The 288,358-nt window shown below is 41.7% G+C and overlaps 2 protein-coding genes and 1 pseudogene across 7 annotated transcripts; 1 reads left to right on the top strand and 2 right to left on the bottom strand.

Moving 5' to 3' along the window:
* Window positions 1-13,543: 13,543 nt before the first annotated feature.
* Window positions 13,544-28,596, bottom strand: CHAC2 (ChaC glutathione specific gamma-glutamylcyclotransferase 2). Its single transcript, XM_075863166.1, has 3 exons — window positions 28,291-28,596; window positions 21,856-21,891; window positions 13,544-19,501 (listed from the first exon to the last, which is right to left on the bottom strand). The coding sequence occupies exons 1-3, from the start codon at window positions 28,423-28,425 to the stop codon at window positions 19,118-19,120; spliced, it is 555 nt and encodes a 184-aa protein (XP_075719281.1). The 5' UTR covers window positions 28,426-28,596; the 3' UTR covers window positions 13,544-19,117.
* On the top strand, window positions 28,314-121,953 carry ASB3 (ankyrin repeat and SOCS box containing 3). 6 transcript variants are annotated; one of them, XR_012883259.1, is made up of 11 exons: window positions 28,518-28,683; window positions 33,210-33,411; window positions 35,038-35,196; window positions 57,685-57,797; window positions 60,198-60,333; window positions 78,715-78,892; window positions 79,797-79,994; window positions 93,737-93,982; window positions 112,138-112,271; window positions 119,196-119,311; window positions 121,536-121,609. XR_012883259.1 is itself a non-coding variant. In XM_075863165.1 (10 exons), exons 2-10 carry the CDS (start codon window positions 33,216-33,218, stop codon window positions 121,751-121,753), a joined length of 1,578 nt encoding a protein of 525 aa, XP_075719280.1. In that variant the 5' UTR covers window positions 28,314-28,433; window positions 33,210-33,215; the 3' UTR covers window positions 121,754-121,953. The 6 variants fall into 6 exon arrangements, 5 of the variants coding, with proteins under 5 accessions (XP_075719280.1, XP_075719275.1, XP_075719277.1 ...); XM_075863165.1 differs by lacking the exons at window positions 28,518-28,683; window positions 119,196-119,311 and adding an exon at window positions 28,314-28,433 and having other exon boundaries at window positions 121,536-121,953; XM_075863160.1 differs by lacking the exon at window positions 119,196-119,311 and having other exon boundaries at window positions 28,521-28,683; window positions 121,536-121,953.
* Window positions 121,954-216,535: 94,582 nt separating this feature from the next.
* On the bottom strand, window positions 216,536-216,626 carry LOC142761467 (U2 spliceosomal RNA; annotated as a pseudogene).
* Between the last annotated feature and the right edge of the window lie 71,732 nt (window positions 216,627-288,358).

A 288,358-nucleotide genomic window follows, 5' to 3' on the forward strand; every position in this document is an offset into this window, starting at 1 on the left:
TACACACACACACGTACACACACACGTACACACACACGTACACACACACGTACACACACACGTACACACACACGTACACACACACGTACACACACACGTACACACACACGTTATCTGTGGATTTTGGTGCAGATTTTACCCCTTCTACATTAAAGAGTGTGAACAGTGGGAACAAAATGAACATGTTGCAGAAAATCTGTACCATGCTCTGAGTTCCATTTAGAAAATGTTTTGCAGAGTGACTGAGATCTGCTATGTACGGAGTGTTCGAACACATCTCTATCATAGCCAGAAGTAACTTTTTCAGCAATTTTTGCTACTGTAGTTCTTTTCTGGGATCTGATCACACAGACTAGTCTTCGCTCTCCAATCGAATCAATGAATGTTGGGCGCCCATGACTCTTGTCTGTCCTTAGACCACTTTTGGTAGGTACTGACCGCTGCATACACCCCACAACACCTGCTATTTCAAAGCCGCTCAGATCCTTACACTTGCCCATTTTTATGACTTTTACTAGACAAATCCTTTAAACTAGTATTGACTTTTGACATTATCTGTGTGCTACAGAGTCCAATTGCTAATACTAATTGCAGAATAAGGTCCTACAAATACCATACTGTCTTTGAGAATAAATCTGGTTCAGGCACAATTCCTACCTCTACTAAAAGGTCCATTGTGTCTGAAGATCAAAGGAAATTTTATATTTTTAGATGGTCCAATACTGGCCGATCGACAATACAGCACTTCCATCAATCGTCTGTAAAGTATTGGGGCGAATAATCAGGTCATGAATCGTATCTGCAGCACATCTCTCCGTTTACACTGAGATATTCTGTCGACTAGCGGCCATTTTTTGTTTGCATAAAAGATGCGATCAGCTGATGAACGAGCGAGCGTTTGCTTGTTCATCAGATGATCTTTCCCCTATTTAGGCGACATGCACACACGACCGTTTGTATTTTGCGGCCGGTAAAAAACATCCATTGAATGTTTTTTATGGTCCATGTGTTATCAGTGTGTCCTCTGTATCTGTATGTTCCATAGGTTTGACTTGAATGGGCAAGACAGCCACAAGCACTGACAGAAATGGGACCTGCTCCTAGTTTTGCGGCTCTGTCCCACGGCCTGTACACGGATCAGTGGAAACCACGGTAGTGTTCATGGGGCTGTTAGATATTAATGGGTCATTGTGCTATCCGTTGAACAACATAGCACATGGACATAAAACAACGGTCGTGTGCATAGGGACTTACACAGGGCAATAATTGGGAGCAAGTGTTTGCACAAGTTCTCGTTAAACCACTCGTTGGTATGTGTAGAAGTGTATGTTCCCACACACTGGATATGCTACAGATTTTCTGCGCTATATAGTGTGTTTTTGCTGAGCATATTGCTGCAGAAATGCTGCCTCTTTTCCGCAGCGATTTACCTGCGTAATTCGTGTTAAACATTGATTATAGCAAAGTATATGTGCACCTATGGATTTCTGCTGTGGAAACGCTGTAAAAACTGCAAGAAAACTTGCGGGATTAATGCAAATAAGAAATAAGCACTAGTTCAGACAATGGCAAAAAGTAGAATCGTTTTTTTATATCTTTCAATGTCAATTGACAGAAAACAATTGAAATACAATTGCCAAATGTAAATAAATTTTCACCCATCTGAAGGTTAGAGTACTGGAAATGTCCTGGTTAGAATTTCATTATAGGCCCCATGCACATGAACGTTCTTTTGCGGCTTCAATTCCCCAGAAAATACATGGGAGAATTGCGGCCCCATTAATTTCTATGGGCCCATGCACACGACCGTGGTTTTCACGGTCCGTGCATGGCCCACGAGCCTGGACCGCAGAAAGAACGGATATGTCGTGTTCTGCGGTCCAGGCTCATAGAAAATAATGGACACGCCATGTGCACGGCCCGTGGATTGTGGGCCGCTCGTGGGTGACACTCTGCACCTGGCTGACCCGAAAAATCACGGTAGTGTTTGAGGCCTGTCTAATCAGTTTGATCCAGGGCTTTCGCCGATACAGACACCACATGTGGAGGATTGGCGTCTGATACCACCTGTGCAACGTATTGGGGGGGACCGCTCCCTTTCTCAAGCAGCTGTTGGATGTTCCGTGCTCGTTTAAATAGTGATCGACAAAGGTAAATATAATAAATGGAATATACAACATTTTACAAAAAACGTGAACGTTTAAAAACCTGTTAATAATTAAAGATAAGCATTGAGTTTCACAATGAATATTAGGAAAAGATTGTCTAGAGGTTATTTATATTTCATCAGATTTTTTTAGTGAAGGGTTAAATGTTATATATTTTCTCCCTTTGTTTGTCCATGAAGGAGTTCTCTTTTCTTATATATGTGTAAATACAAATACATTAAAGTGTTTGTTCACACGGCTTATTTTCGGGCCGAAAAATCTGAAGCCGAACGCCTCCAAACATCGGCCCATTGGTTGCAATGGAAAATACGGCGTTCTGTTGCTACAGGCTTATTTTTACGCTGCCGTTTTTAAAAACGCCCGTGAAAAAGAATTGTATGTCACTTCTTCAGCCGTTTTTCATTGACTATAGAAAAAACAGCCGTAAAAAACGCGAGTTGCTAAAAAAACAAAAACTGCTGACAATCGAACTGGTTTCCCTTGAAGACCGCTCTGTATTTTCAGACGTTTTGGATTTTGTGTGTGCACATACCCTTATAGTCCGTAAATCAAATGTAAATATAGAACAATGTCTCAATATCAAAGTGCATAGTATTATTTCATATTTAAATGTATTAAAACTATAAAAATATTGAATAAACTTAAATATGAAATATTGAGACATCGTTCTATATTTACATCCGATTTACTATTAAATTAATGGATTTGTATTTATACATATAAGAAAAGAGAAGGGAGAAAATATATAACATTTAACCCGTCACTAATGAAATCTGATGAAATATGAATAACCTCTAGACAATCCAGTTTCCTAATATTCATTGTGAAACTCAATGCTTGTTTTTAATAACAAGTTTTTGTAAAATATTGTATATTATATTTACCTTTGTCGATCATTATTTAAACTAGCACGGAACGTCCGACAGGTATGCTTGAGAAAGGGGGCGGTCCCACGAAACGTCGCACAGGTGTCAGACGCCAATCCTCCACACGTGGTGTCTCTGCTGTTGGTAAAAGCCCTGGATCGAACTAAGAAGACTGATGGAATTCTAACCAGGACACTTCAGATGGGTGAAATATTTTATCCACATTTGGCCATTTTATTGCAATTGTTTTGTCAATTGACAATGAAAAATATACCGTAAAACACAATTTTCTACTTTTTCACATTCTTGTCTGAACTAGTGATTATTTCCTAATACGCTATACCTAAGAGTTGAACTCTTCTTGCATTACTGCACCCATAGGTTAGCTCATTATGCAGGTCAAACCTCATAGCGGAATTTATGCTCCGCATTCAAGTCTATGGACCAAATACGCAGGGTCTCCACACAGAACCTACAGCATTAATTGACATGCTGTGGATATGAAAGTCGCACCACAGAGCAAAGTCTGTACGACTTTTGTGCAGTGTTTGTTTTTTTTGGGCAGCGTGAGCATACAATTTTCTAAATCTCTAACTTTGCTGCTACTGTAAATGATGTGAAATTTCCACACCGAATTCTGTTGCGGCAACTCCAGTTTTTACTCTACATGAGAATCCGGCCTGACAGTCTCTTTAGACGGCCCGAGCATCGATCAACAATACAACTCGTTGAACGGTGTTCGTTTGCTCCATTTACAAAGAGCAGTCATCAGTAAAGCGTAGGGACGAATGATCCTTGCTACATTCATTAGTCTCCATTTGTTTGTATCATGTTGGCATTACAGTCCTTGCCAAAAGTTGAGACTGACACAAATGGTTTTTATTGTGGCAATTTGCATTAGATTGTTATGAAGAGTGATCAAATTAATTGCAAAGTCATTCCTTGCCATAAAAATCAATGTAAAAATTTACTCCCTAGCCTTTTTTTTTTTTTTGCTAAGGCTGCCTGTCCTCTTACCCAAAGTACGGTCATGTTACAGCCTCTTGTTTTGTATCGCTAGCAATAGAAATTTCGTCTTAATGCTGCGTTGTCATCTTTATCTTTATCTGTTTTCTCCTTACGTCCCCACCCAAGTCTCTCCCTCTTAGGCTGGATTCAGACGAACGTGATTTGCGTCCGTGCAGCCAGCTTGGTTTTCGCGCGGACCAATACAAGTCTATGGGGCAGTGCAGACAGTCTGTTTTTTTGCGCAGCGTTAGTCCGCTGCGTAAAACGCACGACATGTTCTATATTTAGGCGTTTTTCGCGCATCATGCACCCATTGAAGTCAATGGGTGCGTGAAAATCACGCATGCCCCACAGAAGCACTTCTGTGGGACAAGCGTTATTCGTGCAATAACAGTAAAAGAATGAATGTAAACAGAAAAGCACCACCTGCTTTTCTGTTTACAAACATCCAAACGGAGTGTCATAAAGATGGCGGCTGCGCGAAAAGCACTCAGCCGCGCATCCATATGAACAGGGCACACGGAGCTGTCAAGTGCCTTTTGCGCACGCAAAACGCCACAATTTTTGCATGCACAAAACGCACACGCTCGTCTGAATCCGGCCTTACAACTCCCATGATGCCTCAGAGAGCGGAGAGACAGCTAGGTGTGTCTAGCAGAGTTCCTTCTGCCAGAGCTGTGCCTGCAAGTCCTACATGACAGAAGCCCATCAACCCCCCGTCAAAACAGTGTTCCCTGTGCCCATGTAGTGCCACAGTGTCCAGGTAGTGCCATGCCCCCTGTAGATGGCGCCACACATCCCCCGTCCAGTAGATAGCGTGCCACACCCTCCTGTCGTTATTACCATTAGGGCTCCCTATGGGAGCAGTTTTTGCTCTGGCTGGGTATACTGCTCCTAGAAGAAGCCCCTGATTTCACTGTCCATATATAGACAGTGAACTCGGGGGCTTCTCCTGAAGTGGAATCCCCAGCCAGAGCATTGTCTGGGATGCTGCTCCTAGAGGGAACCCCTGGCATTCCTGTCCATATATGGATAGTGACGTCAGGGTATTCCCAGCCAGAGAGTCTGCAACACTCTGGCTGGATTCAGTTTACATAGTGAGCTTAATGGCGGTAACTACAGGAGGGCATCATCTGCAGGGGGGATGTGATCTACAGATTTTGCGGGCGGGGGTGGCGCTATCTGCATGGGCACAGGCAGAGGGGAGTGGGTGCTGAGCGACGTCCCACTGTAGTTCAGATCTGCCTGACATTTGTGTAAACTGGCTTCTTGTCCGGCCATTGCTTCAAGAACAGTTTAGTGAGTCCGCGGCCACGTGATGCTGGACATGGAATGATACAGGGGCAGTTACACAATGAAAGAGGACAGGTACATTAGAAAAGAAAGGTTGATTGGTGGATGATCTGTCGGAGTCCTTCTTTAAATGGGCTAGAGATTCGCTTAAATATCTGGGGGTCCGGCTTCCCAGTGATCTGTCTTGCTTATATGCGGTGAACTACCCTCTGCTTCTTCAATGCGTAAAGAGCGATTTGGATTCTTGGATGTCGGGCACCTTTACCTGGTTTGGTAGGTGTGCCAAATGAATATTTTACCACAGATACTGTATCTCTTCCAGGCGCTGCCGATACACATCCCACGCCCATTCTTTCAAGCTCTGTTGTTTCTACTCCACAAGTTCATATGGCTGGGGAAACCTGCACGTATTGCCCGATCCATGCTTTTTCGTGCTAAGTGTGAGGGTGGCATTGGTCTCCCGGACTTTGTTTCCTGCCATCAGGCCTCCCACTTGACACGAATTTTAGACTGGTTTAGGCACACTGAGATTAAAGAGTGGGTGTCCATGGAACAGGCCTTTCTTGAAGTCCCTTTGCAGGCCTTACCTTGGTTGGGCAACCACGTTCCCCTGTCGGCGCGGATGCACCCGACTATCGGGCCCACCCTGGCGGTTGCGTCGCGGCTCTTTCCTCGGAAAGAGATTTCTCCGCCTCCTTCCCCTCTATTTCCGATTTTGAGCAATCCTGCATTCCCACTGGGGCGGGAAAGGGGCCCCTTCCAGCTCTGGATGAGGGCAGGTAACGGACGGGCCGCACAATTTATGCAGGATGAGACGTGGATGACTAGCGCTCAGTTGGAGTCTTTGTCTGACCCTGTCTCATTTACTACATATACTGATGTACAGATAAAAATAGTCTCCAAGGCGCTGCTGCACTGGGAAGGCAATGAGCATGAAAGATATGTGATGTATAAGTAATTTATTGGAAACAAGGCTACGCGTTTCAATCAACGCGTAGCCTTGTTTCCAATAAATTACTTATACATCACATATCTTTCATGCTCATTGCCTTCCCAGTGCAGCAGCGCCTTGGAGACTCTATTTTTATCTGTACATCAGTATATCTCTTGCGGTTTTCCTTGGAACACCGGCTCCGAGTCCTGGCAGCAGCAGCAACTATTCTCTCCACTGTTCGTTGTCCTCTGATCCTAGGTGAGCACCTATTTGGATTTCTGGATTTTGTACCTCTTTTCCCCGGGTAATCTACACTATGTGGCGCTGTGTTTTCTATCTCCTATCATTTACTACATGGCAGGCCACCCAGTTGATACACTTCCTCGTGTCCCTACCTAACCCATCGGCATACTCACGAGATAGTTCCCCTTTCGAACTCCTTGGCACGGGCACGGTGCGTCACTCGTCCAGACTTTCTGCTCTCCTGATCTCTCCATCCAATCTGTCCACACCTTCCTACCTGCTTAGATGGGAGAGGGACTTGGGTCTAACATTCACTACGGAACATAAGGATCGCTTGTTCACTATGACACATAAATCCTCTATGGCTAGCAGATTTCAGGAGGCGGGGTTTACGATCCTGTCGCGATGGTATAGAGCGCCTTCCAGATTGCATGCAATGATACCTGCGGTCTCGCCGTTGTGTTGGAGATGTGGTGACCATTTGGGTACAATCTTGCACATTTTTTGGGATTGCCCGCTGTTGACTGATTTCTGGTCTGAGATGTGGCGCATTTCCTCGAAATGTACGGATTTCTGCCTTCCGCGATCTCCGGGCCTCTTCCTGCTCCATCTGTGTGATGTGCCTCTATCTATGTATCGATGCTCAGTTGTTCGCCACCTGGTGAATGCAGCTAGAGCGTGTGTCCTCGTGCTGTGGAGACAATTTTGTCCTCCGTCGGTGGGCATGTGGTTCAGCAAGATCCAGGAGATTATGAGAATGGAGGACCTCACGGCATCAATGAGAGGATTTCCTCAAAACATGGCGTGAACGGATTAGGTTTCAATCTTCTGTGGAGTATAGGACCATCATGGCCTCTTGAGCATAATCACTAGGTCCATTGCGTCAGGTCAGTTCTTTCTCCTTCCTCTTTCTGTCCCCTCTTCTCTTTCGTTTCTCTTTACCTCTTTCCTGTTCTCTTACGGGTTATTATGCACGGCTGTGGGTTCAGGGTGCATGCCAGAGTTTCTTTATCATTATTGTTTTCAGCTGTATGTTGTTCTTTGTGTTCTTTGCACTCTTTGTAATTCCATATACTGGCCTGTGGGCCGATGTCAGTGCTGCAGATGTCTGCACCATTATATTTTGTGTGTTGAAAAACGGAAAATAAAAGAATTTGTAAAAAAAGAAAAGAAAGGTTGAATGATGCATGCACTATACGATCTAATAACAGAAAAAAACAAAATTGCTTAGAAGTACTTCTTTAACCCTTAAATAACCACTGAAACGCCTTTTCACGGCAGTCATCAAGGGGCTTTTTTTCTAGGTCTCCGCCTTTTCACGGGGTCCCGTGCAGGCGGGGGCTCGGCTGCCTGATGACAGCCGGGCTCCTGCTCCAATGGTAGCGATTAGGTGCCATGGCAGCTGGGGGTCTAACAAAGGCCCCGGCTATATGCCTATTAGGCCGTGCCAGAGCCATGTCCTAAGAGATTGCCTGTCAGTTTTATACTGACAGGCAGTAATGCTCTGGTATACCAAGTAGACCAAAGCATTATATCTGGCATCTAAAGATCGCATAGTGAAATCCCCTAGTGGGACTGAAAAAATAATTATTGTGATTAGCAAAAGTGTAAAAATAAAATAAAAAACGACACATATATGGTATCCCCGCAATCGTAATGACTCCAAAAATAAAAACTTAGCATATTATTTAAACCACAAGGTGAATGCCACAAAAAACAATGGCAGAATTGTGATTTTTTTTTATTCCCCCCCCCAAAAAATAATAAGTCCCATAAACCCCAAAAATGGTAGCAATGAAGTCCCACAAAAAACAAGCCCTCATATGGCGACATTGACGGAAAAATAAAAACGTTATGGCTCTTGAAAAGCGGCGATGCCAAAATAAAACTACATATTTGGTATCGCCGTAATCGTACCAACCCATAGAATTAAGGTAGCATGATATTTACGCTGTATGGTAAATGTAAAATGCATAGAACAATGGCTAAATTGCTGTTTGTTTTTTTTACCCCCACAAAAAAAAGTTAATAAAAGTCAATAAAAAAATTCTATATACCCCAAAACGTTGCCATTGAAAAATACAAACTTAATCCGCAAAAAACAAGTCCTCATACAGCCATGTCCACGTGAAAATAAAAAAAAGTTATAAATCTTTGAATGTGAATATGGAAAAAATAAAAAATTACTTTGTCATTAGGGCTCAGAATGCATGCAGGGGGAAGGGGTTCATCACAAACCCCCATTTCCACTGTATTTCAGTGATCATCTTGTTAGCTCAGGAGAAATTGTTAACGAGGACAATGCTGATTGAGTTATAAGAGCAGACTGGATGCTTTTAAAAGGGCATAGGGCTTGAAATCATGGTCTTCTTCTGTTAACCATGACTACCTCAAAGGAATTAAGTGCAGTCATCAAATCGCGGGCTATGAGCCTGGACCGCAGAACACACTGTAATAAGACATGCCCGTTCTTTCTGCGGTCTGGGCTCCTGGGCCATGCACGGACCGTGGAAACCACAGTCGTGTGCATGGCCCCATAGAAATGAATGGGACCGCAATTCTCCCATGGATTTTCGGGGGAATTGCGGCCGCAAAAGCACGTTCGTGTGCATGGGGCCTAAATCAACCATTTATCGGATCAAGAACTTCCAGGAGAGAGGTTCAGTTGCTGTGTAGAAGGCTTCAGGGTGCCCAAGAAAGTCCAGCAAGAGCCAGGACCACCTCCTAAAGAGGATTCCGCTACGGGATCGGTTCAACGCCAGTGCAGAGCTTGCCCAGAAATGGCAGCAGGCAGATGTCAGTGCATGTGCACGAACATTGAAGCAAAGGCTTTAGGAGGTTGGCCTGGTGTCAAGAAAGGCAGCAAAGAAGCCACTTCTCTCCAAGAAAAAGATCAAGGACAGAGTAGTAATCTACAGGAAATACAGGGATTGGACTGGGGTACAGTTATTTTCTCTGATGAAGCCCCCTTCATACTGTTTGGGACATCTGGAAGAATGATTGTCTGGAGAAGAAAAGGTGAGCACTACCATGAGTCCTGTGTCATGCCAACAGTAAAGCATCCAGAGACCATTCATGTGTGGGGTTGCTTTTCATCCAAGGGAGTCGGCTCGCTCACAATTTTGTCTAAGAATGCTTCCATGAATAAAGAAAGGTATCTGAACCTCCTCCAAGAGCAACTTCTACCAACGATCCAGGAGGAATTTAGTGACAAACAATGCTTTTTCCAGCATGATGGTGCACCATGTCACAAGGCAAAATTGATAATTGAGTGGCTCGGAGAACAAAACATTGAAAGTTTGGGTCCATGGCCAGGAAACTCTCCAGATCTCAATCTTATTGAGAACCTATGATCAATCTTCAAAAAGCGGGTGGACAAACAAAAACACAGAAATTGTGATAAACTCCAAGCACTGATTGATGACAACCCATTCTTGCCTAATCAGGAATCGGCCCAGGAGCGGATATCCAGCATGCCAGGGTGAATTGCAGAAGTATTGAAAGAGAAGGGTCAACACTAAATATCAAAACAAAATTTGTGTCAGTCTCAAAACTTTTGGCCAGGACTGTAGATCTCCGTTTACACAGGGAGATGTGCTGCCGACTAGTGGCCATTTTTAGATTTGCATAAAAGATACAATTAGACAAGGAACGAGCATTTACACAGGACAATAATCGGGTACAAGTGTTCGTATGAGCGCTCATTCAACTGATCAATGGCTCGTGGAAAAGGTCCTTTAGGGAGTATCTCTCCACTAGGAGGAAAGTAGAAGTAATTGGGGACTAGCAGGGGATGGAAAACTGAATGCTATCCCAGTTATAGTTTACTTGTTAAACCTCTGCTTTGTACATTTATCCCTTTACTGCGGTATTACTTTTTGCATTATTCTTGTACTATGGCTTCGTTTTTCTTTTTTTCCTGTACTGTGATATGCAGCTATAGCAACATTTGATGCAGTGTATTGATCCCAATCTCACTTAAGAGGCTCTGTCACCAGATTTTGCAACCCCTATCTGCTATTGCAGCAGATAGGCGCTGCAATGTAGATTACAGTAACGTTTTTATTTTTAAAAAACGAGCATTTTTGGCCAAGTTATGACCATTTTTGTATTTATGCAAATGAGGCTTGCAAAAGTACAACTGGGCGTGTTGAAAAGTAAAAGTACAACTGGGCGTGTATTATGTGCGTACATCGGGGCGTGTTTACTACTTTCACTAGCTGGGCGTTGTGTATAGAAGTATCATCCACTTCTCTTCACAACGCCCAGCTTCTGGCAGTGCAGACACAGCCGTGTTCTCCAGAGATCACGCTGTGTCGTCACTCACAGGTCCTGCATCGTGTCGGCACCAGAGGCTACAGATGATTCTGCAGCAGCATCGGCGTTTGCAGGTAAGTCGATGTAGCTTCTTACCTGCAAATGCTGATGCTGCTGCAGAATCAACTGTAGCCTCTGGTGCCGATGTGGCCGACACGATGCAGGACCTGTGAGTGACATCACAGATCTGCACTGTCAGAAGCTGGGCGTTCTGAAGAGAAGTGGATGACACTTCTATACACAACGCCCAGCTAGTAAAAGTAGTAAACACGCCCCGATGTACGCACATAATACACGCCCAGTTGTACTTTTACTTTTCAACACGCCCAGTTGTACTTTTGCAAGCCTCATTTGCATAAATACGAAAATGGTCATAACTTGGCCAAAAATGCTCGTTTTTTAAAAATAAAAACGTTACTGTAATCTACATTGCAGCGCCGATCTGCTGCAATAGCAGATAGGGGTTGCAAAATCTGGTGACAGAGCCTCTTTATTCTACCTCAATTTCCAAAGCTTTGAAACATCTTTTCAACTCAGACAAAACACAGTGGTAAATTCAGACAAAGACTATGTGCCGTCATGGATCCATATCAAAAACTAATTCTAGTATTCGGGTACGTTCATACATAGAGTAAACACTGCGGATTTTCAACAACGGATTTCATTGCGGAGAATCCACAACATAATACAGTAGCAGCACAAATCTCATCCACACGCTGCATAAAAAAAAGTTTAGAAATTGACTTGCGATGCATTTTTTTTAGGCTCTGCTGCATGTTATGCTTCGGAATCGCTGCTTTTCTGTTTGGGTTTCCCCCATTGAATCCAATGGGAATGTAAATCCTGCAACAAATGGAAAAAGTTGCGATTTTTTACAGCGGAAAAGCTGCGATTCCGCCGCATTAAATACAACTCAGAAAAAAAAGCAGCCTTTTTTGATAAAAAGGTTTATACTTGCAGCCTGGCTGTTGTCATAGTGATGCTTTCTTCTGTTCTCCAACCAGGCTGGCCTCCGGATGACCCTTCATCCCATGTGACTGCTGCAGAGTCATCCCAGGAGGCCGGACATCATGGACAACAGAGGGGCGCGTCGCCATGACAACAGAGAAAGTATAAAACTTTTCTCAACCGCTGTTTTCCACAGTGAACATTCCGCCCAAAAAACACCACCACAATTTGGTGCAGTTTTTCTGGCTGAATTCCCTGCAGGTTCCAGGACGGATACGCTGTGTACTTTTACGCAGCGTATACGCCCTGTGTGAACATATAGTCATAGGAAACCAGGAAAGGAACCTACACCGAAAAGTGTAAGGCCTCATGCACACAACCGTGCATTACAGTATAGGACATAACGCGAAAAAATGGGACAAGTCATTTTACAGGCTACATTTGCGGTCCGGGCTACTTAGTGTCAGTGATTGTGGACGGTCCGCGGGTGACACTTCGCGGCCGTCCGTGCCCGTAATTACGGGTCGCGCACACGGCTACGGCCATGCACATGAGGCCTAATAGAAGGATTTGTAAATCTTCCATGTTTTGAACCTACTCCTGATGCTAAACACTGATGTCTGAGTTAGGCCTCCACACACCCAGAGCATGCTGCGTTTGGAAAAAAATTAACACTACGGACCACAAAATTGGCAGAAAAATGCCACAAACCAAGATGCAGTTGTATGTAGTGCTTTTTATATTTTACTATAAACCTTAATGTAATATCTGGCAGCACTAAAAAAAATGCATAACTATAACCATGTCACAAAAACAGCAAAAACAAACAACGCTGTAACAGCGTAAAAATCACGCAGCGTGTCCGACCTGGAACCTGCAGTACATTCCGTCCGAAAAATCGCTGCGATTATGCTGCAAAAGTCGCAACACTTGGCTTTCTGTTGCAAGTTTTGCATCCACATTGAACTTAATGGGGAAAAGCCGCAACAGAAAATCAACAAAAACGCAGCATAAACTGGCATGCTGCAGAATTAAATTCCGCACCGCAGGTCGATTTATTAACTTTTACGCTGCATTTTTTTTTTGCAGCGTTAGGGCTGATTCAGACGAACATGATGTTTTTCCGCGCGCAAAAGGCACTTGACAGCTCCGTGTGCCCTGTTCATATGAATGCGCGGCTGCATGCTTTTCGCGCAGCCGCCATCATTAGGACACTCCGTTTGGATGTTTGTAATCAGGAAAGCACGTGGTGCTTTTCTGTTTACATTCATTCTTTTACTGCTGTTGCGCGAATAACGCTTGTCCCACGGAAGTGCTTCCGTGGGGCATGCGTGATTTTCACGCACCCATTGACTTCAATGAGTGCGTGATGCGCGAAAAACACAGAAATATAGATCATGTCGCGAGTTTTACGCAGCGGACTCACGCTGCGCAAAACTCACGGACAGTCTGCACTGCCCCATAGACTTGCATGGGTCCGTGCGACCCGCGTGAAAACCATGCGGGCTGCACGGACGCAAATCACGTTCGTGTGAATCCGCCCTAAGCATGAGATTTTCTAAATCTCTTCCACTTTGCTGCCACTATAAATGCTGCGGAATTTCCGCACACAATTCCATTGCGGTAATTCCGCAACGTTTACGCTATGTGGGAACCAGGCCGAAGGGTGAAAAGAAGAAGGAGGAGGGAGGGGACAAAGGCAAGGACCACTGGAGCTCACAATGAAATAACAATTTGTTTATTATACTAAAATCATTTACAGACATTTGAGAACGAGGATTATTGCAGTGATTGAATCGCATTTGCAGAGGTGTCAAAGCAAAAATTTGCTTTTTTTTCTACACAATTTTTTTTTTAACACTTTGTTGGTAATGTTTAAATTCCTTCCATCTTCCTGAACAATGAGGTTATTCATTTACTGACGAACAAATATAATGTGTGATCAACAGACAGTGAAAGTGATTTTAAGCAGTCCCGAGGACAGGTTCTGAGGTAAAATGTTACCACGCAAAGCCACTTGTATTATGGAAGGTGGATGTACAGGTTTTAGATGTAATGGACTTAACAGAAATGTGGAACAGATATAAAGTATATCTTTATATGGATAAGGAAGATTCCTTGAAATTAGCATCGCCTTCAGACTGAGGTATGGATTGGGAAGGAAACCTGATTCACCAACAAAGCACATTCATTTGCAAACATCTTGTATTCTGTAATAGGATTTCTTAAAGTTTGCACTCGAAGATGTCAAAAGACCTTGTGCTGCTCTAAACTATATTCAGCCGTTTTCTTATTAGGGATGCGAAAGCTGCCATATACAATTGCACATAGGACTGCAAGATGCACAAAAAAAATATCAGCTCCAGAGATAGAATTTTGTGCACATATTAAAGCAATTTAAGTTAATCAGAGAGCGCAGTTATTCAGGTTATCACCAATGCAGCTGCTTTTCTCAACATGTGGGAGGGTCAGCTTGATGGTCTGCCTGTTTCTAACCTTAGAGCTGAGGTAAATTTCTAGAGAACCCTCCACAAGTTATAATGTAACCATAAACCATGGGTCTCCTAACCCAGAGACTATCACTGTGCTCCCTCTGTGAACTTTTACACAGCTTATCCGCCCTGTGTGAACATACCCTTAGGCCTTATTCAAACGATCGTATTTCACGTCCGTGTTACGCGCGTTAAAACAACGGACGTCACATGGACCTATGCAATTCAATGGGGCCATTCAGACATAAGGGGTTTTTCACACGTGTTTCCGCTGCGTGAAATTCACTGCATGTCCTATTCTTGTGCGCTTTTTTTGCGCATCACGCACCCATTGAAGTCAATGGGTGTGTGAAAATCACGGACAGCACACGGACGCACATCTGTGTACCATGCGTTTTTCACGCAACAGTTGCTAAAGAAATGATGAGGAAATAAACACCTTCAGTTTATTTTGCCGACGTAAAAAATGCGTGACATACGGATGACACACGCGCGTAAAAAATGCAGACACGCGCTCTACATGGAACTGTAACACAAGAAAAACGCTGCATTTTTTACGCGCGCAAAACGGACACGTTCGTGTGAATAAGGCCTAATAGTGACAAGTAGGAGAATGATGGCCGAGGTGTCTAAAGAGAGTAGAAAGACATCAGGAACACAGATCTAATCATCCAGAGCTTATAAAACACTGGGTGTGCTTTTATTTTTGGGGGTTTTATATAAATAAAGCTTGATCACTGTATGATAGAATACTCTGCAACTTTCTTATACATTTTGTCTCCCTTCATCCCTATTTTCAATATCTCTATTTGCGGTCACTGAATAGACAAATGTTTCTGGATGTAAACAAGTATGTTCCCATTCACTGATAACAAAAACTCAAAAGTATATTAGAAAACCCCTTTAATACAAGGAGCTGTTAAAATTCTATTTTAGTGTATACCGTCCCTTTCACCATCTTTACCCTCATTATTTAATTCCCTAAAAGCTTTTAATATACAACCATAAATATACAATGGGTAGATCATTGTAAATTTAAGGCTGGTTTCACACACCGCATAAAAATTGGTCTTTTGAACCAGGGTACAAATCTGCATTGAAATCTGCATGTGTTATATGCGGAATCTGCAGCACTTCTGCCACAGATATGGCATTCAGCAGAATAGATAATCCACAGCAGGTCTAGAATACGCTACAGATTTTTACACTGTAAGGCCGGATTCACGAGCGTGTGCGTTTTGCACATGCAAAAAACGTGGTGTTTTACGTGCGCAAAAAGCACTTAACAGCTTCGCATGGCATCAGCATATGATGCGCGGCTGTGTGCTTTTCGCACAGCTGCCATCATTATGACACTCCATTTGGATGTTTGTAAACAGAAAATCACGTGGTGCTTTTCTGTTTTCATTCATCCTTTTGACAGCTGTTGCGCGAATCACGCGGAAGTGCTTCAGTGTGACATGCGTGGTTTTCACGCACCCATTGACTTCAATGGGTGCGTGATGCGCGAAAAACGCTCAAAGAACGGAAATGTCGTGACTTTTACGCAGCGGACTAACGCTGCGTAAAAATCACGCACATGTCTGCACGGCCCCATAACTAATATAGGTCCGTGCGACGCGCGTGAAAATCACACGCGTTGCACGGCCGTATATAACGTTCGTCTGAATAAGCCCTCAGGCCCATGCACTAGACTGTAAAAAATTGTCCGTAATTGCGGTCTGCAATTACGGAACCATTTACTTCTTTATTCACTGGAAGGTGTCCAGGCTGTAGAAGTGTACCACAAGGACATGTCCTATCTTTTGCTTTTCACGGACCGTGATCCCATACTTTATATGGGAGCACGACCCGCAAATGCGGGTGGGTGTCCGTGGCTGTCCATGCCCACAATCGCGGGCGGCAATTACAGGCACGGCCGTGTGGATGGCGCCTTGGTGAATCGGATTGTTAGAATCCTATTCACTTACATTGTACTATTCTTTGTTGCAGAATTCCGGTGCGAATTCCGCCACCGAAATCCCACATCAAATGCTCAATGTGTGAATGCACCCTTACATAGCAGATGCAATAGTTTGGTGCCATTGATATAAAGGACTTGTACCACAGCAGACAGAGGGGTCGTTGGAGAGTGTGTGCTTTTTCTCCCAGAATTTGCAATGCTTTCTGAAACGTAGTAAGCTAAGTATGTAGCTGCCAGAAGTTCAAAGAGCAAAGTGTAGTTATTGCTACTAAAATACACGTATTCTGACCAAAATTACCACCTGCCCAGTGCCTTAACATATATAGATGGTGGCAGCCCCACTCATCACTGACAGGTGCTCTTTAAGAAAGTATTTCCACTCTAAAAAAAGAAAAGGACAAGTGAAAATGAAAATCATCATTGCAAAATATTTCAATGACAGTTTACAGAAAATGACAATGGTGTGATGAGACACTGCAGTGGATTTTTGATTAAAGTGAAAACCCCTGCTATATTGTTATAGTTATTGGATCAGTGTCAAGGGAGGCTCTTGTTTAAAAAATAAACTCTGAATCCTATCGTAATTATTCACTAGTTATTCAGACTCCCTAATTAACCATTTTTTGGCTGTGTGTGAAAAAGTTGGGGTGGTTGCCTAGCAACAGACACCGCAGCCAGCACCTGACTATACTGGTTCTCCATGCTCCCGTGTAGATCAGTGTAGTCACCCGCTGCCCTGATGGAGAGTACTGATAAAGGATTTTATAAAGGAAGATGGCTGCCAGTCTCCAGCTGTTGATCAATAATGGAGTATAAGATAAGGGAGTAATTTATTGACAAGAAAAGGGAGGACCAGCAAGGAGACATTGGAGCGAAGTTACAAACTTTGTACGCCAGTTTTCTGGCGTAGAAAAGCCGGAAATGCATCAAAGTTGCAATTTGTGCAAAAAGCGGATGCATTTAAACCGCTCACAGCACTTTCCCAACAAGTGGGTGGGGCTTGTGGTCTAGAAAAAAAAAAAAAAAAGGGGGCATGGTCTATTGCGGCCCAACAGATTCACTTTACCAGAAACTGGCGTCAATTATAGCACAAAACTACGCCAGATCGTAGTTGGCATAGATTTCCCTTTCAGGCGCACGGATAGCCAGAGATGCACCTAATTTAACAGGAGGCGTGCGTCTCTAAATAAATTAGGCGCAATCTTACAGCGATCTTTGTATAAAACACCAGTCTTAATAAATCTACCCCGGTGTCTCCCAGCCATTGGTTTTCTATAAACACTACTATTTGTGCAGAATGTAACACATTGTTACTGTACTTCATTTATGCTTGCTTATTAAGCAAACACAATCTAATATATACTCGACTCTTTAATATTGGCCTTAATAAATACTATGCTTTAACCCCTTAATGACCGGGCCATTTTGCACGTTAATGACCAAGGATTATTTTTTGTTTTTCCACGGTCGCATTCCAAGAGTCGTAACTCTTTTTTTATTCCGTCGACATAGCCGTATAAGGGCTTGTTTTTTGCGGGACGAGTTGTATTTTGTAATTGTACCATTTTTAGATGCTTATAACATATTGATTAACTTTTATTAACTTTATTTTAGGAGAGAATTGAAAATAAGCAGCTATTCCAGCATTAATTTTCACGTTATAAATTTACGCCGTTTACTATGCAGCGTAAATAACATGTTCACTTTATTCTATGGGTCGGCACGATTACGGGGATACCAAATATGTAAAGGTTTTATATGTTTTCCTACATTTGCACAATAAAAACCCTTTTAGAAAAAAATTACTTGTTTTTGCATCGCCGCATTCCAAGAGCCGTAACGTTTTTATTTTTCCGTCGATGTGGCCGTACGTGGGCTTGATTTTTGCGGGACAATGTGTAGTTTTCATTAGTACTATTTTGGGGTACATAGGACTTATATATTAACTTTTATTTTATTTTTTATGGGGGGAATGGGAGAAAAGAGAGAATTTTGCAGTTGTTTTTTGCGTTTTCTTTGGACGCCGTTCATCCGGCGGTTTAATTAATGTGTTCATTTTATTGGTCAAGTTGTTACGATCACGGGGATACCATATATGTGTATGTGTGATTTGTTTTGACAGTTTTACTAAATAAAACCACTTTTTGGGCCAAAAAAGTAGTTTTATTTGACTTTGACTGTAATTTTTTTTATTTTTTTTTTCACAAACTTTATTTAACTGATTGTCATTTTTTTTTAAGTCCCACCAGGGGACTTCACTATGCGATCTGTTGATCGCATATATAATGCTTCGGTATACTTAGTATACCAAAGCATTATTGCCTGTCAGTGTAAAACTGACAGGCAACAGGTCATGCCTCTCTCATCGCCTAACAGGCAGATGCTGAAGACAGACCTGGGGGTCTTTGTTAGACCCCCGGCTGTCATGGAAACCCGACGGCGACCCGCAATTTGTTTGCGGGGGCGCCGATCAGGTGACAGAGGGAGCTCCCTCCCTCTGTCAAACACATTAAATGCCGCTGTCACTATTGACAGCGGCATTTAATGGGTTAAACTGCCGGAATCGGAGCGTGCTTCGATTCCGGCAGTTGCAGCAGGAGCCAGGCTGTGTATAACAGCCGTGCTCCTGCCGCTGATCGCGTGGGTACAGTCTCAGTACCCGCGCCATCACAGGACGGATATATCCGTCCTCCTGCGCGAACTAGCAGCTGCTGAGGACGGATATATCCGTCCTTCGGCGTTAAGGAGTTAAAGGGTCACAGAGAGAAAGCACTAAAACAATTGCATATAAAATAGAAATATCCCAATAACTGCTTAGCAATGCATAAATAAAATCAGGACACATTGTGTATATGTCTCCATTCCTAGGGATGAAAGGATAACATTTATATACAATTTATATTTTGCGGTCTCTCCAATAGATCCCTCACTAACTTTTCTAAGGAAAAAAGGTGCTCATCTGCATCTTCTGGTACAAGGTTCCTGAGTGAATTTGCAAGTTCAAACAGGTATTCAGTGTTTTTCCCACTAGGCCCAACAGCATTAAAAATTTGTTCAGCGATATCTTCTAAGGGAGCAGGTCCGAGGTAGTTGGGGTTATCACAGGTTCCTATATACAGGAGTACGTTGAATGGTTTTATTGAAGGATCCTTTGGGTAAAAGACAACGGTCGTAGTCCGGTAGCCTCCTTTCTCTCGAAAGTCAAGGTAGGCCTTTACTTCGTCTTCCTTTCCCTCTGGGAGTCTGTAGGCAACTCCCCATACACAGCCCTGTTAAAATGGAAGCAATCTATTAACAATATACCGTACTAGTCATTGGTTTCTTGTGACCCAATCACAGTCATTGCTATGATACTGGGTTCTAAATGTAATAACATTTCACGTTCATACAAATACAGTTGAAATACAGTCACGCTTCATCCATATTTGTGAAGGGTTATCTCGTGAAGACAACGGTCCATATGCCCTATTAGGCCAGAGCTGCGATCTAGGTCTTGTTTTAATGCTAGACCTACACCTTGGCTTTAAAAGAAGATTGTAGCTCTAGCTGCAGTTTAGCCTAAGTCAGAACAGGTTGAAGTGGGAGATGCATATATTTGCAACTCTCCCTTCAACCTGTATGGAGAAGAAGACCAACAAGGGACGTGCAGGGAGGGGAGGAGAATCTGTGATTCTCCTCCTGTCCCTGTATGGCTGTAGACTTTTCACGTTATCACCCTCCATATATATATATATATATATATATATATATATATATATATATATATATATATATATATATATATATATATATATATATATGAGAGCATACTTGCTCGCTCATTGTCACATATGTGTGCCAAGTTTCATTTTGACAATGTGCCAGGTGTCTACTTTCAGATAATATGTGGGGATTAAGTATGATTTTTTTATTTTGAGAATCTTGCAGTCATTTACAATACAGAATTACATGATAATCTTGAATTTCACGATACCAGGGACAAAAGACCATAGAAAGAACCAATTAGAATGATTAGGAATTAAGGGATAGCAGCATATTTTGTATTAGTATTCCATTCTTGGCTTGCTCAGTGTTTTCTACTCTTAGGCCTTATTCACACGAACGTATAATACGTCCGTGCTACGAGCGTGATTTTCACGCGCGTCGCACGGACCTACGTTAATGAATGGGGCCGTTCAGACTGTCAGTGAATTTCACGCAGCGTATGTGCGCTGCGTGAAACTCATGACATGCCCTATATTTGCCCGTGTTTCGCGCTGCACGCACCCATTGAAGTCAATGGGTGCGTGCAAATCGCGCTCGGCACACGGAAGCACTTTCGGGTGCCACGCGTGATGTGCGCTACACTAGTAAAAACTATGAATGAAAACAGAAAAGCACCACGTGCTTTTCTGTTTGTAAACATAAAAACAGAGTGTCATCATGATGCCGGCTGCGCTAAAATCACGCAGCCGCGCACCATATGCTGATGACACATGGACCTTTTGCGCGCGCAAAACGCACACGCTCGTGTGAATCCGCCTTACAAGTAATTTTTTATATACTTTTCTATGACCATCGAATGATCTATAATATCTGATTATCAAGGATTAACATATATATATATATATATATATATATATATATATATATATACACATACATACATACATACACACACACACACACACACACACACACACACACACACACACACACACACAAGGAAAGTGAGGCCTGAAATCGGCTCTTGCAACGACAATTGAGGCTTAATATCTGAATAAACAAACCCTGACAACACACTGGACATAGGGAGGATAATGGTGTGATAAGGACAACTTTAATGAACTGTAAAGCTCACAGAAAGTGACAGAACATCCAGCGGAAAAAAACAATTAGCCCGGGCTGCGTGTGGATGTGTTGATCTACTACTGGGCACATCATGACACCATTACATTCCAGCTGCTATTATCCAGGACACTGGTCTACATACTTTATTATGGCGTATCTGTAAAACTGACACACTATTTTTTTTCTTCTAGGGTCCATGCACGTGGCTATGTTGTACAGATCCAGAATACGGCATACATAGCCTGCTGTGGGCCAATACTGTATCTGTTTGTCTCCTATTTCGTATATTTTATTTTCACTGACTAATACGAACTCCATGAGGAAAAAAAATAAATGGTGGCATGTCCCATAGAACGCCGTCTTACCGAGGTAAATGCTTCCCAGAGAAGCATTTGGTGCCTCACAAAGGCACCATGAGGCGGAACAAAGCTGCATGGTGATTGGCTGCTATGGACAAGGCCAGTTTTTCTGTTAAGACAGTTTTGATAAATGAGGCCCACAGTGTTTTGGTTTGTGACATTTTTGTAGTGTTTTTGTGGTCAGTGGAGTTTTGCCAAAACGCAGCATATGCTCTAGCTCTGGTGTTTTGTTTTGTTTTTCCCATAGACTTCTTTATAAGACTTCAAAAACGCCAGAAAAAAAAACAACTTCCAGAACGACACAAAATAAAAAATTAATGAAAAAACCCCATTAAAAGACGCGTTTTAAAATACTGAAAAAGGAGGCGGCCTGAATACTGTAGTTCCAGATTCCATGAGAAAATGTACACGTGTCATGTGTGGAGAATATTTACCTCTGGATCTTCTACAAGTGTGACGACTCTTCCAGGCTACAAGAAATTCAAAAAAGAAATGTTATTTGGTTACAGCAGGTTACCTCACAGAATAGAAATAGTTTCCTAAGACCCACTGATGTGTACTTTATATTATGCACTCCTCCAGTAGGTCTAAGCACATGATGCATCTTAATAGACCCTGTTTTTCATGAGGTACAGGCTCGGCTATTGTAGCTCATCCTGATTCACGGCAAATGTCTTTCTGGGAAAATAGGCAGAACCATTTTTGGAATCCTTGACAACGTCTTTAAAGGGGTTGTCCAGTTTAAAAAAAACATTTTCATACACCCTATTAGGGAATTCTGAGTTAATGGAGGGGGGTCCTCTGTTCAGGATCCTAATTTCTTAGCCAGAGTGGAGAATGGTTACAAAGAGTCTCTCTCGCTCTCTCTCTCTCTCTGGAAGACCTGTCCTGTCCTGTCCTACATTACACAGACAACCCATTGATATGGGCACTGTGTTTCCCCTGTGGTGGCGCTTCTTGAATACTTAGTGGCAGGTTGTTTCACAGATTACAGCTGATCGCTGGGGGCCCCAGCAGGGAGACACTTTGTGATCACCTTATTGTTAAGGGACCCTTCTAACAAGTAGGGATTTTCCAAAGCAGAGAACCACATTAGATACATTTGTAGCAAACTTTTAGTCTGGATAATCTTTTGAGTTAGGCCGGGTTCACACAGAGTTTTTTGCAGGCGGAAAATCTGCCTCAAACTTCCGTTTGGAAGTTTGAGGCAGATTTTCCTCTCCCTGCACGCCGATTTTTGCTGCGTTTTTCGCCTGCGGCCATTGAGTGCCGCGGGCATAAAACGCCGCTAAATACGCTTTCTCTGCCTCCCATTGATGTCACTAGGAGGTCAGAGGCGTAAACGCCCGAAGATAGGGCAATTCCCTTCTTTCTCCCGCGAGACGGTTTTACCGCTCGCGGGAAAAATACGCCTCCGCCTCCCATTGAAATCAATGGGAGGCATTTTCGGGCCGATTTTGACGAGTTTTGCGGTGCGGTTTCCACGTCAAAAACTCAGTGTGAACCCAGCCTCAAGCATAAATCAGCAGAACAAACCTCTCTCCGGTCCTGATAGTTTACTACAGTGTATTAGTATCACACGTAGCAGATCTTCCCAACAAATCCGCACCAAATAGTATGGATTTCGGTGAGGATTTCCCTGCTGAAAACAGCCAGTTATCTGAAAAAAACAACAAAAAACAAAACAAAACACCATAATCACCTCCCCTGGTGCTCCCGTGGCAATGCCTCCATGGTCCCCCTGCTGGTCTCTGTACACCCGGCCTCCAGCGATGAGGTGTCGTCATATGTGACTGCTGCAGCGATCTCGTGCCGACAAGACACATCATCACTGGTGGCCGAGTGAACAGAGACCAGCAGGGGGACCAGGGAAGCGTTGCCACGGGAGCACCAGGGGAGGTGAGAATAGCGTGTTTTTTTATACTTTACTGAAAGTTGTTTTTTTTCATTTTAAAAATATCTGGACTTGCGAATTTTGCTGCAGATACGCAGGTAATCTGCAACAAAATACGCAACAATAGGATTTCTTCCCTGCTGAATTCAATGTGGAAAATCTGCAACAAATCTGTGCACTTTCCACAGCAGATGTGGATGAGATTTGCTTAAATTTCATCACTTTGCTGCTCCTGTATCCCGCTGCGTAATTTCCATCAGCAAATTTGCTACGTGTGAACTTAGCTTATGGGTCCATCCACACAGAATTATTGCATGCAGAGACTATGCTGTGACACAATGAGTCTCTATTGTTCTGTATTACGGACCTTCGTATAATGCTTCAGTAAGTCACCAAACCCTCTCCTAGAAGCTCTGCAATGGAGCACGTCACAATTATTTCTCTAACAGAATTCCATGACAAAAAACAATACAAAAAAACGACTCTGTATAAAATTATAGGCACAGATCTAGCTATGGGCGGCGTATTACTGATCCATACAACACAGATCTGTGATGCAGGTGTGTGTATAAGCCCTAAGTAAAACGTATTACAATTGTAGAGAAAGCTCAGCTGTGGCAAGCATTAGGCGTGTAAAACCATTTTAGAAGAAAGTTATCATTCAGTGACAGCAAACAGATCTGGATAATGGTATGATACTAAGTCTTAGTATGAGTGATGCACGCCTCTTAATAAATTTGTCTCATCTCCTGCTGTCCGTGCACCACAAAGGCAAAATCCAACCCCGCTACGAGTTGGCGTCGATTATTTTGCTATAATTTACGCAAATTTTCTGGTGTAGACTTTTGTAAATGTGTTGGGGCGCAGGAAGTCTAAAAGTGGTGTGAGCGTGGCTTAAATGCATCAAAAGTCACAATAAGTTGTGCAAATTGTGATGTTTGATGCATTTGCGTCTTTTCTACACCAGAAAAGTAAATCCAAAGTATATTAGAAATAGGCAGAACTTTTTATTATACGTTTATTGGACTTTGTTTACATAAAACTGGAAAACTCCTTTAAGATATGACCATTGGCATTGGTCGTTAAAGGGGAATACACTGCAAGAAATATACAATCATAGGAATGATTTTTTTATGTTAAAGAAAATCATTCCCACACTTGTAGATATATGATAAACAATATAAATCGGAGATCATGAAGAATTTAAAGCAAGTCGCCATATGTAAAGGCAACATTACTATGTCTGTCATGTCAGACCTGATTGTAGAGATTAAAGGGTTATCCGGAAAGTGTTTTTTTTTTATTAGGGGCTTCAAATGAAATAAATGAAACCAAAAAAATCAATACTTACCTACCCTTGCTCCTGACGATCTAGAGCGGAGGCTCCGGCGTTACTCTTGGTGGTTGTTTACATGCACATAGCATGTAACTGCCGCAGCCAATCGGAGGGTTTAGTGGTGACGAATCATATTTCTAGCATAATGCCAGAAATACAACATATGGCCGTTGAACCCTCTGATTGGCTCCAGCAGTCACATGAATGCAAACGGTAATGCCGCTAGAGCGACAATGCTGGATCACCGGGGGCAAGGATAGGTAAGTATTGCTTTTTTTGATTTATTTAATTTGCAGCCCCTACTAAAAAAAAATTCTACTTCCAGGATAACGCCTTTAATATAATGCATTTTAACCAGGGGCAGCAGCAGAGAAAAAGGAACCTGATGAAGATACAAAAAGGTAAATGGGAACAAAATAAAATGTATCCAAAATGGTCATAGAAGAAAGGAAAACACAACTATATTGGAGCCCTCGTGTCGATGTTAATCTCTTGCGCTGCTGGAGGGTTCTGGACGCTATTGTTTGCATATCACAATTCTATGATGCTTAGTCAGTTGAGGGCACACATCTGTAAAACATACACACATTTACATCCGCCATTCAGCCCTAGAGTTTAAGCACTTTATATCTTAACGTTCGCTTCATTTACAATGACAGGTCGGCAGAATGAAGCACTTGGCATAAGAGCAGGACACAAGTTACAGGAGGATCTCATCAGTTTTCAATGGGGAAGCTCATGTAGTAAACGTATGGATCCACCACTTTTGCAGCGTATCTCCAGTTACGAGATACTTCTGCAGAATATACTAGGAAATTACTTAATATATAATTATCAGAAATGATATGATTATACTGTATCGAAATAGCGCCCCGTGTTCCTCATCACTATAGACGGACTTTGAGGAGGAACCACAACTACTATATTTCTGGAGCAATATTATAGTTAAGAAATCAGACGATCACCACTGGTCGGGCTGCTGCAACCCTGTGTGATCACTATGATCACCGGAAGGAGCACTTCACTGTAAAGTAAATGGCGCCCATTCAAATGAATTGGTAAACCATCAAGTCCGCCAAACCCTTGCAGTACCTCTAAACTCTGGCTTATACGGGGTCTAGATGCCTAATAGGGCATTGGAAAGAGATTGTCCAGATGGACTTTACGATAAAGCCGAGTAGAGTTCACCTCGCTGCACTGAGCATGCCCGGGGTGTACAAGGCAATGGTGAAGCCACAAGAGTCAGAGGAGACTGGGAGTGACGTGGAGCGGCTGGGGGATGTCAAGCAAGACCGGAAAAGCGGGATGGAAGGCCGGACCGCGTGACTCCAGGATAGCGGCGCCGCCGCCACCCATTACTCTTGTAGAGTGATCATCATATAGCTTGCAGCTTTTTAGAACTTGATTTGATAGATTTTGTTAAAACATACAGCGGCTTGTTTGGAAACTTTGTCAGGTTATGTATTATGGTATGGTGGTGGTTTAGGCGGGCTAAAATGATGTGACAGTTTCCCTTTGAAGTGTTTTTTCCACGACAACCCCATTTTTATATTTATGTGACAGGTCATAAAAGTGAGTTAGGTGGTGGTCCGACCTCTGTGACCTTCACCGTTGCCCCAAATCACCATTTCTGGCTGGAGAGCAGGATGAGTGTTCCCTCTGTAGAAATGAATGGCTTCATCGTAAACATTTGAACGTAATCATTTGGCTATTTCCGATCGTCAGTTTTGGGCCAGGATCACACACGCAGCTGCCGGGCACATGAAGCCCAAATGTGTATGGACTTGACTGGCGTGTGTTATTTTCTACATCGTTGTACCTGTTTGACATTAACAATGGGTTCAATGGAATATGCAATCTGCTATGTAATTTAGATTCTGAACCAATTTGAAATTAATGGGGGTCACAGTAACCTCTAACCTCCCTTCCTTCTTTGATTGACAGGGACAGGCAATGTAGAAGACGTGATCTGACGCCTGGCTCCATATTCTTCTGAAACTGCCTGCACCTCGGCTTCGGATCAGCGCATGCGCAGTACAGCACCCCGATGTAGTGTGACGTAAATCGGCGAACACGCAGTAGAGCCAATTAGATCAGTGAAACTACACTGCTGTACTAAACATGCACCGATTCCGATGCGCAGGCGTGTTCAGAAGAATACGGTGCCAGGTGTGATCGCATCTTCTACACTACCTGGCACGGTCAATCAAAGAAGGAAAGGAGGGAGGGAAAACTGGGGATAGAAGGTAGAGGAGTTTGGAGCAACGGTGACGCTCTCTCTGCGCCAAAAAGCTAATTTGCATATGAAGAATAAAGTTATTATTGCTGCAACTGAACCATTCATCTGAAAAATGAAAACAGCGTTATATTCAGGTCAGGCACTATATTACTGTGCTTCTGTTTCGATAGGCCAATTTCTGGTCACAGACCTTTAACAAGCTATTTGTAACCCCGCCCATTACATGTGGGAGTGGTTTCATCCGCACGTGGCCGCCGCAATGCGAGAACGTGCCCTTAGTATTGCAAAGGCGAAATAATTATTGTCAGTGCATCAGGAATCGTCACAGGAGTTCTCCTCCCAACCCGTAGCTCCCAAGCGGTTGTGAAACTACAACTCCCAGCCGTTATTTAATTCTTCCGGTGAGGTGATCGCAAGAGCCACTGAGGCAGGACTTGATGCGCAATTACTACTGCGCTGCACCCTCCAAACCATGGCCCTCAGTTCTGAGTGTGGGATCCTGTGGTGTCCCGCTAGAGCCGACACTCGGGGCAAAGAGTGGCACTTGCGACCGCCACACCGGGGGAATCAAACATTGTCTTCTCCGTCATGCAACTTTCACGCATGAGAAAAAAAAAAGGTACGTTAGAAATGCCCTCCCCTATATCACCCTGTCAGCAGTCTTAAGGCGCCATAACTGCTGACAGATTCCCTTTAAGTAAATATAAGCTTTGTTCTGGAGCTCCCTGAAGGGGTTTAAATGAGCTGAATATGGGTTAAAAAAAAAGTTGTACTTCCCTTTCGAATCCCCCGCTGCTTCCACGCCAACGCTTTCCTGGTCTTTGTTTACACTGTTGCAGTAATAACGTGTCGTCTGGACACGTGATCGCCAACCACTGGACACGTTTCTTGCTATGGTCGGTGATTATCTGACGTGTTCATGTGTGAAGACGACACGTCATTGCTGGAGTGGCGTAAACAAGGAATTATTAAAGCTGGGAATTTTAAAAGGAACGTACAACTTTTCATAAATTTGGAGATCGCAAACCATAATCAGTTGAATTAAAAATGGATTTTTTTATTTTCTTCCATTCACTGTAATAGAGAGTGATAATGTGAACGCCTCTCCTGGTGGGCCAGGCAAGTGGGTATCAGGATCTGTGAGGGTTCCATTGGTCAGATCCCTCATTTAGGAAGTTCTCTTTCATATTCTGCAAAGAGGTTCCAAAATGGAAATACCCTTTAAGGACACACGCAAAATCAATGTCACCTGATCCTCTTTGCCTGTAGGCTGTTCTGCAGTGGTCAATTGGGTTGACAATCATCAGAAACACATTAGGCACACTAGAGAGCAGGCAGGGTCACTGTGACAATAGCCCCTGTGACCCTGCTGACTAGGGAGTACTGTGACTCGCTCTTACCTTGCCCGGGACCCCTCGGTGGTCTGTGCTGCCCTGCCAGAACCTCCTGCTGTAACACGTAATGTAGCCCACCAGCTTCTCCTCGTATGGGAAGTCCACCTTCCAGATCAGAGAGCCGTAACCGAACACCCACATGATGAGAGGTGACAAGTTACACCGTGATCTCTCTTGCCGGCCGGCAGCGGCCAATGTGGGCGGGGTCTAGCGATTCAGCTGTCATCAAACTCCACCCCCTAGTGCTGTCCGTCCAATGACGGCCGCACAGCATCATGGGAAATGTAGTGCATCGTCATGGCTACACTGCAGAATATAGTTTGAAAAAACTTTATTGCTTTGTGACAACGAACAGTATGAACGAGGATTTGGGAGAAAGACTTTACGGCGAGGCATTATGTACGTATTCGGGGTTTTATTTATTGAGGTATGGTAGAAGGAGCAAGGGAAAGAAGTTTAAATTCAGAACAGGTTTCGATGATATGGGCGTGGTTTGTTGTGTCACGTGATGTAAGGCGTTGGGGCGGGCAGCGCGGGAGAGCAGATGAGCCGCTTCTTCAGGTGTACAGGTGACGTCATAGGCCTGTGTGGTCTGCTTTCCGGTGCATCCAGGGCATGATGTTCTCGGTTTACCAATGGAAACGTATATATTTGTGTTGTTCGGTTGTGTTCACACGGCAACAATACGAGGTTGATTTCAAAAGAGAACAGCCTCTGAATCCAGGCGTTTTTGGAGCGGATTTTTAAAGCGGTTTTGAAGGCTATGTTCACACTGAGTTTTTTGACGTGGAAACCGCGCCGCAAAACTCGTCCAAAACGGCCCTAAATTGCCTCCCATTGATTTCAATGGGAGGTGGGGGCGGTTTTTGACTTCAATGGGAGGCAGAAAAAGCTGATTTCGCAGCGTTTTATGCCCGCAGCGCTCAATGGCCGCTGTGCGAATTTTGCAGCGTGCAGGGAGAGGAAAATCTGCTTCAAACTTCCAAACTGAATTTTGAGGCAGAAATTCCGCCTGCAAAAAACTCAGTGTGAACATAGCCTAAGGCTGGATTCACACGAGCATGTTCGGTCCGTAAAGGACGGTACGTATTTCGGCCGCAATTCCCGGACCCAACACACTGCAGGGAGCCGGGCTCCTAGCATCATAGTTATGTACGACGCTAGGAGTCCCTGCCTCTCCGTGGAACTACTGTCCTGTACTGTAATCATGTTTTCAGTACGGGACAGTAGTTCCATGGAAATGAAGGTTGAAAAAAGACACAAGTTCATGTAGTTTAGCTCCTGCAATGTTGATCCTAAAGGAAGGCAAAACCCCCATGAGACAGGAGCCAAACGTAATAATTTTAGCAAAAAATATTGCAGAATAAATCCTTGGATCAACGACCCATCTCCATCAATCTCGTACATGTAACTTGTATTATTGCTGTCCAGTAAGGCCTCATGCACACGACCGTGTTTTTGCGTCCGCAATTCCCCCGCAAATCCACGGGAGAATTGCGGACCCATTCATTTCTATGGGCCCATACACACTATCCGTGTTTTCACGGGTCTCCGCATGTCCGCAAATCCGTGCCGCAGAAACTCAGGACATGTCTTATTACGGGCCGCAAATTCGATGCGGACATGCCAATAGAAGTCAATGGGCCCGTGGAAATTGCGGATACACCTCCGTGTGTCATCCGCAGTTTTGCGGATTTGCGGAAGTGTTGCTAGGCGACGACCGGGAATGAGTTCTGTCGTCATCCTGTTTTACCTAGGCTTTTTTTTTTTCATCCGCATTTTGCGGATTACATACGGATGAACTGCGGAGGACATTTCACGGAACACGGTCCTGGAATTTGCGGACCAGAAAAACACTACGGTCGTGTGCATGAGGCCTAAGACATCCAGGCCTTTTTTAACTATTTCAATGAATCAAACGCATGCTTTTTTTTTTTTTTTTTTAGCTGCAATGGGGTTTTGAATATAATGGTTATAGGCTTACAGCTGAAACCCTTTGAAAAATGCATGTTTTTTTTTAGATTGTGTTTCTTTTGGCTACATTTGAAAATGCAACAAAAAATGCACAAGGTAAACCAGCCTAAAATTAGCCCTTATGCACACGACAGGGTTTCCCGGCCGTGTGACGGCCGTTCAAAAAACGTCCGTCACGCGGATGCAGTAGGAACAATAGACCCCAAATGGGGCTATTCACACGACCAATTTTTCTTGACGGCCCGGGAAACAATGGGACATACCCTATTTTCGGCCGTTCTCCGGGCCGCTCGGCTCCCATAGAGGTCTATGGGGCCGGTTAATACACGGCCATCACTTGAATGTGCTCCAAGTGACGGCCATGTCTTCCGTCACTTGCTCTATCTCCTTCTCCTCCTCACAGTGCGAAATACATAGGAGGAGGAGGAGGGTATTTTTTTGCTCCCTGTAGGAGCGCAATCCCCAATACCCGGCCACAGCTTTGCAACGCTGTGGCCGGGGATTGGGGATTCCGCTCCAGCATAAGTCCCTGACGTCACTCTGTCCATATATGGACACAGTGACGTCAGGGACTTCTGAAGCGGAATCCCCGGCGATGTGGCAGGGGATTCCGCTCCAGGAGAAGTTCCTTCCTTCATATATGGACACCGTGACGTCAGGGACTTCTGAAGCGGAATCCCCATCGCTGTGGCCGGGGATTCCAATCCAGGAGAAGTCCCTCACTTCACTTTCCATATATGGACAGTGAAGTGAGGGACTTCTCCTGGAGCCGTCCCCTACAGGAAAGTAGGGGGGGGGGGTGACATCTATGGGTAATTTTATTTGTACCCTAAAATGGCAACATTGAAAAGTATAACTTGCCCCTCAGAAAACAAGCCCTCATACGACTACGTCTTGGAATATGGTAATGATAAAAAAAAAATCGCTGCGTCCTTAACCCCTTCCCGCTGCTTGCATTCTGGGCCCTAATGACCAAGCCATTTTTTAAGTTTTTCCATCGTCACATTCGAAGAGCTATAACTATTTTATTGTTCTGCCGATGCAGTTGTATGAGGGCTTGTTTTTGACGACTTTTAGTTTTCATTGGTACCATTTGAGAGTAGATGCGACTTTTTGATCACTTTTTATCACATTTTTTTTAAGTCCGGATTAACAGAAAACAGAAATTTTTCCATAGTTTTTTATTTTATTTTTTACAGCGTTCACCGTGCGGGTTAAATAATGTAACAGCTTTATAGTCGGGGTCGTTACGGACGCGGCGATACCAAATATGCGTAACCTTTTTGCTTTATTGTGTTTATTTTTAATAATAAAGCAGTTTGTAAGGGGAAAAAGTGGGTTTTTCATTTGTTTTTCAAATTTTTTTTAATCAACTTTATTCAACTTTTTTTTTTTTTACTTGTCCTACTAGGGGACTGTCATATGGGATCATCCGATCGCATTTATAATACACTGCAATATTTTTGTATTGCAGTATATTACTGCCTGTCCGTTTAAAACGGACAGGCATCTGCTAGGTCATGCCTCCGGCATGACCTAGCAGGCATTCATTACAGGCAGACCTGGGGGCCTTTATTAGGCCCCCGGCTGCCATCGCAGACACAGACACTCGGCGATCGTATCGCCGGTTGTCAGTGGGATGAGAGGGAGCTCCCTCCCTCCCTCTCTCCAAAACCACTCAGATGCGGTGCACGCTATTGTGCACCGCATCTGAGGGGTCAAACGGATGAGATCGATACTAATATCGGTCTCACCCGGTCGAGCAGGGACGCCCCCAGCCCTCAGCTGCCTCTGGCAGCTGAGAGCAGGGAGATTTCACGGCTCCCTGCTCTGTTTACTTTATTCTAATGCAGCGCCGTGGAATAGCGGCGCTGTAGAATATAGACCACTAATGACCGCCGTGAAAAGGCTAAAGGCTAATCGGCAGTCATTAAGGGGTTAAAGGGGATTTTCAGTCTTAAGAAATTGATGGCCTATCCTCAGGGTAGGCCATTAATATCTGATTGATCGTGGTCCAACAGCTGTTTAGAAGGGGCCACAGTTCTCATAAGAGCGCTGCTTCGCCTTCGTTTCCGTTATCACTCATACTGTGACTTGCAGCCTTCTCATTTACTTGAATGGCAGAAGACTGTAATATTGTGAACCGCGGGTACAAGTGTCTTGGCGATTCACAGTGTAAGCAGCAAAGGAAATGGAGGGGAAGTAGCACTCGCACGAGTGCTGCGCCCCCTTCAAAACAGCTGATCGTCAGGGGTGCTGGGAGTTGGAGTCCGACCGATGAGATATTGATGGCCTATCCTGAGGATAGGTCCTCAACTTCTTGGGATGAAAACTCCTTTTAGGGATTAACTTTGAAGGGAAATGTTTGACTCTGTAAGGGAGTAAGTATTAGTTTCTCGTATGATATTTATACTGTCTGCATATAACTGGCTCATGGTTGTGCAGCATTTTCTAAACTTGCAAACAACTGACAACACACGGAACAAAAAAAGTGTCGGCCAAAGAATATTTTTTTTTTTTAAATGTGCCCCAAAGTATCATCATGCTCTTCATGGAGAAGTGATGTTAGTACGTCTGTGCTAAACACCTACGTACAAAGATCTCACTAATATAATAAGAATGCCAATCAATTCTATAGGGACCCAGAGACGTCCACCCATGAATATCGACCGGTCAGATCCATAAAACTGCTGCGTGTATTGTACTCACATGGTAAATCGTATCCGCTCGTTTTCCTGACTCCTGATCCATCCGTCTGTCAGCGGGTAATTACTGCTGTCTACAGACCGTATAGCACTATACAAAGAAGTTACCTATTTCATCATGACGGCGCCAGCTGTCCAATCCCTCATGTCCCTAGCTATTCTAGCTCCCGCACGTTATTGTTAGGAAAAGTTAACTGGTTCTTCTGCTTTACCATTTTGGTTATTGAACTTCTGTCTTGTGTACAGGTGGAAATGGATTTCTCCGAGGCGTATACTGATAGATGTTCTACTGTCGGACATGCAGCTCGGAGAGGTGATATAAAATCCTTGAGGAAACTAATTAAAAAAGGAAGCAGCGTGGATGTGCCTGATAACAGAGGATGGATGCCAATTCATGAAGCAGCGTTTTCTGACTCCGATCGGTGTTTACAGCTCTTAATGAATTCAGGTATAGGAGTTATTAAAGGCGCATTGATATGCTTATTACACGCACTTCTATCACTCGCCTTCTCTTTGAGAGCACAGACTCAGCTTGTTTAGAAACTTTTTTTTTTTAAAGTTTGTTTAGTTTGCTTTATTCCCTATACATCACGGTTGTTTTATTATCACCTTATTCCAGTAGAAGCTTTCATATTTCTCTCCTTACTCTACTAAATTACACGTGAATATATCTGCTATGTGCATGTGATACAGCGTTGAGCCGGTCTGTGGCTTGTTCATTTTTGCAGAATGGCCATTTCTGAGATGTGAACTGACTTTACAACTTTGAACCCCATTATCGTATGCGATACGTAAGTTTACTGTAAATACGTGCGTTTGCGAAACCTCCATTTAAATCATTGGAGGAAATTCACTTTGGCCTGATGCGCACGATCGTAGTGTTTTTCTGGCCCGCAAATTCCTGGACCGTGGTCATGTGTAGTGCATCCGTGTGTTATCCGCAAAATGCGGATCATTTAAAAAAGTGCAAGGAAAACTTTGTCGCTTAGCAACACTTCTGCAAATTCCGGATGTCACACTGAGGTGTAACTGCAGTTTCCACGGACCCATTGACTTCTATGGGCGAGAATTTGCGGGCCGTAATAAGACATGTCCTGAGTTTTTGCGGCTCGTATTTGCGGTCCTGGAAGGAACCGTGAAAACCATGGTCGTGTGCATGGTGCCATAGCAATAAATGGGTCCGCAATTAATCTGCATTTTTGCGGATGAATTGCGGACGCAAAAACATGTTCGTGTGCATGAGGCCTTAGGCCCCATGTACACACACGTATTTTTGCAGCCGCAATTCACCTGTGAACAGGTCTCAAAAAATCCTTTTCACAATATCCTGTGAACATTCCCTCTTAGTTACATTGACAAGTGTGTGAAATAAACTGCAATAATTCAAGGTAAAATTCTTAATTGCTGTTAAAAAGTTAGGGTGCGCGGATACATAGCGGTAACGTGCCACAGTTTTGCAATGCAGTTTTTGGCCTTGCAGCTTGTACAGGTGAAGCACATGGTTTCAATATGCTTCACCTGTTCAAGCTGCGCAACCAAAAAACGCATTGCAAAAGTGTCACGCTGCACATGTACATGCAAGCCTTGGGGTCCGTTCACACGGTGCGGTCTAATCACACTTCAGATTTTATTTTTGCACCGATTTTTTTCCAAAATTTCAACAAAACTACGATATGAGCTCAACATGTGAATATACCCTCGATGCGAGCTTTTTTCTGCACATCTCTTCATGACGCCCCCATAATGGCACTGTTACAAGTGATACTGTATAAGCGAGATTTCGTGACATTTCCTCTTGTTGAAGTGTGTACAGCAGACGAGTCGTGGTGATGTCACATAAAGTGTTACTTCGTTATTGCTATTATCTAAAGGCGCTGCACACGACCATTCTACTTTCCAATACACTTCAGCTGCTGCTCAGCAAACATTTCACAGTCCTTCCTTGAGTGGCCAAGTCCATGTGTGTTTGTTACTGCAATACTTGAGGATAAACCCAAATATCCTGATGAAATGGATTCTCCAGTGTGAAAAATTGCACTCTGCTTACTAACATTATATAATTCCACCCCAACAGCTCCATCTAAGTCATACGTAAAGTCAAAAACATTTGAAGGGGAGTCCGCTCTGCATCTTGCTGCTAAACGTGGGAGCGTTCGATGCTCTGAGATCCTACTGCGAGCTGGTGCTGATCCCAATGACCTCACCAATGATGTAACAACTCCGCTATTCCTAGGTAAGGTATAGAGGAACCTATGGAGTTCTACAGACTGGTAACACACAATGTTATATATATATTTTTTGATTATGATTACATATCCTATATAATAAGACTAGCGTGACCAATGCCCAATTTTGGAATTGTTTTAATCCATTTTTCAGAATCGGTGTATGTTCACTGCCCACAATGCGCCATTTTTGGGGTATTTGGCTGTCAAAATTATTATGATCATCTACATATCCTATTTTTAAATAATGGTCGTTTTCACTCTTCACATTACACTTTGCACAATCAGGTCCCCCATTGACTGGTACTGTGCCCCACCTCGCACAACTGTAGTTGCATGGGAGCAGCTTAACCAGTGCCTAATACTGTAGGGACAGTGAAGAATTGTAAAGCGCCCATTTCAAGAAATGGGTGTCTGTGTGATGCACATGTGCCATCTATCCTTCTGGTCACTTTCTGCAGCAGCTTTCTTCCCTGGCAATTCTCTGCCAATGCAGCAAAACCTTTAAAGGGGACATCCAGACAAATGATTTTCTGATGTGCAATAGATACATTTGATCAAAGTGGAAATATCCGATCTCTGTTCATGGGTTGTGTCTGGTATTGTAGCTCCGCTCCATTTCAGTGAATGGGTCTGATCTGCAATATCACACACAACCTGTGGACAGGTGTGGTGCGGTTTCTGGAAGAAAGCGACTATATTTTTCTAATCCTATACTACCCCTTTAAACCTATTTGGCGCTGCTCAGATATTTCTGTTAAGATCAATGGCATTAAGCTCAGATTTTCAGTAACAGAATATCTAAGCCGTGTCACAGTCGTTTTGATCCCATTATTAAGCGCTTTCATCCTAGAATTCAGTGATGGTCCAAGATCAGACTTCACCATTGTGATCTTCATAAGTGTCTAAGAAATATCTAATCATTTTTGGATTTCCCCTTTAAAAGGTTATTCTTATCTTATAAAGTGATTGCATGTAGCTAGCATATTCTATCACTTTACAATTGGTGGGAGTCAGACCTCTGGTACCCCCTGCTGATCCTAATAATGAAGGATTGGATTTGGAGCTACATCCCCATCGCTGGTTTTCTCTGTAAAGCTGCCACTCGCTGTGCAAGGGAAACGCAGTTCTAAATCAGCGCACCGTATATTTTTATGCCGTCCTACGGATGTCCCCATTGAAATGCATTTACACCGGGCTCGGGATCCCTGTAATAGGAATGGCAAATACGGTTGTGTGCATGAGACCCAGTACAATTCCAAAATAGAACTAAAACTAAATTAGAACAAAAATAGTCAAATAAATGTAAATTGTTTTTTGTATTCTCTGCTTTTAAACTCCCCACAAGAAAACCACGAATATGTGAAACTGATTCTCCAATATTTTGATCATTTATGGGACAGAACTAAAACCTGAGGTAGCACTGTCTGTAGTTTAATGTGCGTGAGATGAGGCTATTTATAGAATTATCTTAAATTGTTGAGCCCATGAAGTCTGGGGGAAAAAAGCAGTGGGAAAAATAAGTCTAAACCACAAATAGTGTAGAGTTACATTGATAAGCCATAACCATAAAACCACCTGCCTAATATTGTGTAGGTTGGCCTCGTGCCGCCAAAATACAAAACCTCTGTATGTGTCCGAATGGGAATCTGCCACCATAACGTTGGCAGTAGATCTTTTAAGTCCTGTAAGTTGTGAGGTGCGGCCTCCATGGATTGGACTTGTTTTTCCATCACATCTCACAGATACTCGATCGGATTGAGATCTGGGGAATTTAGAGGCCAAGTCAACAATTAGAACTCTTTGACCTGTACCTTAAACCATTCCTGAACTATTTTTGCAGTGTGGCAGGGGCATTATCCTGCTGAAAGAGGTCACTTCTATTAAGGAATACCGTTACCATGGAAGGATGTACTTGGTCTGCAACAGTGTTCAGATAGGTCGTACTTGTCAAAGTATCCACATGAATGCCAGGACCCAAGGTCTATCAGCAGAACATTGCCCGGAGCATCACACTGTGTGTTCTGACAACTTCCTATCATAGTCCGTGTTAGGCCTCATGCACACAAACACATCTGCGGGTGAATTATGGGCCTATGGTCCGACATTGGCCGGGAGCCCGGACCGCAAAAAGATAGGATATGTCATTATACGGGCCGCATTTGTGGTCCGGGCTCATTGAAATCAATGTGCGTCCGTGCCGCAATCACGGGCCGTGCACACGACTACGGTCGTGTGCATGAGGCCTTAAAGGGGTTGTTATAAGTCACTCAGGATTTTTGTGACCTTATAAATTAATTATTTTTTATACAGTCCCAGAATTACGAGATGACTAATCATCTATAGTACATTCCTTATAGTTCATACCGTAGCTGCTGCAGACACTTTTTCTTCAAGGTGAAGCTTCTTGTTAATTGAGTAACTTTGAAAATTTTTGTTTTTGTACTGATTTTGCATTTATTTTTACATTTTTGGAAGTCTTGATGGAAAGAGACAGACATGAAAAAATGAAGGGACTGCAGGTGACTGTTGTCGGCTTAGCTATTCAAATGATTCAAACCGGTAATGGGCACTTCAGTCCCATTGGTTTCTTCTTGCTTGTCTCAGTGACGTTCCTGAAGTCCCTATACGAGGCATGCCATATTTCGTTATTATTCCAGGCTCTTTACATACAAATAGGAGCTTCATAGTGCTTCTCCAATAATTAAAGACATTCATCATGAATAAGGAATTTGTGGTGATTCCTCTTCCTGGTCATAGTAACCTTTACATTCTGGTCACATTAGCTTATGGCTGTTTTAGAATGAAATACATTTTTTTCTCGCTGGGAACCTGTGACAGCCATTTTTATGTATTATCCCACTGCGCTTCTCTTGAGATTTTTACTCAGATGCTGTACCTGAACGTCTCCAGCTTACGCCGCAGGAGCGGAAACCCACAGAGAACGCCACGGCTTCTTAAATTCTTTTTGCATTACAGACTAGCATGTTTTACGCAATATGCCGTACGTTGGCTTGCAGTCCTTTTAGTTTAATAAATGTATATCTAATTTTTTTGTCTAAACTTCCAGTAGTTTCTGTTAATGAAACGCTAAAATGTGAGGTTATGCTAAACTCTTGGAGCATATTCCTCATTAGAAATGTAATTTAATTTTTTTTATTTTTTTTTTCTTCGTGCAGGAGCCCTCCTCAGACTTAAAAAAAAAAAAAAAAAATTAGGAATATTCCTGCTCTGTGCAGCACTTAAGTTTAATAATAGCCCAAATATTCATCTAACGCCACAAAGAAGTACAGCAGCCTAAAACGCTGGCCCAAATTGTAGCCCTGGCATAAGAATTTATGTTACAATTTATGAATCAATGACCTGGGAAATAACACGGTTCTTTAAAACGAATGTGACCTTTAACGGCTTCACAGAGTTTTCACTGGTACAAGAAACACAAATCTATGTTATTAATGGGCCATCTGACCGCCATGTTCTGTTTCCTGTTTGTCGCTGCAATAAAAGCGGTGCTGCTATACATTTACTGAATGGGCTCCGATGCTAGTAATGTCTTCCAATTACTCCCCGATTTGTACTAATAACACTAAAGGCTGTAGCTGTAAATTTGCTGTCAAGAATAACGGACGTGGTTCACCTAAGAACACAGCGTATACTATAATGTTCAAGTGAGAATAAGTGGCAGGCACCTGGGATGATGATATTATTTCTAGGGTGGCTTTGATGTAGCAGAGCTGCGTTTACGCGGCACAACTATGTTAAATTATTTTAAATCTAACAGCTGTCTCAGAGCATAAACAATGCAGCCATAAAGGGTTGAATGACATTCAGCTCTTCTACAATGCAGTATTTAAAGAATAAAACTGACGTTTAAATCACTCTAGACCATATTGTAGCAGGAAAAAACCTTGACAGAAGTTTGGTCTAAACACAAGCCTGATGAAGACCTTAGTCCGAGGTCGAAACGCGTAGCTTCTTGCTCCACCATTGGGACATATGCTGTTTATCACACGTCTTTTTTAAGAAATAACGTTTCTACCCACTGAGATATTCTGCCTTGACTGGGGATTTGGCTCAATCTTCTACATAAACGCAGGAGCGCCTTCTACGAAGAGTGATCGTTTTTTCAAATCATTTGGACCCTCTTTTCCACATCGACTCGCGCTGATTCTTCAGCCGCCGCTCTTCACTCAGAGGGCCAGCAGACTGCCTATATACGGAGCATCAAGGCTCCACACGCTTGATGATCGAGTTGTGCCGACCACCTAGCACAACTCCAAAAGGTGAGTGTATTTATCACATACACATCCGTGCTATCACTGACCACCCTGTTTCTGCAGCATTACCCCAGAGAAGCGCTCTGTCTTTTTTTTTTTTTTTTCCCCCCATATCACTGCTCCTTGGGAGGATGTTACTAAGCAGACTATACTGGTGGGCAATGCTACTTTTTATGCCTGTGGTGGTTGTGATATAAAGTTTACTCACAGCCAGCCTATCCCATTCTGCCCGCAGTGTTTGGTATTTAGGGCCCCCCAGATGGCGCCGTCCCCAAGGATGTGGCACCCACTGACGGGCAATATTTTTTTGCCCAGGCCGCAGGGGACATTTCTAGACTATCCTAGTCCATGGTGCAGTCTTCGCAGCGTTTGCCTCCTAGATTGCAGCTCTGCTCAGGGGCGTTCCAACCTTTCCTTTGGATAATATTTCTCACAGTAGATTCCATAAGAGGACAGGTCTTGTCCTCGTCATGCTCTTTCCAGGGCGATCCTATTGCATTTCTCAATGGTCTTGTTGCCTCCAATGTGGATCCATCTCTTTCCTTGCATGTGTCTTCTGAATCAGAACAGGAATCACAGATTTCAGCTGTTATGCAGGTGTTAATATGTGCATCCCATCTACCCTTTTCAGATGAAAGGACCAGCAGCGCCGCATGCTATGTTTTCCAAACCATTTGAGAATCTACTAACCAAGGAGAGGATATATCTGGACTGACGTCTTGCTTCTAAACACACACACATATATTTTGTTTCCATTTTAGGAGGATTTGGTCTTGTGGTCTGTTTCTCCTCTTGTGGATCCGCCTATTGCTTGGCTATCAAGGACCCCTACTATTCCTATGGCTGAGGCAACTTCCCTCAGCGACCCTATGGACAAGAGGTTGAATTTTCAATTGACATTTGGGATGTATACCTTCATATCTCCCATTGCAAGAACCCACCAATGTTTCCTTCGTTTCATGGTGGGTTCTCTGCATTTCTAACTTGTTCTCCCTTTTGTGCTTGCCATGTCTCCTTGGTTCTTCACCAAGGTCCTGGCAACTCTAATGGCGCTTCTCCACGGCAGAAGAGTCGCTGTAATTTCTTACCTGGATGACGGTTTGGTGAAGGTACCCCCCAGAGAGGACTATTTTCAGTCTCCAAATTTCTCTGGACACTTTGAGAGGGGTCGGATGGCTTATCAACATGGAAAAATCCTCATTGGTCCAGACTCCGATCATGGAGTTTTTGGGTATGATACTCAACACTAGGACAGCAAGGGTCTTTCTTCTGATGAACGAGGTAGCCTCCATTCAAATCAAGGTTTTCGCCATGCCACTCTGTTTTTCTGCATGTGAGTGCAGGGCAGAATGTTGTCGATCTTTGAGGGGGTCCATATGCACAGTTCCGCTCCAGGTCCCTTTCAGTGGGAAATCCTTTTATGCTAGGACAAGTCTCATGACTTCCTGGCCAAATTGATTTTTCCTTCTCGGGTCTGTCAGGAGTTGCAAGACCCGCATCTATCTGACATTTATGACGTATCCTGAGGATATGTCATAAATGTCCTTCATGGGAAAACTCCTTTAAGCTTCAGAAGCTCAGGTTTGCAAGGCTGCAGCCTGGACCTCTGTGCACACTTTTACTTATATCAAGTTCCTTCTTTGGCCTCTACTGATGTGTTGCGGGCAGCTGTTTGTTAGGTGGGCACATGACTGTACTTTCCATTTGTTTTTTCATACACTTTGGGACTACTTTAGGACGTTCCATGGTGCTGTCCCCCCAATGATTAATTAGAAAGCAAGATTTTTGTACTCGCCGTGCAATCTATTTCTTGTTGAATCCATTGGGGGGCACTGATCCCACCCTCCTATTTTGGGTCGTTTATTCTAGGCCAATGACCTGTAGCTCTGTTTGGTTTACACCTGGAACCATGGACCGATTTTTGGTTTTTCGTTTTACCTACTGCTTTTGTACAAAATGAATTAGCCAGTGTCTGTGGGAAGGGTATTGCCCTTACAAAGTTGCTCCATTTTTATTTTAGGTTCATTGGAACAATAAAAACAAATTGCTGCAGTGGTGTAGACAGCATTTAAAGGGGTTTTCCCATCAGGTACATTTATGACATATCCACAGAATACGTCACAAATATCAGATAGGGGGTGGGTCCAGAGTTGGGACCCGCACCTATCTGTAGAACGGGGCCCCCTAAACCCGTTCTACCTCTGTGTTGCGGATGAGGCCTGCGATTTCCAACCATGAAGAAGAAAACAGCGTAGCACGCTGATCTACGCTGTTTCCGTAAGTCCCATAGAACTGAATGGTAGTTCCGGAAACAGAGTAGCTTGCATGCTACGCTGTTTCCGTAACTGACATTCACTACTATGGGAGTTACGGAAACCGCATAGCTCAGCGAGCTACGCTGTTTTCTTCTTCATAGTCGGAAATCGCACGCGTCAGCCGGAGCACAGAGAGGTAGAACGGGTTTAGCGGACCCCGTTCTAGAGATAGAGGGTGGGTCCAGAGGTGGGATCGGCACCTATCTAACAATTATGACATATCCTAATTGGAAAACCCCTTTAAGCTAAACATGAACAATACAAGAACACCTTTTATGTCAAATGACTTAATTAATGATGTTTTGATGCAACTGATGACACCATAAACGGGACAATACTCTGTACATATTGTATAACCCTCACAGATGTGAATCAATATGCGTTCACATAACCATGGGAAACACAAAGAGCGTCTGGATAGATTTCATTTTTACAGCTAATTGACTTCTGTGTAGATGTCATATTCTGTGTCTGCTATGATCATATGATTATGTCCCCACTAAAGTAACTTGTCCACAATTCTAAAAGGTTTGATTTCACTTTTCAAAAATATAATATGTAATAGTTTACATTCCGGTATTTAATGTTGAGTAACTTTACATTGCGTTACTTGCGTTGTACTGTGCCTGTATTATATCTAGTTCTTACTCGGTTATTCAGGCATCAAAGCTCCGTTCTCCAAGCATCCCTGCTTGTTCAGTGCCTGTATAGAGCTTGGCCTGTTTATTTGTATACTGGCGTCATCTTTATACTCGACGCTTAAAAGTAATATATAATAGGGATGTGTAATGCAATACAGGAAATTGGGGAGAGACTCACAACATTGGTTGTCTCATAAAGACATGAAGCTGGCAATTTGGAAATTGGCAACCGTCTTACCTTGTTCCACAATGTATGGATCCTACCTGGGTGCTGTTTTTGCCTTACTTGCCCTGAGGAGGGTGACTCCACGCTTGAAGCATTCCCTGCAAAATATCCCTATCCTCCTTATGTGTTTCCTCCAATTGGCTTTGGTTCTATAGGGGAGACAATTTATTAGGGTTTTGTGTCCAGGTGCGCTACAGAGTGCACTCGGTATGCTTCATATTAGAATACGCACATTGATATTGTTACAAGAAATATTAGTTTGTGTCTAAAATCTTCTCTTACGATTATATAATTGACCATCATCTATTTAACAAATATATAAGGCTAATTCCTAGATATTGAGATATTTTTGAGTGACAGATGTCCGTAAGTTGGGAACTTTGACACTAGTCTTAAAACCAATGAAAAAAGATACAGTAGTTCACACTTCTGTCACCGTTAGAGGGGACTGTGGCCACAGAGGATTTATGTATGTGACGCTTTTTACCCCTCCGATAAGCTGTCTGAGGTTTTAGTTTAGAATTCTGTATTAAATTATAGAGATTGCTCATCTTTCATGCATATAATGCCTACTGTGCATCTAGTACACCTCCACAGTTTATCTAGCTGCAGCTTAATGGTAATTTCCAGTCTTCTCTGTGGGTGATGTTTTCTTTGAGAAGTCACGGCCATCACAAAGTAAGAGACGCAATCCGTTCTCCGTTATCATTAAAAGGTTCCATCTCCCAGATTGTGCCAGGTGCTTGCCGCATACCGCACAGCATTGTTCTACTTAAATGAACATCTAAGGAAAACCTATTATTTCAGATACATTACCTTAACATTTGTGTCATTAATTGAATTGCATTTTCTAAAGGTTTATCAGCTAAGAGGTTGCTAAGTGATTACCCACGTTATGTAATTGTAAATATCTCCTCTTTTCCTCATCGTTGGGTGCAATTGAGCTCTAAAACTTTTGTCAACTTTACAGAACTTTTGTAACCTTCCACATGTCTCATTTACCGCATTGTATTGCTATAGTGGTTTAGCTGCTAAAGGTTAGAGGTGTTCTGGGACTTTTTTATTTTTATTAATTCATCATATAATGCAGCAGTGTTGACCATATTTGTAATTTTATTCACTCTTTTATTAGACTCTTGGATCCGCCTAATAAGATGTTAGTCACAAGACCCAATTTCCACTCTTTCGCTCCAGTTCAAGATCACGTGCCGTATATCCAGCTATTGATCTTGGCTGCCTGGTTTCCGGTGCCCATTTAATTGTCGTCCGTACATGGGCAGTCTCAAGCCGTGTTTCCCACCCCGCATGCGTGGTACTTACAGCTCAGGCACACAGTGTAAGAAACCTCACGTGAGCTGGCCCATGTATCTAGATACACCGTGTAACTTCATGCATGTACGTGACGACAATCTCGCGCACATTCTTGATGAATGCGCCTATGCAACTACGAGGAGTACTGGGCAGGTACACCTCCTAGCTAGGCAGACTTTGCTCAGACCTAGTAGGTGTCCTTAGTAGCACTAGTACGCCCCATAACCGGAAGTTCAGGATGAAATTTAGCAGTGCACGCCAGGAAGTTCGGGTAGAAAAAAAAAATAGGCAAAACGCCCCTATTCTAGTTTCATTATTTTTTTATTTTGCTAGTATAAAGTTTTTCATGATTTGGTAGGGATTTCTGAACTCCAAGAAACCCCTTTAATTTTTAAGAGCTTACAAATAAATTGGCTGTTGCACCTCTAAAGGGATTATCCACACCCAATTTGAGCATATGGACATCATACGTATTATGAGTGCAGAGTTTTTTTTTGGGGGGGGGGTTTTCCCCCTCCCTCTTTTTGGGGGTCTTGGTACAACCATGTGTAATTACATGGTGGCTCATTGTCTTCACTGTGGTCATTTTGACAGCACCCTCCTCTGGGTAGCTGCTAGAAAAAAGCCATGTGCACTTTAATTTTGAGGAGGAAGAGGCCAAAATACCTGCGTCAGAGCTTTTAAATCTAACAAAGACCAAGATAAGCTCTAATAGTGACTAAGGGTCATCTTACATCTCCCGATGTGGGCCGTGTAAACTATGTACTTCTCGCTACTCCGATAGCCTGTCCCCCTACGTTTCCTTTATGTCTGCAGCGCACCTCCCTGTTTACACAGAGATTTGCTGCCAACAACGATAATATTTTGTGCTGCATAAACTATAATATCAGCTGATCGAGCGTTTACTCATTCATCTGCTGATCGCTGCCCTGTTTACACAGCGCAATGATCTGGAATGAGCGTTCTGTGAATTCTTGTTTTGCCCGATAATTGGCCCTTGCCTTAACGCTTCAATACCAGAGCTTGCGGGTTTTATTGCTTACTTTGATGTGGATTTAGATGCAAATTTTCACAACAGATAGGTTTTTTGTTTTTTTTCACACTGTGAATGGGGTTTGTTTCACAATCGTTACGATCAGAAGATGATTTATTACATATAGAGGCAGCCCCTCTGCAAATCTACAGTATTGTCAACAGGCATGATCTCTGGACAGCCACGGGTACTTTTGCTTCATGCGTAATAATGTAAACTCTGATTGAGTCACTGAGTTTCACAGTGATACATGGCGGCCCTCCAGATTGTTTATATGCAGGCTACATGTGACCGCTCCAGCCATCTCAGCGGTGACCAATACCTGCCATCATGCCAGGAATACAAAACATGACTGCTGAACCCTCTGATTGCCAGCATATAAACAATCCCTGGGAGCGCCAATGGAGCGTCAATGCTGGATTGTTGGGGGAGGGGATAGGTGAGTACTGGTTATTTTTATTTCAGGACACTTACAGACATCAGTAAAAAATTTGAACAACCCGGATAATCCCTTTAAAGGGAATGTGTCGCTAGAATTTTTTTTTTATTTAAACAATTATTATTTAAGTAATTACACATTGTTTTAATTTTTTACATTTTTTCACAAGTCAGAAAATATTATAAATTAGTTTCTAATTTATAACATTTCCATGTGCTGGCCACTAGAGGGAGCAGTTCCCAAAATTGCAGCATGGTCAATGTGGTAAAGCAACCTCATTGCTTTATGCTGCAAATTTGGGGTAGACACACTCTCTCTAGTGTCCTCACACAATTCCCCCTCCCTTATTCTGGCTAGTGCCAGGAGAAGGAGGGGGTTGTATCTTCAAACCTCCTATACTGTGTGCCACCATGTTCTGAGCGACTGCACAGTGTAGGAGGATTAGATACAGTGCTCAGCAGACAGTATCACACGAACATACACAAACATAAATTACCTGCTCCTGCCGCATCCGCTCCTATTCCTTGCGCCTTCGCTTCCTTGAACATATGGCCGGAAGCCGCGGACGGAAGTTGTCATCTTACTGTCCGGCAGCGGCTTCCGCTCCACATGAAAATGGCACCGGATGTCGCTCTGTGAACGAGCTTCGTTTTGGTCTGTGTGGGAGTGGCGCATGCGCCGTTCCCACATGGACGGTGTACGTTGCAGGGAATGGAACGGCTCCCGTTCGCATTCTCTATGGGGTTGTATGTGCCGTATTCCATCTCTGTATGTGTCGTTAATCGACACATACAGAGATGAAAAAAAAATGGCAGCCCCCATAGAGAAGTAAAAGTAAGAACACAGTAAAAAGTAGAACATGAGAACACAAATAAATTAAATTTGTTAATATCATATTAAAAGCAATATGATAAAAAAAAAAAAATATTTCATGACACCTTCCCTTTAAATATGATCAATGACTTTAACAATTAAAATAGTGGAAAAAAAAATGGAACGTTGCACGAAGGAGTTTGAGGCCGATGCCCTTTAAAATGTTCTCCATGAATCCAGCCTAGGCCCATGGTATGGAGTGGCTCATTTGCAGCTTGCGTTTACTTCTTTTGCTATTCTCTCCATAAACAGGGACGCGATCTATAATGGAAAGTTCTATAAGGAAATGTTCTTGTCCTTTTTTTTTTTTTTATTGATCCATATAAATATTTTATTTAAAGGGAACCAGTCACCAGTATTTCACCTATTTAAACCAGTAATACTTGGTGGAAGTGGGTGAAAAATCATTTTAATGTAACCTATATATATATCTCCTAAGCAGTCTCTGTACCTTTTAGGCCTCGTGCACACTTACATCACCGTTTTCACGGCCGCTTTGGACGGGTCCGTGAACCCGTTTTAGCGGCCGTGTGCACTCCGTGTTTCCGTTTACGTGCGCCGAGCATGGTACTGTCCAGGGTGCTAAGAGTTAATGGGCTGCACTGATCGGCGGTAACTCTTTCAGCACCCTGGACAGTACATGCTCGGCACGCGGAAAATACAGTTCATACTTACATTCCTCCTGTCCGGCCACCAGCGATGACGTTCAATCCATGTCGCCGCTGCAGCCAATCGCAGGCTGTAGTGGCGGTCACGCACGTCAGGATGACGTCAGAAGGCCGGCCTCCAGGGATGACTCTTCATCCCACGTGACTGCCTCTGCAGCCAATCACAGGCTGCAGAGGCCTCTGCAGCCAATCACAGGCAGCAGCGGCCTCGCAGACTGCCGTGTCACAAAAGAAGGTCGGACTGGAGGAAGAAGAGGGACTCGTCACCAAGACAACGACCGGGTACGTATGAAATGCTTTTTATTTTATTTTTAATCAGCAGCCTCTTTTCTCTATCAGTTATTGATAGAGACAAGTGGCTGCCGATTAGTGTAATATTTTTCTAATGTTTTTCTGCCCGCCCGGTGGTTGCTAGGCGACGGCTCTGTCACACTCGGACGGCACACGGATGCCTTCCGTGTGCCTTCAGTTTTTTTGACGGCCCCATTGACTTGCATGGGCCTCATGGTCACGGAATCCCGGACCAAAGTAGGGCATGCTCTACTTTGGATCGGAACGGAGCAACGGACCGTCAAAAAAACTGTAGTGTGCATGGCCCCATTGAAATGAATGGGTTCAGGGTGCTATCAGTGACAAAAACGGATAGCACCCTGAAGGAAAAAACTGAAGTGTGCATGAGGCCTTAGTATTCTGTTTTTTAGTGTTCCCGTGCCATATGCTAATGAGATAAAAGATTTATATATTCAGTCTTCAAGCCTTTCCGAGTTAACCCCGTCTCCTTACTTTTAATTGACCGCTCCTCCCCTCCCCCAGTACACACCAAATCATGTTCTGGTGCGTGCGCACAGCTCGACACTATAGCGGCGCATGCACAGTAACTAGATTTGAGGCCCGGACGAAGTAGGGAAGGGTGTCGGCCCATACATGACTGGAGCATAAGCAATCTCTCAGACGAGATTTCAAGCCAGTTTTCGGCGGTGGGCGGCATAAGAAGAGGAATGAACGAGACTGACGGATTATTACCATAAAAGGCGCAAAATGTTTGCAGACCGTTATTCACAGTCGGAGGAGGAGTTTAGGAGAGGGGATAACAGCAATGAACTTTTGACAGCAGCGGCCAGTGAGGTGAGGAGAGTTCAATATGTGAAATGCTGGGGACAGGTGCCCTTTAAGATCTATACACACACATTTTGCCCCTCTAAATGTAAGGCTTGCTTATATTAGTGAAGTCCCCCATATGTCTTGGCAGGATTCATGGAATGCGCGGGTGCAATCCACTCCAGCAGCTTAATCTTTTCTTCCCTTGCATTGGAATTCTTGTATAAATTAAGACTTAATGTAATTTTAAGTGTGTGGGAGACGACCGATGAGTGCTGGAATAATTGCGAGAGAAAAGTGCCACTTGTGCTATTCTTTACTGGCGTCCTGACATTACAAGAAAGCAGAATCGCCACTCGGTGTCACTATAACCAAGTGCCTGAGTCAGTCTGGAAAAATAAAAGAATGAACACCATTTTATAATCAAATGATCCAAAACTGAGCGCTTCAAAGAGGAGAATAGTAAATGAATTGGTGGAGAAATGTAAATAGAGCCTAATTTCATTTCATTTTTGTGCTCGCCGTGTTCACATTTACTAATGGATTTCTGCATTTTGACATTTCTTTCCGCCTTCAAATTCGTATTTCCTATTGTGCATACTAAAGCAGCAGCCCGGTATGAATATATTATTACTATCCACGGTCTGTCTCTGTTTATTCGTCTAATCACTATAGACCAGCAAAACTGTTTATATCAATTATGTCATTGCAGCAATCATTACCAATTTCTGATAGATTGCATTTTGTCTCACCACCACCAGGTGGCACTGTCACTAAACATCTGGTGTATTTTTGAAATGCTAATGTTCAATCACCAGTAAAGACACATGAACCAGTAAGTTGGAAATCCAGTGTAACAATGACTTATTTGTGTTCAGCCTCCGTGTATGTCTTGTAATGAATAAACTCATCTGGGCTCATATCTGATGAGATCAATAAGTTGTGTATGAAACGCATTGATCACCTATAGAGCTGAGAACATTTCCCCTGCCTATTTCTGGCAAGCACGGTTCCTATATCAATCACCTTTTCCTATGATGAAATTCTGGACAGAGCAGGTATAAGCCGGGAAATGCATTATATCCGATCACAGCTCTGAGGCATAGTAACCTATAGATTGTATGCGTTTTTTTTTTTTTTTACATAGACAGGTTTTGTTTTGCTATTCTAGACAATGCATTGATGTTTTATAGTAAGCCGCTTGTCACGCAAAGCTCTGATACTGTATCTTCTGATTCCATATGTTTCTGTGAAATTACATGCAATATCTCCCAGGGTTTGTTCACGTTGGCCTATTGGCAAATCTGACACGTATTTACTAGAGGATCAGTGGCAGAAATAGGAGGCGGACACTTACATTTCTGCCGCAGATCTGCACCTGGATTAGCCCCATTCAGTAGGGTTAATAAGTAGCATGTTACTTTTTTATTTATTTTTCCATGACGCAGATTGAAATCTACACAGAAAATGCCCAGGAACATCTGCACAATGTTCCGGATTTCTCATTGACTTCAATTGGAGACGGATAGTAAGCGGATTTCAGCATTTTATTTTTTAAAGTTTTGTTCACTGCAATTTGCCCCTAGTCACTGCAGTAAAATGTCAGTACATGTGCAGACCTTAAAAGGCCAGAACTTTATATCATGGGTGCTTCTCTACCACTTAGGGTAACTACACTTTATTCAAGCTTTTGATATGTCATGGACACATATCTGGAGTTTAGATTGGTGGGGGTTTGGGTGCTGAGACCTCCACTGTTGAAACGGAGATGATGAAGCGCTCAGCTGAGCGCTTTGCACCTTGGCTGTGATCGGCGCTCCGTTAAGGCTGAAGACTGCTCACATAGACGTTCTATGTGAGCCATCTTCAGCCTGCCGTGGGTGTAAAAATCTGTTAAGAACACTTAGACCCTCATAATCGTTAATTGTGGGGGCTGTGATGCTCTTCCGTGCCCCTTTCGTTCCCATTAGGCAAGCCAAGCTATTCTAGGGAGACCTAAATACAGTATCGTTGCCGATGGGCGCTGACGTCTAAGCTCTGAATCGTTTTAGCAATCTGTGGAGGGTGTTAGTGGTTAGACCCCCTCTGATCAAACATTTTATTTCATATCCTATTAATATGTCATTAATGTAAGTGGTGGAGAAATCTCCTTTCAAGCAACAAACTTAAACACTGTTCAATACAATGTCCGCAAATGGTTACTTTTTGAATTGCCACATCGATTATTTGAATGTGTTTATTTTTTTAGGCTTTGTTCACATCTTTAGGCTCTTTTCAAGTCTTTCCATTGTTTTCCTGTGTCAAAACACCAACGGTGCCCGACGGAAGCCATTGATTTTAATGCGTCCCAACGTATTTCTGTCATGGTGTCCGTCCTTTTGTCTGGCAAATACGAAGGAATCTGCGGCTGAGGCTCCTAAAGGAGCATCTGACGCAGATGGGAGTAGAGCCTTACCTCTTTAGTTGTACAGTACTTTATCTGTAGCTCGATCTGGACCCAGACATTGAAATTAGTCAGGAGTTTGTGACCCTCTATTTCCTCCACCTTCTGTGATGTTTTATGGTGCATCCCTTTTTTTTCAATACATTCTGAAAAATACAAAGTATGAGCCCCATCAAATTGGATGATATCGCAATAGAGCCCTTCCCTGACATCGTGGGCTGCACCCTGGGGAGGCATTGGGTTCTCAAACCAGTTTCAATGGGAACAATCAGCTCGTAAAACGCTCTAAGGAGAGACATTTCACTTCTCTCTTTTTTTTGTTTTTCTTTGCGCTTTTTTAATTCAGCGGTGAAAAAATACTCCTCGTATGAACTACACAGTATATTTCCCATTGACATCAATGGGAAGCCGTTCGCAGGTGTATTTCAAGTGTAATGCGAGCGTTTTACATGCCGAAATACATCGGAAAATATGATGTGTAAACATAGCCTTAGCCGTCCACCACTTTGTGTCCATTCTAGGTCAAGACATTGCAATTTCAGCTGTCGAGAAGCATCCCGTGGCCGTATTTTCCTTGCTGCACAGACCTTATTCCTCATATTGTTATGTATTTGCATTGTTTATAGCTGTTGGACGGCTGAAATGTGGATTATGCAATCTATTCAAATCCACCAATTCTGATTATCTGCTAAAAAGCCAATGAAGTCCTGAAATATAATGTCTTTATAGAGTTTTAAATTAAAAGCATTGTGTTTATAGCCATGTAAATAAATGTTATTGTTCATCGGCTTAACTCCTCGGTAATCTTCACAGCGGTCTCCTCTATCAGTTCATCAACATTGAGAACGGTTACCATAAGTATAAGACATTATTATTTATTTTCTTTCAACCAAATAATGTTCCTAAATGTTGTTGCTTTGGGTTCTTTTTCATGTCTGTACATTGGCAGCAGTTCTCCTGTACAGTAATAATACATTGCACAAGTCTTAAGGAGCAACTGTGCGGGTCTTTTGCTACGGGAATTCCGAATGTGAAGTTTTCTTTTTGTCACATGTTTGTTTTTCACCCAGAAATACCACCACTCCTGTTCATAGGCTGGATCTGTTATTCACCTGGATGAGGTTAAGCTGCAACATCGGACACAAGAAATCGTCACGACTGGCACTGTTTATATAAAAAAAAAATTAGACCCTCTTTTGTAACCTCTTTAGGACCAAACCATTTTCATATCCGCATTCTGGAATTAATAATTTTTTTTGTTTTGCGTCCCTTCAGCATAACCTTTTGGGGAATGTATATGTTGCCAATTAATGGGGGGGGCAAGCAGAAAGAAACGCACTATCCTAAATTATTTTTTTTTATCTGTGACCTAAACTCTGTGTATATATTTATTGTTCATCTTATGATTGTTGGGATCCCAAGTATGTTACTGTACATAGATTTTATTGATATTTCTTTTTTTGTGTTCTCATAAAGCAACTTTGATTTATCTTTTATTACGTTATACTTGTGTACTTATATATACCATTTAGATTGTGCCTGTGCAGAATACTATTAGGAAAAAAAAAGCCAAATACCCTAAACCTAGTGCTGGCCTAAAATGACAAGGCAATACGACTTTAAATCCAGTTTTCCACAGATCACAAATTATCAAGCCTGCCACCGAGCCAAGCAAGCACCATGGTGTAGGGTGGTAGAATCAGGAGTCAAAAGGGGGATGAAAATGGGGATTGAGTATCAAAGCCAGACAGTTTATGGGATTAGTATAGCCCAATGCGATCGTAAAGCGGTCTACATGTCTAGTGCGGACATAGGGAGAAAAGATTTGAGTTTTAGAAAGAAAAATTGTAGATTTTTAACCTTCTGTGCTGAAGTGATAAAGCCTAAGATGGCAATACTGGGAGATTCTGACGTGTCTGCTGATTTCTCGATCAAGCTCCGTATTGTCATAGTGATATATGTTAATTTATTGATCTTTATGTACTGGTGTCCACACAGTCACTTTTTTGTCAGAGGAAAAAATTTTGCACAATGTTCGCCAATAAAAAAAGAGCAGTTAAAAGTTCAGAATCCTCCATAATGCAGGTGTCGATTGCTGCAGATTTAAAATGTTCTCTTGGCCACATATACGCGTATCTTCCACTTTTCATGCCTGGTAGGAAGTAGATATTGATGTGTTAGGTGATTTTGAATCCAGACAAGGTCTTCATAAGAATGACGTCTCCACTACATCAAAAGTTATGGTAATCTGTTTGTTTATATGACCTAATCTCTACCTAGAATAAGTATCACAGAATTTAGTACAGATTATAGAATATCATTCCGGGAAAGAATGTCGGCTGGATCTTGGCTGAACAAGAATGAAGTACTGAGGACTAAGTTTAATGGCGAGGAAAGCAAACTACTCACAACTAATTATCAACTACCGAGGATTTTTACCTTTATAATGAAACCATGTCCTTCCATTTGGACTGCAAATGACCAGTCTGAAGCTTTATCGGTTTTTGGACATATTGGGACACATCTGTAAGTGTCTATTTAACAGCATTTTCAGTTGGCGAAAAGTCACAATTTTTAAAAAATTTTGCAGAACAAAAACGTGTGGATGCTGCATTTCAAGTTCTAGAAGGCATTCCAATACTTGAAATGCTGCATCTGCAAGTTTGAGCCTTTAGTAAACTCTTCCAATATTCTGTCTCAAGTAGCATATCCTAGCCAACAGATCTTGTGGTATAGAAAATGTCCAAATTTGGCGCATTTGTGACCAGCTAGCCCAAACCTCGAAATTGAAACAGTCTGACATGAGGAAAGCGCACACAAAATGCCAGACACTTCATAAACATGGCGCTTGGACCATTTTGAACTCTGTCTACTCTACTACTGTTCACAGTGAAAAGACCCTGCTCAATGGAAGCGGTGATCATACTCCGAATTATAGAGGACGGGAATGACCACCATGGAGGCAAAGCCCAAAGAGTCAGACAGAAAAAAAGGACTGGGCTGTAGAAACCTCGTTCATTGCTTACCAGGAGTGGAAAGAGACTTGATGGCGCTCTCCATCATTACTATTATTATCTATGGAATATATATTTCACTGAGCGTTTAATCCAGTGTCCCGGCTGCTTCACCACAACAAATTATCTCGAGCACTGTTCCAATACATTTCTGTTTCAGAAGCCATCACAAGACTTTTCCGATATGCAGACATAATATAAATGTAATTATTTTCCGTTTTACTTTTAAATTAGTTTTTTTACATTCCCTTTATACCTCTTTACAGTGTCTTGGGTTTTTTGATGGATGTTTATTAATAAATAGTTTACATTTGTTTAAAAGCCATGAATGCTCTGCTTACTTTTATCAGTCTATTTGTTTTCTAAGCATTCCGGGTTTACAATGTACTTCGAGGCATGTACTACAGGGGGGGATGCTTCTTATCTGCAGGCTAATTACACAGCGCTCCTGTAGAAGTGAGTGATGGCAGCGGACATGACTGCGGTGTGGGCATGACACGTCTCATAAGAAGGATAAAATATGAAATCAATGGAAATAAAATGGAGTCCCGGTAATGGGACTCTCTTTGTGTTTCATAACAAGTTTGTTTGCCTTTGTTTCAGGAGAAGTAGATTGAACGCTTAGGGCTGGTAATGTAAATTCACAGGATTTTATAGCATTTCAGTGTGTGGAAGCAAAGCACTGCTTAAAGAGAAAACGATCGAGCCTGTGTGCCAGAAATGTGGGACAGCATGGGTTAATTTTTTATACGTTGCTAGAGTAAAGTTACAAGGTAGGTTTCATTTATTATAGATTGCAGGATTTTTATTGAATATATTTTTATTGATTGAACATCTATTCTATCCCGTGATTCTCAATGCGGTGAAAAACTAGCAAAATTACAGTAGGACCAGACCCTCTAAATGGATATGAAATATTTTGTTACAAATCGGCCAAAAACATCTGATAATCCACCACCAAACTGTATAATAATCTCAAATGTCTAAAGATGAGAATCATAGGAAAAAAACAAAACAATACTAGTAGTATATTTTGTAAAAGCATTGTTTCCTGTCTACCCCACAATTACATTTTAGAAATCTCATATACTTGTCTGTGGCTGTCAAATAATCCAGACAGAACCCAACAAATACTGTTAATCCAGGATTAAAGGATTTTTACTATTGTATACATCTTCAGGGAACAGCTCCCTATCCTACTGCTTCAGCTCAATAATGGTGTCCACTCATGCCCAACTAGTCTAGGTTGCACCCAGTAAATCCTAAAAAGCTTCTCCCTCTGGTTTTACAGTGTACATAATTTATAATTCTACCTGTCCTCTCCTGCTCCTTCCGCCAAGTATACATCTCAACTTGGTGAGGGTTCATGAGCTAGGAGCCCCAATTTGTATCTATAACACAGGAGTTGGTGCACACGTAACTGGAAAGTTCTCTCTTATTGCTGTTCATGTCCCAGTGTTCAAGACCATCTCCTCCACCTTCATGAGGACATGCATACCACTAAGCAAAAAGTTGCCAAGTTGAAAAACGCTGATGCCAAGTATAGACCGTCTTTCTTAAAAATAAACCCAAAGTCAGTTTTCAACTTTGTAAATCTCTCTTTATAGCTCAGTTTTTTGAGGGCCCTGTGGACAGAACTTTAGAATTTGAAGTTATTGTCCTTTTTAGCCTTTTTACAGAATGCAGTTTTTAAGTGCAATTTAAATTTGCTATAGCTTTAGTGGCCACAGATTGTAGAGAATTCATGTAAATGTGTGTATTTACCAGATTAACGTCTCATTCGTTGGCGCACAACACTGAAAAAATGCTGATGTTCAAGCTTTTACCTGTGTAGTGAAAAGCACTATGATATAAGTGTAGACCGTGTAAAGGGCATTGACTCTGATTGGTTCTTAGAAGGAGATGACAGAGGCCAGGAGATATTGCTTAATGATGTATACTCTTAGGCTCTGTGCTTGGCCGTGTGACAAATATTTGCCGTTTATGGGAGCTACTGTGGCTGACAGGAAGTAACTATTTAAAAAGTAGAGATAAATGGCTGAGCATACTATTGAAGTGCTGCACACAGTACCTTCACAATATACAGTGCTGTGAAAACCTACTTGCCCCTCAGAATATTATCCTAAATTCTTGGACCATCTAAGTGTTTGTTTTTGGCAAATGTGAAATAAGCCTTTGTGTTTCTTTCTGGTCAGCAGTGGTTTGCGCCTTGCCTCAGTTAAAGGGGTTGTCCGGACATTTTTTTTATTGATGGCCTATCCTTAGAATAGATCATCAATATGGGATTGGTGGGGATCCGACTCCCAGGGCCCCTAACAATCAGCTGGTGGAAGGGGACGTGACATTCGTGGTTGCGGAACTGCAGTCCCAGTCACAGCCGCTCCGGATCTGTATGGCACTGTGCCTGTACACTAGGATAAGGACGCGGCGACGAACAAAGCGGGCCCCTTTAGTCAGCTGATCGGCAGGGTTTTTTTTATTGATGACCTATTCCAAGAGTTAGCTTTGTAACTCTTCCCTAATTTCAATAACTTTGTTTGGCGTCTGTATTTGAGTCTCTTTAGGACGCAGGATCATGTTCTGCTTTTTGAGACCTTCTAGCTTCACATTTCCAGACAACTTCTATGTAAGTGATGTTTAGATTCAACAGGTCCGGCAGTAGTCATGCCTGGTTGTGGCTAGTGACCTTGAATCCAATTGTCAATTAAATTTAGTTAACTGGTTAATTTAGTAGCTATGGGGAAATTACATTTTCAAGCACAGCCAGGTAAGGCTGAGTACAATTTTTCCTTCAATAAATTAAATCTTCATTTAAAAACAGCTTTTTGTTTCCTTGGGTTGTCTTTGCCTAATGTTAAAAGTAGTTTGATCATCTTAAACGTTAAAGGGGTTGTCCAGTCCCCAAAAACTAAAAGGTCAGGGTCCGACTCCCGGGTCCCCTGTCGATCAGATGTTTTGAAGGGGGTACAGCACTCGTATGAGCGCTGCTTCCCCTTCATTTCTGCTTGCTCACTGTGAATTGTCGACACACATGTAGCGGCGATTCACAGGTATTGCAGCCTTTTCTCATATTCACTTCAATTGGAGATAAAGGCTGCAATATCTGTGAATCGCTGCTACATCTGTGCCGATAATTCACAGTGAGCAAGTAGAAATGAAGTGGAAGCAGCGCTCGTACGAGTGCTGCACCCCCTTCAAAATTTCTGATCGGCGGGGGTCCCGGGAGTCGGACCCCGACCAATCAATTTTTATGGACTGGATAACACCTTCTAAAGTGTGACCAATATATAAAATTGGTAAGGGGACAAACTTTTTTACCGCACCGTAGATTAGATTAAGAAGCATTGTGAACTTTTTTCCCCTTTTTAAAAGCTTGCAAACTTTTTATTATGAAAATAACTTTGGGTATATGGAAAAACATAACTATTCTGTGTCTCTCACATTAAAAATGCTTCTTTGTTTCCAACCAGGTGACCTGAGTTTTTTTTTTTTTTTGTATTCCTTCTTTTGTCCTTCTCTTTATATACCCAATAGCCTGCGTGCTGCGACCGTTCAGCATGTAGCAAATCGCTTCTCTCCTATATTTATGGCGCTGTTAGAAGTGTCCCTGCTGCTACACAGGTTTAAATGCCAGCAAAGCCTCTTAATAAATGGCCGACGTTACCTCTGTTATGCATTATAATAATGGCTGCTATTGTTGTGGTGTATTAGTGATATTGGCCTTTTGCTTCAGAAAATGTTCTGTTCTCAGGAGACCAAAATTAAACATGGAAAATATAATTCTGGTATTCAAAATGCAAAGTTCTTTAATGGCAAACATTTTATGTATCAAACCCATTTATATATATATTTTTTTTTTGTATTTTTTTTATGATTTCTTAGTTTTTTTTTTACATATCTACAGGATAGGCCATGAATGTCTGATAGATGCTGGTCCCAGAGTTGGGACACGCATCTATCTCGAGAAAAGGGGGCCCCCAGTTCCCGCATGGTGAGGTGACTGCTGGGTGTCGCATCCAGGCGGAGACTCCGTGGCAAGGTGACCTGTATTCCCTAACCAGCCGAGCTCACTGCGCTAAAAAAAACAACCTTTAGAAGTGAATGTCTAAACTGCTGGTATACTACTGTCTTATAGACGTTTTTCTTTCTTTACCCAAGCTGTGGAGAGCGGACGTGAGGTTGTTGTCAAGCTGCTGCTGAAATATAAAGCAAATATTAATGGGCCGCATTCTTGTTCAGGATGGAATCCACTTCATCAAGCTTCACTTATGGTAAGCTGCAACACATCATCATTTCTGGAAAGCCAAGCATGCGTCATGTATACTTTCCTACAACTTGTGGTTTAGTTACACATCCCGCGTTCAGGCACTGGTATAACCCCAAACCCCATATTATGTGACACCGTTTATGAAGGGGCTCAGGTAACTTATCAGAGGCGTAGTTGGGTTTTTCTGCACCCAGGGCAAAGATTGTCTGGCACCTCCCTCCTATCTGATGCTTAACTCCTAGAAAATCCAGCACAGCACTCGCCAACTTCAGAAATCTTCACTTTTTATTTCGTTCCAAGTGCATAAAGTAAAGAGTGAAGATTTCTGAAGTTGGTGAGTGCCGTGCTTGATATTCGTGCTGTTTTTCTGTGAAGTATTGCTGCAACCCTCTGGTTTAGCACTGAGCACTGCCACGATATATTGCGACGTTTGCCACCGCACCTATAACGCTACAACGTGAAACAAATGTGAGCAGTGTATGTGCCAATTGAACCTTCTGTGATCATGATGCTTAACTCTGTTCCACCTACCCCCACCAATTAATGTATTGTAACTTTTTTTGTGTGTGACAAATGTGGTGTTTTCTTTTTCATATCTGTACGAATTTTATACCAGTAAGGGATATCCGCAAGGTTTAATAACTTTAACTATAGTAATACTGCCTCGTGACAGGGAGGGTCAGTTCACACTGTTTTTTTGACGCGGAAACCGCTTCGTAAAACGCGCCAAAAAAACGGCCGAAAATGCCTCCTATTGATTTCCATGGGAGGCGGAGGCGGTTTTTTTCCCATAAGCGGAAAAACCATCTCGCGGTAAAAAGAAGCGACCTGCCCTATTTTCGGACGTTTACCTCTCTGACCTTCCATTGACATCAATGGGAGGCAGATAAAGCATATTGCACAGGCGTTTTTTGCCCATTGGTGCTCAATGGTTCACGGGTGAAAAATGCAGTGAAAAACAGCGTTCCGGCAGAGCAAAATCTGCCTCAAAATTCCAAACTGAATTTTGAGGCAGATTTTCTGCCTGCAAAAAACTGTGTGAATCCAGCCTGATAGTGTCCCCTTTTAGGCTTCCTACACAGTAATGCCTCCCTCTGTGCCGCCAGCCAGTAGTAATGTCCCCCTGCGTGCCTCCATACAGTAGTAGTGTTCATATATACAATACAAAGTTGTTGTTTTTTTTTAAAGGAACACTAAAAGTTCCAGTGACCAGTGTTCCCCCGCCCCATATCACAGCCAGATACCTGAGCACCTATACCAGCTCTTCAGTTTTAGAACCCCGCCAAACAACTCCCCATATCTCAGCTTTCTTAGAGGACCTGTCACCTCTCCTGACATCTCTATTTTAGTAAAAGCTTGTATTGCACGTTAAAGTAACGATTTTGAAACACATTTTCTTAGAACTCTGCATTGTGCTGTTCCCCTGTTATTCTTCCTAGAAATATATGAATAAATAGACCACTGGGTGTTACCATTTCCCTTGTCAAAGGGGCGTGTCCTTACACATTTTCACTCTGTCAGCACTGATTGGACACTGGCACTTCTCTTTAAAGGCTTTGTACACCTTTTTGAAATAGATATTTTTATTTAAAATAAAAAAATCAGTGTATGGTTTAACTTTCAAAATACTTTTTAGTAAAAATTATTTTTACTTTCTTAGATGCCGCTGCTTTGTATACTGTATACAGACCAGCTGTATCTAGTGCTGAAACCTGTATCTGTCAGGTCCGTGGAACTAACGGTTCAATGACATCGGGTCCTGTGTATCTGACATGCAGGTTCGTGCTGTTACCGATCACCTCAAAGGTCGTAACTTCAATACGATCAATTACAGGTGGATCCTGAATGTCGCGTGGACCTGAAGGATACAGGTTTCAGCCCTAGATACAGCTGCTCTGTATACGGGAAACAAAGCAGCTGTATCCCAAAAATTACAAAAAATATTTTTTAGTAAAAGTATTTTAAATGTTGCACCAATCACACTGATAGACATTTTTATTGTTTTTATACTTTTTTTTTTTTAATAAAAATATTTCAAAGCTTTACATAGCCTTTAAGTGCTTGCCCTTACATGTCTAGAAATACAATACAATATAGTTACATAGTGCATATAAAGCAACACATGTGGTTTCCATCATTGTTCAACTGCAAAATGGATATTTGACATAGTCATCTACAGGATTTATACTTTATTGAGACTATGAAGTAATGGCAATAAAAATCAACTACCCTATAATTAACATACAATACGTGAAAGTTCATAAAGCGTTTATGAAATTCTAACTCTTGCGCTGCCATTGTCAGGATCGGGCTGGCTTAATGAATTTTCTGTCTTTGCCCCTTTTATTGACTGTAAGAAGCTGTCATTTTGATATATGGCTATGTTTGAACTCTCTTTTTCCAGGAACGTCCTGACCTTATACAACTACTTCTCGAGAATGAAGTGGATAAGGAGTGCAAAGATGACTTTGGCATTACACCTTTATTTATTGCAGCACAGTATGGGAAACACGAGAGCTTAAACTTACTGTTGTCTTGTGGTGAGTATTTCAACAAGTGGAATAATTGCGTATCGATGGTCTAGTATTTGTCTATGCAAATATTTTTAGCTTTAAAGAGACTCTGTCACCACATTATAAGTGCCCTATCTTGTAGGAGATGGGTGCTATAATGTAGGTGACTGCAGTGCTTTTTATTTAGAAAAACAATCTATTTTCACCACGTTTGGAGTGATTTTAGTTTTATGCTAATTACTTTCTTAATGCCCAAGTGGGCGTATTTTTACTTTAGACCAAGTGGGCGTTGTACAGAGGAGTGTATCACGCTGACCAAACAGTGACCAATCAGCGTCATACACTTCTCTCCATTTATTTAGTCAGCGCATAGTGACACTGCCTTATTCACTATTTGCTGTCTTATACTGACACATTAACGTTACTGAAGTGTTTAGACAGGGACTAGACATTCCTTCCAGCCAGGACGGGATATCTATTCACAATCCCGACACTTCGGTAACGTTTCTGTGGTACTTACAGCAGAGCAAGCGTAATCTCGCTGTAACCTGTCATTTACACGGGATGTCTATTCACAATCTCTGCACTTCGTTACTGTTTCTATGGTAGTTACAGCAGAGGAGGCGTAATCTCGTTGTAACCTGTCATTTACTGCGTAATCTCGCGAGATTACGCTTCCTATGCTGTAACTACCACAGACAGAGTAAAGAAGTGCAGAGATTGTGAATAGACATTCCGTCGAATGTCTATTCACTGTCTGAACACTTCACTATCGTTAATGTGTTAGTATAAGACAACACATAAGGATCTAGCAGGATCACTATGCGCTGACTAAATGAATGGAGAGAAGTGTATGACGCTGATTGGTCAGCATCATACACTCCTCTGTACAACGCCCACTTGGTCTAAAGTAAAAACACGCCCAGTTGGGCATTAAGAAAGTCATTAGCATAAAGCTAAAATCTCTCCTAACTTGGTAAAAATATATAGTTTTTCTAAATAAAAAGCACTGCTGTCACCTACATTATAGCGCTACTTATGTAGGAGATAGGGCACTTATAATGTGGTGACAGAGCCTCTTTAAGTGGGTTTGTCTCAAGACAAGGGCCTCTGTACATGTGCCCCACTTTGTAAGAGTTTTGGCCATTCATTCGAATGGCCGGCATGTAATACTACATTTCCCATGCAGCGACTGGGGGGTAAGTATATGGTCCGATGAGGATGTTATCGCAGGGCTGACCTCTATTTAAAAGGGTTTTTCTTTTGGGAGACTACCCATTTAACAAAGACAATATTAACTGCACAGCAGGGATACAATTTGTGTTTTCAGTTTTGTTTTTTTAACTCTAGCTCCTTCCTCTCCTTTGTGCCTTTCAAGATCTCTGCTTTCTGTCATGGAGTGGGAATAGTCATTGTTTACCTGTCCTTGTCATGTGTTGTACACTCACGTCTACTGCTCACTTTAAGAACTCTAAAAACCGCAACCGAGCACAGATTTCAATTTTAAGAAAATTTTTTGCTGTTTTTTTTTTACCATGGGTCCACACAACGTTTTTGCACCCACCAGAGTTTTCCTTCAGCAACGTATGCTCAGTATCTCAGAAACCTAGCCCTGCTCCAGGTACGGCATGTGACTGACACGGGTTTACAGGATGTTGTCCATCACGGAAAAGCCTGGTCTGTGCCATTACATAACCGCCCCTGCAATAACGCTTATAAGTACATTTAAAGTGCCCTTTACGTGATGTAAAAAAAAAAAACCCCTTAAAGTGCTGCCCATATACCGGCCTTATAGTGACCTGTGTGTAACGATCCTGCTGTTTCCTCGGGAGGCTGTAAAGTAAAGCAATGTGCCGTGCTGTATCTTGTATTGATAGAGATGTACATTTGGAAAACTAATGTCCATGCCTGTGATGTTTTTGTAGCCCATCGTAACTCTTAACAGCCCCCCTTCCCCCGAGTATGAATATTTTAGGCTCTACCATGCATCATTAATGTTCCTCTTCTTCCACACAAATGGCTTACTTGTTTTCACAGCTGCTAGCTACTTGCTGCAATTTATTTTTTATGGCTTGCATTAAATACATGGAGTTGCCACTGTAGGCTTCATATCTGAAGCTGACTTTTTTTTTCTTTTTTTTTTTCTCCTATGGTCATAAAAAATGCATCGCACTTCTCTGACTAGACGGCTCATCATTCATTTGTGCTACTATCTAATGCCATCATGTCTGGGATTAGAGAAGGAAAGATTAAAACAATGGAATTAAAGGGGTATTCCACCTGTATAAATACTGGTTGGAAACATATTGTAATTGTAGGCACTTGTTTTCTTATTTCTTGGTCTTGGGTACGTCCATGTTTACACACGGCCACAGGACGCCTGTAATTTTCTTTCAGAATTTTACTTCAGCCTGCTCAATGTCCTCTGTACCGTCTGTGCTCTTGTCCAGCTCCGTCCCATGGAAATGTATATTCACTTCCAAGAAGTTTAAAACAGACAGTCCATGACACTGTTATGACAGGGAATTCAGCATGTGTGAGAGGAAAATACAGAAGTAATAACAGGAGGACGGAGATTAAAAAGCTAAAATTAGGTGGGCTGAGATAATATAAAGCCATTGGGAAATCACAAGATGCCAACCGTGATACAAAGGTTAATAGTTGTCTTAGATACTCTGTGAGATAGAAAATTGTGACTGATGGAGTAGACCTATGTGCCAGAAGTAATTCATAAAGACAAATACAATGATAAACGTTGGAACAGTGGGAGTCCTACTTGGGGGACCCACACTGATTGCTAGACGGGCATCAGAGATCCCTCTAATATAGTCGGCCACTAATTGGAGTAAGGACCGTGCAGCAAGCACTGCTGGGCTGTTTCCGTAACTCCCATACAAAAGAATGGAAGGAGCCATGTGCGGTCCCCTCTCTACTAGCCCCTGCCTAAAATCGGAAGATTGCAGCCGAAGAATAAGGAGAAGGGGGTCAGTTAATGCCCATTCTCGATGTAGGTGCGGTCCCTTAGCTGGGTATGGCATTTATCAGACATTTATGGCATATCCTGTGCATATGCCAAAAATGTTTAAGCTGAAAAAAAAACTTTAAAATCTCTGTCTGAAATCTCTGGCCAGCCGCCACCTCACCAAGAGAAACGGAGGTCGGGTCAGCGAAGTTCTGCGGCACATACTAGGCCCTGATGCCTAGTGGCATGAGGATGTTGTATGCAATGCAGCCAGCAACGTCCAGTGTCAGAACGTGGTGTGCTGCGTTGCATATAATGCCCTGACGCTACCCGGAGTCAGTACCTTATACGCATAGCTGCCTGATGTAGAAGCCTGAGTTAATCCGAAAGGGAGAAGCCAATCGGTTAGGTGAGTTAATTTTTTTTTTTTTTAAACTCGTTTTATTGAAAAATGTAACAAAGTTTAACACAAGTCAAATTCAAAATAGTGAGTGGACCGTAGTGTCCTATAACTTTGTAACAAAGTACTCGCAGGTGCTGAAAACATAAGTGCCATATTTTCACGTAATGCCAGCATTGTCTTGCGAACAGATATACCATATTTGTGAAACGTAACCATCTGAGCGTTCATTAAAAAGAACAGTACAAGTGTTTAATTGTATGCGAGAGGCCCGGGACATCCACTGTCACCCCTTCCAACCGCAATTATCTTCCTCCCACCAGCGCACTCACAGCTTGCCCCAGTTCTCTGGAGGAGTAGTTAGTATCTGGTGCTTCACACCACAGGTCCCAGATTTTGTGGAATTTGTCAGGTAGGTTTCTGTGTTTGTAGATGATGCGTTCGTACGACACTGTCGAATTTACCATATTTTTCCACACTGTAACTTTCGGGGGTCGTCTATCCATCCATCTCATTGATATACCTTTGCGAGCTAGAAATAGTGTCTCCTGTATGAAAATTCTGGTGTAATGCGGCCACTGGTCTTCCTCCATTATGCCACTGGTCTTCCTCCATTATGCCAAACAAACATATTTCTGGAGAGCTGGTGATCGGGAATGGTAGCAACCGATTTAGGACTTCGACCACTTCCGCCCAGTATTTCTTGATATGAGGACACGTCCACACCATGTGCCAAAAATCTGCAGGAGCGTATGAGCATTTAGGACAGGAAGGTTCCGCTATGCAATGCATTTTAAACAGTCGTACAGGCGTTAAATAGGCTTGATGTATATAGTATAACTGAATGAGCTTGTTATTAGCCGCCGGTGACACATGTAAGTGAGACTGCCGTTCTCTTCAGTTAGCGATGGTATCAGTTGGACCCATTTAGAGATAGTTGGTAGGGGTGCCGCTGAAGCCTTTTTATCCAGTAGGTGAGCGTATATGGTGGAGATCAGTCCTTTAGGACCCTGAGATCTGATCACCCCGATGAGGGGATATGAGGAGATGGGCTGACGAGGTGCCGGGAACTGTGTAGAAAGGAGATGGCGCAGTTGTAGGAATTTGAAGAAGTGCTGCCTTGGGATGCGAAATCTTTCCTGCATCTGTTCAAAGGATATAAAGGTATCATCTTCATAGACATCGTTGAGCACCTGTATGCCCGCAGCTGTCCAGTATGCTGCTTCCGGGTAGGTGTGTAAGGCTTTTAAGTCCATATTGTGCCATAATGGAGTCTCCTCTGGTATTGTAGGGGTACCTGAAATTTCCACCGCCGCTTTCCACACTCCTCGGGCTAATCGACAAATGGGTAGTAAAGATGTTCCTAGGTTCCCATGATGGAACAATACAGGCCATAGTATTTCATGCGCGGAGTATTCCAGTAAAATCCCTTCAGTTCCAGACAGTCGGCTTGCTTGCGTCCAGGGGCCCAGATATTTGAGTTGGCCAGCTAAGTAGTATAGGTAGATATCTGGAAGAGCAATTCCAGCCATCTCTTTTGGGCGTTGTAATATTTGTAAGGCCAATTTAGATCTAGAGCGGCCCCATATGAAGGATATGATTAATGAGTCCAATTGTTTGAAAAAGGACTTTGGTATAGGAGTACATACATGTTGTAGGACATACAGGCTCTTTTGTAATACCACCATTTTAATCAAATTAATACGGCCCATGACTGATAAGGGTAGGGCCGCCCACACCTTGAATTTTTCTCTAAAGATTGCCAGAAGCGGGTGGACATTGAGTGGAAGTGAGCGCGATGCTTTCCTGGCGATATGCAGTCCCAGATATTTGAAGTGATCCACTACTGCTAGACCTTCCATCGTGGAGCCCACCGGTTGAGATTCGATTTGATGAAGAAACATTACTGACGACTTTAACCAATTTATGCGCAATCCAGAGTAGTCTCCAAATGTGTTAATTAGGCTCATTGCCCTTGGAAGGGATGACTGCACCCTTGAAATGAAGAGCATGATGTCGTCTGCGTATAAGGCAATTCGCGTGATGGATACCTTGTAGCTCTGTGTCCGATCTGAGAAGTATCGCCAATGGTTCCATTGCCATGGCAAAGAGTAGTGGCGATAGAGGGCATCCCTGCCTTGTTCCAAGGCCGAGCTCAAATGAAGTCTATGTCAGGCCATTCAGTGCCACGGTAGATTTCGGATGGTTATATATGAGTTGTATCCAAGACACAAAGGCCGGTCCAAAGCCAAAGCATGTGAGGACGCTAGAGAGATAGGGCCATTCCACTGAGTCGAAGGCCTTAGCTGCATCCAGGGAAGCCAGGGCCCAATCATTGCTGTTCCGTTCCGCTATTTGTGCCACCGCGTGTACTCTCCGCAGGTTATCCGAGGTGCTCCTTCCCGGTATGAATCCCGATTGGTCAGGATGGATGAGCTCAGCTATGATCAAGTTCAGCCTGTTCGCGAACACTTTCGTCAATAATTTATAATCAGTGTTGAGCAAGGATATAGGCCTGTATGACCCGCAGTCTAATGGTGACTTGTCTGGTTTCAGAAGTACTATTATGGTAGCGTCATAGAATGAAGCCGGTAGCATTCCTTTTTCAAATGACGTATTCAAGACTTCAAGTAGCTGAGGCAAGAGTTGTTCCTGGTATTTGACGTACACTTCAAGCGGTATGCCATCCGGGCCAGATGCTTTGCCCTTCGCCATTGAGGATAATGCTTCTGTCAATTCCTGAAGTGTTAGAGGGGCATCCATAGACTTCCTTTGTATGTCCGTCATTTTGGGTATATTTATTTCCGACAGTCCCTGATGTTCTGAGGAGACACCTGCAATGTCTGGCTATAGAGGTCCTTGTAGAAGTCCGTAAAGCAGTTGAGGATTTGCTCATTCTCATGAAGCATGTTCCCGCCGGTAGTTTTAATACGTAATATGGCAGGAGAGGCAGAGTTGCAGTGTATGAGATGTGCCAAGAGACTACTGGATTGGTTGCCATGCTCGAAATATCTCTGCTTAGAAAAGAAAATGCGACGTTTAGTCTTTTCGTGGAGAAGATTTACGTATTCTCTGCCCTTCCGTAGCCAGTGTTGTTGAGTGCTCGGGGAGGGATCTGCAATGAATGTGGCCTCCAAGTTGGTGCATTCGCTCTCCAGCAGCTGCTCCATCTTGGAAGATTGTCGTTTGTGGTAGGAAATTGATGACTGCAAACATCCACGGAGGTATGCCTTCAGGGCATCCCAGAGGGCCGAGTGATTATCAAAGGGAAGGTTATCCGCAAAGAACATTTCAAGTTGGTCAGGTATTCGATCTTGAGCGCCAAACACTGTAAGCCAGAATGGGTGTATCTTCCTGGGACCTCTGTTCACGTGTGGGCGGAGGGTAAGCTTAACCAGCATAGGTGAGTGGTCCGACATTGCACGGGGTAAGTGTGAAATAAGTTCCATCATGCTATATACTTTGGGATTACCGCACATATGATCAATCCGAGACAGTGTGTTTCTCCCAGGTGTAAAGCAGGTAAACTCTCGTTTATCCGGGTATCTCTGTCTCCACATATCCAGCCAGCCCATCTCTCTCAAAAACCCAGCCAAGGGAGTAATTACAGGTGGATTTCCTGGTATCGCTACAGAATTAAACTTGTCAGTAGACGGGTCCAGCAACAGGTTGAAATCTCCCATGCACAACACTCCGGCCATGGGAAACTGTTAGGCAAACTTTGCCGCTTCATAAAGTACCGACATGGGGGCCGGTGGTGGAAGATAAAGTCCAATCAGCACAAAGGGATGACCTTCTATCCAGGCATGTATGAATATCCATCTGCCGTCTGTATCTTTTAGTACCACGTCCAGTTCCCATCTAAGTGACTTATGGACTAAAATGGAAACCCCTCTGGAATAGGAACTATAAGTGGTGTGGGCTGACCATTGTATCCACGAGCGATTCAGACAATGAACAGTGGAAGGAATTAGGTGCGTTTCCTGAAGACATATTAATTGTGGCCCTTGGTTGCGGATAAAGGAAAATGTTAGATTCCTTTTGTGGGAGTCTCCCAGGCCTCTCACATTTACAGACAAAACATTCAAAGTCATGGCACTTATAACCTTACATCTCAGTACAATGCAATTTTCTAGGTAAACAGCTGGTGCAAAGAACAAGACACCAGTACTAACAGTTTGTAACCGAAGCTTTCAGGGCTATGAAGTTACTTTATATCATAGGTGTGATATTGTGGGCAAACGGGGGATCACCTATATACCTTATAGCTGATATAGGTGAACAAGTTATAAAGATAACAGAAGAAAAACCAGCATTATGTTTCCTCATGTGTGAATTGTTTTAACCGCTGTTACATGTATCAAAGCATGCCATGAGCCACGCACTGCCGCTCAATCTCTATCCCTGCCAGGGGCCCGCAACAGGTTCTATTGATTCTACACAAGGCAGACTTCCCGCTATTTCCATCCAATCATATACCTGAGAAATGCACGATATAACATACATGTAAGAAATAACACTATTACAAAAATGGATTAACCGCAGGGCTCTCTCTCCAATCCGCCATGCCAATCGAAATCTGCGTCCACAGTATAAGTGGAGTATATGGTAAGGCCACTAGCAGCTGGATAAACAGCATGTCAAAAACACAGTATCTACACTTTACATACTCATCTGAAAGTCCCATACGATATTCCGAAAGTGCAGGCAATGTGGACATGGCATACATATAGAACAGTCCCGATGATTCAAATGTTAGCGACGGGGAGAACGACCAACAGAGCTCAGCCATTCATCTGCCTCAGCCGGATCAGTGAAGAAGATAGTTTTCTCTTGATGGACGACTCTCAATCTTGCTGGGAACGCCATTGAGTAAGATATTTGTAGGTCCCTAAGTCTCCTCTTGACTTGCACGAAGGAAGCCTTCATTTTCTGCAAGGCAGCCGAAAAATCTGGAAAGAGCAGTATGGTGGTATTCTGAAAACGAATCTCTCCATGTTTGCGCGCAGCTTGTAAAATGGCATCTCGATCTCTGCTGCTGAGTAGACGAGCTATCATGGGTCTCGGAGGAGCTCCAGTGGGTGGTGGTCTGCCCGGCACGTGGTGCGCTCTTTCGATAGTGTAGGAAGAAGACAAAATGGCGTCCGGTAATATTTCCTTAAACCAGGCCTCCATGAATGCGCAGGGGTCTCGCCCTTCACTTCGCTCGGGTAGCCCCAGGATCCTTATATTATTGCGGCGAAGGCGGTTTTCCAAGTCGTCTGCTCGTTGCGCCCATTGACCAGCCACCCTATCCAGCTGAATCAGTTTAGTGGTCTGCGGCGCCACTCTGTCTTCAAGTCCTGAGATTCTATCTTCAGTCTCTCTCACTCTTTCCCTTAAATTCTGCAAATCCTGTCTCAGAAGACCCACATCCGACTTTACCTCTGCAATCCTGCCAGTCAAGGAAGATGTGGATAATTGAATCGCATCCAGCAATCTGGAAGACACTTGTGCCAAAGTAAGCTCTGTTTCAGGAGCTGGGGGAGGTTCAGGCTGTTCCGGCTCTGAGGAGGGAGTTGGTGAAGATGCAGAGACGCCGGCGCCATCTTGTGGAACGGCCCTAGCGTATTCCTTCAGCCGCTCCGCCGCCAAGGATTGCCTGGTTCGGTTCATGACAGCGTGTCCTCTTTGGTAAGTATGTGGGTCGGTTCTGGTAGAAGTTATGGCGGTATTTCAGCAGGATAAATAGAGGAAAACCTTAGCTGGGTACGGAGCACCTAAAGCATGTGACCGCTCATGTCCGTCGCTGGCCACGCCCCCCCAGGTGAGTTCATTTTTATTTTAGATTTTAACCTCCATTTGTATAAAAGGGGGGGCTGTGGTACAAGGCCCGGCACAGAATGCCCCTAGCCACAGAGTGAAATCTATGCCAGTTAGATCTTGGAATCTTCAACTGGGGTCATATGCCACTGCATACAATAGCTGGTTTAAGTGGTCATGCGCTGTTCATGGCAACATTATAGCTGAGGCCAGCGAGCTTTCGGAGCGGCGGTGAATGGGGTGTCAGCGCGAGAACAGGGGGAGTTTCGAAGTTTGGGCACCTTTTTAGATAATTATTTCTTACCCTCCCTGCCCTCCTGCAAAATGTAAAAACTCCCGGATAACCCCTTTAAATCTATGTCTATGGGGATTTGGAGCTCTGTATTGGATATTAAAAAAAAAAAAAAAAGCTCAAACTCCTATCAAAATATATTAAGAAATTAATCCACACCAAATTTTTTACCTATTTAGATAATTAAAATAACATTTGTATTCAAGAAGGACATTCACTTTAAAGATGAAGTCAAAATAAGAACCGAATTTTATTTTGGCTTACCTCTCCAATTTCTGTGGGGAATGTAGGGAGACTCCTATAAGGCGCCGCAGCCCCTGGGTCTGAAAGAAAAAAAAAAAAAATGGAGTGCAGCTAACAATCTGCATGTATTAGTGGCATTGCTTATCTCCTATACTTTATAATGTTATAATAACCAAGGCAGTTGAAGAAAAAGGGTTTGGGAGGAAATTGATTCATATATAAAAAGAGTCAGAGAAATAGACGGCGTAATGTAAAAATATTTTCTGGAACAAATAGTAAATGTGATTGGTAGCAAAGGTTAGTAAAGCGATTTATCCTGCTCTGAGCTCACATGATTCCCAAACTTCATCTGCTGTAGGATGAATCTCCTTTATAATATCACTTGACCCGAGGTCTAGAAGGCAGAAGTCATTTTTCCACATTCGAGACAAGGAGCCTGTAAGGTTTCAGGAGTCACATGGATTAGTTTATTACAGATTTTATATTTAGAAACATTTATAAGAATTCTACATTAAAATGTACTGAAAATATTTTATGGGATTTTCTCATTTATTTTTATTTTAACATTTTTACAAAAAGCTTTTTTTCCTGTATTTGAACATTGATACTGGGAATTCCTATCATTGAGCACTAACTACCTTTCAGATGGTTTGCCTTGTCAGCAGGAGGATTTGTGTTCCTGCTGTTGCCACAAGAGGAGCTAAAATGTCATCTTGTCACGGTCGATGTCCCCATTCTATAATTATGGACGATGAGGAAGACCTCTTACAGTCTTATTAACCACTCTTTACTACTGGTTCTCTGTATGGCCAAGAGGGGCGTCTGGAGCAGTGGGTCCAATTGTATCCAGAATTGGCAATCCTCTGTCCGCTAAATACATCACCAAGACAGCATTAAGAAGCCTCTGATTTTCAAGATCTCTGGATCCACTGACGGCAAACAAAGATCTCGAAAGTCATCGATTTTGCTGCTGATGTATTTAGGCTCTGTTCACATCTGCGTCCATTAATGGACTCCGTCACAGATTCTGCAGCATGCAGCGCTTTTTTTGTGCAGCAAAACGGCGGACACCATGATGGAAACTGAACGGCACCCATTAAAATCAATGGGTTACATTGGGCACTGTTGGTGTCCGTCTTGTGACCGATCCGGCGCTTCTGGTATTTTTTATTTTTTTTGTTCTGCTCTTCTAACGGAGCAGAAAAACAAAGAACCTTAATGCAGATGTGAACAGTCTTAAAGGGATTTTCCCATCTTGGACATTTTATGGCATATCCACAGGATATGCCATAAATGTCCGATAGATGCAGGTCTCGCTTCTGTTACCCGCATCCCATCTCTAGAACTGGGCCCCCTAAACCCCGTTCTCCCTTTCTCTGCTTCCACCGCCTGCCCGGCCACTTCCTGGTTAGGTGGTCCAGAGTTACGGAAACAGTGTAGCTCGTTGTGTTACGCTGTTTCATGAACTCCCATTCACTTTTACAGAGTAGCTCCGCGAGCTCAGCTGTTTCCGTAACTCCTGACCACCCCACCAGGAAGTGGCCGAAAGGCAGCAGGAGTCGGGAAAGGTAGAACAGAGTTTAGGGTGCACCGTTCTAGAGAAAGCTGGGAGTCCCAGAGGTGAGACCAGCATCTATCTGACATTCATGGCATATCCTGTGGATATGCCATAAATGTCCAAGATGGGAAAACTCCTTTAACTCACAGAGGATTGCCCAGACCGGATACAATTCTATCCACTTCTTCGATGAGAGCAGGACCAGATCAAGTGGTTTTCAGATTTTGGATGTGCGCAGCAGAGTATTTCCATCCACTGACAACCAGCAGATATCTTGAGACGTTGAAGCACAAAGTATATTGGAAAATTGTATAATATATTCATTATTCAGTAATTATATCTTTGATAAACTGTAATGTAAAATGAAGCCATAAGGAGGCTGAATTACCTTACATAATGTGCATGCTGTACCCATGTTCTGCCACGGCTGGGACGTGTTCCCATTTTTTAAAACCAGCTGGCCCGTGTAATTAACCAGTTGGCCCAAGATGGAGGACACACAGACCTGCGCTTCAGCCAAACCTCTCATTCTGTATAAACACTTTGGCAATTTGTGCACGATTGCACCTCCACAGTCTTATTCTGTTGACACAAGAAATTGCTATGTATTTTATTGATCAGCATTGCTGAGACTACCTGGCCTCCTTCCAGGTGTGCATCGCCATTATTCCAGGCCTGAAAGCAAACAAAGATAACGTTAAGTGTTTGACATCGACTGGAGGCGAGTCCAGAGATTAACGGGGTTTATTTGATAACTGTTATATTTGCATACAAATTGATTATATAATTTACATCCCCGTGTTCTGAAGCGATGTTCCAGCTTCTCTCTACAATATTCATGATGATAAAATGGGGAAATCACAGACTGTTACCGGCTTCCTTTAAAAGTCACTTAATATGTCCCATAATGTGATCTACACCGCTGCAAATGGCAGCTGATTTTCTTCGTATTACGTTTATGAAGCCTTTAGAAAATAGAGAAATTGTACATTGTATAGTAAAGAAACAAAATGATGTTATGACTGTATCTATTCCTCATATAGTTTATGAACTCTATACTAAGGAGTCAGTAATAGTCATGTCGTAGGCTGATGTGTATGTGTGCAGGAATCTGATCGGTAGAATTTATTTCAGTGGTTTGCAATTTTTTGTTTTTGTAGAACAGGTACAGAAAAACTATACAGGTTGTCTGGTCATAATAAGATGGAAACATATTTTGCATTGCACTAAATTTATATGTATAAGAAAACAAAAGGCAAAACATTTTAACCGTGGATTGAAATGTAAAGCAGTTTCAAAGAGTGTCTTGGGAACTGTATAATTCATAACTTTGCCTGTAGAGGAATTGAGTACTTGTTGCCGGATTACTTCCCATATTACAGCTAATTTCTCGTTTCTCGGGGTCCTAACGGTGAGACCCTATGATCAGTTTGATGTGAAGAGATCCTTCTAATGAAAGGGTTAGTCCAATGTGGGCACCCCCTTTTGTAAGGGTATATTTACACGTCAGATTTGTCGCAGAAATTTCAGCAACTGAAAATCTGTTCTATATATTTGATTGAAGTTGTTTCTGCAGCATGTGCATGAGTTTCATGTGAATTAGACAGTCATATACATTTTTTCAATAATTCTGCCATGTCTGCATATACCTCAAATAACGCTAAATCGATTATGTTCTATCATTCTATGGGATACAAAGATTTTGTAGTTGGGAGCAGGTGACCGTGACCAAATATGGGTTACAAAAAAAGTATTGACTTGTTAGAGGTTGGCCATAGCTGTCAATGCATTCACACTCGTGGCCAAAAGTTTTGAGACTGACACATATTCTGGTTTTCAAAAAGTTTGCTGCTTCAGTTTTTATAGTGACAATTTGCATTAACTCTAGATTGTTATGAGGAGTGAGCAAGTGAATTGCAATTAAGTGCAAAGTTATTACTTTTCCATTACCCATTTCCACTGCATTTCAGAATGGCTACCATCATTTCAGTGTTCTTCTCGTTCACTCGGGAGAAAGTGTTAACAAGGACAAGGCAGCTGATATAACTCTGTCATGCTGATTAAATTATAAGAGCAGACTTGTTGCTTTTAAAGGGGGTTGGTGCTTAAAATCATTGTCTTCTTCTGTTAACCATGGTTACCTACAAGGAAACACGTGCAGTCATCCTAGCTTTACATCAAAAGGGCTTTACAGGCAGGGAAATTGCTGTTTGTAAGATTGCCCCTAGATCAACAATTTATCGGATCATCAAGAACTTCAATGAGGGAGGTTCAATTGCTGTAAAGAAGGCTTCAGGTCGCCCAAGAAAGTCCAGCAAAAGCCAGGACCGCCTCCTAAAGAGGATTCCGCTATGGGATCGGTACAACACAACAGTGCAGAGCTTGCTCAAGAATGGCAGCAGGCAGGTGTCAGTGCACCTGCACGCACAGTGAAGCAAAAGCTTTTGGAGGCTGGCCTGGTATCAAGAAGGGCAAAGAAGCAACTTCTCTCCAAGAAAAATATCGAGGACAGACTGAGATTGAGGAAGTACTAGGATTGGACAGACTGAGACTGAGATTGAGGAAGTACAAGGATTGGACTGCAGAGGACTGGGGTAAAGTTATTTTCTCTGATGAAGCCCCCCTTCAGATTGTTTGGGATACCTAGAAGAATGATTGTCCGGAGAAGAAAAGGTGAGCGCTACTAGAGTCCTGTGTCATTCCAACAGTAAAGCATCCTGAGCCCATTCATGTGTGGAGAACACTTCTGCTGTTTTTGATCACATCTAAGTTATGAACCCGTCAGTGCCACTGGCCTGATGGATTCAGGTTTCAGCACTAGATACAGCTGCTCTGTATACAGGATACAAAGCAGCTGTATCCCAAAAAGTAAAAATAATTTTTAATAAGTATTTAGAAAGTTGCGCAACACTGTTTTTTATATTTTGTTTTTAAAAAAAAAAAAAAAGCTGTACATCGCCTTCAAATTTTCCAAGATCACCCTGTGTGAGCTGTGCGTTGAACTGCACCTACCCGCTCTTGTGCAGCGAGAATACTCCGGCGCCGTCTCGCTGCACACAGAAGGCGGCAGTGATGTGCACAGAGCGGGGACAATCTATGTATGCTCTTCCTAGAAGAGATTGAACTACATGAGGATATTGGCACGGAAAAGAGTTAAAAACCAAAGCCTAAGTGTAGCGTGGCAACAGGGTTAGAACTTTTTACTGCTTCTTTTTAGTAAATCGTATGTGCAAATATTATTTATTTTTGATATGTAATTCAATGGAGCAACTTTTCGATCTCTGGGCAACCCCTTGTAAAAGTTCAGATTTAGGATCGAAGAGCATAGTGCCGCTTCAACCTCTGACGTCCCCCTGCAGCCATTGACAATACAACACGTCATTTGATAAAGGGTGCCCACATTTTTTTTTTATACAACTATATAAATAAATCTGACCATAGCTTTGAAATTCCTGCTTGGGCATAGTTATAGGGGGTACAGAGGTAGCAGTCGCACCTGGGCCCTGGTGCCTAAATGTCACATGTTAGGTGGGGTCTTTTTCATAGATTTTGCTTTAGGACCCAGGAGCTTCAAGATATGCTACTTAATCCTTGCAACAAAATGTTCTATTCAGTGGCTTTTTGTATTGTGGATTTTCTTTCTGGGATTTGCAAGCTTTCATTTCCAGGACTGGTAATTGACATAGGTGTATCTTCTTATAGTGCAAAATAACGTGCCTTCCCTGAGATTTCTGTACAATGCATCATCACTTATTGAAGCTATTCATATTTGAATGCAGACAGCATAATTCAATTTCTGTAGGCTTGCATTAGCTCTTCCAGATGCAGACCTGCTGCTGAAGCTCCTTTCAATCATACTTGTAGTCATACCCCTCCACATATGCTGCACATGCTGGTTCTGCGTAGATCATCCATCATTCATCAGGAGATTAAAAAGAGCTGATTTCTCCACATTATAATGCTGCTGCGCACATACTGCATTGTGCTGGATTCTCGTAGGATTTGGATTTTCCTAAACCCCTGTTTTTTTTTTTATGTTATCCCTTTACCGTATACCTGCAACTTTTATTAATAAGAAGGACTTATATTAGAGGAGAAATCCTTTCACACACCAGTAATTGTGCTGATGACACCAAACCACATGCAGCGTTGCAGACTTCATGAAGAACCAGTATGGGGTGTATTATATGCCCATGGGACATTTTCCTCTATATTAGATTTCGGCAAGCATAAACCATATCCCCAGCAGGAGCTCTGCAATCTCATATTTCCACGCATTTCTCTACTCGGGAAATCAAAGTATATTTCTGTTTTCTTTAATTACAACATATATTACAGATGTAGCAGAGCTTACTTTTTTAAAGGTGCACTCTCAATTCGCTAATGAAGACATCTCTGTACTTGACTACACCATAGTATTGAATTTTTTACCCTTGATGTTGTAATCCCTTCCCTTTGTGTCACTAAGGCGACATGTTGGTCGCTAATGTGACTTCCTTCCTTTTAATTGTTGAAAATTAATAAAATACCTTAAAAACCAAAGGCGCACTTTAAAGGGGTGGGGGTATCTGAGGTTAGAAAATAAGTTTTTGTCTATGGGCTGTGCATAGTATTGACTCTTCGCTCCATTCAAGTGAGTGGGACTGAGCTGTAATAACCGACAACGCTTATGAACAAGATTGGTGATGGCTCTAACCTCCAATATCCCATATCTACAGTAGACTTGCCATTCCTTTTAGCTTCTGAGCGGCTATTTTTGGGTTAAATTGAAGTGACCACTGCTTCATTCTTTCCATCTAATAACAGTGGTGATGGTCACACAGCAGCTCTCTTTAATCTTAAACTTCCAATTCTTGTGCCATTTTCACACGGTACTGATTTCCCCTTAGGCAAATTCACTGTGGATTTTTTTTCTATGTTAGACAATCCGTTGCAGAAATCCACTTGTGATTTTTGCAGCAGATTGGCTTGCACCCAGATTAACCCCCGATGTAATTCAATGGAACTAATCCATGGCATTTCAGCACAAAATCTGCTGCAATAATGATCATGCTGTGGATTTTAAAATCCGCAGAGCGTTAATTTTTCCGCACAAATGTCTTCCTGAGTATGTAAATGGGGTATAAAATACTCCATTCACATTCATTGCTGGTAGAGTGAAGGCAGGGTTCCAGATGGCAACTAAAAAGGTTGCAAATAAGATCCAAAAATATAATTTGACACCTAAATTTTAGGCTTAGAAGCTAAAGGTGCCCAAAGGATTTTTTATTTAGCCTGGTGCCCTGCTAGATAGTCCTAGATAAAAAAAACATTCTTTCTGCCCTCACCTGCCACTAGAGAGAGCATAGGAGCTGAGAACATTCTGCCTTATTATTGATTCCATTGTATAACCGTAAGCTCCTCCTCTTGTGGCGGCTGCAGGTAACAAGAACGTAGAGCACATTGTTTCCTGTAAATACTTTGGTAAGTCAGTCCACAATCTAGTGTACATGCATCTTTATTTTATATGTCATAATTTGGCTACCAAAAATATAATTTGGCTCCTAAGTTTTTAGACAAGTGCCTTATTTATTTATTTTGTCTTTTACCCTAGATCCCTAAAGAGTTCACTTCATTGGCAGATCCTCAATCAGCTGCTTAGAGAAGTCCCTGGCTGTTGAGTGTAAACACAACACCCTGAGAGTCTTAAACGATGATAGAATTTATTATTGGGCTTGTCTCATCTGGACAACCCCTTTCCGTTAGTCCTATTAGGGCATTTGAATATCATAGAAGATTGGGATTGTCTCCCTCTCGGAACCCTTTCTCCTCTATGATCCAGGGTGGAGAGCTGCTAGCAAGCAATGGCTTAAGATGACCAGGTCCATCTATATATTACATGTATGGCTATTTAAACAGGGTTTTTCCACTGAAAACATTTATCACCCATCCACGGGATAGGTGATAATTGTATAATCGCTGGGGGCCCCACCACTGGGTCCCCAACCGATCACTAGAACGTGGGTCCCAGGAACTCCACTATTTATAGGGAAGGTCCATTTTACCTGGGTCTGACGTCAGGTGAGGGTCCAAGCTGAGCACCAACAGTAAGGCTTTATTTATATGGGTCGGATTTGCATAGGCAATCCCACACAATGCCCCTTGTAGTGAGTGCCACACAATTCCCCTTGTAGAGAGTGCCACAGAGTTACCACTGTAGAGTGCCACACACAGTGCCCTTTGTAGATAGTGCCCCCACAAACCAATAAAACAAACTTGTACTGACCTAGCCCCAGTCCCAAAATGAACGGAGCTGCTCAGGCCGCTTCAGCCACGTTAGGCCTGTAGTCTGACACGCCGAGACGGGACCCTCGTGTAAGACGGCGTGAAGCAGTGACATCATCGTGCCAGCCTGTGCAGGGATCCTATCCCGGCATCTTATAGACTGCAGGCCTAACGTGTCCAGTAGCCTAGTGAATGGTGGAGCAGGAATCTGATGGCCTCTTTTGCTAGCAACGCCACTGGTCCGAACAACTGGAATCCGCAGTCCGGGTTTGGATCACTGTCCACCAGTTGGGAAGCCCCTGATCTATGGGGCCAAGTTCGGCTCTAGGCTGTTTCCATCCGCACCATAGACCTTAAATGGAAAGGCAGTACACATGCACTACCGCCGCTCCATTAGCTAGGAGTCCGCTATAGTCTTTGACCGCTTCTATTAGTCAAACACAATATTTTTGGTGCCATTTTGACTAATAGTACAGTGGACCTGTCCCCATACTATGCATCCCCGATCTTCTTTAGATCCAGAACAGAAGGAATCCAAAACTTTTGCAGGAGACTGTGTGTATAAATATGTTTTTATAGATCATTATCTGCATTTCTGTATTATTCTATAAAACCTCAAGTTTAAAAAATGAAGCCATTACTGTCCCTTTAGCTCTACGTTACGTTGTGGATCCTTGTGGCATTAATTACTTCGTTATTATGCTTGTCTATAGCTTCTGAGTATTTTGCAGTTTAGTGAATAAAGTCTGCTTTAAGTGAAAATAAAATTGATGTTGCCATATGCTAAGCATGGCGGCTTCATTAAAACTGCAATATTTGTTCATCAAGCTAATTTTTCGGAAAAGATTTCCAAATGCCTTTCTATTAAAAGCTGTATAATGTGTCAGGTGCTGATGTCAACTGCCAAGCCAAGGACAAGGCGACTCCATTATTCATCGCAGCTCAGGAAGGCCACGAGAAATGTGCAGAGCTGTTACTGTCTACGGGAGCCGATCCAAATCTTTACTGCAATGATGATGGCTGGCAATTGCCAATACACGCAGCTGCACAAATGGGCCGGAGCAAGTAAGTTGTCTAATATTTGGGTTTAATTAAAGAGTTTAGTAATCGCATAAGGTAATTAGAAATTTTGATTGTTTGCTGTAAAATTTTAATTTCTACTACATTCCGACTAAATATCTGTTAATAGATCTGAATCATTTGGGGTGTAGTAATGGGTGAATGTGTTGTAAGATGGTAATAGGTATTTAATGATAGAAGGATTTGATTTTAATTTTTGGCAAGGAGATCTACAAAATGCATTTAGGTTGCACAGATGAGCTAATAAAAATCGGGGTAATGCAAACACCAGACTAAATGAGAACGATCATTAACTTGCCACATCAGTATGACGTAGGAAATATATCATTTTCTCCATTTCAAATGGATTTTGTAGGTTTACAGAATCTTAACTTTAACTTTCTAATATAGACTGTATAAAATGTCAGAGATTGGTGGAGAGGACTAGTTCTTATTTACAGTCTATGGAACTTTATATGGACATGATACGTATACAGAGATCTGTCCTATGAGATCACTTCCGTATAGCAAACTTTGTGGAGATGTATATGGAAATAGATATGACCCTCTAGCTGAGATCTTTGGTAATAGACAGAATTTGAAGGCGATTTCCAGCTTCACAACAACATATATTTTTTATTGTTTCAATGCAGCTAAAATGAAGCAACTTTATAAATGGAATTGATTTAAACAGTGCACCTGACCAACAAAATATATAGATTGTTGTTGATGTGACCAAAGTTGTATGTTTCAGCCATTTCTGCATATTTATAAATGTGTTTAATGTATGTAGACTGTGGGGGCTCATACGTATGAATCTGGCGTGTTTGCTGAGCTCCATATATGAGGTCCACTATCTATAGTATACTGATCATTATGTTCTCCACATCTACTGAAAATTTATTTTTAGGATTCTGGAAATGCTTATGACGGTCACAGGTTCTGTATGCAGCACTGCAAAAGATCAAGTGAGTCCAGTGTATTCTACAATTTATGGAGGACACAGGCAGTGCCTGGATATGTTGTTGTCTGGAGGCTATAGCCCAGAAGCTCAGGAGTGTCCACTCTTTGGATGTAAAACCCCAATGTGTATGGTTATTCAAAGAGGGTACGTATGTGGTGTACTATAATATACTCTAGGTGTGTGTGTATATATATTTTATTTTTTTGCTTCAGTGTACAAGTTTGTCATCTTTTGCAGCACTGCATTCCTGGCACAGAAACACAGTAAACCTTATCCATGGGGCCCATTCTGCCATGACCACAGCGATTGATGACATGTCTTTCCTCCATTTGGCATGTCGGGCACTTCTCATTCCATTATCCATTGCATCTTCACTTCTCTCCCTTTCCAGAAGCAGTAGCACATTGTTCACAAAGTACTGACCGCCTGTGAGACTCCTTTAACTTTGTACTCCTACTTTCTCAGCTGTTGGGCCACATTGCCTGATGCCCTTGGTCCACACGTATTCTATATAGGCCAGTTGGTTTAGCTTTGCCATGTGGTAGAGATGGTATGCCTTCTCTGCATTTTGGCCCCATATAAACTTCCATATGTGCTATGGATATACTACATACATAGCAGTTTTAACTACAAAGTTATCGTGAAATAATTTATGCAAAAATCTTGATCTGATAAACATGGATATGGTTTTCACAGTTTTACTCCACATAGCGGCGCTCCTGTCCTCTTGCTGTGCAGGGAACCTCATTCATTCTGAGGATTGTGGGGGTTCTAGCACCCTGACCCCCACCAATTAGAAAGGGATGGCTTATATGCCATCAATTTCAATTCCTACATTTAACATTTATCACCTATCCACAGAATAGGGCATAAATGTATAATCGCTGGGTGCCCCACTGAGCTCTAGAATGGGGGTCCCGACTGAATGGTGCAGCGGTCGCCCATATCCATTGCCACTGCATTGAATGTCTGTGGGGCCGACAGAGACATCCGAGTACAGCACTCCGCTGTTTCTGGCATTCTGACGTTCCAGAGGTTGGTGGGAGCCCAGTGATTATACATTTATCTCCTATCCTATGGTTAGGTGGCAAGTGTTCATTGTGGGAAAACCCCTTTTAAGGACAGAACTTTTTTTATTTCCAAGAACGTGGTGGTGGTCGCCATTTCCCTGCAGGGAATCCCGTAGTACCCGTGTTATTGTGCACCTAAGCTTTCTGCTACGCAGCCTGACTCCATGCATAATAAAGTAACTGCTTGCTGCATGAGGCTGGCATGGACCGTCTGTGCACTAGTACCTAGGCTTACCTGCAGGAAGAAAACGAATCCACTCCCAATATCAGAACTGGAGGGTCGCCAAGTCTTGATTTGAGCAGGTAAATCTTGAGCATAAACTGGTTTTCAGAAATTGACTTTAAACAATTGTAATATTAATGCATCAGGTGAGTAGATGTGTATTGGAGGTAGAACCACTCTGGAACAAGTTATTTATGGTACAGAGAGCTTATATTTTATATGTCTATATAAACGCACATAGGAATTTAGAGTGCTCTCCTGATTAAATAAAACTTGAAGAAATGGCTCTGCTATCCAACCAGACTTAACCTTTCATTGTATATTGAAGAGCTGGACAAAGTAAAGAAGCCATGGAAACTAGGAAATCTCCTGGAGACTGGGGTTCTGCTTTCTGCCATCATGCATTCTACAGCTGGCTGTTTGCACTTGGTGCTGAATGCATGGAGCTGGATGTTGTCACTGACTGTATCCATGGAGCTGGATGTTGTCACTGACTGTATCCATGGAGCTGGATGTTGTCACTGACTGTATCCAACTCCATCTCTCCCTGTAGAAGCGGTCACAGACTCCACCTGCAGGACAGAGTAAGAACAAAGCTCCTGTCCATCAACAACTGTGCTGTATTCACCTCCGGCAGCGGTCTCTGTTAAGGCTTTGTTCACATTGCATCGGGGCTATACGTCGACAGTATATGTATTCCACGATGTATTGAATACCTCAGACGTATGCCATACAGTGGCATACGTCGGCCATTTCTATCATCGACCAAAAGTCCCTTTTAAAAACTTTCCTTTACTTCAAAGTTCCTGAACAATGTAGACTTTTAAAAGTAAACAAGAATGTATTACTTTCAGTGAAGACCATCATCTATACACTCTCTGGGTCTCAAAAGTGATAAATGATCTACCTAAATATTCCTTGGGGAAGCTCTGCTGTTGAGCAGCGTTGTAAAACATAATTGCATTCCAGTTCCTGCTCTTTCCGGTAGCAGTTATCAACTCTCCCTGTCTTTGGAACTTGACATGATGCTGTAATTGAATGAAGCCAATGCTAAATTGACACTACTTTTTTTTATTTATTTTTTACCGCTACCGCACCAGATTGTCTTTAGCTTGGCAGGAATTGAGAAGTTAGAAATGCTTTTCTCTTGTAAGCTTCCTAGTCACATATTTTTTTCTTTTTTTTACGGAAAGGTTTTCACTTTTTATTTAATAGTATCACAGCCACTCGATGCGTTTTCTTCTATTTCTTTGTTATAAATTGGGATCGCATCAGGATAGAGGTTAAATCAGAGACTGGTTTTGTTGTTTGCATTGACTAGCGTAAAGATTTAGATTGCAAGCTCTTATGGGCAGAGACTTCTCCTTTTGTCGCGTTGTTTGTTCATTTGTTTTGATTATTTGTAAAACCCTGAGAAATATGTTGGCGCAATATAGATAAGGATTATTATGTAGCAGAGCGTCGTTTGTTTTTGAGGCTGCATTTCTATGTACATCATAATAGTGCAGTTGGTTTACGTGCAGCAAAAGGGGTTGTCCAGTCAGGAAACTGATGCCTAGCCTCAGGATATTCCATCAATTTCCAATTGGTGGGGGTCTGTCTACTGGCACCCGCACCAATTAGCTGTTTTGAAGGGGCCGTGGCGCTCGTACGAGTGCTGCTTCCCCTTCATTCCTTATCTTCTCGTATTGTGGATCGCCAACACACTTGTAGTTGGTTCACAGTATTACAGCTTTCTCCTGTTGAAGTGAAAGGGAGAAGGCTGTAATACCGTAACCCACCACTACAAGGGTGTCAGCGATTCACTGTACGAACAGTGACCGTAATGAAGGGGAAGCAGCGCTTGTACTGATTGGCGGGGGTGCCGGGAGTCAGACCACCACCAATCCGATTTTGATGGTGTATCCCGAGGATAGACAATCAATTTCTTCTGATTGGACAACCCTTTAACACATGGTTTATATCTCAAATGATAGTACTCTTGGCTTGCAGCACTGAAGTCCTGGGTTTGAATTTGATTAATTCTACATTCAGATGAACGTAGCCAACCTCGGTGGTGCAGCCGTGCGGGATGTGTTATCACGCATCCCCCATAGACTAGAGTCTATGGAGTGATGCGTGCAGTGCAAAAAAAATAGGACATGTCCTAACTTTTCACAATTCACGCGCTACGCTGAAACAACGGTCATGAGTCCATGAGTGAGTACATGAGTGACGGCCGTTGTTTTAACGCTGAATGAGCCCTAAAGATAGCATCTGCATGGAGTTTATGTGGGTTTCCTCCAAAAATATACTGATCCTGTAGTTAAATTTGTCTCAGTGTGTATCTGAGATAGGGAAAATAGATTGTGAAGCCCATTGGGGACAGAGGTTGATGTGAGTGATGACCAACTCTGTACAGTGCTGCGGAATATGTTGCCGCCATATAAGGAACAGAAAATAATAAATCAACTTGGCTTCTTTTACGAAAAATGTATTGAGTTATTTTAGTCTTTTTCGTCCCACATTTATGTCAAAAAACGTTTATGCTGAATACATCCGCTCTACCTAAAAAGTGCAGGTTTTTAAAAGCAAGCAGAGAAGCGAGATCACCCTATCTAATGAAAGCATTTGCATTATAGCTAACCTATTATAGTTAATGTTTCTGTGGTCAGACTGTGGATGATTTGAAATTGCTTGAGGCAGGAATTCATCCAAGTCCTTGGTTGCACATGTGAACACGTACGCCTGGATAATAGCCAGCGTATTCTCTGGCAGGTCCCTTATAAATTATGCATGAGGTTTGCAATGAAGCACTGCTTAAGGTTTATTGTATAGCGTTTTACAGTGTATCAACTGGAGCATGTCTTCCAAAAATCCCTGCACATCATTAGCGGGTTTTGTTTGGTTTACAGCAAATTACTTAATAAAAATAGATAAGTAGGCTAACCACGTTGTTGTCTTTTGTGCTTTTTATAGTTGGTCAACATGCCTCCTAAATAAAGACCATTTAGATGATTTTGTGCTGTTAATTTTTGCTCTAGTTCTCGAGGACCTAAGCTGTCAAGTCATCAGAGTCTTTTTTTGCAGTTGTATTGTGTATTGATAACCCATATTGCGGCCGGAATGATTTTTAACCGGAGAAATCAAATTAGTTCAGGTCTCATTTGTTCAACACTTGTCACAGAGTATCATTGTTCTTGTTTGTTTTTTCACCATTAGGTATGATTGCCGAAATCTATCGACTGCTAGTGGCCGGTTTTCAAAGCTGAGTTTTGTTATTTAGGGCAGAGCGGAGTGTGAACTGAATAACAAACACCATCGTCAGACTCTGGAGTTACAATTTATTGTGATTCTACGTGAGTTCCTTGAGACAGCTTTTAACTGAAATCCGTTTTCTAGGGACTAATTTTTGTAGAGTAAATCTTAATAGCTTGTTGTAACTTTTAATGTAGTTTGCGGGCCAGATTAGGGTCAAGTCTTTTTCTAATGGGTTTGTAGGTTATTTAAATATACAGAACATTTCGGAAAACTCTTCAAGCTGGGGCCTGGATGATGGATTAGAATTTGTTAATTAAAAATTATTTAACCCTTTTGAAGTCAAGATTTTGCAGAAGATGGGATGTGCCGATATTGTGGTACAATTATGGGGAAAATGCAGCAGTACTATAGTAACTTTTTATATAGCAAAAGGTAACAGAAAAATGGATTCAGCGCTGATTGGAATAAAACGGAAACTATTTCCACGTTTTACTAGTCTTCTATTTAAAAAGGTCCAAAGGTATGGAGTCCTAGTGTGCAGGAAGGAATATCGATCCAGTGATGGAGCCTACGCGTTTCAGACGTGTCAAACGTCCTTAATCATGGCTGTTGATGATTTGAAACTGAAGCCTTGGCTCTTATATATGTTGTTCCGGTGGAGCAGCTGAGTTTTGATTGCGTTCCAGGACATGGGGAGTCCCTGGAACGCAAACCGGAAGTGGTGGGATTTACGTTGGAAGTATTTAATGTGATGCTCACCGCTGATTATGGAACTGGTGTGTTCCAGGGACTCCCCATGTCCTGGAACGCAATCAAAACTCAGCTGCTCCACCGGAACAACATATATAAGAGCCAAGGCTTCAGTTTCAAATCATCAACAGCCATGATTAAGCACGTTTGACACTTCTGAAACGCGTAGGCTCCATCACTAGATCGATATTCCTTCCTGCACACTAGGACTCCATACCTTTGGACCTTTTTAAATAGAAGACTAGTAAAACTTGGAAATAGTTTCCGTTTTATTCCAATCAGCGCTGGATCCATTTTTCTGTTACCTTTTTTGCTATTATACATCGTGTGCCGACACGAGGATCCGTGCGATGTCAGCGACACAAAACATACGTGTCAGGTGAGCTGGAGGATTCCTCCCCCCATTTCTTTTTCTACAATATGCTCTGCTTTCCTCACGTGCTCACATCTGAAATATCCTATTTAGGACAAAAAGGAATCCATCTCTAATTTGTATACATTATTTTCCTGCATTTAATCAGTGTGCAAAAAAGGTGTCCATATATAAGTCTGCTATATACAACGTTTATAGGAAATAACAAATACCTACAACGGATACTTAATTCCTACATGCTGGCTAAAACCCTATCTGTATTGATTTTAACCCACTATTCCTCAAACAATTGGAGAGCTATCTAGTCCATGCAACAGGATCTGAATAAAGTCCAAAAATTTCAAACATGGCACACGAGGCACAGCTAACCAGAGCAGAATTAGCTGAAAAAGTCTTCGGTAACAATGGAAAGGTTATTGAAAAGAACCAAGATCTGGAAGATCTCTTCCATAGCCTGGAAAAACACTTGGCACAACAGGCAAAAATATGGTGGGACCTCACCACCTTAAAAAATTATGTCTCAAAGGACATGATTCCAAGAGGCCTACGACTAAGAAAAATGCCCTGATTCATATACTCGGACGACTTCCAAAAAGAATGGAACCAAACTCTATCAGACTGTTCCATTAAACTAATGAAGTTAATAACAAAACAAGAAGAAATTAAATTAACAGAATTAGAAATAAAAATATCCGATATCAAAAAACAACTAGATGTTTTTTCCAGCTCACCTTCTTTTTTGCAGCTTGATACTCGTACGTCGTCCTTTATTGATAAACTGGATCTCTCTATAGCAGAAACCAAAAAGACCAAATTTCAGCGAGACACCCGTGACTATACAAACAATGAAATATACAATTGGAACAGAAGAGAACGAAACTATACCAGACCCAAACCTATACTCAAAAAACGTAATCAACAATATAAACAACACAGAGATGTATCAAACAGAGTGAGTTTCAGCACGACAGAACCAGATTCAGCAGAAGGTTTTTCAGAAGAAGAAAACACAAGAATACGCCCCCATTTCAACTACAGACAAGAAGACATAACACAACCGTCAAAAAACGAGGAAGGAGGGGCGGCAGGAAGCATAAATCGATCAAACCAAGATCAAATCCGCCACCTCCGCTCCCGAAAGTTCCAACACCATTAAACCCAAATATAATCAATTTATCCTCCATTCCTCTAACGACAGAACAAGAGGAGGCATTGACATTGGGCCTCAACTTTGCCCCTAAAAATAACTTCGATTTGTTCAATACATTATTAGACATTAATAAGTTTATTTGTAATCTGACCGTTAAAAAACACTTCCTTACATCAGGAACAACAACAACAAGATAAAAATACAACCACACTACCTTCTACTATAACAAATATTAACGCAGAATTCCACAAAGACAAGCATCAAATTCAGCCCAACTTCTCCTTTCAAGAATATAGAACCTTAGCATGCTTGGAAAGTCTACATTTAGAAAATCCTGACCAAACAGTCACGATGGCTACCAATTTTGTAACGTCCAATCCAAAATTTTATCCCGTTAATTCACGAACGGAATCAATGGACCAGTTCCAAAACGTAATTGAAAAAGAACTACAAGACCTAGCCGACAAACTCAAAGTCAATTATCAAGAATCAAACATGCCCACCCGCCTAAAAAAAAGCAGTCAAATCATTGAAAGACAACAAAGAACTAACCATAAAGATGGCGGATAAAGGAGGAGGTATTGCAGTCATGAATAAACTAGACTATAAAAAATCAATAATAGACATGCTGTCTGACGAAAACACATATAAAAAATTGGAAAAAAACCCCACTGAAAAGATACAAATTCGAATGAAAAGCTTACTAAACGAAGGCCTACAGGGAGGCTTTATTAATCAAAAACAGCTGGACTACATATATATTGAACAACCTATTACACCCATCATACATGCTCTCCCAAAAGTACACAAACAAATCAATCCCCCACCGATGAGACCTATAGTCTCAGAGATTGGCTCTGTATTAGAAAGATTATCTGAATGGCTCAGCAAACTCCAGGCTTCTTAAAAGACACAAAAAACGTCTTGAATTCTTTAGACAACAAATGTTGGAATGATAATTATATCTGGTTGACATGTGACGTTGTCTCCCTCTATACATCTGTCCCACACCAAGTCGCTTACGCTGCCCTAGAAAATCCCCTTTCTATACACAGTACTTATGACAAAAATTTCCAAATTTATATTTTAAATGTGCTTATGTTCCTGTTGACACACAACTTTTTCCAATTTGACGGCAAATATTACCTACAACTAAAAGGTGTCTCCATGGGAGCAAAATTCTCCCCTTCAATAGCCAATTTAGTCATGGCGTGGTGGGAGGAATCTCATATTTTTTCCAGTAACAACCCATTCGGTGATGATATAGAATGGTATGGAAGATATATCGATGATCTTCTATTCATATGGAAAGGGTATACTGATATCATCCCCAATTTTGCAGAATTTCTAAATCAAAACCCCTATAACCTCAAGTTTACATATAACTATGATAAAACAAAAATTATATTCTTGGACCTAGAATTAAAAGGAATAGTAGGTCAAATCATAACTACACAAACTCACCGCAAACCCACATCTGCAAACACCATACTGCACGCCAGAAGCAATCCCTCTAAACAAACAATCAGGGCCATTCCAGTTGGAGAACTACATCGAGCAAAAAGGAACTGTAGCTCACCCAGCCAATATGATATAGAACAAAAACAAATTACAACAAGGCTTAAAAATAGAGGCTATCCACAATGGTCCCTAAACAGAGCATGTGACATCACTGCAAAAAAATATCGAGCTCAGCTACTTGAACAACAAAAGAAAACAGACCAATCTGACACCAATCAACCCACATTGATTGTCCAACAAAGCAACCAATTTCTAGAAATTAAACAAATAGTCAACAGATACTTACCCATCCTCATGGAAGACGACGGCTTACGGTCCATCTTGAAGGGAGGATGTAGACTAGTAGCCAGAAAGGCGCCGTCACTAGGTAGTCTTCTTTCCCCATCCCTTTTCACGTCAAATGAAATAAAAACAACATGGTTAGAAAATAAGGGATTCTACAAGTGCGGACAACATCCCTGCAAGGTATGCTCCTATGCCCACCCTACAAAAACCTTCTGCAATTCTACACATTCAGACACGTTCACAATTCACACTTACATTAATTGTAACACCGAATCCGTTATATACGTAATTGAATGTATAGAGTGCCAACTAAAATACATAGGTTGTACGAACCGAAAGTTCAAAACTAGGATCCTAGAGCACCTCAGCTATGTGAGAAACCCAAATATTATAAATATTTCAAATGCGTCAAAACATTTCATACACCACCACAATAGAGCAACGAAAACCTTACGATGCTATGCCATAGAAAAAATTCATCCTTCCAAGAGAGGGGGCGATTTAAAACACAAAACTCATCTAAGGGAGGCATACTGGATCTATAGACTAAAAACAAGATTCCCCGATGGTCTCAACCTATAAAAGGAACTTATGTTCCAGTATTAATAAATAGCCATGTCAATACAATAATAATTTCCTCCCATAATATAAAGAAACTATGATAAATAATAGAATATAAAATATAGATCAGCAGTATCCTATAAAACTGCCTCTCCATTTGTATACAATGTCATTTACTATTTGCATGCATAACATGTGCTTTTTGTCATGCAAATAATATCATACAATGACCCTTTTAGCCACTTCTTTCTTTTCCTACACTCCCCGCACTCCAGACCTTCAATCCAGGCCAGCGAAACTGAAAGCCCTAACAAAATGGAAAACCGACAAAGGTCACATTTCAATGTGGTTCTATATCATTTATATCATATATTTAAAAAAAAAACTATAACATCATACCCCAGTTCAAACAAAATTATTAGAGAGGAGTAGCTGAACGAATCACATCGTTTTTCCGCAGGCATAAAACAAATTCTTTCATACTTACCAAGCATGGGGCGGACCGCCGTACAGCCGGACAGGGAGTGTGTCTGGTCTGGATCTTCTCATTGGCTGGTTTGCGTTCCAATAGACATACGAGGCCTGGAACGCAAACAAAATACGAAGACATACAGAATCACAAAATAGACTAAGTCATACAACCCAGCACCACCATCAACTCCAGGTACTATAAGAAAACGATGTGAATGAAACGATACCCCCTCTTGGACAACAATTCTTTACCTTGAACTCAATTAAATGTGCCACACACCAGCTCCATAATCAGCGGTGAGCATCACATTAAATACTTCCAACGTAAATCCCACCACTTCCGGTTTGCGGTCCAGGGACTCCCCATGTCCTGGAACGCAATCAAAACTCAGCTGCTCCACCGGAACAACATATATAAGAGCCAAGGCTTCAGTTTCAAATCATCAACAGCCATGATTAAGGACGTTTGACACGTCTGAAACGCGTAGGCTCCAGCACTGGATCGATATTCCTTCCTGCACACTAGGACTCCATACCTTTGGACCTTTTTAAATAGAAGACTAGTAACATTTGGAAATAGTTTCCGTTTTATTCCAATCAGCGCTGGATCCATTTTTCTGTTACCTTTTGCTATTATACATCGTGTGCCGACACGGGGATCCGTGCGATGTGAGCGACACAAAACATACGTGTCAGGTGAGCTGGAGGATTCCTCCCCCATTTCTTTTTCTACAACTTTTTATATAGTTCAATACATTATTTTAAAGTGGTTTACACATAAAGGACCTTTATCACCTATCCTCAGGATCGGAAATAAATGCATGATCGCTGGGACCCACCCCCGGTCAATAGAACGAGAGTTCCCAAGTCCCCCCTTTCCCCGCAGCTTGAACGGAGCCATGGTTGATCATGTGTGCTGCCACCCAATTTAAAGTCTATAGGACTGAGGCACCGCACAATATATTGATCAGTTGTGCCCCTAACAATCATCAATTTATTTTTGTCCTTTCCTTTGGGAAACCACTTTAATAACACAGCTCTGTTCAACACAAGTCTATACTTTACTGATTCTTGATTTGTACTTTTTCCCTTTCACATTTTAAATTCAGCTTGATCATGTGGATGGGGAAGAAGGTCTCATATACTGTACCTCAAGATCAGTATAATACAACTAAAGCAAAGCCTTTTACAATTGATATGTGCAAATTTTATGTGTAGATAATAAACTTAAATAATGGTTAACTTTGAAGATATGATTTAAGTCTAATATATACTACCGTTCAAAAGTTTAGGGTCACTTAGAAATTTCCTTATTTTTGAAAGAAGAGCACAGTTTTTTTCAATGAAGATAACATTAAATTAATCAGAAATACACTCTATACATTATTAATGTGCTAAATGACTATTCTAGCTGCAAACGTCTGGTTTTTAATGCAATATCTACATAGGTGTATAGAGGCCCATTTCCAGCAACCATCACTCCAGTGTTCTAATGGTACATTGTGTTTGCTAACTGTGTTAGAAGGCTAATGGATGATTTGAAAAGCCTTGTGCAATTTTGTTAGCACCGCTGTAAACAGTTTTGCTGTTTAGAGGAGCTATAAAACTGACCTTCCTTTGAGCTAGTTGAGAATCTGGAGCATTACATTTGTGGGTTCGATTAAACTCTCAAAATGGCTAAAAAAAGAGAACTTTCGTGTGAAACTCGACAGTCTATTCTTGTTCTTAGAAATGAAGGCTATTCCATGCGAGAAATTGCCAAGAAACTGAAGATTTCCTACAACGGTGTGTACTACTCCCTTCAGAGGACAGCACACACAGGCTCTAACCAGAGTAGAAAGAGAAGTGGGAGGCCCCGCTGCACAACTGAGCAACAAGACAAGTACATTAATAGAGTCTCTAGTTTGAGAAATAGACGCCTCACAGGTCCTCAACTGGCAGCTTCATTAAATAGTACCTGCAAAACGCCAGTGTCAACGTCTACAGTGAAGAGGCGACTCCGGGATGCTGGACTTCAGGGCAGAGTGGCAAAGAAAAAGCCATATCTGAGACTGGCTAATAAAAGGAAAATATTAATATGGGCAAAAGCACACAGACATTGGACAGAGGAAGATTGGAAAAAAGTGTTATGGACAGACGAATCGAAGTTTGAGGTGTTTGGATCACACAGAAGAACATTTGTGAGACGCAGAACAACTAAAAAGATGCTGGAAGAGTGCCTGACGCCATCTGTCAAGCATGGTGGAGGTAATGTGATGGTCTGGGGTTGCTTTGGTGCTGGTAAGGTGAGAGATTTGTACAAGGTAAAAGGGATTTTGAATAAGGAAGGCTATCACTCCATTTTGTAACGCCATGCCATACCCTGTGGACAGCGCTTGATTGGAGCCAATTTCATCCTACAACAGGACAATGACCCAAAGCACACCTCCAAATTATGCAAGAACTATTTAGGGAAGAAGCAGGCAGCTGGTATTCTATCTGTAATGGAGTGGCCAGCGCAGTCACCAGATCTCAACCCCATAGAGCTGTTGTGGGAGCAGCTTGACCGTATGGTACGCAAGAAGTGCCCATCAAGCCAATCCAACTTGTGGGAGGGGCTTCTGGAAGCACGGGGTGAAATTTCTCCCGATTTACCTCAGCAAATTAACAGCTAGAATGCCAAAGGTCTGCAATGCTGTAATTGCTGCAAATGGAGCATTCTTTGACGAAAACAAAGTTTGAAGGAGAAAATTATTATTTGAAATAAAAATCATTATTTCTGACCTTGTCAATGTCTTGACTATATTTTCTAGTCATTTTGCAACTCATTTGATAAATATAAGTGTGAGTTTTCATGGAAAACACAAAATTGTCTGGGTGACCCCAAACTTTTGAACGGTAGTGTATGTTTTTGAAGTTTACCCCTAGTGAAAAATAAAAAGTTAATAACTTTTAGATCCTGTCTTTGTGGAGCTTTCACCTTTAAAACTTAGTCGTTGTTCTGTATATTACAGATAAAATGGAGCTGCAGTCCGGACACAGTTTCTACAAGCATACTAGCTCCCAATACACTTGCCCCTCTACCCCTCTCCCCTGTAAATACACTGATGCACACTGCTTGAAATCAGTGCCAGGGCAGCAGGAATTTCGTAACTCGAAAGTTCCCTCTACAGACACACCGACGTCTTGTAACTCCCTGTTTGAGTAAGATATTCAGGTTACTTTATCTCCTTCTACAGCTAACCGCAGGGAGGAAGTAAAGGGCTTCAATAAGTTTCATCCTACTCTATTCCATAATGAAAAAATTGGCGTGTGCAGTCTACGAGTGAATGAAGCTAATAAACCGCATAGAGCATTCATTTTTTAATTTTAGATTAAAAACTTGAATTTGCACATTGAGGTGCATATGCCAAGTGTTTCACTGAAAGTATGAAATGTAAGTCTTCATGTACTTACAGCAGTATGGATTACATTGGGAAATGGGAACATGTTAAACGGGAAATGCAGCTAAAATATATCTCTTGACTTCCCGGGTTTGTTAAAAGATAAAATCAGTGGGGTTCATGAGTTTTGGCACCAACCTACTCTCCAAATGAAGTGACCTTAGATCTATGTACGGCCTGTTTGGTTCCGGTCAGAGGTTTTGGTCTCTGGATATCTCAGACAGACAGGCCCACATTTACTAATGCTGTCTTAGAGCAGGCAGTCAAAAATTGTGCCAAATTTATCACTGTGGTGCATGCCGTATGATCGTTTTGGTGCATCTTCCATGTCCTGTGAGTAAATTTTGACTTGACTCCTTCACCAGAATTTATGTGAACGTTTTCTTGCGCACATTGTCACATTTTAAGCCATGCCCCTTTCTGACGAGCCACGCTTTTCAGAGTGTCTGGTGAGGTGCAAACCTCAAAATTGCTCCAATTTGTGGCAAAATTTGGCATATTTTATTGACCTTTTCTAGACGCAAACACAGTAGTAAATGTGCCCCAATGTTCTAGACAGAAAAATTAATGTGACTATCTAAAGTGTTATGATGGAAGTTTCTGTGTTGTGTCAGACGGGTCAGGGTTAGAAGATTACATTGATGGAGGTCCATGATTTCATGCATGATTTATTTTGGGTGGGTTCCTGAACTTCATGTGAAGTGACATTTTTAATGTCTGATCTTGTTTTAGTACATTTTAATATCGAATAATCTTTAATGTCTATGTAATAACTAAACTAATGTTTCATCAAGCACTGAAATCCTCCTGTCTGTTTTAGGCACTCGGTAATGGCCCCGCTGCTCCTCAAATATGGATTCCAGATTTCAAGCTTTTATTTACAGAGTTGTTTGGAACACAACAATTTTCCTTTATTTCGTTACTTTCTAAGCCAGAACTGCCCATTGCCTTCTGGGGATGAGCTTGATGTATTTAAACAACAGTCGTCTAAAAGTCATTGCAAAGAATGGCTCCCCTATTTGCTGCTGGCCGGCCTTGATCCCACACCTTTGTTGGATGCTGCATGGTAAGAGGTTTTATATTTTTGTCTTTTCTGGTGTGAAATATTGTATTGTCATTTCGGTTCACGATAATTGTCAATTGATTTTGAACTCACAGAATATGCATGCAGTTTGTAAATAAGAAAACAAAACGTCATATTTAACCCCTTAGTGACCCACGCCTGAAAAGGCCTAAACGACCCAGCTAAATTTGTCGGTTTTTGCTTCTCCGATTTTCAACAACTAGAACAATATGCTGTCTTGTTTTATGCGAGAGAATTTGTATTTTCTTTTTTTACTGCGCAGTTTTGAGGTAGAAAAATTTCACTGCAAGATATATAATTTTTCTAATTTTTATTTGTTTGTCATTCCTTTCACGTTTTCCCACTAAGTAACTTATTAAATTAATTCTTCAAGTTATTATGGTCTTGTAGATACCTAATATGTGTAGGTTTTTTGTTTTTATGTAATGTATGGGCAATAAAATATATTTTATGCAAAATAATAGCTATTTTTTGTTGGGACAAATTTTTTGTTAATCCCATTGAGGGATACCTTTTTTATTTACAACTTTTATTTTTTACTTAAAAATGTATTAGCATACTCCTGTATGCTAATACATTACACTAATTACATTACATTACATTACACAGGCTGCTGTTAGGGCAACACATAGTTTGCCCTAACAGCAGGCATACTGAACAGACAGCTCTGGGGTCCTTTCTAGGTCCAAGAACTAAATGAAGAGAGATTTCATGGTCTTCGATTGCGTCGGCTGGGATTTTGGAATTTTTTCAAAAGCTACAGCTCCTGCTTAGAGGATGAGCGCTCATTAGCCTCTTCTACAGCGGCGCCTAAAGACGTCGCTGTAGACGGAGGACTTGCACCGCCAGCCATGAAAAGACAGTGGGCAGTCATTAAGGAGTTAAAGGTAAATCCATATTTGTAGACATAATTTATAATAACTTTTCTTGTTAGCTAAAACTTCATGTTTATTTCGCGGTACATACCGTAATTAATTTGCAGGTACATTATCAAAATTACAACAATATTTTTTTGTAATGGGATTATGCACAGATGTACAACCAGTATAAGGCCCTATTCAAATCACGTTTTTTACCTAGATTTAGCATCTACGTTCCCAACATTTGTGTTAAACTTGGGCTGTGACGAGTGCCTAACTGGCATCTGTCACCCATAAACTATTATGGGATCCATTTAATGTATACGTCGTGAACTTTTCATGATTTTTTATGTATGTATTAAACAGATCTATAATAGTCTGTTAATGTCCAGTTAATATTGAAAATATACAACCCCAGCACTCACAGAGGTACGCAAAAGATCCAGATGCAAACAAATTTAAGTTTTATTGCAACAAAAGATGGTAAAGTTGAGGTGGAAAGCGACTTGGTAAAGACGTTTCGGCCGAACCTCGGCCTTTGTCACGGTCGCTGTAAGACGATATCACTGGTATGGGTTGTCCGCCGGATATTCCCTGTGTGTCACAGGGAATTTGTTTGCATCTGGATCTTTTGCGTACCTCTGTGAGTGCTGGGGTTGTATATTTTCAATATTGTGGGATTCTCGTCCCTACCTTACTAGCACCACGCCAATTGATTGAGGAGTGCATCCCAATATCTATTTTTAATGTCCAGTTAATAGTCTGTCTAATGCGACTGTTATGCATCGTCACCTATAGACTATGATGGCATTCGTTCAATGTATAAGTGACGAAAAGCTCATAACGTATATGTTCAATGAATTCCTGTTACGTATGCCGTACAGTGGCATATATCACCCATATGCTCCCATGTTAAAAAAAACTTTTTTTGTGGTATCCCAATTTCAGAATCTACGCACTTCTATACCTCAAAAACAAAAGGTTTACCAATGTATAGCGCACCGACGGAGGCCTCAAGTACACTTTAGGTCTCCGTCGGGGCTAATAAAGCCCTATTGAACTGGTTTAGCATGCACGCCAAGAGCTTTCATGGCTTACTCACTAAATATAGGGCAAAACCGTCATGTGAACAGGGCCTTACACCTAGAAATATTACAACCAGCGTGGTCACCATTACTGCGCCAATAGGGGTTGTCATCAGAGGATGTATCACTGGATAAAAATTAGCCATTGAGGTTTCTTTGCAATAGGGGCCTATTAGCAGTTTTTGCAAAACCAGCAAAAGAGAAAAACAACAAATGGGGAAAAAATAAAACAGAACCAAAAATGACAGAGTAGAGTCCAGCATTGCTTCATTTTGTCCAGTCTGGTAATGCTGAGCAGTACACTTTACTGCACTACCCCTCACTCTCATTGTTTGGGTTATTTCAGCGCAATGCCATGGAAAAAGGACTGTAACCCTGCACGCCATGTAGTCCTAGCATTGTACTAATGGGAAATTTACATCAAGGGTTATTAAGAATTGGCGACATGATATGCAGAAGGATCCCACTGTACAAGTAATTTTGGTAACAAGCTGGGTCTCCAGTACTGTCTTCACCACTGTCACCTTTGTGTCCGTTGCATGGAGATTACGGTCACTGAGAGCTGTTAAAATTGAGAAGTTTCTTAATGACCTCCAGAATTTTTTTTACTTTACATTAACAACACCTCAAACAGCATAAACTGCCACATTAGTTATTAAAAACACTTCCAGACCTTGGGCAGAAGATGACAGTAATCAGAGTTTTAAGAAATCCATATCCCATACGCAGCCGACAACAAATAACCAGTGGATTTACATGTGACACATTCAGGGCAATTGTTTGCTTGATGATTGTCAGACCACAATATATCACTTCAAAAATGAGCATGAGATGTGAGGCCAAATAACATAGCCTACGTCCGAAAAGAATTGCTATGTAACTTTTATGTTATTCCAGGTAGTGTAGCTTTTAATGACAAAACCATCCCAAGACAGGCTTTTCTCATCAAGGTGCTGGTGTTTTCTTGAAATTTGCGAAGTATCATTTTGTTGAGTTCTCTCCTGACGACAACATTTATCCATATGCCTTATTAGAACATGTGGATGTTATAGAGGAGAATTTCCTGCTCGCATGGTCACCACGTAATACTACATTTCTTCTGCTAAGATCGGGGAAATGTTGGGCCAAAAAAGGCTACAACTGGCAATATCCGCTGTTTGCTGGGGTGTCGGGAGCTGCATTCTTTAACAGGTTCCCGACCGCTGGCAGTATTTATACGGCCAGCGTCTCTGAAGTCCGCCGTATAGACTAATTACGGCGGCACTTCAGAGACTGTGCACGCGCGATCGCGTGCACACAGCTCTATGCCCTGGCTGTTGCTAACAGCCATGGGCACTGGGCAGAATGTCAGGGGCCAATCTTTTGGCCCCTGAACATGTGATCGCTGTGACAACCAATCACAGCGATCACATGCATTTCTGCATATAAAACAGTGTGAACGCGATCGCGTGCACACAGCCCTGTGCCCATGCTGTTACCAACAGCTCTGGGCACTGGGCAGAGTATCAGGGACCAATCTGATGGTCCCTGAACATGTGGTCGCTGTGAAAACCTATCATAGCGACCACATTTATTTTGACTTTTCTGGCAGTAAATCTCCTGCCTCTTTTCTTCTCCTCAAACATTGTTTCAGTTTGAGGAGAAGAGGAGACTCGGGAGAATTGCTGCCAGAAGATTACAGTGAAAAAAAATACAGTTACACTCTAAAACATTCTCTGTATAGATAGATTGTATAGATAGATAGAAATCTATCTATCCATCTAGATTTTTTTCTATCTATCTACCTTTCTTTCTTTTATTCTATTAGAATAGGCAGGTAGGGAGTATATAATTATATATATATCCACATATATATATAGCAATAGCGGTTTATTTTTTTGTTAGCGGTAGTGTAGATATATATAGCAGTTAGTTTGTGTGTTTTATTAAAAAATAAAATTTGTTTAGTTAGTGTTAGTGTTAGTTACGTTATGGCGAGGAAGTTGTTTAGCGCCGAGGAGGCATAAGCCATGCTGTGGTCTGAGTCGGAGACCGCATCAGAGATGGCGTCCGAGATGGAACCTGTTTTAGGTAGTGACGATGACAGCGTCACTTCAGGTTCATCTTCAGGGGACGTTGTCCCTGATGCAGTTGAAACTGCAGAACATGAAAACGCAGGGCCAAGTAGCGCTGTAGCACGGGACAGCCTGGTCCCTCCAGTCCAGGCTCTTGTATGGGCAACTGCCCCATCTTTTGGGCCTAGAATCCACGGATTTACTGCCACTCCTGGCATAACCGTGGACAATACAAATTTTGTCCAAATGGATTACTTCCATTTATTTATAACGGACGACATCCTAAATCAGATTGTCCACGAAACAAATTTATATGCCACTCAATATATAAGGCAGAAACCTTCATCCACCCATGCCAGAGATTGGACGCCCACCAATTTGCAGGAATGAAAAAATGTTTTGGGGCTCACCCTAAATATGGGTATTGTCAAAAAGCCCTCCATTAGGTCTTACTGGTCAACAAGACCCGCCCAAGCCACCCCAGTATATTCTGCAGTAATGCCCAGGTCTCGTTATGAGACAATAATGAGGTTCCTCCACTTCAATGACAACGCACAGGCCCCCCCAAGTACCGATGCAAACCGGGATCGGTTGTTCAAAATAAGACCGCTAATAAATTCCCTGAATAATTTATTTCTGCAACTCTACACCCCTGAGCAGAATGTAAGTGTGGACGAATCCCTCCTCAACTTTCATGGCAGACTTAGCTTTCGCCAATATCTACCTTCAAAAAGGGCAAGATATGGCGTTAAGCTCTACAAATTGTGTGAAAGCGGGTCAGGATATACCACCGCCTTCAGGATTTATGAAGGGCGGGACCGCACAATAAATGTTCCTGGATGCCCCCCTGATCTTTCCACCAGCAGTAAGATCGTGTGGGAGATAATGCAGCCTCTGCTTCATAAGGGGTACCACCTGTACTGTGATAATTTTTATTCCAGTGTGCCCCTGTTTAGGCATTTGCATGCTCCAAGGACTGGGGCATGTGGTACCATGCGCAAAAACAGAATTGGTTTTCCACAGCAATTAGTGGGGAAGCGCATGGTAAAGGGGGACTCCTGTGCTTATGCATCTGAAGAATTGCTGGCGGTCAAGTTCAGGGATCGCAAAGACGTGTATGTACTAAGCACGATTCATACCGCAGTGGCAGTGAGGGAAAGAGGGGCAACATCGGACAAGCACAAACCAGTGAGCGTGTCCGAATATAACAAGTACATGGGGGGGGGGGGTGGATTTAAGCGACCAGGTTTTACAGCCCTATTTAGTAAAAAGTGGCCATTTATTTGTTACAGGTGGCCATCCACAACTCATTTGTGCTCTACAAAAAAAACAGAGGCAGAGACGCATACCTGGATTTCCAGGAAAAAATTATTGAAGGCCTCATTTTTGATGTTCAGGACACCCGAGAATGCCCCCAGTCTGAGGATGTCACGCGACTGACTGAAAGACACTTCATCAGTCGGATTCCCCCAACAGCAACCAGAAGCAACCCCCAGAAAAAGTGCCGCGTCTGCAGAAAAGACGGGCACCGCAAAGATTCCCGATATTTCTGTCCCTCGCAACCAGGCCTGTGCATTGAGCCATGTTTTAAAAAATACCACACTGTTCTGAATTATTAGATTTTAGTTAATTCGTTGAAAATATATTTGCCCTACATTACGTTTTTATTTTCCCCCTGATTTTACTCCAAGGGTGAGGGAGGGAATGGGTGGGGGGTGGATGTCATGTTTGCATATTCTCTAAAGTTCATCTGCTGGAGAGCTCCATTTGCATAAACCTGCAATTTCTTATTTTAGAAAACCCCAAAAAATAAATTCCCATTATACCCCTAGATGAATATTTTGGGATTTCTGCTTCAAGCGCAGATATTTTGGAAGTGTTATAGAAACTCTGTTGAGTTTTGTAAAACCAGCTTTGAAAAAAAGCGATTTGTGAAATAAGCTTCTTCTATCGTCCGCCCTCCTACTTCTCTATGTGATAAATAAGGCCCACATATTTGGTATCCCCATGCACAGGAGAAGTGGCAGAATGTGAAAGGAGATTGCTGGTATAAACTGACGCATTTGCTAAAAAATTGCTAATTTTATTTTGATCCATCTTATTCAAGAAAATTTCAGAAAAAAACTGGACTGTCTAAAAATATGATAAACCCCTTGAAGAAAACCTTGTGGGGTCTACTTGCGTGAATGAAGTAATTTATGGGGTGATTCTAATGTTTCAGCAGCGTTACGCCCCCAAGAAAACAGTATGCGGCTATAAAATCAAATGCAGAATTCCTGGACCAAAAAGCCTCCTTTTATGCCAAGCCCTGGCACATGCCCGCACAGTGAATAAGGCACACATATTTGGTATCCCCATGCACGGGAGAAGTGGAAGAATGTGAAAGGAGATTAATTTTGTCCGTGGTCCATACCGTGTGTGAAAAATGCTATCATAAACTGACGCAATTGCTAAATTCTTGCATTTTTTTCCAATTTTGCCCACTTTAGAGAAAAAAATAAAAATGATATATACTGACAAATGCCACTAAAACAAAGCCCTATATGTCCTTTAAAAAGAGTGTAAAATTCAAAGATGAACTTCATTCACCTGCAGAGTTATAGTCATCTAAAGAAGCGCATAGCAAAATTGTCAAATTTGCGCTGGTCATTTAGCTGTAAAACAGCCTAGTCCTTAAAGAGGCTGTCACCAGATTTTGCAACCCCTATCTGCTATTGCAGCAGATAGGCGCTGCAATGTAGATTACAGTAACGTTTTTATTTTAAAAAAAACGAGCATTTTTGGCCAAGTTATGACCATTTTTGTATTTATGCAACTGAGGCTTGCAAAAGTCCAAGTGGGCGTGTATTATGTGCGTACATCGGGGCGTTTTTACTACGTTTACTAGCTGGGCGTTCTGACGAGAAGTATCATCCACTTCTCTTCAGAACGCCCAGCTTCTGGCAGTGCAGACACAGCCGTGTTCTCGAGAGATCACGCTGTGACGTCACTCACTTCCTGCCCCAGGTCCTGCATCGTGTCGGCCACATCGGCACCAGAGGCTACAGTTGATTCTGCAGCAGCATCAGCGTTTGCAGGTAAGTAGCTACATCGACTTACCTGCAAACACCGATGCTGCTGCAGAATCAACTGTAGCCTCTGGTGCCGATGTGTCGTCACTCGTCCGACACGATGCAGGACCTGTGAGTGACGACACAGCGTGATCTCTCGAGAACACGGCTGTGTCTGCACTGCCAGAAGCTGGGCGTTCTGAAGAGAAGTGAATGATACTTCTCGTCGGAAAGCCCAGCTAGTAAAAGTAGTAAAAACGCCCCGATGTACGCACATAATACACGCCCACTTGGACTTTTACTTTAAACACGCCCACTTGGACTTTTGCAAAATGTAAAAATAAAAACGTTACTGTAATCTACATTGCAGCGCCTATCTGCTGCAATAGCAGATAGGGGTTGCAAAATCTGGTGACAGAGCCTCTTTAACCGGTTAAAGACTTTTTTTCCAGGATTTTAAATAAACAATCTTTTATTGATGGGACAACCACCCCTAACGGAGCGCTGTGGTCCCATAACTGCGATTCTCATGCGTATGCTACTGCCCCTGCCCCTTTTTTCTGGTGATTGGAAAGGTCCCAGAGGTAGTATACCCACCAATTACGTATTTAGGGTTCATAATCGTGATGGGCCATTAGTGGAAATTCCAGTAAAAAAACATTTTAAGGGTAGCATATGACAGCTGTACATGTAGTCTAGAAAAACATGACTGCTTTCTTCCAATATACAGCGTCACCCCTGTCTATGGGCTGTGTCTGGTACCACACACATTCTGTGGATAAGGGTGGCACCGGTTTTGGAAAAAAAGTCATCTTTTTCTAATCCTGGACAACAAGGGGTTATCCGGGATTTTAAACTTGCTAGTCTATCCTTAGGATATGCCATCATTGTTCGTTTGGTGGGGGTCTAACTCCTGGTGCCACCGCCGATCAGCTGTTTGAAGGTGCTGCAGCCTCTTTGTTGTTTACAGGGGTTTCATTTTTGTTTGTACTTGCACACGCCGTTCCTTTCTTAGTAGCTGTGCAAGGTATTGCAGTTCTATCCCATTCAAATAACCTTGCACAGACGCTATAAATGTAAGTGTGTGTGCAAGTACGAACAAAAATGAAATCCGTATAAACAAAGCGCCACGGCCAATTAAAAACAGTGGATTGGCGGAGGTGACGGGAGCCTCGTACCTCCACTAATCTAATATTGATGGCCTTTCCTAAGGATAGGCCATCAATTTTAAAATCCAGAATGACCCCTCTAACTAAAAGCAGAATTCCGGCGAAGATCTAATTATATTTATGTACCCAGCAGAAGTCAGAGGCAGCATAGGCACCTTGAGAAGATACAGACCCTACTGGCTGCAGCCCAGAGTAGTTGGGCTCAAAAGTAATCATTTTTTTTTCCTTCTAAATGCGGCCCCTGTTGAATGAATTACCAATTTATTCTAGAGAGTGTGATGCTAGTAATAGAAATATATTCGGGAATGATTGAGATTATGAGAATTCTATAGCAGTCAGATGTATGGTAATGGGGACCATAATTTGTTAAAATGCAGCATCCCCTATTCATGGTGTATTTGTAACCACTGTGCTTTAAAGAGTTAATTCTCTCTGCTCGGTTCCTTCGTGTGTTAGCTAAACCGGAGATCTGCAAAGAGCAGCTCTGGAGGAGTCAGCGTGAACATGTTTTACATGCATCACTCATTTATTTGAATGGGCGCCATGTAATACCACATTTCTCCTGCAGTGACCACTGCAGGAGAAGTGTGCGTTCGCATGCAGCTTCCACAGGCAATTAAAGCTGATTGATGAGGTTTTAGCTGCCTGACCCACAGTGAACTGCTGATAACCAGTAGATCCTCATTTGTAGAAGGGTTTGTTCGGATGGGACAACCCCTTTTTAATGTTTTCTTACCGTTTGTCCATAGGGTCTATATATGTATCCGACCAGTACCATAAATACTACCCAATGATTAAAACCTATGATTTCTGCCTATAAATAATGACAGTCAAATGTGTTTTACAAATTATTATTATTTTTAGAACTAGTTCTTCACAAAGTTCAACCTGTAGCACGCCCAATAATAGCAAATAGTAATAAACCCTTTAACGCTGTAATATTTTAGGCCGCCACATTTTATAAATTCAGCTCAACAATAAAATTAACACCTAATCAACTAGCAGTAGACGCGGCATTTACTTTCGATTGCACTTATTATTTTCAAGCGTGACAAAATATACACACAGAAAAATTAGAGTTTGAAGGTAGAAAGATTTACTTGCTGAAATAATTGCCTGTCACAATCCAGTCTGCAAATTAGATATTCTGAAAAGGCTTAAGACAGGCATGATATATAAAATACTTGCAAGTCAGCTGAAGCCGGTGAGGAAAAAAAAATCCCACAACAAATTAAGTGTTTCGAATGGAATACGAAATGTTTGCTAATTAAACTTAAGCTAGGGTGTTGTCATTCGGCTGTGATACAATATGACTTTCGAAAGCTATCACTTATGATTTATATCAAAGTTAAATATCTGGTGCTTACAGCAGTTTTTCCTACGATATAATTGAAGGGCACGTCTACTAACAATGAGGTGTACTGCGCAAAACACTTGTTTACACAAATCATACAGTACTTTTCACATTTCATGTGGACAACAGGACAGCTACACAGTTGCGTGGATGCAAATAAATACAACCTTCAGTTTACTTTACGGAGGTAAGAAAAAATATATATATCTTGGAATATAACACATGGATTGATTTTAGATTATTTTTTTTGGACATTTTCTTCTCTAAAGAGATTTTTAAGACCCTCTTAACCCCTTAATGACCAGCCTATTTTAGACCTTAATGACCAAGCCATTTTTTACGTTTTTCCATTGTCTCATTCAAAGAGCTATAATTTTTTTTATTTTTTAATAGAATAAAACCTGCAATTTCGCCACACTTTTTTGCGTCCTAAATTTACGCCATTTACCGTGTGGTATAAATAACACAAACTTTAGTCAGTGGGTTGTTGCGATTGCAACGATACCAAATTTATATAGATTTTGTATGTTTTACTACTTTTACACAATGAAAACATATTTTTTTTTCAAAATTATTTGTTTTTGTGTCTCCATATTTGAAGAGCCATAACTTTTTTTTATTTTTTCGCCGATGCAGTTGTATGAGGGCTTTTTTTTTGCGGGATGACTTGTAGTTTTTATCGGTACCATTTTGGAGTAGATGCGACTTTTTGATCACTTTTTATCACATTTTTTTTTTAAGGCTGGATTCAAAGAAAACAGCAATTTTTGCATGGTATTTTATTTTTTACAATGTTCACCGTGCGGGTTAAATATTGTAATAAGTTTATAGTTGGGGTCGTTACGGACGCAGCAATACCAAATATGTGTAACTTTTTTACTTTTTTGTTTTTTAACAGCAGTTTACCACATATGGGGTATTTCTGTAATCTGGAGAAGATGCTTTACAAATGTTACAAATTTCTATGTTTTTCAGAAAAAGTTGATTTTCATTTTCACAGACTAACTCCAATAAATATAGCAAAATACCTGTGGGGTCAAAATGCTAACTATACCCCTAGATACATTCCTTGAGGTGTGTAGTTTCCAAAATGGGGTCACTTTTGGAGAGTTTCCACTGTTTTGGCACCACAAGACCTCTTCAAACCGGACATGGTGCCTAAAATATATTCTAAAAAAAAAGCAAACCCCAAAATCCACTAGGTGCTCTTTTGCTTCTGAGGCCGGTGTTTCGGTCCATTAGGACACTAGGGCCACATGTGGGATATTTTTAAAAACTGCAGAACCTGGGCAATAAATATTGTGTTTCTCTGGTAAAACCTTCTTTTACAGATTTTTTTTTTTTTCCAAATGAATTTCGGCAAAAAAAGATAATGACATTTGTAAATTTCCCCTCTACTGTGCTTTATTTTCTGTGAAAATAAAGGGTTAAGAAACTTTCTGAATGCTGTTTTGAATACTTTGAGTGGTGCAGTTTTTAAAATGGGGTGATTTATTGGGGGATTCTAATATATAAGGCCCTCAAAACCACTTTAGAACTAAACTGATACCTGTAAAAATAGCCTTGAAATTTTCTTGAAAATGTGAGAAATTGCTGCTAAAGTTCTAAGCCTTGTAACGTCCTAGAAAAATGAAAGGACGTTCAAAAAACGATGCAAACATAAAGTAGACATATGGGTAATGTTAACTAGTGACTATTTTGTGTGATATTACTATCTGTTTTACAAGCAGAAACATTTAAATTTAGAAAAATCCACATTTTTGCAAATTTTCTCAATTTTGGTGTTTTTCACTAATAAATATTGAATTTATCCACCAAATTTTTCTACTATCATAAAGTACAATATGTCACGAGAAAACAATCTCCGAATTGCTTGGATAGGTAAAAGCATTCCGGAGTTATTTCCACATAAAGTGACACATGTCCGATTTGAAAAAATCGGCTGTGCCACAAGGCCAAAACAGGCTGCATCCTAAAGGGGTTAAAGAAAAACGTAAGAAAACATGTTTTGAGTACGCCAAACAGCATGTGGCAGGCTCCTCGAACACATGGAAGAATGTTCTCTGGTCAACATTGACGTTTTTGGCCATCATAAGAAACGTTTTTTGTTGCACAAACCCAACACTTCCCATAACCCCAAGAACACCATTTCCACAGTGCAGCATGATGATGGCAGCATCATACTGTGGGGATGCTTTTCTTCGGCAGGGACTTGAAAACTACTCAGGATTGAAGGAAAGATGGATGGCAGTTTATACGGGGCAATTATTGAGGAAAACCGGTTTGTCTGCCAAAGATTTGAGACTGGGACAGAGATTCACCTTCCAGCAGGACTCTGACCCTAAACATACTACTAAAGCTACACTGAAGGGGTTTAAAGAGGCTCTGTCACCAGATTTTGCAACCCCTATCTGCTATTGCAGCAGATAGGCGCTGCAATGTAGATTACAGTAACGTTTTTATTTTTAAAAAACGAGCATTTTTGGCCAAGTTATAACCATTTTCGTATTTATGCAAATGAGGCTTGCAAAAGTACAACTGGGCGTGTTGAAAAGTAAAAGTACAACTGGGCGTGTATTATGTGCGTACATCGGGGCGTGTTTACTACTTTTACTAGCTGGGTGTTGTGTATAGAAGTGTCATCCACTTCTCTTCACAACGCCCAGCTTCTGGCAGTGCAGACACAGCCGTGTTCTCCAGAGATCACGCTGTGACGTCACTCACAGGTCCTGCATCATGTCGGCACCAGAGGCTACAGATGATTCTGCAGCAGCATCGGCGTTTGCAGGTAAGTCGATGTAGCTACTTACCTGCAAATGCTGATGCTGCTTCAGAATCAACTGTAGCCTCTGGTGCCGACACGATGCAGGACCTGTGAGTGACGTCACAGATCTGCACTGCCAGAAGCTGGGCGTTCTGAAGAGAAGTGGATGATACTTCTCATCAGAAAGCCCAGCTAGTAAAAGTAGTAAACACGCCCCGATGTACGCACATAATACACGCCCAGTTGTACTTTTACTTTTCAACACGCCCAGTTGTACTTTTGCAAGCCTCATTTGCATAAATACGAAAATGGTCATAACTTGGCCAAAAATGCTCGTTTTTTAAAAATAAAAACGTTACTGTAATCTACATTGCAGCGCCTATCTGCTGCAATAGCAGATAGGGGCTGCAAAATCTGGTGACAGAGCCTCTTTAAGGTAGAAATTTAAATGTCTTGGAATGGTATAGCCAAAGCCCTGACCTCAATCCAAATGAGAATCTGTGGCATGGCTTGAACAATGCTGTACACCAACACAACCCATCTAACTTGAAGGAAGAGCAGTTTTGCCTGGAAGAATGGGCAAAAATCCCAGTGTCTAGATGTGGTTCAACAAAGCATTGAATTTCAGGTGGTGAATGTCTTAGTTCTTAATTATTGTGTCACAGTAAAAAATATTTTACACCTTGAAAGTGGTAGGCATGTTGTGTAAATAAAATGGTACAAAACCACCAAAAATCCATTTAAATTTATGGTTGTGATGCAATAAAACATGAAACAAATACCGTGGGGGTGAATAATTTTGCAAGTATTGACTCAAAAAGTATGTTAATGAAGCCTGATTCGAACTTTTGCTATGCAACGGCCCTACTGTGGTGGATCTGATATATAAAGAACTAGTATTAAAATGACGCATGGAATTTCTTAATGGGGAAGTGTAGTTTTTGGTGGTTTCCCTTTTAAATTCTATAGATGTCAAAACAGAAAATTAGATAAGTTGGTAGTTCTACTACATAATATTACTTTTATAAAAGGTGAGAAATTGGTTTACATAGTTACATAGTTTGTACGGTTGAAAAAAGACACATGTCCATCAAGTTCAACCAAGGGATGGGAAAGGGGAAGTGGGATGGGAAAGGGGAAGTAAAAAAAAAATCTACACATAGGAGCTAATATTTTTTTGTTCTAGGAAATTATCTAAGCCTTTTTTAAAGCCATCTACTGTCCCTGCTGTGACAGCTCCTGCGGTAGGCTATTCCATAAATTCACCGTTCTCACAGTAAAGAAGGCTTGTCGCCTCTGCAGGTTGAACCTTTCTTTTTCCAGACGGAGGGAGTGCCCCCTTGTTTTTTGAGGGGGTTTTACATGGAACAGGATTTCACCATATTTTTTGTATGTGCCATTCATATATTTATATAAGTGAATCATGTCCCCCGTTAGTCGTCTTTTCTCAAGGCTAAATAGGTTTAGTTCTTTTAATCTTTCCTCATAACTTAGATTCTCCATGCCCCTTATTAGCTTCGTTGCTCTTCTTTGTATTTTTTCCAACTCCAGGGCATCCTTTCTATGAACTGGAGCCCAGAACTGGACTGCATATTCTAGATGAGGCCTCACTAATGCTTTGTAAAGTACATCCCTGTCCCGCGAGTCCATGCCTCTTTTGATACACGACAATATTTTGCTGGCCTTTGAAGCAGCTGATTGACACTGCATGCTGTTATTTAGTTTATGATTTACAAGTACACCCAGATCCTTCTCAACAAGTGACTCCCTCAGTGTAGCTCCCCCTAGGACATATGATGCATGCAGGTTGTTCGTACCCAGGTGCATAACTTTACATTTATCTACATTAAACTTCATTTGCCAAGTGGACGCCCAAACACTTAGTGTGTTTAAATCTGCCTGCAATTCACAAACATCTTCCATAGTCTGAACTATATTGCATAGCTTGGTGTCATCTGCAAAAATAGAAATAGTGCTATTAATCCCATCCTCTATATCATTAATAAATAAGTTCAATAATAGTGGTCCCAACACTGAACCCTGAGGTACACCACTTATAACTGGGGACCATTCAGAGTAGGAATCATTGACCACAACTCTCTGGATACGGTCCTTGAGCCAATTCTCAATCCAATTACAAACTATACTTTCTAAACCTATAGTCCTTAATTTACCCATTAGACGTCTATGGGGGACAGTGTCAAATGCCTTTGCAAAGTCCAAAAACACTATATCCACAGCGGCCCCTCTGTCTAGGCTTCTGCTTACCTCTTCATAAAAACAACTCAGGTTGGTTTGACAGCTTCTGTCCTTTGTAAAACCGTGCTGGCTGTCACTTATAATACTATTTATTGTCACATAATTCTGTATATAGTCCCTCAATAGCCCCTCAAACATTTTCCCCACAATTGATGTTAAGCTTACTGGTCTATAATTACCCGGCGAAGACCTAGACCTTTTGAAAATAGGCACCACATTTGCTCTGCGCCAGTCCCTTGGCACTATACCAGTCATGAGAGACTCTCTAAATATTATGAAGAGGGGGACAGAAATAACTGAACTAAGCTCCTTAAGAACTCTAGGGTGTAACTCATCTGGTCCCGGGGCCTTGTGTACGTTTATTTTATTTAGCTTGCACCATATCTACATTCATCCAATTCAGTATATCAACTGAAATATTAACAGCACTGGCAGCGGCTACAGCAGCTGCTCTTTCTTCTGTTGTATATACAGAGCGGAAGAACCCATTTAGTAACTCTGCCTTCTCTTGATCCCCTGTGACCAACTCCCCATTACCACTATCTAAGGGTCCTACATGTTCAGACCTTGGCTTTTTTGCATTTATATGCTTGAAGATTTTTTTAGGATTTGTTTTACTATCCTTGGCCACCTGCCTTTCATTTTGTATTTTTGCTGATTTTTATTATCTTTTTACAGATTTTATTAAGCTCTTTATATTTTACAAAAGCTACAGCTGTACCCTCAAATTTGTATTTTTTAAATGCCCTTTTTTTGTCACGTATTGCCCTTTTTACAGACATTTTTAAAAAAGGTAGTCCTATAAATAGTACTTGTAGTCCTTTTTTTTTTCCTATTCTTTTTAGAAATACCCTAAATTACAATAAAGCTATTTTATTTGTACAGTAAAACTACATTTCCGCAAATGAGAATATACCAAAATATGAGCGCAGATATGATCAGAGCCTTACATATGCGCGATATAAACATTTGGTTACTGATGTCAGATCATGTTTCACACTCTAGATATATTGACTCAAGTACCGTATGTCTCTGCACAATGAGAAGATAATTTTTCTCACTGACTGCCAATGAGAACTGATATAGGGTGGGGCACTGATTGACCAGGTGACCGAGAGATTTGTAACACCAGATCTAACATGGCTGACAGTGGTACCTGTCAGACATCTACTTCCTGTCCTTGAAATTGGTACACATATGGTAGAACTACCAAGAGAAAGACTACACACAAGGATTTAGGAGCACAGCAAATGCAATAGAAATATGTTTACTAGCTGGCTGAAGTGTAGTTGATTGACTTCCTGTTGAAGATTCTAGGTTACAGAAAAGTGTGAGTAGAATCCATTGTGGTTGAAGCACACTAACATGGGACACTATGTTTTCCAATTGGTAAGTGTCGCATCTCACCAACTACTGTGAGAAGATGGCAATGAGCAGAAAGCAACTTTTAAAGATAGAGTAAAAGTACAAAAGAGGAAAGCTATTTTCAGCTATCCGTTTGTTATGGTTTTTCCGTGTAATGTCATTTTATTACAGCAACACAAAGGTAATTAGATCTTCATGAAATAAATATGAATTTTCAGTGTAAATACACCGGACAGAAACTTATTGTCAGACCTGGCATAGTTGGTAAGAGATGGTAGCTGTGTGTGTTTATAGTCGAATAAGCTTCAGAAAGCATAAAGAATTAACAGCTCAGGCATCATCTGGAGCACAATTTCCCCAGGGTCTGAGATATCACTTTCTAGTTCATAAAAAAAAGCTGCTCTGAAGAGCTAACCACCCTGGCCCCCTCCTAGGAATTGGTGCTCGCAACGGCTCTCTTCACACTGGACTCTCTAGGGTGAAGAATGAAAAAATTGTCACTTTTAAAGAATGTGACATCTTGTAAAGATAAGCGATATATAATTTAAAAGAAATATCTTATCCAACTGATTTTAAATAGCCTTCAATCAATATTGTGTATAAAGTGTATCACATATTGTAGGAAAAGTTACAAAACAATGGGTAAAAAAATTATTATTTTTTACATTACTTTTTACGGTCTAATGGCACAGGTACCATGCCATTAGCCGTTAATTTACATGGGAAGGTGTTAACTTTTGGTTTCTTTCCCCCATATTGCGTGCCCTGATTTTGCTCTAAAAGCGCACACTTAGCCACGATACAGTCACACGCTAGGCACACAACCTTTATATTTTGGTCTGGCAGCATTGACGTTTTGCAATTATGCTAGAGCTTAAGGACACGCTGACGTAGTTCTGTAATGTTATGTTCAGCACCCACAAAGTATCCCATGTAATCCTAGCCTAAGGACCCGTAAATGACTTGACTATAGTTACCCTGAGTGTAGTCCACATTTACGTTGCTGATCAGGCTAGGACACCTTGCATCCATTTTCCTCTGAATCTTCTAACGGTCAACATGACTTTTACCCGTTCCTCATTGTTACTACCATGACGTAAAAACGGGACTTGACCAAAACTTGATATACCCCTAGGTACTGGCACCTATAGCCCTTTTGTTACTATATTGACCTGATGAGACAGGTCACTAATTCCCATAAAGAACACAACCCATTTATCTTCTGCTACGGGGATTATTGGTTACTTTGGTGTAATAGCCTCATTTACTTTAGAATTGGTGACCTGACGAATGAAAATGCTGTAAAAATTTGAGCAACCATCTCCTTTAAACATTCACCATTGACAGCAGGAACTTAGACGTGTAAAGAAACATCTATTCAGTGCTTTAGTCTGTTTTCTAGTCCCAACAAAACAATAATACAATTCCACCAATAGATTAAATACAGCAAAAGTTTGAGAAACAGTGAGACTTTGCAAAACGTACAAATATCTACGTGTTTGGAAACCCCAGTACTACTGGTTCTACGTCTTGATACAATGTGCTAAGGTTTGATAAATAGAACATACTGTAGAAGTTTCAATAAGTTTTTTGGGCTTTTAAAGCAAAGTGGACAAATTGAGTTAAATTTCTGAGGCTTGACGAAAAAAAATATTTCTCCAGGTTTGTGATTCCAAGCTCTGCCAAGCCATAATGAGTGGCTCTCAAGAGGTCCGGTCAACATCTTATGCTTCTGTAGATACCATAGATGGTTAGTTTCAAATTCTGGTCCTCCGACAATGTATAAGAAATCTCTGAATAAAAGGCAGTTGCCTAAATGAAAGGACAGATGTCACTTCTAGTTAGTGTGCAGAGCTCGTAGATATTCGCCCCAAAAGACCATAAGATGTTTTTTGGTAAAAGGTCACTTTGTATTTATTCATGAAATCTGAGCCTAGATTCTTTAAGGTTTTCCAACAAGAATTTAGACTTTGCTACCTGCTATTACTTAATGGAGTGTGGATACCCCAGAAACAAATAATGAGGTTATTCTTCATGACCCCCTTCCGTTTTCTCCATAAGTTTATCTGTCCATTCAGTATTCAATGAGAAATTGCACAGAGCCATAAAGCTGTGTTATTTCAGTGTGTATTTACAGGACGCTGTATTACATCTTGTTATAATTTTTTGTTTTGCAGGATCGGTTCTGTAAATAATGACATTGTTAATTTTACTCTGGAGTTTACTAATTGGAAGAGGCTTTCTGCAGATGTGGAGATTCTCCTGTCCACCCACGCAGAACACTTCACCTGGATTCCACACAAGCATTTCGGTAAGCAAACAACTGTCAGATGAATTCTCTGTGCCTCGGTTTATAGTGATTAGAGGGGGAAAAGCTCTTCAGGGCATTTACTGAAAACTACAACAGAGCAGGAGGATGAAATAAGATGTGTGAACTGTGTCTGTTCATGTCTACATTTTTTTTTATTTTTTATATATATTTTTTTTATCTAAAATAACAACGGTTTCTATTTTTCAAAGCAAATAAAAACATGATTTGACTGCTCAATTAACATCTATCTATCTATCCTATCTATCTATCTATCTATCTATCTATCTATCTATCTATCTATCTATCTATCTATCTATCTATCTATCTATCTATCTATCTATCTATCTATCTATCTATCTATCTATCTATCTATCTATCTATCTATCTAATCTATCTATCTATCCCCTCCAGAGCATTTATCCAGATTAGGCTCCGTCTATGCGTCATACAACGGATCACATTGACTTATAATGGAGTGTCTGACATTTTGACAGCAAGAATAGCACTGCATTCTGCGTTATTCTTGCTGTTATTTCCATGGACTAGCCAACGGAGGGGTCTTCCACGTAGATGTGAACATGGCCTTAAAGTCTATTTCTGTTCTCCCATTTCTAATGCATGGTGTTGAGTTGTCTTAACATGCAAGTCCATAATGGACTATGGCGGAGACCTATGAGATGCTGAACTTTCATCCCAAGATAGTATTGCAGATGCTATGGTTTACACATGAGGTGCAATGGATTGTCCATGGTCTGCACTATGTGGCATCAAGGTATGTGGCACTCAGCTAGTAACATAAATTCCAGATGCAATATCAAGGTGACAATAAAAATACATTGGCAGTGCACACCGGGGTAGTCTAGAGAGTGTCATTCACGTTTGACAACCAGGTTTTCTAAGAGGCTTAATTTAAAAAAACTTACAAAGTTAATTTTATCGATAATCAATTTGAGATTATATTTCTGTTTCATATCCTAAACTTTGCTCAACAGCACACAGAAAAGTCTTCCATTTACATCTGTTAACTTTAACCTTTTACTAGAAATATCACCGCTAATTAGAAAACTACTATATGGCCATATACTCACACATGTCGGATTTGTTGCAAAAATTTCTGCGACTGAATCTCGTTCCATATGTGTAAATTAGGTTGTTACGGCAGCATATGCATGGTTTTCTGCGAGACCGATTCTGATGAATGGGACAGTTGCAGAAATTTCTGCAACAAATCGGCCGCGTGTGAATATACCCTATCTTTCCTCAGTTCATGTATTCGGAACATGCCGTTGAGGATATTTAAAAGGGTATTCCCACTTATAGTATCTTCTGACATGTCAAGAGGTTACATAGATGCCTGTGCAGAAGCCAGGATTTGGTTTTGGCTGATCGATGGATGTAATGGGAGGTTTTATGTTACACAGATTTCAAAGACTTGGTATCCAAAAGCTGAAAACTCTGTTGCCAATCTACCAAATTATAACTACCTTGAGGCCTTTGTTTCAGACATTATCATACGTCTCCCCTCTTTTCTGTTTGTCCGTTATTGTTGTCCTCAAGACCAGTAAAGTATTCCTTACTCAAATAAATTACATCAAAGTACCCCCAAAACAATGACGATACTCTGTGCTGTAGTGAACTGTGGGGTACACTTACTGCACGTTGACAATCCAGTCTCTAGACGACATGGAGTGGGGACAAAGAATGGCTATTTGTCTGCTAATAAATAATCACCATAGCAGGTGTACCATAAAATGTCCTGCAGACGTTTATGATTTCAGCAGCTTATTATTTTGGTAGATAGGTGTTAACCTGGTTTATGGCTGAGGTCTAATAACCCTCCAGCCACCCTATGTTGTCAAGAGGGCAAGAGAAAGTGAGCCCAGGATTCAAAAAAATCTTTGGACCAAACCAAGGGTACAGAGAGCACAAAAAAGCCTGTAACGCCGGCGTACTCTGCCTCCTCCTGGGACCCGCAGGATCCGCGTGTGCGCTCTGGGGTGTTAAAGGGCCAGTGTGTGCATCAGGAATAGTGCCCCCAGCCTATTGCTGAACATCCAGGACTATTTAAGGAAGTTTCCTTTGTCCATGACCATTCGGTATCCTGTGGCCGCTTCCAATATTCCGGCGCAAGCCTGCTTCCAGTAATCCGGCACCAGCCTTTTTCCCCTGAGCCACGCCATTTTCAGTGTCCTTTTGGTTCTCTTGGATCAAACAGTAGTCGGGATTCAGAAGAGGGTCCATCTACCTCAGTGGTGAGGTCCCAAGCAAAGTTAAAATTGAAAGTGAGAGACTTGGGCAGCTTTTAGAATTTCTTATCTAACATTCATTTCATATTCATTAATAACCTTCCAGATCATGTAATGACAAGGCAACATTAAATTTGTATTCTGTGCTTGAAACAGACAATTAGCTTGATGATTTAAAGGGGTTATCCAGGATTTAAAAATGTATTGCCTTCAAAATTAGATAAGTGGAGGTCCAACTCTCTGCATCCCCACCAGTCAGCTTTTTGAAGTGGCAGCGGGCTCATTGTTTACATCAGGTTTCAGGCTGTTCATACTACAAAATTACAGACGTGTGCAGAGAGTCGGACCCCCAACAATCTAATATTGATGGCCTATCCTAAAGATTTTTAAACCCGGGATAACCCCTTTAAGTCTAGGGTACACAAGACAGACTAGTGCATTTCCAAGAGAGTTCCAAGTGATTTTCACATTACTCTATGGAGGAAATAAGTAATTACATTATTTTTTTGGACAATAAGACACACAGGTTTTAGACCACAGAAAGTAGGTAAAAATGATTTAATATTTAATTTCTTTTACAAAGAAAAAACTATTTGTTAAAAAAAAAAAAATTGTCCTGTTTCACCACATTCTGAGATCCATAACTTATATTTTTTCATCGACTTGAGCGGTGGGTGGGCTTATTTTTTGCGGGACGAGCTGTATTTTTTATTGCCATCATTTCTTGGTACATCCGACTTTTTTTTTTTGATCACTTTAATTTTTTTTAGCACTAAGGTGACCAAGAAACAATGATTCTGGTGTGTTCATATTTTTACGCCGTTCACCGTGTGAGTTAAATAATGGTATTTTGTAATAGTTTAGACTTTTACGGATGTGGCGACACCAATTTTTATTTTTACATTCCTTGGAGAAAAATGGGAAACGGGGTGTTTTTTTAGACCTTTTAGTATTTATTTTTTTATATTGTTTTTCCACTCCTGTAAAAAAAAATTGTTACACATTTTATTAATTCCCCTAGGGGACTTGAACCAGTGATCGTTAGATCGCTGGTACAATACACTGCAATACAAATATATTGCAGTAAATTGTCATTTTTACAAGCTTCTGCTAAGCCCTGCCAGAGGCAAGGCTTGGCAGACAGAAGGCAGACCTATGGGCCTTCATTAGGCCCCCGGGCTGTCATGACAACCATTGGCTGATCATGTTGCAGGGGGCTATTGGGCTGCCGGAGGGGGGCTGTCCTACTCCTAACTGTTCAAATGCTGCGGTCGCTATTAATCCGCTGCGTTTTAAAGGGGTTTTCCCATGAGGGACATTTATGACATATCCACAGGATATGTCATAAATGTCAGATAGATGCGAGTCCCACTTCTGGGACCCGCACCTACCTCTAGAATGGGGCCACCTAAACCCCGTTCTAGCTTTTTGTGCTCACCCTGACTCCCGGCCACTTCCTGATTACATGGTTGGGAGTTACGGAAATGGCGTAACTCGCTGAGCTATGCTGTTTCTGTAACTCCCATAGTAGTGAATGGCAGTTACGGCAGCAGCGTAGCATGCGAGCTACCCTGTTTCCGTAACTACTATTGGGTGGGGAAGGGGTTAAGGAAGCGGTCAGGGGGTCTGGCGCAGCCGGGCACCTTGACTGCCGACTATAAGATGCAAGGACTTTTTAGCAAGATTTATTCTTGCTAAAAAGTGCGTTTTATTGTCCGAAAAATACGGTACTACTTTTTTTTTTTAGAAATCCCACCATGTAGCGATTTAAACAAATAAACTATTAGAGACTCTCTTGACTGGAGCCATTTTGGAGATGTTTCAAGCTACTCAATGCATTAAGGACAGCGACTTCTGAGCGATTTAATTTGTAGTGAGCGATTTAAAAAATTCATCAATCATCCAGTACAGAGCTGAATCACAAAATCAAATGCACAAACTGAATGTCTTCTTGGACACAATGTGGGACTATTGCGTTTTACAGGAGTCCCTTTTTAATTGATCTCTTTGACCGCTCCTCCTGATTCTCTACCGATTTGCAGCTGAAAATCTGTCCAAATCAATACACTACATGTACTTTACCACTGCTTATGGTATAGTTCTGATCAGCGTGCAGTGGCTTTTCCGGTAATCAATGATCATCTTAAGAGACATAATCTTGAAATGTCTCAGAAGCCATTTACCCCTGGTGAACACACTGTAAGTAAATGATTCCAGTAAATCCAAGTGAACAGACTGCAAGACTGACAGGAAAATTCATGATGCTTTTCTGTTATGGTTCAACTCACAAATTGGTTATATGCTTTCTCTGTAGGTGACGGGCGCTCTTTAAATTTTAAACTTCTGACAACAGTCTTAAAAGTTTCGAATACTCAGGCTAAAAATAGGATGGCTAGAAAAAAAAATATTTTTTCTTTTTTTTACAGTCCAGCACTGACAGACTTTATAAATGATGATTTCCAATGTTTCCTGTCAGCACATAAAGTTAGCGAGGAGCTGAAGCTTGTATAACAAGCTTGACAATCATAAACCTCCTGGCTCCTATCAGCACACACTGTAACTGCTCAGTTTAAGACCGTCTAATACTTGCAAACATCCAGTCCAAACTTTATAAATGTATTCACACTGTAATCCTGTGGGGGGAAAATGAAGATGGAAAAATAAATATAATCCTTATGTAAAATATCTATTGAGGAGGTGATGGATGAAGCAAGAAGCTTTGAAGTTCTTTTGATGTGTATTCATCAAGCCGTGTCATGCAAGGATAGAGGTGAATGAGAAGAGTGGCACTGGTGCGTTCTCAACCACAGAAGTTGAAGATAATTGAAAGTAGCAAGATACAGGACTTGGCATTCATGTTTTTTACAATAAAAATGTTAATAGATTTACTTAAATCCCAAATTATCAATTGGACAAACCATAGTACATAAACCCGGAGCCAAGAATTATAATCTTCTCTGCCTGAAAAGAGAAATAATTATTTCCACATCCAGTTTTTATTCATAAGGAATATAACAATAGCATATAGGAAAGTTCTTGCAATCTCAAATTGGAAAAATGGGGGGCAGAAAAAAAAACCCAGATGTATTATAGATACCCAGTGTATCGGGGAACCAGAAAGTGGGCAATATGTTAGAGCTTTCACATATAATGTAAGGAGAAAAACATCCATATGGTGCTTAGGAAGTTATTGTAGAAAACTAGGTCATAATTATAGGACTAAAGGCTCATGTGCTGGGCCATATTATGGTTTCATACAAGCCTCAATTTGTACTGAGCCATAATACGGCACCCATACCAGTTATATAGGGCCATAATGTACCTCTGTATGTGTCCAAATTTTATGGCACAGTGGGGACAGTGTGCCTCCGTTCAGGCTCCATATTTAATTGCTATGTACACCTTTTGTTAGCAATTTTTTAAATTTCTTTTTTGGTACATTAATGTATTTAGTGGTTTTAAGCTACTTTTAAAATTGCTTTTATTAAATAAAACGTTTTACTTTTTAAGATACAGCTTTCTTGTATCCTGTACACAAAGAAGCTGTAATGTTCATTCTCAGCCAAATCCATCAGTTCAGGTGAGTGTGGGTCCTGCGTATCTCTGAAATACAGGACCTAGCTAATAACGATCACGTAGAAGTTCATAACTTAGATCTGATCGTTATTAGCTGGGTGATGTGTGTCAGAGACACGCAGGGCCTGCTTTCAGCCGAGCCGTCATTTCAGCTGAACGGAACGATACAGCTTCTATGTATACAGGATACATAGAAGCTGTCTCTTTTAAAGTAAAAATAATTTTTTCAAAAAATGTATTTTGAAAGTTGCTTAAAAATACTAAATACATTAATTTAATTAAAAAAATTCTTACAAAGGTGTACATAGCCTTAAAATATTTTTTTTAATGTCTATGAAAATAACTCACTCTCATTAAGTAAACCTTTAGCTGATTTCTATGCCAGTAATTTTTCGATTTGTTGTACTTGCGCACGAAAGTCATTCCAATAAGGTTAGTACAATTTGTGTTTTCCAATGGTGAGAGATGATTACCCTTCTCTTAGTAAAAATGTAAAATACGACCCTCTTCCTCCTCTTTTTGAGGTGGCAAATGGGAACATAGGCAGTTACAGTATTTCTGGAATCTCCATGTAAAATATATTTTGTATGACTTGCATACCGTAACTTTTATTCCAGCATGTTTATGGCATTGCACTGGAAGCTCAAAGTATTTTATTTAATTTTTTTTGTTAGTTTACCAAATTGGTTCCCAAGATTGAGGATTTATATGCTTTACCAGTTCTCTCTTTACACTTTTGTGAGAGCAAGTTATTTCCAATCCCTGGTCTTCACCTATTTGAAAATAATTCACTGTTTTATATGATTTAGCAGTTATAGATTTCAAAGGGATCTATGGAGGTTGGCGAGTTATTTTTGAGGGTAAACTTAAATATCTTTAATAATCAAAAAGATATGTGAGGGTACTATAACATTAGGAGTTTATGACCTGTGTAAGCCTGGATGCTAGATGTAGATTAGATAAGTTAATAAAGCAACAGCCTGAAGTGTTCTCACCATTGCCATTAATAGAAATCAAAGAGCCGGTTTGATTTATTTGTGCAAGTTATTGTATTTTATGCTTAATTTAGTCTTTTTTTCTTTATTTTTATTGTTTTCTGTAGACCGATATTAGACAAAACAGTGAGGGAAACTAGACACCCAGAGGGCTGTGTCTGTGCATATTGATTACATCTAAATTGGTGGAGAGAGTCCAAGGATCTTGTAAAGGAAGGTATAGGTAGAATACAGACCACTGTGTTTTTAGTTTAAAGAGGCTCTGTCACCAGATTTTGCAACGCCTATCTGCTATTGCAGCAGATCGGCGCTGCAATGTAGATTACAGTAACGTTTTTATTTTTTTTAAAAACGAGCATTTTTGGCCAAGTTATGACCATTTTTGTATTTATGCAAATGAGGCTTGCATAAGTACAACTGGGCGTTTTGAAAAGTAAAAGTCCAAGTGGGCGTGTATTATGTGCGTACATCGGGGCGTTTTTACTTCTTTTACTAGCTTGGCGTTCTGACGAGAAGTATCATCCACTTCTCTTCAGAACGCCCAGCTTCTGTCAGATCACGCTGTGACGTCACTTCCCCAGGTCCTGCATCGTGTCAGACGAGCGAGGACACATCGGCACCAGAGGCTACAGTTCATTCTGCAGCAGCATCGGCGTTTTCAGGTAAGTAGCTACATCGACTTACCTGCAAACGCCGATGCTGCTGCAGAATCATCTGTAGCCTCTGGTGCCGATGTGTCCTCGCTCGTCTGACACGATGCAGGACCTGGGGAAGTGACGTCACAGCGTGATCTGCCAGAAGCTGGGCGTTCTGAAGAGATGATACTTCTCGTCAGAACGCCCAGCTAGTAAAAGAAGTAAAAACGCCCCGATGTACGCACATAATACACGCCCAGTTGTACTTTTACTTTTCAACATGCCCAGTTGTACTTTTGCAAGCCTCATTTGCATAAATACAAAAATGGTCATAACTTGGCCAAAAATGCTCGTTTAAAAAAAAAATAAAAACGTTACTGTAATCTACATTGCAGCGCCGATCTGCTGCAATAGCAGATAGGGGTTGCAAAATCTGGTGACAGAGCCTCTTTAATTAAAGTGCATATACTATAAAATCCAGTCAATACAGAAATTCTTATTATCCAGCGTTTGTTTCCAGGACAGAACTGTACTATAAAGTGGAATTTCAGAAGACCGTGAGAATTAATTAGAAAATTCCTCTGATAAAATATTTAACGATTTTTTGAGCTCCTGGTTGTCTTGAACGTTTTCTACCCTGACGAAAGCCTCCATGCACCCTGGCTCCTCTTCCTGGCCACTGCTTGAGAATGGAGTGTGAAGACACATACTGGTGACATGGTACCTGTCTGTCCATCCACTTAGACTGTGCTTAAGTCTAAGGGTATGTTCACATGTACAAAAAGAAGTGGCTGAGAATTACGGGGCTGTTTTCAAGGGAGAACAGCCTCTGATTTCATGATTTTTGAAGCTGAAAATGAAGCTTTTTTTAATTTTGACTTTTTTTGCATGCTTGAAAAATAGCTGAATCTACGCAGCCAATTTTCCTAGTGAGAAATGGTAAAAGCTTCTAACAATGTCATGCTCAACATCGCTTAAAGGAAACCTGTCATCAGTTTTCAGGCTTCAAAACTGCTGACGGAGCGATATAGGGGAGGGCAGTTTAAACATATCATTTGTTTAGTTCATGCACCTTGCATCGAGAAAATAATGTTTCATTTCCCCAGCACGCCGATCACAAGTGCCACTAAGGCGGGACTTTATGTGCAAGCCCCGCTCTCTGCTCTGAGTGTAGGCTCTTGTGGTCTCCTTTTTGGCATAATGTGGCACTTGCGACTGCCGCATCAGGGGAATCAAACATAGTTTCTCGGTCACGCAACCTGCATGAATGAGAAAAAAAGGTATGTTTAAAATGCCTACCCCTCCCCTATATAACCATGTCAGCGGTTTTAAGGCCTGTTAACTGCCGACCGGTTCCCTTTAAGGAGATTTCACCATCTCCTTACCTTTTCTCCTCTGACTGCTACCTCTGCAACCCCTTTAACCAGAGTTGACACATTTCTCATCTATGCGTGCCTTATATTCTAGCCATTTGTATATTTTGCAGTGTGGATATTGTGTCTGACAGTAGACATACCATGTGTACATACAATTGGTGTCTTATTATTTTATCTCGTTTTAACTGTATGATGCCTTAAGCCTCTCCTGCAAAGCTCCTATGGCAGAGGGGCATCAGGCGTCTGGGCAGTACCATTGCCAAGGCAACCAATCTGCTGGCTGCTTCTCCCGCCATTAGATTTTAACCTCTGGTGAATTAAATATCTCAACATTGGAGTTCTCCTGTAGTTTTTTTAAAAATACATAACGAAGTTTTGTTTGCCTCTCCAACAAAGTCTGTTCTAATTTTTTTTTTTTTTGTTTCCCCATGCACAGCATCCCTCCCAACTCTGATGCATCTCTGTCGGCTAAAAATCCGCTCCCTCTTGAAAACTGAACATTTACGGTCTAATAAATACATATCTCGACTGTCCCTTCCTGTCTGCCTTCAAGATTATCTGCAGTATTCTGATGTGCTACATCTCAATGGAATTGCCAGAGAAGATGATTCTCATGAGGATAAACTGGAAAATATCTCTCAAGCAAGTGATTGATGGAAATCCGTATATCACCTTGTCTGGACATTAATACACTGCTCTAGGCTGAATTTCAATACTGAATACAGCTTGTAAATATATTTTATAAAGTGCATTCTGCACGGAAACATGTACACCTGGGATGTAAGGAACAGAAAGTATAGATGTAAATATCATGTAAAATGTGCCGTATAAATCTGCATTGTTCTTGTGTCCACCTTATTCTTGTGTCCACCTTATTCTTGTGCACAGCCTGATAGCATGGGTGTTTTGAGGCCTCTGGGTTGCTCCCTCTGCTGGAGCGGTGGCCACCATGCGGTGCTGCAACCGATAGAGTAGGGACCCACTTTGAAAGAGGTCGCCGTGAAGTGGCAAGTGGGCTTATACAGTTTGATCAAGATGTAAACAAAGAACATCATGTTCAGGTTTATAAATTATGCCTAGCGGCTCAGATCAACGTATATATTGTGGATCTGCAGTCCATGTTTAGTTTCTCACAATACTGATATTCTTGTGTCCACGTCTTATATGTTTGTAGAGACTTTAACGGGCATCAATGTATTTTACAAACATTTTAATTAAAGGGAATGTTTCATGTATTTAATTGGATGTAAGTCCGGAGTAGAGAAAGTATGTGTTCTGTTTTTTAATGCAGCTATTTTTTTATTTTTAAAAACTTTCCTGGCGCGGCCAATATTTAAGATATTCATTTTGTTCCCGTATAGACAGTGCAGCAGGGTGTGCTTGCTCTATAGCAGCTGAAATGAATGGGAGTCAATTTACAGAGAAATGCAACATTTGATATTTAGGGTTGTTTGAAAGACAAAAGAGCCTTTGCATTTTTCCCTGAGGAACAGCGCCAAAGAAAGTCTCAGAGTAACTACTCATTTTTAAACCTTTTCTCCTATTGAATGACCGGCTCCATTTAAGAGACCCGGCAACGACTCCAGGCTGACATCTCCGTGGATGGGATACATTGACTTTAACACGCGTTGAGTAGTTGTGCCTCACTGCGCAACTCAAAAAAGGGGAGCATAATTGCCGCCCCCCCCCCGAACAACCTAAGGTCCCCACTCTTGAAGCACTTCTCTTCTCTTTTTTTTTTCCTCCCTAGCTAATGGAAAAAGTCTACACCAGTCATTCATTAAAAAAAAATATATATAATTTTTTTTTAACATGAGTCTATGGCTGTGAGATGCCATTTGTCGGCAATCCGTCGCCCATAGACTCCAGTGTTATAAACCGTATACGTTTAGAATATGGTTTTTGCCTGTTGGTGCGAGATTGTATTGAGTTTGCATCATGACAAATTGCATAACTTAATTTAAAGAAAAGTAATCTAGATCTGCATGTATAGCATTCACAGAATGCTCATTTCCTGATCATTGCCCGCTTGTTCATCGGCTGATTGTTTTGTTTATGCAGCAAGAAATATTATTGTTATCGACAGCACATCTCCCTGTGTAGAAATGTACGGTGACGAGCGATCGTAGTAACAAGTGATCGTCCTCCTACTTGCTCCTTGAGAAAGTAGCAAACGAGCGCCGATCAACGAGATGTCTCGTTGATCGACACTTGTTTACACGGCCCATGTCAGGGTGTATAAGAGGACCCCTCCCATCTTATATAGGCCTCTAGCAGTACAATTCCGTGGTCCCTCAGGTTACAATATTTTCAACATACGTTGGTGTTTCCTGGGATACTGCATACAACATTCAACATATTATGCTACAGACAGTCCGGATCTGCAGCACGTCTAACGGTCTGGAAGATCTATTCAAATAGCATGGCTGTTTTACTGATAAAACCCTTGTATTACTGTTGTGCATGCGCTGATTGACTGTCTGGTAGCGCCTCTCTACAGTACGGTACTACATGTCCTGTACTTCTTTTTACCTATACCAGGATTAGTTGCTCTTCTGGACACCAGGTGAGGGTGGCTTGATTTTAATTTTCTGGTATACTGTACAGGACTCATCATAGCTAGTGATTTACAGTGTTTAGCAGCTGTTTCTGACTTTTATATGTAAGCATTTGCTTTATTTGTAATAGTTATTATCGCCTTTATTTATCTTTAATCTTCAATTTTTTTTTCTTATTTTGAGTTTACATTGTGGGGCTTTAATACCAATTACTAGTTTTCCATAAAGTTAGTCTCCACTTACGGTGGTCATCCCGGAACGAATGAATATTGTAACGTAAAGAGGCTCTGTCACCAGATTTTGCAACCCCTATCTGCTATTGCAGCTGGCCAATAGGGCGCAGGTCAATGTCTATAGTTCGTATAGGTACCTGTGGCAGCTCGGACAGCAGTAAGGCAGGCTCGGCTGGGACTAGGAAGCAGGTAGACGTCAGGCAAGGTGAAGCGGGTCAGACGTGTGATACAGCACGACACGACTTTGGCACAGCACAGTGCTCGACCAGGATAGTATGGGATGCAGGGAACAGGAACACACTTGGAGGCCATCACATATACAAACTTGAGAAACATCAACAACTCTCAGGCATAGAAGCAGGGGGCTGGACCCCTCTTATAGACCAGGGTACTCACGGGTTCAAAGTTCAGCAAAAGTCCAGTGCGCGCGCTGCCCCTTTAAGAGCAGGCACGACCACCCTACGGGCTCAGGTGAGTGGAAGCGAGCACTGGCGTCTCCTGAGGAGGAGGCTGGGGCCAGCGCTTGCCGACTCCTGGCTGTCGGGGGGATTGGAGCTGACGGCCCGCAGCCACGGACATTACATCCCGTAGATAGCAATTTATAAATGATAAGAAATAAGCCCTAGTATTGTATAAAGGACCGGTACAATTTCTCCTGTTTGTATTAATAGGGAAAAAATTGTGACTGGTTCTCTTTAAAAACTATATTAGGAAATCCCATTTGGATTGTGAATGTAATGGTGTGTAAATGATCTGGGAATATGCCCCATAGAGCTTTGATTATAAAAATCATTTACTGAATGTAATTAAAATTTATTTTACATATTATAGAGTTGGTGCAGAGGCAAATTAAGATAGTATGGTGTGTAACTTCAGCCTCCATTTTACATGTTTTCATTCAAACAATAAGGATAATAGCGGGACATTCCACTGTACAAAATCTAACACCAGTGTTACAGCAAGCTCTGCGCCATGCAGTCTTAGGCCTTATTCAGATGCTATAATACAGCTCTGTCAGGTATAACTGCTAAGAACGGGATCATTGGCCCATCCTCACACCTGGCAGTGGCGGCTGAATGAGTCGCTCCTACAGGATACGTCGGTGGTCTCTGTAGTACGTCGTGACCTGGTGGAATACTTTGATAGAAATGACACACCAGGGATGGACCCATTCTGTATATGGGAGGCACATAAATGCGTGGTGCGCGGTTCCCTTATATGACTGGGAGCCAAACTCAAAAAGGAGCGAACGGCACATCTCAGAGACCTACTGTTACGCATCCACCGACTGGAACAGTCCCATAAAGTATCACAGGACCGGTTATTAGGGGCAGAATTGGGGCAATTGAGGGAGCAGGTGAGCTCACTCTGTCTGGCCAAGGCGAAGGCCACCCTAGTCAAATGTAGAGGACATTGTTATGAATTCAGTAATAAACCCAGTAGGACCTTGGCCCGCGCCCTCCGGAAAACCAGATCGCGTACATACGTCCCACACATCATAGGTACTCATAATAAACTACTGCAACTTCCACATGACATCTCTGAGACCTTCCGTGCCTATTACCACTCTCTCTACAATCTCCCAAAGGCACCCTCCTCACAGGACGGCGGTAGCCACCTAGAGAGGATCGAGGAGTATCTTCGATCCTCTGGGATGAAATCCATCCCACTTGATGATCTTGCGGCCATAGAGGCCCCCATCACCCCAGAAGAGTGGTCATGGGCACTGAAGGACTCCCCTACGGGGAAGGCCCCGGGACCGGATGGCCTGTCTCTGCCGTACTATAAAACTTATACAGAAGTGCTCGCACCCCACTTGATCCGGGCCTTTAATTCACTCACCGAAGGGGGTTCCATTCCCAGGGACACGCTGAGGGCTCACATTACGGTCATACCCAAGGAAGGGAAGGACCCATCCCTATGCCAGAGTTACCGTCCTATTTCTCTACTGGACGTAGATTTGAAACTCTTTGCAAAGATTCTGGCATATCGGTTGTCTCCGCTCCTTCAAACCGTGATACATACTGACCAAGTGGGTTTTATGCCCTTACGGGAAGCGAGAGATAACACCACACGGGCAATTAATTTAATGTACCAGGCGGCGGTCACGTCACTCCCCACTTGTTTTTTGTCAACGGATGCAGAAAAGGCCTTCGACAGGGTCAGTTGGGACTTTATGTTGGCCACCCTACGACATATAGGATTAGGGACTCATATGATGTCATGGATCTCTGGTCTCTACTCCTCCCCGTCAGCTCAGGTCAAGGTCAATGGGCAACTCTCATCCTCCTTTATGATTACTAACGGCACACGCCAAGGCTGCCCTCTATCGCCACTGATCTTTATTTTATGCCTGGAGCCCCTGCTGTGTCATATCCGCTCCAACCCGGACATTACAGGCGTGGACTTGGGAGGCAGATCTCATAAGGTTGCTGCTTACGCGGATGACCTGCTGTTCTTCCTCACAGCCCCTAGAATTTCCTTGCCTAACCTGATGGCGGAGCTGGGTAGATACTCGAGGTTATCCAACTTCAAAATAAACTACCAGAAGTCAGAGGCCCTTAATATTTCGTTACCACAGACTTTGGTCGCTGAACTGTCGGAGTCCTTTTCCTTCAAGTGGGCAAGAGATTCGCTTAAATACCTAAGAGTCCGACTTCCCGGGGATCTTTCTCGCCTTTATGCGGTGAACTTCCCTTTGCTTCTTCAACGTATAAAGGCAGACCTGGACTCTTGGACGTCGGGCACTTTTACTTGGTTCGGTAGGTGTGCGATTTTTAAAATGAACATCTTGCCACGGATTTTGTATCTCTTACAGGCCCTACCGATCCATATCCCACGCCCGTTCTTTCAGTCCCTGCTGTCCCTGGCGCACAAATTCATATGGGCAGGGAAACCAGCACGTATCGCCCGATCTTTGCTCTTTCGTGTAAAGGGGGAGGGGGGCATTGGTCTTCCGGACTTTGTCTCCTATCATCACGCCTCCCACTTGACACGAATCTTAGACTGGTTCCGGCACGGCGGGACGAAAGAATGGGTGCCTATGGAACAGGTGTTTATGTCCATCCCATTGCAGGCTCTGCCGTGGTTGGGCAGACATGTTCCCAGGGTCGCGCGGTTACACCCGACAATCGGCCCCACTCTGGCAGTCGTAGCGCGGGTGTTTACTCGGGCAGAGATCTCGCCGTCCCCCTCCCCGCTATTCCCGATCTTGGGCAACCCTGCCTTTCCACCGGGACTGGATAGCGGTCCATTCCAAGTATGGTTGCGGGCGGGTAAGGGACAGGCCCGACAATTTCAGCAGAAGGGGAGGTGGATGAAGAGCGATCAAATTCAAGCCCTGTCGGACCCTGTCCCTTTCTCGACATGGCAGGTTACCCAGTTGCGACATTTTCTAGCGTCCTTAGAACATCCTGAAGAGCAATTGCGAGACTGCTCCGCGTTTGTACTCCTGTGCACAGGCACAGGCACAATCCGACATGCTTTATCCAGAATCTATGCGTTCTTGATCTCGCCCACCAACCTGCCGCCACCTCCGTACTTGCTCAGCTGGGAGAAGGATCTGGGCGAAACATTTACACCTGAACAACAAGACCGTATGTTCACCATGACACATAAGTCCTCCATGGCCAGTAGATTCCAAGAGGCAGGGTTTAAGATATTGTCCCGTTGGTACAGGGTGCCTTCCAGATTGCATGCTATGATCCCGGCGGCCTCGCCATTATGTTGGAGATGTGGGGACCATGTGGGTACAATCCTGCATATTTTCTGGGACTGCCCACTCCTGACTGGGTTCTGGTCCGAGGTGTGGCGCATTTCCTCAAAGTTTACGGATTACCTTCTGCCGAGATCCCCGGGCCTCTTCCTGCTTCATCTGTGTGAGGTCCCACTGCCAGTGTATAGACGTTCGGTAGTTAGACACCTGGTAAACGCGGCTAGGGCATGTGTTCCTGCACTGTGGAGACAGTCCTGTCCTCCGACGGTGGGCATGTGGTTCGGCAAGATCCAGGAAATCATGAGAATGGAGGACCTCACGGCTTCAATGAAGGGGACTCATGCCTCCTTCCTAAAAACATGGCGTGAATGGATTTGTTTCCAAACGACCGAGGAATATAAAATCATCATGGCCTCGTGAATTCCCGTCTAGATCCGGAATGTCAGGTCAGCTCCCCCCCCTCCCCCCTCTTCCCTTCGTGTTTTCTCACTCCCCATTTTCTATTCTTTCTTTCCTTACTAATTGGCCTCTCCTTTCTGTCTCTGTTGCTCTCTTTAATGCTCTCATGCACATTTAGGACATACCATGAACGGCTGCGGGTTCAGGGTGCATACCGGAGTTTTCTTACATAAGTATTTTCAGCGACATGGTACTCTCAGGTGAACTCGTGTTGATGTGAGGCTGATAACTGACCTGTGATCTGTTGCATGATTTCAATGCCATTTTTGCACTATGTTGTGTATATTATTTGTACGATTTGTGATATAAAATAACAAAATGACAAATAAAAGAATTTATTTAAAAAAAAAAGAAAAAAAAAAAAAGAATCCTATAGTTATCTAAATCCAAGTTAGTAGATCTGCGGGAGGACTAGGTATTGCAAATGTAATATAAATGTCTTAGGCTGGATTCACACGAGCGTGCCGTTTTTGCGCAGGCAAAAAACGTGGCATTTTGCCTGCGCAAAAGGCACTTAACAGCTCCGTGTGGCATCAGCATATGATGCGCGGCTGCGTGCTTTTCGCGCAGCCGCCATCATTATGACACTCCATTTGGATGTTTTCATTCATCCTTTTGACAGCTGTTGCGCGAATCACGCTGCTCACACGGAAGTGTTTCCGTGTGACATGCGTGGTTTTCAGGCACCCATTGACTTCAATGGGTGCGTGATGCGCGAAAAACGCCCAAAGAACGGACTTGTCGTGACTTTTTTTCAGCGCACTCACGCTGAGTAAAAATCATGCACATGTCTGCACAGCCCCATAGACTAATATAGGTCCACGGACGCGTATCCCGGTCGTCTGACTAAGGCCTGAAGGCGAGGATGCCAGGTAGCCATTCAACAGCACGCATGGGTAAGCAGATATTAATTCTGAACCTCAGTTTGACTTAAAACGAATATTGTATATTAATACTCCTGACCCTGATAGGGATTTTTTATAATTATTATTGTTCCCAACATTGCCTGCTGCCGGTTATAAAGCACATTGTTCCTGATATATATCTATACCTTTCTATACTAATATTATTGGCTGTACTGGGTCTGGTCTGTAACTCTGTGACTTATTCTTTTTCTACGTTTTTTGTATGTTTTAAATGATTGAACAATAAAAAAATAATTTTTTGACATTTCTTATTGATATGGTGCGTGATGTTCACTCCATTTTCATGTAGGTCTGGTGGTTTAGTCGTCTGAACGTGGCCTAATCCTAGCCATGTGACATCCCATCCAAGACCGTGGCATTGGTTACAGACATGCAATCTACCCTCAAACCCAGGAATTTAATTTGTGTTTGGCGCACAGTATGTGCCACAGGGACATAAATCCCCAAATTTTCAAGACTTAAACAACATTCACTATAAGGCTATGTCCACAGAGCGCCGATAGGCTGCATAAAAGCCAACTGCGCATCCGCCCTGGGTGCCGCAGGTAATTCCGGCCGAAAAAAACGCACCAAATTGTGTCAGCCGGAATGTCCGCTGCAGAAAACGACACAAAAAACAAAGTTTTATTCTTACGTAGCGTGGCGACGCATCCCTCTGCAGGCCGGCCTCATGGGATAAATTTAATCCCATGTGACCGCTACAGCCTGTGATTAGCTTCAGCGGTCACATTGGATGAAACATCATCCCAGGAGGCTGGCCTGGACAAAGAAACAGAATTCTTGGTAAGGGTAAGATTTGGTATTTTTTTCTGAGTTATGTGTTTTTTACGGCGGAATTCCCGCTTTTCCGCTGCAAAAAAACACAACATCTCCTATTTGTTGTGGGTTTTACCTCGCAATTTGAATTCAGAGGGGAAAACCCACAACAAATAAGCAGCGATTCCGCAAAAACAATTGACATTCTGTGGTGCTCAATCTATGGTATGCATACTCTTTGGTGTACACGCCACTGGATTAAGGAGTACACGTCAGGCATCTAGTGTTACAGGATGTCTACACATTATGGTACAATCGTCAGTTCTCAGTGATTTTTATTTTATTTTTTTAAATCACGGCAAACCCGCAATATTACTATTATGTGTGGAGACAGCCAGAATATGCAGCGAAGCTCCGTCTCTTCCTTCAGCAATATAAGCAGAGAGCCATGGCTTCCTGCTCAGAGAGATACATACCGGCCTGGAAAGGAAGGACTCAGGACAACTCCTGCTGTGTAAATATGCCGGTGTGTCTATAGGCGTGTGTATACATGTGTACTGAGAGTGTATGTACTGAGGGAGAGTGACAGCATTAATTCTACTAGGGATGGAGGTGGTATTAATTGTACTGTGTGTGACATCATTAATTAACCACTATTGAGCTGAATTATTGTACTCTGAATATTGGCATTAAATGAGTACTGGTGGCTTACCACGTTAATTTGACACTGAATGACGTCATTAATTTATTAATAATTGTGTGGGAGGTTATTAATTGAGCACTGTATTGGGGTACTAAATTGGCATAGTGTGGTAGTATTATTAGGGGGAAACGGTGACATCTCCACATTGATTGACATCAACTTTCTCTTGTGTTCCTTTTTACGGCTATTGTTTTTCATTATTTGTGATTCATTTAAGCATGAACTTAACCAATAGCAACATCGCAGCTGGACCGGGTTCAATATTCTTTGATTAGGGGGTGCTAAGCTTAGAAAGGGGAAGAAACACTGTTTTAGACCATGAGGGGTCTTCTCAAAGAAGGGGTGTTTTCGAAAAGTTTTACTGCCTACAGTATGAACTAGATTAATTGAGATTGAGTTACTGAAAACAAAAACTTCTTAAAGAGGCTCTGTCACCACATTATAAGTGCCCTATCGCCTACATAATCTGATCGGCGCTGTAATGTAGATAACACTGTTTTTTATTTTGAAAAACTATCATTTTTGAGGAACTTATGAGCAATTTTAGATTTATACGATTTACTTTCTTAATGTCTGACTGGACGTTTTTTTTTTACTTTTTACCAACTGGGCATTGTAAAGAGAAGTGTATGACGCTGACCAATCAGCGTCATACACTTCTCTCCATTCATACTCCGCACAGCGTGATCTAGCGAGATCATGCTGTGCAGTCACATGCACCCACATTAACTTTACTGAAGTGTCTTGACAGTGAATAGACATCACCTCCAGCCAGGACACGATGTCTATTCACAATCCCGACACCTTGGTAACGTTTGTATGGGACGTAATCGCTGCACAGCATGATTTTGCGGGATCACGCTACTGTTGTCATTCATAGCGTGATCTCGCGAGATCAAGCTGTGCAGCGATTAAGTCCCACACAAACTTTACAGAGGTTTCGGGATTGTGAATAGATATCACGTCCTGGCTGGAGGTGATGTCTATTCACTGTCAAGACACTTCAGTAAAGTTAATGTGGGTGTATGTGACTGCACCGCATGATCTCGCTAGATCACGCTGTGCTGAGTATGAATGGAGAGATGTGTATGACGCTGATTGGTCAGAATCATACATTCCTTTTTACAATGCCCACTTGGTCAAAAGTTAAAAAACACCCAGTTGGGCATTAAGAAAGTAATTAGCACAAATTAAAAATTGCTCATAACTTCCTCAAAAATGATCGTTTTTCAAAATAAAAAAAACTGTGTTATCTACACTACAGCGCCGATCAGATTATGTAGGAGATAGCGCACTTATAATGTGGTGACAGAGCCACTTTAAAATCTTGCAACCACAACCTTTTAAAGTTTTACCTGAAAAAATATAAATAGTCTGAGTTTTAGGGTCATGTTTTTGTTTCTTTTTTTGTCCTACTTCTGTTTTGCTAACATACAGTTCAGTACCTCATAACAAGCAGCCGTAACAGGTGTTAATTGCAATCGGGAGTATGAGACACATGAATAGCATCTGTTTATGCCCCTCTGACTGGTTAATAATTATCATAACATTTAATTCACCGGTTTTGTGTGTGGATGACAAAGTCTATTATCAGTCATTACGAGGTGTTTAAAACCACCTTACTTGCAGCCGAATGGTTTTGGTAGAAAGACAGTCCATCTGGTAACCAGAGATAACACAAGGTAGTAAAATATAATAGCCAAGGTTAATATGCAAGAGTTTGAAATAACGTTAACGGCAAGATTTTTAGAGTCACAAGACCGTCTGCTTCTCTGAAATCACCACCGGTAAAGATTGGAATAGTTTTCTCTAGTTTAGAAATGTTAGGCAGGAGCCTTTACTTTTTAAAGATTATCTCTAAGACATGCATTGTATCAGAATTTCAATTCTTCTCCAAATAAGATTGAATAAATGTGGCTGGTTTTCAGCACCACTGTAGAGTAAACCAGCCAAATAATTACAGGCAGTGGTATACCTCAAACATAGGGTCCCATTGTAAAAAAATAATAAAAAAAAACAAAACTATGTGGTATAAGTTTTTTACTGGATGCCTCTGTTTGGAATACTGTAGTCGACTATGCTATGCTATACGGTAAATACAGGTATGCCAACGAATACTGCCCTGACATATGCCAAAAGGACACTCTTGGCATATGTCGGGTCAGTGGGACCCCATGGATACAATTCACTGAATGTAGTGTTTTAACGTGATGTGAACACAGCCTAAAATAAAGCCAGGTGTTATAAATAATAAACAATAATACAATAAAAAGTAAGTAATGCCGAATGTTAAAGTCGAATGCATAAAGTCAGTATATCCTAAAAATTGGTAAACAGACCGTTCTGTATGATTTCCCATACCACTGGGGATGGCTATTGTTCCTCATAACTATTCTGTACTGTTTTGTTTGAGCAGTCCTCTGTCCCTAATCTGCAAAAGCACTAAAAATTTGCATCTCAAACCAAAATTTACAATTACACAGGAGCAGTTTTACAATACACTTTGTCTCACAGGAAATACAAGATCAGAAGAGGGTTTTACTAAACAAGACAAGCCATCCATATTTTACTTTTCAAAAAGACTTGAAAAAAAAAAAAAGACAAAAAACTAATCACAATATGAAAAGTCTGACAGAATGAGACTCTGGTGTGTTCATCTGCATTGATTTAAATAAATGAATGGGTATTATTAATATTCAGTAAATGATGTTTACCAGTGTTATGTGACTAGCAAGTACAAGCTAATGACATTTTTGGTATGTCCAATTGATGTTCAAAAGATTATTTTGCTTCTCACCAGGCAGCAACCTATAAGTTTGTTGTGCCGCATTGTAGTCACAGCTGTATCCCTAGCAATAGGAATCTTGTGAAATGTACTGCACCAGCAAATTCTCTTTTACTTTTATATCTTGTCTTATAAAGTCTCTTATCTGTGGGGTCTTTAATCCTTTACTTCATACGATCGTACACAGCTCATACGGTTACCCTATGGTATTTATGATTTCACATAGATTAGAGCAATTCTAGACTTCACATAAAATTACATCTGGTTGAAATTTTCTATGGTGAACGTTCCTTTGTGTATTAGGGAATTGCATTACTGCACTTCTTTTAACAGCACCTGTATTCTGATGAAACTACAATTCCCTAATACATATCTATTACTCAGGCCCCGCCATTTGCAAGCTGAAGGCTAATCAAGAGGAGAGCAGATATGAGGAATTCTATTCTCCTGCATTCATTTTAAAATATTACCCTTCTTGTAAAGTGAGCGGCTTGAGTTATAGATATAGATTTTGGAATTGTTGTACTATTAACGGAATACAGAAGCTATTAAGGGATTATCTCATGACAGACATTGGTAAATATAATGACCGACCCTGCGGCTCCTTGAAAAATGCCAAACAGGCCAACAGGAGACTTAAGGCCCTTTCACCACGCCCAATTATCGGGCCAACGAGCGTTCACAGAATGCTCATTCCCAATTTTTGCCCTGTGTAAACAGGGCAACAATCAGCTGATGAATGAGTAAATGCTCGTTCATTGGCTGATTGTATCGTTTATGCAGATAAAATACTTTCGTTGACGGCGGGACATCTCGCTGTGTAACATGCTGCCGACATGATAGAAATGTATGGGGATGAGCGGTCATAGTAATGAGCACTTGTCCCCATACATAGCTCCTTGTGAAAGGAGCAAACAAGCACCGATCAACGAGCTGTCTAGTTGATCGGGGCTTATTTACATGGCCCACGTCGGGCCATCTAAAAGGACCCTAAGTAGCACATCACAGTCAGTGCCACTTCATTCTAATCATCCTTTTACGTTTCGAATTGAGAGGTGAGGGGCTGGTTTGATGTGCTGACGACTATTAGACATGGTGTATTTGGGTCTGTTTCACGAGTACACAGAATATAATGATCATGCATTTTAACGGGCCATGTATAAATGGAAATACTTTTTGTATCTGAAGGCCGCATTAAATATTGCGGCATGCTTCATTGAATGCCATGTATCGGAATCAATTTCCCCCTAAAAGCAATGAATAAAGTGCTTCTATCGAAAAATTCCATCCAATATATGGCACCCCCCAGAGAACTATATGGCATGTAATACAGTTCTCTATTGCGAACTGTATTACGGGATGAAATCCACAGAACAGGTGTGCATGAGGCAGTAGTCAAATAGCATATAGTATCTATATAATTTGGTATATATAAGGGAATCACTGCAAGTATAAATTGTGGATAGAGTATATAAATGAAGATTATGTTTGACGAGGATTGTGTCTCTTGTGTGTATCTCTCCTGACCAATGCCCTTTAAGCAAAGTTTCTTGTTACTCATCCTTACTTTAATCTGGGCAAATTAATTAGGCATATACTTAAAACATATAAAATAATGGAAATCATATCCAACATGTCTGTTACTTACCTCTCCTCATTCCAGTGGCTCCATCCTCCAACCAAGTCAGGTTAGCCTTGTGCTTACCACCCCTTTATCCAGCAATGGCTTCCTGCTCATGGCTCCCGGCTTCCAGTCAGGTCGGTTTGGTAACTGGTGCTCCCTGATCACTTTGTCTCCAGTGGCATATTTAAAGAGGAATTTGGCTCTCTAGACTTCCCTGTGAATTGAGGTACTTCCTACTGGTCTACTTTTTTTTTGTTCTTGACTCTAATTGTGGCCTTAGCGTTTGCGATGGATTCTGGTTTCATCTTGCTCCTTCCTCTTTGTCGCCTGGTCCCTGTTGTTGTTTAAAGAGGCTCTGTCACCAGATTTTGCAAGCCCTATCTGCTATTGCAGCAGATAGGCGCTGCAATGTAGATTACAGTAACGTTTTTATTTTTAAAAAACGAGCATTTTTGGCCAAGTTATGACCATTTTTGTAGTTATGCAAATGAGGCTTGCAAAAGTCCAAGTGGGTGTGTTTAAAAGTAAAAGTCCAAGTGGGCGTGTATTATGTGCGTACATCGGGGCGTTTTTAATACTTTTACTAGCTGGGCGCTCTGATGAGAAGTATCATCCACTTCTCTTCAGAACGCCCAGCTTCTGGCAGTGCAGACACATCGTGTTCTCGAGAGATCACGCTGTGACGTCACTCACAGGTCCTGCATCGTGTCAGACGAGCGAGGACACATCGGCACCAGAGGCTACAGTTGATTCTGCAGCAGCATCAGCGTTTGCAGGTAAGTAGCTGCAGGACAACTGTCCCGTACTGAAAACATGATTACAGTACGGGACAGTTGTGCTGCAGAGAGGCAGGGACTCCTAGCATCGTACATAACTATGATGCTAGGAGCCCGGCTCCCTGCACTGAGTTCGGTCCGGGACTTCCGGCCGAAATACGTCCGTCAATTACGGACGTAATTAGTGTGTGTGCACATACCCTTACTTTTAAACACACCCACTTGGACTTTTGCAAGCCTCATTTGCATAACTACAAAAATGGTCATAACTTGGCCAAAAATGCTCGTTTTTTAAAAATAAAAACGTTACTGTTATCTACATTGCAGCGCCTATCTGCTGCAATAGCAGATAGGGGTTGCAAAATCTGGTGACAGAGCCTCTTTAACCACCTGATTTTGATCATTGACCCATATTCTGATTATGTTTTTGTATTGTCCTCCTGGTTTATTGCATTTTGACTGTGCTCCCGTTGATGACCGCTGGTTCCGTTCCTGATTACATCTCTTCTTTGCTCCAAACCGTTCCAGCAGCATACCTGCCACCAATCAATGACTACTCTGAGGACCACACATTTAGATCCGGCTGGAAAAGTCCAAACTTACTTGCAGGGCTTAAGGGTGAAGAACGGGAAGATTCCTCCACCTCAGTTTAGGCAGCGCCCAGCTTGGCGCAAGGATCCACTTTTGAGGTGTCAACTAGTGTTTCTACATTATTATCAACTACATTATACACCTTCAGTACATTGTTTATGAACCAGAGGGAATATTATTAATTTCAGCCACCTGTGGCATCCCTAACGGGCCACAGGAGGAGATGTCACAAATAACAAGCTAGATGTCATGTCCATGGCCGCGGGCCGTCCGGTTCACTCACCTCCTGACGGCCGCAGCCATGGGTCTGCGAGCGCTGGCCCCAGTCTCCTCAGGAGACTCCAGTGTTCACTTCCGCTTACCTCGGCCGGGTCCCGTAGGGTGCGCGCGCACGCTCGTGCCCGCTCTTAAAGCGCCAGCGCGCGCACCGGAAGTTAATCTCAGAATCAGCCCATGAATACCCTGGACTATAAGAAGGACTCAGCCCCTTCCTCCCATGCCTGAGCGTTGTTGTCATACCCAAAGTTTGTCTAAGCAAATGGTCTGCTAGTGTTTTCCAGTTCCCAGTGTTCCCCATTCCTGTACCTGTATCCCGGTGCTAACCTGGTCAAGTGCCGTGCTGAGCTGTAGTCATGCTGTGCTGTATACCACGCCTGTCCTGCTACACCACGCCTGACGTCTGCCTGCTGCCTAGTCCCAGCCGAGCCTGTCTTGCTATTGTCCATGCTGCCACAGGTACACTATACGAATTATAGACTGTATCCTGTTGGCCAGCTGCTATACCTTCAAGGCGGTACGGCCCAGTGGGTCCACGTACCCAACGTGACACTAGAAGACAGACATCATTTTATCATTTTTGGCATGGGATTCAGGTGTAAAAACAAATGTAACGGAATAAATGGTATTGTAAATTGAAGTGTTGAAGATAATTGTTTTGACATACTGGATTGAATTACAAAGCCAATGTACAGCTTTGATGTCCTAGTTGGTGTTCTCGAGAACACTTTTATAAGTTTTTCAATGAAACATCGTCAGTGGAACTCAAAAATATAATTTATTAAAAGCCTGTAACAGATTTCATGAATCATTTGAGTCACCAAATGTTTGAGCTTGCTAAACTGAGGAGCAACACATCCCCTGGTTTTCGCTAGGGGCCCCAGACAAAAGTATTGGAATATGCAATAGTGGAACCCATAAGACCAGCCTGTGAGTCAAGGCTGTAGTTTGTATGCCGAGGACACAGATTTTGTCAAGTAAAGTTTAAAATCACTGACATAGGCAGATCCTCGTCAAAGACAACGTTTCAAGTGCAGAGTCACTGTCAAGCGATTAGATGAAGGTAAGGATCACAAGCTACAGTTCACATTCACATATCAGGTCAAGGGTAAAAAGCTGAAAAGTCTGAATAATATTGTACTGGAGCCCAATGAGGGTAACCTGATGACAAGAAAGAGGCATTTGCATCAACGTAAAATAAACCCTTTATTTCGTAAAATAAACCCTTTGTTAAAAGGGCTGCACAGGATAAGAAATACATAACTGCTTTTTTCCAAAGATAGTGCAACACCTGTCCCCAGGTTCTGTATGGTATTTCAGTTCAACAGAGCTGAGCTGCAAAACTAGACACAATCTACCTATGGGAAGAAAGCAGTCATATGTTTCTAATTCTGTAAAACCCTTTTATTAATTAATAGATTAATTTTCAGTATTTTCCCCATAAAATAAGTAGAAATCAAATTTTATGTACCTTAATATTGAAGGAAAAAAATAAACAAGAAGGTGTCATGCAGTCTGAAAAAAAATAAATTATAAGGTGTTCTAGAATGATGAGGGCTAAAAACTAAAAAAGTTAGTTCAGGACCCTGATTTAAGGCTTTGTTCACATCTGCTTCGTGGCTGCTGTTCATAACTGAAGCATTGACACAGTACCCAATCCGTCATCCAACCAAATCCAATGGCGCCTGTCAAACCCCACTGACTTGCAATGAGGACCGTCGGGTTCAGTACCCTGAGTTAAGGCCCCTGAGTTTAGGACCCTGAGTTAAGGCTTTGTTCACATTTATTTTGTGGCTTCTGTTCATAACGGAAGCCACGCCACAGTGCCCAATCCATGATCCATCCGATCCCAATGGCGCCTGACAAACTTCATTAACTTGCAATGTTGTCTGCCGGGGTTCCGTTGTGGTTTCCATCGGTTTGATGGAACTGCTGAGGAAAGCTCCAAATGGAGCCTACAACTCAGATGTGAACAGAGCCTTAATACTCTTAAACAGTGGCACAATCATAACGATGGTCCTTAAAAAAACTGCACTCTACAAATAACAGTGCCATGCATGAACAAAATAATACCACCATGCTCTGCCCAAATAGTGCCATACATTTTATTTTCCAAATACCATAATACAGTGCAGAATTAATGAGGATACACAGTGCCCTGATATCATTTCTATAGATTGCCTGAATACCACCACTACCCAAATGACTGTTCTATGCATTTCTCAAAAAGAAACCATGCACTGGCCTAATCATAGTTTATACAGTGCACAAATAATAGTGCTCCGACCTTATTTATTTTTTTGTTTGTATCAGGGTTTACCTCTGCTGTGGATCATCCAGAACTTGTGGTGGTGGAGGTCCTTACATGCTAGAGGCTACAGAACATTTGTCCACCTTATTTCCACTTGGTCTACTTCACATGGCTACAAATATTAGGGCTCCATAAAGTGTTGATACAGCTAAACAGTAATACAGTTACTTTATATAGCAATAAGTAATCTTTGTAGTCAATTTAACGTACTGTAGTCACTATAAGTAGAAATCATAAGTTCTCAAGAAGTCTAATTACAGTACTATAATATTCCCGGTGTAAAAGTACATATGGTTTAATGCTTCTTTTTATATCTACCACTCAAATCGTACATAATGTTTATTTATAGGAGTCGAATCTCCTTTTGTCTGATCGGATTGAGCTTTCACTACAGTAAGTATTTGCCTTTGTTCATTTGTTATGGGCTGTGTGTAATGCAGCGATTGTTAACACCGCCGTTAATCTATCTTTTCTTCTGTAGGAACAACAATAAACCCTGAACAAGAATGTGACGTTCACTCTGTTGGCTACCGTAAGGATTAAATATCACTGGCAAGAAAACAAGAGATTAAGATTCATTTTAATTTGGAAAACAAAAGCCTCTCCCGAGGAATCACAGATGGAGGCTGGTTCAAACAAAATATGAAGTGCTTTATTGCAGGTATGATATGACTTCAAAGGTAATCATACAAGTGGATCCTCTGTTGAAAGATCACATTGTAAAGTACAGTATTTTATATAAAACAAGTGAAAAATTACCCACAGAAAACCCCTTAAAACAGTGGTGTCCAACCTATGCCTTTCGCTGTTGCAAATCTACAGCTCCTAGCATTCGGCATGCTGGGAGTTGTAGTTTTGCAACAGCTGGAAAGCTAAAGGTTGGAGTTTACTGTCTTAAAATATATTCTGTATGGACAAAAGTATTGGAACGCCTACACATTACATCTACAGAAGCTTTTATAACATCCCATTTAAAGAGGCTCTGTCACCAGATGATAAGTGTCCTGTCTCCTACATAATCTGATTGGCGCTGTAATGTAGATAACAGCAGTGGTTTTCATTTTGAAAAACGGTAATTTTTGAGCAAGTTATGAGCTAGTTTAGATTTATGCTAATGAGTTTCTCAATGGACAACTGGGCGTGTTTTTACTTTTTACCAACTGGGCGTTGTACAGAGGAGTGTATGAGGCTGACCAATCAGTGACTAATCAGTGTCCTACACTTTCTTTGTTCCAGCCCAGCATGATCCACAGCTCAGTGTGATTGTGCAGTGAAAGAAGTACACACGCCCAGTTGCTAAAAACACAATACACGCCCAGTTGGAAATAAGAGAAAACACGCCCAGTTGTCCATTAGAAAGGCTCATTTGCATAAAAATAAAATTGCTCATAACTTAGCCAAAAATGATCGTTTTTTTAAAAAAAAACACGTTACTGTTATCTACATTGCAGCGCCGATCACATGCAATAGGAGATAGGGATTTGATAATCTGGTGACAGAGCCTCTTTAAAACCCATAGGCATTCATATGGAGTTGCCCTCCCCCTTTGCAGCTAAACCAGGTTCCACTCTCCTAGGAATTCTTTCTACAAGATTTTGGAGTGTGTCTTTGGGAATTTTTGCCCATTCATCCAGAAGAGCATTTGTGAGGTCAGACACTGATCTTGGACGAGGGGGCCTGGCTTGCAATCTCCATTCTAGTTCATACCAAAGGGTTTGATGGGGTTGAGGTCAGGGCTCTGTGTGGGCCTTTCACACAAAGCTCACCCAACCATGCCTTTATAGACCTTGCTTTGTGTACTGGGGCACAGTCATGCTGGAACAGAAAAGGGCCAAACCCCAAACTGTTCCCACAAAGTTGGAAGCTACAATTGTCCAAAATATCTTGGTATGCTGAAGCATTAAGATTTCCCTTCACTGGAACTAAGGGGCCTTGGTAAAACAAAACAACCCCACAGCATTATCCCTCCTCCACCAAACTTTACCGTTGGCACAATCCAGTCAGACAGGTAATGTTCTCCTGCCATTAACCAAACCCAGACTCATCCATCAGACTGCCAGATGGAGTGATGAATCACGCTTGATTCATCACTCCACAGAACATGTTTCCACTGATCCAGAGTCCAATGGTGGCATGCTTTACACCACAACATCCAACACTTGGCATTGTGCTTGGTGATGTAAGGCTCGGCTAAGGAGACCCATGCCATGAAGCTCCCAGTGCACAGTTTTTGGGTGGCTGTTAATACCAGAGGAGGTTTGGAGTTATTGAGTCAGCAGAGCGACTTTTATGCACAATGCACCTCTAGTTTACGTCGTCGTCCACTTCGTGACTGAGTTGCTGTGGTTCCGAAACGCTAGGTTGATCATGGCCATATCTAGGAGGGAAGAAATTTCACGTACTGACTGGTTGCAAAGGTGGCTTCCTATAAAAGTACCAGGCTTAAATTCAGTGAATTCTTTAAAACAACCCATTCATTCACAACTGATTGTAGAGGCAGACTGCATGGCTGGGTGTTTGATATTATACACCTGTAGCAACAGGACTGAATGAAACACCTTAAAGGGAATGTGTTGCCAGAAAAACATGTTTTTTTTTTAAAAATTAAACATTTAGTGTGTGGGTGATTAAACATTGTTCAAATTTTTTTTATTTTTTTGCACGAGTCCATGTAATATTATAAATTATTTCTAATTTATAATACTACCCATTTTTGGTCACTAGATGGAGCTGTTCCCAAAATTGCAGCATTGCAACATTGGGTTAAAAGCCCTCGCTCTAGTGAGCTCTCAGCATCCCCCCCTCCTTTATCCTGGCTTGTGCCGGGATAAACGAGGGGTTTGAACGATGTAACCTACACTGTGTGTCGCCATTTTTTGAGCTAACCCACAGTGTAGTAGGTTTACATACAGTAGTAAACACACACAAACACGAACATACATTGAAATCTCTTACCTGCTCCTGCCGCCGCGGCTCCCTCCGGCCCGTCCGCTCCGTTTGCTGCCGCTGGTGCAAGTGCACAAATCCGGAAGCCGCGACCGGAAGTAGTAATATTACTGTCCGGCCGCGACTTCCGGTCCACAGGAAAATGGCGCCGAACGGCGCCAATTTCGAATAGGACTGTGTGGGAGCGGCGCATGCGCAGTTCCCACACAGACGCCGTACACTGCAGTCAATGGGACGGGAGCCGTTCGCAGTCCCTATGGGACTGTGGCTGCCGTATTCCATGTCTGTATGTGTCGTTAATCGACACACACAGAAATGGAACAAAAAATGGCAGCCCCCATAGGGAAGAAAAAGTGTAAAAATAAGAAAAAGTAAAACACAAACACACAAATGAATATAAACGTTTTTAATAAAGCACTAACATCTTTAACATATAAAAAAATAATTTGTGATGACACTGTTCCTTTAATTCAATGACTAAGAGGTGTGTCCCAATACTTTTGTACATATATATTGTACTTACAATTCTAAAGTCACAATACTACGGGCGTCCTGGAAGTTGTAGTTTTTCAATAGCTGGAGAGCCACTGGTTGGAGACCACTGTCTTAAAGTATACTTACAATTTAAAAGTCACAACACTAGTAGAACCTTACAGAGGACTTGTCACTATCTAGACAAAGTCCCTAAATCTGTCCTGCAGCCCTTCCTGCTTCACTTGCTTTGTACTTTACTGTTCAAAATTCTGTCCTTGAAAAGAAAAGTGGGACTCCTTTCCAAGGGGGACTGAGCAAGCAAGCAAAGTTACTTTTGTAGTAGAAACAGATTTCAGGGCTCTGATCTTCCCTACAAGACGATTTATAAAAGTAAAAAAAGTACAACCTAGCATTGTTAAAGGGAATGTGTTGCCAGAAAAACATGTTTTTTTTTAAAAAATTAAACATTTAGTGTGTGGGTGATTAAACATGGTTCAAATTTTTTTTATTTTTTTCACGAGTCAGGAAATAGTCAGGAAATATTATAAATTAATTCTAATTTATAATACTACCCATTTTTGGTCACTAGATGGAGCTAGTTCCCAAAATTGCAGCATTGCAACATTGGGTTAAAAGCCCTCGCTCTAGTGAGCTCTCAGCATCCCCCCCTCCTTTATCCTGGCTAGTGCCGGGATAAACGAGGGGTTTGAAAGGTTTAACCTCCTACACTGTGTGTCGCCATTTTTTGAGGTAACCCACAGTGTAGTAGGTTTACATACAGTAGTAAACACACACAAACACTAACATACATTGAAATCTCTTACCTGCTCCTGCCGCCGCGGCTCCCTCTGGCCCGTCCGCTCCCTTTGCTGCCGCTGTTCCATGTGCACAAGTCCGGAAGCCGCGACCGGAAGTAGTAATATTACTGTCCGGCCGCGACTTCCGGTCCACAGGAAAATGGCGCCGGACGGCGCCAATTTCGAATAGGACTGTGTGGGAGCGGCGCATGCGCAGTTCCCACACAGACGCCGTACACGGCAGTCAATGGGACGGGAGCCGTTCGCAGTCCCTATGGGACTGTGGCTGCCGTATTCCATGTCTGTGTGTGTCGTTAATCGACACACACAGAAATGGAACAAAAAATGGCAGCCCCCATAGGGAAGAAAAAGTGTAAAAATAAGAAACAGTAAAACACAAACACACAAATGAAAATAAACGTTTTTATTAAAGCACTAACATCTTTAACATATAAAAAAATTATTTGTGATGACACTGTTCCTTTAAGAGGACGCTCTATTATGATGGGAGATTCTAATCTTGTGAAAACAACCGGAGATATCACCAGTTTGAACACACAGTCGGGAATGGAAGCTGTATACTAGATGATCACGCTGTGTTGCTCGGCAGAGAAGGGGGAGAAGCTGTGTGCTGATTGGACAGCGTCATACAGAAAACATTACACCGCCCAGAGTGATAAGAAAGCGTCACCGCCTATTTGACTATTAGAGCTACATTTACATATTTAGAAAAATGCTCATGACTTTGCAAATAATAAAAGTTTTTGAAAACAAATCACACTGTAGGTATCAGCATCACAGCGCCTGTTAGATTAGTTAGGAGATAGGGAATTAATAAACTAGTGTCAGATCCTCTTTAAGGCAGAAAAGAGTTTAATGTCAGCATCTCTGGTGGTCTAGTGTGGTCAAGGAGTTAATCATACCTGGTGTCTGGTGGATTACTTACCTCCTCAGGCTCCAGAGATATCTCCTCTCCCAGGAAGCTGAATGCAATGTGCTCATCACTTCCAGCTTGCTGTTACTGCTCAGTACTGATAATAGAGATCAGAGCAGGGAAGGAAAGAGAGGACTCTGTTGCTGTGACTGAACAGCTGCAGAATTCTCTTCGTATTTAGGCAGAGCAGAGTGCTGTACCTGTCACGATATGTGGTTATGTGGACCCACTAGGCTGCACCGCCGTAGCGGGGAGGCCAAACAACAGAGTGCCCAATTAATACAAAGTCCAGCACAAGGGTACCTGAATAGTCCAGACAGTGGCACAGATGGAATTTCAGATGGCAGATGATGCAAAGCGTGGCAGATGACACCAGACGTGGTGTAACACAGCAGATGGGGTAAACAGCAAACATGACTCCAACACTATAGAAGGCACAGGAACAAATACAGCACGGGACATGGGATACAGGTAGCAGGGTACGGGAACACTGGGAACAGGAAATGACTAAGGGACCATTTGCAAGACTAACAGAGGAACACAAGCAACGCTCAGGCAAGGAGTGAAAGGGTGGGGCCCTTTTTAGAGTCCAGGGATCTGGGACTAATTAGTTCATTCTTAACACGTGCGCGTGCTGGCCCTTTAAGGCCGGGAGTGAGCTCGGGCGTGCAGCCTTGTGGTCACTGCAGGACAGGATGGCCGCATGTGCTGGCATTTCCGGAGAGGAAGAGGTCAGCAGGATGAAAGGTGTCTTCCGTCTGCAACCGCAGCCGTTACAGTATCTTATCAAATTATAACCAGCAATTATTTTTGCTAGTGAAAATGTTATACCAGCACCAGCATTCTGGCATTAATTAATGGACAGCCTGGTTAGTTACCAACTGGGTGGCAACCCTAGGTGTAAGTTATATCACCCTGTTTGTCTTGTGCCACAACACCCAGACTCGAAGAAAGAAAAAGTCTGGAAATTAGTAAGGTGCATTCGGATTTGCTGCAAAATATCTCATATAGGCATGGGCATGGTTTTGTGAGAGAGATACACATTGCATGAACTAATTTCCATTATAATATATGATGTCATCGTTACTAGCCTACTCACGATTCTTGCTTTTTTCCCCTAATGTAATGCTAATTATACTATGTGTATGTAGTTACTGCAATGTAGTAAGGCTTTACATTGACAATAGAAGTAGGTTTTATTATTTGTCTACTTACTAATTATACATTATGAACCGTGTTTACAATCTAATATTGCTGTCTCAGTCATTCAAACAATGCACCAATTTTGTAGGGTTAATTAAACCAACTAGCTTAAAGCGTACCGGTGACTTTTCACAATAAGCTGTCATGCGCGTACATAAGGAATAACACTATTTCTGGCTATTATATGGCTTGAATATGGCATTTTTCACCAGTTTTATCCTTTGTATGCTCTATCTCTAAAGGGGGTTTTACACTGGGCGATTATCGGGCAGACAAGCCTTCACAGAACGCTCGTTGTCAATAATTGCCCTCTGTAAACAGGGCAGCGATTAGCAGATGAACGAGCAAACGCTCGTTCATCTACTGGTCGTATCGTTTTAAAAAAGTGAAATATTATCGTTGTCGGCAGCACATTTCCCTGTGTAAACAGGGAGACGCGCTGCCCATATGATAATGTATGGGGATGAGCGTTCGGAGTAACGACCACTCGTCCACATCCATAGCTCCGTGTGACAGGAGCAAACGAGCGCCGATCAATGATGTCTCAGCAGAATTTTGAATTTGCCTTCCTGTCTGAACGGGCAGTAAAACATCATGTAATTAAAAGTGGTACAAAGTAAGTAAAGCAAACAATTTACAAAGTGACTCAATATTTTACGTAGTCTGAAACTGTAGAACATTGCAAAATTTAATTTGAAGAGCGGAGTTTTCCTTTAAGTATGTTTTTAGGTTTAAAAAGTCTTATAAACATAAATGGACAATGCTATTGGGAATATGTTTTTTTTTAACTGTTTTGCCTAATTAGGAAAATAAAAGGAAATATAGGTTAGATTTTATTTCCCAAGCTAACTTCAGGTCTCGTGAGTCTATTTTTATTTCATAATCATGGAGTCCCATTTAGAGTGAAACAATTTATGATTATTCCAATCTATAGAAAATCACCACCAGCAATAGTGAAAATTAGGATTTTAGTCTTAAAGGTAAATGTTAATGTTTTTTGTTTTTAATTACTAACGCTTGCACAGTGCCCCCCCATGTCTGCTGTTATTGTTATAACTACTTGCCGTTGCAACCGTTTTGTGCTTTTTCTATTTTTGTTTTTTACTTTCTTGCCTTCCAAAAGCCATTTCTGTTTGTTTGTTTTTTAGCATATCATATAACGAACTGAGAAAATTTTGCATATTATTTTGTGTGGTGGAATTGAAAAAAAAAACAACAAAACAGCAATTCCCCCATTGTTTTTATTTTTCCATCCAAAGATTTATGTTGGGGCTTATTTTTAGTGGGACGAGCTGTAGTGTTATTAATACCATTTTGGGGTACATCTGACTTTGTAATCACTTTTTATCCCATTTTTTTTAGAGGCATGATAACCCAAAAACAACAATTCTTTTTACAGCGATCACCGTGTGGGATAAATGACATTATATTGCAATAGTTGAGATTTTAATGGATGCGGCAAAACCAATGTTTATTATTGTTTGCATTACTTTAGAGGACAAATGGGAAAAAGGTTTTAAAACTTTCAATATATATTTTTCTATGCACCTAAAACCTTTATTTATTTCTTTAATTTTTTCTTTTTTTTTTTGTCTCACTAGGGGAGTTGAACATGTGATTAATAAATAGTTTGAGCAATACACTGCAATACTGTCATGCCCGCGGTCGCTGACTGCCGGCTTTTCCAACTTACCAGCAGCCACGACCGCAGGACCGTATCTTCATGTCGGCTTTTCCCTCTTCAGAGACGTCGACACACACGGCTGCAGTGCTCTCCTGTGTCTTGTAGGGTGTGAGCGTGTGCTCATTCCCGGCCTTAAAGGCCACCTGTTTAAAGTTTCCCAATCAACCCAGTAACAACCTGGACTTTAAAAATGTCTCTGTTCTTCCTCTCCTTGACTGTGCGTTGTTTGTCTTCCTGTATTCGTCTATGCAAATGGTCCCTTAGTTGTATCCTGCTCCCAGTGTTCCCGTATCCTGCTTCCCGTATCCTGTATCCTGTTGCTGTGTTTGTTTCTGAGCCTAAGCCTATTGTGGGAGTTATGTGTGCCTCATCTGCCAAGTGTGGTGTCATCTGTTACGCCAAGCATCATCTGTGCCTGCTTCACCACGTGTCTGCTACTCTTGAGTATCTGCCTGATCTTCTACCCAGGTACCCATATCCGAGAGACTGTTATTGACTGTTGTTTGGCCAGCTGCTTCTTCGCTACGGCGGAGTGGCCTAGTGGGTCCACATACCCCACAGCCTTGACAAATACTCATAGTATTGCATTGCATTGTACTTTTTCATTCTCCTATTAAGCCCTGCCTCTAGATTTTTTTGGGGGGTTTGCACCATTTGGTTAACACAACATGCTTACCACATTGAAGGTGAAAAATATTTTTTACTGTGACACAAACAATAATTAATACAATACCGGTATTAAGTATTCACCCCTCCCCTGAAAGTCAATACTATGTGGAGCTACCTATTGCTGCAATTACAGATACAAGTCTCCTGGGATATGTCTCTAGTAGCTTAGCACATCTAGACACTGGGAGTTTTGCTCTAACTCCTTTAAGTAAATGGGTTGGGTTGGTGTACAGCAGTCTTTGAGTCACGCCACAGATTCTGAATGAAATCAAAGTCTGGGCTTTGACTAGGCCATTCCAAGACATGATGAACCTCCATCCCAGTCTGAAATCTCTGCAGACTTGCCCTGTATTTATTGCCATCCATCATTCCTTCAAACCTGACCAGTTTTCCCAGACACTGCCGATAAAAAGCATCCCCACAGCATAATGCCGCCACCACCATTCTTCATTATGGAAATGGTGTTCATGGGGTGATGGGAAGTGTTGGGTTTGTGCCACACATAAAGTTTATCATGATTGACAAAAAGTTAAATTATAGTCTCATCTAACCAAGGAACTCTCTTTCATGTGTTTGGGGAATCGGCCACATGCTCTTTGGCGAACACAAATCGTGTTTACTTAGGCTTTTCTGTAAGCAATGGCCTTTTTTTCTGGCTACTTTTCCATAAAGCCCCACGCTCTGTGGAGTGTATGACTTATAATGATCCTATGGAAAGATACTTCTATCTCCACTGTGGATCTTTTGGAGCTCCCTCAGTGTTATCGTTAATGTCTTTGTTGAATCTCTGATTAATACCCTCTTTGCCCAGTCTGTTATTTTAATGGACGCCTTCTTTCCATAACGTTTTAATGAATTTAATGATGCTCCGTGGGATGGTTAAAGTTTGAGATATGTTTTTATAACGTAGGAAATATATGGAAATGTCAGCTCACCCTCCTAGGTGCACGAAGAAGACAGCGATCTCCACGCTGTAGAAACAACAATCCAGAAGGAAAAGGTTCAGCACTCCTTGTGGAATATGAAAAAATCTTCTTTATTGGTTAAAATAGATAGCCAGCGGAAGACTGAACAGCAAACAGTGGACAAGAAACATAAAACATACGTTCCCTCTGACGCGTTTCTAGCTCTTAAGAGCCATTACTCATAAGATCATTTCTCACATTTAGACCATTGGGGACTATTGGTTCAACATGAGAATCCAGTAACCCTCACGATTTAAAAGTGCTCTCCTATGATCACCACCTTGCACTGGTCTATTAACTCTTTCAATTCCTGAAAACTCAAAACTACTGGTATCGCCTTATGTGAAGCTTTGTCCAAAGCCACTAATTTTTCTGTCCACAATCCCCCTTTTTATCCCATTCATCTCAAACCTCCCGTTTTGGATAGGTTTCAGGAATTGGATCAAAGAGATTTAGTTGAATTACACACCATGGTAGATATTAAATCTATTGATAACTTATCCAAGAGGGAACATAAAGCCATTTTTTCCTTGAGAAACAATAGTGATATAACTATTAGAACAGCTGATAAGGGAGGGGCGGTTGTGGTCCTGGACACTGCACTCTATATTAAATTAAATAAGGAATTATCATCGGATAATAACACATATGACAGATCAAGCATTAATCCAACTGAGATTTTTTCTGAACGCCTGTACATTTTTTTACAAGAGGCTCTAAATTTGGGAGCCATAGATCAGAAGGAATGTGATTATATTTTTGTTGAGAAACCGGTTATTCCTATTTTTCACTCTTTGCCTAAAATCCATAAGGATCGCTTCCCGCCCCCTATGAGACCTATTGTGGCAGGTATTGGTTCCTTGAATGAGAAACTTAGCGAGTGGGTAGATACATTACTGCAACCTTTGGTTACATGTTGCTATGGGTTTCTCCAGAATACAAAACATGTGCTATCGTCTGTAGAAAGTATCAAATGGCAGGATAATTTTGTATGGATAACTTGTGACATTGAAGCATTGTATACATGCATTCCTTATCAATTGGCTTTAAAGGCAGTTCTATACCATTTAGATAGATATTCCAAATACTCTCTAGATCTCAAAAATGTTATTATTATGGCAATAGAGTATCTTCTCTCCTCTAACTATTTCAAGTTTCATGGTTGCTACTATATTCAAAAAACAAGCGCAGCTATGGGAGCTAAATTTTCCCCTTCGCTTGCCAATTTACACTAGCGTTCAAAAGTTTAGGGTCACTTCGAAATTTCCTTATTTTTGAAAGAAAAGCACCATTTTTTTCAATGAAGATAACATTAAATTAATCAGAAATACACTCTATACATTGTTAATGTGCTAAATGACTATTCTAGCTGCAAACGTCTGGTTTTTAATGCAATATCTACATAGGTGTATAGAGGCCCATTTCCAGCAACCATCACTGCAGTGTTCTAATTGTACATTGTGTTTGCTAACTGTGTTAGAAGGCTAATGGATGATTAGAAAACACTTGAAAACCCTTGTGCAATTATGTTAGCACCGCTGTAAACAGTTTTGCTGTTTAGAGAAGCTATAAAACTGAACTTCCTTTGAGCTAGTTGAGAATCTGGAGCATTACATTTGTGGGTTCGATTAAACTCTCAAAATTGCTAGAAAAAGAGAGCTTTCATGTGAAACTCGACAGTCTATTCTTGTTCTTAGAAATGAAGGCTATTCCATGCGAGAAATTGCCAAGAAACTGAAGATTTCCTACAACGGTGTGTACTACTCCCTTCAGAGGACAGGACGAACAGGATCTAACCAGAGTAGAAAGAGAAGTGGGAGGCCCCGCTGCACAACTGAGCAACAAGACAAGTACATTAGAGTCTCTAGTTTGAGAAATAGACGCCTCACAGGTCCTCAACTGGCAGCTTCATTAAATAGTACCCGCAAAACGCCAGTGTCAACGTCTACAGTGAAGAGGCGACTCCGGGATGCTGGCCTTCAGGGCAGAGTGGCAAAGAAAAAGCCATATCTGAGACTGGCTAATAAAAGGAAAAGATTAATATGGGCAAAAGCACACAGACATTGGACAGAGGAAGATTGGAAAAAAGTGTTAGGGTATGTTCACACGGCCAAATTTCAGACGTATACGAGGCGTATTATGCCTCATTTTACGTCTGAAAATACGGCTCCAATACGTCGGCAAACATCTGCCCATTCATTTGAATGGGTTTGCCGACGTACTGTGCAGACGACCTGTTATTTACGCGTCGTCGTTTGACAGCTGTCAAACGACGACTCGTAAAAATACAGCCTCGTCAAAAGAAGTGCAGGACACTTCTTTCAGACGTTTTTGGAGCTGTTTTCTCATAGACTCCAATGAAAACAGCTCCAAAAAGGAGTTGGTAAAAAAACGAGTTGGTAAAAATGCGAGTTGGTAAAAAAACGTCTGAAAAGCAGGGTCTGTTTTCCCTTGAAAACAGCTCTGGATTTTCAGACGTTTTGGTTGACTACGTGTGAACATACCCTTATGGACAGACGAATCGAAGTTTGAGGTGTTTGGATCACACAGAAGAACATTTGTGAGACGCAGAACAACTGAAAAGATGCTGGAAGAGTGCCTGACACCATCTGTCAAGCATGGTGGAGGTAATGTGATGGTCTGGGGTTGCTTTTGTGCTGGTAAAGTGGGAGATTTGTACAAGGTAAAAGGGATTTTGAATAAGGAAGTCTATCACTCCATTTTGCAACGCCATGCCATACCCTGTGGACAGCGCTTGATTGGAGCCAATTTCATCCTACAACAGGACAATGACCCAAAGCACACCTCCAAATTATGGAAGAACTATTTAGGGAAGAAGCAGGCAGCTGGTATTCTATCTGTAATGGAGTGGCCAGCGCAGTCACCAGATCTCAACCCCATAGAGCTGTTGTGGGAGCAGCTTGACCGTATGGTACATAAGAAGTGCCTATCAAGCCAATCCAACTTGTGGGAGGGCCTTCTGGAAGCATGGGGTGAAATTTCTCCCGATTACCTCAGCAAATTAACAGCTAGAATGCCAAATGTCTGCAATGCTGTAATTGCTGCAAATGGAGCATTCTTTGATGAAAGCAAAGTTTGAAGGAGAAAATTATTATTTCAAATAAAAATCATTATTTCTAACCTTGTCAATGTCTTGACTATATTTTCTAGTCATTTTGCAACTCATTTGATAAATAGAAGTGAGTTTTCATGGAAAACACAAAATTGTCTGGGTGACCCCAAACTTTTGAACGGTAGTGTATATATAGCATGGTGTAAGGAGTGCTTTCTATTCACTGAAAGCAATCCTTTTGCTTTTGATCTGGTCTGGTATGGTCGTTACATTGATGACATGATCATTATCTGGGCCTCAGATGTGGCAACCATACCAGACTTCATCAACTACATAAATAATAATCCATTTGGTTTGACATTCACCTATGCTTATGTTTGTCACAAATTACGTTCCTGGATCTCACTCTAAGTGGTAATTCCAGCCAAGAGACTGTTCAGACTGGCACCTATCGCAAGCCTACTGCTGGTAATGCAAATCATTATTCATTATTATTATTTTCATTTATTTATTTATATTTATTACTTCTTTTCTGTGCTATGTATCTTCTGATCGAATCCATCTGAATATCCCATCATTTCTCTGATACTTGTAACTCAAGGCAATATATTATATATATACATAACTTCTCCTCCATGGTTTGTGTCGCTCCGTTCTTCTCTCAGTGCGCATGCGCGGCCTGTTGGTCCGGGTCTCTGCTGCCTCGGCCGGATCAATATGGAGGCGTGGCTCTCGTCTTCCGGGGTCTGAGTTCGTGCCTGGGACGTGGACATGCCGGAACTTTTGTCCGGCTGTCTATGTCCCTGGCCGGACTGGGCTGCGGGACACGTGACCCTCGTCCCTTTCCCGTCCGGCGGCTGACACACCGGATTATCGGGCCGCGACATATCACGTGGCAATAGTGATTCTTAGCAGCTTCAGCTGCTCCCCTGGTCTTTTGATTGGTCTCTGATTGTTTAAAGAATGTCTCCTCACTTTCTGACACCACCCCCAGACGAAGGCTCGAGGGCCGAAACGCGCGTCGGGGTTGATGCCAGACAGTGTTGTTTTTGACATGGGTAAGACGTCCTGCTCTATTTCAGAGCCTCCAATCGAATTGTTGTAGTGTTGTTTTCATGCATATACTTATTAATGGTTATATATGTGTAGGTGGATTGGTGCTGTACTTAGAACTCCTGCATCTGGCTGTGACCAATATACACCGGTTGGTGTGGTCTTTACCCATTACACTGGATGCAGGACTGTGTGCACTGTAGCCACACTCACATTTATTTATTTATTTATTTATTCATGAATTAGGAATTGTCATTTTTTCCCTTGTCACTTTGGTATTTATGTATTATAACTCCAACATTATATATATCGCTGTCTGGTATCCTTTTCATACTGTGGCCGTCATCTTTAACTTTTAAATCTTCTTGTTGTATGTTTCAATAAAATTTGCTACTTTTAATCCAACCTCGGTGTGTCGGACTCCGTTTCTAGGTTTACAATTTATTCAGTGTGTATCCCCACCGATACCATCATGTTTATTTAGAGCTTGTAAGTCCCGCCCCCCGCCTTCTTTTTTGTCCCCTTCAACACCTCATATGTACAACAATAGACATTGTTCTTACTAACGTTTATCTTTGGGACTAGGGTTTGGCTGGCGCTGCTCTTTTGGTGCTCTCCATGTAGGTTTAGAGCTGTTACTTGCACTCACACCTGAATCTGTCAGGTCCGCGGGACTGATGGCTTCGTGGACAGCGGGTCCTGCGTGATTCTGACATGCAGGATCCACCCGTTAATGACTACATCAAGTCATGAAGGACCCACAGGACACCCTGTCGACGAAGCTGCCAGTCCCGATGGATTTGGGTTTGAGTGTAAGTTACGGCATTTATGTATCCAGGATACTTTGAAGCTTTATCTCAAAAAGTTACATTTTTTTAAATAACAAAAAATTAAAAAGCTGTTTTAACCCTTCAGGACGCAGCCTGTTTTGGCCTTGTAGCACAGCCGATTTTTTTCAAATCTGACGTGTCACTTTATGTGGTAATAACTTTGGAATGCTTTTACTTATCCGAGCTGTTTGAGATTGTTTTCTCATGACATATTGTACCTTACACTACCGTTCAAAAGTTTGGGGTCACCCAGACAATTTTGTGTTTTCCATGAAAACTCACACTTATATTTATCAAATGAGTTGCAAAATGACTAGAAAATATAGTCAAGACATTGACAAGGTGAGAAATAATGATTTTTATTTGAAATAATAATTTTCTCCTTCAAACTTTGCTTTCGTCAAAGAATGCTCCATTTGCAGCAATTACAGCATTGCAGACCTTTGGCATTCTAGCTGTTAATTTGCTAAGGTAATCGGGAGAAATTTCACCCCCATGCTTCCAGAAGCCCCTCCCACAAGTTGGATTGGCTTGATGGGCACTTCTTGCGTACGATACAGTCAAGCTGCTCCCACAACAGCTCTATGGGGTTGAGATCTGGTGACTGCACTGGCCACTCCATTACAGATAGAATACCAGCTGCTTGCTTCTTCCCTAAATAGTTCTTGCATAATTTAGAGGTGTGCTTTGGGTCATTGTCCTGTTTTAAGATGAAATTGGCTCCAATCAAGCGCTGTCCACAGGGTATGGCATGGCATTGCAAAATGGAGTGATAGCCCTCCTTATTCAAAATCCCTTTTACCTTGTACAAATCTCCCACTTTGCCAGCACCAAAGCAACCCCAGACCATCACATTACCTCCACCATGCTTGACAGATGGCGTCAGGCACTCTTCCAGCATCTTTTCAGTTGTTCTGCGTCTCACAAATGTTCTTCTGTGTGATCCAAACACCTCAAACTTCGATTCGTCTGTCCATAACACTTTTTTCCAATCTTCCTCTGTCCAATGTCTGTGTGCTTTTGCCCATATTAATCTTTTCCTTTTTAGCCAGTCTCAGATATGGCTTTTTCTTTGCCATTCTGCCCTGAAGGCCAGTATCCCGGAGTCGCCTCTTCACTGTAAACGTTGACACTGGCGTTTTGCGGGTACTATTTAATGAAGCTGCCAGTTGAGGACCTGTGAGGCGTCTATTTCTCAAACTAGAGACTCTAATGTACTTGTCTTGTTGCTCAGTTGTGCATCCATTAGCCTTCTAACACAGTTAGCAAACACAATGTACTATTAGAACACTGGAGTGATGGTTGCTGGAAATGGGCCTCTATACACCTATGTAGATATTGCATTAAAAACCAGACGTTTGCAGCTAGAATAGTCATTTAGCACATTAACAATGTATAGAGTGTATTTCTGATTAATTTAATGTTATCTTCATTGAAAAAAACTGTGCTTTTCTTTCAAAAATAAGGAAATTTCTAAGTGACCCTAAACTTTTAAACGGTAGTGTTTATTTGCTGGAATGTCTCAGTGATGGAATAGGAAGAAGGCCGCATCCATAGCAAGGCCGGTATCTGTTACCTCGCAAATCACCCTCTTAACCCCGTCCCAGAACTCCGTGAGTAGTGGACATGACCAAAAGGTGTGGAGAAGGGTACCATTATCCAATCCGCACCTCCAACAAAGGGGGGACACTGTCGGGAAAATACGGTGCAATCGAACCGGTGTCCTATACCAACGAGAGAGCAATTTGAAACTTGCTTCCTGGTAACGCGAGCTAATCGATGATCTATGGGCCAAAGTGAGGATACGAGTTCATTGACTGGCGGTAAAGGAAATATCCAGGTCCAACTCCCATTTAGCAATGTAGTCAGGGCGGGGGGTAGGTCTGGCAGGTTCAGAAGAAGGGAGTAGATCATGGACAACATGGGACGTGCTAGATCTGTTCCAACACACATATCCTCCAATGGAGATCTTGGAGTTTTGGTATAAGGCAGGGGGTAATATTGATGAACAAAAATGGCGAAGTTGTAATCTCCAATGACCCAAAGGTTGAAGGTCCGGTATCCATGCCAGCTCAGAAAGGGAGAGCCACTCCGAGTCCTTCAGCAATTGAGCTGCCCTAAACATACCCGATGTGAACCAGGAACGGAAAACTGGATCTATCAACCCAGAAGAAAAAGAGGGATTCCCCAGAATTGGAAACATGGGGGAGCATAGAGGAAGTAGACTTGATCTTACCGTATGAAGAGCACAACACCTCAGCGTGGGCCAATAGTGGGGTGTTGACGAAGGGGTTTGAGATGGCTACGATCCAGCCACGGAACCACCGCGAGGGGGACCGCGGAGAAGCTTTGCTCAAGACCCACCCATGGCTTGAGAGGGGCGTGCCCACACCAATCAACAACGCGTGACAGATGAGATGCTATATAGTACGAACGGATGTCAGGAAGTGCCAAACCCCCCGCTTCCCTAGCACGACACAGGAGCACCCGTTTAAGTCTGGGAGATTTACTATTCCAGACAAAGGAGATTTGTAGGGAGTTGATTGCTTCGAAGAACGACATTGGGAATGCTATAGGAAGAGCTTGGAATAAATAGAGTAGTCGAGGAAGAATGTTCATTTTAAAGATAGTACAGTGACCCATCCAAGTGAATGTGCCCCCCGACCACCTAGCACAATCCGCTTTGACTTCTGCAAGAAACTATGGGAAGTTCGGATTGAAGAGTTCCTTCAGATCCGACGGGATGCACACTCCAAGGTACTTTAGGGCCACCAAATTAAAGGATTGTTCCAATGTCAGTAATAGGGGGAGGGAAGGGAGACATTCATGGCTTCCGATTTGGAAAAGTTTATTTTGAAGTTAGACAAGATGGAAAAACGTCGAAACTCCTGCATAAGATTTGGGAGGGAGATGATCGGATTGGACAAGAAACACAAAAAGTCATCCGCGTACGCTGCAACCTTGTCGACCCTAGATCCCACCACGAAATCCTTAATATCAGAGTTTGCTCAGACATGGCGAAGAAATGGTTTCAGTGTCAGCATGAAAATCAGGGGGGACAGGGGAGAGCCCTGACGGGTCCCGTTGTGGATGGTGAATTCGTCCGAGTGGACTCCCTTCACACGGACCCTGGCAGAGGGGCAGGAGTATAAGGACATTATCCACCCCATCATTTGAGGTCCAAGACCAAGTTGGAGAAGAGTTTCCTCCACATATGTCCAATTGACTCTGTCAAACGCTTCCCAGGTCCGTGGAGACCCTTGACATTCAGTGAACCTATCCGCAGGTCCGTCTGGGAGTGACGTGCCATGTCCACAGTGGGAAGAGGGGGGGGGGAGGAGAGGGAACACAAGGAAGAAGACAAGCGAAAGACGGGAGGGAGGTAGAAAAGATAGACATAAAGGCGGTCCAAAGGCCGACTCCTTGACGGTAAGAGAACCTGTGGAGAAAAGTTGTTAAATGAACGGGGGCTAGAAAAACCATGGGGGGGGGAGACACACACAGCGAGCAGCACCATAAAATAACAGACAAAATCTTCCGGCACCCACCACGAGGTGAGCAACGGAGGCACAAACACTTATATATCATGATTCTGCAGAGGAGATAACAAGAACAGTAGCGACCCACTTCCCGATTTCAGTAAGAGTTTAGCAAAGAAAAAACAATTACAAAATAGCGCAGTAGAGAAATATCCGGCAATTACAGCTACCTGAGAAGAGGCCATTAGATCAAGTAGGCCCATAATAGGGGGAAGAGGAAGGTGAAAAATATGGGGAGGGGGAGATGAGTAGGAGGGGAAAGGAGAGGGGGAGAAAGAGGAGCGGACAGGGATAAGAAAGAGAGTGGGAAAGGTAAAAGGGGGGATAGGGCTGGTAGGGAAGGTAAAGGCAGACAAACGTATTTTATGCAATAATGTATTCGCGGACCACCCTTATATGCTGTAATACAACTTGAAGAGTATGTATCCCTATAAAACATGCGGCACTACACATGTAGAGTGAAATGGGAACCAGAGCAACAAGATTGTAGGGCCCTATGACACTGAACATCTACCAGATAGATCGCGGGAGGGAGAGTATAGGAGGATGGGGAAGAGGGGTGGGGTAAGGGAGGGGGGAGACTAACATGTTAGGGAAGGGACATTGTGAAATAGGGAAGGGGGGAGGAAGACATGTAACAGAAGAAGGGTAGTATGCAAGTATGGGTATATCTACTGTCACGGAAGTGTCTGTGAACTCCACGTTGGCATTGTGGGACCCAAATGCATACAAATAATCTAAGCGAGAAATAGGAACTCGTCTCAAAAAGTTCCGTAGGAGGAGGCACTCGTCGTTAGTATCGTTACAACAAGAACCTGAAACAAAAGAAACCGCTAGGCACTAGACGGTATAAAGAGTCATTAGGTTAAACCATTGCGTTGCTGCGTAGTCGAGGTGAAAACCCACAAGGTAGTCCAAATCAGGCCTCTGGGGGAATCCTCAGTGAGAGATCCGGATGGAGCAGTAGCGAATCCCTAAGCGGGGGCCTGTTGAAGAAGGGTTGGCTGGGGCGCCGACTGCGCCGTAGTTGAGGTAGCCCAGGCCTGTCCAGAGCCAGCCAATCCGGGACTGGGAAAGGATCGATCTGTAAGAATCTAAATAGGCCATCCAAGTTCGAGAAATGGCGCAACAGAAAGGAGGCTGATTCCTTCCTGATAACCACGTGGAAAGGGTGACCCCATCTGTATGTGGCTCCCGCCGCCTTGATATTTTCCAATAACGGGTGTAGGAGACGCCTCATATACAGTGTTCGTGGAGAAACATCAGGATAAACGGTGACCCTGTTGCCATCAATGGACACCAGACCATGCGACCACGCTCCTCAGACAATTAAATCCTTATCGGAATAGTAGTGTAGGCGGCACCGAATATCACAAGGGTTGGATGAGTCGCTCGGACCAGGGCAGGAGAATCTGTGAACACGGTCCATTAAGAATGTAGCTTCCAGGGGTCTATTGGTGATCGTGTTAATGATGACGGAGACCCACGCAGAGAGATCATCCCTTGATCAGGGAGTCCTTTCAGGCCGACATTATTTCTGCGTCCCTGGTTTTCCTGATCATCCAGTTGAAGTGCTAGGGACTGCATGTGTGACCTGTTCGAAAATGGCTGCCTGCTCCAGGGCTATCACTCTGGAGTCCATAGTAGAATATAAACTTCTTTTTACTTTTTACAATTTTTTTTTTTTACCTGCTGCACTCATCGCTGCTAGAATACATTACACTACCTTCGTAGTAATGTGTGCGTGTAATGTATTCCAACTGTCATTGTGACGTGACAGTAAGCCTTTGAGGACCAGCTAGAGGTTGGTCCTCATAGGCTTCTGTACATGGCAGACCCAGAGGCCGATTGCCAATTGCATAGGGGCTGCCGATGTGCTACAAACCCCTCAAATGCGGCGACCGCAATCAATCGCGGCATTTAAGGGGTTTATTGCCGAAAGCAGTGGCGATGAACCGCTGATCGGCAACAGTGGAATGTCAACTTTCGGGGACAGCTGACCTTCCGATTGTCGATGCACACTGTCACTGACAGTGTGCATCGGGAACAACTCAGTGACTTCCTGTTACTCTGACAGGAAGCATATCAGGACCAGCCAGAGGCTGGTCCTGATAGGCTTCCGTACATGGCAGACATGGAGGCCATTGTTTGGCCTCCGGTTGTCATGCCAACCATCGGCAAACCCCGTGATTTCATTGTGGGCTCTGCCAAAGTGCTAGAAACTCGCAATCGATCGCCGCATTTAGGGGTTAATTGCAAAAATCAGCGGCAAAGGACCGCTGGCCGGCAAGAGTGGAGTGTCCGCTATCGGAGACAGCTCACCTCCCGGTCCCCAGTGCACACTATCACCGACATTGTGCACCGGGAACCGCGCAGTAACTGTACATCGTGGTGCGCGAAATAACCTCCTGCCATGACGTACAGTTCCTAGGGGTTAAATCTTATTAAAAATAAATGTGCTCAAAGGTTTACATAGCCTTTAATTGATAACCACTAAAGCACTATAGACATTTAGGGATATTATATAATAAACCATAACCAAATGTATAATGTGTATCAATATTAACCCCTTTTTTTATCATAGACCACCAGAGGTATTCGGTATTAACCACAAAACCACTGTAGAAAACCTGGAGTGCTTACCCTGAAACCACCCCATGTAAAAGTGTATGATGTCGTTTTATGTATAAAGTTGGGAAGTTTGTATAATCAGGGGCCTTTTTCTGTCCACGTTGTGATAAATCTCATGGAAAACCCCCATTATAAATCCTGCGTTTGCCCCTGATGAACTCTGTAATAATTGTTTCTAGAAGCATCAAGTGATTGTCTCCAATTTAGCTTCAAATTGTGTTGCTTTCTGCTGGATCTAGGCCATAACTGAACCTGGGCCCACTGGAGCCCATAATTCTAGCTCTTGCTTATGGGAAGGAGGGGGGGGGGGGCAAGTTTAGAAAAAACAAAGGCTCCTTGATTTGCTCAGCTGACATCTATGTGTAATACCATTTCTGTCCAAGTCTCAACCAACTGTGTTAGCTTAGAGATTAAATGTTGTGTAGAGCATTAGGCCCCAACACTGGACCACTTTAGCCATGAAATTGTATGTCATAGTCATATTACTTTTGAAAAATGAGAGCAGTGTTTTTTTTTCGTTTCAGGCCTAAGCTGCAGTAAAGAGGGTTAATGTTTTATTTAGTCTTCTGTTTCTCAAAAAAGATTCATTTATCATTAGTTCCCGATTTATTATGTGTTAAATGCTTTATGGTCTTCTCTCCCAATTAATTTCCCGGGGGTGTAAGACATGTGCAGGGCTTATAGATCATTATTGCATACTATTTCTGGAGATAGTGAAACACAAAGGCACGCTCTAGAATAGGAATTATTGTGTTCTCAACACTGTATAATGGTTTAACTATGACGAGCTTCCTAAAACCAATGCTCCCTCACGCAAGAAGGGCTTAACAATAAACTGGATTAGCAGTAATTAAATGTGGTCTAGTGACAATTAAAATGTATCACATATAAACGGCAAATTCAAAACACATATTGTCTAAAAAATATAGTTTACATCAAAATGTTAACAGATTTAGAACATAACACTACATAAATTACAGAAATTCCCATCTCAGACGTTTATAGCATATCCACAGGATATGCCATAAATGTCTGATAGATGCAGGTGCCAGCTCTCGATATAGGTGTGAGTCCATGACCTGCATCTATCAGACATTATAAACATCTGAGATGGGAATAGCCCTTTAAAGAGGATCTGTCACTAGTTTAGTAATGCCAAATCTCCTAACTAATCTAGTAGGCGCTGTCAAGCTGATAATACTAGTGAAAATTATGTCCTAGAACGTTTATTATTTTAAAAGTTATGAGCTTATTTCTAAATATGCAAACGAGGCTGTACTAGCCAAAGGGGCGGTAACGCTGCTCTTTCTCTGTGGTCATTGTTTGTGTTGTCTATATGACTCTGTCCAAGCAGCGTCATACAGCTTCTCCCCTTCACTGCACAGCGTGATCTCAGCTGCAGTTGCGAGATCACGCTGTCTTTACACTTCCTTTAACACATCGCCTCAGCACTCAACCAGGGAATGCCCACAGAGAAAGAGCAGTGTTACCGCCCCTTTGGCTAGTATAGCCAAATTTGCATACTTAGAAATAAGCTCATAACTTTTAAAATAATACATGTTTTTGGACATAATTTTCACTGGAATTGTCAGCGTGATATCACCCATTAGATTAGTTAGGAGATTGGGCATTACTAAACTAGTGTCAGATCCTCTTTAAGGATTGATTTTTTTTGTGTTTGCCTCGCCTCATTCTGTCAGCCATAACTTTTTATTTTTATGTCTACATAGCTGTTTCAGACCACAATCAAACCAGTAATAACCCAGAATGTAGAATACATACTGGAAACGTCATATTGCAATCACATCTTCATGTTTTACGCAGAATGAAATATTGTATGAGTGGTGAACTCTAAAACATGCAAAACCGGAATAGAACTAATTAAAATTCTCCCCATGAAATTGAGTGTTAATTTGTTTTATTGAGGAGAAAGGTACCAATTTAATATAGGACACAAGCCTAATTAATTTGTTGTTCATTACAATACCATTAGTCATGATGAAGTAATGAGGCATTAATGTTGATGCAGTATGTGCTTTCAAAGGAATTTCATGGTACGTAAGCAACTAATTAATGCACGTGTAAATTGCCACTTGTTACAATGAACAATTATTTTATGTTGCTTTTTCTATTGCACTACTTATAAAGTCATATATCTTATCTGTCCCTTAAACATATACGTTGATCATATATACAGAGCTGGGAGAAAAGTTTTCTCTCTCTTCTAGTTTCCCCTATTTTTGCATATTTGACACATTTAACGGTTTAAGATCTTTAAAGGGGCTCTCGTGAAAGGGCTGAATTAGTAAATACCTACTTTCCCTATGAAGTAACAATTCTAAAACATATTTTTTCTTAGAAATCTGCATTGTGCTGATCCAACGTAATTCCTCCTGGAAATGTGTCCCTACACAAAGTGACATTGACATTGTAAGCACTGATTGGACAATGTTAAAGTATGTAAGGACACACCATATTGATAAGGAGAATGTTAACACCCAGGTGTCAATTTATTTATACATGTCCAGGAGAAATTACAATGGCGCAACACCGAGATCTAAGAAAAAAATGCTTCATGATTGTTATTGAAAAATGGCAATACAAGTATTTACTGAGGCCCTCTGCACACGGCTGTAGCCGTAATCATGGTCCGTGATTACGGGCACGGCCGGCTGCGGACACTATAAAGTATGGGAGCACGGTCCATAAAATAAAAAAATAGGACATGTCCTATTTTTTTACGGATGCTTTCTACGGCCTGGACACCTTCCCGTAACTATACGGGAAGGTGTCCGTTGGCCATAGAAATGAATTGATCAGTATCAGTAAAATTCCGGTAGTGTGTATGTGGCCTCAAACGGACATGTCAGGAGAGATGACAAGTTGTCTTTAAAAAAATGTAGACTAAAATAGTACAGCCTTGGGGCACTACTGTCCACAGCAATCCTGTATACAATGTTCTCTGTAAGCCCAAAGAAACATCCTAACAGCATATAGCAAAGCATCACGAAAAATGTTCCCAAAACTAAATAAATCTGTGGTACTCCCCACATAAACTAAATAAATGTTATTGTTTCATCATATGATCCACATGAGAGCACGTGCTCCCGCTGACAGCCACAGCCATTTTGCCTCGCTAACACTTTGTCCAGGCCTTCTGTCCTTTGAATGGTCTTCTGGGATACTTTGTGATTTCTAGAATTATTCTGGTAGGATTTGCTTGAGACAATGTCTTTCACTGTGTATCAATGATTTATAAGCCTTATCTATAGAGGCATAATAATCCTGATTTCAATTTTTCTGTATTTATTTAGGGAGTCTGATCTTGGGTATATATTTTTGTTTAGGATATTTGGTCCAGGGTATGTATTTAGGAAGTCTGGTCTTGGGTATTTGTTTAGGGGGGGGGTCTGGGCTGCATTCATTTTAGGGAGTGATGAAGGGGGTCATGTGCTTTTTGTGTTTCAAAAACAATGGGTTAGGGGCATGTTATATGTAAATGGACGAGGCAAAGATAATCCATTTTGCACGCACTGCTTCATACATCACTTTGAGCATGTGAGCAACAGAACTGGACCATGAAGCAATGGAAGAAGGTTGCCTGGTCTGATGAATCATATTTTCATCTACATCATGTGGTCGGCCGAAGGTTCGGCCTTGGGATAGATGGCGCCCGGTGCGAAATTATCTTTCGATGCCCCACCCCATCATAAAAAAATTGCCCCATAAAAAAGTATAAAACCTCCCCACAGTATAATGCACCTTTAGTGCCCCCACACATTATAATGCCCCTTTAGTGCCCCCCATACAGTATAATAACAATATTTTATATATTATAACCCCTTCAAGGACACAGTATTTTGTCCTCTAATTGTGCCCACACAGTATTATGCCCCTAAGTGCCACACACAGTATTTTGCCCCCTGTAGTGCCCCTATACAGTATAATGTCCACTTAGTGGCATCCACAGAGTATAAGGCCCCTCTCCCCCAGCTGCCACACACAGCCCCCCCTTGTAGATAGTGACCCCTGTAGATTGTGCCATAAAGCCTTCCTGTAGACAGTGCCATAATCCCCCACCTCCCCTTTGTACCCAGTGCCATACAGCCCCCCACCTCCCTCTTGTAGACAGTACATCCAAACAAAAAAATTGTACTCACCTAGGCCCGTTTCCCACGACGAACTGAGCTGCTCCACAATGCAGTTGTCGGAATCCTAGCGTAAGTTGGCGTGATCCTGTAGCCTAGTACAGTGTTTCCCAATGTTTCCCAATGTTTTCGGACTCTAGGCACCCCTGGAAAAGAAAATGTCCTCAGGGCACCCCTACCAAAAATTGTTTAGACAAAGTCAGAAAACGTTTAAAAATAAGCACTACACTGTTAGGGTATGTTCACACAGCGTTTTTTATAAGGCAGAAAAAATCTGCCCCAAATTCCTTCATGAATTTTAAGTCAGATTTTGAATTGACAGCGTTATGTGAGATTTTTTTTACGTTTTTTTTTAAGCCATTGAAGCTAATGAAAAAGACGAAGGCAAAAAAGCACTCCAAACAAGCGCCGCAGGTATTTTCTGCCTCCTATTATTTTCAATTGGAGGTCAGAGGTGGAAACCACTTGAAGACCATCAGCCCCCCACTCACAGTAAAATGACCATCAGCCCGCCACTCACAGATGCCCCCTGTAGATAGTGACGCACAGCCCCTTGTAGGTAGTGCCACACAGCCGCCTTGTAGGTAGTGCTACACAGCCCCTTTGTAGGTAGAGCCACACAGCCCCTTTGTAGGTAGTGCCACACAGCCCCCTTGTAGGTAGAGCCACACAGCCCCCTGGTAGGTAGTGCCCCACAGCCCCCTTGTAAGTAGTGCCAGACACCCCTTTGTATGTAGTGCCACACAGCCCCCTTGTAAGTAGTGCCAGACACCCCCTTGTATGTAGTGCCACACAGCCCCCTTGTAGATAGCCCCCCTTTCTGTAGATAGCGCCACTGTAGCTCCCTGAAGAAGCGGAATCCCACCGGGGCCAGGGATTCTGCTCCTGGATGGAGCGCTTGATGTCTCTGTCCATATATGGACAGTGACATCAAGGGCAACTCCTGAAGCGGAATCCTTATTCGCCGACGCTGTGACCAGGGATTCCACTTCAGGAGAAGACCCTGACGTCTCTGTCAATTTAAGAAGCTTCTGAAACACAAGCAGGGGAAGGGAGCCACCACCTGCTGGAGTGATGCGCCCTGTGCAATGGCACATGTCGAACACACCCCTAAGGCTTGCACGGGGTGTGCGTCACTTAACTGGTGAAGAGATGGCACCAGGATGCACTATGGAAAGAAGGCAAGCCGGTAGAGGCAGTGTGATGCTCTAGCAATATTCTTTTCAGAATCCTTGGGTCCTGGCATTCATGTGGATGTTACTTTGATACATCTCGCAACTTACAGGACTTCAAGGATCTGCTGCTAACGTCTGGTATCAGATACCACAAGACACCTTCTGAGGTCTTGTGAAGTCCATGCCTTGAAGGCTCAAAGCTGTATTGGTGGCACGAGTGGGACCTACAAAATATTAGGCAGGTGGTTTTAACATCATAACTGATTGGTATATATACAAATCACATAGGTGGTTTGAAGGGAAGTAATGATGTTGTTTTACTTAGTAACAGTATTTTGCATTAGGTTAATAATTAGGCCTCTTGTTTTAATCACAATTCACATAATCAAAGTCTGTACATTTGTTGTATTTGTGTTCTTCATTACTATAACTGCACCTGGCCACTGGTGTGGTATTGTATGTACATAATTGCTGTTGTACGGTGAAGCGTTTTCTTATTAGCGGACTCATGCTGTGTGCCGTTGTTATCTCTGCACATAAATCATTACTTCTGTCAAATTAAATACGTACGGAAAAAATAATTACCGCCAGAGAAGGTTTCTTTTTTATTCTTTATTTTTTTTATTTCTTTTTTTACATGCTATATAAAGTTGGAAACCTAGCATATTTTGTTAATGGAGTTTATTTAAATAGAACCAGTTACATAACGCTCTCTTAATACTGTTCAGTTTCATTGCACTTTAAATATTGATTTTTATTAATAGCAATGAAAGCAGATTACTATTCACCATCTGTGATCTGTGCTAGATTCCAGGATCACTATAAAATTTGGCTTGTCATATTAAGCATTTTGTGACATTGGTAACAGGACTGGCTTTAGGGGGACAAACTTGATTTAGCTCCAAGTAAAACATTCCACTGAGAGCACCGTGTGGTTGAATAATCACAACTTAGTGGGACAGATTTATCAATGTATTTACACCATGAGCTGCTACAATTCATTTTTTATGTGGGCGAACATTAGAAATGAATTAAAAAATATTGAGCACCTGCTGCAGTGCATCCTTTCCAGGTTATCTTTTTCATTCCTTCCCCATTATAGATTGCCCTCAGGCCTGTGGCAATTCCTAATAGGTGTGGATCCCTCCTCTGGGACACTTACCTATCGGGAGGTCACAGGGACCGCTATGGGGGTGACGGGACCATTAATCTTCTGACCGGTGAGGGTCCAAGAGGTGGGACAAGCACCAATCAAACAATTATGGCATATCTTGTGGCTAGTAAAAACATATAGTGCCAATGCCAGAAGTTATAAATGGAGATAAATGCAGATATTTGTAGTGTATTATATGTTGGCAGAGGGTGAATTTTATTTATATTTTTGTCAATGGAATTTTAATGATTACAAATGATGCTAATTATTACTTCTGAAACGGTTTAATCAATAATAACACTAATGCTAATTTATCTAGTAGATAGTGCCGAAGTCTTCATTATCTGAGCTGGTTATGATGATAGCAGCATAAAGGAAAAATATAGCTCCGCTTAACCCATTACTGTTTACAGAACCACATGCAATAAAAACATGTAATGGAATTTCTTGCTCATGATTTAATTAACTATTTTCTATTACTTCTTATCCAGTCTTGATATCTAGGTAAGTGGGAAACATATTTCTCAATTAACATAATGGAACAAGTGATGGCTTTATTAATACTGGAATTAAATAGTGACAAGGCAAAAAAGAAAATTGCTTCGTGGCTCAGGCTCACCTCTATCACTTCTTAACAGCTTTGGCAAAAAGAGAATTTGTACAATAGAGAGAGCACATGTGGCTCCTGTGGGGCCCCTGGAGTCAGGGGGGCCAGCCTAGGTTTTCTACTTCCCTCATTTTAATGGGTGGTGGGAACCTGTGAAGGAATTTCCTCTCCACAGGCCTATAAACAAAAAGACTAGGGAATTACCCTTGGATCTTGAAAACAAGCACCAGCTTCTTGAATCCTAGGTAGTTAGGGGTCTAGTATTAGAAACCAGCACTAGAAGGGGCCCCCAGTTAAATCTGTGCCATGGGGCCCCCACTTCTATGTATGCTCCTGTTCTTCAACATTAAGAGATTGTCCAGTATATCCTTTTATTTAATTTTATCACTTTGCCATTTACAGTCCCTTTAAATAGGTTTTTCTATTTATAAACTCAATTTTTACATTCCATTTTTAGAACATAACTATACAAACAAAAAAGGCAAGTTTTGGTTTCTTATTTGGTTAGGCCCCATGCCCACTTCAGTTTTTTCCTTCAGGGTGCTAGCCGTTTTTCTGACGGCTAGCACCCTGACCCATTCATTTCAATGGGGCCATGCACACTTCAGTTTTTTGACGGTCCCGTTGCTCCGTTCCGTTCCAAAGTAGAGCATGTCCTACTTTGGTCCGAGACTCCGTGACCGTGAGGCCCATGCGAGTCAATGGGGCCGTCAAAAAAACTGGAGGCACACGGAAGGCATCCGTGTGTCGTCCGTGTGTGACGGAGCCGTTGCCTAGCAACGGCCGGGCGGGCATAAATACATTACAGAAATATTACACTAATCGGCAGCCACTTGTCTCTATCAATCACTGATAGAGAAAAGAGGCTGCTGATTAAAATTGAAATAAAAAGCAGTTCATACGTACCCGGTCGTTGTCTTGGTGACGAATCCCTCTTCCTCCTCCAGTCCGACCTTCCTTTCTGACGCGGCAGCCTGTGATTGGCTGCACAGGCCGCTGCAGCCTGTGATTGGCTGCAGAGGCGGTCATGTGGGATGAAGCGTCATCCCTGGAGGCCGGCCTTCTGACGTCATCCTGACGTGCGTGACCGCCACTACAGCCTGTGATTGGCTGCAGCGGCGACATGGATGAAACGTCATCGCTGGAGGCCGGACAGGAGGAATGTAAGTATGAACTGTTTTTTTTTTTAATACATTAAAATTGTATTTTCCGAGCGCCGAGCATGGTACTTTCAAGGTTGCTGAAAGAGTTACCGCCGATCAGTGCAGCCCATTAACTCTTTCAGCACCCTGGACAGTACCATGCTCGGCGCACGGAAACGGACACACGGAGTGCACACGGCCACTAAAACGGGCACACGAATCCGTCACAAACGGCAGTGAAAACTGTGGCGGAAGTGTACACGAGGCCTTACACTTGTGAATCACATGCCTAAGGCCTCATGTACACTTCCATCACCGTTTTTTTGGCCGTTTTTGACGGATCCATGTGTCCGTTTTTGTTTCCGTGTGCACTCCGTTTCCGTTCCATGTTTCCGTTTTACACGGACGTTGTGCTTCCGTTTTTCCGTTTAAAAAACGGAAGGTAAACTTCATTTGAACTTGTCACATGTCCCAGGAAACACCCATAGAAAGGTTACAAGAAGGTTTTGGTGCTGTTTTCTGAGGCTTTCAGAGCATAGAGAACAGTTTGAGATTACTCTGCTTGGCTTGCTTTGGTTTTTTGGGATTTTTGGAGTGAAATGTGTGCATTTACTTATTTTGTGACGCTGGGCACTAGTTCCCTGCTGCCATCTGTGCGTCAATAGCTCCTTGGCAAGTTCCTCCCACACGGCGTCCTTTTTTATAGTGGTCGTGGTAGCATTCTGCCCATGTATCCCACAGTTCTGGGTGATCATGCTTCAATGCTATGAGTCTCTCCACATCCATCTTCAGGAATAAATGTGTACTGTAGTCTGTGAGTCTGTGAACTTTGGCTCACCCAGCCGTTGCTATGGCAACAGATCCGTCAAAAACGGACGGCACACGGAAGCCTTCCGTGTGCCATCCGTTTTTTTGACGGACCCATTGACTTCTATGGGCCACACGGTCACTGAATCACTGACCAAAGTAGGACATGCTCTACTTTTGACGGAACGGAACAACGGATCCGTTTAAATAACTGAAGTGTGCATGGGCCCATTGAAATGAATGAGTTCAGGGTGCTATCGGTGAAAAAAAGGATAGCACCCTGAAGGAAAAGACTGAGGTGGGCATGAAGCCTTAGGGTATGTTCACATCGGGAAGCAGAACATCTGCCTATTGATTTCAATGGGAAAAACGTCGTTCTGTTCCGACGGCCCGTTTTTTTAAAAAACGGTCGCGAAAAAGAAGTGCAGGTCACTTCTTGGGACGTTTTTGGAGCCATTTTTCATAGACTCTATTGGAAACCGCTCCAAAAACGGCTGTAAAAAACGCGAGTGGATTAAAAAACATTTGAAAATCTGGAGCTGTTTTCCCTTGGAAACCGCTCCGTATTTTCAGACGTTTTTGAGTTTGCGTGTGAACATACCCTTAGAATTAGACTGTCCAACATTTAAAGGGGACACATTATGAACACCCTGCTCCTACTAGATCTGCCTCCTTATAGGACTTCACAGCAAATTTCTAAATGTTGGTTTACATGGGCTGATTTCTTTCCTATTACGAGCGCCGATCAACGATGTAAGTAGTTGATTGGCGCTCGTTAGAAGGCCTTTTTACACGGGCAGATGCTATCTGTATAGGGATGAATGATCGTAAGGTCCCCATCAGTTTGTATAATTTTCGACAGTACATTCCCTGTTTACACATTAGAGGAAAATTTATAGGATTACCTCCGAATTGCAAATACCGGGCTATTTCACCTCCAACGGTAGTCATTATGCATTATTGTAACCACACATTCCCTAATGTTTAAACTCTTATTTAAAATTAAACTCGATTAGTGGACTAACAACATTGTAATAACAGTGGATAAAAGGATAAAGCACAATTCATCAGCTGTATCAAGAACTAACCATTGGGCAGATAGTCAATAGTATTTCATATAAATGATATGAACAATGTAAAAAAATAAAGTCAAACTCATATATTTAATATCTAAAACTGTGATGATCATCTACTGCCTAAATAAATGTATAAAAAGGTGTGTATCATTTAAGAGAAAGTATCTTGGCCATAAATCCAATGTTCTTTTCTTTGAGAATTGTCGTTCTGTCACCCACTCTTCTCAGACTTAGGCCTTATTTACACGAGCGTATTTAACGTCCGTGATACACGCGTGAAAATCACGCGCGTCGCACGGACCTATGTAAGTCAATGGGGCTGTTCAGACATTCCGTGATTTTCACGCAGAGTGTGTCCGCTGCGTAAAACTCACATGTCCTATACTTGAGCGTTTTTCGCGCATCACACACCCATTGAAGTCAATGGGTGCGTGAAAATCGCGCACAGCACACGGAAGCACTTCCGTGTGTCGCACGTGATTCGCGCTACAGTTGTTAAATAAATGAAGGAAAAAAAAAAAGCACCACATTCATTGCAGTTTCTAAGCATCGAAACGGCGTGTCATAAGGATGCCATATGCGTGTAAATCACGCAGCCACGCACCAAACACTTATTTACTCCCTGAGCCTATCCCACTTCCCTGTCTTCTTTCTGTCAGGTGTAGGGTGGGGTATTTATACTTGGCCTCCTCCCTCTTTCATTGCTTGTGAATTTTTCTCGTTTCTTAGGTGTGGTGATCAAGCTCCCACTTATCCTGTACCCTAGACGTCTTGGAAACTGGTGAATACCTCAGAGTAGCCTTAGATTCTGTCGATCAGAGTTGTGACGGATTTGGGGTTTCGGTTTTATTTGCACGCTTACTCCTGACATTCTACAGCAGCCTATTGGGAATTGTGCAACTAGTGATTTCATAACTGGTTATCATGGATCCCTCATAGACTGGAGTCTATGGAGGAATGCGTGAAAACGCAGGAAAATAGGACATTTTTTCCACAGACCCTTCACACGCTCCGTTGAAACAATGGCCATGTGAATGGCCCCATTGAAATACATATGTCCGTGTGACAGCCATTGTTTTAACGCCCGTCACATGGACGAGTTACATGCTCGTCTGAATGAACCATTAGGATGTGGTCTTTGATCCTAAATCTTTATTGACTAAGATTGATTTGTAATTCAATACTTATGGACAGGTAAGTTGATAAGACCTTTTCGGATAGTGGACTTGTGCTTGTCAATCCTTGGCGTGCACCCTTCTCACTCAATGGTGCCCTAAGTGGCAACCTACTGTTACGTCTATGGCTACGGCCCGTTGTTCTGACTTGCCCCTCGATGGCCGTGGCCATGGACATCTGAGTTCCTTGCAGCGTCGTCCTCCTGTGAGGTGCCGGCACTCACTTCCTGGTTTCAAGACTGTCTCCCAGAGTGCGCGTGCACGGTCTTAAATGGCCAGTGCGCGCATATTCAGGAAGTCTGCAATCTAGCCCAGAAGGCTACTGGGCTATAAAAAGGGCACTGCCCTCTTGTTCTTTGCCTGAGTGTTGTTCGTTAGCCAAAGTTTGTCTTGCTAATGGTCCCCTAGTGTCTTCCAGTTTTCCTAGTGTTCCCTGTTCCTGTATCCTGTTTCCTGTGCTATCCAGTGCCGTGCTGAGCTGTTGTCATGTTGTGCTGCATTCCACGCCTGTTCTGCTACGCCACGCCTGAAGTCTACCTGCCGCCTGGTCCCAGCCAAGCCTGCCTTGCTACTGTCCAAGTTGCCACAGGTACCCCCTCTGGACTATAGACTCTGTACTATACCTGTTTGGCCAGCTGCTATCCCGCTACGCGGTACAGCCCAGTGGGTCCATACTCCGCACCGTGACACCTATCTCTTGTCCCGGCCCTGGTAACAGCTAAATCCCCCATAACAGTGACAATCACAGTCCATAAGAAGTAAAAACTAAAAAAATCTCACAAATTTCCTCCACAATGAACTAAAGTTGTTCCTTTCTGATAGTGGGCGACCATATAGAATTATTTACATATAACAGAATTACAATAACCACTCTTGGCCATAGATTTCAGAAGTCTGGAGGGGGAATCCTTCTTCTTAGCTAAACATTTGGAAAAAGAAAATTTGAGACCTTTTTATCCAATGTCTTTCCTTTTGGACATACGGATCCTCAGCAGCTTGTACTTTATTGCAAGATTAATTCTACCTAGGATAATGAATTGTTGTTTTTTCTACCATGTCTGATGTCAAAGCAGAGCTCTTAATCACAATCTAACTATATTCAAGGACATTGGTATACATTTCCCTTTGGATATGAGGAAAAGCTAGAAAAAGATTAATCACTATATCCATGAACAATTTTGGGGTTAAGGGTAAATAACCATCCATTAATTTTAATAGTTATTTAGTCCTCGTTGAGCAGGAAGCATTTAGTACTGTGTTCCACATTCTTAGGCACAATCCTGTAAAACTACACATTTACCTTATCCCATCAGTTACTGGCGTTCACAGACACAGCTGTGTGACTTTTATGAGGAGCCGGGAGTGTTAAAAATGATTTACAGTTCAAATGTTTGTCTGCAAGTCGCTTTGGTAGATTATCAATGCGTTCTAATCTTTCATGATGGTGGATGTGAGTGTATGGGTCATTTCAGCTTAGGCAATTAAGAAAAATAAAAAGGGGGAAGAAAATAGAAAAAAATGAGGAAATACAACAATTTCCTTCGACTGTTCTGGAGCAAGAGCGCAATTAACCTTCAGCAATTTGGAATTAGGTAATGCCGTTTTAAAAGTTTTTATTGCTGGGATATAAGGGGTTAGTCTATAAAATGGGGTTCTACATCTTGTATAAAACAGAAGGGCGTAATTTTTTTGTGTATTTTTACTGTCGCAGGCAAAGCAAGAAAACGTATTGTGACGTTGGCATTAAAACCAAGGGTCTATGGTAAGGAAATTTTGATTTCCTGCCAAGCATCTGTCAAGGTGAGAAGCTACAGTCAGCAAGTAATGTGGGAGATGAAGAAGTGTTGACATCTAGATCCTCTTCACCATGTTGAGGTGGACTCTATGACATAGAGGTTTTATAACCGTGTGTGAAATGATTAAGAAGCAATAATGCTATTCTCCACTTCAATTTATTATTGCAAATGTCTGACCAGGTAGTAGAAGATATACAGAGGTATTGGTTTGAGAAAAACAGAGGTGTGGTTTGGGTACTCAAGCCCCTTTTCCAGTCTCTGCCCTCAGGTCAGTGCCATTTTTGCCTTAAGCTAAAGACCTCAGTATATTAATCAGTACTTGGTAGTCTGCTAAAACACTGTGCAGCCTCCAGCTCTAGTATGTGAGTGGGTAACTGTTTGGCGTATACGCCAGGACAATTTTCTGACATATACATCTAACGCGCTCATAGACCTACATTAACCAGATGTATACCATTTTCTTTCTGTATTGAAAAGTGAAGTTTATTCTGGGAGGAGTAAAAGCTGAGGTAGGTAGCTGAGAGCTTGCAGCAGACCTCCATATAGAACCTGCCAGTTTAACTCCTCAGATGTGGCAGTCAATAGTGACCACCGCATATCAGTGGTTTTAGAGGGAGGGGGCTTCCTCTCTCACCCCACCGGCACACCCGCGATGTGATAGTGGGATGCCGATGGTTTTATGGCAGCCGGGGGCCTAACAAAGGCCTCCAGGTCTGCCTTTAGTGAATGCCTGTTAGGCCAGAAGCATGGCCCAACAGATGCCTGTCCGTTTTACACTGACTGGCAATAATACACTGCAATACAGAAGTATTGTATTGTATTATAAAAATGATCAAATGACCGCATAATAAAGTCCCCTAGTGGGACTAATAAAAAAAAAAAAGTGAAAACATTTTTCAATAAAGTTTATAATAAATAAATAAAAATCCCAATTAAAAAAAGAAAAATAAAAACCAACTTTTCCCCTTTACAAAATGCTTATTATGAAAAAACAAGAAAAACATAGTAATAAAGCTACACATATTTGGTATCGCCACGTCCGTACCCCAACTATAAAACAATTACATTATTTAATCCACATGGTGAACGCTGCAAAATATAAAATAAAAAAACAATTCCAGAATTGCTGTTGTCTGTTCATCCTGCCTTCAAAAAAATTTGATAAAAAGTGATCAAAACGTCTAATAAAATGGTACGAATAAAAGTCGTACCGCAAAACATAAGTTATACAGCTATGTCAGCAGAAAAAGAAAAAGTTAAAATATGGCGACACAAAAACTAATTATTTTGAAATAAGTGTTTTTACTGTTTAAAAGTAGTACATCATAAAAAAAACGATATACATTTTGTATTGCCGCAATTGTAACGATCCGCTGAATAAAGTTATTATGTTATTTATACCACACGGTAAACAGCGTAAATTTAATACGCAAAAAAGAATGGCAAAATTGCTTTTTTTTCTATCCCCCCCAACCACAAAAAAAGTTAATAAAAGTTAATCAATAAATTATATGTAACCCAAATTTGTGCTATTTATTTTATTTTTTTTAAAGTCCTTATACAGCCATGTCGAGGGAAAAATAAAAAAGTTATAGCTCTTTGAATGCGACGATGGAAAAACGTAAAAAAATGCATGGTCATCAAGGCCTAAAATAGGCTGGTCACTAAGGGGTTATATTATCAAACATGAAAAAAAACATATAGCTTTCAAACCCACATATAATAATAATAAAAAAACTGTGCCTGGTCATTAATCCCTTCCCGACATCCGCAGTATATATGCGGCGCATGTCGGGTGGGGGAGTATGGAGCAGGCTCATGGGCTGAGCCCGCTCCATAGAGTGAGCGTGATGGCTTTGTGTTACAGCCAACACTTCAGGGTAACGAGCGGGATCCCACTTGAGTGCTATCCCGCTCGTTTAAACTGTTAAATGCCGCGGTCAATAGCGACCGTGGCATTTAAATGACTAGAAACAGGGGGGGGGGCGGCCCCCTGTAACGTTCCAATGGCCCGCCCGTGATGCTATCGGGGGCAACGTTGGTGGGCATGCTGCAGCCTGGGGCTTGATGAAGGTCCCTAGGTCCGCCATTTATTATCACGATATACTGCAATAAATTAGTATTGCAGTACATCGTGCAAATGATCCAACGATCGCTGGTTCAAGTCCCCTAGGGGGAGAAGTTAAAAAAAGTGAAAGACCGTAAAATAAATTAAAAAAATAAAATTAAATCACCCTTTTTCCATTTTCCCTCAAGCACAAAGTAAAGAAAATAAAAAATTAACATGACCGGTATTGACGTGTCCGTAAAAGTCTGAACTATTACAATATATCATCATTATTTAGTCCGCACGGTGAACGCCGTCAAAAATAAAAACCGCCAGAATCGCTGGTTTTTGGTCACTTCATCTGGAATAAAAAGTGATCAAAAAGTCTAATGTGCCCCGAAATGATACAAATAGAAACTACAGCTCGTTCCCCAAAAAATAATCCCTCATATTGCTCAATCGTCGAAAAAAAAAAAAAGGTATGGCTCTCAGAATATTTTGACAAAACTCCAATTTTATTTTTAACAATCAGTTTTTTCCTTGTAGAAGTAGTAAAACATAAAAAACGTTATTAATTTTGTATCGCTGTAATCGTGTTGACCTGCAGAAAAAAATGTAACATGCCCTTTTTACCGCAATGGTGAACGCCGTAAATACAAAACTCCCCAAAAGATTGAGGAATCGCTGTTTTTTCCTATTTCACCCCATACACCTATTTCACCCTATTTTACAGTTTGCCACTACATTATATGGTACAATAAATGGTGCAGTGAAAATCTACAACAAATCCCGCAAAAAAACAAGCCCTCATACGGCAATTTTGATGGAAAAATAAAAAAGTTCTGGCTTTTGGAAGGTGGGAAGGAAAATACGAAAGTGAAAATTAAAAAAATGGCTGCGACGGGAAGGGGTTAACAGGTTTAAAATGGCCTGGTCTTGAAGTGGTTAATGGTAGTGGTAAGTGGCTCTTGTTAGTTTCTACTTCTATCACTCCTATCAAAACTTCTGTACTCTGCACATGCTGGGCTGCACAAACTTCCTTTTTTGTTTTACGTAGAACTTACGTTGAGCGTGTTTGTCACAGATAAATAGTATAGTAAATATTTGATAATACTTATTATAATAATAGTTGATGGTAAAGTTATAGATATGGGTGATATTTACATGGGATATGGAATATGCTGTGTTGTAAATCGAATGTTACAAAAAGTAAGCAATAACTGGATTAATCTAATGATTTACTGAAAGAGGACATTCTGTATGTCTGCTCACTGAATAATGTAACCAAATGATTCCTCATTGTTCCAGAGAGTACTTGAGAATAATGTGAGACCATTTCTCAGATGATTGAAACTTGTAACCTAAAAATTACCCTAAACATACCAGTTAATCCACCAAGATTAGCTGAAGAAAAGAAATTTAGGAGTCTTGAATGGTTAAAGGGGTTTTCCCACTAAGAACGTATAAATGTATGATCACTTGGAAGAACACAGAAAGTCTGAGTTTACTACACTGGCAGCAACTGGTGAATAAATATATACCTATGTATAAGAAGCTATACCGTAGCAGAAAATGTCCAGATAAATTCGGGAAAATTTGGTCCAGGTGGTTAGAGACTCTAGAAACTGCGGTGGTCACTTGAGAGTGGCAAACAGGTGGTGGTGGTGTGTGTGTGTGGGGGGGGGGGGGTTTAGAGCACAAGGATGAATGTGAGCGAATGTTCGTTTTGATTGAGTCAGGCTTTCGGAGATGGTAATTTTACATATCCTGTCAATGTCATACAATGCCTATGCTCCGGGTTGACAATTCCATACAGTACTGATGCCTTTCTGAATGTCTTTTGTCTTGTATTGATTGTATATTGGTACGTGTTTTGTACAACAAAAGTTTTGAAAATAAAGCCTTATTAAAAAAAAATATATGATCGCTGGGGACCCCACCACAGAGACCTCCACCAATCACTAGAACGGGTGTCCCGAGCTCCCGTTCCTTCTCACTGCATGATCGCTGTGAGGAAGATATTGAATTGAGCAGCGTTCGCACATGTTTCGTGCCGCTTCATTCAATGTCTATGGGGCCGACAAAGGCAGCCGGGTGTAGAGCCCCCTCATACATTTATTACTTATATACAGGTTCTTAGTGCTTTAAGTCAAAGACGGAATCAAAGTCCCATAGAGATGCTGAGGGGGGTTAAAGGAACAGTGTCATCACAATTATTTTTTTAATATGTTAAAGATGTTAGTGCTTTATTAAAAACGTTTATATTTATTTGTGTGTTTGTGTTTTACTTTTTCTTATTTTTACACTTTTTCTTCCCTATGGGGGCTGCCATTTTTTGTTCCATTTCTGTATGTGTCGATTAACGACACATACAGACATGGAATACGGCAGCCACAGTCCCATAGGGACTGCGAACGGCTCCCGTCCCATCCACTTCTGTGTACGCCGTCTGTGTGGGAACTGCGCATGCGCCGCTCCCACACAGTCCAATTTGAAATGCGCGCCGTCCGGCGCCATTTTCCTGTGGACCGGAAGTCGCGGCCGGACAGTAAGATTACTTCCGGACTTGTGCACTTGGACCAGCGGCAGCAGACGGAGCGGACGGGCCGGAGGGAGCCGCGGCGGCAGGAGCAGGTAAGAGATTTCTATGTATGTTCGTGTTTGTGTACGTTTACTACTGTATGTAAACCTACTACACTGTGTGTTAGCTCAAAAAATGGCGACACACAGTGTAGGAGGTTAGACCGTTCAAACCCCTCGTTTATCCCGGCACTAGCCAGGATAAAGGAGGGGGGGGGATGCTGAGAGCTCACTAGAGCGAGGGCTTTTTACCCAATTTTGCAATGCTGAAATTTTGGGAATAGCTCCATCTAGTGACCAGCAATGGGAAATATTATAAATTAGAATCTAATTTATAATATTTCCTGACTCGTGAAAAAAATAAAAAAAATTTGAACAATGTTTAATCACCTACACACTAAATGTTTAATTAAAAAAAAACCAACATGTTTTTCTGGCAACACATTCCCTTTAAGACGTGCTGTGCATGCAGGAAAACCCTGAAACATCGCACAAAATCCTTTATAGGGAAATGGGGAAAAATGTCAAAGACAGTTATAGGTAAGCAGTTATAAGAAACGCCTCTTTGAAGTTGTTTCTGCCAAAAGAGGGCAATAGCAAGTATTAGAGACTTCTTCCACATAAGGAAATGGCAGAGCTGTGAAGTTTTTGTATGATAAATTATTGCAATTTTATATTAAGACTGGCTTTTCAAATGCCAGTCTTAAACTGCTTTACGTCGCCAGGAAATGCGCCAAATTTATTAAGAGGTGCACACCTCTTTATAAATTTTGCTTATCTTTGGCTGTCCCTGCAACAGAAATGCAAATCAAGGGCTGCAATCAGCAGGTGTAGATTTGCACAATAACTTACCCCAGTCTCTTTTTTAAGTGATGGTAAATTGGTCGTCTGTCAGACTCTCTCGCTAAACAGCACAAATTTTACTACAAAAAACTGGCGTTAATATTTTAATATATTTCCCCAAATGTGTTTATGTTTTTGGGTTCAATTTCATCACCTTTCTCTTGAAAGGGAATGTGACACTAGAAAATGTTTTTTTTTTTTTTTAGTTAAACAATTATTATTTAAGTGATTACACATTGTTGTAATTTTTTTAATTTTTTCACAAGTCAGGAAATATTATAAATTAGATTCTAATTTATAACTTCCTTGTGCTGGTCTCTAGAGGGAGCAGTACACAAAATTGCATCATGGTCAATGTGGTAGAGCAACCTCATTGCTTTATGCTGTCCCTGCAACAGAAATGCAAATCAAGGGCTGCAATCAGCAGGTGTAGATTTGCACAATAACTTACCCCAGTCTCTTTTTTAAGTGATGGTAAATTGGTCGTCTGTCAGACTCTCTCGCTAAACAGCACAAATTTTACTACAAAAAACTGGCGTTAATATTTTAATATATTTCCCCAAATGTGTTTATGTTTTTGGGTTCAATTTCATCACCTTTCTCTTGAAAGGGAATGTGACACTAGAAAATGGTTTTTTTTTTTTTTTAGTTAAACAATTATTATTTAAGTGATTACACATTGTTGTAATTTTTTTAATTTTTTCACAAGTCAGGAAATATTATAAATTAGATTCTAATTTATAACTTCCTTGTGCTGGTCTCTAGAGGGAGCAGTACACAAAATTGCATCATGGTCAATGTGGTAGAGCAACCTCATTGCTTTATGCTGCAAATTTGGGGTAGATACACTCGCTCTAGTGTCCTCACACAATTCCCCCTCCCTTATTCTGGCTAGTGCCAGGAGAAGGAAGGGGTTGAATCTTCAAACCTCCTACACTGTGTGCCGTTATTTTTTGAGCGAATGCACAGTGTAGGAGGATTAGACACAGTGCTAATCAGACAGTATAACACGAACATAATACACACATCAAATTCACAAACATAAGTTACCTGCTCCTGCCGCCGCTGCCGCCTCCGCTCCTATTCCTTGCGTCTTCGCTTCCTTGAACATATGGCCGGAAGCCACGGCCGGAAGTCGTCATCTGACTGTCCGGCAGCAGCTTCCGGTCCACATGAAAATGGTGCCGGATTCCGCTCTGCTAACGAGCCTCGTTTTGGTCTGTGTGGGAGCGGCGCATTCGCCGTTCCCACACAGACGGCATGCGCTGCAGTGAATGGAACGGCTCCGGTTCGCATTCTCTATTGGGATGTATGTGCCGTATTCCATCTATGTATGTGTCGTTAATCGACACATAGAGAGATGAAAAAAAATGGCAGCCCCCATAGAGAAGTAAAAGTAAGAAAAAAAAAATAAGTAGAACACAAGAACACAAATAAATAAAATGTATTTTAATATCACACTAAAAGCAATATTATAAAAAAAAAGAAAACATTTCATGACACCTTCCCTTTAAATGCTTTGTAAATGAGGGTTAAATATTGATTTGACCACATGGGGTGCCCTTACTTTTACGTGATTGGACATATTCATGTATGTGGTAATATTTTTACATTTTGCTTATTGAAATTCTGCAGTGACTTTGTCATAGGGGTGCATGTTCTATAACTGAACATTTGTATTGAGTGTATTTTTGAAATAGTGATTTACTATATTAACTATCATAAAGCCTCATACACACGACCGTTGTGCCACTCGGGCCGTTTTTGACGGCATCCGAGTGGCACCCGATAGTCTTCATGGACCCATTCACTTTAGTGGGTGAATCGGGTCTGTGAAAATTTATATACGAGTCTCCGATCCGAGGAAAGATAAGACATGTTCTATCTTTCCTCGGATCATTGACGGGACTTGGCCGTCGCACACGTAGTGTGCATGAGGCGTCAGACTTACAGTATTATTGTGTGTGTGTGTGTGTGTGTGTGTGTGTATATATATATATATATATATATATATATATATATATATATATATATATATATATATATGTATATATATATATAGTTATACAAGTTATATGTATTTATATATACACATGCAAGTCAGCCATAACATTAAAACCACTGACAGGTGAAGTGAATGACATTGATCATCTCGTTACATTGGCGCCTGTCGATGGTGGGAAATATTAGGCAGTAATTGAACCAAACAAAAGTGGTCCAAGGAAGGACAAACGGCGAACTGGCGACAGGGTCATGGATGCTTAAGCCTTGTTGATATAGGAGTGAAGTCCAGCCTGTCTGGTTCAATCCCACAAAAAGAGCTACTGTAGCACAAATGCCAGAAAAAGTTATTGCTAAATATGATAGAAATGTATAAAAACACACAGCACATCGCAGCTTGCTGTATATGGGGCCACATAGCACACAATATTTGGCAGGTGGTTTTAATGTTATGGCTTATCGTTGTATATAAAGGTCTTCTGTTTGGTTGCCATCTTGCCAGCTCTGGCAGTAAGTGTATGTGGAGTTTATGGTACAATCTCATGTGGATTACTTATTTCCATTCTCTCGAATGATTGGGTCATTGGAATTATTTGGCTCCTGTAGTAAAATGACATACTATATATTTATACTTTGTATAACTTTTTTTCTAATAAGAATGATGAGTAATGCTGCGATACTTATCATCTAAAATTAAATGTGTGCCTGAAACTATTGCTTGTCATGAGTTTTTTTTAATTAATAAGTGAATCATATGTCTCTTTCCCCCTCATTTTAATGCAGAGGATGTACATGAATTTTCCTAAAGTAAAGTTTTCTTCTTTTACAGTTGTCTATAGATAGAAAAATTAAAAATGTTGATTTTCCAGATTATTGGATAAAGATGATATAAATTAACCTCATAACAAGTAAAACACACATTGCCCTTATTTTACTGTAATTCATTGTTAATTTTCAGGTGATTTTATAGAAAATTGTTAAGCTTACTATGGAAGTTCAGTCTACAATAAGTCAAGTTTTGACTGTCCAATCAAAGACTTGTGCACATATCCATATTATGCCTCTTTATGGAGCCCTGTACTTCAGTATGCCTTTGATTTGATACTGAGACATACAGAGATGACATGGTAGAAGTGTACCGCAAAAGATAGGACATGTGCGTTCTTTTGCTTTTGGGGGTACGACCCGCAAATGCAAATGGCTGTCTGAGGCCGTCGGCGCCCAGCCGTGCCCGCAATCGTGGGTCGTGATTACAGGCACGGCAGTGTGCATGGGGCCTTAGAATGGGTTCACACCTGCATTCAGCTTTCTGTTGAATTGCTCTGTCAGAGGAGCAGAACAACCGAAATACCGGAAGCGCCAGTTCCGTTGCACGATGGACACCACTGACGGAACCTATTGACTTTAATGGGTTCCTTCTGGTTTCCGTCCGGGTGTAGGTGGTTTCCGGTATTTTCAGCCAGATCTGCGACGAGGGCCCCTAACGGAGCACCAACAGATGTGAACGAGGCCTTATTGATAAAAACTGTATGCTGGTTAATAGATTATACACAATCAAATAAAAAATTGCATCATTTTTCAATTGACAACAATTGAATTGGTCACCTAGGTCTCCCGTCTCCTTTTTTTAGAATTCTAAAGATAATCTACTGTAACTTCCATAATTACATCTCATTGGCAATAAAACAAAATCATTAACATGATTAAAGTCACCCAATCAATTTCCGAGTACTGAGCTGGAGCAGTGGCATACAGTTGTCACTGGCTTTATCCCTTAAGTAATCAACCAAGGAGCATCGTCTACATCATTATTGTAAATCAATAATGGTAATCACTGTATACAAATTTAATGAGTATTTGGAGGTGATGAACTGTCTGCTACTTTATTAGTTAAATAGTAGAATTACAGCTCATCACCTCTACAAATCTATGTTTCTCTTTCATTTCAGTGGAAACCCTAGACAATATATTATATATTATACCCAAAGTAAAATTTCTGCTGCGTCTTTGCTCAAACCTTTCTAAGATGTGAAAAAGATCCAAATAATGACAATTCCTACCTTATCGAGGCCATCAACAACCATTTGCATACCTGAGCTTCCTAGGCCATCAACAACCTTTCTCTAGTTTTACACCAGAAATTGCTGTACCGTCCTGGCTGGAAGGAATGTCTATTCACTGCCTAAATGAATGGAGAGAAGTGCATGACGCTGATTGGTCAGCATCATACACTCCTCTGTACAACGCCCACTTGGTCTAAAGTAAAAACACGCGAAGTTGGGCATTAAGAAACTAATTAGCATAAAGCTAAAATCGCTCCTAACGTGGTGAAAATAGATAGTTTTTCTAAATAAAAAGCACTGCTGTCACCTACATTACAGCGCCGATCACATTATGTAGGAGATAGGGCACTTATAATGTGGTGATAGAGCCTCTTTAAGGACCAGGTGCCCTTTCTTACAGAGCCATCCATAGGCACTCAACCCAACCCTGAAGGATTGGATTTAGAATCTATCTAATATAATTTTGAAACAAATAGAAGAACATTTATGAAGTTGACAGGAGTGGAAGTAAGCAAATCTTTTTGAAAAAAAAACTTTTAGCTGGGTGGCTCTCTCAAAGAAGAGGGCAGAATATACAAAAAATGGGGGCATTGAACATTCGTCACTGAAAAATCTGGTCTAGACATGGTGTGGTCTTCTCAAAGAGGTGGTCTTTTGGAGAGGTTTTACTGTAGCCTTCTCCATTTATGATGCAGGAGGTTGGGGAGGCAGTTTTCAAAAGTGATCATATGCTGCACATGCCTTTCTCTGACTTCACCAATTTTTGGTTTACCAATATAACTGGCTCATTTTGTGCTTATTTAAATGTTATACAAAGTTCAGGAAATAACTGAAAAATTTAAAAAATATTTTTTATTTTGGCTTGGAATTTGATCAATTATAACATGTACTGGCTGCTGAGGCCTCAGAAGAAAAAGATTGAGAAGCCATTATGTAGTATAGATGAATAAATACAGTAATTAAAAATTCTCTTTTCTGACGGCACCTCCATTTCTTTGATATGGAAACCTTGGCCTGACTTCAGGATAGTTGTATTGTAATGAATATTGGTATTGGTTCATCTGATAACAATTATTCTATTATATTGAACTGAAGAATATTGAAGAATGTTTCTAACAAGTTGTCTTTATTGAACGATTAAACTAATTTAACACTTTTGGGGTTACACCAACCCCCCCCCCCATCGTACACTTCTATCCCCCTCCCCTGTTTTCTCATTTACTGTTGACTGTATGCTGTAATAAATGTCTTTTTTTTAATGTCAATGCTATATTTTTGGAAACTCACTAAAGAAAAAAATTAAAATAAAGAAGTATTCTCTATTCTATTGATTCTTCAACTTAAGGAGAGTAACAAGGTTTACTGCAAATCTTGAACCTGGTGAATATTTTCTACCATGAGTAGTCGATGATGGACAGTAATGATAATCATTTAAAGAGTTGTGCTCTTTGGTTAGAAGGGTCTCCTGAATTTAAGCTGATCACAGGGTGTCTCGTTGCTGGGACCACCATCAATCAGCTGTAATTTTTTGGATAACCTGGCACTAAATGATTAACCCCCCTGCAGCACCACTACAGGGAAAATGAAGCATTACATGGTGCCAATTTAAATCAATGGACTGTCCATGTAATGCACGTACAGACAGGTCCTCCAGTGAGGGAAACATGTTTTGCAGCCACTCTACGTCCAACTAATTCATAGAGGTTCTGAATTAGAAAATCCTCTCTATTAACTTAGAATGCCCTAGTACAGTATTTAAAAGTTTTCCTAACTAGACAACCCTTTTAATGATAATTTCAAAACTACTCAGAACAATTCTATACATTTCATAAATAAAATTAGTAAACGTTTATAATTAATCTATTACTGTATATTGTTATAAAATATAGGATTAGAAAGAAAAATTTAAAAAGTACCATAAAATGGAAGACATTTATCATGAAAGGGAAAAACTTCATTTTTATCTTAATCTTTTTATTCTTTTAACCTAACTTGAACCAGTTGAACATCATAAATTATACATCTAAGATAAAGACTAAACAATTTTGTCCTGCAGCGTTTTCAGAAATAAAAGGTAAACAAATTTGAAGACAATAGGCAACACAAAGCCAGTTACGGAAATTGTAAGGCTAATGTGAAAATGTGTCATTTAGCTTGTAAAAAAAACAAACAAAGCCAAAACCAGAAACCTTAATCTCCTACATGAAGAATCCATTTTTTGCACAGATCCTGTCTTTCAATTTTCTTTCACTTGTTCTATAATTATGTAAATTTGATTATTTAAACCATACTGGGGAATGCTAATCCCAATATTATAGGACACGCCTCGAGATGAGCAAATTTCTTGAAATTAGTTTTGGGTCTGAATCCGTTGCGTCAGCTGTCAGATTCGATTCGGTCCGAATAAATTCACCGTGAATCGAAAGCGCACCGATTGCCCTGAAAAGTAATTTATGACACTCTGAGGTTTTCTAGGACTGTATCTAACCACTTTCAAGCTCTTAAACGCCAAGACATCATTAGTAATGTCAAGTGACAGCAAAAAATATGGCAACAAATATGGCTATGGGTAAACGGATGGCAGCTGATGGTAACAAGCAGCCTGTTTAAAAACACACAGCACTGTCGGATTTTTTAGGCTTTTTAAAATAAAAAAATTGTCCAAAAACGATCCCTTTTTGGGGCCATATGCCTGCCGGTGTTTATACACACACAGTGGTATCGGAAGAAGGAATGTCTTTTTAATAGGTGTTCCAAAATTATCCCTTTTTGGGTGACTAGCAACAGGTGTGGTGTTATTTTAATGAAGATATATATATTATCCACCACTTCCACCGCCACAACTACATGTGTGAATGACAGTGTGCCAGATCGTCTTGGAAATAAAAGAAGCAATGGCTTTTTACTCTATTTAAAAAAAGTTGTCACTTGGACTAAAACTGATGTATAATGGCGCTGTATAACTGCAGAACAATACGACAATTTTTGTTGGCACTGTTAGATATATGCAAAACAATGAGTGACGTCATGTCCCTGCTGCCTGTTTAAATCTAACTATATATTCTCTTCTCCTCACTATGAAACTCACTCACTGATACTAATCCACTATCTATCTGTATTCTGTGTTTTACTCTCTCACTCTCTGTCTGAAGTCCTCTCTCTCCTTTCTGTATCCCCACAAAGCAGCAGCATTTCCTGGTTGGGCTGTTTATGGAGGCTATGATTCATATGACTGTCATCCACTGAGTCATCAGTGACTCCCACCTATACCCTTCAGGATTGGCTGTGCTAGTGGGAGAGCTACCCGCAAGGCATTATGGGAAAGCCAGCCAGGCAGCCGCCAAAAGGCCATGTGGTCCTAGCACAAATTTGTCATGCACAAGCTTCACGGGATTCAGATGACAAATAGAAAGCACTAGGGATTAGGCAAAGTAGTAGTTTAGACTTGATGAATTAAAATGCAGAGTGCCAGGGTTGGGTTTAAATAATAGAAACTGTTCTTTGATTGGCAGGGCAGTTGCACGGCATCTCTATAGAGCGACACTGGAATGGGGCTAGGTAAGTTCATTACAGTTACATCGTATGGATGCCATATCTACAGGCAAGAAAATGTGTTCTATGATTATCTACATAATAACAGCTAATATGCATCTGCAATGACCGTTAAGGGTTAAACGTTATCCCAAGATGCCACTTTATAATAGCAGCTGCATGAAAGTGAGGAAGCAAAAGTGGTAAGTAAAAAAACAAACGCTATGTAGAAATGACAGGATGTAGAAGTGTTATTACGTGATCATCCATTCTATTGACTTCTCCAAATACAACTTTCAGATTAAAAAGGAAGCTATAGTGGCCCCCAAAGGTCTAATCTGAACTTTTGGGGAATGCACTGTATAGACAGAGTAAAGTAAAAACGTAATAGCACAAACTAAACTAAACTATATATTTAGACAGTGAATGGAGCTAAACTGCAACACCAATCAGATCCTATGGACAGACTAGGCTCTGTATCTAAAAGAACTGTAGACCCTTTATGAAATTGCCCCACTGTGTATGCCTGAGACAGGGAACGCCGGCTCCAGGTTTATGTGAGGTTCTTGGGCAACAGAGTCTTAGTGGGCACCTTAGCGGTGCAACTCACGTGGCGGCAGTAAAACTACAGAGACTAAACACCGAAAATGAAAAGTTAGGCACCCTTTGTGCCCATATGCATTAGTTAGGCATGCTTTGTGCCACCATATATTAGTTAGGCCCCCTTTGTGCCCCCATAGAGAAGATAGGCCCTCTTTATGCCCCCATATAAATGTTAGGCCCTCAATTTGTGCCCTCATTCAGAAGGTAGGCACCCTTTATGCCCCTATATAGAAGTAAGGCTCCCTTTAGGCCACATACAGAAGGCACCCTTTATTCCCCCATATAGAAGTTAGGTCCCCAGTTTGTGCCCCCATATAGAAGTTAGGCCCACCTTATGCCCCCACATAGAAGTTAGGACCCCCTTTATGCCCCATACAAAAGTTAGGCCCCTTTTATACCACCATATAGAAGTTAGGCCCCCTTTATGCCCACATATAGAAGTTAGGCCTCCAGTTTGTGCTCCCATTTTGTGCCCACGTATAGACCTCAACTTACCTGTTCCCACCATGAGCTGATGGGTCCTGTCACTCCTGTCTGTGTCTCCTTTCTCTGACCCAGCGCAGTGACATCATGGCATCACCTGCGCCAAGACGCTGATGTCCCTTGGGTCTATGAGCGTGGGGGCAGAGAGCCAATGTCTCTCTGCTCTGCATTAGTAAGCAAAGCATTACCGATGCAGGTCGGCGTCTGGGGCAACCTCTGTTGGGACAGTCCGCCGCCGCCATCTAAAGTAAAATTGCACCTGGGCAGCGTAAAGCACCTGGCGGCCAAGTGGGCCCCCACGATGAGCAGTGGACCCCAGCACTTGCCTGGGTTTGCTGGGTGCTGACACCGGCCATGCTCACTAAGGTCAAGGGCTTATGCAAGTATAAGGAACTTGCATAAGTCAGCCTGTCAGTGATTTTGCATTTAATATACATCAATCACTTCTCCACTGGATTGTGTGAACCCACCCTACAGCATGTCGGGACTTTGGACCTGACTCCTAGACCTGGCAAAAATTAGCTAGGCTTGATTTACTAGAACACCTTTGGAGACCGAATAAATGGAACAATCTGTTTATATAGCTGAAAGTTGCATCTTTATTCTAGCAATTGGGGGGAGTCCCAATTCATGGACCCTAGCTTATATGTCAGAAGATGTGTAAAGTAAATATTCAACATAAATTTTGACTGTAGATAAACCACAATCATGTCACTTGAGGTCCCCCTGTAGTCAAAATAAAGGTCCCCTTTAATGATACTTGCAGCAGGGTATCCACCCTTCCCTCTAGTAGTAAAAATTGTATTCCCTACTCCTCTACTCCCCACTTCCACAGTGATCCAATCAGGCCCCTCATTTCCCCAGTGGGCACAGTTCCTCCATAATTTTTTAAAAATTCACGGCAGCCCCTCACTTTCCCAGCCAAAGCAGCTCCCCCAAAACTTTCCCTGCAATCATATCAGCCCAAGGTCGTCACTAACATTCAGACTTTTCCTGAGAACAGCATTACTAAGTGGGAGGCACAAGGGGGTGGCAGCATTACTTAGTGGGGGCACTAGGGGGACAGCATTACTAAGTGGGGATACTAGGGGGTGTCAGCATTACTGAGTGGGAGCACTAAGGGATGTCATCATTACTGAATAGATGCACTAAAGGGTGGCAGCATTACTGAGTTGAGGTCACCAAGGGGGTCAGCATTACTGACTAATTGACACTAAGGGGGTCAGCATTTTTGAGTAAGGGGTACCATTACTGAGTGGAGTGCACATTGGGGGTGGTATTACTTAGTGGGGGATTATGGGGGCAGCACTACTGTAGGGCACCATTACTGAGTCGGGCACAGTTACTCTGTACAGGGCACTAAGTTGGCATGAATACTGGGGGCGCTTTTACTGTGGACAGGACTAAGAAGGAACCATTACTGTAAGGGGGCACCATTACTGTGTGTGGGCACACAAATGGCACTGTTACTATGGCATGCACTAAGGAGCCACTATTTTTGAGTGGGGCACTAGTACCAGGTTGTGCACTAAAGGGAGCAGCAAACTGCAGAAACAAGTATCGGCCGGGAGAAGTCGCCCTGGCTCTCAGGGCCGCGTGGAGATGAGAAGGAAAGTGAACCACTCAATCTGAGAAGATGACACCTGAGAGTCACTGGATGTGACACTATGGTACTCACTTGGATAATGTCTACAGTGTGATAATATTCTGTAGAGGACTAGTGTAGAACTGGTATGTCACCAAAGAATGGGCACTGAATGGTAATATTATTGGTCTTTGTGATAGCTATATGTATTATTTTGTATGTGCATGACTGTATTATTTAGAGATATGCCATTATATATGTACATTAGTGTTTATGACGTGGCAAATTTTTTGTGGGGGTGCTAGGGCTGATGTATATATGGCTACAGGTTTCAGTATAAAGTAATTATCAGGGACAGTGTACTGATGAGTTGGTGTATCTAAGTCTATCATATTCTAACAGTTGTTTTATAGCTATGCTGTCTTCAATCAATTTTCTGGGGTGGAAAGGGCAAAAGATATGACTTGGGGCTCATGCTCCTGATCTTTTTAGATCCTAGCAATGCCCCGGCATTAGCCCTCATCACACTAGTTAAAAAAGATTTCCTCTCCCACTGCCTCAGTAATCACAGCAGTCCACCTTTAACTAGTCATCACAGCAAGGCCACCTCCCTACTCCCAGCAGGCCCTCCCCCAACTTACCTAGTAGTCACAGTAGTCCCACCAACACAATAGTCTTATCAGAAAAAGGGCCTCCTACCCCTCTACCCCAAAAGTCATAGCAGCACATAGCACCCCTTCTCTTCACACAGTAGTCAGAGCAAGACTTTCCCTTAGCCCCTTCTCTCAAACAGTAGAGACAGCAGGACTCCCTCCCTATCTAGCTCCTTCCCTACTCAACTATATGCACTGCATAGCTTCCTACGTCGGCCTCTGCTAACAGAGAGTGATGTAGGGGAAGCACACAGCGCGGCGGTGTTTGACCACACCTGCCAGAAGATGTAGGGTGAAAGCCTGTGGCAGCCAAATGTGTAAAAGGCAGGAGGCAAGACTTGGGCCGAGTTTTTTTTTCCCCCACCACCTGGCCATCAGACTATCTATCTATCTATCTATCTATCTATCTATCTATCTATCTATCTATCTATCTATCTATCTATCTATCTATCTATCTATCTATCTATCTATCTATCTGTCTGTCTGTCTGTCTGTCTCTCTCTCTGTCTGTCTGTCTGTCTGTCTGTGTCTGTCTGTCACACTAAAGTTCTATAAATTTAAATGTGACAACCCATAGACACATCTTGGAGATCAGTGGTGTTCTCAGCTCATAAACCTATCAAACCTCATTGACTTTAATGGGGTCCATCAGCGTTCCGTCAGGTTCCAGCATTTTTGATGGCAAGAATAATTCTGCTGGCTGTGCTTTTCTTACCATCAATAATACCGGAATGGCCGATAAAAACACCCTGACAATGGCTCTGAACACCAGTGTGGGTTTGTCTTATTTATTTTGAGTTTTTATTTGTCTGCCTTACATCCCTTACTTTCTGCATTAAAATTCCTTTTAATCCAAATATCATATGATAAGTGCCACAATTTATATGTATAAGAAGCCACTGCCAAAGTGTATGCAAGATGCTGCAGCTACCAGACTTATGGTATAGAATAATAATAGTGTACCACCCAAACCATCATTCTGTATGTGACATTTCAATGGCAGTGAAGATCCTTACCTTGATGATTGATGATCTGCTAATGGGAACACGTTCGTACTAAGAAGGCACAATCAAAATCTCACAAATGTGACGGGATAGGCCTACTGGGAATTTCCTGCTCAGATAGCATGGTGATTTTTTATGGTACATGTGTAAGATTAGAGCTCACCAGCCATGGTCATGCAACAATCTGCTATAATATTAGTTCTGACATACATGAAAAGTACAGAACTTATAATATGATATCCAGAAGCTGAGACCATAGGTTGTTTTATGCAAAACTATGATTAGAATCATTTGTTGCCATGTACCAAAAGAAACATTTCTATATTATCAATGCTACCAAATATTTATACTGGTGTTTCATAGTGGTGACAGATGTATACGTGAATCTCCTGGGCCCCAATGCAAATCTGAAAGAGGGCCCCCAACTATCTCACACATAATTAAATGGGCTCTCCAGACTATATATCTTTAATTTAGCCCTCTTATTCTTAAAGAACAAGGCTACATGCACACGACCGTTTGTATTTTGCGTTCCATAAATAACGGATCCGCAAAACACGGACAGCACACAGATGGCATCCATGTGCCGTCCAATGTTTTTTTACGTTGCCATACACTTGAATGGTTGAGACCGAGCTGCAAACACGGACAGAAATAGGACCTGCTATGAATTTTGCGGCTCGGTCTGACAGCCCCTACACAGATACGTGAAAAACATTTAAGTGTGCATGGGGCCATAGAAATGAATGGCTCAGTGTGCTATCCGTTAAAAAAATGCTGACAAAAACATTGGTCGTGTACAGGTAGCATTAGAGGGCTTTGCAATACCATGTGGCAACAAAATCCAGTGCTCGAATACATACATGGCCTCCCCTCTCTCAGTCTGGGCACCCATACATTGAACAGAATACGTGTGTGTGTGTGTGTGGGGGGGGGCACAAATGGACTTAAGGTGCCACTGCAATGTTTTTATGCAGAAACGCTCAGTTTATCAGTTTAGAGAGCACCTGAAGGAGGGGATTTATTTTATTATTTTTTTTCATATATAGTAGTGCAAATCCTTTTTTATTTTTCAAGAAAAAGAGGGCTAAATACAAAAAAATAAATATCCTGAAAAACCACTAAAATAGTACTGGTCTTTTGATATGTGGAAATCATCTATTAGCTTTTTATTGCGTTTACCGAAAATATTGCTAATACATCATGGAAACTATCTTGTGACTTTTTTCAGTAGCAAGTTTTCAGATATTCATGCTAAGAATGTTCATTAATTTGTTATGCTCCCTTTTATGTCTGAAACTGCATTTTTAATATCTTGGCAGATGGCGTTCAGACACTTATGAATTTTACACCCCAAGATCCCTTGATGCCAGGGGGGTATCGCTTTTATGTAGCACATTTTTTGCTGTCTTATTATACCATATTGCATTTTCATCATCAGGCTAATTTTGTTTCCTGTTCTTTCTTTTAATTAAAATTTTAGAATCATATCATTGCAAAATTGCTTTCTTACAGCAAATTGTCAGTGCCAAAAAGAAAACCATATGTATAAATATTGCATTGTCAAGATAGTATGATGATCCAAAGGGAAAATCATCCGCTGAAAATACATTTGTTTACTAAAAGTTTAATTATATCACAAATAAGTAACGCAAATTTATTATAATATCTGCTCAAGAAATATTTAGAATAAGGTACAGAAAAAAATGGGGACGAGCTGCATTACCAGACTTAGCCCACAAATAAGGATGGCGCTCTACTAACAAAATAAAGAAAAGGTTTTCTACACTCATTTTAATTATACCCTTGTTGGATTTTACAAATAATATTAGATACTAACGAAAAAATTGTAACGTTTTAGACCCTTCAATTGCTTCTTCTTTATTTCCTAATAAGTGCAAGAATCGCAAGCAGATAATATTGAGTATAGAATAGGTTATAAAGCAACTTCTGATGTCTTTCACAGAATAAAATAGTGGATCAATAAACTATAAACCAACATAAAGTAGTTCTGAAGCTTTTTCTTTTAAGGCTCGGGGTTCCATGGCAACATTTGGTTGCGTGTGAGTCATGGAAAAATAAAGTAGTACTACGACGTGGGAGAAAACTCAATGAGGGCATTTTAGTTTAGATTTGCACCATAATTAATGCTAACTTCTGGCGTAAATTTGTCAAACCATATTTTGTCCCTCCCCTTCTTACAAGCTCCACCCAATTTTAAAGAAAAGTGTCATAAGCAAGGGAAATGGCACAAAAGTCACAATTTTTATGGCAAATTGCATCTTCTGTGCCGTTTGTGATATTTTTACGCCAGAAAACTGGAATAGAAAAGTTAATGAATTTCCCCCAATGGGAAATTAGTTCCCTACAATGGAAAAAGTTGTCGCCATTATTCCATAGGTAAACATTGAGGTTGGACAGGATTCACAATAATGCCGTGATATTATTTCAAACCCTAGTATTTATTCCTTTTGCTGCTTTCTGTTCTACTCCCTGCTGTCTGCCATTCCTTTTTTTACGGTCCGACTAATGCCCTGGTGCCTGAGGGCATTCTTATGTGGCCCCTCTGCCACATAAGAAAACACAAGTATTTTAAGTAGCACATGGTGTCTGGGGGCCCTGTTACAAATTTTGCATTGGGGTCCAGGAGTTACAAGTTACACCTCTGACAGATTTGGATGAGCCGCTCTGTTAGGGTACAAACCAACGTAGTGGCAGCCAAATGTGTCCGAAGCTCTTCTCACTTGCGGTAGCCAATTGCCACATGATTTTCTCGGTAATGCCTAGCAATATCATGCAGTCATTGGTGTCTGCTAGTGAGCCGGGCTTTGGTCACGTGGGACTATACTCTTGAAGGGGTTTTCCAGTCCCTAAAAATTGCTGGCCTATCCGCAAGAATCGGCCATCAATAGCTGATCGGTTTCTGTACTTTACTGAGAAGACAAAATCTCATGTTACACAGTTCAGGTGCCATTCTACAGTGTTATTTATGTGAACTAAAAGGGGTTTTCCAGTCCCTAAAAATTGATGGCCTATCTTCAGGATAGGCCATCAATAGCTGATGGGTCGGGGTCCAACTCCTGGGACCCCCTCCGATCAGCTGTTTTGAAGGGGTCGCAGCGCTCATATGAGTGCTTCTTCCCCTTAATTTCTACTTGCTCATTGTGAATTGTCGACACACATGTAGCGGCGATTCACAGGTATTGCAGCCTTATCTCCCATTCACTTCAATGGAAGAAGAAGGCTGCAATATCTGTGAATCGCCGCTACATGTGTGTCCTTGATTCACAGTGAGCAAGTAGAAATGAAGGGGAAGAAGCTGCGGCCCCTACAAAACAGCTGATCAGAGGGGGTCCCTGTAGTCAGAACCCGACCCATCAGCTATATATGGACAGTGATGTCAAGTGGAGAGGCTGAGCGCTGAAGCGGCTCTACTCCGGGACTCCGTCTCTGGGGAAGCACCTGATATTACTGTCCACCACTATATACTAAACTGCTCAGCTCCTCCCATTCTACAGTATAAACAAATTGCCCCCAAATGGCATGTTTAATGTGACAGGTTCATTTTAAACGGAAAGGGTTTTTCCCCAAGCCATTACATGGAACAATGTGAAAGCAAATTAGAAATACATAGTTAGTACGGTTAAAAAAAGACACATGTCCATCAAGTTCAACCATGGGATGTGAAAATACTGTATGATGAATATGCATTGGCAGTATTATTGTAATGTGTACAAAGATTAGTAGTCCCCTATTGCCATAGTCCATGCTGCTCTAAACAGTCCAATGTCCTACTACGTTGTTTTGAGTTTTCTAAAAAAACTTTGGGCATCTAAATGGGCAATACTATGAATCTAGTCCTAATAATAATAACCTTCATTTTCTATAACGACAAATATTGATTTTACCCAATACTTCTATGTATTTAGATGACGCTGATTATTCCATGTAGAAGGAAAGGACGAAGAACAGGCGCATAATAATGACAGGCAGTTACCAATTTACTGCACTTTACGTCTCATTAACATCAATATGTGCTTTATTTTACAGAATAATATCTGTTTGCAATAAAACTCATGGTATATTTTTTGTCTTTGCTTAGTTCTTTTTTCATCTTATATTAATGACCCGACTCCTTGTGATTACTCAATATATAACCCATAAATGTGGATTGTATATTGGTGTATAAGAGAATATTTATTGTGTTAATTATTTACATGTTGACTTTTAATTTATTTTAAAATATTTATAGGCTCTTTCCTTGCAGCAAATTTTAAACAAAGATAGGGTGGATGTTAAGCACATGGATCAAGCCTGTATTCACCAAGATAGTAATAACAAACCTGCGCTGAATAAAAAATTCTATCATTGCAGAAAATAAATTATATTCATAAATAATACGAGTAAATGTGGAATAAAGAAATATTGGACATTGGCGCAGTGGTGTGAAGAGTACTGGTGCATTCTATGACCCAAATATAAACTACTGCATCATTCTGTATATCATGGGCATCTGTAATTGTGGGGGTTTATGGGCCAAATCTGCCTCAGTGGGTGTCCTACGTCTGTGCCCCAGACCCCAGGCATCATAACTCCAAATCATGAGATCACACATTGCTCCACTTACCACTCACCTTTATAGTGCTTTGGTGTCGGAGGCAGTAATGACCCCCACCTGTCTTGTTGACTGACCTATTCCAAGCAGTGTATATATATATATATATATATATATATATATATATATATATATATATATATATATATATATATATATTTAAAACGCTGGTGTCTTCTTTTGTGACGGAGGGATCTTTGGATCCTTCTAGGTTTCAGGACCTAGTTGCATGTGCCACCTCTGCACCCTCTGTATACCCCCTACAACCCCAGGTGTGCTTACTAATGTGTTTGTATACATGCATGTATATCTGTCTATGTGGACCCCCCCTCACAAAATCTTACTTGTGTTTCAATGCTACAGGATACATGAAATGCAAGGCAGATAAAGGCTGATCGCCGGGGGTTTCTGAAGCCAAACCCATGTAAATCCAAAGGTGGTGAGAGAACCCATTAATGTAAGACATAGATAAAAAAATAATATACTCTACATTTGCTCTTATACTCGGTTAATATTTACAATTTTCTCAGCATTTTCTATCCTCTGATTTATTTTGACAAAATATGTTTTTGTATGTTTTTTCCCCCCCGCGAAAATGCTATAATAGTTGAAAAAAACCCTAAATAAAAAGATAGTACTTGAGATTCTGTACAAATGTGATAAGTATTGCCTCTGGGCTTTCATGTGTTTCAATAATGATGTGATAAATCATAGGCTTGTTAGTTTTCATATTTATTTGCTCAGAAAAATTTATTTCTTTGTGTTTAACTTATAAGTAATACATGTTGTTGTGTGGCCAGAGAAATCTATGGTCAAGAAGATTCATCTTATGTAAAGTCGTTGGAAGTATACAGAATATATCCTTACAGAAATCAATCAAGTGCGCTTTATGAACATTGCCACTTTGTGTGACTCATTCTGTTCCGTATTTCAAAACCTATCTATTTTCTGGTATATCACGTAAAACATTGGCATCTACAAAAGCATTTTCATGATGATGATAGTATTTGTAGACACATAGCTGTGCTTCTAGTTTTCACTGTATTTTGATTTTCTATTTTACAGCCACAAACTATGCTTAAAGGGGTTGTCCAGGAATAAATTTTATTTATATTTTAACTTAATTGGACATATATAAGTAACTTTCTAATATAATGTCTATTTACCTCGGGGCTTCGTTACTTGGTTCTGATTTGCGGTCACGTGACCGCACCCAGGGTAAATTTCCTGTGACGTTCCGTGTCTTTGCTCAGCCAGCATTTCCGGCGCATCATCAACTACATTTTCAGCCAGTGGGCAGGGCGGATGTTTTAGTAGACCCATAGGTGCGTGAAAAACTAATAGGGCCCCAGCTAGGGATTCAGCTATTTGTTGTATGCCCAGCAAGGGTAGGGGTTAATAAATTTCTTACCTCTGGCTGCTGCTCTTAGCCCCCTCCATCCTGGGGGAGGGGTTATGGTCCTTCTCCTTTCTCCCTCCTTCCTAGTGGATTTAAGGCGCTGTCTTCCGGGTCTCTGCCTCTTTTGGCCGTTACATTGCAATCTCCCTCCCTCCCGCCCCTTTTGAAAATGAATGTTCGGTGTTATATAAAAAAAAAAAAAAAAAAAAATAGAAAATAAAAATAAGAATGATAAATAAATTCCTAAATTAAAAAAAAAAAAAAAAAAAAAATTAGATTTGTACCAGCACAGGCATTCGTAGGTGCAGGATAGCTGGTTTGCCTTGCGGTTAGCAATACTTCAAAGTGGCAGATCGCACTGCCTTCAGGGCGGGGGTTTTTTCTGCAATTGTATTGAGTGGTATTTTGCACTTTTCTTGTGTTTATTCATTTATGTTCTGTTCATGGGTGAAATGTTGTTTTGTCACAGCCGGCATACGGGTGTTTACCTTAAAAAATGTTAAATTATATTTGTTATATTTATAATAAAAGCTGTGGCCGACCCCGAGTCAACCCACGTTAAAGGAACGTTCATGTTGTCCTGTGTCAATTTACTATTAGGCTATCCCTAGCTATGTTATCTAAGGGTTATGGTATACATGCAGTCCATGAACTCTTCAGAGCTTTGCCTCTTCTGGTTCCGCCGCCTGTAAACATAGATGATGACGTGCCGTGCCTCTGCTCAGCCAGAAGTGCAGGCTAAGCAAAGACACGGAACGTCATCAATTATTGTACACTCCCCCTCCTCCTCCTGTCTCGTCGTCCACACCTCCTCCTCCTTCAATCTTGGAGCTCCCACACTGCCTGTAAAGGTAGTTTATGACGCGCCGTGCCTCTGTTGAGCCGGAAGTGCTGGCTGATCAATGACACGGAGCGTCGTTTCTCCTAGTACACGCCCCCTGCTCCTTCTACTCTCTGATGTAGAAGGAGGAGGGGGTGGCGTTATTATTCCTCAATCTCCACACGCCCCAATGGTTACATATAGACAGGGCTGATGGGGTTACATGATCCCCATCATCCCTATATGTGACCCCCATCATTCCTGTATGTGAAACCCATCATCCCTGTGTATTACCCTCAACATCCCTGTGTATTACCCTCAACATCCCTGTCTATTTCCCCCAACGTCCCTGTCTATTACCCTTAACATCCCTGTCTATTACCCCCAACAGCTCTGTCTATTACCCCCAACATCCCTGTCTATTACCCCCATCATTGCTGTATATAACTGCCATCATCCCGGTATAGGATGATGGGGGTTATATACAGTGATGTTGGGGTTATATACAGGGATGTGGGGGTTATACACAGGGATATTGGGGGTTATACACAGGGATGATGATGGTTATACAGAGGGATGTTGGGGGTAATTTACAGGGATGATGGCGGTTATATACAGGCATGTTGGGGTAATACATAGTAATGGTGGGGGTTATATGCAGGGATGGTGGGGGTTATATACAGGGATGATGGGGTTTACATACAGGGATGATGGAGTTATATCATCCCTGTGTATTACCCCATCATCGATGCATATACCCTTTGATCCCTGTGTATTACCTCATCATCCCTGTGTATTATCCCCAATATCCCTGTGTATTACCCCCACATTCCTGTATATAACCCCCATCCCCTTGTGTGATTATTACTGGGTGTGTGTGATAGTGCATGGTGCTGGGTGCCTGTAATTAGAGCAGGGAATGACCTGTGAACATAAAGAGGCGTAGCAGTATGCAAATAGCTGAGATGCTGTGGAGGAAGGAAGGGGGATGTAAGCGGTCTCCTCAGATGCAGCAAGGGATCATGGGTATGGTGGGTTACAAGACTGGAAACAGCCAGGACCAGAAGCAAGGGTTGTAAACAAACAGAGCAGCAGTGACGATGGAGATTAAAAAGAAACTGGTTAGAAAGTATGTAGGGGGTTTTAGGGAAGGCAAACCATGGCTGGGGGACAGTTTTTAGAAAATATTTTTTTCCTGGACAACCACTGTAAGGGCGGATTTACACGAGCGTGTGCGTTTTTGCGCACGCAAAAAACGCAGCGTTTTGCGTGCGCAAAAGGCACTTAATAGCTCTGTGTGTCATCACATAGGATGTGCGGCTGCGTGATTTTCGCGCAGCCGCCATCATTATGACACTCTGTTTGGATGTTTGTAAACAGAAAAGCACGTGGTGCTTTTCTGTTTGCAAACATACTTTTGACTGCTGTTGCGCGAATCACACGCGTCCCACGGAAGTGCTTCCGTGTGGTGCGCGTGATGTTCACGCACCCATTGACTTCAATGGGTGCGTGATGCGCGAAAAACGCAGAAATATAGGACCTGTCGTGAGTTTTACGCAGCGGACTCATGCTGCGCAAATATCACTGACAGTCTGCACTGCCCCATAGACTAGCATAGGTCTGTGCGACGCGCGTGAAAAACACGCGTTGCACGGACGTATTACACGTTCGTGTAAATCCGCCCTAAGTCTAACATAAAGCAGTAGATCTGTGTAAATGGGATGGCCAGGAAATGAGAGTAGATCTAAATCTTAACTGAAAGATCATTGCTCCTCTTTACATTTTTCACAATATTAAAGTCAATCTCAAAGTCTTTTTACATTTTAAAGGCAAGTTAAAGCCTACCTCCAGTGAAAAAAAAAATTCACAGTGCTCTTAGAGCCCCATAACAGAAACTCCTTTCCCTTTAAGGCTAAGGGCCTGTTCACATCACTGTTCGCTTTCCATTCCGGGGTTCCTTCAGAGGTTTCCGTCGTGGAACCCCGCAACGGAAAGTCAAACTGAAACCACAGCTTCCGTTTGCATTGACGGAAACACTGCTATTGGTTTCCGTTTGTCACAATTCTGGCAGGTTTCCGTTCTTCCGACGGACTCAATAGCGCAGTCGACTGCGCTATTGATTCTATCGTTAAAATGGGAACCTGCCGGAATAGTGACGAACGGAATCCATTAGCAATGTTTCCGTCACCATTGATATCAATGGTGACGGAAATGGAAGATGTGGTTTCAGTTTGACTTTTCGTTGCGGGGTTCACCCGACGGAAATTGTTCTAATTGTCTGCCATTATCCAGAAGTAGTAGAGCTGCAGCCCAGTCACCGGTCACTATCAAACCTAGCTCCCATTACACTTGACATCCTCCCTCTCCTCACATAACATTATTAACTAGTAAGTTTCGTATACAGACACAGACAGCTTGTAATTCCCTGTTTGGGTAAGATGTTTATATGGTACATTGTGGTAAGGCCTGAACAAATGCCGTAGGTTAAGTGATGTTTTGTCCGTTTCTGTTTTTTATTTTTAACCAATTCCTTGAGGCGCCGAACTCCCTTTTCGAGGTTAGCGCTTTCTAACTGTCGTGAAGCTACTTACTAACCTTTTAGCGTATACAGTAGATTCTAGTAGCCATATGTTTTTCAGTTCATATAGATATTTGCAGATGCCGAATACTATGAAATTATTGCGAAATGCGCTTCGGAGACGTGGCTTTGCCTCCTTCCTCAGTAGCATTAAAGGGGTATTCTCATCTCAGACATTTATGGCATATCCACAGGCTCACGTCATTGTTTCCATAACTCCCAAGTTTCGTAAACACATTCACTTCAATGGGAGTTACAGAAACAGCGTGGCTCAGCAAGCACGGCTGTTTCTGTATTCCTTCCTACCTTGACACTGAGTACCAGCCTGCCAAAGCTGGGACCCGCGTCTATAAGACATTTAAGGTATATCCTGTCTATATTCTACAAATGTCTGAAAGCTTTGCTACTGGTGCTTTTTAAAGGCAGATCTGTCATTATATCAATGTTCAATAAATATCCGTTCTGTATTGTGTGTTTATTAAGATATGGACCATCACTGAAAATATCCCACCTATTACTTGTAAATATGAAAATGGGAGATCTCGTCATTCTCTGAGGAAAGCAAAGAATTGCAACTCTGCATTCAAGCCCTTGGAAAGCATAGTTCCAGACTCTAAGATCTTTTTAGATTCTATTCTAGACATTTCTGCCTCATATCTTTATTGACGGTTTGGATGGTTATGAAGGATTCATCTTTGGGATCCTATTTTGTGTTGTCATTTAAAAGGAACACTCATGTAATAGAAATGTATACATAAACTTATAATGAAAAGACCATGGTACCTCTTTTATTACAATTACCATTACATTGAGAAAAGGTAGTTTGCTAAATTTCTCTCTTGCAAATTACATCGACTATAAATAAGGATAAAACTGATTTAGAGGCTAATAATGCTGGTATGTTAGGCTCAGTGGTTAACCTACCACAGAGGTAGGCCATGCTATTGGGCCCATGATAGCAGAAAGCCTGGCACTGAATTTTTATCCATCATAGTGTTTGCCAGCAACTGCCACTAGAGGGAGCTCATTTCATAAAGATTTGTACAATTCCTGTTGAGTTCAAAAGTAGCTGTATAAATCCATATGCTGAGAGCTCCTTCTTGTGGTGGCTGCAGGCAGCCAGAATTTTATCAATTAAAGGTGTATTCCCATCTTATAAAGTGATGGCATATCGCTAGGATATGCCATCACTCTGGGACCCCTACCGGTCCTTCACTGATTTTACCTGCAGTCAGAGCTGTGGTCCCTTATTTTTCAGGATTAGTGGGGGTTTCAGAGGTGGGACCCCCTACTGATCATAAAGTGATGTCATATCTTATCAATATGACATCACTTTATAAGATGGGAATAACTCTTTCATTTTGTGACTTTATAAAGGGAAGTTGACGATTTAAAGCTCTGATGCCTATAAATATATCATTTGAAATTATGGTGGACATTAACTTTAATAAAAAAAATTATATTTGATGGAACTCTTAGTGGGGTGTGGGACCAATTTTAAGTTTGTTATGGGTCCTATGATTTTGTGTACCTCTTGCTTAGGCTATGTTAACCTTTATGAGCACTGGACCAGATGAAATAGCTCGCAGATGATTGGTTACTATGTTTTCTTCAGCATAATTGGCACATCTAAAAATATTAAAAAGGGAAAGTATCATATGTTTCAATTTAGTATTAATCATATTATTTAGATGTAATTCTTCAGAAGAGAAATATTGTGTTCCTTTTGTTAAATAGCATAGCTTTTTATTTTTTATTTCTCAGGGCGGCCATATTGGAGGCACACACTTCCTTCCTGTATTGTCTGTATAGACAGTGAGGCATTGTGTGTGTACTTTATGGTAACTTCAATGAATGAGATTCAATTGACAGAGAAAGTAATAGATTATTACAGTCTCTAGAAAGAGATGCCGTACAGCCCCCCCCCTAGAGACCAGGTAGTTACAAGGGGCTGCATACAGAGCTTTATCTGTGTGCATAGTGTATAGTTTGGGGGAGGCTGGTTCTTATTAAAGAGACACTTCTGGTGTGGAGTCTTACAGGCAATGCGCCACGGGAAAAAAATATTAGTTCTTCTCCAGGAGAAGGGAAACAATCTCTCCAGTGTCACTTAATGGAGATAGCTTCCATGTAAGCAAATGTCGACCCCAAAAAAGAGCCTTGAAATATGAGTAGGAATTTTAGCCATGTCAGAGTCTCCTCCAAAAGGAAGAGAAACTCATCTGTAGGAAGCTGTTGCTGGGTTTTTGTCTCTCATCAGTGCAGAGCGGGGTGCCGGCTGGGTGAGAGGCCTTTCATGTAGTGCTCGGGGATGCTGGTTCTCAGTGAAGAGACAAAACTGGAATAGAGTATTATAGTCAATACTCCACAGTACTAAAATCTCTAGTCATGTTTTATGGTTCTTCTATGGCCATTGATTTATAGGGAAGCTACCTCCAATATATGGCTCTGATCATTCTTTACCAGTCTATACAGCAAAGCTGACAAGTGAGCTAATGGAGACATCTGCCTATTGAGACTACTCTAGTGAGCAATGTGATAACTGGAATATAAAATCATAAATAAAATCCTGATGGTACATTCCCATTAAGGAAAAGCTTGATAGTTTATTAGGTTTGTCTCAGTAATATTTAGAAACAAACTTTTATTAGTTAACATTCACTGCAATGGTTGTTGTCGATTTTTACTTCCGTCTAACTTCTTATAACTTCTTTATAATCTTTTTATTTGCATTCTATAAGCATTTAGAATCATGCTGAATATTTATACATATTTTCTCAAAACAGCATTTTGTCAGCTTCTGTCATATTATACTGGTACGTCGAAAATGATTTAGCTTTGTTTACGTATTATTGATTGTTGTCTTTGTATTTATTACTCAGCTGAACTGTTCTACATTAATATTAATGGACGTTAAATATTTAGGTTTGCTCTGTCTCAAACTCAAACTTGTTTATTTATTTTCAATTTATTTATTTGATATCCTTCAAAAGCTGACAGAAAATTACATTAGTGCCTTTAAATCACCAAACTTGGACCCATTTTAAAAAATATTGGGGTCTTTCATTCTGATGTAAAATGGGTGAAGTTTCACTTAAACTACAGAATTTGGTTGTTCTAGGTGGGGTTTATTCATATCACAAAGCAACATGTGTTTTTGTGGAACTAAATTCCATTTTGTTCAAACTATAACCACTGTATAAGATGGAAGTCTCATTATAAGGTCATTTTTAATAAATACTTTGAGTGAGTTGGACTTAAAACGACCCTCCGGTTTCAGGACAAATTATAAATGTGGTGTGGAATATGGAGTTATATTACCTGGTGCCCTCCAGTTGCCCCCCCATGAAGTGGATCTGCCATTTTAGGGTCCCCTCTGGGTTGTCTCAAAATGGCCATGGAGCTACTCAGACTGAGTCAAAGACACTCCCTCTGTTCATGGATTGGACAAAACTGCTCACGTGAGCAACTCCGGCCAATCTGAGAACAGTACGAGTGTCTCAGACTTGTAGTCTAAGAAACCGTGCAGCTATTTTGGAACAGTACAAAGGGGAGCCTGAAACGGCGGATACATGGCATAGGTGGGGGGGGGGGGCAACTGGAGGGCACCAGGTAATATTACGCCATATACCCCATCATAGTTAAAATCTTGTACCGGGACCAGAGGGTCGCTTTAAAGGGTATTAACCAACATTGTTTTACTGCTTCAAAGCATCTGGGTGGTGAAAAAAAAAAGAAGCAAAAAAACTAATTTTGAAGGAAACGTGTGAACTCAGCCTTACTTACTGATAAAATAAACATAACTTTATTAACATGAAACATAACTTTTATTACATGCTTTTTAAAACCAAGTGCGAAAGGTGATTGAATATATATATATATATATATATATATATATATATATATATATATATATATATATATATATATATATATATATATATATATATACAGTGAAGGAAATAAGTATTTGATCCCTTGCTGATTTTGTAAGTTTGCCCACTGTCAAAGACATGAACTGTCTAGAATTTTTAGGCTAGGTTAATTTTACCAGTGAGAGATAGATTATATATAAAAAAAAATCTGAAAATCACATAGTCAAAATTATATATATTTATTTGCATTGTGCACAGAGAAATAAGTATTTGATCCCCTACCAACCATTAAGAGTTCAGCCTCCTCCAGACCAGTTACACGCTCCAAATCAACTTGGTGCCTGCATTAAAGACAGCTGTCTTACATGGTCACCTGTATAAAAGACTCCTGTCCACAGACTCAATTAATCAGTCTGACTCTAACGTCTACAACATGGGCAAGACCAAAGAGCTTTCTAAGGATGTCAGGGACAAGATCATAGACCTGCACAAGGCTGGAATGGGCTACAAAACCATAAGTAAGACGCTGGGTGAGAAGGGGACAACGGTTGGTGCAATAGTAAGAAAATGGAAGACATACAAAATGACGGTCAATCGACATCGATCTGGGGCTCCATGCAAAATCTCACCTCGTGGGGTATCCTTGATCCTGAGGAAGGTGAGAGCTCAGCCGAAAACTACACGGGTGGAACTTGTTAATGATCTCAAGGCAGCTGGGACCACAGTCACCAAGAAAACCATTGGTAACACATTACGCCGTAATGGATTAAAATCCTGCAGTGCCCGCAAGGTCCCCCTGCTCAAGAAGGCACATGTACAGGCCCATCTGAAGTTGCAAATGAACATCTATATGATTCTGAGAGTGATTGGGAGAAGGTGCTGTGGTCAGATGAGACTAAAATTTAGCTCTTTGGCATTAACTCAACTCGCCGTGTTTGGAGGAAGAGAAATGCTGCCTATGACCCAAAGAACACGTCCCCACTGTCAAGTATGGAGGTGGAAACATTATGTTTTGGGGGTGTTTCTCTGCTAATGGCACAGGACTACTTCACCGCATCAATGGGAGAATGGATGGAGCCATGTACCGTCAAATCCTGAGTGACAACCTCCTTCCCTCCACCAGGACATTAAAAATGGCTCGTGGCTGGGTCTTCCAGCACGACAATGACCTGAAACATACAGCCAAGGCAACAAAGGAGTGGCTCAAAAAGAAGCACATTAAGGTCATGGAGTGGCCTAGCCAGTCTCCAGACCTTAATCCCATCGAAAAGTTATGGAGGGAGCTGAAGATCCGAGTTGCCAAGCGACAGTCTCGAAATCTTAATGATTTACAGATGATCTGCAAAGAGGAGTGGGCCAAAATTCCATCTAACATGTGTGCAAACCTCATCATCAACTACAAAAAATGTCTGACTGCTGTGCTTGCCAACAAGGGTTTTGCCACCAAGTATTAAGTCTTGTTTGCTAAAGGGATCAAATACTTATTTCTCTGTGCACAATGCAAATAAATATATATAATTTTGACAATGTGATTTTCTGTTTTTTTTTTATTTTATATAATCTATCTCTCACTGGTAAAATTAACCTAGCCTAAAAATTCTAGACTGCTCATGTCTTTGACAGTGGGCAAACTTACAAAATGAGCAAGGGATCAAATACTTATTTCCTTCATTGTATATATATATATATATATATATATATATATATTCATATATATTAAAATATGGCATCCTTATTATTAGAACATAATGGAGAGCAATGAAGTTGATTCTCGCCGTAAGGATGACCTATGTAATGGATGCGATAGCTGAAGATTATTTATCATTTAAATATATGTGCCACGTTTTCAATACAACTTAAATAAGATCTCGCACCCCCCCCCCCCCATTGTTCTTAGGTCAAGCAGTTTTGAAAATACATTCAGCTATAGTGGCACATAATGAAATTTATTTTTTAATCATAAGTTTTGTCATTTTATACATACGGAGCATACAGAGAACAAAAACGTAAACATGTACACCAGAACCATATGGGAGATGCCCACATCTATATGAATTTCGGTTACTGTTTCTCCTAGAATACCAAGAATGCATATCTTTAATTCTGTTGGAAGGGAAACACCATACACCCAATGGTGGCTAGCACACCCCTCGAATACGTTACTATAGAGGAGCATTCCCATCGCATATGGATCAGATGCGCATTTAGCATCCAACATCTTGGACAAGCTGAGTCCTCCTGTAAAGGATTTGCCAGACACAGCTTCTGTGTCAACGCCCGTGGTTAATCAGCCTGCATCTGTGCCTAGTTCTGCTAGAGTGACTCGTTCTGCTACCACTCAGGCTGGTAGGCTGAGGAGTGGGAGAACCTATCACAGCCTGGCCAGACGATCCTAGCTCCCGCCCTTGGTCTACTTATACCTTCATTTGCTGCTTGTCCTTTGCCTGTGGTTCTTTTGCTTCCTGACTCTGCTGTTCTGCTTTTCCTATTGACCTCTGATTCATATTGACCCTGGCTTTACTGACTACTCTCCTGCTCTGCGTTTGGCACCACGTACACTCCTGGTTTGACTCTGCTCGTTCACTACTCTTGTTGCTCACGGTGTTGCCGTGGGCAACTGCCCCATTTCCCTTAGCTTCTGTGTACCCTTGTCTGTTTGTCTGTCGTGCACATATTGAGCGTAGGGACCGTCGCCCAGTTGTACGCCGTCGCCTAGGATGGGCCGTGCAAGTAGGCAGGGACTGAGTGGCCCCGACATTACACCTCCCGTATCTCAATCCTATGCAGTAGACTTGATGTTTGACTCTATGGTTGAGAAACAACTGTGAAAACCTCGGAGACTCACATAGCCAGACCTTCGGTGTGTGTTCTAGTATACTTTTCCCACTGCTCCTCCGAGAATGGTCCAATATCACTCCTTCATTTTTGTTTAGCCATGATTGGGAAGCATTTTAAATGGAAACGTTCAATCACGAGAGACAAGGCAGCACTTCCAAAAATCAAGGGTATTTATTCACCCCACAATGCCATGCAAACTTTCTCAAGCAGGTTTGGACTCTGCTGCGGGACCCTGGATCAGGTTCCTATGAGGCTTGCACCCATTATATCCTCTATATCTACTGCTCCGGTGCTGTGACACTCCCCTCTTTTTAAATGGAAACGTGTTACATGCTACCGGGCAACCAGTTCATTTACCAGTTTGGTTTCCATGCTAAGATTTATTGTTGTGAATTAGGTATTAAATACCGAAGCTGCAGGTACTGATTAAAAAAATATCTATGGGTGATATTAAATTCCAAACGCACTTGATCAAAAGTTCCCCACCATCGTGGTGCTGGTCAATAGTGTGTACACATTTCTTCGCCCAGCAACCAAATTTAAAGTGAATATTTTTTTGTGGCCTTGTTTTTAAAGTAAGCAGTATCGAATGCTGAGATGCACTAGGATATTCTGAATGCAAGACGGGGAAAAATTACCCTTTATGAAGGCGCTGTTCCCTTTGCGGTATTAAGGATGATTATCTGGAGTCATGCAAATGTTAACCTTTTATCAATATTGTAACATGCAAAGCGTTTCAAAGCTGGATCGGCTCCTTCATCAGGCAGATTGCCGTGCCCCCAGCACGACGATGCCAGGTGAGTGTACACCTCTCACTTTCCCTCTCCTATTTATCGTGAGATGATGCCCTTTGCTGTGCCATTGCGTGCTTTTTTACATTTACATGTTGCGTACCTGCGCCGCAATAGTGCGGCACATGCCGCTTATTGAAGCGGACCTGCGCCGTACTATTGTGGAGCAGGAATAAACTGTCACCATGTGAAATTACATAGTGATAACGAAGAGACGGCAGCTGTCATTGATCGCTGACCGCCTCTGTTGCCGGGCTGGGGACCAATCGGCATACCCCCATGCCAGTGATTGCTATGATTGGTCAGTCTTTAGAGACTAACCAGTCACAGCAGTCTATGACGTAGGAAACAGGAGAAAGCTCCTGTCACCGTCTCTGATCTCCTCATTTCTGTGAGATCTGTGAGGAGATCAGAGAAAGAGAGAGGAAGAGAGAGCTTGCCTACAAATATATATTTGTATCATATTTAGTGCCCATCAGCCCTTTATAGTGCCCATCAGCCCTTTATAGTGGCCTTCAGCCCATTTATAGTTCCCATCATCCCTCAGTGCTAACAATAGAATACATATAATAATCTTCTTTAGTGCCCATTAGGGCCAACCAGCCCTCTTTAGTGCCGACCAGCCCCCTCTAGTGCTCACCATCAGTCCATTATAGTGCCCATCAGCCCTCAGTAGTAACAATCAAATATATATAATAATTTTATTTAGTGCCCATCAGTATGTAAGCCCCCTTTAGTGCCCATCAGCTCTCTTTACTGCCCATCCTTTAGTGCTGCTATAGTCTACCAGCACCTTTTATCGTCCACCCCTTAGTGACGCTTTAGTATCTGCCAGCATCCATTAGTGTCCACCAGCACCCTTTACTGCCCATCCTTTAGTACTGCTATAGTCCACCAGCACCTTTTAGTGACCACCAGCACCCATTACTGCCCACCCTTTAGTGACTCTATAGTGTCTGCCAGCACCCTTCCTTTAGTGCCCACCAGCACCGTTTACTGCCCACCCTTTAGTGCCCAACAGCACTATTTCAACCTCACTCACTACTACCATATATTTGAGTAGTAGTTTTTTTTTGTTTTCTCTTCATCAAAAAAATACAAAAAAATATAAAAAAAACAAAAAAAAAAGTTTTAGTAATTTAAGTTAGCTTAATAATTTAGTAGTAATTTTGTGTGCTACTTTTACACGGCACAATTTCCTTGCCAGGGTTCTAATTTTGTCTTAATAAAAAAAGACAAAAAAATAATAATACTAATTCAGGAATTTAGTTTTGCACGTCAGGGTTAGTGCAGAGTTATTTCACACCCATAATGTCTCGCCTATTTGGAGGAGGCATATGCCGTTTTTTGTTCGGATACCGAAAGCGCCAGTGAGGGTGAATCTGAGTTTTTGTTATCCTCCTCCACTGATGACCAGGAACCCACTCAGAAACGAAGGAGGGGTAGTGATCCGAATGAGCTCAGCACAAGTGACCCCAGCAGGAGTGACCCCCATATGGTTACCGCCTACCTCTTACACACCTGAAATTCCTGAGTTTACCTCTGCCCCTGGCATAAAAATAAATCCAACTGACTTTCAAGAATTTTTTTTTTTAAATGTTTGTTTTTTCGGATACTTTAGTTAACCTCATGGTTGTGCAAACAAATTTATATGCACAACAATTTTTAGCCAAAAAATCCGACATCCCATTATGCCAGAACCTAAGCCTGGCATCCAACCAATCCAAATGAAATTATAACCTTCTGGGGGCACTTGCTCAACATGGGTCTTCTAAAAAAAACAATAATAAAATCATATTGGTCCACAGATATCTTGTATGATACACCTATATTCCGTTCTGTGATGCCTTGAAAACATTTTGAGGCTCTTTTAAAGTTTTTACATTTTGCTGACATTTTGTTGAGCAGTGCCCACCCCCGTATCATCCAAATTTTGATAGGCTGTTCAAAATTAGACCCACCTTCACATATTTTAATTTGGTTTTTGCAGAAGTTTATGTTCCTGAAAAAAACATTGACAAATCATTAGTCCATTTCAAGGGAAGGCTTCATTTCCGCCAATATTTGCCAAACAAGAGAGCCAGATATGGCATAAAAATATATAAACTGGCCGAGAGCCAGTCTGGATACACACACTCCTTTCGTGTGTACGAGGGGAAAGACACACAGATTAGTCCCCCAGAGTGCCCCCCAGTTCTTGGCACAAGTGCTAAAATAGTGTGGGTCCTGCTGCATCCTCTGATGGATAAGGAGTACCACCTATACCTCGATAATTTCTACAATAGCGTTCCGCTTTTTAAGTGCCTTGTTGAAAGGAAAACTCTGGCCTGTGGCACTGCTTGCAGGAATCGAAAAAAACCTTGCAAAGCCTTTTTTGCTGAAAATGGGGTCACTTCTTGGGGGTTTCCAATGTACTAATACCTCAGGGGCTCTTCAAATGCAACATGGCGCCTGAAAACATTCCAGTAAGATCCGTGCCCCAAAAGCCAAATTACGCTCCTTCCGCTCTGAGCTCTGCCATGTGCTCAAACAGCAATTTATTACCACATATGGGGTATTTCTGTAATCTGGTGAAAATGCTTGGGTGCTTTTTCTCCTTAAAAATCTATGTTTTTTCCAAAAAAAAGGTAGATTTTCATCTTCACAGACTAATTCCAATAAATTCAGCAAAAAACCTGTGGGGTTGAAATGCTAACTATACCCCGAGAAAAATTCTTTAAGGAGTGTATTTTCCAAAATGGGGTCACTTTTGGGGGGTTTCCACTGTTTTGGTCCCGTTGCAAATGAAACATGCCACCGAAAACCATTCCAGCAAAATCTGCGCTCCAAAATCCAAATGGTGCGCCTTCCCTTCTGAGCCCTGCCGTGGGTCTAAACAGCAGTTTATGACCACATATGGGGTATTGCCGTAATCGGGAGAAATTGCTTTAAAAATGTTGTGGTGCTTTTTCTCTTTTATTCCTGGTAAAAATTAGAAAATTCTATGTTTTTTCAGAAATTAATTTGTAAATTTCCCCTCTATTTGGCTTTAACTCCTGTGAAACGCCTAAAGGGTTAAAACACTTTCTGAATGCTGTTTTAAATACTTTGAGGGGTGCAGTTTTTAAAATGGGGTGTTTTATGAGGGTTTCAAATATATGGGCCCCTTTTGAAGTGTTTTTGAACTGGTCCCTAAAAATATAGCCTTTTGAAATTTTCTTGAAAATGTGAGAAATTGCTGCTAAAGTTCTACACCTTGTAACGTCCTACAAAAATAAAAGGACGTTCAAAAAAAGATGCCAAACATAAAGTAGACATATGGTAAATGTTAACTAGTAACTATTTTGTGTGGTATAACTATCTGTTTTACAAGCAGATACATTTAAATTGAGAAAAATCATAATGTTTGCAAATTTTCTCAAAATGTTGGTGTTTTTCACAAATAAGCAATGAATTTATCAACCAAATTTTTCCACTAACATGTAGTACAATATGTCACGAAAAAACAATCTCAGAATCGCTTGGATAGGTAAAAGCATTCCCAAGTTATTACCACATAAAGTGACACATGTCAGATTTGAAAAAATGGGTCTGGTCCTTAAGGTCAAAATGAGCTTGGTCCTTAAGGGGTTAAAGTGATTTCACGTTTACAAAGTATACCCGGTAAAAGGTAGTGCAGGTCAATTACTTACCTGGCGCTTTGTTAACAAACTATCCTGGTCGCAATTATGTCACGTGACCGCACTGTGACCGGCCGACTCCTACAGCATTGAACATCTCACAGGAATGCATAGTGAAAGTTACTTCCGTTTCACAGGGCAGACACTGTAGGAATCGGCCGGTCACAGTGCGGTCACGTGACATAAATGCGGCTGGGATGTTAGGAGTTCTTCGGCTGCCATGGCACCCATCGGGAACTCGCGATCACATGGTTGGAGGGAGGTTAAAGGGGTTACTAAAGGATCCCCATACCGCTTAAATGCAGCGGATGCCATGGCTTGACTGTCAGTCAAGCAAAGTGCTTCTGTAGCAATCATGCGTCACAGCTTCTCTGCACGTGCAAGTTCCATGACATATACTGTATGTACAGCATGAAATGTTAACTATATGCTTTCTATGACGTATATATATATATATATGTCATGGAGCGTTAAGGGGTTAATATACATTCCTGGGTTCTATAATTATTGCACGGTCTAAAATATACACTTCCTCTGTAATTGCCATAATAATTAAGAATAAGAACACTTGATGAGGGCTGATCTGCTGTAGACTGGTGTAAGTCTTTGTTCACATCTCTGTTGGAGAACATCAGACACTCGAAGAACTCCCTTAACCCCTTAGTGACTAAGCCTGTTTTGGCCTTCAGGACCAGCCCCATTTTTGCAAATCTGACATGTGTCACTTTATGTGGTAATAACTCCAGAATGCTTTTACCTATCCAAGCGATTCTGGGATTGTTTTCTCGTGACATGTTGTACTTTATGATACTGAAAAAATTTCGTCGTTAAATTCAATATTTATTTGTAAGAAACGCCAAGATTTAGAGAAAATTAGCAAAAATTAGCATTTTTCTAAATTTTAATGTATTTACTTGTAAAACAGATAGTAATACCACACAAAATACATACTAGTTTATATTTCCCATATGTCTACTTTATGTTTGCGTCGTTTTTTGAACATTCTTTTATTTTTCTAGGACGTTACAACGCTTAGAACTTTAGCAGCAATTTCTCATATTTTCAAGAAAATTTCAAAAGGCTATTTTTTCAGGGACCAGTTCAGTTCTGAAATGGCTTTGAGGGCCTTATATATTAGAAAGTCCCCAGAAGTCACCCCATTTTGAAAACTGCACCCCTCAAAGTATTCAAAACAGCATTCACAAAGTATTTTAGCCCTTTAGGCGTTTCACAGGAATTAAAGCAAAGTAGAGGTGAAATTTACAAATTTCATTTTTTTTCTTCAAAAATTCATTTGTAACAAATTTTTTCTGTACCACAGAAGGTTTTACCCAAGAAATGCAACTCAATATTTATTGCCCAGATTCTGCAGTTTTTAGAAATATCCCACATGTGGCCCTAGTGCGGTCATGGACTGAAACACCGGCCTCAGAAGCAAAGGAGCACCTAGTGGATTTTGGGCCTCCTTTTTTTTAGAATATATTTTAGGTACCATGTCAGGTGTGAGGAGGTCTTGTGCTGCCAAAACAGTGGAAACCGCCCAAAAGTGACCCCATTTTGGAAACTATACCCCTCAAGGAATTTATCTATGGGTATAGTTAGCATTTTGAACCCACAGTTTTTTTGCTACATTTATTTGAATTAGTATGTGAAGGTGAAAATCTACTTCTTTTGTGAAAAAATTGGGAAATTTTAAATTTTTACAAGGAATAAAGTAGAAAAAACACCCCAACATATGTAAAGCAATTTCTTCCGATTATAGCAATACCCCATATGTGGTAATAAACTGCTGTTTGGACCCACAGCAGGCCTCAGAAGAGAAGGAGCACCTTTTGGATTTCTGATTTTGCTGGAATAGTTTTCAGTGCCGTGTCGCGTTTGCAATGCACTGGAGGGATGAAAACCGTGGAAACCCCCCAATAGTGACCCCATTTTGGAAGCTACACCCCTCAAGGAATTTTTCTAGTGGTAAAGTTAGCATTTTGACCCCACAGTTGTTTTGCTGAATTCATTGGAATTAGTCTGTAAAGGTAAAAATCTACTTTTTTTTCTGAAAAAAGGTAGCCATTTTTAATTTTTACAAGGAATAAAGGAGAAAAAGCACCCCAACATTTGTAAAACAATTTCTCCTGATTACGTAAATACCCCATATGTGGTAATAAACTGCTGTTTGGACCCACACCGGGGCTTAGAAGGGAAGGAGCGCTATTTGGCTTTTGGAGCTCAAATTTAGCTGGAATAGTTTTTGGGTGTCATGTCGAATTTGCAAAGCCCCGAGAGACCGAAACAGTGGAAGCCCCCCAAAAGTAACCCCATTTGGGAAACGACACCACTTAAGGAATCTATGTAGGGGTATAGTGAGCATTTAGGCCCCACACGTCTTTTGCAGAATTTATTAGAATTAGGGCGTGAAAATTAATATCAACATTATTTCCACTAAAATGTTGAATTTTTTCAATTTCACAAAGGATAAAGGAGAAAATGCACCCCAACATTTGTAAAGCAATTTCTCCCGAGTACGGCAATACCCCACATGTGGTCATAAATGTTTTTTCATTCGAAAGTAATTAACCCTTACGAACTGATTCATGTTTTGCTTTTTCGTTTTTCCTCCCCGCTTTCCAAGAGCCACTACTTTTTTATTTTTCTGTCAATAGAGCGGTGTGGGGGCTTATTTTTTGCGGGACGAGCTGTAGTTTTTATTGGTACCATTTTTTGGTACGATGCCATATCGGTGGACGTAAACGGCTGTTTGGGCACGCTGTAGGGCTCAGAAGGGAGGGACGCCATTTGGCTTTTGGAGTGCATATTTTGCTTGGTAGTAGCTCTGGCGTTTTGCTGGTATTTCAGTTTATAATGTGGGGGCATATGTAGACTGGGCAGAGTACATCAGGGGCATAATAAGAGGGTATAATAATGGGGTAAATAAATAATAATCCCCAGATATGTGGCCGGTGTCGCACTGATAAATGGTGCCCGATCTTATCCACTTTTGGAACACTCTGCACATTTTGCATCGCCATAATCTGGGAGCCGGAACTTTTTTTATTTTTTCACCACCAGAGCTGTGTGAGGGCTTATTTGTTGCGGGACAATCTGTAATTTTCATTGGTACCATTTTGGGGTACATGCAATTTTGTTGATCACTTTTTATTCAATTTTTTCGGCAAGCAAGGTGACCAAAAACCATCAATTCTGACAATGATTTTTATTTATTTTTTACAGTGTTCACCCTGGGCTATAAATGACCATTATTCTTTATTCTGCGGGTCGGTACGATTACAGTGATACCATTTGTATATAAGTTTTTTTATGTTTTGCAGCGTTTGCGCAATAAAATAACTTATTTAGAAAATAATTTATTTCCTGTGTCACCATATTCTGAGAGCCGTAACGTTTTTATTTTTCAGTCAAAAAAGCTGTGTAAGGGCTTGTTTTTTGCGGGACGGGTTGTAGTTTGTATCGGTACTATTTTGGCGTACATGCGACTTTTTGATCACTTTTTATTGTATATTTTGTGAGGGGCGGTGACCAAAAAATAGTGATTCTGGCATAGTTTTTCGTTTATTTTTTTTGCGGCGTTCACCGTGCGGGAAAAATAATATTATAGTTTTATAGTTGGGGTCTTTACGAACGCGGTGATACCAAATGTGTGTCATTTTTTTTTACGTATTCATTTTTTTTCCTATAATAAAAGACTTATAATAGGAAAAAAGCAGTTCATGTTTATGTCACTTATAACTTTTATTTTTACACTTTTTTTAAAACATTTTTATTCTTTTTTTAACTTTTTTCACTTGTCCCACTAGGGGACACTTAGACTTGCAGCTCTGATCGCTGCTGGAATACATTACACTACACACGTAGTGTAATGCATTCCAACTGTCATTGTGACGTGACAGTCACACTGACAGGAAGCCTACGACGACCACCCTCGGGGTGGTCCTCATAGGCTTCTGTACATGGCAACCCGGAAGCCATTGTCTGGCGTCCGGTTGCCATGGGTACCATCGCCAGCCCCCGTGATTTCACATGGGGGCTGCCGATCGGCGCTAAAGACCTTAATTGTGGCGTTCAAAATCGAGCGCCGCAATTAAGGGGTTAACTGCCGATATCAGCGGCGACAGGCCGCTGATCGGCAACGGGGAGAGCAGGGCTGACACCCTGCACAGTTAACCGCCGCTGCGGTGTAGCGCCGCGCGGCGGTTAGCTGTCAAAGCACTGACGTAACTGTACGTCAAGGTGCGCGAACTTACTGCTCACCATGACGTACAGTTACGTCATGGTGCGTTAAGGGGTTAAAGTCAATGGGGTATATTGGTCACCATTAGTGTCCGTCATGTGATGGATCCTGCACTATTGTTATTTTTATTTTTCTGTTTCTATAACAGAAAAATGAAATAAAATCGAGCACAACCTAAATGAGCTGTTAATAATCAATATAAAATACATTTTATAACAAAACCATTTGTGTGCAGGAAACACTTTTATTGTAAGGACATTTTGTGAACATTTGTTGTTTAGAAGACTTTCTGCTTGGTCTTTTTGTTGTCTACAGTTCGGTTATATCCTAGTTGTTCGATGCTTCCTAGGCACATTTTGTTTTTTTTAATGTGTTTTCTTAGGTTGTCCTTGTGGGGGGAAAGATGTCTTGTCTGGACATAGCCAATATCTACAGTTGGGGTAGCTCCTGGGTCTTTGGTTTTATTATGAGACCCTCTTGTTGTCCTCCAGAGTCATCTCTCTGATCTTCTTTTCCTCAACTGGATGGGCGTCCGGCTTAATATCACCCCATTGATGTTTCCAGTTACCCACAACAGATCTTCCACCTGATATTTCTGATCTTTTTCTTCTGGTTTCAGGCTTGTTTCATGAAGTCTAAACATTTTTTCAGAGCTGAACTTTTTTGGGCAATGTTGGTATTGATTGTCCGGATATTAAGGGAATGGCGTCTTGGGGTCTTACAGGAATACTTGACATTGATGATTAGTGTGCGCAGTTCCCAAGCTCCCTGGGGCATTGGAGCTTGATGTTCTCCAGCCCCCTCTCCGCTTCCTCTGGACATGGTTCAATTGTTTGATAATTTGTTGTCATTTATCTGCTTATAAGATCTTATTAAGCACATCTCAGGAGACCACTCATGTAAATTTTTTCTGTGGATGTTGTGGTCTTCTTTTTTCTTTGTTTTTAGATTTTTATTGAAAGCCCGAGTCATGCATTCTATCACCCAATGTGCAAAAAAAGTGCAGTGGTGCCACACAAAAAAGTGCACAAAGGATGCGGTCTATCGCAGGCCTACTCCTAAAGGAGAGAGGCCCCGTATAACCATTCACCGACCCTCCGAACCATAAACCCCTAAGGATCAAGGATTGATGGTCCTCCCTCGCCGAAGTTCAGGGAGACCCAACAACATTTCATAGGCTTCCACCTGGTCTGCCACCCCATGTCCACCTAGGAACCTGCATCGGATTTGCCCCTCATGGAGGGTTGCAGGGGAAGTCAGCACCAGTATTTTCACACATCTTCCCGCTAGACCTCGGGAGGGTCCCAGAAGGGTACCGCATCCCATTAATCTTTGTGACAAACGTGACGAACACACAGTGAAAACCAATATTAACTAAGTGAATGTGCGCTATGATACAGCCTGATATAAAAATGCCCAGCCAGCAGGGATCTTGCCCACAGTGAGTTTGGGCACCCCAGGATCACCACTGCTGGGCACTTAGCAACTCAGGCTTTCAAACTACCTGACCCATAGCATCGATCCAGTGGCTGCCTGGTCACCTACAAATGGTACTTGTAAACCAGATGCATACACCAGAGCATACCACTGTGTTGTTCTCTGCCCCTCTCATCTGCGTTATGTCATCCCCCTATGATAGGGTTCTAATCCACCGGCAGGGATGATTACTAACCTTTGATAAGAACAGATACTACACTTGATCTTAGCCAAAAGGCCGAGAAGCGATGTTGTGGTCTTCTTGATGGTTGTCTTCTCTTAATCTTATGCTTTTTCTGACATCTGTTCAGTCCACAGAACATTGGTGACTTTCCTCCGAATCTTTGTTGCTCCTTATGAAAGATTGACAGCCCGTTTTTCAGAATCCTCTGTGAGGGACTAATAATATCTTTAGGTACCTTATAGCGCTGATTATCCATGAACATCTGATCAGCGAACACAGATCCTGGCTTGATGTTCTCAGGTTGACCAGATTGTAAACCCAGCAGTGGAGAAGACAATAGCTTTCTAGTTTGTTGTTTGGATAACAGATGTTTTTTTTTATCCGTTTTCTCCAGCGGGTTCTGTTGTAAAATTCCAACTCTTTGATTTATGATCCCGTACTTTGTAGACTGATATTCCATCGGCTTCTTAGATGTTGCTGGTGCTAGTTTAGTATGGTAAGAAGATGACTTGACAGTATTGGTATCTACAATCTTTGAATGGTTTATCAATCTGGGTTCAGATAAGAACTCTGAAAAATAAAGTTATAATGAATACCTAATACAAAAACATTTCTAAGATATATACATTTATAGATGGCTGCTGGTTGCACAAGGGTTAAAAAGAATGAAGACCATGATACTCTGTAGTGGGTTCCTTATGATGTAAATTAAGTGGTAATGGGTCCGAGCACATTTATGGGTCAAATTGTGTTGCACAATCCATCCCTACTACCCCGCTGCATAGCGATTTCTCAGCAAAAAATAAATAAAATAACAATTATAGGAATTTTTGAATGTACTTTATGTTGCTGGGTAGTCATGATATACAACATACATATAAATGAATTTATTACCTTTGTCCCTGAAGACTGCAGCCGCACATTTCTTGCCAAAACGGAGAGCAGTCTGTGATACAAAGAGGGGAAATAAGTTGATATAATAAATATTATATGTTACATTCACACCAGTGTGTGACATTAGTACTATCCATGGCTTCCATTGTACGCTGAAACATGTCATTACAAGATTACTGGTATAAGACACACAGGGGAAAATCCAGGGATGAACATGATGGACGTGTGTCTTTTTTTCAACCGTACTATGTAACTATGATCTGTTATCTGTACATGTGTAAATTTAGGGGAGACTCCGATTGTGTCTTCTCTGCTATCCAGAAATCAAATAAATACACATAAAATGTAATACAAGTATAGAGACTGCAGGGAAATAATAGATGATAATTTCCTCGCTTACCTCCTTTTCTTGGATGGAGAAATCCACCTGAATATGATGTGAATGACAAACCACAGAAAAATGAAGATGACAATGGGACAATGTCGTCACTCACAGCAACAATTTTATCTAATGGCCTTTTAACCATTTCTAGATCAGTAGTGAAACTTCAAGAGAAAAAAAAAAATTGATTACTGTATATAAGTCTGCACTTACTGACAGTGTATAATTATACATAGGCTGAGGTGCCAGGTAAATAATAGGGGCAGGTTAGATACCAGCAGTGCCAGCTGAGCTGATTATAGCCTTATGCACTAAAAAATTGTGTACAACATCTTTACATTATGGGAAAGTGTGACTGGCACATTATGTATCCAGCACGATATAGTTTTTCCAGGAGTAACAACCCCCCTTTTGCCACCCTTCCAAACCTAACTTTGGTCAAAGCCTAAAATAAATCATTCTCAGCTTCGGTGCCCAGACATATACGCCACTGAATTATGCCAAATAGTATTACTACCAGTTGATGCCACCTTGTATATCAGATGCTATTAAAATATAACTTCCTCTTCCTGTGTTGCCAAAATACTGCCCCCTAGAGTCGATGGAAAGTGCTAAGTCAAACGGCTTAGCTTTCTGCTCTGATGGAGTAAGATGCGACAAATATATTAAGAGGCAAATAAAGTGGCAGCCATGATACCTTGATGGCAATATGCCCCATATACAGTGACAAACACAGAACTCCCAAATGCAGTGCTAGCCACATACCCCACACTCAACTATACAAAATCAGTTGATGCTTTACATACCCCACTATACAAAATAGGTATGAGCGTCTCATGATGCTTGACAGATAAGAGTTGATAGAAACTTCTTTAAAGAAGTAATCTCATCACAGACAATCTGTTTAATATGGAAGCCACCATGTCGATTAGATGATCGCCACATGTGTGGCTCCTGAGATTCCTGGGAAAAAGCCCAATTTGCTGGTCAAAGATGCAGGGGAAACGTAGTTATAAGTGCATTATAAGTGTTACAGCGCCTATTAGATTAGCTAGGAGATTGGGCATTACTAAACTAGTGACAGATCCTCTTTAATACATGTATTTGCTACATATCTGGTGTAATGCGCCTTTAAGCGATGTCGTTCACTGTTATATGCTGTTTTTGTTCTTGCGGTGTATCCTGATTCTTAGCGGTACACATGAAACTTGTACATTGGTGAAAATGGCTATTGTCTGACAAGTTGGGAGAAGAGAACAGCTGCAATGTTCTGCAGTGGAGAAGACGGGTGTCTATCTGACAACAAAGATGCCTCAAGCAAATTGCATCCCTTGTGTTTTGTGTTTGAAGACTGTTTGACCAAGAAAGGCAGGTGCTTGGTTTGTCAAACTTCTCATTTTAGGCGCCAGGATGTACGGGCTGGATGATATTTTGTGGCTGCATTTACCACTTAGTAACAGTGTGATGGCGGATGCATGGGCGCACGTGTGTCATGGTGCCTGGAGGTGGTTCTTAGTGTATAAAATGGTGATAAGCACGCCATTTGGTGTTCAGTGTTGAGAGGACGTTTGGAGTGACCTGAACTACTGTGTGCTATGGAGAGGAGAGGTGCTGTTGCGAGAGGGGAAGCTGCATTGAGGTGGAAGGAAGATTTGTACCGACTATTCAAGAGCTGGCACTACGGAGCTGGAGTTTGACTGGTGAGGACTGACTTAGTCAGTATTACGTTGCTGGGTCTGGGGTAGTGACGGGTCCAGAAGAGCGAGTTGGGGTGTTGTGTAAAGCCCCACTGTACTTATAGCTGGGCTAGCGGTCAAGTAAGGGAACATACAAGAAGAGTGGCCCAAGACAGTCATAAGAGGTGTACCAGTAGTATGTGACTAAAGGGAGAGTTGGTTCATGTTGAGGCTCATAAGTCTGAATAACAAAGCAGTCAGCAACCACAGGCATAAGGGTCAGTAGACCAAAGCACATTGTAAAAGCCACCATCTTCAGGAATGCTAATCCCATCCAGATAGCCCCTGTATCAAGTAGGGGTGCCCTAAGCCCTGTGCCTGTCGGTCACCAGTCTAAGTCAGCCATCTTGCCTGCCTGAATCGCAACTAAGATTGTGCCTCATTGTAGCGAGAGCATTGTACATGGTTTATATAACCAATATCTGTGCCTTCCAGTATCCCGGTAAGAAATGTACATATTATAACTCCCTATCTCTCCCTGCAACATCCATGCGGGGTATACACCATCGCACCCCACTATTACATATTCTCTGGTATATTAACCCCTTCCGCATTTGGGCGCACTTTTACATCCTAATTTGAGGTTTTTTTTACGGTAATAGAACATCCAGTGCATGGTGCGGCCACAGGAGCTTTGCCTGTGCTATCAGCAGCAGGTGCCAGGTGTAATATACAGCCGACATCCTGCTGCAATGGACAGGATCAAAAATAACTTCAAACACAGCTGTTTAACCCCTTAGATGCTATGGTCAATTAGAGCCACAGCATCTTAGGGGCTCCCTCTGTCACCTCGACCCCAAGGGCATGGCGTTTCAATAGTGCTTTAGTATAATGAGCATACCAAAGTGTTCTAGAAATGATTAAACATCGCATTGTGAACTAGGTAGAGGGAAGAGAAAAAATGAAGCGCTGAGAAAAATCATGGAACATATAAATAGTTTTCTCTGTTTGCCGATGAGTTGGACTTAATATTAATCATCATTGCAGATGAAATTCTTCCAAAATAACTGGTAGACTCCAATTCAATGGACACAATATGACCCAGTATGTAATATTATCTAAAACTAGAGCAAAGACAAAATAAACTCCAAACAAACTATTAAAAGACAGATGTTTATAAAAATGACGCAAAGCTCAAGTTCTTATTGAGACCATTGGTAACCATTGTACCCAATGACCCTATCCACCTACATTCCCTCTGCGCTAAGACTCCCCTGTTTCCACAGTTTATTTTATCAATACCCTTAACTTTAAAGATTTTTGGATCACAGCCACAATGGATTTTTATAATGTTTCGGTATTGTTTTGAACAAAGAAATTTCTTTAACATCCTTTGCTACATGTTCCCTGGTACTTATTCGCAGCTCTCTTGATGTGAGTCCCACGTAAATTTTGAGACAACCACAAGTTGCTTTATAGATTATATTATTGGTTCTACATGAAATATATTGGAAAATGTTTTGTTTCTCACCATCTGCTGAGACACTAGATATGCAGTCACTGCATGGGTAACCTCCCTCAATCGGTCCTCTTGTACCAAATTAATTCTAGACTTTTGCCACATAGTAACTTCTGACTAAGGGCTCATTCAGACGAGCGTGATTTCAATGGGGCTATTCACACATGCGTGAGTTTTCAGGCAGCGAGTGTCTGTTGTGTGAAACTCACTGCATGTCCTATATTGGTGCGTTTTCACGCACCTAACCACCCATTGAAGGGTGCATAAACTTGAATAAACTTTCTTTCGTATTATGTAATTGGCCAGTTTAGTGCTGTCACTGGTGTGATCTCGGAATACTGAGGTCACATGACGGTCTGCCCCATGAACCGGCTATTCTGAGTTGTTTCACAGGTATCTCAGGGATTGAATGTCAATAAATTCCTATGGGTATAATGTTTGTACTATATAACACTTTATTAGAATATAATGGTAATTTTGATACAATTTTTTTTTTCTGTTATGTAGTACGGAGTACTTTGGTATAATTCAACAATAATAAAAAATATATTGGAAAACACAAAAAACAACACACAACACACGGACCCATTGATTTCAATGGGGCCATTCACACATGCGTGAGTTTTCACGCAATGAGTGTCCGTTGAATTCAATGGGTGCGTGAAAACCACGCCACACACACGGACCAGATTTACGCACGTTTTACACGCGCGTGAATCTGATTTGCTCGTGTGAATGTAGTCAACCTGCTGCAAGCTTTTTCAAAACTTAGCAAAGAGACGACTGCACTCCAGACTGACCAACGCAGTAGCACCATCATCAATACCGGCTAACCTCACATGCCTCACCAAAGAGACATAAAAAAACATAGCCTAAGTCTATAGTAGGTTCCCTGCGACTTGTACTATTGTTTCTACAAAGCTACTTAGAATAAAGAAGTATTTTTCTAACCCTAACTAGTAGACTCCGCTTTTCAGGACTTTGAAAAAGAAAAAAAAAGGATAGGACGTAAGCACACAAGAAGTATGCACAAATGTATGCAGGGCATCCGTCATGTCATGTCCATAGAAAGCAATGAACATGCTGTGGCGCATGTTTTGACACTGTTTTTTCATTTTAAACTTTCACGTCAGACGTACAGTAAAAATTAGATGTGAACGGAGTGTAACAGAGGCTTCTAACAGAGCCTCCACTGCAGGTGTGTACAGAGCCTTAGATCATGAAAAAATATACTGCAAAAAAACACGCGTGTGAACCCAGGTTATGTTGCAGTGTAGAGACATAACTTGAAGCTCTTGGGCCCCAATACAAAGTCTATAAAACAACCCCTCCAACTATCACATGTCATCGATAGCACTACTGTTCTCTTATGTGGCAGAAGGGCCAATGGGTTCCCTCAGGTTCCAGGGTGCGACTTCACTTTACGTCAACATAATCGGTTTCTTAAAATGTTTCTTGAATGAGGGGACACTTGCCATACTTTGTCTTACATAGTTACATAGTTACATAGTTACATAGTTAGTACGGCTGAAAAAAGACACATGTTCAACCAAGGGACGGGAAAAGGGAAGGAAAAAATTTCTACACATAGGAGCGAATACTTTTTTGTTCTAGGAGATTATCTAACCCTTTTTTAAAGCTATCTACTGTCCCTGCTGTGACCAGCACCTGCAGTAGGCTATTCCATAGATTCACAGTTCTTACAGTAAAGAAGGCCTGTCGCCTCTGCAGGTTGAACCTTTTTTTCTCCAGACGGAGGGAGTGCCTCCTTGTTTTTTTAGGGGGTTTTACATGGAACAGGATTTCACCATATTTTTTGTATGTGCCATTAATATATTTATATAAGTTAATCATGTCCCCCCTTAGTCGTCTTTTTTTCAAGGCTAAATAGGTTTAATTCTTTTAATCTTTCCACATAACTTAGATTCTCCATGCCCCTAATTAGCTTCGTTGCTCAACTCCAGGGCATCCTTTCTATGAACTGGAGCCCAGAACTGAACTGCATATTCTAGATGAGGCCTCACTAATGCTTTGTAAAGTGGTAATATTACATCCCTGTCCCGTGAGTCCATGCCTATTTTAATACACGACAATATCCTGCTGGCCTTTGAAGCAGCTGATTGACACTGCATGCTGTTATTTAGTTTATGATTTACAAGTACACCCAGATCCTTCTCAACAAGTGACTCCCCCAGTATAGCTCCCCCTAGGACATATGATGCATGCAGATTGTTGGTACCCAGATGCATAACTTTACATTTATCTACATTAAACTTCATTTGCCAACTGGATGCCCAAACACTTAGTTTGTTTAAATCTGCTTGCAATTCACGAACATCTTCCATAGACTGAACTATATTACATAGCTTGGTGTCATCTGCAAAAATTTAAACAGTGCTATTAATCCCATCCTCCATATCATTAATAAATAAGTTGAATAATAGTGGTCCCAGCACTGAACCCTGGGGTACACCACTTATTACCAGGGACCATTCAGAGTAGGAATCATTGACCACAACTCTCTGGATACGGTCCTTGAGCCAATTCTCAATCCAATTACAAACTATACTTTCTAAACCTATAGTCCTTAATTTACCCATTAGACGTCTATGGGGGACATTGTCAAATGCCTTTGCAAAGTCCAAAAACACTATATCCACAGCGGCCCCTCTGTCTAGGCTTCTGCTTACCTCTTCATAAAAACAGATTAGGTTAGTTTGACAACTTCTGTCCTTAGTAAAACCGTGCTGGCTGTCACTTATAATACCATTTTTTGTCACATAATCCTGTATATAGTCCATCAATAGCCCCTCAAACATTTTCCCCACGATGGATGTTAAGCTTACTGGTCTATAATTACCCAGGGAAGACATAGAGCCCTTTTTGAAAATAGGCACCACATTTGCCCTGCGCCAGTCCCTTGGCACTATTCCAGTCACTAGAGATTCTCTGAATATTATGAAAAGGGGGACAGAAATAACTGAACTAAGCTCTTTAAGAATTCTAGGGTGTAACCCATCTGGTCCTGGGGCCTTGTGAACATTTATTTGATTTAATTTAGCTTGGATCATATCTTCATTCATCCAATTCAGTATATCAACTGATATATTAACAGCACTGGCACCGGCTACATCAGCTGCTCTTTCTTCTGTTGTATATACAGAGCTAAAGAACCCATTTAGTAACTCTGCCTTCTCTTGATCCCTTGTCACCAACTCCCAATTACTACTATCTAGGGGTCCTACATGTTCAGACCTTGGCTTTTTAGCATTTATATACTTGAAGAATCTTTTGGGATTTTGGATGCAAATATCCTAAAACTGCATCTTCATCCGATAGTTATTTTATTTTGTGGAGCCCACCTGATAATTAGTACATGACTACAGTCTACATCTATGTATTGGTCCTGCTCTGTGCCACAACACCAGTCATGTCTTCCCACCCTCCGCTTTAACAATCGTTTTTAGCATGTCATGCTAACAAATTTATTCCCTTGTTGCTTAGCACACAAATCCGATTTATTACTGTTCTGAGATTTTACTCGCACAAAAGTTGTGACTGAGGAATCAAACAAATGAGCAATTTGCAAATAACCTCCTGAGATTAGGCGCTAGGGAAGATATGTGAAGGGTCTAATGATGAAGGAACAGCTGTTCTGTGAATACTTAGCTGGAATATAAAACCTACATAATGATCTCTTTCATATAGAATGATTGTACTAGGATTTCGCTATATAACCTGTAATCTAAAGCACATTGCATGATGGCACCATAAGTTATTACCATTACAAATTCTTCATGTCACATGGAAAGCTCCATCTTGCCATTTCAGTATGAATATATACTGATAAGCCTCTGTTCACATTACCGTTATTGTTTTCCAACATTTTTAATGGCAAGAAAAGCACACTCTGCAGCACTATTCTTCCTGTCAAAAATGCCTAGACTCTGTCAGAAACCTAATAAATCCCATTAAAGTCAATGGGACTCACAGATATCTGTTCCCTAATGGATGCCAATTTTTTAATTCCACTTGTATGTGAAACAATGTACCCCTGTGTCCTGTAAAAGGAAAAATGAAAGTTTTTAAAAAAAACAAACAATAATATGGGTAACTTAATAGGACGGTCGTACCAAATAGTTATATACCATTCTGATGCCATCGCCCCATGCTATTTAAAGTACTTTGTACTTTTCTCCTTAAACAAATGTATCTTTTAGCATTAAATACTATCGCAATTAGAGAAGACTTCTCTCCAGCGATCTGACACAAATAGAATTCTAGAGATACTAAGTATCCGCCCTGTTCTGTCGACGTAATGATTTCCCTCTGTGTGAGATTATTTAGCATAAATGGGCATGGGACAGAGGCCTTACAGCGTTGCTATACGCGTTACTAAGGAAGCTACAGCTGACGGCAGTTTAAAAGAACACCGCCAGCAATGTTTTTTAAGGTCAGAAGAAGCGCTACGCTTAGCGCAAAACAGGCTGTAACCTGCAATCTGCTATGTCCTTCCTTGTATGCTTTTAAGTTTTTGCTTGATGCCACATTAAAGAAAGAATACAAACCACGGATGAGTGCCGTAATTCCATCTCTCACTACTTGCTGCATTAAGATAAATAGTAGCCTAAGAGGGGCAGTTTGTCCTAGGTATATGTGGGCTGTTTAGGTGTGCCTTCCCTTTTTCCGAGAAATCATGGCAAGTATCGAGTCATGAGTCTTGACTATAAAGTTTTTTGCTGAGGAGAGAATTAATCCAGTTCTTGAGCTGCAGATATCGAAACAACTCACCACTGGGGACCTGTCTAGACGTCTGAAGATCACCGAACAAGAGAATCCGAGAATGAGTGGGTGAGAGAAGGTGATGAACCCTAAGTATACCATGAGACCACCACCATTTAATGGCCTGATAATTGTCTGCTCCCAGGGAGAACAGGGGGTTATGCCATAAGGAGATGAGGGGTAGGTGGGGAGAGATTAATCTGCTAGAATATTTGATAGAGTCCCAAACCGATAAAATATGTGTGAGGGAGGGGGTAAGGAGGGTAGAGCGTAAGGGGGGGGGCATCCATGGCAAAGATTATATGAGGGAGGGCAATACCTCCGGAATATACAGGTACACCCATAGAGGCATGTTCGCGATTACATGTAATCTAGTTAAGGGTGCTATCACAGCTGCTTGATAATATTTGGAACACTCAAACCCCCGTCAGGTTTCAACGAGTATAGGGTGGACCTGGATATTCTAGGACGCGTTCCACGCCAAATAAATGAAAAAAATACGATTTTGAAGGAGACGTAATATGTGTTGTGGGACTTTAATTGGCAGGGTTTGGAACAGATATAAAAGTTTGGGAAGGATACTCATTTTAACTGCATGTATGCGCCCAATCCAGGAAAGATATGTAGATTGCCATGACACCAGAGAAGAGGTGAGAGTACGGATAAGGGAAGAATAATTGGCAGAATATAGCTGGTCGTAGGAGGGGGTTAGGTGGATGCCCAGGTATTCCAGTGATTGTTTAGCCCAGTGAAAGGGAAAGTGCCTACGAATGGAATGCATGGCTTCAGTGGAAAGGTTAATATTTAATGCTACAGATTTTGAGGGGTTTATAGTGAGGCCAGATATTGAGGCAAAATTGGATAGAGTGTTCAATAAGTTGGGAAGGGAAATATTGGGTTGGGAGAGTATTATCAGCATATCATCAGCAAAAAGGGATAATTTATGGTGCATGCCCGCTAGTTCCAATCCCCTAATGTTCGGATTTTGGCGAAGAGAGCCAGGATGAATAAGATGGGAGAGAGAGGGCATCGTTGTCTCGTGCCTCGTTCGATTATAAAAGGATCAGAATGATAACCGGCATAACAAACTTTGGCTGTAGGGGTAGAATAGAGGGCGTGCACCCAGGACATAAAGTGGCGCTGGAAACCCCACTTTCCCAAGGCGAAATCCATGTAGGATCAGGAAACCGTATCAAAGGCCTTTTGTATATCAAGTGAAAGGAGCATCGAAGCCACATTTCTTTTACGAGCCATATTGATCAAATATATAACTCGTTTGGTGCAGTCACTAGTCTGTCTACCCGGGACAAAGCCAGCCTGGTCCCAATGGATAATCGCGTCAAGGAAGCGATTAATCCGGGTCACTAATATTTTGGCAGGAGTTTAAAGGCATGGTGTTGCCAGAAAAACATGTTTTTTTTTTAAAAATTAAACATTTAGTGTGTGGGTGATTAAACATGGTTCAAATTTTTTTTATTTTTTTCACGAGTCAGGAAATAGTCAGGAAATATTATAAATTAATTCTAATTTATAATACTACCCATTTTTGGTCACTAGATGGAGCTAGTTCCCAAAATTGCAGCATTGCAACATTGGGTTAAAAGCCCTCGCTCTAGTGAGCTCTCAGCATCCCCCCCTCCTTTATCCTGGCTAGTGCCGGGATAAACGAGGGGTTTGAAATGTTTAACCTCCTACACTGTGTGTCGCCATTTTTTGAGGTAACCCACAGTGTAGTAGGTTTACATACAGTAGTAAACACACACAAACACTAACATACATTGAAATCTCTTACCTGCTCCTGCCGCCGCGGCTCCCTCCGGCCCGTCCGCTCCCTTTGCTGCCGCTGTTCCATGTGCACAAGTCCGGAAGCCGCGACCGGAAGTAGTAATATTACTGTCCGGCCGCGACTTCCGGTCCACAGGAAAATGGCGCCGGACGGCGCCAATTTCGAATAGGACTGTGTGGGAGCGGCGCATGCGCAGTTCCCACACAGACGCCGTACACGGCAGTCAATGGGACGGGAGCCGTTCGCAGTCCCTATGGGACTGTGGCTGCCGTACTCCATGTCTGTGTGTGTCGTTAATCGACACACACAGAAATGGAACAAAAAATGGCAGCCCCCATAGGGAAGAAAAAGTGTAAAAATAAGAAAAAGTAAAACACAAACACACAAATGAATAAAAACGTTTTTATTAAAGCACTAACATCTTTAACATATAAAAAAAATTATTTGCCATGACACTGTTCCTTTAATGTCGGTATTTAATAGGGATATTGGCCTGTAGTTGGGGCTTGGGAATCATTGCTATGTGGGCATGAAGGGTGGGTGAAAGAGGAGTGGTGCCAGATCTAAGGGCATTAAAGAGTTGGGTTAAATATGGAGTTAATAATGGGGAGAGTTTTTTTTATAATATAATGGGGGGAAACCATCTGGGCCAGGAGACTTGGAGGGTTTCAAGTCCTTGATGGCATCCTGAACCTCTGATTCAGATATCTCGGCCTCCAAGGTGTCAAGGTTGGAAGGCGACATCTCCGGAAAGGTCAGGTTGGCAAATAGGCATTCTGCCGTCAAGGAGTCAAATGGTGGAGGAGAGGAATACAAGTTGGAGATGAAGTTTTGAAATAGAGAGGTTATTTTATTGTCATTTATAACCAGACTAAACATATTAACCCCTTAATGACCGCCGATACGTCTTTTTACGGCGGTCATTAGTGGGCTTTATTCTAGAGCGCCGCCAAACTACGTCGCTGCATTAGAATAAAGTAAACAGAGCAGGGAGCCGTGAAATCTCCCTGCTCTCAGCTGCCAGAAGCAGCTGAGGGCTGGGGGCATCCCTGCTCTGCCGGGTGAGATCGATATTAGTATCGATCTCACCCGTTTAACCCTTCAGATGCGGTGCACAATAGCGAGCACCGCATCTGAATGGTTTTGCAGAGAGGGAGGGAGCTCCCTCTCATCTCACTGACACCCGGCGATAAAATCGCCGAGTGTCTGTGTCTTCTATGGCAGCCGGGGGTCTAATAAAGACCCCCAGGTCTGCCTGCAGCGAATGCCTGCTAGATCATGCCGCAGGCATGACCTAGCAGATGCCTGTCCGTTTTAAACGGACAGGCAGTAATACACTGCAATACAAAAGTATTGCAGTGTATTATAATAGCGATCGGAGGATAGGGAAGTCCCCTAGTGGGACTAGTAAAAAAGTTAAAAAAGTTTAATAAAGTTAATTAAAAAAAAAAGTGAAAAAAAAAAAAATGAAAAACCCAGCTTTTCCCCTTACAAAATGCTTTACTATTAAAAAAAACTACAATAAAGCAAAAAAGTTACACATATTTGGTATCGCCGCGTCCGTAACGACCCCGACTATAAAGCTGTTACATTATTTAACCCGCACGGTGAACGTCGTAAAAAATAAAATAAAAAACAATGGAAAAATTGCTGTTTTCTGTTAATCCTGACTTAAAAAAAATGTGATAGAAAGTGATCAAAAAGTCGCATCTACTCTCAAATGGTACCAATAAAAACTGCAAGTCGTCCCGCAAAAAACAAGACCTTATACAGCTATGCCGACGCAAAAATAAAAAAGTTACAGCTCTTCGAATGTGACAATGGAAAAATCTAAAAAATGGCTTGGACATTAGGGCCCAGAATGCCAGCAGGGGGAAGGGGTTAATGTTTTTATTATTATTATTATTATTATTATTATTATTATTATTATTTTTATGTTCAGGTTTTTTTTAAACCTCTGAGATTGTAAAGTATCTCAGTCTATGTCGATCACACCTTTTCTAAAAGCATCCAAGTCATTCTTTGTTATTGTTATGTTTTGAAGAGCCAAGACCTTCGAATGACTCACAATGACCAATCATAAAAGCTGTAATTTACCTAATTTTAGATAATGGGTTTTGAAATGAGAAATATTCTTTAATGTTGTTGAACTGCTAAGTATTGAACCCGGAGCACTGTAGGAGATTTGAAGCATGTACATGTGAAGAGAAGAAGCTGTCATGCTGTGATCTGGAATGAAACTCACTAGCAATAATGGATAATAAACCAAAACTAAATGCTTATCTGGAATCAAGAGCAAGACAAACAAATAAAAGTTTAGGGTGCATGTAAAGGATTTTCATGCAATCGGTTTTCTGCAGCTTTCAACACATCTGGAGTTCAGTGATATAATAGTAGTGGATTCAGAAAAACAATTGTTTTCCTATAATTCTCATGAACGAGACGAGAAATCCAAACACAAAACAGCAAAATGATGATGACAAGAGGCAGACATGTTTATATAAACCACAGCAAATAAATAGATGCATTTTATTTAAAAAAAAATAAGCATCAGAAGACAAAATGTAACAATAATAATAATAATAATAATAATAAAAAATGATTGTTTAAAACTAGTACTGTTCCCTTTTATAAAGTGGATTGTCATAGGGAAGACTAATAAAATGGACCCCAAGAACCTTTGAGGTTAAAGTGACTGTCTGGTGCGAAATTTCCTGCCCTATTGTTGATGTACGTGCATAATAAATGGACCTGTTATGTTGTAATTGCAAATGCTTCTGTCTCCTTCTTTTCTACTCGATCACGAGAGTTTCATAGGATTAACAACAGTCCAAGACCATCTCATCTTCCCTGAGTGCGTTACTTGCTATATCCAGGGCTGTATTTATACATCATGTTGCCCAAGACACTGAGACTGATTACCCTCCGGTTTCGTTAATTGAGGTCATGTATGAATGCAGTTCCACCAGTTTAGGCTTCGTTCACATCTGCGTCAGGTTTCCCGTTCACAGGTTCCGTCAAACCTCTCCGTCAAGGAAGCTCATGAATGAAAACCATAGCTTTCCGTTTGCATTACCATTGATTTCAGTGGTAATGCTCCCGTTGCTAATGGTTTCCATTTGTCTCCGTTCCTGTGAGGTTTCCGTTTTTCGGCGGAATCAATAGCATAGTCGACTACGCTATTGATTCCTCCAAAAAAACGGAACAGCCTCTATTTATAATAGAGAGACATGACATCTCCCTTGGAAACCAAAAACATAATTTATTTACGTCTATAGTAGCCTAAAGGCCCTTTTACATCGGCCGATAATCGGCCTGTGCAGCGAGCGCCGATCAACGAGACATTGTTGATTGGCACTCGTTTGCTCCTGCCACACGGGGATAGTCCCTATACGGTATTATCATGTTGGCAGCGTGTCTCCCTGTTTACACAGGGAGATGAGCTGCTGACAACGATATTTAACTTTTTAAAAACGATACGACCATCAGGTGATCGAGTGTTTGCTTGTCATCTGCTAATGGCTGCCCTATCTACACACGGCAATTGTCGGAAACGAGCGTTCGAATGCTCGTCTGCCGGATAATCGCCCAGTGTAAAACCTTCTTAACCCCTTCAGGACCCAGCCTGTTTTGGCCTTCAGGACACAGCCGATTTTTTCAAATCGGACATGTGTCACTTTATGTGGTAATAACATCGGAATGCTTTTACCTATCCAAGCGATTCTGAGATTGTTTCCTCGTGACATGTTGTACTTTATGTTAGTGAAAAAATGTGGTCGATAATTTTGGTAGTTATTTCTGAAAAACACCAAAATTTAGAAAAAATTTGCAAAAATTAGCATTTTTCTAAATTTAAACATATATCTGCTTGTAAAACAAATAGTAATACCATGCAAAATAGTTACTAGTTAACATTACCCATATGTCTACTTTATATTTGCATCGTTTTTTGAACGTCCTTTTATTTTTCTAGGACAATACAAGGCTTAGAACTTTAGCAGCAATTTCTCATATTTTAAAGAAAATTTCAAAAGGCCATTTTTTCAGGGACCAGTTCAGTTCTGAAGTGGCTTTGAGGTCTTTATATATTAGAAAACCTCCAGAAGTCATCCCATTTTGAAAACTGCACCCCTCAAGGTATTCGAATCAGCATTCACAAAGTGTTTTAATCCTTTAGGCGTTTCACAGGAATTAAAGCAAAGTAGAGGTGAAATTTACAAATGTTATTTTTTTTGCCGAAATTCATTCCAAATTAAAAAAAAATTGTAGCACAGAAGGTTTTACCCGAGAAGTGCAACTCAATATTTTATTGCCCAGATTCTGCAATTTTTAGAAATATCCCACATATGGCCCTAGTGTGCTAATGGACTGAAACACAGACCTTAGAATCAAAGGAGCACCCAGTGGATTTTGGGCCTCCTTTTTTTTATGTATATATTTTAGGCACCTTGTCAGGTTTGAAGAGGTCTTGTGGTGTCAAAACAGTGGAAACACCCCAAAAGTTACCCCATTTTGGAAACTACACCCCACAAGGAATTTATCTAGGGGTATAGTTAGCATTTTGACCACACAGGTTTTTCACTAAATATATTGGAATTAGTCTGTAAAAATGAAAATCTACTTTTTTGTAGAAAAAACATAGAAATCTTTAATATTTACAAGGAATAATGCAGAAAATGCACCCCAACATTTGTAAATCAATGTCTCCCAATTACGGCAATACCCCATATGTGGTAATAAACTGCTAATTGGACCCACAGCAGGGCTCAGAAGGGAAGGAGCGCCATTTGGATTTTGGAGCATGGATTTTGCTGGATGGGTCTTTGGTTCCATGTCGCGTTTGCAACGCCCTGGAGGGACCAAAACAGGGGAAACCCCCCAAAAGTGATCCCATTTTGGAAACTACACCTCACAAGGAATTTATCTAGGGGTATAGTTAGCATTTTGACCACACAGGGTTTTCGCTAAATATATTGAAATTGGTCTGTAAAAATGAAAATCTACTGTTTTTCTGAAAAAACATAGACATTTTTAATATTTACAAGGAATAACGAAGAAAATTCACCCCAACATTTGTAAAGCAATGTCTCCCAATTACGGCAATAGCCCATATGTGGTAATAAACTGCTGATTGGACCCATGGCAGCGCTCAGAAGGGAAGGAGCGCCATTTGGATTTTGGAGCACGGATTTTGCTGGATTGGTTTTCGGTGCCATGTCGCGTTTGCAACACCCTGGAGGGACCAAAACAAGGGAAACCCCCAAAAGTTAGCCCATTTTGGAAATACCGCTCAAGGAATTTTTCTACGGATATAGTGAGCATTTAGACCCCACGGGTCTTTTGCAGAATTTATTAGAATTAGGCCACGAAAATGAATATCACAATTTTTTTCCACTAAAATGTTGAATTTTCTCATTTTCACAAGGGATAAAGGAGAAAAAAAAAAAAAATTTTTGTAAAGCAATTTCTCCCGAGTACAGAAATACTCCACATGTGGTCATACATTTTTTTTCATTAGAAATGAATTAACCCTTTCAGGACTGATCCATTTTTTGCTTTCTTATTTTCGTTTTTTTCACTCCCCGCCTTCCAAGAGCCATAACTTTTTTATTTTTCCGTCAATAGATTGGTGTGAGGGCTTATTTCTTGCGGGAGGATTTGTAGTTTCTATTGAAACCATTTAAAGTGCCATAAAATGTACTGGGAAACGGAAAAAAAATTATTTGCGGGCTGATATAGGAAAAAAAATCGGATTCCAATTTTTGGGGTTTTCGTTTTTACAGCTTTCACCATGCGGTAAAAACGAAAACTTTACTTTATTCTGTGGCTCAATACAATTATGTTGATACCAAATGAATATAGTTTTTTAATATTATACTACTTTTACAAAGAAAAATCTATTTGTTAAAATAAAAATAGTTTTGTTTCACCACATTCTGAGAGACGTAACTTTTTTATTTTTCGGTTTATTGAGCGGTGGGAGGTCTTATTTTTTGCCGTATGAGCTGTAGTTTAAATTGTTACCATTGTTTGGTACATATAAAGTGATCAAAAAGTTGTATTACATTTTTGTTTGAGAGCTAAGGTGACAAAAAAACAGCGATTTTGGCGTTTTCAATTATTAACGTTTTTTACGGTGTTCACCGTGCGAGTTAAATAATGGTATATTGTAAGAATTCTGCATTTTACGGACGTAGCGATACCAATTTTGTTTATTTTTTACATTACTTTAGAAGAAAAATGGGAAAAGTTTTTTTTTTTTAACTTTAAACTTTTTTTTTTCTCACTACTAATAACTTTAATTCTTCTACACATTTTATTAGTCCCCTTAGGGGACTTGAACCAGCGATCATTGGATCGCTGGTAGAATATACTGCAATACTAATGTATTGAAGTATATTGGTATTTTTACAGGCTTCTATAACTGCACGATCGCTGTTCCTGTCCGTTAGTCCCGGGTGTCAGCTGTAATACACAGCCGACACCCACAGCGTATGGATCAGGCTCCATACATCACCCCCCACACCATGACGTGCTATTAAGTCATAGTGCTCAAAGGGGTTAATGCACAGCGGATGCTGTGAATATTGCAATTTTCCACTGGTATGCCATTTTAGTGCATAATATGTTGTGCCCAGTTTGTGCCACTGAAGAGAAATACCTCATAAAACGTTAAGCGGGTTCTCTCGGGTATGGCGATGCCATATATGTGGGTGCAAACTATTGTTTGGGTACGCTGCAGGGCTCAGAAGGGATGGAGCGACATTTTGCTTTTGGAGTGCAGATTTTGCTTGGTAATAGTTCTGTTTGGGGTATTGCTGGTATTTCAGTTTATAATGTGGGGGCATATGTAATCTGCTAAGCCACACCCCCTTTTTATACACTTTGTAAAAAATGTCTAGTATTTGGCAAATTGTTTGACAGATTCTAGATGTGTCAAACAAATTGTACGACTACGTACTGAAATTGGTAAATAAAATCCACAAATTAAGGAAAAACTATTTTCTGCATCCAATAAAGAACTTAACTTTATGCAAAGAAGAGGGATCACTTACATTAAAATAATCTCATATAAACTGTATCTTCTGAGCTTTGATTGATAGCTTGAGAGCTTGGTGGTTATTACATTTGTCTAGAATTAAAGGACCTGTTTTTTATTTAATATTTCTTCTTATTAATGGATTTTGATGCCATCCAAGTAAAAGTTAGAGGAACGCAAGTATCCTCATCTAATTATATTGAAAAACCCTTTGCCATTACTGCTGGGATTCATAGTCAATTCATCTTGGTCAGTAATGGCTATAGTCACATGACAGGTGGCCATCATGTAGACTCTGTTGCCATTACTCATAAAAATTTTATACTGTGCCCTATGTTACTTTAAAGGGAATGCATAATTAAAAAATGATACATTATTTAATTCAGGTTTTTATCATAATTTATATTTAAATATTTTCTAACAATTTTTGGTGGTGTTTTTTTTGTAACTATCCACATAAAAAAAATAATCTAGAATTATTACAGTTGTCACACTGGCCACTAGAGCAGTCACGATTGGCTGACGCTTCCTGTTTTCTGTAGTTGCCTTGTCAGCTTTGCTGTATAGATTGGGACAGGATAAGAAGTGTCATCTGATTATAATTAGAGGGTTGGCAAGTTAATGAGAGCTCTATTGTACTGCTGGAGACCTAGGTAATTCAGGACAGAAACACTTTCCACTTGTAAGGGGGGTAAACCTATAACCTCCTTATATAAAAGACTATAGGAATATTGGGGTCACTGTATATATGCTGTATATTTTGTATATATGCTGTGTCATACTGAGCTCCAGCTTGTATGTAATTAAATGTGTAGGGATTAGTATTGTATTGTTGTCTGCTGTCACTAGATGTCACTATTGTAATAAATATATTTAGAGCTGTCTGTGGCCAAGGCCACCTGGTGTGCAGTTGTTCCTTGTACTGAGCTGAGAGACAAGACCTAGGCAGGAGGCATGGAGCAGTTCCCTAAGAAAGGGCCTGATGAAGGGGAAACCTCAGAGGAGTTTGGAAAGATGCAACTGCAGATGGACATGTCAGAGAAGTAGCGTTTGCAGAAATCTCTAACTCGGCTTCTGTGAGAAGCGCCACAATGCTGGCATTCGGGACAAGTGGCTTTTTTTTGCCAGGGAGAGGAATGTAGGAGTTGCCTGGAGCACCTGTTGTTGTGGAACTGTTAGGCCTTGGTGTCTCCATCGGGAACATGGTTGGTGAACTGTAGGCCAGAGAGAGCTGGGGAAGAAATCCAAGTGGAGACTGGTGTAGATGCCAAGGGGAGAAAATCCTAAAGGAAGACCTGTTTAAATGAACACAGGCCTGGGTTGGGAACTCTGGGGAGTTAACAGGGACCTGGGACAAAGAGGAACATTATCGCTGTTAAATTGTATATATTCTGGAGAGTTTGGTTCAGGCACAGTCATGGACTGAACAGATATTTTGAAGGAGGGAATGGTAGAGGGGGGACTTTTGAGATCAGCAGTTACTCTCCTCCTGTCTGTGTACGGAAAGTTATGTTGAGCATGCAATTATGAGAGTTGCTTTTCTTGTAAGCTAGTGAGTAGACGGGGTGAGGGGAACGCGGCCCTCTGCCCTCTGTGCAGACAATTGTGTCCTGTGTGGAGCGAAAGCTGGATTATGAGTAACAGTAGTATTCTGTGTGAAAGTTGTTTGTCTGGTATGAAAGGATGTATGTGTGTTGGGTTCCAGAATGTTCATCCGCCCTTAAAGGGGTTTTCCCACGAAGGACATTTGTAGGATACATGATAAAAGTGTATGATCACTGGGGACTTCACCACTGGCACCCAAACTGATCTCTAGAATGGGAGTTCTGAACCCCGTTCCTTCTCTCTGCATGGTTGGATTGAGGAGGAATTTATATAGAGCGGTGGTCGCGCATGTATGCTGCTGCTCCATTCAATGTCTATTATAGGCTTCTGGCCGCAGATGAAAGACGGCGGCGGGCTCAGAAGCTGAGCTTGCGCCATCAGCCTGAAGGATGTCAGCTGTATGCTACAGCAGACATCCTGCTGTAACGGCAGGGAATGGAGCTAGCTCCGCTCCCTGCCATTAACACCTCAGATGCCGCGATCAAAAGCGATCGCAGCATCTTAGTTGTTTCCAGGAGACCGGCATCGCTGCGATGTGGTGCACGGATGCCGATCGTTACTATGGCTTACTGGTCTGTCACGTATGGAAGCCTATTAGGCCTCGCCCAGAGGCGGAGTCTAATAGGCTTGCTGTCAGTGAATAGCTGACAGCTGTAATGCATTGCATTACGTGGGTAGTGCAATGTATTAGAATAAAGATAAGAGGTGCAGGTCTTTAAGTCCCCTAGTGGGACAAAAAAAAGTTATAAAACAGTAAAAAAAAAAAAAACTGCCTTTAAGTCTTTTATTATAGGAAAGAAAAGTGAAACCGTTAAAAAAGTACACATATTTGGTATCACCGCGTCCGTAACGACCCAAACTATAAAACTTTAATGTTATTTTTCCCGCACGGTGAACACTTCGCTTGCCAAAAAAATGTAATAAAAAGTGATCAAAAAATTGCGTGTACCCCAAACTGGTACCAATGAAAACTACAGATTGTCTCACAACAAATAAGCCCTCACACAGCTCCGGTGCAGAAAAAAAGAAAAAAAGTTCTGGCTCTCAGAATATGGCGACGAAAAATATGCAGAGTGTTCCAAAAGCGGATAAGATTGGGCACCATTTATCAGTCCGACACTGGCCACACATATGCGGGTTATTATTTATTTACCGCATTATTATACCCTCTTATTATGCCCTCATGTACTCCGCACAGATTACATATGTCCCCACATTATAAACTGAAATACCAGCAAAACCCCAAACAGAACAACTGCCAAGCAAAATCTGCACTCCAAATGCCAAATGTCGCTCCCTCGCTTATGAACCCTGCAGCATGCCCACACACCAGTTTACGTCCACTTATATGGCATCACCATACCCAGGAGAACTGGCTTAACAGTTTATGAAGTATTTGTCTTTAGTGGCACAAACTGGGCACAACATATTGTGCACTAAAATGGCATATCGGCAGAAAATTGCAATTTTCACTTTGCACCATCCGCTGGGCACTAATTTCTAATGTAGAATCACCTGTGGGGTCAAAATGCTCACTACACCCCTTAAAATGCCCTAAGGGGTGTAGTTTCCAATATGGGGGTCACTACTTGGGGGTTTGTTTTACTATTTGACTCCAGGGCCCTGCAATTTTGGGCCAATTCTGTGAAAATCACCAAAATAGACCTCAAATGCTCATGGTGCTCTTCACTTCTGAGCCATGTCATATGTCCAGGCAAATGATAAATTCCTTGACGGGTGCAGTTTCCAAAATATGGTCACTTCTTGGGTTTCCACTGAACTCTGGTACCTCAGGGGTTTTGCATATGCGACATGGTGGTCGAAAACCAAGACAGTAAAATCTGCATGCCAAATAGCGCTCCTGCCATTCTGAGCCCTGCCGTGCGTCCAAACAGCAGTTTATGACAACATGTGGGGTATTGCCGTAATCAGGAAAAATTGTTTTTCAAATGTTGGGGTGCTTTTTCTCCAGTATCCCTTGTGAAAATGAAGACATTGTACAATTTAGTGGAACAAATTGTAGATTTTCATTTTCACGGCCTAATTCCAATAAATTCTGCAAAAGACCTGTGGGGTCTAAATGCTCACTATGTCCCTAGATAGATTCCTTGAGGGGTGTAGTTTCCCAAATGGGGTCACTTTTGGGGGGTTTCCACTGTTTTGGCCTCTCATTGGCTTTGCAAATGAAACATGGCACCTGAAAAACTATCGAGCAAAATTTGAGCTCCAAAAGCGAAATGGTGCTCCTTCCCTTCTGAGCCCTGCCGTTGGTCCAAACAGCAGTTTATTACCACATATGGGGTATTGCCGTACTCAGAAGAGTTTTCTTTACAAATTTTGGGGTTCTTTTTCTCCTTTATCTATTGAGAAAATGGAAAAATCTGAGCTAAAACGACATTTTATTAGAAAAAACTTAGATTTTCATTTTCACAGACTAATTTCACTAAATTCAGCAAAATACCTGTGGGGGTCAAAATGCTCACTATACCCCTTAATAAATTCCTTGAGGGGTGTAGTCTGCGAAATGGTGTCTTTTTTTGGGGTGTTTACTTTGTTTTGGCTCCACAAGACCTCTTCAAACCAGACATGGTGCCTAAAATATATTCTAATAAAAATAAGGCCCCAATATTCACTAGGTGCTCCTTTGGTGCTGAGGCCTGTGTTTCCGTCCAGTAGCACGCTAGGGCCACATGTGGGATATTTCTAAAAACTTCAGAATCTGGGCAATAAATATTGAGTTGCATTTATCTAGTAAAACCTTCTGTGTTACAAAAAAAAACTGGATTAAAACTGATTTTCTGCAAAAAAAAAAATTACTTTTTTAAATTTCACCTTTAATTTGCTTTAATGCTTGTGAAACGCCTAAAGGGTTAAAAAAACTTTCTAAATGCTGTTTTGAATACTTTGAGGGGTTCAATATTTAACCCCTTAAGGACGCAGCCTAGTTTGGGCCTTAAGGCTCAGAGCCCATTTTTCAAATCTGACATATTTCACTTTATGTGGTAATAACGTCGCAATGCTTAAACCTATCCAAGCGATTCTGAGATTGTTTTCTCGTGAAACATTGGGCTTCATGTTCGTGGTAAAATTTGGTCGATATATTCAGTCTTTATTTGAGAAAAATTGCAAAATTGAGAGAAAATTTAGAAAAAATAGCATTTTTCAGAATTTAAATGCATCTGCTTGAAAAACAGACGGTTATACCACCCAAAATAGTTACTAGTTCACATTTCCCATATGTCTACTTTAGATTGGCATCGTTTTTTGAACATTATTTTATTTTTCTTGGACGTTACAAGGCTTAGAACATAAACAGCAATTTCTCATATTTTTAAGAAAATTTCAAAAGCCTTTTTTTTAAGGTACCTGTTCAGTTCTGAAGTGGCTTTGAGGGGCCTATGTATTAGAAACCGCCATAAAGCACCCCATTTTAAAAACTAGACCCCTCAAAGTATTCAAAACAGCATTTAGAAAGTTTTTTAACCCTTCAGGCATTTCACAGGAATTAAAGCAAAGTGGAGGTGAAATTTGCAAATTTCGTTTTTCTTTCTGAATTTCAATTTTATTCAATTTTTTTTCTGTAACATAGAAGGTTTTACCAGAGAAACACAACTAAATATGTATTGTCCAGATTCTGCAGTTTTTAGAAATGTCCCACATGTGGCTCTATTGTGCTCGTGGACTAAAACACAAGCCCCAGAAGCAAAGAAGCACCTAGTGCATTTTGGTGGTGCTTATTTATTAGCATATATTTTAGGCAGCATGCCAGGTTTGGAGAGGTGTTGAGATGCCAAAACAGTAGGAATCCCCCAAAACTGACCCCATTTTGGAAACTGCACCCCTCAAGGAATTAATTTATGGTTATTGTTACCATTTTGACTCCGTAGTTTTTTCACAGCGCGTATTTGAATTGGGCTGTGAAATTAAAAGAATGACAATTTTTCCAATAAGATGTCATTTTTGATCAGAATTTCTTATTTTCACAGGGAACAAAATGCCCCATTTTGTTGCCCAATTTGTCCTGAGTGCGGCAATACCCCATTTGTGGTGATAAACTGCTGTTTGGGCCCATGGGAGGGCTCAGAAGGAAAGGAGCGCTATGTGTTCTTAGGAGTCCAGATTTTGCTGGATTGGTTTTCGGGTGCCATGTCGCATTTGCAGAGCCCCAGAGGTATCAAAGCAATGGAAACCCACCAAAAGTGACCCCATTTTGGAAACAAAACCCCTCAAGGAATTTATTTATGGGTGTTGTGACCATTTAGACCCCACAGTTTTTTCACAGAACTTATTTGAATTGGGCTGTGAATTTAAAAAAAATAACTTTTGTCCAATAAGATGTAGTTTTGGCTCAAAATGTCTTATTTTCACAACGAATAAAATACCCCATTTTGTTGCCAAATTTGTCCTGAGTGCGGCAATACCCTATTTGTGGCCATAAACTGCCGTTTGGGCCCATGGGAGGTATTAGAAGGAAAGGAGCGCTATGTGTTCTTTGGAGCCCAGATTTTGCTGGATTGGTTTTCGGGTGCCATGTCGCATTTGCAGAGCCCCAAAGGTATCAAAGCAATGGAAACCCACCAGAAGTGATCCCATTTTGGAAACTACACCCCTCAAGGACTTCATTTATGGGTGTTGTGACCATTTAGACTCCACAGTTTTTTCACAGAATTTATTTGAATTGGGTTGTGAATTCAAAAAAATGTAATTTTTTCCAATAAGAGGTAGTTTTGGCTCAAAATTTCTTATTTTCACAAGGAATAAAATACCCCAATTTGTTGCCCAATTTGTCCTGAGTGCGGCAATACCCCATTTGTGGTGATAAACTGCCGTTTGGGCCCATGGGAGGCCTCAGAAGGAAAGGAGCGCTATGTGTTCTTTGGAGCCCAGATTTTGCTGGATTGGTTTTCGGGTGCCATGTCGCATTTGCAGAGCCCCAAAGGTATCAAAGCAATGGAAACCCACCAGAAGTCACCCCATTTTGGAAACTACACCCCTCAAAGAATTTATTTATGGGTGTTGTGACCATTTAGACCCCACAGTTTTTTCACAGAATTTATTTGAATTGGGCTGTGAATTAAAAAAAAAAAAATTTTTTCCAATAAGCGGTAGTTTTGGCTCAAAATTTCTTATTTTCACAAGGAATAAAATACCGCATTTTGTTGCCCAATTTGTCCTGAGTGTGGCAATACCCTATTTGTGGTGATAAACTGCCGTTTGGGCCCATGGGAGGGCTCAGAAGGAAAGGACCACCATGTGGCCTACTGGGAGTTTTCTGGTGCTAAGTCGTGTGTGCAGAAGCCCCTGAGGTATCAGTACAGTTGAAACTCCCGAGAAGTGACCCCGTTTTAAAAACGACACCCCATAAGGAATTCATCTAGAGGTGTAGTGAGCATTTTGACCCCACAGGTACTGTGTAAAAGATAATGCGCAGCAGATGGTGCAGAGTGAGATTTGCAATTTTCTATATATATATATGCCATGTCAGTGTCCGATATATTGTGCCCAGCATGTGCCACCGGAGACATACACCCCATAAACTGTAATGTGGGCTCTCCCGGATACGGCAATACCCTACATGTGGCTGTTATTAGCTGCCTGGGCACACGGCAGGACTCAGAAGGAAAGGACCACCATTTGGCCTACTGGAGCTTTTCTGGTGCTAAGTCTTGTACGCAGAAGCCCCTAAGGTACCAGTACAGTTGAAACCCCCAAGAAGTGACCCTGTTTTAAAATCTACACCCCTTAAGGCATTCATCTAGAGGTGTAGTGAGCATTTTGACCCCACAGGTATTGTGTAAAAGATAATGTGCAGCAGTTGGTGCAGAGTGAAATTTGCAATTTTCTATACATATATGCCAATTCAGTGTCCGATATATTGTGCCCAGCATGCGCCACCGGAGATATACACCTCATAAACTGTAATGTTGGCTCTCCCGGGTACGGCAATACCCTACATGTGGCTGTTATCAGCTGCCTGGGCACACAGCAGGGCTCAGAGGGGAAAGATGAGGAGGGGTAAGCTGTGCGAAGTGGATCAGAGCGAGTAAAACTGGGGTAAATTAAAAATAAAGGGATGGATGATAAATTTTAAAACACTCTTTCATACAGAGCTCTGGTTTTTCGGGACACGCGTCACATTGATATATTGTGTCCTTCCTTATCCCCCTCTTATAGCAGACTCTGCACCTCTTTTGACTTTTTCCCTTCTTGCCAGTTTGGGGAACTTCTCCTAAAAAGTGTTGCCCTGGTACGATGCCTGTGGCCCCGCTTCCAGAAGTACTGTAAGGCTTCAGGACTTGATCTGACAAGTCCACCCCTCCCATGTACCTATTGTAGTCCAGGATGCAGTCTGGTTTGGGGGTCTCTGTACTGGTACCTCGTACAGGTACATGGGTACTGGTGTGGCATCTCCCTGGTCTTGTACTTGACACACAATATGTTGCTGCTAGATTGTGCCCTGCTCTCACCCCTTCTGAGCGTTTGCCCTGCAGAGTCTTAGGGACGCCTCTCAGATTTCTTCTAGCAGTGTCGCATGCCGCAGGACTTCTGGAAGCGAGGCAGTTGAAGAGTCGGACGCTGGTATAAAAATTATCCAGGTAGAGGTGGTAACCCTGGTCCAGCAGTGGGTGCACCAAATCCCACACAATTTTTGTATTAACTCCCAGTAAGGGGGGGCATTCTGGGGGCTGAGTACTGGTGTCCTTCCCTTTATATATCCTAAATCTGTAGGTATACCCTGATGCACTCTCGCACAGCTAATACATCTTCACGCCATACCTTGCCCTCTTACCCGGCAGGTACTGGCGGAATTGAAGCCTCCCTTTCAAATGTACCAGGGATTCATCTATAGAAATACACTTCTCGGGGGTGAATGCTGGGAAAACCATGGTCTAATAGGGGTCTCCGTTTACACAAACGGTCAAAACTGGGGTCATCTCGGGGTGGGCACGGCTCATTATGAGTATAATGTAAGAAGCGAAGTATTGCCTCATTTTTATTTTATTCTTTAGTTTCCAGCTCAGTTCTGAACTTGCTTTGAGGGGCCCATACATTAGACACCCCTATCAAACACCCCATTTCAGAAACTAGACCCCTCAAAGTATTCACAACAGCATTTAAAAAGTTTATTAACCCTTTAGGTGTTTCACAGGAATTTAGAGCAAAGTAGAGGTGACATTTAATTAATTTAATTTAATTTATTAGGCACCATGTCAGGTTTGAAGAGGTCTTGTGGTGCTAAAACAGTGGAAACCCCCCAAAAGTGACCCCTTTTTGGAAACTAGAGACCTTGAGGAATCCATTGTAGTTTTCTTGGGGTGCATGCGACTTTTTGATCAGTTTTTATTCTATTTTTAGGTGGCGTGGTGACTAAAAAAACAGCAATTCTACTATTGTTTTTTATTCAATTTTTTTTTACAGCGTTCACCGTGCGCTATAAATGACATATTCACTTTATTCTGCGGGGCGATACGATTACGGCGATACCAGATGTTTATAGTTTTATTTTACGTCTTATGGCGTTTGCACAATAAAATACGTTTTGTAAACAATCATTCACTTTTTGTGTTACCTTATTCTAAGAGCCAGAACGTTTTTATTTTTCCATCAGGAAAGTCGTGCGAGGACTTATTTTTTGCGTAACGAACTGTAGTTTTGATCAGTACCATTTTTAGGTACATGCGACTTTTTGATCTCTTTTTATTCCATTTTTTGGGAGGTTAAGTGACCAAACAATTGTGATTCTGGTACGGTTTATTATTATTTTCTCTTACGGCGTTCACCACGCGGGATAAATAATGACATCGTTTTGTAGTTCAGGACGTTACGGACGCGGCGATACCAATTATGTATAGTTTATTTGTTTATTTATATATTTTTATTAATAATAAAGAACTGATAAGGGAAAAAGGGGGACTTTTACTTTTATTACTTTTAAATCTTTTATTTTCTTATTTTTACACAACTTTTTTTTTACTTTTTCACACTTTTTTTACTTTGTCCCACTAGGGGACATGAGAGCAGGAGGCTCTGATCGCTATTCTAATACACTGCACTACATACGTAGTGCAGTGTATTAGAGCTGTCAGCTGTTCGCTGACAGCAAGCATAGTGGGTCCTGACTTTGTCGAGTCCATTGTTAGGATTCTGGTTGCCATAGTAGCCATCACGGCCCGCTATCGTGTAGCAGGCCGGCGATGGCAGCTTAACCCCTAAGAAGCCGCGATCGCTATTGAACGCGGCTTCTAAGGGGTTAATCGGCGGGGACCACCGCGATCGGTCCCTGCACACTAAGCTGTGATAGCCTGCTGTCAGAAACAGCAGTTATCACAGCTCAAGCACGCGCCGGGATTAAATGGCGCCGTGTTTACTCAGGTCAGTAATAGTACTGACCTGAGCGCGAACGTTCTACTTAGCAGGACGTACTATTACTGACCTGAGCGCGAAGGGGTTAAAATGGGGTGATTTATAAGGGGTTAACATTTTTGGGTGTTTTTCCCAAGTAAACACTGAATGTGCCGACCAAATTTTACCACTAACTTAAAGTCCAATGTGTCACGAGAAAACAGTCTCAGAATCGCTTGAAAAAATAAAAGCATTTCAAAGTTATTACCAAATGGCCTGGTCCTTTAAGACAAAACAGGCTTAGACACTAAGGGATTAAGCTGAGTCACTAATAAAACAATAATGTGTAATGCAGAAAATTCTCTCACTCAAAACAGGGAGGCAGACAGAAAAATAAAAATAAAATATTTATATGTATATAGAAAAATGACTGTATACATAAACTGACAGGCACCGGCATCACTTGAGGGATAAAACCGTCAGCTTTATTTCAATACCTTAAAATCCATAGCAAGACACAGAGTACAGCGTACGTGTTTCAGGCCGCTCTTGGCCCCTTAGCCACAGCGTTTCATTTACTTTTCTATGACAACCCAGAATAAAGTATTTGATGATCTGGTACCTCCCAGGTCCGATTTAAGCTGGATCATGGGAATTTAACACCCAGTAAGTTTCATTTTAGAGACACACTGTAAAAAAGATCATTCACCCAGGATTTCTGTTTCCCATTTCTAAAAGTACAGAGCATGCATTCACGTTCTGACCTATCCATTACATCCTTTGCTAAAACCTTCTTTGTTTATGATGGATAATACCTTGAGCTGCCTCTTATCCATTTCAAGAAAATGTAAAGTATGAGTCAAATATGCCGATGTTTTAAAGCAAACCACAGTTCATTTTCCCCACTTGAAATGTGCGGTGCCCGTGGATTATTAGCATTTGCATAGAATCCTTCCAATTCTAAAGAGAGTCTATGCATAAATAAATACAGATCAACCCCCCTTCCTTTTTCAGCAATGTTTGGCAGATAGAGTATATTATATTAAGCATCTTCACCAACACTCACACAAAAGATACAATTCAATAGACTTCACCTGCTGGGAATATTGAATGAAACACAAGAAACATTTATAAGATCAGGTGCACTTACTTCCAGCATTTATATTATGTTTAACTTTTTTTTTTCTTTTACTCCGTACGGGTTATTTGTATTCTGTATATAAATCCTGTGGACTAGTCTTTTGTGTTGGTATTCCTTTCAGCTGTCTTTACCCCTTCCTAACCTGCTGTGTGCAGTGATGCATTTCAATCCTTGACATTACCTTCTGAAACTCTTTTTTTTTTTCTACTTTTTTTTACTCTTTCCTACACTGTGCTATCATAAAGGTGAATAATGGGGCAATCTATTGTTCTCTTTGACACTATTCCTTAGTAAAAGGTTGTACTGATTCCAGTCGCCTACAGTCACAGGCACTCTTTTCATAATTCACAGCAGTTCAAATTACCTTTTACATTTGCATAAGCTGCCCAGCACATCCTTGGGCAAATCTGCCAACGTGGTGTGAAATAGGAAAGAAAATGATGATAGAAATGTTTGGAAGAGATAAAAAAAAAGGTTGGAGAAAATTAGCTTGTAAAATTTAAAAGACCTGTAGGCTACACTTTGAAAAAGAGAACATTTTTGGCATAGATGAAATGAGCTGTTGGCCCTTCTCTGTGCCCTATTGCGCTCTTCTGAGATCAATCCTAGGACGGTGCAAAAAAAGAAAGAGTGAGAGGCTTGTCTGCTGGTTGGCCGGCTCTGAGAATAATCCATCATTATGAGGCATGGTGTTAACTAAAATGATTCGATGACAATCCTCTAAGTAACAGTTTTTGGATGACTTTAACTTTGCAGGAAAATATTTAACAGAACTTCATTGTAATAATCCGAATACTATTTGCATGGGCAGTGTTAATAAATAGACTTGTGCTTGATACATTATCTAGAGAATGTAAACAATGTAATTTATTGTATTTATCTCTTGGTAATTCTATAGCGTCAAATTAATCCACTGCGCTATACAGAGATTGTCAAACTCATAATCTAATTTCCCTACATGAGACACACATACACACACTCACTTACACATGGGACAGTTTTCACAAATGAAATGATAGTAGCATAAAACGATATAGTGATACTGTTGGAGATCACATATTGCAATACAAGTACATCACCAATCCACTGTAACATCATGATGGGCATCCACAGCCTGCATGGGACTGGTGATGTACCCTTTTTGCGATATGCGATCTACAACAGTATCACTGTATGGTTTTCATTTATATAGTATTGCCATTTCATTTGTGGGTTTTTGAGTGCATTTGTTATTTGAGTCTCCTGATGAACCTATGATAATGGGGGAAACATATTGAGATTTGATCTCTTGATTCTGAATTTGGCTGCAGCTTATTATTTATGTATGCAGTATTTTCAGTGGCTATATGTTGATTATATGGACATAGGGCATATGAACAATTTTATTTTCCTTTTAATTGTGATAATCATTATTTTTACCCTGTCTGTCTTGCTGACTGGTCCCACAAATGTAATTGTAATATTGCGATATCAGAGCCATCCAGGGTGTACAAGGGTAAGGTTGGAAAGCAGAGACGCCCTTTTCGGGGCGGTTTCTTTGCATTACATAGGGTGGACTAGGATGTAACTAGGGCCAGAAGTAGTGATCGAGTGGCCACTAATTACTAGTCCTGTCCCCGATTGTGTTTTGCACTGTTTATTGGGTGATACGTTGAATTGTTTTTAGATTTATTGAATAAAGGTAATGTTTTATATCGTGGGAACTTCTTTGCAGTGATTTCCCTTTACTCCCATACCAAAGTTTGTGACTATAGGGTTCAACACCTTTTTTAAAAATTTTCTTTTTTTTTTTTTTTTTAAATATAGGGGCTGGTTCATGAAAAATACATCTCTTGTGTGAATAAAAATCATAATATTATGCTGATGTATCCCAATAGACAGAATGAGTCAACTAGGGTATGGACATCGATGTGCAGTTGTGGATACCATATCACCTGTGGGGAAAGGGAGACATCGACAATTTCAGATGCTGCCTGTAAGGGTATATTCACATGTGGCAGATTTGTTGCAGAAACTTCTGTGGCTGAAAATCAGTTACGTAGAACAGAATGGAGCTGTTTCTTCATGTGCATGGTTTGCTGAAAGCCCCATGAATGGAAGAGTCCAAAAGATTACTGCAACAAATCTGCTATGTACGAATATACTCTGTGTGCGTCTGATTCTTTGTAATCCAGGCCTTAACATGAATGTAAACCTTTTAACACAATGTTGTTTCCTAGTCCGCAATTCTGTGTTGATTAATTTCATAATATATCTTTATAATCCCTGGAGTTCCATTTTTATGATACCGAGCATAAAATCCTCTTCATAGAGTTCAGTGATAAGATTCTGGTGACTTGTAGTCACCACTAGGGGGAGCTGATTGAATAATGTTTTATTGTTGAGTTCAGTGTATTAATAGTATGCAGCAAGCTCCCTCTAGTGGTTGATACTGGTGGCCAGAATGTTATGTTTTAAATCTATGTCTATGCAGAGGATTTGGAGCTCTGCATCAGTAAAACAGATCTCCAACCACTATGAAAATACATTAAGAAATTATTCATCACAGAATGCTGGTACTTTTGAATGAGAAAAAAAGAGTGAGACATCAAGGCAAAAATTTGAGATGCAGCTTAGAGATCTTTTGTTCTCCTCTACGAGGTCACAGCTGAAGCCTGCACTGGAAATGACAACATGACAGATGAGCAGTGATGTCATGAGTCTCTTGAAAGTAAGGATAGAAAATACTCCAACTGCTAAAGGTGTCTATTAATATTGTGTCTGTTACATGTTCATGAAGTCAAAGAGTGAGAAGTACAGTCCCAAATGGGAGGTAGTGATATTTGAGGAGAAGCAGGCACGAGAAGATGAAGAAGAGAAGAATCGGGTATAACATGCACAGCAGCAGGTTGTGAGATATTATATTGTTAACTTTAATGTGTCTGCCTGGTACTGCTATTATTATTATTCACTTCTGATGGGTGCAGTGGATTCTTGCAGACAGTGATATCCAAAAACGTTGTCTCTCTCTTGCTATTGCTGCCTGGCACTGCCCTGTCAATGCAGTGATCCCCAAGCATTCGGGCACTCTCTTGCTAGTATCATCAAGGTTGGTAAGTTTCAGTACACAGTGAGAGAGCTGGAGGCAAGGGAATCACCGTAATGATATAGCAGTGCAAGGTGGCAATAATAACTTTCTCTCTTCTTGTGTGCAGCAATGCAGCAATCATGAAATCTAAGTACTTTAGATAAGCATTATTTCAGAGCCTGCCTTATCATTGCCATCGCATACACTGATCCAAATTTGACTCTCTCACTAATATCATCATGATTAAAATGACCGCAGGAAATGTGATCAAATTTAAACCATTTGCGATTACCAATTACCGATCACCATCACTGTTTAAACTGATCGCCGCTCCAATGCCAATGCTCCGGTAGTCCCAGTCGGACTGTGTACATCCAGGTGAATGCAGCAGACAATCACTGGCCTCAGCAGGCTCATGCTGTACATGCAAGCATCACCGCTAAGGCGAGTAATTGACTGCAGTGGTCACGTGGATGTGCGGCACGTCCTCGCTGACACCAAAGTAATCAATCATTGGCGCTGGACCGGCAGGGGATTTAATAGGTGAGTATTGGTTATTTTTTTTTATTTGATCACATTTTCTGCTGTTACCCTTTTTTGTTAAAAAAAACAAAAAACTCCAGGACAACTAGTACCAGGAGGGATCCAGTGGAGCTGGAGATTAGCAGAATGATTCACTAATCATTAGGCAGGGGGTCAAGATAGACTTAATGCTGCAAGTCTTCTGTACGCCACTGTCTATGTGGTTCAGGATTTTACTCCACACATTGTCCCCTATCAATACTGCCCAAACAATGAAGAATGCGTCCACTGCTACTTAAAGGGAATGTGTTGCCAGCAAAACATGTTTTTTTTTTTTTAATTAAACATTTAGTGTCTAGGTGTTTAAACATTGTTCAAATTTTTTTTATTTTTTTCAGATTATATTATTAAAAATTATATTTTTAGATTCTAATTTATAATATTTCCCATTGCTGGTCACTAGATGGAGCTATTCCCAAAATTGCAGCATTGCATGTGGTAAAGCAACCGCATTGCTTTTTGCTGCAAAATTGGGTAAAAAGCACTCGCTCTAGTGAGCTCTGAGAATCCCCCCCTCCTTTATCCTGGCTAGTGCCGGGATAAACGAGGGGTTTGAACGGTCTAACCTCCTACACTGTGTGTCGCAATTTTTTGAGCTAACACACAGTGTAGTAGGTTTACATACAGTAGTAAACCCACACAAACATGAACATACATAGAAATCTCTTACCTGCTCCTGCCGCCGCGGCTCCCTCCGGCCCGTCCGCTCCGTCTGCTGCCGCTGGTCCAAGTGCACAAGTCCGGAAGCCGCGACCGGAAGTAGTTAGCTTACTGTCCGGCCGCGACTTCCGGGCCACAGGAAAATGGCGCCGGACGGCGCGCATTTCAAATTGGACTGTGTGGGAGCGGCGCATGCGCAGTTCCCACACAGACGGCGTACACAGAAGTGGATGGGACGGGTCCCGTTCGCAGTCCCTATGGGACTGTGGCTGCCGTATTCCATGTCTGTATGTGTCGTTAATCGACACATACAGAAATGGAAAAAAAAATGGCAGCCCCCATAGGGAAGAAAAAGTGTAAAAATAAGAAAAAGTAACACACAAACACACAAATTAATCCAAACGTTTTAATAAAGCACTAACATCTTTAACATATTAAAACATTTTTTGTGGTAACACTGTTCCTTTAAGGCCATTTTACACGGGCCAATTATTGGGCAAACGAGCGTTCATATGAATACTCGTTCCCGATCATTGCCCTGTGTAAACAGGGCAACGATCAGCGGATGAATGATCAAACGCTCATTCATCGGCTGAACGTATCATATATGCAGCATTAAATATTATCGTTGTCGGCAGCACCTCTCCCTGTGTAAATGGGGAGACGTGCTGCTGACATGGTAGAAATGTATAAAGACGAGCGATCGTAGTAACGATCGCTTGTCCCCAAACATAGCTCCTTGTAAAAGGAGCAAACAAGCACCGATCAACAAGCTGTCTCGTGGATCGGCGCTCGTTTACACGGCCCACGTCGGGTCGTGTAAGAGGACCCTTAGTTTCACAGTTAGTTTAGGAAACAATGGTAAATTTTGTTTTAGGCAATTATAGCTAATATTCATTAAATTAGGACACACAATTTCAAAGGAGTCCAAAGTAAATTTTTGAAGTTTGGGAAGAATACATATAATCTCACCAAAAATCCTGGTTGGATTTGAACCCATTGTCCCGGGGATTAGTGTTAATGCTATGATGCCCAGCTAGCACATGCTACGTGTGAACTTGTCAGCAAAAAGATTCTAAAATAATTACACAGTTTATACATATAAAATTTAAATGTTGCCTCCTAAGGAGAAGTATACAAAGCCTAATTCTATTTGATAAAATGTTCTATCCAAAACATTGTTTTTCAACAGGAAATTAAAAAGATTAGAGGTATGAGATGACACATAGACATAGCCCTCATGGATGCTTTGCTTTGGAGTGGAAGAATCAGACACATTGTACAATCAGAAAAAGTTGGCAAAAGTCCATAACACCTGAAGCAGCAAACTGCTAATGTTACTGAATCAGCTCAGTCACATCAGGGAAGGAGGGAGGTGAACAGAGATAAATAGTCGAGAAGTGCAGAGGCCCTGATTAAAGTGAACAGGTCTAAAACATTATTTCTAACACCAGAGAGAAAGAAAAAGACCCCTAGCTGAAAAGTTAACTTTAAAATCCTACTACTGTATTTTGTACTATACTTCAGTATGTGATATTGTTTTCTCAATAGATCCAAACAAGTTTTCAAACATTTCACAAGTCCATAAAACATTGACATATGCCAGTAGTTGTTCTTCCCTTTTTCCTTTGTATATTATTCCACAACAATGTTTCTTGACCTTTCTAAGCCTTGTACCCCTAGTCAAAAAAAATTGAAGCAAGTACCCCCAAAGCTATGTTCATCACTATCTTAAGCATATGTGCTCAGCTGGCAGCATATTACACTGCGATGTAGCCATTAGTGCGATGCCATGTATAAATGAATCACAAATAATAAAATACAGAAAGGATAAAAAGAGAAACTTGATGTCACTCAGTTAAAGGGAGAGTCCCAGTTTTCCCCAATTAATACCACCCTACAATGCCTACTTAGTACCCCAATATATATATCTATATATAAGTAATACATTATGCCGCCCATGCTTCAGTGATGCTACCACCTACATATAGTACAATCAATGCTACCACCCACACCAATATAATTAATGCCGCCAGCCATGCAATTAATGCCTCCACCTACATATAGTACAATTACTGCTAACAACTAAATACAGTACAATTAAGGGTATGTTCGGAGCTGATTTCAAGGGAAAACACCTCCTGATTTTCAGACCTTTTTGTAGCAACTCGCGTTTTTCGCGGCGTATTTTATGGCCGTTTTTAGAGCTGTTTTTCAATGGAGACAATGAAAAACGGCTCCAAAAATGTCCCAAGAAATGACCTGCACTTCTTTTTAAGTGGCATCTTTTTACGTGCCGTATTTTGAAAACTACGCATAAAATTATGCCTCGTTCGAACAGAACACCATAAATCCCATTGCAAGCAGGGGGCAGATGTTTGGAGGCGTAATGGTGCCGTTTTTTCAGGCGTAATTTGAGGCGTATACGACCCAAATTACGTCTGAAAACACATTGTGTGAACATATCCTAATGCTGCCAGCCAAGCAATTAATGCCGCCACCTATATACAGTACAATTACAATTACAGTACAATTACTGCTACCACCTACATACAATACATTTAATGCCGCAACCCACCCCAATACAATTAATGCCGCTAGCCATACAATTAATGCCCCCACCTACATACAGTACAATTAATGCTGCCACCTACATGCAGTACAGTTAATGCCGCCACCCACCCCCAGTAAAATTAATTTCATCACTCCTCCTCAGTAAAATTAATGAAGCCACATGCAGTACAATGAATATACAGGAAATGACATAAATATTTGATCAGTGAAAGTTTAATGCTGGGACCCCTATAATTGTTAGGGTATGTTCACACGACCTATTTTCAGCCGTTTTTCGGGCCGTAAACGCCTGAAAAACGGCCAAAAAATCTGAAGCAGAACGCCTCCAAACATCTGCCCATTGATCTCAATGGGAAAACGGCGTTCTGTTCCGACGGAGCATGTTTCGCGGCGTTTTTTTTACGCAGAAAAAAACGCTGCGAAAAAGAATTGCAGGACACTTTTTGGGACGTTTTTCATAGACCCTATTGAAAAAAGCTCCAAAAACGGCCGTGAAAAACGCAGCGAAAAACGTCTGAAAATCAGGAGCTGTTTTCTCTCCGTATTTTGAGAAGTTTTTGTGTGTGAACATACCCTAACAACAGGAGTCAATTAATGGATATTTCTCATTTCAGATATTAAGTGCATCCTTATGCATATAGTTACTTTTTGCAACACATATATGTGTTTATGTACAAAATAGTTTCACACAAGCATCCAGTTTGCTAATTTGCACACATTTTTTGGGGGTGTTTGTTTATCTACCATGGCATACCAGATAATGTAATGTTGAAACCGACATATCAGTCGATAAAACAGTCCTGGGTGATATTTGCAGAAAATCCCATTGGAGCGTAGATGTTTTGCCAGCCTAAACTAAAGTGATAATAAAAAATTGTATGAGTTTTAGCAATTATTTATGTAACGTAAAGAAAGGAACATGACATTTAACAGAGTGGAGGAAAGCTGAACTAGTTATTATTCTTTTTATAGTCCACATTTTTCCCTCGTATACAGGCTTGTTGCCATTTCCAAACTATTTAACCTTTCTTGTAAATTATTCATGTACATGATGTTGTGAAAGGGACTTGTAATTGGCACACAAATTTAGTGGGCATGCTATCAAAGTGTTGATGTTATGATGTAACCTTGTTGCAGGAGAAACACCTGCTTCCACCTCCACAGAGCAAATACCCTTCACAAATAAAGTGATATCCGTGTAAGTCAAAGTGTTTGGTCTTTCTCCAGAATGTTATTAAAAAGTGCTAAAGAAAATGTTTTTTTTTTGGAGGGTTACAAACTACAATGATCATTTCATTGTATCCTGGGCAGCTTGTGTAGATAACTGTTCAATCCTTGCTTTCTTCATCTAATTATGGTAAATTTTCTGTTTATCTTCATGCATTTACAGTCTATTGAAGAGAAATTTGCCACCAGCATTGAAAATGTCAGATAAATGTCATTAGCTAATGGCTGCATGGCACATTATTTTGAGGTGCTGATGATGGAAGAGATGAACTTTGTGGTTTGGCTTTGCTCCAGGAAATGACTGGAAGAAAACAAATAGTATTATTATTATTATAAGTAGTTATTATAAAACATCATTTGAAATTGTAACTGAAGATGAGATACCCTATTTGAATAAAAAAGTAACAGCGGAGCAAAAATAATTTTTTTAATAATCAACATATGAATATTGGGATTTGGGTGGTTTAATAAATTATACTAAACGATCATACTCTTTGAGATGACCAGCCAAAATTGCCACCCCAAAATGGTCTTTTATGGGGGTGGTCCTCTAAAAGAAAAAAGTATACAGAATGCAGGTTAAAGTGTTTAATGCAGTCAGCAACACAAATAGACATATAAAATGATTAAACACCCCAAAATCATGTCATCAATGGCACAGTTTGCATATAGCATACAGTACTGTATTAGGACACTATCCTTTAATTTCCTGCATCTGGGAAATGTTGTCCTACAATAATAATAATAATTTATGTATAACCTGTAAACTCAATATTCAAACTGTATACTGCAGTGGTCTTCTACCCGTGGCTTTTTTGTAAAGGATCTGCCAGGCACTACGTCTGTGGATACTCCCAGGATTAATCAATCGACACCTGAGGCCGGACCTCTTAGACTGACTCCGGCTCCCACCAATCAGGGTGGCAGGCTCAGGAGTGGGAGAGCCTATCGCGGCCTGGTCAGTCGGAGTTAGCTCCGCCCCCTGTCCATTTATACCTGCCGTTTTCTCTTCCTCATTGCTTGTGATTCTTCCTGGTTTCCTGGCCCTGCTACAGCCTTGCTCCAGCCTGCTACTGCCTTGCTTCAGCCTTGCTACAGCTTCCGCTTATCCTGCTTCGCTCTGACCCCGGCTTGCTTCCTGCTCCTTGCTCTGCGTTCGTATACTTCGTGACATCCTGATTCTGACTGGCTCGTTGACCACTCTGGTTTCCTCACGGTGTTCCGTGGGCTACTGCCCCTTCCCTTGCTTGTTCCCTGTTTGTATTCCCTTGCACTTAGTCAGCGTAGGGACCGCCGCCCAGTTGTACCCCGTCGCCTAGGGCGGGTCGTTGCAAGTAGGCAGGGACAGGGCGGTGGGTAGATTAGGGCTAACTTATCCCCTTCCCCTTCTTCCTGCCATAACATTTTTAGTTTACTCTACCAATCACGTGTAGCACATGAGTTTTAGTTTAATGACAGCTGGAGAGCCACAGGTTGAAAAATGTTGTACATCATAGTACTGTACAATATCCATCTCAGCCCCCTTATTTCAGTCCATCACATGGATTAATTCTTCTTGTCAGTCCCCAGCATGGCTTCCGTCTCTTCAATCCCCCGCTTGGCTTCCCTTTCCTCAGTCCCCAGCATGGCTTCCCTCTACTCAGTCCCGAGCATGGATTCCCTCTCCTCAGTACCCATCGTGGCTTTCCTCTCCTTATTCCCCAGCATGGCTTCCCTCCCCTGTCCCCAGCATATCCTCCACTCTCATTTTACAGAGCATGACTAAAAAATTTTCCTCTAAATGATGACCCCTTACTCACCAAGTAGTTGCAGGCTGTGCTGCAGCTTATGGCGTGGGCTAAGCTCTCTTCATTTGCAGCATAAGGTAAGCTGCACACAGATCTTGGAGCAGCCCTCCTTTGGCTTTCTGTAGAAAGCGGCACCTTGCTCCCCTGAGGTGCATTAAATCAAGGAGTTATCTTCAGCACTGTGAAGGAGGAAGCAAGAGAACAGTTTCAAAGCTTAGCAGCTCCCTCTCCTCCTCTGGCTCCTTCCTGTCCTCTGCTAGGACTTGCTGTCCGATGCTAAATTTCATGGGACACAGCAGTGCAGACAAGGGTCAAATAAGTGATATATGCGGTCTATAGACAGGGGGTCCCAGCAAAAAACTTGTTGAAGGAGGGTGGCCACTGTTTAGAATGAGACGTGGTCTTTTTATAGAGGGTAATGGTGCCTACACTTTAATTTAGTTGCAAATCGGTCGCTGGAAAATCTGGCCTTTATAATGGGGGGTGGTTGATTTAGAACAGTGGTCTTCTGGGGAGTTTTGAAAGGCATGTGATAAAATAAATTGACGAGATGACATGGGATTGCTTTCAGGCTCTGTTTACATCTTGTCTGTGATATGTATTTCAACATACACATAGACTATCATTAACCCAAATCAGCGTCCATAGGTACCTTTTTTTCAAATTGACAACCATGGAAGGGAATCCTGCAAAAAAAATTATGCTGTCCAATATATATATATATATATATATATATATATAGGTTTTTTCAATGGCAGTCAATGGTAGACATATGAATTTGTATAGAAATACAGTTGCATAGATCTAGACCATACATGCTGAGGCACGCTTTAAATGTGGAAGTCGAAAGTAAATCCTGAACATGATGTGAGCGGAGTTGAAATTGAAATGATCTAAAAATAAATGATCCTCGTTGTTGGTAAAATAATGCTGAGAACTAAATTTTAGGACAATATGGGGAATATTTGGCAAAAGCCCCCAGTGGATACAGTTCTTTGAGAAAAATGATTATTGCATGTTTTTGCCAATTATTTCTGATCTTGAATTAGATGAAGGGAGTCTTTGATGTTAAAATAGAAGGAAATATATAAAAACCCATAAAAAAAACAAGTTAATACCTTACTTATATGATCACCTGAAGTTACAGGCCCAAAGCCTGTCTTATAAAACCAGGGGTATAGGGTCAGGTCAGGTCAGCACAGGTCCTAGTAGTTTCTATTGTTATCCCATTCATTCTTGAACCTGAAGTGACAAGATCTCTAGCTATAAATTCTCTGGTTTTAGGCGGGCTGGTGCCCATCTGAAGCGTACAGAAGTCGTAAATGGCGCAAAAGTCACAATTTGCAAAAAAAAATGCGACATTTGTGCCGTTTCCACTATATAAAGCACTTTTCTAGTAAGTGGGTGGAGCTCAGACACCTGCAGCCCGACAAATTTATGCACTTTTAAATAGGTTTTTATTAAAAAAATGTTTTACTTTGTGAGATACACATTCTATGTATATAAGATACATAGAAACTGTATCTTGCTGTCTAAGCCGATTCCGTCAGGTCGGCAGGACTAACGTCTTCGAACGCTGGTCGCAGGATCCACCTGTTGTCAATCACATCTAAGTTCATGAACTTAGATGTGATCGATAACAGCTGGATCCAGCGCTCCTTCAGTCCTGCAGATCTGACGCATTCGGCTTACGAAGCAAGGCACATGTTGTATGTATACAGGATACATAGAAGGTGTGTCTCAAAAAGTTAACATTTTTTTTTATAAAAACCTATTTAAAAGTTGTTCACAATCACATTATACACAGTTTTATATTAAAAGAAAAGGAAAAATGTACATTCAAAGGTTCACATAGCCTTTAAAGAAGCTTAGCTATCCTATTAGAGATCTATCTGTCAGCAGAGTATTGACTGATTCTATTAGCAACGTGCAACATTCTAAATGTATCATTAAATGAGAAAATCTATAATACGGGCTCCAGCTCATTACAGGATAAGTAATGGAAAGTTTTATCTATACAGTAAATCTATATACAGGGCCTGCCTTTGAGGCGTGCGATCTGTGTGGTTTCTCAAGGTGCATCAGCCATCACTGCTGAAAGGGGCACCTGAGGCTTGTGGTCGCCATGAATCTTGATTGTATAGCAGTTTTATTTCGACGTTGTATAACATTGTTATTAGGTTACTTTATGTATGGAGATTTTATTTCACTGCATGTTGGTATTATTTCAACACTGTATGGTGGTATCTATTTTATGTGGCACTGCTATTGTACAGTAGATTATTTTTGTAGTGTATAGAGCACTATAAAGTATTGTTATTTCGGTAACTGTAATAACAGTATTATCTGGCCAACATATTGCACTGTTATTTTGGCACCATACTGTATGTTGCTGATAATTAGACACTGTATGGTTATTTGTATACCATATGGGGGGTACCTAAAGAAGGTTTCGTAGTGGCCATCATCCAATGTAAGGCCTGCCCTGTTCATATATATATTCACTGTAGAAAATGGTGATATCAGGCAGCATGTCCCTAGTAACTAGTCTGTCTCAGAGCACTAGGGTCTTCAGACTAAGGAAATAATTTCCACTCACTTGGGGCAAGGGGGTTTATATGTATTACATGACAATTTTTTCTAACTCTTATTGCTTTATTAAGCAGATTGTTAAAAATAATTTTTAGGTTGCAGAAAGGGTTATTTACAGATTCCAAGTTCTACGGTGCTGCTGTATATTGGCCTGTAAAAGAGAAATCTTAAAATATTTTTATTTTAGAGCCATTATCTTTAAGACATTCATGATTTGTCTAGGGAAAAATACTGGCAACAAATGAGCCCATCTTTGGGTCATTCTTCGTTTGCTTTTGTTAAATGTGTGTTGCTGCATTACGGAAAGATGAACACCGCTTGCTGTAAATGAAAACTGCTTGCTTGGAGTGTGACTAACTTAAACAGAAAGCATTTAGAGAAGAGACCTTCATGCTTGCAAGAAACAACTAAACAAAGATTGGTCACCATGACACCAATTAAGAAAAAAGCAGTAAAAGATGTCATTGAAATGGAAAAATATGTTTTGTACCAGGCCTACCAAGGCTTCATTATCACTAATGTTGTCCACAGGATGTGAGGGGAAACATTTTACATGAATCCACGAGCAAAACACAAAACATTTGTTGTATTTCATAGGCAATTATAATTATTATACTTGTCTGTGTGTAATGCAATTAAGGTTATTTTTACTTACAGGTGACATTGAAATACAGAGGAAACTTCATTAACCGAAACTGGAAATATACTTTTGGATTCTAATCCATCCCTGACATATGTACTGAGATTCCTAAGATTACGGGGGCATTGTAAACGTAACCACTTCCGGACCAGAGGCTTTACCCCCCCTTTCTGACCAGGCCCATTTTCAAGTTTTAGCCATGTGCCAATTTTAAAGCGAATTGTTCTTCTATTACTCTTCCAACCTGCATGTATTTGGTCTTGTTTTTTTCAGAACATGTTGGGCTTCCATATTTTGTAAAAAAAATAATAGATATATTTAACTTTTTAAAGAGGCTCTGTCACCAGATTATAAGTGCCCTATCTCCTATATCATGTGATAGGCGCTGTAATGTAGATCACAGCAGTGGTTTTTATTTTGAAAAACTATCAATTTTGAGTAAGTTATGCAAAATTTTAGATTTATGCTAATTACTTTTTTAATAGACAACTGGGCGTATTTTTACTTTTTTACCAACTGGGCGTTGTAAAGAGAAGTGTATGAGGCTGACCAATCAGCGTCATACACTTCTCTCCATTCATTTTAGCAGTACTCGCAACACAGCGTGATCTCGCGAGATCACGCTGTGCAGTCACATACTCCCACATTAACTTTACCAAAGTGTCTTGAGAGTGAATAGACATCACCTCCAGCCAGGACGCGATAGACATCGATAGACATCACGTCTATTCACACTCCCGACACTTCGGTAAAGTTCCTAGGTGACTTACTCACACAGCACAGCGTGATCTCGCGAGATCACGCTGTGCTGTCATTCACAGAAACTTTACCGAAGTGTCGGGAGTGTGAATAGATAATGCCACAGTGCCCTCTGTAGATAATGTCACAGTGCCCTTTGTAAATAATGCCACATTGCCCTCTGTAGATAGTGCCACAATGCCCTCTGCAGATAGTGCCACACCCACCCACATGTAGATAGTGCCACACACACCCCTTTGTAGATAGTGCCACACGCATCCCTACAGATATGCCCCACACACCCCATATAGATAGTGCTCCACACACCCCCTGTAGTTAGTGCCACCCCCCAATAGATAGTTCCATAGGGGTTCCCTTTAGGAATGGAATCCCCAGCTAGAGCGTTGCCGACGCTCTGGCCGGGGATTCCTCTGCTGGAGGAGCCCCTGAAGTCTCTGTCTATATATGGACAGTGACGTCAGGGGATCCTGCTGGACCGGATTCCCAGGCCAGAGAGCTATGGCCGGGGATTCATCTGCTGGAGGAGCCCCTGAATTCACTGTTCATATATGGACAGGGAGGTCAGGGCATCCTCCTGGTTGGGATTCCACAGTCAGAGCTTTGCCGATGCTCGGGCCAGGGATTCTTCTGCTGGAGGAGCCCCTGAAGTCACTGTCCATCATATGCGTTCCTTTATGACGTCAATGGAGGAGCGCCAGCGCCCTCTTCCTTCTGCCTGCTCTCTCCTCTCCCGAGGGAGCTTCGGTGCCCCGCGGGCCACAGATAACAGCCCCAGGGGCCGCATGCGGCCCGCCGTGTTTGTGACCCCTGGGCTAAATGGATACCATTTTGGTCTACAGGTGACGGATGCCACTATTAGGCACCCATTTAATGTGTCTGTTGCCCGTAGACCATAATAGTATCCGTGTAACATATGCATAATGAAAAGCTATTGAAAAGCCCATGACGTATGCCATATATTAGCATACATAACTCATAGGCTCCTATGTTAAAAAAAAAACATACCACGCAATATACATTTTGTTTGCAAGATCCGGCAGGATGGTATAGTCTAGTCTACTAAGCTATTACATCTATCAAATAATGTATGCTGATGTATACCAGCCCAATGGAGGCCAAAAGGATACACTTTTGGCGTCCTTTGGTCTAATGGAGCCCTATGGATATGTTTAGAGTGTAGGTGATGTGAACAGCGCCTAATGTCCGTCGCCAGTAGACTATAATAGTATCCGTGTAACATATGCATAATGAAAAACTATTGAAAAGCCCATGACGTATGCCATACAGTAGCATGCATAACTCATAGGCTCCTATGTTAAAAAAACACATACCACGCAATATACATTTTGTTTACAGGATCCGGCGGGATGATATAGTGTAGTCTACTAAGGTATAACATCTATCAAATAAGTTATGCTGACGTATACCAGCCCAATGGAGGCCAAAAGGATAAACTTTTGGCCTCCTTTGGGCTAATGGAGCCCTATGGATATGTTTAGAGTGTACGTGATGTGAACAGCGCCTAATGCTGTTTAAGATTTAGCCAGGGTAGACTAGGCAGTCAGGAGATGCGCCAAATTTATCTCAGTGGCTCACGCTGGCGGATCTTGCTAGACACTTTTCCCTTCCTTATACCAGCTCTTGTTTGGCTTAGCCGATGTCAGATTTTTGGCTTGTTACATGTAATCTACTATTGGTCCTCAAATGGAAACTACACAGTAAATGGTTGGATAAGGCCGGATTCAGACGAACGTGAGAGTTTTGCGTGCGCACAAAACGCATGCGTTTTGCGCGCGTGGCAGCAGCGTGACAGCTCTGTGTGTCCTGTGCATATGGATGCGCGGCTGCGTGCTTTTCGCGCAGCCGCCATCTTTATGACACTCCGTTTGAATGTTTGTAAACAGAAAAGCACGTGGTGCTTTTCTGTTTACATTCATTCTTTTACTGTTGTTGCGCGAATAACGCGCGTCCCACGGAAGGGCTTCTGTGGGGTGCGCGTGATTTTCACGCACCCATTGACTTCAATGGGTGCATGATGTGCGAAAAACGCCTAAATATAGAACATGTCGTGAGTTTTATGCAGCGGACTCACGCTACACAAAACTCACGGACTGTCTGCACTGCCCCATAGACTTGTATAGGTCCGTGCGACCCGCGTGAAAACCACGCGGGCTGCACGGACGAAAATCACGTTCGTCTGAATCCGGCCTAAGGGTCACTGACAAACAAGTTCTAGGTGAAACAAGACACATGAGTATTTTACTTAGTGGCCAGTTTATTATGACTATGACTAGTAGGACATATTATATCAAGCAGTTATTACGTAGTTATTGCTGACACCAAATGTGACCATGAAATCATTTAACAAAATATAATGGTTAGGGCATGGCCCCACGTGGCGGAATTCCTCCGCAACTGTCCGCATCAATGCCGCACCTAATCCGGGTTGCGGATTACGGCTGCGGATCTGCCCAAATGTGCAGTAAATTGATGCGGACTAGCTGCTGCGGACTGCGGGAAAAGTGCTTCCCTTCTCTCTATCAGTGCAGGATAGAGAGAAGGGACAGCACTTTCCCTAGTGAAAGTAAACGACTTTCATACTTACCGGCCGTTGTCTTGGTGACGCGTCCCTCCTTCGGCATCCAGCCCGACCTCCCTGGATGACGCGGCAGTCCATGTGACCACTGCAGCCTGTGATTGGCTGCAGCCGTCACTTACACTGAAACGTCATCCTGAGAAGCCGGACTGGAGACAGAAGCAGGGAGTTCTCGGTAAGTATGAACTTCTATTTTTTGACAGGTTGCTGTATATTGGGATCGGTAGTCACTGTCCCGGGTGCAGAAACAGTTACTGCCGATCGCTTAACTCTTTCAGCACCCTGGACAGTGACTATTTACTGACGTCTCCTAGCAACGCTCCCGTCATTACGGGAGCCCCATTGACTTCCTCAGTCTGGCTGTAGACCTAGAAATACATAGGTCCAGCCAGAATGAAGAAATGTCAAGTTAAAAAAGCAAAACGCATCCGCAGCACACATAACATGTGCATGACAGCTGCGGACTTCATTGCGGAAATTAGAATCTCCATTGAAGTCAATGGAGAACTTCCGCAATGAGTCCGCAACCAGTCCGCCACTGCTCCGCAACAGACAGAGCATGCTGCGGACACCAAATTCCGCTCCGCAGCCTATGCTCCGCAGCGGAATTTTACGCCTCGTCTAAACGAACACTTCTAAATAGAAGTGGAAGGCAATTGAGAAACGGCTCCGCTGCGGATTAACGCTGCGGAGTGTCCGCAGCGGAATTTAAGTGAAATTCCGCCACGTGTGAACCCAGCCTTAAACGGCATGATCTCACAAACTATGACCATAGTATGAATGTGGGTGAAGCGGTAGCTGTTAGACCCTGTTCACACAGAGTTTTTTTGCAGGCAGAATATTCAGGCTCAAAATTCCGTCTGGAACTTTGAGGCAGATTTTGAGCGCCGTGGGCAAAAACGCAGCGAAAAACACTTTTTATCTGTCTCCCATTGATGTCAATGGGAGGTTAGAGATGTAAATGCCCGGAGATAGGGTATGTTGCTTCTCAATGGGAGGCGTTTTCGGCCAATTTTTAGCGCATTTTCCGATGCGGTTTCTGCGTCGAAAAACTCCATGTGAACAGGCCCTTAAAGTTGTAGAAGGGTGTTCCACAAAACAGAAAATAGGGTTTAAAAACAATGTCTGTGCTGGTAAACTGCTATTGGTTGTTGGAGCTGAGCGGAGGGCTTGCTTACTGTAAGGCAAGTTGTATTTTTTAATGGCACCATTTTGGTGTTTATATAATGTACTTGAAAGCTTTTTTTGGGGGAGAGAGTAGCATGGAAAAAAACAGCAATTCCGCTATTTTTTTTGTTTTTGTTTTTTTGGGCTGCATTTTTACGGCATTTACCATGCTATCTAAATGATATGTTAACTTTATTCTGTGGCAAGTACGATTACGGAACCATATTCTGAGAGCCATAACTTTTTTCATTTATTTATCAACTGAGCTGTATCAGGGGTTGTTATTTGAGATATGATTTGACGTTTTCATTGGTACCATTCTAGTGCATACGATTTTTGATCAATTTTTGATTGCGTTTTTTGGGAGGGGGGATGAACAAAAAAACAGCAATTCTGGCATTGTTTTCTATTTTTTTTTTTAAGATGTTCACAGTGAAGGCCATTTTTTGATCGTTTGGGTCATTACAGACAGGGCAATACCAATTATATGTACTTTTTATCTTTTTTTGACAAAATAAAGTATTTGTATTTAGAAATAAAGCGTTTTAAAAAAAGGGACTTGACCATGCGATTGCTTGATCGCTCATATAATACACTGCAATACTTCTATATTGCAGTGTACTATGCCAGTTAAGGGTATGTTCACACAGCTTATTTTCAGGCTAATTTTGGAGCATAAAAGCCTCCAAAATATACTTGAAATAAGCCTGCAAACAGTTTTCATTGATTTTAATGAGAAATACACTGTGCTGTTCAGATGAGTCGTATTTTTACGCTGCTGAATTAAAAAAAAAAAAGCCTCATAAAAAGAAGCCTGGTAAAAAGAAGTAACATGTCACTTCTTGCGACGTTTTTGGAACTGATTTTCTATTGACACTATGAAAAAGACCAAAAAGAAATGCCTCAAAATAAGCTTCAAATGAAATTAAAAGAAGAGTCATTTTCAGCTTCAAAAAAACCTTAAAGAGGCTCTGTCACCAAATTTTCAAACCCCTATCTCCTATTGCAGCAGATCGGCGCTGCAATGTAGATAACAGTAACGTTTTTTTTTTTGCAAAAACGAGCATTTTTGGCCAAGTTATGACCATTTTTATATTTATGTAAATGAGCCTTTCTTATGTACAACTGGGCGTGTTTAAAGTTATGTCCAACTGAGCGTGTATTGTGTGTGTACATCTGGGTGTGTTTACTTGTTTTACTAGCTGGGCGTTGTGAATGGAAGTGTATGATGCTGACGAATCAGCATCATCCACTTCTCTTCGTTACCACCCAGCTTCTGGCAGTGCACAGACACACAGCGTGTTCTCGCGAGATCACGCTGTGACGTCACTCACTTCCTCCCACAGGAACTTCATCGCGTCGGATAAGCGAGGACACGCTGTGTGTCTGTGAACTGCCAGAAGCTGGGTGGTAACGAAGAGAAGTGGATGATGCTGATTCGTCAGCATCATACACTTCCATTCACAACGCTCAGCTAGTAAAAGAAGTAAAAACGCCCATATGTAAGGAACACAATACACGCCCAGTTGGACATAACTTTAAACACGCCCAGTTGTACATAAGAAAGGCTCATTTGCATAAATATAGAAATGGTCATAACTTGGCCAAAAATGCTCGTTTTTGAAAAAAACAAAACGTTACTGTTATCCTTATTGCAGCGCCGATCTGCTGCAATAGGAGATAGGGGTTTGAAAATCTGGTGACAGAGCCTCTTTAAAAACAGTTTTCCCTTGAAAAGAACCTCGTAATTTTCAGCCACTTCTTCTTGCACATGTGAACCTACCCTAACACTCACAGGCATTCTATTAGGCAGGTCCTACTGTGGATACAAAGAGGCAGTCCTTGGGGCTTTCATTAGGCCCCTGGCTGCCATGATAATTCACATCGTGGGAGGGGGGGGGGGCAATGGAGTGACAAAGGGAGGCACCTCACACTGTCTAAATGCTTAGATACAGCGGTCGCTATTGACAGTGATGTCTAAGGGGTTATACTGCCGGAATGGGAGTAATCTCTGATTCCGGCCATTGCAGCAGAGTATTCGCTGTAGTATACCTGAGACCGCAAAATACACATACGGCAGATTGCGGGAAGTTCTTGCCGAGAGAGACATATATATATACGGCGGATGTTGGCAAGAGGTTAAAATGCTGGACATTACAATGTGTGGGGATGAGCAAAGAGTAGCACAACAAAGTATTTTGTAGGTGCTCAAAATAAATTGGCCATTAAAGGGGTTGTTTGGGCATAGGGCGGTTTTTTATGCTGATTCAAGATGGCTCTAACCATTTGAATAGGAGCAGAGCTGCAGTGTTGCCGCACGGCCGCTAAACAGTGTACAGAGCTATCTGTTTCCGGCATAAACCACTGCATATCTTCCGGTGGTGGGGGCAGCCGGAACAGCTGATCAGTGCTTGGTCCGGGTGTCAGACCACCACCGATCATATACTATTGACCTATCCTGTGGATAGGTCATCAGTATGAAAAACCGCCCCATGCCCAGACAACCCCTTTAAGCCAACCAGACCCCTCTCCACATGGTTAGACTGAAACTGAATTAGATCACTACGGTGTTCCATGGTGATCTAAGTTTGGAGCAGTAGAATACGGGTGGAGCCATGTTGTAATAAATCAGTATAAGTATATATTTCTGTGTTTTTCTCTCAGTTATAGAGCACTTAACAAAATTAGTGTTTTATTCTGCTTTCAGTACATTTATAGTGCGATTTTATGTAACTTACAATCACTCAATTGTAATTCTCCTTCATAATACAATTCAACTAGCAGTGAACATTTACATGCAAGAAGTAATTACTTTTTCAATTGATGTCAGTTTGTTCAGTGCAAACAGCAACCATCTAGTAATGAAATCATTGGTAGTCAGAGTCAAAGTTTGGAACATTCCTAAAAAGGGTAAACTGCAAAAAACAAGCTTGAGAATAAAAGAAGCCAAAAATAGCAGCTGTAAAGACTGAATATAAACAGATGTGCCAGTCCTCTTAGGCCACTTTGACACAGTACAGATACGCTGCGTAAAAGTACACAGCACATCCACCCTGGAACCCACAGGGAATTCTGGCTGAAAAACCACACCAGGAATGTCTGCTGTGGAAAACAACGGTTAAAAAACAAAAAAACCTTATACTTCCCCTGTTCTCCATAATCATGGCGACACATCCTTTTGTTGTCCGTACAGCCCAGGCTCCTGGGATGAAGCTTCATCCCATGTGACCACTGCAGCTTGTGATTGGCTGCAGCAGTCCCATGGGCGGAAATGTCATCCTAGGAGGCCGGCCTGGATGGAGAACAGAGGCATTACGAGCTTTTTTTTTTTTCTAAATTGTGCCATTTTCAACATTTGCTAATTGTTGCAGGTTTTACATCCCCATTGAATTCAATGGGGAAAACCCGCAATAGAGATGCAGCATTTCCAAAGCATAAATTGACCTGCTGCAGATTAAAAAAACGCACTGCGGACAATTTATGAACTGTTTATTGGCTGATTTTTTATGCAGTGTGTGGATGAGAGTTGTTCAAATCTCTTCCAATCTGCTGCTATTGTACTAAGCTGCAGGTTTTCCACAATAAAATCTGTTGCGATAAAACTGCAGTATTTACGCTATGTGTGGACTTACCCTTATATACTGGGAGAGTCTTCATTTACATAGCCGGGTAGTCAATGTTTTGGTGTTGCAAAACGGGCTCATTTCACTGTTTAGTGCTTGATATAAGAAGTGAATGTCAATAGTGATTATCTAAAGGTATGATAAAATTGTGATTTCCACCAAAACAAAAATATTGACAGCTCAGAAAGAGGTAATATCTAAAATGTTATTTTCAGCAGTCAAATAGACAAAGCAGGCTGGTGAAAATATTAAATATTGTATCAAACACCTACAGAGCCCAATGGAGCAGAATCAAAGCCTAGAAAAAAGGTTGCTGGAAGATTTTTCTCACACAAGATGTTTACAGCATGAGGATGACTGTATATATTGCACATGATGAACTTCAAAGACAAATATTGGTTCTCTGCAGTTATTGTTCATTTTTTCTTTGGCATTTCAAAGTTATAAGCTATGTCCAATTTTTGCAATCATTTTTTTAGGTACTACAATGCATCTAATTTAAAAAATAAATAAAATTACCAATAGTCCTCATTAAATTTCTCCTCTCGTTTTGTGTCTACAGCTTTTTACTATAGTACTGTATGTGTGTCCATGGTTACAGTCTACAAATAAACTCTGTTGCCTGATCCTGCAGGCATGTGTTACTCCCTTTCATATGTCCTCTTTCTTAATATACTGTATGACCAGTCAGTGAGTAATGGCATATCCCTTTAAGGAACCTCATAAAGCTGCAGCCATTACTCCGTTTATTTAGAAATTTAGTTAGAAGCAATACCGTATAAGTTAGAAAATGGCTCGATTGACTTTATAACAATGTGACAGAAGTGGCCAACTCAGGCTAACTCCAAGTGCAAAACTGATCAAATTACTATTTCCCAGAAAATTATTAAATATTCAACAAACTTCTGACATGTCATAGTGACATGTCAGAAGTTTGGATTGGTGGGTGTATGAGCACTGAGACCCCCACCAATCGCTAAAACGAAGCCGCCGAAGAGCTCGTGTGAGCGCTGAGCTGCTTTGTTTCTGTACGGCTTTTTCCGCAAAGCCGAAGTATCTGAGTACGTGCTCATAGACTTTCTATTGAGCACGTACACTGCTACTTTTATTTCCGGAAAAAGCCGAACAGAAACTAAGCGTCTCAACGCTCACACGAGCACTTCTGCTGCTTTGTTTTAGCGATTGGTGGGGGTCTCAGTGCTCGGACCCCCACCAATCAAAACTTCTGACATGTCACTATGACATGTCAGAAGTTTGTTGAACATTTAGTTACCCTTTAAAAACAACACGAATTTCAAAAGTACTACATATTGTATTTTATATTCATGGCCTATACAAAGAATTGTACAAGGGGAGGAAAAAGAAAGCATAAGGCGGAAACCCTGGTAACCAAATGTATCAGTAAGGGTATGTGCACACACACTAATTACGGACGTAATTCGGGCGTTTTTGCCTCGAATTACGTCCGAAAAAAGCGCCTCGATAGCGCTGACAAACATCTGCCCATTGAAAGCAATGGGCTGACGTTTGTCTGTTCACACGAGGCGTATATTTACGCGCCGCTGTCAAATAACGGCGCGTAAATAGACGCCCGCGTCAAAGAAGTGACCTGTCACTTCTTGGGGCATAATTGGAGCCGTTATTCATTGACTCCAATGAATAGCAGTGCCAATTACGTCCGTAAATGACGCGGCGTTCAAGCGCCTGCACATGCCGTTATGGCTGAAATTACGGGGATGTTTCCTCCTGAAAACATCCCCATAATTTCGGCCGTTACGGACGCTGCCGTGTGAACATACCCTTATACATATTGTATAACAATGAACAAAGAAGGTGCTAGAAAAACTGTAAATGTCGATCGCCATTATTTTATCAAATCGTTAGAAAAATCAAATGTTAATGCAAATATCACATAGAATGAATAGTAATACACACAAAAAAAATTATCAAGTGTTAACCTCGATACTACTCTCCCAGACTCACGGTTCCTACTCAACCTCATCGGGAGGTACTATTTCCAGTTGATTTCCATGACCATTTCTGTCTTTTTAATAGTTTACTAATATTGTACCATAATACAGACCTTCATCATTATTATCACCCCCATCCTCATTGTTATTATCATCACCTTCATCAATTCACACTACTAATTTCTATCATAATATCAAAGAAGATGGCTTTGAGACCTGTCTTGGAAAACCGTGGTTAAATTTCAAGCACGTTCTAACAACAACCCTATGGAAATACATTTGTGGGAGGTATGGGTGTTTGTAGACTCTGTAGTTACTGTATCTGGGGCACCATGGCCACTGGCGGTGGGGAGGACATTTAATGTGGTGAACGATGAGCACCACTGGTGTGAGGTGTGATCTTACACCTTAACCTCACTCAAGTTTCCTTCACATTTATACATAAAGTTGTAGAAATGGAAATAAACATGTTATTTTTGGCGTTTAGTATAGAATTCTAAACACTGCGTTCCCATGCCTCCGGTCTTTGCTGTCTTTTGGCTTTTCCACAGCTGGATACAGATTTAGCATTTTATTCCTGCAGTACACACAGTACTTTAAACAATATAAAATGTTTCTTGTAATGCTCAATAAACTGTAGACACATTTATTTGAAAATTCCAATAAACAATATGATGTAATTTGGACAACAGCCCTGGTATGACAGAGTGTTCTGTGTCTTTAGGTGATGACAGATTCCATCTCGAAAGCAGCCATAAAAGGTTCTGATTGGGAGGAAACAGTATATCCATCATCCTGCTTCTTCTTGATTTAGACTTTTGTGCACATAAATTCAGGATATTTCTTTGTCTATTCAGCACAGTACTATTGATGGACAATAAAAGCTATCAATCTATTTCTTTGTGCAATGTCTAGTAACTCTTTCACAGTTTTTTATTTTTTCCAAACTTCTCCAAAGGGAAAACACTCTATATTTCTTACATTGTTTTGTGAAACGCCATAATACGTGCGTAGCATGCCCGGGATCGGTGGGTTTGGCCATCTTCTTGTCTACTGTTCTCCGCTCACTCATTGCGGGCCTAGGATCGGGTGCCATTCCGGATTACCCTGTATTTTGATGGACATTGCATGGACGAATGTCTGTTTGACTTTGTAGAAAAATCCACAATTTGGACATATCGAGGTTGATTAACATAGGGAATAGTGCGGACGTGATTGACCACTAATCCTGTATACCTGTATGATCAGGGAGTAATTATATACACTACCGTTCAAAAGTTTGGTGTCACCCAGACAATTTTGTGTTTTCCATGAAAACTCACACTTATATTTATCAAATGAGTTGCAAAATGACTAGAAAATATAGTCAAGACTAGAGATGAGCGAACTTATGAAAAGTTCGGTTCGGCAAGTTCGCCGAATTTCGTGCAAAAGTTCGATTCGGACCGAACTAGTTCTGACCGAACCTGTAATACAAGAAAGCCCCTAAAAATCGTGTATAACACTGTTTTAAAGCCCTAGAAGCCCTGTATAACACTCTTAGGTCACCCATGAGTGTATCCAAGTACTTTTGAGCTGTCTTTAATGCAAAGTTGGTGTCAAAGTTACGCCAACATGTATGGCTCTAGGAAAACGGATGGGACACGGAGATAACTAACAGAAACCACTGCACTTGTGCATGTTGTATGCTTAATGCATTGTTAAAAAAGGTACAAAAATTAACCATTTTAGGCGGCTGATGCCTGCCAGGGTTCATACATATAAGGTGGTAAAAGAAGAAGCAATGGCTTTTGACAAGCCCTCCAAAAATTGACCCTTTTTATTGGCAGATGCCTGCCGGGGTTCTTCCATACATGGATGTAAAAGCATTAAAGCAACAAGCAATGGCTTTTGACAAGCCCTCCAAAAATTGACCCTTTTTATTGGCAGATGCCTGCCGGGGTTCTTCCATACATGGATGTAAAAGCAACAAGCAATGGCTTTTCACAAGCCCTCCAAAAATTGACCCTTTTTATTGGCAGATGCCTGCCGGGGTTCTTCCATACATGGATGTAAAAGCATTAAAGCAACAAGCAATGGCTTTTCACAAGCCCTCCAAAAATGTACCCTTTTTATTGGCAAGGGTGAGTAGTAGCAGCACATTAAAAGACACTGGACGACAGTCACAGGACAAAGCCCTGTGGTGGGGCAGGCCTGCTTGTAGCAGACGGGCGGCAGTGGAGGTGTATTGGTGGTAGTAGTCGAGGTAGCCAACACAGACAGCAAGGGTGCAAGCAGTAGTAGCAGTAGTAGCAGCACATTAAAAAAAAGAGACTGGACAGTCACAGGAGGACATAGCCCTGTGGTGGGGCAGGCCTCAGGCCTGCTTGTAGCAGACGGCAGTGGAGGTGTATTGGTGGTAGTAGAGGTAGACTAGCCAACACAGACAGCAAGGGTGGTAGACTGGTAGTAGCAGCAGCACATTAAAAAAAGAGACTGGACGACAGTCACAGGACATAGCCCTGTGGTGGGGTAGGCCTGCTTGTAGCAGACGGGCGGCAGTGTAGGTGTATTGGTGGTAGTAGAGGTACTAGCCAACACAGACAGCAAGGGTGCAAGCAGTAGTAGCAGTAGTAGCAGCACATTAAAAAAAGAGACTGGAGAGTCACAGGACAAAGCCCTCTGGTGGGGCAGGCCTGCTTGTAGCAGACGGTACTGGGGTGGATTGGTGGTAGAAGTAGTAGCAGCTGCAGCACCAACAGCGGCACATTAAAAAAAGAGTGGACAGGACAGAATCCCGTAGTAGCAGGCGGCAGTAGCAGGCGGCAGCGGCAGCAGCAGCAGCAATGTCAGATCTAATCAGTGGCATCAGGCACAGGGGTTTTAAAATCCTCACCGATCCACGCTTGATTCATTTTCAGAAACGTGAGATTTTCCAAGCTGTTGGCAGACAATCTTGTTCGCTTAGGGGTGACGAAGCCCCCTGCTGCGCTGAATACCCTCTCTGACGCTACACTGGAGGGTGGACAAGACAGTACACCCATGGCAAACTGGGCCAGTTCTTGCCAATGATCCAATCTGCTGACCCAGAAGTCCATGGGGTCTGGGATCAGCATTTCTGACGGAGAAAGGGCACAGTCCAGGTACGAGTGAACCTGGTTGTTTAGGTGCTGCACCTGGAGATGGTGAACATCCCTTTGGTGACTAGTACTACGATGTGTGTCAGGTCGGGGTATTGGATGTAAAAATGTTGTCATCATATTTTCCAAACTGAATTGGCTGCTGCTGCTGCTGCCACGGCTGCCGCCTATTGCAGAGGTAGCTCTGCCAGAGGCGGTGGAACGATGAGACAGTGGGGAGCGGAGAGTGGCCCCCCGGTCAGACATGCTTGCAGCGGGTGTCTGCCGTTTGAAAGCCGTGACAAGCTGGCTGCATAGCTTCTCTCTATAATAAGCCAATTTTGCCTCCCTCTCGGAAGGCGCAAAAAACTCCCCCATTCTGGCTTTATACCGAGGGTCTAAAAGTGTGGCTATCCAGTAGTCATCTCTTTGCTTCATGCTAACAATACGACAGTCAGCGCGCAAGTAACGAAGCATACAGCTCGCCATCCTGGCCAGCGTTTCAGAGGGCCCGGTTGGTTCCATCTCCGCCCCATACTGCCATGGTTGTCCATCATCAAGGTCGTCGTCAGACTCGTCATCACCACCATCACTGTTATGTTGTGCGGCTGCCTCGTCCCCTATCCCTTCCTGTGATTCCATCTCCAAATCCAGCTCCTCTTCAGGTCCTGTTTCCTCATCCTCCTCCTCCTCCTCCTCCTCCTCAACATCCATAGCCAGATGTGATCCTTCCTCCATCCTTTGCTGAATCATCGCTGTGAGCGTTTGCTCCATAATGAATATCAGCGGCATAACATCGTTCATTCCGCTAGCGTCACGGCTCACAAATCGTGTGGCCTCTTCAAAGGGCCTCAAAACGCGACATGCGTCTCTAACCAGCTGCCAGTGCCTGAGCTCGAAATTACACTGGCTCCAAACGCTGCCCGTCTGCTGCATCAGGAAATCATTCACGGCTTTCCGCTGTTCGTACAGACGGTCCAACATGTGCAGGGTGGAATTCCATCGTGTTGGAACGTCGCAAATCAGGCTGTGTTCTGGGAGATTGTTTTGACGCTGCAAGTCCAGGAGGGCGTGCTTAAATGCATACGAACGTCTAAAGCGAACGCAAACCCTCCTGGACATGGCCAGCACACCCTTCAAACCAACATATGACTTTAAGAAGCGTGTTATGACCAGATTGATCACATGTGCCATGCAAGGAGCGTGTGTCAGGTGACCTAGACGCAGTGCAGCCACAACGTTCTTGCCGTTATCAGAGACAACATTGCCCAGTGTGAGTTTCAGAGGAGACAGCCAGCGTGCGATTTCCTCCTTGATGCACAGCAGCAGCTCCTGCCCTGTGTGGCTTTTCTCGCCCAGGCTCAGCAGGTGTAAGACAGCGTTGTTGCGCTTCACCTTGCACCTATGAAAAGAGGAGGGAGGAGGAGTGGAAGATACGCTGTGTCCTGTCGGGGACGGGAAGACCTCCAAGGAGGAAGGCAAGGAGGAGGAGGAGGAGTAGGAGGAGAAGGATGGTAGGCGCCTGGTGTCCGGAGTTGAACTAGAAACATACAAGCGTGGAGGTGGTAATGCCTGGCATTGCTGCGGTGGTGCATCGGACTGCAAAATATTGACCCAGTGGGCCGTGAAAGACATGTACTGTCCCTGCCCATAGTTGCTGCTCCACGTGTCGACGGTGGCATGTACCCTGCTGCACACGGATAATTGCAAGGACTTGGACACCTTTTCCTCCACATGCTTGTGCAAGGCAGGGACAGCTGTTTTGGAGAAGTAATGTCGGCTAGGTATTCGCCACCTAGGCTGAGCGCACGCCATCAATTGCTTGAAGCCGGCGGAGTCGACCAGGTGGTACGGCAGCGACTGCACCACCAACAACTTAGCCAGGTGTGAATTAAGCCGCACGACAAGTGGATGACTGGGTATATATTGTTGCTTATTGGACAACGATTCCGTAATGGATAACTGACGGGACATAGGAGGAGCACTAGATGACAGTGATGATGATGATGACAACGACATGGTGGATAAGGCCTGGCTACTACTTAGATGACAGGGACTCGGAGCAGCAGCAGCAGCGGAAGAGGGGTCTTCATTAGATGTACATGATGGTGGGGCATGTTGATTGTCCCACATGGCCTTGTGATGCCGTTCCATGTGTTTACGTAGAGCAGTAGTTCCTACATTGCTGCCCTGCCCACGCCTTACTTTCTGCTTGCAGATACGGCACTGTGCCATGTTTTCCTCCTCCGGGAAGGTACAGAAAAATTGCCACACGGCAGAGTACCGTAAAGAGGTAGTACCACGTCCACCACCACCACCACCACCACCACCACCACAACCACCCGAGCTTGCCCCTTGTCTGGCAGGCTTTTTTCGGGAGCCTACACCAGCATCTGTGTCGCCGTCACCGGCTCCTGAGCTGACCCTACCGCTGCAACGTTTTGCAGATTGACTTCTGCCCCTACCTCGGCTTGGCTGTTTATCACATCCAGTGCCGCCACTACTACCCTCCTCCTCTGACGCCGTCATCACCTCGTCACCTGGTTCCCACGTCCTGTCTAAAACAACATCATCATCATAGCCTTCCTCATCATCCCCGCCACTTCTGTCACTGTGTTGTGAATGTGATGTGACATCATGGCGGGCTCCATGCCCCCCCTCATTACTGTGTCTGCCACCACGGCTACCACCACCAACACCCCCACTACCGCAGCTATGCGTCTCGGTCACCGCTTCCACCTCCACCACCGCCGCAACACACTCCGTTGGCTGACTCGCGGAAAACAAATCATCATCATCACTATGTTGTTCAGTATCTTCCTTCGCACCCGAGGAGATGTCTCTTAGGACTCTCAGGAAAGATGGCTTCCCGCTAGGAAGGGGGAGCGAAGACATAGATGATGGAATGGAAATGCTAGAAATACCTATATTACTACTGTCACCGTGCCAAGGAACTGTAGAGGATCTGGAATCCAACGAAACCTGGCTTGAAGCCAGATCGTCAGAGTCTTCCTGCTGAGATGACCGCGAGCCAGCCAACCAGTCCACAATGGCCGTATTGTCTAAAGTAACCCGCCCACCGGAGGAGATGGACAAGTCTGGCTTGCTGATACTACTACGAGCAGGCACATGGCAGCTGCTACTAGTGGAACTGGGCACATGTCTTGTGCCACAAATGCTGCTACTGGGTCTGGCACCAACAGATCCAACATTTGGACTGGAAGAGGAGACGGCATGGGTGTTTCTTCCTCTACCCCGTCCTTTCACAACCTTTTTTTTCCCAGACATTTCAGAGCCCCTTCTAAAAGCGTATTCACACACTGACACTGGCTTGGCAAATGGCAATGAATGAGAATTTCAATCAGCCTCGCTGCAGTGCACTCAGGGAATGCTGGGCCTTGTAGTACTACTAGGCTGCCTGTATGGCAAGTTGGATTGTTATCCTGTTAATAACGGCCAGGGATGAGCCCCTTTTAAAAGCGTATTCACACACGGACACTGGCTTGGCAAATGGCAATGAATGAGAATTTCAATCAGCCTCGCTGCAGTGCACTCAGGGAATGCTGGGCCCTGTAGTACTACTAGGCTGCCTGTATGGCAAGTTGGATTGTTATTCCTGTTAATAACGGCCAGGGATGAGCCACTTTTAAAAGCGTATTCACACACGGACACTGGCTTGGCAAATGGCAATGAATGAGAATTTCAATCAGCCTCGCGGCAGTGCACTCAGGGAATGCTGGGCCTTGTAGTACTTCTAGGCTGCCTGTATGGCAAGTTGGATTGTTATTGCTGTTAATAACGGCCAGGGATGAGCCCCTTTTAAAAGCGTATTCACACACGGACACTGGCTTGGCAAATGGCAATGAATGAGAATTTCAATCAGCCTCGCGGCAGTGCACTCAGGGAATGCTGGGCCTTGTAGTACTTCTAGGCTGCCTGTATGGCAAGTTGGATTGTTATTGCTGTTAATAACGGCCAGGGATGAGCCCCTTTTAAAAGCGTATTCACACACGGACACTGGCTTGGCAAATGGCAATGAATGAGAATTTCAATCAGCCTCGCTGCAGTGCACTCAGGGAATGCTGGGCCTTGTAGTACTACTAGGCTGCCTGTATGGCAAGTTGGATTGTTATCCTGTTAATAACGGCCAGGGATGAGCCCCTTTTAAAAGCGTATTCACACACGGACACTGGCTTGGCAAATGGCAATGAATGAGAATTTCAATCAGCCTCGCTGCAGTGCACTCAGGGAATGCTGGGCCTTGTAGTACTTCTAGGCTGCCTGTATGGCAAGTTGGATTGTTATCCTGTTAATAACGGCCAGGGATGAGCCCCTTTTAAAAGCGTATTCACACACGGACACTGGCTTGGCAAATGGCAATGAATGAGAATTTCAATCAGCCTCGCGGCAGTGCACTCAGGGAATGCTGGGCCTTGTAGTACTTCTAGGCTGCCTGTATGGCAAGTTGGATTGTTATTGCTGTTAATAACAGCCAGGGATGAGCCCCTTTTAAAAGCGTATTCACACACGGACACTGGCTTGGCAAATGGCAATGAATGAGAATTTCAATCAGCCTCGCGGCAGTGCACTCAGGGAATGCTGGGCCTTGTAGTACTTCTAGGCTGCCTGTATGGCAAGTTGGATTGTTATTGCTGTTAATAACGGCCAGGGATGAGCCCCTTTTAAAAGCGTATTCACACACGGACACTGGCTTGGCAAATGGCAATGAATGAGAATTTCAATCAGCCTCGCTGCAGTGCACTCAGGGAATGCTGGGCCTTGTAGTACTACTAGGCTGCCTGTATGGCAAGTTGGATTGTTATCCTGTTAATAACGGCCAGGGATGAGCCCCTTTTAAAAGCGTATTCACACACGGACACTGGCTTGGCAAATGGCAATGAATGAGAATTTCAATCAGCCTCGCTGCAGTGCACTCAGGGAATGCTGGGCCTTGTAGTACTACTAGGCTGCCTGTATGGCAAGTTGGATTGTTATCCTGTTAATAACGGCCAGGGATGAGCCCCTTTTAAAAGCGTATTCACACACGGACACTGGCTTGGCAAATGGCAATGAATGAGAATTTCAATCAGCCTCGCTGCAATGCACTCAGGGAATGCTGGGCCTTGTAGTACTACTAGGCTGCCTGTATGGCAAGTTGGATTGTTATCCTGTTAATAACGGCCAGGGATGAGCCCCTTTTAAAAGCGTATTCACACACGGACACTGGCTTGGCAAATGGCAATGAATGAGAATTTCAATCAGCCTCGCGGCAGTGCACTCAGGGAATGCTGGGCCTTGTAGTACTTCTAGGCTGCCTGTATGGCAAGTTGGATTGTTATTCCTGTTAATAACGGCCAGGGATGAGCCCCTTTTAAAAGCGTATTCACACACGGACACTGGCTTGGCAAATGGCAATGAATGAGAATTTCAATCAGCCTCGCTGCAGTGCACTCAGGGAATGCTGGGCCTTGTAGTACTACTACTACCACGGCTGCCTGTATTGCAAGTTGGATGCAATGGGGATGAGCCCCTTCTAAAAGCGTATTCACACACGGACACTGGCTTGGCAAATGGCAATGAATGAGAATTTCAATCAGCCTCGCTGCAGTGCACTCAGGGAATGCTGGGCCTTGTAGTAATACTACTACTACTACTACAAAGGCTGCCTGTATTGCAAGTTGGATGCAATGGGGATGAGCCCCTTATAAAAGCGTATTCACACACTGGCTGAGTAGTGAGTAGTGGATGAGCCCCTTCGATTTCTGAATTCCTGCCTTTTAGATTCCTAAAGCTTTCCCTTACTGCACAGAGATGCTATCCCTACAGCTCCTGTCTGTAAAATGGCCGCTGAGCTCCGTGCATAGACTTTTATTGCAGGCTTGAGCCCGCCCCTATGCTTCCTCCCGATTGGCTGGGAGAGCCGTTTGCAAGGCATTATGGGGTAGCCTGATGTCAGGTGATCTTCTGTAATCCTCCATTTTAGATGTAACATGTGGCAGGCACCAAAATGTAGCCGGGTTCGGTCAAAACGGGTTCGGCCGAACCCGGTAAAGTTCGGATTCGCTGCAAACCGAACTTTTCCTGAAGTTCGGACCGAAACCGGGTTCGGTTGTCCCGGTTCGCTCATCTCTAGTCAAGACATTGACAAGGTTAGAAATAATGATTTTTATTTGAAATAATAATTTTCTCCTTCAAACTTTGCTTTCGTCAAAGAATGCTCCATTTGCAGCAATTACAGCATTGCAGACCTTTGCCATTCTAGCTGTTAATTTGTTGAGGTAATCGGGAGAAATTTCACCCCATGCTTCCAGAAGCCCCTCCCACAAGTTGGATTGGCTTGATGGGCACTTCTTGCGTACCATACGGTCAAGCTGTTCCCACAACAGCTCTATGGGGTTGAGATCTGGTGACTGCGCTGGCCACTCCATTACAGATAGAATACCAGCTGCCTGCTTCTTCTCTAAATAGTTCTTGCATAATTTGGAGGTGTGCTTTGGGTCATTGTCCTGTTGTAGGATGAAATTGGCTCCAATCAAGCGCTGTCCACAGGGTATGGCATGGCGTTGCAAAATGGAGTGATAGCCTTCCTTATTCAAAGTCCCTTTTACCTTGTACAAATCTCCTACTTTACCAGTACCAAAGCAACCCCAGACCATCACATTACCTCCACCATGCTTGACAGATGGCGTCAGGCACTCTTCCAGCATCTTTTCAGTTGTTCTGCGTCTCACAAATGTTCTTCTGTGTGATCCAAACACCTCAAACTTCGATTCGTCTGTCCATAACACTTTTTTCTAATCTTCCTCTGTCCAATGTCTGTGTGCTTTTGCCCATATTAATCTTTCCTTTTATTAGCCAGTCTCAGATATGGCTTTTTCTTTGCCACTCTGCTCTGAAGGCCAGCATCCCGGAGTCGCCTCTTCACTGTAGATGTTGACACTGGCGTTTTGCGGGTACTTTTTAATGAAGCTGCCAGTTGAGGACCTGTGAGGCGTCTATTTCTCAAACTAGAGACTCTAATGTACTTGTCTTGTTGCTCAGTTGTGCAGCGGGGCCTCCCACTTCTCTTTCTACTCTGGTTAGAGTCTGTTTCTGTTCTGTCCTCTGAAGGGAGTAGTACACACCGTTGTATGAAATCTTCAGTTTCTTGGCAATTTCTCACATGGAATAGCCTTCATTTCTAAGAACAAGAATAGACTGTCGAGTTTCACATGAAAGCTCTCTTTTTCTAGCCATTTGGAGAGTTTAATCGAACCCACAATTGTAATGCTCCAGATTCTCAACTAGCTCAAAGGAAGGTCAGTTTTATAGCTCCTTTAAACAGCAAAACTGTTTACAGCGGTGCTAACATAATTGCACAAGGGGTTTCAAGTGTTTTCTAATCAGACATTAGCCTTCTAACACAGTTAGCAAACACAATGTACCATTAGAACACTGGAGTGATGGTTGCTGGAAATGGGCCTCTATACACCTATGTAGATATTGCATTCAAAACCAGACGTTTGCAGCTAGAATAGTCATTTAGCACATTAACAATGTATAGAGTGTATTTCTGATTAATTTAATGTTATCTTCATTGAAAAAAACTGTGCTTTTCTTTCAAAAATAAGGACATTTCTAAGTGACTTTTGAACGGTAGTGTACAAGATGGCATTACTGGTTGCATATATTCTGGACTGGAGTACAGATCGATGACGGCTATTTAAATCGCCCATTTGGATGAACTGTGAGCAATTGCACTAAAGTGGCATGTTTGGTTTCACATATACCTGACCAGAATATACATCTGATGGATGAGAATATAACTCACTTACATTATCTATCGACGTTGTTATGCCGGTCTGGTACTTTCTGAATTATCCATTCCTTAGCTGATGGGGCATATTTCCAATGTATAACCTGTCTCGCTGATTTGGGCCCTTACCAGGGCTGATGGTCCCTTGTTATATAACATGTGTCTCGATTGTTGCTGCATGCATATTTTTGGGTTTATAGCATTATTTTGTGGTCATTGACCCATTTATTTTTTGCTGTGGTCTCTTAGTACTACTCTGCTTTCATACTGATCTATGTTATATTGTATTTATATATGCATATATTTAATCATACTGTTTAGAATAAGATTGTTTTTTGTCTTATTATACTAATACCTCTATCAGTATATATATAATATCTATTTTCTACTTATCTCCCGGCCAGGCGTGCGTTGTTTATATTGCGATATAGTATCACCCTAGACGTGATTTGCTCCTTTTAATGTTTTTATATGAATAAAGAATTGTCTAACTTTTAAGCAAAGAGTCGAGTGCCCTCCATATACTAGGCTGATTTGTAGCCTTTTTTCTTCCATCTCCATATTATGACTCTTTAATTCATGATTGGTAACTTCTAAATGATCCATTATGGATAGTCTAGGAAAGCTGTTTAGTCCAACTCCATCTCCAATATCCGATATTGCTAAAGTTTTGTAGAAACTAATTGTTAAAGCGCTGAAGACAGGTATGTAAATCTTTAGCAATTCTTATTAGCTTTTCTAATAAGCCATTTTACTTAATAGGACTTAATGTGCTCTTTGTCTCATCGGGCATCATATGTTTATCTCAGTATCTGTACCAACAAGCGTGCTATCTGCATCTCTCCACGCCCAGTGTAAGTTCAGGCAGGAGAAAGAAATTATAGGGACACTTTAAAGAGCATGAATTTTTCTGTAATTTGGAAATGGCTGCATTTACAGGTCTCATAGGTTTATCAGAATCCTGATTGACAAATACCTAATTACCCAGGGGGTCTCAAAAAGCTTTCTCATATTTTGCATCCATATACCAATGATAGTGCTCAGCAGCCCCATAGAAATTAATGGAGCGGTGGCCGGGCATGCGCAGTATTGCTCCATTTATTTGGGGCTTCCAGGTACGGCAAGGTAAGCCCATTCTCGTGATCGGTGATGGTTCCGATCAGATATTTATCATTTATCCTCTGGATAGGTGATTAACATTGATTATGGGAAAACCACCTTAAGAGGCATATCATGGTATCTCAATAAATACTGTGGGGGAGAGTTGACAAAACTTGTGCAAACAAAAAGTGGAGTAGTTGCCCATAGTAACCATTTAGATTGCTGTTTTTTTAAATTTTCCAAAGCATCTCTACAAAAATAAAGGTGGAATCTGATTGGCTGCTAGGGGCAACTGCTCCACTTTTCCTTTGATAATCTTCCACTATATGTAAATGTACACAGGAAAGATATTCCCCTTTCTATTGATCAATAAAACTGGGATCATGAACCCAAATGTTTTTCTAACTTTATATGGTTTTCGACACTCACCTTGTAGTTCAATTATTTTTTAATCTATAGGTATAATTTTTTTGAATAATAAAGACAGCCGTATTTTTGAGTATGTACAATCATGTCTGTTTGTGGTTCAGCTCATTTCTCGTGAATAGATATAGGTCACAGAAGGTTTAGCTGGTCGGAGCCTTTTACGATAGATGTGGACTTATTAATGACATGATTTTAAAACAATACATTCTCTGCAAATGTATCCAGGAACTTTATTCCATTAACAGTGTTTTCCAAGCAGGTGTTATAACCTATGGAACTGAAATTACTGGAAGAAAGAATTTTTGACGTTTATGGCAAATGATTTAATATTGGATAAGCTTTTTAGACAGGACTTTAAATGATTAGCCGCTATGTTTATTAGGGGCAATAAAGAGAAAAGTGACCAGTTTTTATTGTATTGTATCTATGCTCAGTCAACAGATAAATACAGCACTGTATAACATACCTTTTCCGTATCACATTTTCCATATCACATAAGCCAAGGCATAATGCTACAAACAGTCTTCTGAGATCTGCGGAGCTAAGCAGAAGTTGCATTGGGTGTCGTACGATTGATTCAACAACCTGTCATCCCCGCCTGACGCCAAACATACTGTGATAGTATTAATTTCAAATAATAAATCATTTATAAATTTACTATATTAAACCTCTGTTCAAAAGTTCCTATAATAGTTCAGATATACTATTGCATTAATGTTTTTTTTTTCACCACCAACATTTTTGCCATACCTATAGGAAACCCCCAGTAACATATAGGAACCTTCAGTCCTATACTGTATGTATTGTTGTAAAGAACAAAAAATGGCTAAAGATCATTATGATGTTAGAGGATCGTTCTTTCTGTCTGTCACTTCTCTCCTCTCTTATCCTCTTCTATATTGGTTGTCAGTCAAGCAGTGAGAATCGTCTTTCCTCCAGCACAATTCCCTGCTCTACCACATGCGTTTTGACATTATCCCGCTCTACAAGCACAGACACAACCTGTTATATCCTTTGTCAACCACTATTCAAGTTAAGATCCATACTGTCACTGATATTGAATGCAGCTTCCACAGCCGCAATCTTTTGTTTCTATCCACTTATACCTTTAGATCATAGACAGGGCACTCTCCCACTATATCTTGTACAGTGCTGTGGAAGAAGAATTTAAGGAAATACAGAAATAATGGAACAAATCTCTCCCAATCTCTTTTGAATGATCACAAGCGCTTCTGATTAGTTAGTAGGCCCTTACATGCCCTTACTATCCCCTCCTATTGTTGTGTGGAGCAGAAAATCAGGCCATGTATCCAGTTTAACTTGATGTTTATTTTTTGCTGATTATTATGATGAACTATGTTGCTACATAAATATTCTTTACAAACAATATGTATTATGATGTGCCAATTGGATATTAAATACTTGTGTCACTGTATGGTCCTATTATAATGTGCCAATTGGCTAAAAAATACTCTTGTCATTATATTGTCCTACAAGACATTATAGGAGAATAGGTTGAACGAGATGAATTTAGGTACCTTTTCCACAGCCCGATATGGCCTGTGAAAACAAGCACCAGTCAACAAGACAGCTCGTTGATCGGTGCTTGTCTGCTCCTTTCAAAAGGAGCTATGATCGGTTATGTGAGGGGACGAGCGATCGTTACTACGATCGTTTGTCCCCATGCATTTCCATCATGTTGACAGATGTTCTACCGACTAGCAACCATTTTATTGGCATCATAAACAAGCAGATCAGCCGATGCATGAGCGTTTGCCCGATCATTGGCCCATGTAAAAGGGCCTTAACTGTATGTCTTTTTTCAACCTTACTATGTTTCATTCATATAAGATTGGACAATTAATTTTATTGTGTTTTAGTCAACACAGAGCTCTAAAAATTTTGGAAATTGTCTCCATTTATTCTCTATAGTTGCTTGCTTTATGACCAACTTGTAAAGTTTAGTTGTGGAAAAACATTTTGACTAGAAAACCAATAAATCACCTATTTATACTTTCAACTAACTACTTTATTCTGGGATTTTAATTAACTTTTGCTTCAAATATTCTTAGCTATTCAGCACGGTTAAATTTTGTGTCCTATTATAAAGTGCTTGCCATAGTATTCAACTGTACAGATCTAGCACTTTGTCTTATTCTCTGTAATCTATTTCAGCACTTTAACGTAATAGCACATCAACGGAGGGAATTATTTCTCTCACCTTGACTTACTATTATGTCATGATGATTGTGCAAGTGTTGCCAGTATGCCCACACAATTACTGGTAGTAGCAGCACAGCTGCACTCCCGCCGCAACAGCATTGGAGAAAAAAACAGGTTCTACAGTTAAAGAGTACGGTAACTACACTTTTATTAAACTTTTGATATGTCATAGAGACATCATAGAGACATATCAAAAATTTGGATCGGTGGAGGTCCAGGTGCTGAGACCATCACCATTGCTGAAACGAAGGTGCAGAAATTCTTAGCTGAGCGCTTTGTACCTTCGGCTGTGATCAGCACTCCTCTTCAGCCTGACAGGGAGAGCAGACCACAGCTGAAGGTGCAAAGCACTCGACTGAGAACTTCTGCACCTTCGTTTCAGCAATGGTGGGGGTCTCAAACTATTGATATGTCTCTATGACATATCCAACATTTTATGAAAGTGTAGTTACTATTTAGCTCCTTCAGTGTCTAATCAAGTGTAGGGGGGGGGCGGGGGGGCTTTGAAACACTAATAGCTAGCCCGGGTGTCACAAGTGCCAAGGCTGCCATCACAATGAAGACAGTTTGGGACCTAACAAGAGCTGACAAAGTTAGCTCTTGTAAATACCTGTTGTTAGTTCATGAAAATGGTATGCCTTACCAGGTGCCTGTACAGGAAAAAACAAAAAACAGAAAATGTTCTCCCATATAAAAAAAGCCATATATTTTATATCCATAACCGTATCAACATGTACTATAAATATATATTCTTATTTCGGGTCATCGATGAACTGCGTTTAAGAAAAAAATGTGTTGGTTTCCCCCTAAAGTTATACTCATAAAAATCAAATGCTAATGAATACATTCCGGAATGCTGAGATGAGTTTTAAGACCAATTTATGGAGCCACAAATGTTTGGGGGATATCACTACATTATGGTAAAAAAAAAACCTCGGGGAAGTCTGGAGGCCCATCCACACATCTTTACTTTGTCACCATATACATGTCATTATAAGAAGAACATATCCTTATCTTTTTTGTCCCAAATAGCTTGTCTATTAACATCCTATATACTGGCCCTAATTCTTCTCTATAAGACAAGGCTTAGCAGACTTAATTAATACGTGCACTTTGTTCCATCTCTTATTTAACTTGCATTTGCACATGTGTATTGATTTCTGGAAATCTGTATGTCACTTATGAATCTACGTGCCAGGTTATACCATGCACAGAGTCTAGGCCCTCGACTTCGGAATGATGTTCTCCTCTACGATCAATAGTCATCTGTGAAAGAAAAACAAGATTATATAAAGACTTAAATCATTGTGCCACACTATACTACTTCTGTTATTAAAAAAAACAACAAAAATGTCTGAAAAAGAAAGCTGACAAGAATGAAACTGTGAAAGATACCAGCTCTAAAAACATTACAATTAGGATGGTTTTAAAGGCACTTATGTATAACCACTCTTGGTCCCTACAGTAATTCAGGAAAGAAACATTTAAAGAGGCATTTCTGCTTTTCTGATATGTCCGTTGAATAAATACTTGCATTTCGAATAAAATTACAGTTCTGGAGCAACTTTTCACTGGTTTCAGGAGGGAGACATGGAAGGAGTTGGGAATCCTGAGGGTAGGAGGCAGACGAAGCTTGTAGGCGACAGGGTTGATCTGCTGCAGGACCTCGAATGGTCCGAGGAACCAGGGTGCCAATTTACATGACGGTACCCTCAGTCGGATATTCCTGGACGACAGCCAGACCTTAGTGCCAGGAAGAAACCATGGAGGCTCTCTTCTCCTTGTGACAGCCTTCCGTTTCATGCAGTCCACTGCCATTAGGATGGAGGATCAAGTCTGCTGCCAGATCTGCAAAAAATATTTAAACGTGGAGTCAGCTGCAGGTACCTCGGAAGTATCAGGCACCGGGAGAGGAATTTGTGGGTGCTGGCCGTAGACAATGCAGAACGGTGTATTCCTAGTAGACTCGCTGGTGTGATTATTGTAGGAGAACTCCGCCCATGGGAGCAGCTGCAACCAGTCATCATGCTTCTTAGAGATGAAGTGGCGTACTTAGTTCTCCAAAATCTGGTTGATCCTTTCAACCTGACCATTAGACTGAGGATGGTAGGCAAAGGAAAAGTCCAACTTCACGCCAAGAAGTCCGCAGAGGGCTCTCCAGAACCTCGAGATAAACTGAACCCCCCGATCAGACACAATATGCTGCGGCAAGCCGTGCAGGCGGAAGATGTGTTGGATATATAACTTGGCCAACTGAGGAGCAGAAGGAAGACCGGTCAGAGGAATGAAGTGGGCCATCTTCGAAAATCAGTCCACCACCCCTCAGACAGTACTGCAACCAGCAGAGAGAGGCAGGTCCGTGATAAAGTCCATTGGGCACAGGCAATGGCTGGAGCAGACCAGCAGGTCTGGAGTGGGTAGCCTTGTTGGCTGCACATACAGCACAGGAAGAAACGAAGTCCACAATATCCTTGGACAGTGTGGGCCACCAGAAATGACGAGCAATCAAATCCCAGGTCTTACACAACCCCGCGTGACCTGCCAGTCTAGAGGAGTGTCCCCAGCGGAGGATTCTTCCACGATCAGCCAGGTGCACAAAAATCCTCCCTCGAGGAATGTCCCCAATTTGCAGGGGATTGACCGAGACAACGCAAGATGGATCGATAATGTTCTGTGGACTCTCTATGGAGTCTTCTGTCTCTAAAGACCTGGACAAGGCATCGGCCCTCACATTCTTGTCGGCCGGGCGATAATGAAGCTCAAACTGAAACCTTGCAAAGAACACGGACCACCTGGCCTGACGAGGGTTCAGACACTGGGCTGTCTGGAGGTAGGTCAGGTTCTTGTGGTCCGTAAAAATAAAGATCGGATGAGCTGCGCCCTCTAGTAGATGTTTCCACTCCTCCAGAGCCAATTTGATGGCCAGTAACTCCCGATCCCCAATCGAGTAGTTACGTTCTGCTGAAGAGAAGAGCTTGACTTGCCCTTGGGACCTCTCTGGAACAGGAGTGTACCAGCACTGACCGAGGATGCGTCCACCTCCAACGAGAACTGCAGAGAGACATCCGGATGATGGAGGATAAAGGCTGATGTGAAGGCACTCTTGAGGCTATTGAATGCGGACTCTGCCTCGGGAGTCCACACCTTGGCATTCATACCCTTCTTAGTAAGGTTAGAGATGGGAGAAGTCAGTGAGGAGAAGTTCGGAATAAACTGCCTGTAAGAATTAGCAAATCCCAAAAAGCACTGTATGGCCCTCAAGCCTTGAGGGCGTGGCCACTGCAGGACAGTCTTTACCTTTTCAGGATCCATCTTGAGACGATGATTCGAGACGATGTAGCCCAGGAAGGGTAGAGCATCCTTGTCAAATACGCACTTCTCCAACTTGGCGTACAGACAATTCTCCCTTAACCGTAGCAGAACCTGGCGGACATGTCTCTGGTGCGTAATAGGATCTGGGGAGAAAATCAAGATGTCATCAAGGTAGACTACAACACAAACAAGAGGAGGTCACGGAAAGTTTCATTCACAAACCCCTGAAAGACCGCGGGAGCATTACACAGGCCGAAGGGCATTACTAGATACTCATAGTGTCCATCACGGGTGTTAAATGCAGTCTTCCATTCATCACCCTGGTGAATCCGGACTAAGTTGTAAGCTCCACGCAGGTCTAATTTAGAAAATTTTTTGCACCACGTATACGATCAAACAGTTCGGAGATCAGTGGCAACGAATATTTATTCTTCACCGTGATCTGGTTGAGACCTCGGTAGTCGCTGCAAGGACGAAGAGAGCCATCTTTCTTTTTGACAAAGAACCCGCCTCCTGCCGGGGAGGAAGACTTCCGTATGAAGCCCCTTTCTAAGTTCTCTTTCACATAGGAGGACATGGACAGAGTCTCTGGCAAGGAGATAGGATATACCCTACCACCCTACCATGGGGAAGGGATGCACCAGGAATCAATTCAATAGGGCAGTCATACGCCTGATGTGGGGGCAATGTCTCCGCCTCCCTCTTGCTGAAGATGTCCGAAAAGGCAGCATAATGACCCGGCAATCCTGCCAATGACCGAGGCAGCGAAGGCTGAGCCGAATGAATCCGCACCAGGCAACGACCTTGACACTCAGGGCCCCACTGGAGAACCTCTCCAGAATTCCAGTCCAGTACTGGGGCATGCAGCACAGGGTAGGCCCAGCAGCACAGGGTTAACAGCTTTGGGCAGGACATAGAACGACAGAAGTTTGGAGTGAAGGGCTCCTACGTGGAGCCTCAGCGGCTTGGTCACAGCTATAACTTTGTCTTGCAGGGGTAGTCCATTCACTGAGGCAACTGTCAATGGGCTCTCTAGAGGGATGGTGGGTAATTGCAGAAGATCCACCAGATCTCTGCGGATGAAATTAGCAGCGGATCCAGAGTCCAGATACGCAGAGACCTGATGCGTTTTCTCGCCGGACACTATGGTCACAAGTATGGACAATTTAGACGGAAGTCCATCTTTACCCAAGGTTGTCACTCCAAGCAAACCTAGATTTTGGGATCTTTGGGGGCACATGCGCACAAGGTGTCTCCTTGGCACAGGTTAATCAAAGAGGCCCCTGCAGATGAGACCCATCCAGGCTCCTCAAACACCATGTGAAAAGTCCGGAGGAAGGCAGGGAAGTCACGGGTCTCTGGTCCTTGTCTCTCCCAGATAGGGTTCGCCCATGCAAGAGCCTTGCCGGTGAGGAGAGAAATTATGAAATTG

Source organism: Rhinoderma darwinii, chromosome 4 (assembly GCF_050947455.1).
Source record: "Rhinoderma darwinii isolate aRhiDar2 chromosome 4, aRhiDar2.hap1, whole genome shotgun sequence".
Taxonomy (NCBI): Eukaryota; Metazoa; Chordata; class Amphibia; order Anura; family Rhinodermatidae; genus Rhinoderma; species Rhinoderma darwinii.

What these genes read in the sequence shown, in the direction of transcription:
- CHAC2 (XM_075863166.1), bottom strand. Translation starts at nt 28,425, where the DNA reads ATGTGGGTGTTCGGTTACGGCTCTCTGATCTGGAAGGTGGACTTCCCA. An exon ending in ACCGAGGGGTCCCGGGCAAG is followed by an intron (nt 21,892 to 28,290) that starts GTAAGAGCGAGT and finishes AATTTCTTGTAG; the next exon opens with CCTGGAAGAGTCGTCACACT. An exon ending in CACTTGTAGAAGATCCAGAG is followed by an intron (nt 19,502 to 21,855) that starts GTAAATATTCTC and finishes CCATTTTAACAG; the next exon opens with GGCTGTGTATGGGGAGTTGC.
- ASB3 (XM_075863165.1), top strand. Translation starts at nt 33,216, where the DNA reads ATGGATTTCTCCGAGGCGTATACTGATAGATGTTCTACTGTCGGACAT. An exon ending in AAACTTACTGTTGTCTTGTG is followed by an intron (nt 60,334 to 78,714) that starts GTGAGTATTTCA and finishes ATAATGTGTCAG; the next exon opens with GTGCTGATGTCAACTGCCAA. An exon ending in GATTCCACACAAGCATTTCG is followed by an intron (nt 112,272 to 121,535) that starts GTAAGCAAACAA and finishes CCCCATGCACAG; the next exon opens with CATCCCTCCCAACTCTGATG.